Here is a 256534-nt window from a genome sequence, read left to right on the forward strand (position 1 = left end):
GTGCCCATAATCAGCTATCCAGGAAGCTGAAGCAGCAGAAACACTTCCCCCTCACAGTGTGTTGCCTGCTCTGGTGGTGGCAGGTGAGAACAGATAGAAAGCAGGGTGTGCCAAGCGTAGGCTAGAGCTGTGTATGGCACCCATTATGTGGGTGTGCCTCTATTATAAACTTGTACCCTGCCCTCCCATCCATCACTGAATGAGTATCCTGCAGGATGAGTAGTCTGGATCTTCAGAGACTCTTAATTGGTTCAGCTTGAAGAATTAAAAAAGAATTGTTTACTTTTGTATGCTTAGACTGTTCAATGAGCATACTGTACTGTTGGGGCTTATGCAATGTGAGCTGTAAAGCAGCACCTTTGGGGTAGTTTCTGTATCTTTAGCCTAACATGTAGTTACTGATTCTGGCTACAAGCAGGTTTCCTTCAGTGGTGTAGATGGCAGGTCTGCAGTTGCTGTGTCACAGTTGGGTTTGTGGTGGGTATGTAGTGCCTAGTAACATTCTTGGCAAAGAATTAAGGTTTAGAAAGGCAGTTGCTGGGTTTCTACATCTTTACTTTGAATAAGTGGATTCCTGCTGTGCATGGTTTTTTTTTAACATCTGGACCAAGAAATTCACTACTTGGTCCCAATAAGAAATCTTGTGATGCACCTCATAATCAAGAGCATGAACTAGATTCTTCAGGCAGTGTTTACATACTTAGAATATAATATGAAAACTACTCAAGCACATGGTGACTCTCAGGGATGGTCTTCTGCAGAGCCAGAAGTTGCAACTCAGGGATCCTTGGTAGGTCCCTTCCAACTCAGCACATTGTATGACTGATACTTCTTGTGGGGTAGGAAGGGGAAGAAGATAAGAGATAAATGAGAGCACTCCATGGAGAGATTGGGTTGACAATCACAATTTATCCTTTTTCACACAAACATTAGTGATCTCACTTAAAGGCTGCACCAAACAACCACCTGCACCTTGCCTGTATGACTTAACATTGCTGTGGTCAAAATGCCCCTATGTCTAGACTGCAGGTGTTTAAAATCATGATGGTAACTCCTCTAGTGTATAAGGCAAATTTCCTCTTGTAAAGAGTGTCTAAATGAGAAACAGAACTGCAAGTCATAACTAAAGATGAGGCACCTTTTCTAGAGAGATGGTACCTTTGATTTACAGGCTGCTGTAATGGCTAAAGACTGATAAGCTTTCAGGCCTGTGCAGCTACAGACTGCTGAATTTGTGAATATGAATGAGAATCTAAATACGACAGAGGGGAGGAATACCAAAAGTTGTACTTGTATGTTAAAAGTAAATGGAAGCAAAGTAAAAAAATTCTAGCGTGAAACCGCAATGGCAGTTTCCTTTTTTGTGTCTGTTTTCTCCTATTCTTAAATTGGACAAAATGTTTTGAAAGATGCAAGGACAGAACACAAATGTAGTAGGCAACTATCCCCTCTATAATATAGCATTATAAAGCAAAGTTCAGATGCCAACGAATGGGGAACATAAATTAGGCATTTATATTAAGGCCATAAATGCATCAATGTATCAAAAAACCCTTAGTGCCTTGTAGCCAATTTATCAGTTTCACTAGGGAGAGCTTCAGAAAAACTTGAGTGCTCTGTAAAAAGTGAAGCAGAGAAAGTCTGAACTTTTGATAAAACGTATGAAAGGTAAGATAGTAACAACAAAGAAAGCCTGGGAGCAAGAGGTTGCTGTCAGTTCCTCAAGAGAACAGGCTTCCAAGATTTGGGAAGATGGCAACTCCAAACAGGAAATACAGAGCATCAAAAGAGGGATCGTCTTGGAAGGTAAAAAAAATCTTTTCAGTATTTTCCCAGTATAATTATGATCAGATTACATTATGCATAAATTATAAAGCTATCAATATTTCAGTATACAGATCATTTACTGGAACAGCAACATTACCAGACAGACAAGAAACACATAGCAAGGGATAAATCAGCCGAGAACTTTGGTTTAAAACATATCTGTAACAACTAAGCGGGAGCGGGAATGTGGGAATTGCCACGATTTCCTGAGGTTTTAACGAGGTGAAAGAGAAATTACACGGGGTGGGAAGACATTTGTCTCGGGTATCCCTCGAGCCCGCCGTGGGGAGTCGGGGGTCCCACAGCCCCGGCTCAGCGCTGGGGCAGGGGCAGCTCTGCCTGAGGAGCCGAGAAAGCGAAACCTCCGCCGGACCGATTACGCAGCAAAATAATCCCCACGCAACCCTCCCGGAAACGCTCCGAGCGCTGATAACATCGCGCCAGCGAAAACACCCGGAGTGGCCACTTTTATCCAGCACCCCGCTCCCACTTTCCCATGCTCCCACATATTTTCCTGTCTGGCGATCCACCGCCTCAGGGCTGGGCGGCGCATCTTCGGCCCCAACGCGCGGGTCCCCGCACAGGCCCCGCCGGGCGGGCAGGGCGCGGCGGCCCGGGCGGTGCCTGGCCCGCTCCGCCTCCCCGCGCCGCGGCAGGAAGCCGGAAGCGGCCGGGGCGCTGGGCAGGCCGGCGGGAGCGGCTGGTGCGTGGGGCTGCGGGGCCGGGCTGGCCAGGGCGGGCTCGGGGGTGGCCGCGGAGGGCCGGGCCGAACCGAGGTGGGCCGCGCCGGCTCGTGCCCTCGCCGCCATCGCGCTGGCGCCCAGGGGAGGCGGCAGCCGCCGGGCGCGGTGGTTTCAGTTTCCCGGGGCGGCGGCGGGGCCTTCGCGGGAGCTGCCGGGTCGCGGGCGGCGCGCCCCGAGGTAGCGGCGGGCCCGGCCGTGCAGTCCGAGGGGTATGAGGCGAGGCCGGCCCGTGGCCACTGCGGCGTGCCCGGGGCCCGGCCCATACCCCGGTCTCGGTGACTTCTATCCCCGTGAATGTGACTCAGGAAGCGGCGTCGCCTTCGTGGCTGTAGGAGTTGTGAAAGTTTTACGTCGGGAATCTCGTCCTGCCGTGAGGATGAGCCCCGGTGCTGTGCCCATCCCCTCCCCGCCGAGGGAAGGACGTGGCCCTCCGCTGGTTTCCAGGAGCTGCAGTCCCACACAGGCCGAGTCCTCTGCCTGCAGTACGGGTTGGACATTCCTAGAGTAGGGGTGGTGAGCAGCACTGGAGCCAGGCTTGCCATTGTGTGTCTTTGTTAGGGTTCAAGCAGCTCCTTGTGTGGCCGAGGGCAGGATATTTCCGTGATTGAGATGCCAGCTGTTGGACTGGAAACCCCCTAAGGAGGTTGTAGCTGAAGAAAGCAGGGGTAGGAAGCAGGAGCTTTAGGGGGAGAACCTTATTTTCTAAGCCTTGAGAGACGGCATACAGGGAAGTATAAAACGTTAATAGTTAAAAGACTGTGAATAACATTTATTTGGAATCTCAGCACCTTGTCTGTTGGCTTTGGTGGCATATAGGATCTTGCCTGTAAGCAGAAAGTGCCATCACTTAAACTTCATCATCTGTCCCTGCTTGCCTGGTGAAGTTGTGGATTGCAGCCGTCAACAGAGGAGCCATACCTGCTTTGTGTGCTTATCCCGTGTGCCTGAGGTAGCAGAAAATGCCTTCCTGTTAGTTAAGAGCAGGCAGTACTCCTGCTTCAAAGCATTGGAAGTTTAAAAAAAAACTGCATTAGCAATGCAGTCTTTTTTTCTTACAATCCCCTCTGCTGATAGATTAAAAGAGTAGTAGCATGACCAGAAGCAGAAAAATCTTCAATAAAAAACACCTAAAAAGCAACCCCCAAGCCCCTGAAATGCTAATGAGTCATGGGGGATAATAAATCAAACTGCAAGCTGGAGAGATTTCTTTAGATGTATGTGAGGAGCTTTTGACTCATCTAATACCAGACTTAGTGACCATAAGTGAGATATGAAGAAATAGCAAGTTCAGCATTAAGTCTAGTGACAGGATCAATCACAGAGTTAGAGCCTTTTTAAATTTTTTTCTTTATTATTATTTTAATGGGAAACCCTTAGTAACTTCATTTAGAAATATAGTGGAAGAAATGAAGAGAAAACTTGAGATGCTGAGTATTTAACAAATATCAGTTATGACTTTGTCAGAGAACACAAAGTATTAAAGGAGGCCTAACATGTTAATTGATCTAATTATTATAATTTGGAGGTTAAAGCTGAATGAGACTTTATTCCTCAGACGTGAAGACTGCCAAAAAGAGTGTAGTCCTTTAACAAAAAAGGATAATAGTGCAATACTGACTTTGTTTTGCCATGTAATATGTACCCTGGGATTAATATTGCTATATTTATATCTATATTTTGTTTTAAGAGTGAAAAACTCGAGATTTTGAGAATCCATTAAATGACTTTCTGATCTGGGGTTATTCTTAATATCCACTGAATGATACTGAAGATCATCTGTTGCCGTCATGTTCTTTTGTTTTTTCATCCATTGACCTTTGTGCATATTTAATTATAGATTAAGACTGTAAGGAAAAAGAGCTGATCTTGTACATAAGCTACCTCATCTTTATTATTTTGGGAAATGTAATAATTCAGTCTATTAATGGGCTGCTAATTTTTGGTTTTATTTGAATAGATTTTGATGGAGAATTTCTGTGCACTGTCTGTCTGTTTAGAAAGGATTCGTTATGTTTCTGTGTCTTGCTATGAGTCCATGAATGTTGTTTTGAAGTAAATCACAAAATCCATGCTTACTGGTAATGTGCCAGCTGGCCTGTTAGAAGCAGGAGTTTAATTATAAGAGGAATGTTTAAACGTGAAGATTTTACAGATGGTTTGCAGAGCAGGCTGTGCATTATTCCTTTGCATCCTCTCTTCCGTACCTTCTGTGTCTGCATCATAGAGAGATCATTGGCATCTACAGTAATTGCCTGATGGGAGAAGTCATCTTATCCTACTATTCCAAATTGTCTTGTCAGAGTGAACCAAGAGTTGTCAGGGTTGGGAATGTGGTGTTAGGGTTTGCTTTTTTTTTTGTTGTCTAGATTTGACATAAAATCTTTTGTCCCTTCCAGAGGCATTAAGAACTTTTGCAGGTGGCATTGCTGCGTGACTCTCAGTTAACCGTGGAGTAATGTCGGGTCTTTGCTTTGTGTCTTTGCATGCTGTACGCTGCATGTCATTGCTTGGATGTTTTGGGACAGCTTTGCAGGAAGCTGCGCATCTCACCTGAGCGAGCAGCTAGAGGACAGTGTGCAGTCTGCGGTCACGGCAGGCAGAGGAGTGCCCGGAGCCCGTGTGCGCTGGGACGGGAGCGGGGCCGGGAGAGCGGCGCTGCCGAGCGGCTCCCTGCGCTCTCCTGGGTGCGCACCGTGCGGCTCCTGCGCACCAGGGAGCTCCCAGAAAGTGCCGCTTCTGCAAGCGGATACAGGACATGCTGTCATGCCTCGTCTTCAGCACTTGCAGGCTTCTTTCTTTGAGTATCAGTCAGCAGTTTCCTGTCAGATACCACGTGCAAGTAACATGCAGCGTCCCCTGCCAAGCTGAGCAGAGACCAACACTATTAACTTCCCTGGTCCAGTTGCCATTTTGCAATTCTTTAGGTTAGGCAAGCTCCATCTTTGATTTTAGAGCCTTTTCCTAGGTTTAATGGCAAAATCAGTGTGTTAATTAAACAAAAAAGTTAAGGGTATTCACCTGCAGTTCCTGCTGTTTTGGCAAACAGGACAATGTGGCAGTTCTAATGTTCTATTTTATGTTAGTAATTTTAATTTAATCAAACTTTTTTCCTCTTTCATGTGAATCTGTGTAGACCGAGTATTTGACAGTTCATATTTCAGGAAGGGTAGGGAAATTCTGTAGATGTGACATACCCAATATGAACTTTTAGAAATGAGAGAAATGTCTCTTAATTTCTTTCAGTAGTAATTGCTAGTTCCAGCTAGTGGATGTAAATGCTTCTGTCAATTGTAGCTTTTTTCAAGCTCATGTAAAAGTAGTTTTTTATGTGTTGCTAGTCCATCTCCTTTAAGGCTCTACTGAAATGCAACTTCCAGAGCCAAAGTGATGTAAAATATCTGTATACATATCTAACATCATCTCTAATGTTTGTTCTTTGGCATATGTACAGAATAATGCAACTCAGTTTCAGGTCTTGCTTACCTTTACAAGACCTTGTACACGTGTTTTTGCCTCTTTTCTATATTTTTTGTTACTTGATCATTTCCATGCCATGTACAACAGTAAAGACATTGTAAGATTTTCACCTTTCCCGTTGATCTTTCAAACAAAATCTGGGGAATACAGACCTTAAATGCAGAGAGATGTGTCAATGGCATTAGTTTTGATTGTTTCGCTTATTTTTGTTTCCATGTTTCACTTCTAGTTCCTCTACTTTGTTGTTCTTCATTCTACATGTCGTTGGGGTTTGGACATTTATATTTCCTTCTAATTTAAATAAGTCATGTATTTTACTAAATTATAATTCAGTGTATTGAACCTTCTGTTTTAAGGTGAAAAAGAAAGCTGTCTGATCAAAGAACAAAGATGCAGAGCACTCCAAATTACCTCTGGCTGTTGTCTGACATTCTGGGACAGGGAGCGACTGCAAATGTTTTCCGGGGACGACAGAAGGTTTGTGAGGAATTTTCATGTGCAAGTAGCATCATGAAATCAACAAAAAAAAGTTCAAGATTTATGCCTAAAGCAAATGTATCTGTGTAATTATTCATGCTTAGTTTTTAATTTTTAGTATTTGTCCATTGAATTAGAGTTCTGTAGTTAGATTTCTAAGGATTTGTTCTTAATGTTGCATTATTTTTCCTTGTAAAATATGTTTCTTCAAATTCTTCATTCCTTTTTCTTCATTTTTACCAAAAAATAAACTTTATTCAAGAATATGAATAGAAACAAATGACTTACCAGTTTCTATTACATGATCCTATTATATATATCTTTGTTGAACTGTCTTTTCTTTGGTTTTTATCTGTTGTTTTGAAACCTGTTCTGGTGATTTTTTTTTTTTTTGAGTGAAATATTCTTATTGTAGTGGATGAAGCTGTTTTTAGTTGTTATCTGTAAGTCACTGCTTTTTATATGTCTTCTTGGTGACATGCCTTGGGTAATCAGTGCAAAATAGTAATTTTTTTGCTGTGCAAATGATACACTGCAGTGTATGTTGCAACCTGAGTGAGGGGCTAAGAGGACCTTACTTATGTAGGTCATTTGTTCCTATGAATTTCACAATATGTCTCACAAAGCAAAGATGAGTACAGTTGTGAAAGTTGCCTCACAGTAATTATAGTCTGTGTGAAATCAGTACAAAGTGATTTGTAAGATACAGTGTTTCTGTGTTCCACATACAAGTGTGAAACAGCATTAAGCAATAGTTTAGCAGTGAGTGTGCTTTTCTGGGTGGGTGAATTTCAGCACAGAATGATTCCCCTGTAAGCCATGGTTGCACCTGTGATCACCCTTGCTAGTCTGAGCCTGTGACCTGTGGCTCATTGTCAATGGGGGAAAGCTTTTACCTGGGCCCCAGTAGTGCACGTGAGTGTGCTGCAAAGCACACCTTGTCTGAGCACAGCAAGGCTGTGTCCTTAGAAATAATCTGTTGCACCAACTGCTAGTGCAAGCTTAATCCTAGGGTGGGCACAGGAAGATGCTTTGCCCTGAGAGGGACACGAGTTGCACTTCCAGTGGGTGCTGTTGTTGCCTGAGTATGTTGAGGCTTAGTCCCTCTGCAGAACTTAAATCTGATTAAGCTCCTGATTTATGCTCCTGACACTTATTATGTGGGTTTGAACTGCTTCAGGATGTTACATGAATGGCATGTAGTGCTCAAAACTGCCTTTGAAAAAACAAAATACTGGTTTATCAGTATAAACAGAACAGTAAAGAAAGAAGGGAGCAACATTCAGCTACCAGAAATTGTCTTTTAGCTTAAGTAAGCCAAGTATGTGCATGCCTCTCATTGCATTGATTAGTGCAAGTAACTCTTGCTGCGAAAAAATATTTTTCAGCTAAATTGAGGATTAATTTTTAAATGTGTAGCCTTTGTTATACTAACAGTCCTCTTTTTTAAGAACTCTTAGGTTTTGTGACCTAATGAGTTTCCTTTCAGCTAGTCTTTTTGCTTCTAATCTATATTAAACTAATGCAATGTTATTTTTTTAGCAGAATCTTTATTTCCACCTTAGCACAAAGTAGTATTTTGAAATATTTTTAGACTGGTTATACTCGCATGTATAATAGAAAATCAGAAAATGCTTGGATAATGTCTATGTGTACATTTACAATTTTTTGCTTCTGTTTGATGAGTAGTTTGTTTGTTTTCAACAGAAAACTGGGGATTTATACGCTGTCAAAGTATTTAACAGTATAAGTTTCCTTCGTCCTGTGGATGTTCAGATGCGAGAGTTTGAAGTATTGAAGAAACTAAATCACAAGAACATTGTCAAATTGTTTGCCATTGAGGAAGAGGTAATGAATTGTGTTTGTGATCTGAGATGCATGGAAGTAACTGCAGTAACTGGTTTTTTGTTTTATCTACAACCATAAAGTGTACGGTTGCTTTTTTAAGAATGATAACATACATGGTGATACAAATACTCCCACCCAACCACCACCATATTTGGTTTTCTTTCTTCTTTGTTGTTGTTGTTGCTGTAAGAAAGAATATGCTTGCTTTCAGTAGGTGAAACATCTTCAGTGTGTAGGCTCAAGTAATGAATGTTATCTTGAGAAGCCACCTGCCCTAAGTTTTATCTTGAATTAGGATTTTTGAGGTCTCTACATGTACTAATATTTAAGAGTTGAATAAGGGAACTGTTTATAGTTGAAGGTGTTTCGGTAATCCTGACAATTTTATGCTTTTCTTCTTCAACCAACTAAAATGATGACATAGGATACTATTATACAGTAGTATAATAGCGTAAATTGGAGCAGCTGAACTGAAACTGAGACTCTTGAGTTTAAATGATCCAGATGATGAGATGAGATGAGTAAAGAGTAAAGGACAGTTGATATTCTCAGCACTTATGGTGTGTAGTTTCTCACTTGTCCACCTGTCAATGCTGCTGTCAACCTGCTAGTGCCTAGAACTTGAGGCTTTCTTATTTTCCCCTCTCCAAGTTGGAATACGTGAAACAATATAAAAATCCACCTGCACTTCTTTTGAAGATCACCAGAATAGAAATTATGATATAACTATAGATTTTACTTTTCTTTTTTGAAAGTAAGGTCTTGTGTTTATAGGTCATTTCTGACATTGGTGTCACAATAGTCAGATTCTTAATCTCTTTTTGATTTTTTTTTTCAGACAACTACTAGACACAAAGTACTAGTTATGGAATTTTGTCCATGTGGGAGTTTGTACACAGTTTTAGAGGAGCCGTCTAATGCCTTTGGTTTGCCAGAGTCTGAATTCTTAATTGTTTTGAGAGATGTGGGTATGTAGACTTAGCTCTTTGGTCTAATTTGTTGACTGAAACAATCTCATACTTGTTTTATTTACCTTGAAACAGCAAGAGACAAATTTACATGACTGTCAACTAATTGAGCAAATTAATATGTTCATATGGAATCACATATTTATATCTGTGTTGGTATAGGTATCTGCATTTATGTGCAAAGTATTGATGTATTTTTTTTCTTTATTTCAAGATTACTTTTCACATATTGAACAGACTTCTAGTGATAATTTCAGAAGAGTTAATTAGAAAAATAATATGGTTTACCTTTGTTTACCTGCTATAAAATTTACTTTATGGGAGAGATGCTACTGAGGGCGAGAAATGCTGTAATTTAGCTGTTTAGGAAGAAAAAAAAGCAATCTGTGGTCATGGTCTTTCTGTTAATGATGTGTCCCTTCTCATTCCCATTTCCCAATGAGAACATAAGTGTGTCTTCCTAGCATCAGTTACAATTCAGTGTTTGCACAGAGTGTGTCCCAATGTGTACATGAATTCTGTATTTGTTTTTTCAATTGAAGTGGCTGGGATGAATCATCTCCGTGAGAATGGAATAGTGCACCGTGACATCAAGCCAGGCAATATAATGCGTGTTATAGGTGAAGATGGGCAGTCTGTTTACAAACTTACAGATTTTGGTGCAGCGAGAGAACTTGAAGATGATGAACAATTTGTTTCTCTCTATGGCACAGAAGAGTATTTAGTAAGACCATATGATTTAATTTTCTGTTGAAGAAATTTTTGAAGCCTGAGGCTGTTCATGATCATAGTTGAATAGATCAAGGTCAGGTTGTTGGGAATTAGTATTTAAACCTTTGTATTACAATTGTTTTTATAACTTTCCACTGAACTGTTTCACCTTGGGTCATGCCATCTTCTGCTGGTGTAAATACATCAGCCTTGAAATAATTTCCAGGTCCAGCTTTAACTGTTGCCTTGTGTGAAAGGAGGGACAACTATATTTTAGTTATGAATATATTTGCCTTTATCTCTGTAGATGTTTTAATTTGTATTTGAGCTACTTGGATGACATTAGGTGTGGTTAAGATTCATGTGAAACCTTGGCTAACCAAAGAGAGGCAGGTAGAGAAGTATTGAGACAAGCATGTTAGTATCATTTTCTTCCTGCTGTGTTTTCCCACATGTGAATCACAGCTGATACTCTCCTCTGCTATGGATCTTTTTTCCATTTGGTTTCTGTTGTTTCAAAATCATCAGGAGGAATACTGAATTTCTTCTCTTTTTTAGTGGTCTTTTATACTAGTAGTCATTCTCCAGCTGAATTTTAAAATATTTTTTGCAAACTTTTTAATAAAAGCAACAGTCATACCTAGGAATATAGTGATACTTGTCAGATTAGCCTAAGCAACTTCTATGATACAAGCAAGCTTTTCTTTTTTAAAGAACTGAAAGTTTAGACTGACAAATTACCTTGCTGCGAAAGGATAAATTGGGTTTTTTTCTTCATAAAGCTTCATAAACCAATTGTAACTTTTTTTTTTTCCCTTTAGCATCCTGATATGTATGAGCGAGCAGTTTTGAGGAAAGAGCATCAGAAGAAGTACGGAGCTACAGTGGATCTGTGGAGCATAGGGGTGACCTTCTACCACGCTGCCACGGGGAGCTTGCCTTTCCGACCTTTTGAAGGGCCTCGCAGGAACAAGGAAGTGATGTAGGTAATTTAGAAGGAGAGTTTTATCTGTTGGTAAATTAAATCAGCCCTTGAAATGCTTTTTACCAAGGAATCCTACACACATCTAGAAAAACTTTAAAACAGTGAAAATATGAAAGGAAAAACACTCTCTTGTTGTGGTATGGCCCCTGCAGGCAGCTGAACATTACAGAGCTCTTCGCTTACTTTTCTGTAGTGGCATGGGGGAGAGAATTGTAAGGGTGAAAGTGCAAAAACTCGTAGGCTGATCTAAAGACAGTTTAATAAGTAAAAAAAACTCCACAAGAAACAGCAGCCCTTGCCTCTTAAACCCAAAGGGAAACAAAACTGAGGAACACAAGTAATGCAGAAAAATCCCCAGTTGCTCATGAGCAGCGACCTGATGCACAGTCAGTCCCTGACTAAATGCCACTCTGGCAAATTCTTCCTCCCCTTCTCCTTAGCTTCTGTGTCTGAGCAATATGGTGTGGAATGTCCCTTGGGTCAGCTGTCCTCCTGTATCCCCTTTGAACTTCTTGCCTGGCCCCAGCCTACTTGCTGGTAGGGCAGTAGAAAAGTAGAAGAGGCCATGATGCTGTGTAAGTGCTGCTCAGCAGTGGTGAAACATGCCTGTGTTACTGACACTGTTTTGGTCACAAATCCAAAACATGGTACCATACACTACTAGGAAGGAACTTAACTCTAACCCAGCCAAAATCAGTAGAAACATTCTGCTTCAACAAGGATTTTACTGTGTGGCACCTTAAGATCTGAATTAAGCATTTAAATTGAGAAAGACCTGAATTGAGTTCCCCCAAAATACTGGTGTTTTTCCACACATCTTTCCTTCAGCATGGCACTAGCTGCTCTGTTGCAGTGCCATTTATCTAACTTGGATGGTCAGGTGAAATGATGGTATTCTGAAAAGGGGTTTTGGTGCTGCAAATTTTTGTTGTCCTTTAAATGATGTTCGTACCCAGCAGTCTTGAAATGAGTGCACTACCAATGAGACTGACATTTGAGTAGTATAGTTGTGGAACTGCAGCTGCAGATAACAGGGATGCCTCCTGCATGGAAAACAGAAGATATGCCTATGATGTGAGGATTGTATTCGATTCCTGTTTCATCTTAGTCTGGTTCTATTTTGTTTTTCTGTGTGTTGCACTTTAAGAATAAAGCAAGGTGGTACTTGGAACCTCTAACATGTCAATACCATCTCTGTTCTGATGCTCCATGTAAAACTGACGCCAGTTTTCTTAGTTGAAGAAATTTTCCATCTTGTGATTTTTTTCACATAAGAATTCTTGTAGCTGCTTGAGAGATGTTTTGTATACATCTCGTCCTCCAGAAGAAGAAAGCACAACTGAAATATTCTGTTGCAACAAGTTTATTGATCCTCATTTCGTTTCATGAAAAATGTGAGAAATACTTGCCTGTGCAGTACAAAGTTAAACAATGCCAAATTGTGTCCAGATTTCTGGACGTTCCTTCTCTATGCCCGAGCCACTTTGTGGTGGCTGAATGTTGTCTGTGGCTGTGGAACATGCTTGAAGTTACCATGTTAATGTGTAAATTGAACTATGATTCATTAATTCTTGTCAATGTGTAAATTGACTTTGATTCATTAATTCTTGTGAAAACCTTTGGTTTCCTTCAGTATGTTGGAAATATCTCCAGAAGTTTTCCCCAAGGCTGAGATAGACGAAGTTGCATCTCCAGCATAACTTTTTGTTCTTTACTCTTTTAGCACTGCTCTGTCAGCTTGTAAGTGAAGTTTCGGAAAATTTAGGCCAGCCTGTCATTTAAATTTGCATTTTTTCTGCCCCTTTGAGGATTAATTGCTTAACCTATGTATGTATAAGAGGTAGTAGTTGAAGTTTCCATCATTTTTGTCATGTATTGCAGGTATAAAATAATCACTGGAAAGCCTTCTGGTGCTATTTCTGGAATACAGAAAGCAGAAAATGGACCTATTGAGTGGAGTTGGGAGATGCCTGTTTCTTGTAGCCTTTCAAAGTAAGTTTGAACTTACAAATGTTCACAAAGTGTTTCAATGCCACTTGATTGGGCTTTTCCAGTTATTTTCTAGGATTGGGTCTTTGGAGCAGAGGTCTGATGCGGTTTTTTCTTGGAACTCTTCAGTACATCAGTACAGTCTGATATTAGGTTATCAAGTGGTTTTTTTCTTCCCATCTGTCCAAATAGTTCTGATTGCTAATTTACAAATGAGCACATCTGATGTGGTTTGAGAAGAAATACTATTACTGCACTTTTTCCACCCTCAGGAATGAAGAAACAATAACTTTGATGGCCCTCATTTCTTGCAAGAACGTGACAAGAATGTGACTTCAGATGTGACAAAGATTATGCAGTAGGAAGGAAATTATAAGCAAAGACAATTCAGAGGCTTACTTTTTGCTAGGAGAAAGGTCACAACAGTACATTTTAACACATATTTGTATTTTTTCAATTTTATCATCATATTTTTGCTTCATATGTCCATAATATTCAGTAGGAAGAGCCATGGAAGATCTAATTTTGGTGTGACTTTGAAAACAACTCCCATAACCCACTTGCCCATTTTTCTTCCTGAGACTTCTTGCATACTTTAAAGTTACTAATCTTTTGTGGTAAAGGAGGAAATAAGTTGTTCTATGAAGAGACTGTAGAAATAAACCTTTTTGAAAGCCAAATATGTACATCCTTAAGGGGTGTAGAGTCAAAGTCTGGTTTATATGAATTCATTAGGTTAGAATGTGCAGAATTTGCAATTTGCATTTGTTTTTCATGATACTGCTCATTTGGTCCTCTGCTTATTCTGTACAATTGAACTGCTTGAAATTATAAAGGAAGCAGATTTTTTCTCATTAAACATCTGCTCACAGTAATCCTTTTAAGTAGTATTCAAACAGCATTCAGTGTTATAAGTTTAGTACTAAATTGAGTTTGAGCACAGCATTCACTGACCTCCAATGCAGTCAGCAGTGTGCTTGCAAGCCACTGCAGCTTGCTCCAGAATGTCACCAGTTCTACTGCTGGATTCAGGCTTGATGAGCACATAATGTTAAAATTTCAGAGAAGTTGTTCATGGTAATGCACAAGTGGGATCCATAAAGTTCCTTACCATTCAGATGCTCAAGGCAGAAATGCAAGAAATTTAAGCTGACCTTTCTCCTAGAATAGTAATAACTGTAAGGCAATGGGTAGCACAGGTTTTTTTGCAGCATTGAAACTGCATGTGCAGAGTACTTATTTAGGCCCATCTCAATCAGGATGAATTCTTAGTGTTGACAGTTTAAATAATGAGTCTTTGCTAAGCTAAGCAACATGGTGTGCTCACGCAAGCATCACCACCAGCAAATCCTAAATGGCAGTAGCTTCCTTCAAAGTGATACACTGTGGTGTGTGGGGTGAGCTGGGTATAATGCTATGGGGATGGTAGAAAGTGGCCTCAGCTCTCCAACATAGACTTAGTAAATTTTATGTAATTTTTGCAGTGTGACTGAAATTTCTTAAATACAAAAGAAAATACTTGAGAGTTAGGCCTGAAAAGGAAAGATTTAAAGTACATGTATTAATGAAAAACAATGGACATTGCCCTTAAACATTTTGTTGCTCATTGTAGGAAAAAAGGCACTCACGTATTCTTTAAGGGATAATAGATGTGTATGCATGAGACAAGTCAAATGAATTATTGTGATTGGTTGCAAGATAAAATGCTCCAAGTAGAACCAAGTTGTCTCATCTCTCCCTGGTGTCCTCTAGGGGTCTGCAAGTACTGCTCACACCTGTCCTTGCGAATATTCTTGAAGCAGACCAGGAGAAATGCTGGGGATTTGACCAGTTTTTTGCAGAGACGAGTGACATACTGCACCGAATAATAATCCACATCTTTTCATTACAGCAGATGACCTTGCACAAAGTTTATATTCACAACTATAACACGTAAGTGCTCTCTCTGTTTGTGTTACTTTACTCTTGTTCAGCCTAACAGCACTGTGACCTCAGATTACCAGTCACAAATTCAGTAACCTGTGACCTCATGTCACCAGTGTTACAAGTTCAGCCACCTCTCCTTGGCAGTTTATCTGAGGAAGTAAAAGGACGCAATTCTCCTGCATAGTCATAGTGCATATAGAAACATGTTGACCAAAAATAAAAATAATGTCTTCAAGCATACAAAGTGTGCAGATTGTCTGTGGTGTAAAACTCTCACAGGGGCTCTGAAGTGGTAATTGGTACAGTTTAGGACCCTGATTTGTATGGGGTTCACTTTTTGACCACGAAGTGCTGATGTTAAAATCTGTCAGATGTACAAACATAAATGCCTTTTCTCTGCTGTGTTACAGATAATACAGAGCACATGTTAATTTCTAATACACAGATACATACTGTTATTTCATCAAATGTGTAAATACAGTCCTGCCCACTTCAATTTTCCTTTTCTATTCCATCACTTTTATTTTGAGAGAGCCCAAATGCTGTTTTTGCAGAGAAATCTTGCTTCTAATTTTTATTATTATTTACATGTGTGATTATTTAACTAGTTGTAGTATTAAGAAGTAATAGTGTACTAGTGCTGCACAGGAGGCAAACTGGTCCTTCCCTTTAGTGTACTGATGGCTTTTCTTCTTTGTGGGAGGTTTTGCTAGTTTGGTTTTTTTGGTTGCTGTTGTGGTAGTAGGCTTTTGTGGTGGGGTTTTTTGAGGGGGAGAGGTATGGTGGTATTATGAGTTCTTGTCCTTGTATCTATTGATTGCTGTAAATAAAATTCCAAAGCGTCTTTGCTCTTCTTTATCACTGCTGTTTTAGGAAATAATCTGGCTATCTGTTAGCTTACTGGCTGAACTTAATTTTTTGACATGTAAAACACCAGACTTTGCTTTTGGAGAGACCATCCATCTCCTTTCAAGAAAAGGATGTGCCTTAGAAAACTTAAGTAGGCTTCCTTCCCCTCATTTAGTGTTGCCTGTTTTTACTGACCTTCAGACCAGAGCAATTTTGTTTAGACAGACATGCTTTGGCAGATAATCAGAGGTAGAAAGGAAGTTTAATATTTTGCAGGAAATAGCTTTTATTTTTGTAACACAGTAACCTAGGGTCTTAGGCACCATGCTACTGGTTTTTTACTTAAAAGTCAAGTGCTTTATGTGTAAACCCAGTTCTTAATTAATCAGAAATAAAAGCATTTAAATAATACAAAATCTGAATTGCTGAACTATTGTAGTGAGTCTAACTGCTACCAATTATATTGTTTGTATTATAGAGCTGCTATATTTCATGAGTTGGTCTACAAGCAGACAAAAATACCATCTCAGAATCAAGAACTGATATATGAAGGTCGGCGCTTAGTACTGGAGCCTGGCAGATTGGCACAGCAGTTCCCCAGAACAACAGAGGAGAATCCTATCTTTGTAGTAAGCAGGGAGGCTGTGAACATTGTTGGATTAATCTATGAGGAAGGTATGTGAAAGTAATTTCCTTTTTCTCACAGCTGTCTTTTGTAAAGAGTTTGTGTTACTTAATATAATTGTTTTATGTCTGTTATGTCTTAAAAATAGTGTTGGAAATTTTCTTTTGTTGATATCTGAAGTTCTAAGTATGCAGTCCAATGTTTTTCAAAACTGCTGAGTATCCAGAACATTTTTACAGAAACAGTAGATGCTTGTAATGTTCCAAGTCCTTTGAACCTGAACATTTGTGTGCTAAGATGTAGTGGTGCTTATGGAGTTATGAACTGTTTTGAAGCATGACACTTTAAACAAGTAGAAAGAAACATTATAGAAAGTAACTCAGAGCTGGTTCTTTTGTTCCATTATTCATTAAGTGGAAAGTCAAGTTTTACTGTTTTTTTTAAATTTGTTGTGAATGTGGTTAGCCTTTCAGTTAACAGAGGAGGTATTTGCAATGTACATTTGCTCAGAAGATGAGGTAATACCATAACAAGGAAAAAAAAGAAATTAAGGTTTTGAATTTCCATTTATCATTGTGAGGCTTTTAGAGGGGCCTATGCCAGAGCCCTTTTGTAGTAAATGATGAGCAGGAGGACATGGCTGCAGTTGAGAGGTCAGTGTTGCTTTTTTCAGTATGTCCTAAATACTGACTGCTCTGGCCAGCTGGCACTCACACAGAGGTGCTGAAGAGTGTGGGTAGGTTAGCTGTTTGTGGTAGGATCAACAGGGCCTTTTTAGTGTGTCACAGAGCTTTCTGAAGGAGCCAGTGAGAGAGAACAAAGGAGATTCAGGTGTGGGGACTGCCTGAGGCTGGTGAAGTGCTACCCTTAAGAGCCTCAGTGAAAACAAGCAGCCATGTGATGAGAAGGGAATGGTCTGAATGGTCTCCTCTGTGGGCAAACGTGGTGCAGAAGAACAGAGAGAAACAGTTGGCTCTCTCAATGGAGAGAGGTTGCAAGTGAGACCTGCATGAATTCTGTGCCCTGCAGCATGCTCAGAAGTGAGTCTGGAAAAGGAAGGACAATGTGCTGAAGATACCAAGTTATTTAAAACAGTTAAGACAAAGGCTTGTTTTAAAGGAGTGCATAAGAAGCACATGATATTAAAAGGCATAAAAGCAGTGTACAGAGTGGGGAGGGAAAACAATCTGAACTTTTGAAGTCTCTTCTCAAAAATAAAATACAGACACCTGTTTTATGTTTCAGTTTTACTTCCTAAAGTACATCAACGTTACGACTTGGATGGGGATGCCAGTATGGCTAAAGTGAGTAATTACCATTTTAAATAATATATATGGATAATAATACTGAAATGAAAGCTACTTAATTTTCAAATTAATAATGTTAATAAAACTATTTTAGAATGCTAATGAGGATAGTGACTGATAGAAATATATTTATTAACAAAGGGTCTAAAAGTATATTAAAGCTGTACTTTTGTATGCAAAATATGGTTTGGGGTTTTTTTTAAAACCAAACTCAAAGTCCAGTCTTCTAAATTCAAAATGCTCTGTTACTGTATAATTCAGTGCTGGTGGGGAAAGGAGCCTTACACTGTGTAGACCTGAAGTGAGTTAGAGGCTTCATAACTTCTAATGGTGCAAAATTTAACATTAGAAAAATAACTCTTGCTCAATAGAGAGATGTCTGTAGGACTCTGCAGAAGGGTGGAATTTCTGTTGCCTCTTAGAAACTTTCAGAATCTGTGGGAGACAAGTAAAGGATGTTGCATTGTTTTGGTTGTTTTTCTAAAACTACTGAATGTATGCACAGCCATACTTGACTTTGTGATTTTCACTTATACATGTGAAATACTGACTGCTGAGGAGCCTTTTATTCAGACATGGTAGTGTTGAAAATGTATGCCCCTTTAAATACCAGTAATCTTGAAAATTAATTAACAGAAAAGCATCTGTTGATACTAATTATTTAAAGTATTGTAAATTATAATATCTGAAACTTTGTTCTCAATTCTAAATAATACAGCAATCTGGTAAGTGGAATTGGGTAAATTTAGAGAGTCTCTAGCCTTAGAATTTAAAAAAGGGTCAGTTTTTGCGAGTTCATTTTAGTGTATGTTCTTGATTCCTAAAATATTGAAGAGATGTACTTGTAACTTTGACAGAAATAGTAAGTTGCGTCATTTTTATTTGTGAGATTTGTTTTCATCCCTAACAGGTGCTTCAGCATAACTGGAAAACCCATGTTTAGCTCTGCCTTCATAATGGCTGTTTGGTTGTTGCCTGAGTAAAGCTTAGGCCAAGTTGCACATTTTAAACTACTATCCTCATGTTGCTTTCTTTTATTAATCTGTGTTCCTTTGTTGTGATGTATTGCCTTGAAGCAATTGTTAAGAGAATGCCAGATCAGTACTTATGCTGGGTTTTTTTCCTCCAGGCAGTGACAGGCATTGTATGTTATGCCTGTAGAGTTGCCAGTTCTTTGCTACTTTACCAGGAGCTGATGAGAAAGGGAATTCGATGGCTGATGTAAGCAATTGACTGCATTTCATTGTGCTTTTTTCTTTTAATTGAGATATGCCTTGATTATCAATACATAATTCTGTCATCTCTTGGTATCTTGGAGGTTTTGTTTATCCTTGAGTAAGGATAGGCTGAATTTCTCCCTTTTTCCTGTCATTAGGGAAACAATTTTTTTTTTAAATAATTAAAGTTAAGGTGTTTGCAAATTTACTTTCTTTGTGTGTAATTTAAGTCCAACTTCTGGTAACATGCAGATGGCATTGAACGGCTTGCACAAGGTATTTTTATATGAGGATTATGTTAATGAATCTCTAACTGAAAACAATTCCTCCTGGCAATTATTGCTGCAGGTATATTACTGTATTACTGATTGCTGGTAGGATGGCAGTTGAATACTTTTATTCATTACTTTATACTTATAGACTAATGCTTCACTTTTTTAGTGAAATAATCAAGGATGATTACAATGAAATGGTTCATAAAAAGGCAGAGATTGTCATCAGGCTGGATTTCTGCAGCAGAAACATTGAGAAAGCTGAGAAAATGTGAGTAGAAGCAGTACACCGTACACATTGATTCTTCATTATCATTTTTAGTGACAACAGTATTATAAGTTATGATTATTTGCAGTGTTTTTGCATAAAAAAATTAAATTTGAGTCAGCATGGATTTTCTGATGGCACTGACTTAAGCAGATTTAGTCATATATGTTGCTTGAGTTAGAGTATTAATTTTGCTGCTTCACCTTATAAGAACAAGTAATTACTAATTAGTGGTAACTGTGTGTGTTCTTTTTCTCCTTCTCTGACTCAGCTCCTTGCTCTTACTGACTCTAGAAGCTGTAGTAAAGCTTGGACAAAGAATCAAGTAGCTTTGCTTTCATTAGTGCTTTTGCTGCTGCATTTGGTTGCATATGACTTCAAATACTGCCCCTTACACAGTTTTAAGACTGTAGCATTTTCTGTGTGGAAGGAATTTTCATGTTGAAATACAACACAGAGCAGCTGCAAAAAAAACCCCAAACAACCAAGCCCAGCCCCCCTTGGTCCCTTCCCAGGAAGGTGTTATTCTTAGGCGGTGTGATAGGAACTTTAAATAGCACCTCTTCTTAGCATTCTCCTATGGGTGGTAGTTTTCCTGTTCTTCCTACTGCCAGTCTTTCCCAAATGCTCTCTTAGTCATGAGATTTTCTGAACTTCTCACCAGGCTGCTCTGAAAATGCAGATACCCACAAGGTGATTAACACACACATGTAGAAACACTGGGTTTGCAGAGTAGACTTAAGAATTAGACTTAAACCTGTTGGAGCTGCTATGCCTGTGCAAATTGAGCACCTTGTACGTAGTAATTGTGGATGCTCAAGGGTTTGACAGATTTGCTCTGTATGTGCCAAACCTACCTTAAAACCCAGGTTTTTAGGTCTGTTTGTATTGGCCTCAAAACCACCACAAAAGCACAACAGTGAAATAGTGAAGTTGGTAACTTGCGAGATAAGACCTGTGCAGCCTAGATACAAATCATCAGGGCAAGAACCCAAACTCCCTTCAAGCCCATTTGTACTAGCTGGCAGGACTAGATCTTGCTCAGTCTGTGTTTGGTTCAGATAGTTTCTTCCTGCCACTCAGAAGACACCACTGTCACTTCTGTTTGGTGACTCTGAGTACCTCAGCAGTAGTTTGAAAAAAAATGACATTAATTTGCTAACTGGAGTAGTTCTCATGTGAACAGAAATTTTCTATGTGTTTGCACGTGGTCTTTTGGCCTCTTCCAAAGGGGCAGGATTTTCAGTTTGTTTGACTTCGCTAGCTCCATAAAAGTCTTCTAAAGGACATGTCCTCTTGTTTGTCCTTCCTTTTCAAGGCTGTGCTTCAAAGCATGACAATACAAAGTCTTTATTTGAAAAGGTAAATAAAGCATTGAACTTGAGTGAAGCATGTATTTTTTGAAAGCAGTTGAGCTGTTTGTGATAGTGATTTAAAACTAAATTGTACATGAGACTCAATAGAAAAAATATTGTCCTGAATAATTTATTTGGCACTTGAGCTATGGTCATATGAAAAGTATCAGTATGAACAGATGGTCATACTGATATCATACATATCCCAGCCTTTAAACATTTAACCCAGTAAGTTTTCTCAGAAAAGCATTTTGGTACATTGAATTATTAGTGTGTTAATGACTACTTTAAGTACCTTTAGTTTGATAAGATTAAAAAAATTACTTGGTGAAGGGAAATAGTCTTCCACTGCCTGTCAAGTACAAGTAATAAAACTAGAATAAAGAATTCAGGAATGGAAATTTCAACTTTATTTTAACAGTTCCAGTATAAGAAAAAAAATCAAGGAATATTTTTTAAATCTAAAATCTTTCCATTGTTAGTGGCCACTTAAATTTGTCAGTTTCATGGTTGTTGCTTGACAGATTCAAGAAATACTTTGAGTGTATTCACTGCTTGTTTATTTTTTTTCAACTGTTTTTTTTTTTGCTGGACAGATACGAAAATTTGATGCAGATCAACTTGGAAGCATCAGAAGTGGACGAAATTTCAGAGATACATACGAAACTCCTGCGGGTAAGTGTCTGACAAAGTTACACTGTCATTCTGAACACGGTGTTCTACAGAAAATGCCAAATACACAGTAACACAGGCTTCTGGGAATAGCAACTCAGAAATTTCAATGTAGCTTCTAGTTTGCCAGTTGTTAAAATGTCCATACTAATGTGAATATCTTTCTGATAACAGAGCAGATCCTTTTATATTAGGTCAGTGTAATGAAAATGGGTTCCTGAAAATACATTCCTATTTTCTAAAATACTCAAGAATTATAGCATTTAAATATATTTTGCTTTGCTATATTTTCTTTTCCATTTTTTCCTTTCCTTAAGGAATTATTGACTACTTTGTTGACTTTCTAAAATGTTACATTCATAAACACACATCAAAGTGATCTGCTTTGAAATGTGCATCATGTTTCCAGACATGAAAGGAAAAATTGAAAATAACTTAATACACTGGGAGCAGATAAAAAGTTCTCCATTCTAAAAGGAAAAGATTAGTGTATTTATTAGTGTATTTTTATTTTGAAGATTGTATGAACTGGAGAGAAAGAAAGGTATGAATCATGTGGATAGTTATTATATGAATTCTTAATAAACCAGAAGAATAAGGGTAGAAGTAAATAAGAGATTTATGAAATGGTGAAAGTTATTGTTGAAAAAAAGTAAATTTTAACAGAAATGCCAGCATCAAATATGGTTGTTTCTTTAATAATACCTTGCTTTATCTGCTTCTAGCTAAGCTTAGGCAGATAATTGGACATATTTCTTTAATGGAGATCAGTGAAACAAACAAGTTTGTAGTATTAATGTGCTCAAGTAATAATTTTTCACTTTACCTAGTGGTAAGATTGAACCTTCTTGGTCTTATGCAGCTCTCCAGCTCTCAGGGCACTGTAGAAACTAGTCTGCAAGATATCAAAACCAAACTTTCTCGTGATGGTTTACTGTCTGACACCTGGGCTAATCAGGAAGGCATGCATCCAAAAGACAGAAAGTGAGTAACTACTTACTGTTCCAATATGTGTTGAATTCTGCATTGAGTTGTAGTTCACAAAGCTCCTTTATAGGTACTTGAGTTTATGTATAAAACATCTCATTTTCTTCCTTTTGTCACTCTAGTCCAGAAAGGCTTCAGGCACTATTGTCTTCCATTACAGACATCTACTATCAGTTCAAAAAAGACAAAGCAGAACGAAGTAAGTAATTTATGTGATTCACTTTTAACATAAAATGTAATGCAAGGGACAGGTCAGTCTTAGTTTGACTAGGGTATTAGTGGTAGGTATGGACAGTTAGCCACAGTGCATATGTCTGTAGGTCCTTAGTGTGATACCATGCTAGAGCCCTTATGAATGAAACACCACCATTAATAGCATAAATTTGAATTGCAAGACTAGAGAGGAGGAAAAACGTGTATGACCACTTTGACCCGTAAAAAGAAGGAAACTATGTAGGAAGTGGATAAACTTAGTAGAGTTTTGCATAAATGCAACTAGCAGAGTTAGATTGGTAATGTTTGTCATCTGCTCTGATCCTAGGGCTTCCTTATAATGAAGAACAAATACACAAGTTTGACAAGTAAGTTTTGAAGTTACCTTTGGGAACTACCATGATTGCTTTCAGGTCCTCCAAATGCTCTTGCCACTAACCCATTCTATTAATTTTATTGTAAATTGTAACCTCTTTAGGATTGCTTTGTAAAAAATTTCTTTTAAAAATCTTAAATACATAGGGGTACTAGCCTATGATAATGAGGTGCTTTCTGACTGTAGAGTTTTTTGACTGATAGGCCTTCTGAAAGGAAAATACCTGATTGTTACCTGGCCATAACTGTTTTGTAGGAAGTTCACTTCTTCCCTGTTTTTTTTCAGGCAGGCAAAAGCCCTGAGTAAGATTGAAATGACTTTGTAGCTAAGTGGACATAATTTTCTACAGATGAGTAAAGTGTGGACCAGCTGAATTAAATTCCAGAATGATTTAATCTTACAGGAAATATAAAATTAATTTTAGTCCCATTCTCCATGCTTGTTTAAGATTGTCACTCATGCAAGGTGTTCACATTAAGCATCTGTGTGTAACTTGGGTCTCTAAACTCCCATAGTCTCCACTGATTCTATACTGCTGTACTTGTCTCAGCATTTATTCAGTTCCTCATATGCAGATGGCTAATGCCATTTAAATTGCTCTAAAATATCTGAGACATGCTGTGAGACTGGGAGGTAGGACACAAGTCAAATGGGAACCCTGTCAAATGGACAGGTGGTCAGAAGCAGGGCAGGATACCTTTGCTGGAGAAGAGAAGGTTGCATGGAGTCCTCCCAGTGGCCATCCAGTAGTTGAAGGGGGGGCTACAGGGAAGCCTGAGAGCCACTCTTCATCAGGAGCTGCAGTTATAGGACAAGGAGTGATGGCTTCAGGCTGAAAGAGGGGAAATTTAGGTTGGATGCATTGAAGAAATTCCTCTCCTTGAAGGTGATGGGACACTGGAACAAGTTGCCCAGAGAAGTTGCAGCTGCCCCATCCCTGGCAGTGCTCTGTGACAGAGGGTTTGGAGCTAGATGATTTTTATGGTCCCTTTCAACCCAAACCATTATAAGATTCTATCTCAAATGATGCTAGATGCTTATGTTTAAGTAAATGATTTATTCTCCTAGTGGCTGGTCACTTGCATGGTTCCCTAGACTTTGCTAAATGGTGCATGAATTTAGACACCTCTTACACAATTTTCTAAAATATCTTTCTCTTCCTACCATGAATGTGGCTTCACTGACAATTACAGATAGAAAGCTGTCATGCAGAGGGCACAACTTTGCCACTTGATTTTCCCATAGTGAAAGCTAAACTGAATAACTGCCAAGCAGAGGAGAGGGTTTTCTACTACTAAAACCATGTCCTTGTCTTAGTGTATGATAAACTTCAAATAAGTATGCTTCATTTTCATGAAATGAATACTGGTATATTGAATAGTGGTTTGAATACTGGTATATTTTCTACCATAGATATCTCCCTGGGACTGTACAGGTTTGAGGTCCTAAGTCCATCTCTTTTATACTTGATTCACCCCACAGGGAAATGGCAGTGGCTTTTCTTAAAGATTGTGTGCTATTGTCAGCAGAGGCTGGCCTTTGTAATACTTATCTCTAGGCAGATAAGGGTAAGGGAGCAGCTCTCAATTTGAATTTTATTTTTTGGTTGAATGATAGGTATGCATTCCTGATGATAGTCCAGCTACACTCTATCTACAATTTCATTAACAATATTTATTATGCAAGACCTAATGAAATGCCTGAACTAGGTGTTGGTCTGCAGTGTTGCAGTATCCCTTACACTTACTGGTGCAATGCATAGCATGGCTAGGCAATTACACTGGGACTACTGTCTGCCACACTAACAAGAACTAGGGTTTGTTTTCCTTTCTTTTCCTTTTCTGCTTGCTTCTTTTTCCTCTTGTCATAAAATTAGGCTGACACAAAACTCCTGTTCTTTTTCTTGCATGTATGTTACTCAATGCAAAGGATTATTCATATATGCTAGAAGTTCCAAGTATCTGCAGTAGGCAAATATGAAATAATTAAGACTTTTGTCCTTTCCATTTAGAATTCTGAAATACACCAGCTGACTCAAGGAAGACATTTGACCATTTATTCATATACAGATATGAATACAAATACAAACAAAGTGCTTCAAATAATTTTTTTTCCTCCATGCTAGGATATATTTTTGAAACAAATTTTTGTCATTTGCTGTAGAACGTTGAGTTCTCGCACATTACAACAGCCTGAATAAAGGTGGCTGCACAGATTTTAAGTCCACAAACCTTTCTCCAAATTTCAGAAGGTTAGAGGAATGGGGTTTTGAAAGCAGTATGACACTAGTTTGGTTGTTTCTCTGTTGCAGGCAGAAGCTGTATTTGCATGCTACAAAAGCCATAGCTCTTTTCAAAGATGAATGTGTCAGCAAGTATGAAACATTTTTGGACAAAGCTGATGACTGGACAAGGCAAGCTATTGATTTCTTTAATGTTTGGTAATTTTCATTGCACCACTTTTATATAAGCAGCTCTTAAAAGAAAACTCTTTTTCTTTTAGGAAAATGCTTCACACAAGGAAGCAATTACTGGCTCTCACCAACCAATGTTTTGGTATTGAAGAAGAGGTGTCCAAATACCAGGATTATATAAATGAGGTAGAATGCTACAAAATTATGGGAAGCATGTGCATAGTTAAAAGACTTCCACATATTTTCATGTCAGTAGTGTTGCTAATAGTGAGTCTTACATTAATGCAGTTGTATTAAAAGTGCTGTATGTGGTCTGCAGTAGCTTCATTGCCATGTCTTATTGAATGGTGGTTTTTTTTGAATATATGAATAATGTGATTTTGTGAATTGTAACTTGATTTTGGAATTTGGTGGGGCTAGTTTGGTTTGGGATGGTGTTTTTTTTTATTTGCGTGGGGTTTTTTTGGTGGAGTTTGTGGGTTTGGATGATTAGGGGGTTTTTTTGATAATATTAGCAATTCCCTCTCAAAAAAAATCAGTGCAAATGGATGTGGGTTCATTGAGAAATGTTCTGTGCAACTGTCACCATAATATTTTCAGAGCACCTAGAGGATTATCCTCATTCTCTTATGAAATATAAAAATGCTGCTTACATATTCAAGATGATGGGATACAAACTTAAGGATGTTAAACCGATGATTTGGATGGTGACTCTGCAGGGTGCAAACTTATCAGAATTACCTCAGGATTGAGAGAATAAGAGCATTTTCATGTAGTAAAATTATTGTTTTTTAGAAAGGAAAAAACGCTATTGCTAATTGTAAAATCAGTTTAGGAATGGTGGACAGCAGCATTTTACTTGTTATTTGTGCTTTAGTTGCAGCACTAATCCATTGATTGGAATCCTGCTGCCCTAGGATATCTACAGACATAACAAACAGATAATTCTTCCTTTCCAGAGTTTATTATGCAAGTATTAGATAAGAAGATGGAACAAACCAGGGAATTATTGGTCATGTCAATACAAAACTTGCTGTGATGATCTTATCTTGGAGCTTATCAGCCACCTTAGTACTGTAATGAATTTATGACATATCACAACAACAGAGAATTTAAAAAAGGATTTTAAGGTGGGCATCAAGATATACATGACAACTTCTATTGTAACTTAAATTTCCTTTTTATCTATTACAGTTACAAGATGCCCTGCCACAGAAGATGTTTGCAGCTTCCAGTGGAATGAAACATACGATGAATACAGTCTATCCAAGCTCAAACACATTAGTGGAAATGACTCTTGGGTGAGAATTTTTTAAGGGGATTGATGTAATACTGTATGCTTGCTATACAGGGAAATTGAAAAAAAAATTAAATTGCTTAGTGATTGTTGTATTAAGATCAAGAATTTTAGATTGCTAGGTGGCACAGATTTGGAAGTGAGTGGGAGACAGCACTAATGTATCATCTGTCTCTTTGTAAATAAACAACTTACCTGTCCCTTATTTTGTATGTAATGCCAAGTTGCTGAAAACTGTTGTAGTGAGGGATCAGAGCAGGTATCTATACCAATAAAAACTTCAATATTTATTTTGCTTCTGGTTACTACAGGATGAAGAAACTGAAGGAGGAAATGGAAGGTGTTGTTAAAGAGCTGGCTGAAAACAATCACATTTTGGAAAGGCAAGCAATTGTTTTCCCTTTTGGGGCTGAAACTAGGGGGAGGCTTCATTTGGTACATTTAGATCCAGAATTTAAAGTAAGGGAACGATTCTTTAATGTCTTTAACTGTAAATATATTTTGAGCTGTTCAAATGAGATATAACAAAAAAATAATTACTTAAAACCTTGGAACAGGGCTGGGTCAGAATGATCTTACAGCAATTTTTGTTGCATTTTTGTTTCATGTTACTTTTGTTTGGCTATAAATATTAAAATAAAATAGAAATATAATAATATAAAAGATAAATATAATAAAAATTCCTGTTGCACAGATGGATCAATTCTGATTTTAAACACAATAATGTTGCAGCAATGCAATGGTGCCTTTTAATTCCTCCCATTTAGAAGTTATTTTTGACAGCCATGGAATTACAACAATCTGAATTGACGATTTTGCAGTTTTCAGATTGCTTAAATAAAGTTACATTACTGAGAGGGTATTGTCATTATCACATACAGACTGATTTTGATTTTTTTTCCTGTGAAGATGAGAAAATATATAAAAATAAGTATCTCTTGAAAGTTCCAGGGTAAATTGCTGGTAGAGTGGAGTTTAGCTTCAATCTGAATTAGTTTTGTTTTGTTCTCCACTCCCAGTCCCATACTTGCAGCAAAGCTTCCTTTCTTCCATCTTCTTTGCAGATATAAAAGTTAGTTACAAATGCCTCTCTTGGCATGTAACAAGTGAAAGGAAAACCCCATAAAGAAATTCAAGATTGATTCTATAGTCTAGTCAACCACCTAAAAATGTACTTTTTTATGGTTTAGATTTGGTGCCTTGACTATGGATGGTGGCCTGCGGAACGTGGACTGTATCTAGCTCCCAAAGGACCTGAAGAGGACTTGTACATTTTTTCAAAGGGAAAAAATATTGTTGGGACAGTTGAAAGCAGAACCTTTATCCAGGATTTTTTTTTTTCTTTCAGCAACTGTATTATTAAAGAAAATGTAAATATGTATAATATGTAAATACAAAAGAAATATATATCTTTTCTTGGTCACTTTTAGGATAGAATAACTTCTGGCAGGGAATTGAGCCCCTTGGAGGATCTCTGAGGAGTCCTGAAGGGAAAAGTATTGTTGATGAAATTAGCATTTGTCTGCTTTGAATATTGCCCTTTTTTTCAGAATGCAATTTAGTCTTCATTGCAAGAGGACTTGCAGTACTCCAAAACACCGTTGTATAAAGGATATTTTGGATTAACTTCCACAACCACTGTTATGTAGGAGTCTAGCTGAATGACTGTGATCATCACACAACATGATGAATGTTTTAAATGAAATGTTTTTAAATGAATGTGAATAGGGACTAAGAGTGCAGATAGGACAGAACGGAAATGCATTTCTCTTTCCTTCACATTCAAATTGTTAGTTCTCTTCTACTTGAGAAAGCAAATTCACAATATTTTTTATGTTCTCCAAATATTTGGTGCCATGTTGTCTGTAATCGTTTGACTGCTTGGTATATGGAAGTTTTGCACTCCAGCTTGTCAGAATGAATGTAAAAGTCATTTTTTGGAGTACAGCATTTTCAGACTTTCCCTGAAATCTTGTTGCTCACCACAACAATGGATACTTAAAATGTCTTCTTCTTAATCTTATTTGCAGGTATAATTTTTTTAAAAGGTTAAAATTTTGGTATGAGAAGAGTTTGTGGACAGACAGTATACTGGACAGTATCACACCTCAATAGTAACTGAATAGTGGAGAATAAGGTACCAGTCTAGATTTGAAAAGGGACCACTCCCGCTGCTGCCTTACAACTTTGGTACCAAACGTTGATGGAAAATTTAGTAAGACTGTATATTTATTTTCCATCATCAATAGTTACTACTTTCAGTGCTACATGATTGGGATGCAGAGATGCAAAGTGAAACATTCTGCTCCAAAATACATAGGAGATAGAGAACAGGAAATCAAAAAATTCTGGAAACATCCCTTTGTTTGGATACTACAGATGTACATACTTGTTTCAGATGAGCATGCAAGTATTACAGAACTCATTCCTTCCTTGTGGAAACCTGGTCATGGATGTTCAGTGGTGTCAATAACACTTCTCATTGCTGCATTACACTTGTAAGAGCTGGACCAACTATATTTAGAATTTTCCATAATTACTGGTGGAACATTTAGATGTAAACTAAACAACATTGACCAGTGATACCATCTGGTAGTTTTGTGGTGCTTATTCCCTGCTTATCTGTCCAGGTCAGAACACAAAGCATTTTAATTTCCTTTTTAGAAAATATTTGGAGAGAAACTTAGGAAATTTATAAATGAGTGTTTCACTTTAAAAAAAAAGGAAATTTGCTTGCCTTGATGTCCAAGACCTGCATTCCAGTGTTCTTGGTGAGAATCAAAAAAGGGAATTCAAACATTTTTACATTCATGTGAGCAGCTTCTGTCTCTGTCACCCAAAAAATCTAGCTATGCAAAAGGAGTGCAGCAGTTTGTCACACATCTTTCTTTGGCATTTTTAACAGTTTTAAAATACTGGAATTATATCTAACTGGAATGTTTTAATGCCTGCTTGTACATTTGTTCATTCACATCCACAGTCTCACTGAGTATCAGTAAAACACATGAATAAATGTTAAAAGAATTGGGCTCTCTAGATGTGCATAAACTGTATTTTGTTTCCAACATTATAACACTTTGTTGTTTCAAAGTTCTTAATCTTGAAAGAAATCAAATGCCAGGTGGAATATATAATTTTCAACTTCCTTATACTGAAGCAGTCCGAAAAAGAAAGTTAATTGTAGTATAAGTATAGTCTGTATGTTGAAATATGTGCAGCATTCTTTTACATGTTTGAAATTTTTTTGTTATATTTTATGTTCATTTTAAACATTGCTGGCTTTAGTCTTGCTGAATACATCAGTAATCTCAATCATGTTAAAATTTCTTTTTCTAAAGCAATTTTAACAAAGCAGTAGCTAAGGAACTTGAAGTAATCAGTTAATAATCTTCTGATTACGTTATTATGAAGCAAATAATTTTTCAAGTCAAAGCATAGTGTTGTACCATCAACTTTTTGCTCAAACTAAGTGTCCTGATGCTATGAATCTTGCTATTCATTTGCCAAAAAAAGTAATAGAAAGTAATATATGGTTCTTCTTCCTGAAGCTGGTTTACTGGTTTGGGGGGTTTTAATATATTAATTATCTGTTACTTGAACAAACCTGTCTTCATATGAATTGTGAAAATGCATGAGTGAACAGCTTAATGGCATAAATACATCATCAACCACTTATTGTACAGTGTGTACTTCTGCCTTTTCATAATTTAATTTTCTGTTAATTTCAGGACATCCTTACGAGATTTATTTTCTTGTAAGCACAATAGAGAGCCTGAAACATGAAGTTGCAAATTTCAGCTCAGTTTGCATCCAGCTGTTCAGAAAATGTGCCCTGCACAACAGAATCACTAGCATTGGCAATAAGGTAGAGCCACTAATTCTTCTCTTTTTTTTCAACTTCTTGGTTGATATATGTTCTGAACTACATTAATTCTTTTAATGGTGGTAAAAGTCCTAGTCTCTGCTCACTGGTAGAACTCAAATCAGTTCTAATGTAGTCAGTCACTGTAGAAGTGGTAATTGTAGAACAGTTCTGGATAGGCCTGAGCAGAACTGGGAAAAAGGGGAGTTATTGGCTGAAAGAAGGGAGTACTGGAGGAAGAGAGAAGTAAAAGTCTTTAGTAATCTACAGGCTGTTCCAGAAGATCAGCATTCACTGTGACTGTGGTGAAAGCATTATACATTATTAATATAAACTCTTATTGAAACAAAAAACCCAGCCTACAACGTTGGTAAATCCTTTCTAATGGTGAAGAGAGGCAAGTGCCAGAACAGATTGCCTTGGGAACAGCAATACTGTTTGAAGAGGGTTTATAGGAACAGTTTAAGTTGTTGAGCTCTTGTGACTGATTCTGCTGTTGGCAAGGCTTCATGACCTTCTATTTTTCTGTGCCCTAAATAGCTTTATTTTTTCATCAGTCACCAAAAAAAATGTGGTAGTGGTAGTATCCCTCAGTGGAATTTGATATTTTGTCACTGGTACTAGCTCAGGCAGCAGTAGTTGTAGGTGCACATCTTTTGGAGAACTTTGCTGCCTGTGTGCAGTAAGGCCGGCAGCGGCAGGTGAGCTGCTGGCGTGCTGCGGGCGGGCACGGCGCAGTTCTCCAACGCTGTGCTCCCGGAGCTCACACAAGTGTTGGATGCAAGCTCTGACCACCCCGGCCGCCACAGCCTCCTCACCCAGGTGTGGCTTACGGCAGCCCTACCCAGCCCTGGGAAGTATTTCCCAGTAGCTGCTTTAGGGAAGGGAGGCAGATCATTTTAATGAACCTATTGAAGCGCATCCTCGGCTCTTGTCAGCTCGCCCTGTGCCCGGGGCTGCCGCCGCATCCCGGAGCGCGTTCACGCCGAATGACGCGGAGTGTGTGCCTGCCGGGCGCGGGGCGGCGGACGGGCGGCGGGACTCGGGAGGTCGCGGGGAGGACGCGGAGCGGTGCAGCGCCTCCTTCGCCCCCGCCGCCTCCCCGCTCCCCTCGCCCGCGGCTGCCGTGTGCGTGAGGCGGGCAGAGGCGGCGGGGCCGGCGCGCCCCGCTCCGCTCCGCATGGCGGCGGCCGCGCGGGACCGGCGGGAGAAGCCTCGGCGGGGCCGGACGGGGCCCCCGCAGCCGCCGGACGCGCCCGCCGCCCGCCCGGGCCCCGCGCTCGGCGGCCGCCGCCGCCCGGCGCCGCCGCGGCCCCGCCACGTCCGCACCGTCTTCGAGGCGCCGCCGCCGCCGCCGGAGCCCCCGCACCGCTTCGGGCCGGCGGCGGCGGGAGCGTGGTGCGACCTGTGCTGCCGCTTCGTGCTCTCGCAGGGCCTGCGCTGCGCCGGTGAGCGGCTCCGGCGGGAGCGGGCCGGGAGCGGCGGGGCCGGGGGGACGGGACACCCTCACAACACCCGGGGGCGCGGGGCCGGGTGAGGCGACTCCCGCTCCGCGCCCGGGAACGCGCTCCTCGCCCAGCCCCGACCGGAGCCGGGGTTTCGCCACGTGAAGCGTCGGAGCACGACGGCTGCCGAGAGGGAGCTGAATTGCCGGGACACCGGCCTGGCATGGGGGTGGATGCGGGGTGATCCAGGTAAAAGTGCTCCGTCCCCACCCGACAGGAAGGTAACGCGGGTCACAGGTGTGCGGAGTGCTGCCCTGAGGGCTCGGGTGTGCTGCCAGCCCTGCCAGAGCCATGCGCTCTGCTCCCGGGTGTGTCCCCACCCTGCCGAGAGCCATGCGCTCTGCTCCCGGGTGTGCTCCCAGCCCTGTCCAGAGCCATGCGCTCCGCTCCCCGGCTAGCAGGGCCAAGCCCAAGGCAAAGCTGCGTTAGAGTGTCGCGTGTCCCATGTACACAGCATGTACATGCACATCCTTTCGCTCTCTGGCCTCTGGTTCTTAGTAGGCAAAGGTGTGTTTTCCTTTTCCTGCATAGAAAGCAACTTTCCTCCTTTGCACCCCTTTCGTTACCAATGCCACACTCTAAAATACAGCTATTTCATTCACCTTGTAGCTACTGTGCTTTACAGTAGGACAACATACATCATCTGGTGCTGATGAAAATTCCTTTTTTGCCATCCCTTGATTGATTGAAAAGGCTTTGGCCACGTGGTTGGGCTTCATGGTAACCTCGAGGGTGATTTCAGCATAGAACTCCTTGGGCACGTTCACTTGGCTGGCTGTTCCTCACCCTCAGCTGCAGTGCTGCTGCACTTTCTAGGACAATCTGGTGCTATCCCTAGTGGTGTGACATGTTCAGGTGTGTGGTTTGCTCTAGATTTACATCACTGAGCCTTTGTTTAACAGCTGGTATTTGAAACACAGGGTGGAAAAGGCAGGTCAATCTTCTCTTTTTTTTTTTTTTCCCCCCGTCTTAAGGAGGTGTAATAACCTCATACTGTCCTTTGCTGATAAGTATAATTTATGTTACAACACACTCTTCTCACGGTTACACTCACTTTCAGTAGCTCTATTTTTACAGTCATTCTTGGAATGGAAATGTTTTGGCTGTGAAAATGAAATACTTTTTATTTATCATTTGCATTAATGCACTGTTTGTTCTGACAGGATGTGTAGTGCACTGACGTGAAAATAGACCTTAGAAATAATATTTTTTTTAAGGATCAAATGCTCCATGACAAGGACTTCAAGTGTCACATTGGATTATGTATCTTCCAGCAACATTTTCTCAGAACAATTACAGCTTACAATGTTTTTCCTTCTCCTCTGTGACAAGCTCAATTTTTATGAGGCATAGTACTTCAAGCTGCTCTTTTAAATTGCTGTTTAAGTAGCAGAGGAAACATTTGACTTTCATGATCTAGCATGAATATAATATTTAGAAGCTGTAAAGTGCTATGCAGATGAAAGGAGACACCAGCTAAGAGCACAAGGGCTGCTGTGAGCATCTCTGTTCTTGCCCACTTGGCAGGAACAATGAGTGAACCAGGCTGGTGAACAGATCTGGCTGAGAAAGTGGCTGAGGGCAACAGAAAAAGGAAATGGGGCAGGACAGCTCAGCAGACCTGAAGGAGTGTGTGACTGTCTGCCCTCCTGGCTCAGAGTCACTAAATCCACTCTGGCCAGACGTCAGCCTACACCCAGAGTCACAGGCTCCTCTGTGAGCAAGTGAATGTAGGAGAGGCAGAAGTCCCTGCTTTGGGAAGGCGGCAGCACGGCCGTGCTCAGCAGCTGAGGTGTGTCTGGAGTGGCCTTGAAAGCTGAATTGGATGCATGCAGGACTATAGCCAAATCTGTGGCCTCTGTGGTGACCTCTGGGAAAATGCCATGGTCTCCTTTGGGTATCCCTTGTAATGCAGAGATTACAACAGAGGTCAGAAGTACCTTTCAAAGATTTTAGTCTGCCTGGCAAGGTGTGACAGTGCTGGAAGTTTCCCAGATAAACCTATGCTTTCCAGAAGCCACTTACTGTGGCTAAAAGCCAAAAAGAAAAGCATCTTCCAGATGGGCATCTGGTAATAAAGAGGGATCTACATGCTATATTCTCATTACTCTGAATCACAAAGACACAAATACTATATTTATTTAACTTACCTTTTCTCAGTACTCATTGAAGCCAGATCAGACTCCCCAGATCATTGCCATTAGACATGACCTAAGTCAGATGTGGTGAGTGTAGTGACCAGGATAAAATGGCATGAGAAATTTCCTCTGGGATAGGGAAGCAGTCAAAAGGTACATCAAAGGAGTAATTTTAAAGTATTTAGATACAGACTTTTTTTCTGAAAGAAAGGTCTTTGACTTCTCTATGGGAATGGGGATTTCTTTGACTGTCTTTGTCCTTCCTTCCTTCCCCACAGTGTATATGAGGAATTCCCAAGCTGAGCTTCAGGAGAGGTTAGGCTTTACTTTTACCATTTTTCAGTGGGTCTGTGCTTGTTTTAGAGTTTTTGTACACTCCTTGGTGTACCTCATAAAGAGAGGTGTAATCCCTGAACTACCAAGAAAAGATCTTTCTGCCTTTTGTGAGATTTTTGTTTGGAATTCACAAGTTTTGATGCTTCTGATAAAAAAAATTCCAAATACTTTAATTTTATTTAGGGAAGATAGATCTGAACAGAATAAAACAGTCAAGATTAAGGATTGTCTATTTCAATGCAGTGCACAAGGTGCACATTATTCAAGCCATTTATTTTTTGAAAAGAAGTAAGGCAGTGCTGATATTCCTGGACCCCAGCCCAGAAAGAGAGCCAAGTGTAATGAAATCACTCTGGGAAGGATACTTTGTAGTATCCAACTTCATGCTGTCGTTTTGGATTCATTTTCAAGAGAGGCTTAATTGGTTTTGCAGTTCAGGTTTGCTTTGCTATTCACCTTTTCACCTTTGGGTGAAAAATCTGGGGCAGACACAGAATTCCATTGCCTGGCCTGACTTCTCTGCACAAAGTTGTTTGAAACAGAAGCATCAGGATTATTCCAGTTTATATCATGGGATGGTGTACAGTAAAAAGTGGGTTTTGTTTTCTGGCATGCAATTTTTCTCTCAATCTGAAGGTAGTCTGGAGTGAAAATGCTCCATTTCTTATATCTTATTGATGGTGTGCAGCATTATGTAGTGTAAGAGGTTGTTGATTGTATCAACATGTCATTTGGCATTTGAAAAATGAGGTATTTATCATAACTTTGGGTGAAATGCCAGGCTATGAAATACAATTTCTGAGCAGTTTTATGTTCCTCATAGTCTGGAGAGCAGACTGGTGGTGGGAGTGCAAAAGGAACTCCTTTGTGGACCACTTGCTCTGGACTTCCTAATTAATTTCTGTAACTTTTCTATTTCTTTGCATTTTATACTTTCCCATTGAACCAGATGAAACCAAATTAAACCTTTTCAGAAGTTTTACTTTTCACTTAAGAGAATATATAGAAATTACAGGTCCTACAAGAATTTCACTTCAAACTTTCTAAAGATATTTAAGCAGATGCTTTGGAGGTACCATGAAAACTAGGTGTCTCCTTTCCTGGATTTAGTGATGGGACACGTTCTCTTCTCTGTATCTCTTTTTAACCAAATTTTCAGTTTTTGTTTTTTGAGCAGGCATTCCCTGTGAAGTGTATAGCACAGTGTCAGGGCTTGTCAGGGCCTTCTCTTTGTTTTTTCTCTGCTCAAATGGGTATTTTGGTGGGAGCCTTGTTCAATTTCTAACATGTTTTATATTAGCTCTGAATATTCAGTATCTGACTCTTGCTTTAGTGCAATTGAAGAACAGAGGTGTTATGATTTAATATGTAATGTAGCTCTCCTACTACAAGAACTTTTAAATATCTGTAAAAACAAACAACAGCACAAAAACCTGAGGAAAAAATGGGATATATTATCTAGATGCCTATTAATTGTCAGGAGTGGCAAAGAAATAGATGCCTCTGTAGAGAGTGAAATATGGAGGAAAGAGGAGCAAACACAGAGATTAGTGGGGCTTTTTCCTTCAGAAAGTGCTGTTTTGACCACCAAATTTGTGTAGCATACATTTTATTGGTTTTAGGTAAGAGAATAGACATTGCCCATTATCTCTTCAGTAGGACTACATTCATGTTTAATTGAATGTAGTGAGGGGATTAAGTTGCTGAAACTACAAGACTTACTACTGGAATTACCAAAGCTGTTCAGAGTTGAAGGAGCCTCTGAAAGCTTTATCTATAGAGGGAGCACTGGGCATCAGATTAGAAATAACAGTGGTGGGAGTCTTCTTCCCTTTCCCATTCTTTCTGCAGAGAGTTTTTTAAAGATGCACCGTTTTCCCAATGCTTTATATTTTCTTTTAAATCCAAAATGATCACATTTTCTTGGAATCCTAGAGGCTGGAGCAGCAGGAGGTGGCAGGGTTTGGGTTTGCTGGTGGAGCTGGGCTCAGAGAGAGCCCTGTTTTCCTCCCGGTTGGATTTAAGGAGCGTGGGTGGTCTGCTGCCCCCAGCGGGGTGTTTGCTGGAGCTTGCAGGGCTGGTAGAGCTGGGGGAAAATGAGTCCCTGTGCAGTGCAGCAGGCAGTGTGTCCTGCACTGGCAGTGGGCTGTGCCTGGCACAGGGTGAGAGGCAGAGCTGTGGAGATGGAAAGAGGCAGCAGCTTTGGTGGAGCTTGCTCCTCAAGAGTCGTGCTTGCTGTCTTCCCCAGTGCCTCTCTGCCCCCTGGAGCATTTCTGTGTCTCTGTAGCCACAGCAAGGTTCTCACTGCTCAAAGCTGAGTTCTCTCCCCTGCTGTTTGCAGGGAGTGGTCATTCCTCACTGAGGTTATGGTGGATCCTGTTTTCTTAGGCTCTGACATTTGTATTCCTGTGTGAGTCCCATCTTCCACTCCTAACCCATACACTGTCCCATGTAGAAACTCTCACCTGTTTCTGAGCATTTTCTTTGTTCTTGTTTTCACCTCTCATTAATAAATGGTTAATTATTAGTTATGGTGTTCTTCAGAGTCTGAGTGTCTCAGATGCAGACTTAAGAGACTCCAGAGAATTCAAGCAGTTGTTTTGAGGCTGCATAGCAGGGTAGAGAAAAATTTTCTAAATCACCCTGTTACATTTATGTGCCATCACTGAAAAGAAAGGCTCTGAAAATGCTCTGTGGTTTTCCCACTTGTCTTCATCACACTCTTTGGAGCTGCACTTGGAGCTCCTGCAGAGGATTTTTCAGTGGTCAGGGCATCTTGATGTGAGACACCCTGTGCTTTGTTTCACACACAGGGGGAAGGACCACAGATGCCACAGGGCTTGGTTTCAAACACACCAGTGTTTGAGAGATGACACAGGAGCAGAAAGGGGTCTGCTAGTAGAGACATGATAAAGCAGGTGTTTCTGTAGGCAGTGCTCCTAACCTTGGGTGAATTCAAGATGTGTAAGAAAACATCAAAGCAATGATGTGCTTACAAAAGCAAAGATCTTAATAATAAAATTAGTAGCATTTCTTGCCAGTGTGATAACTCCTGATTGTCTGCTTGGAGAAAGTCTTGGGGAACCAAGGAGGAACTTGATGTTGTCATGGGAAAGCTTTCAAGAGCTTCTTGTGACTTGATGCTGGTTTTATACAGTTATGCCATGCTCAAAGTTCAGCAGATTAGCACTGCTTGGGCAGGAGTTTGGGTCATTGTGGGGTGTAATGATCCAGGTGCCTTTTAAATTATGCTGTGCCTGCATGCTATATACATATTGCTACTATCTGTGATTTTAACACACTGGAGACAAAGGTTGAACTGAAGGTTTTACTGGACAGTATGTATTTTTGTTAAATGACTAACATGGTTTGGGGTTTTTTGCATTTAGGGCTAGCAGTAGGAGGCCAGTGAACATCCCTACTAGGGAGTGTGCTTGGACAGGAGGAAGCAGTCCCCACGTTTGAATTGCTGTGAGCCAAGCAGGCAGCACCAATATATTAAGTAACATTTTACCCATGAGGTCACTGCTCAAGCCAACATTAGAGATCAGCTCGTGTCCAGGGACTGTGGTCATCTCCTCCTTCTGCTGTCAAGTGGGGTTGGCCAGAAATCTCCAGCCTTCTTGGAGGGATCTCTTTATCCAGACAGTGAAATGCAGGCCTGCAGTGCGCTGCCGGGGTGGCTTTAGGAGCTGCTAGACATGCCAGTTGTCTCCACACTGTACTGAGCATTGAGCAATGCCTTTTTTATTTTGCTCAGTAAAGGAAGAGTGCATTGTATCAGAAGCTTGGGTGCCATAGCCTGACAGTGAGTGTTGGAGCTTGGAAGAAAGTATGAAGAGCTACAGTGAAAGTCCTCTTGTATTGTATTTTTCTCTTATACTCCTGTTCTAAACATTCACTTATTATCTAGTAGCTGCCATGGCTAAAGTAAGAAACATTCTACTCCTCTAAGAGAGAAGAAATGTACAAGGTACACCCTTGTTAATCTCAAGTGCAAAAAGCAAGTAATCACTCCAACTGCAATGAGATGTCTAAAGAAGGAGGGTCACAGCTTGCTTGCACCCTAAAAATGATCAGGTTTTAGACTCATCAGATTAGGATTGAACAAATTTACTGTTTTAGCAAGGTTTAAGATGTTTTTGCTTTTCTGCCTCAGTCAGTTTTCTCTCAATGATAGTTCCCTGTGAGCTCTCACTGGGAAGTCTGCTAATTTTGGCACAAAGTCACCAAAGCCCACGGGCAAGTTGGTCTGTCTCGCGCTGAGTCAAATCCTGTGTGTCAAACTGTGTCACAAGGCAACTCAGTGTCTTCTCTCCAGTTTTAGCCTTGAGTTTTATTTTTCCTCTGCTCTACAGTGTGGCTGTTTCCGTACAAAAGTGGTTTTCCTAAAGACTGTTCAATAATTTCCCTGAATTTGCTGCTACTAATATAATATCTACTGCAAAGCTAAGATTAGCATGAATCTGTTATTTTCACACTACACTATTGTTCTCTTCATCTGGCTTTATAATCTTTCATTCAGCTTTAGTTTTGAACAGAAACCTGCAGAGATGCAGTAAAGCTGTAACCAGAGCACATTAAGAAGGAGCAAGTGCAGCACCAGGAAATGGTGCATTGCCTTCCTGATGCTCAGCTGCAGCAGCACAGCAATCCCTCCCTCACACACTTCATCACAGGACTCTGCTGCTCCTGCCTGCCTCTGCACATCCCCAGCATCTGGAAAACAACATAAAGCAAATTACAGCAAATTTTACTGATTGAAGTATTTCAAATAAAACAGGGAATGACTGTACAGTACAATGGACGACAGTGAAAAGAATCAAGAAGAAATATTGCTGAAATACACAAAGAAACATTATTTTCCATGTAACAATGCAGGAAGGTATTTATTTACAGTGTAATATATTGTAGAGTTAAACAAGAACTAATCAGATATGAACTAACATGCTTTGAATAGTGATTTTCCTCCTCAAAATCCAGGACATGTTTCATTGGAGCTATTGCTAAGGAGAAACTCATTGCATCTTAAGGGGAGAAATCAAATTATTCTCCAAAAGGAGTCATTAATAGATCATTAAATCTGATAACGATGTATTTCACATCAGTTTGAATACTACAGTTCTTCAATTACTACCTTTCAAAAGGAGGCAAGGTTTTGGAAATTGCAGATAGCCAATCACTGTTTAATTTTTAGTCCTTTCTTTTTGTGTACATGCAGCTGCTGAGAATCAAAAGTTTTTTTAGAAAGCTCACAAATATAGCTGCTTATTTGGATTAGGGAGGGATGAGCAGCTGAGCTGGAAATTGGAAGCATTGTGCTAGTTTCACTGATTCAAAGTCAAATACAGCAGATTTTTGTTTCTTTTCTTTCATTAGTTGTGTTCTTTATTAACTTCCTAGCAACTGCATAGCCTTGCCACACATCATGATGTTAAAAATTATGTTTTGATATGAAATCAGTGATGCTGTGTCTTGACAGTGTCGTGGTAATGCAGGAGTGCTGAATCCTAGGAACTATTTAGGCGGGTCCCTTTTGGTGATAGTTGGATAAAATTTACTCTAGCATACAGCTGAACAGAGTTTGAGGAAGGTTGCAACTTTTGTTTATAATTTCTAGGTAAATATGTTTCACACATTCCATTGTTTCAATGCATAGCTACAGTGTTTCTCTGAATAACCCAGTTCTGCATTGCAAAAATCTTGTAATCTGTTTCAGATCTCTGTCAAGAAAAAAAACCAAAACAAAACCCCTAAGCAAGCAAACAAACAAACAAACAAAAACAAACCGTGAAGGGAAACAGTTTATGGAGTTCTGGAAGTCTCTTCTTTCTTCTCTGGAAATTCAAGGTCCATCAATATGGAAAATATCCTTGTGAATACTCCTCCACTCTGAACTGTGCCTGTGTGTGTGGCGTATAGCATAGTGACACACCTCCACGTTGGGACAGGTTGGAAAGACACCACCTTATTTTCCAAATTCATTATTGCCTGCAAAGACAGCAAAACCTCATTTTGAGCCTAATTAATAGGGACATTTGCCAACGTAGACAAGCAGATACTACTTAACACACTCAGGTTCTCCTACACACAGTTCTTACTGTGAGCAGGTGTGTGGGGATCTTTGTTCCTGGAACCAGACTAAATGGAGAAGTTGCAGTTGAAGTCAAAGCAAATGAAATCCTTTACTCATCCCAGCCATTTGCTGCCTAAGAGCTGGGGGAGTGGAAATGGCAGCGAGTCCTCACGGAGGAGAAATGCTCTTCTGCTCCAGAGCAGAGAGTTCTGCATCCGCCCCACATCTGGCACCACTGTGTGTGCTCCTCCTGATTATTAGGCTTCATTTTTATGGTATCTCAGCACTGCTGTGTTGCTCTAAAAAATGTATGTTGGCAAACAATTTACTTTTAAAATATATAAACTCAGCACACCCCAAGAGAATAATTCCAGTCAAGCGCTGCTGGTTGTTAATAGTTCATTTAGGAGTATTTTATTGTAGCAATGAAGGTTAGTTTGGGGTATTTTTGTTCTTTCAGCTCTGTCAGTGGGCATGTCACTGCAGTGGGGTCACTGTGTGTCCCCCTCTGCTCAGAGCTGGTCGGGGTAGACAGGGACACGTCCAAACTGCTGGGTGTTTCTCAGCCCCCTTTTGCTTCCCAGCTGTTTCTGCCATGCAGGAAGTGGGTTGGGAGGCAGATGTAGAGAGCAGTGTGGTGGAGCCAGCTCTGCTGCCCAGGTGGTGACACCCTGGGCACCACACATGGAGGCTCTGTGGGCATTCCTGCCTGCACAGGGGCCCTCTGAGCTCTGACCCCTGCACTCTGGTGGGGAGGTGGGAGGTCAGAGGCTGCTGCATAGCAGAGGGGACAGCTGCTCACCTCCTTCCCAGGCAGGTGGGGCAGCAATGAAGGCAGCAGTCATTCCCTGCCCTCCTCCAGACACTGCTCAGATGAGCAAAATATGACCTGGGGGTTGAAGCCTCTTGCAGGGAAAAACCTTACGTGGCTTTTTTTCTCTAAAGGGAGGCAGGGATCAAGAGTCTGAGTCTGCTCACATTTCAGGTCCCTTTGTCCTCCTTGCAAAGTATCTCTGTGCTGTCTCCCTGTCAGAGTAGATTGAAAGGTGCATATGCAGCCCTGTGTACCTTTCTAATACAGTGAATTCTTAACTTTAATAATACATCAGTGTAATGTGAGGAACCAGAGCTGTTTTAGGAGGAGCTCTGTGGACTTTCCTGAGTCCAGCTGAGAGCAGTGCATTCCTGTGCAGAGCACAGTGGCTCATATTCTAAAGCTGGCAGTTCAAGTTGAGGGGAACCCCCATCATCATCACACACCCCTGATCCCTGAGCTGTGGGAGGCAGGCTGTTGTTCATTAGCTTTACATTTTGGCCTAACTATGGCCTAAAAATGTAAAGTGATGGAGAAGTTGTGAAATTATTATGTTCTAACCATTGCCGTTCAGTTTAGCTTGAATTCAGGTCTGTGTTCTCAGCTGTACTACCTGGTTTGTTACATAGTATAATTGTCAGATTCATCCCAGTGATGTTTTTTGTATGGAGTAAGTTCTGTTTGTTTAAAGTAGTACACAGTGTTTTATGCTCTTGCCTATTTTTGTTTCACTAAACATTGTAAGGGATAAACATCCACAGGTTTGTTACTGTCATCAACAAAGTCAGTTTATCCCCTTATGTTGTTCCAACTGGATATGTTTTACTGAGTATTTTTTTAAGCCTCATAAAATACCAGTACAAAGATACTGTATCAGCATTGTTCCTGTGCCCTTCATATCCTGCTAAAGGACATATATATATATCTCTATATATATATATATATGGATTCTTTGACAAATTGCAAAACTGGTCAATTTATTACATATTTACTTAGGGTTTGAAATCGTTCACTTTTTTTAATGCTACTTTGATTTTAATTTAATTTTATGTGTATAAATTTCAGAAAAAAACAAGTCATTGTTTGATCTTATATTGGGCAGATGCCAATACACACTCAGACCCCTTCTGTTTCCTGAGAGAAGCAAGTTGTCTGTTGGGCCTTTAACTCTGCTCCTTGCCTGTTCTGAATTGGGTGACAGACCTCCTACTTGTGCTAAAACCGTCACTTTGCTACTAAATTCCTTCTGGTATGACAGGGTGGAGCTCAAACAAGACAAAATCCAGTGGTCTGTGTCCTGCCTTCTGCTCTTTTCATTGGCACTGGCTAAAGAATTGTGACAGATACAGTATAAATGGAAATGTTTATTTGTTTTTAGAGACACACTGACAACAGGAAATGCAATCAGACACCAGTAGCTCCATCCTGACAGGCAGCAGTATGTTTAAAAAGTCAGATGTATAAAATGGGGTTAAATACTTCACATATTTTAGTGTAGAAAAATACATTGTGAATTCTGGAAGATTTATTAACTGTGTGCTGTGAACATAGCTGGTGTAACAAAGCTGTTACTTTCTGTCATTTAAAGGTTGATACAAAAGGACCTTTGTTTTGTAATGACATTAGTCTTCATTTTCCAGGGATTTCTGCCATTCAGATCTAGCAGAAGCAAAAAAATCAAATCAAATGTGAGAAGCTGGACACGTAGTTGGGAAATGGTTACATACTTTTGCTGTTTAAGAGTGTATACTAGAAGTTTTGATAAATGTTGCAGGGGACATTGCTGTAAATAGCATCCCTGGATTAACAATTTAATAAGCACCATGACTGGAGCAGATGTAGGCTATGTACTGAGATGCTGTTAATTTATTTGTATAGAGATATCGTGATAGATGCTCAATTCTTAAGTAAATTGTGGCAGTGAATGATTTGACTCTTGCATTTGCCTTAAAATCCATTAAGAGGAAAGTTGCGTTTTGAACCACATGTGTATCCATAGAAATCTCTGTTAAATTTGCTGCTCAGAACCTTCAGAAAAAAGTCTTTGAGAGACACTCTCTCCAGAGAAAATTCTGTTGGTTTACATTAGGGGATTTTGAAAGAGGACTTGCCGCTATCAGCTTTGTTGTTTATTTGTTTTCAGCCTGGAGAAGGTAGCTAGAGATGAACAAAGGAGCCCTTCAAAGCCTTTCCTGCAGAAAACATGCCTTAATATCATTGGAAACACAGTAACAGGTTAAGACTCCAGAGAGTTGGTCTTTCTTTAGCTGAGCATCTATTAAAATAGCTGCTTCTTGTAATGCAGAGGGAGGTCTGGAGGGCTGAGAGCGCGGCGACGGGGAGGGAGGGGATTTAGGGCTGACAGGTGGTCCTGAGCCGCTGAGCTCAGAGCAGCGCGCTCGCTGCGGGTGTCCACGGGCTCTGCTCTCTCCTCTGCACACATGTGCCTCTGGTTCCTGGGGTAGTGTGGAGCCCCTTCTGCCATGGCAGTGAGAAATGATCTGAACAAAACCATCAGGAGGATAGCACGGTTTTTTTACAGGTTTCCTAAATCATTGAGCAGCTCGAGGAGGAGGACGGTAAAACTTCTCTGGAAATCTCCTGGTAAGTCTGCTGCTATTTTTCCCCAGAGTTTTTTTCCTGCTAAACAAAACAAAACAAAACAAAAAAAACGGAAAAAAGAAAAAAAATCTGTTTTCATTGAACTGGTTAACTTTTCCAGTCTGGAATTGTTTGCATTTTTGCATTTTTTCATTCTTGGAGGCTCATTAGGAGAAACTGTCAAAATATCCTGGAAATGCAATAGAAGGTTCATCAGGCATGTTCTGACAAAGAGTTCCCTTACAGCTGCATAATTTATTCACATCACTGATATTTGGTATCTTGTTTTTGCTGTGTTTCTTCCTTAGGTATGCATATAGGAGCTCTAATATGACTCAAATAATTGCCTGAAAATTATTTGGAATTGCCTTGAGCTGTTAATTGATCTAGAAGGCCGTGCAAAGACTGAACTGACTAAAGACTCTAACTCACTGCACCAGTGTTCACACAAAGTGATGGGCAGCTTAGAGGGGCTTGTGTTCAGCAGTGATACCCTTGCCTTCTCTTCCCTTTTATCAGCTGGAATGCAGCACAGCTCAGCTCACCACTTAGTAAAAGGCAGTGTTCCTCACAGCAACTCAGTGCTCTGATCCTTGTCCAGGCCTGGCAGAAAACTGTTTGCATCTCTCAGAGTAACATTCTCATAGACACCCTTAAGGCCCAAACATGGGTTTGTCCCTTTAGCATGTCTGTGAAGGCTGAGGTGTGTTCTCAGGGGTTGGAAGAACATGCCATGTCGTAGCAGGGGAAGCCGAGTTCCTGCTGTTCTTCTTAAGGGACTAATGGTACAAGGTCAGTTTTCTTTTGGTTGGGACTCTTTGGAACAAGATGGTGAACTTTTCAACTCTGCAACATTAATAACAAGTTTGTGTTTGCATGAGGTAGAATTTGGGTCAGTTCCACAGCTTAGTGTTGTACTTCAGACAAGAGATCTATGACTCTTGAAAGGAGATGTGCCATCTGAAATCTGTCACAGAAAGGTTGTTAGGCCCCCTGTCTAAATGACACGCGACTTCTTTCCAAAGGAGTCCACAGATTTCAAATATTCAGAAGGAAATGCCAGGACATTGAAGTCTGCATTAAACTTTCCTTGATGAATCTAGAGTTTTGAACCTTTCTTGGAATACTGGTAATCTCAGGTCCTCCTAATATACGAAATCATCCTGAGTCCTCATAACACATCAGATCATTCCTGCATCTCTTTTATTACTGAAAAACTATCAGTAAATGTTATTGAGAGCTTTAATTGCTAGCTGGGTTACACACATGTGAAAATGTTTGCATGCATGAGTTATCTCTTCCTCCAGTATTGCAAAAAAATTATTGCATCCATGACTTGTAACAAGAAATGAAGTGAACTCTGAATACTTTAAAAAGAATGCTTTTTGTGAGTTGCCTTCCTTCTCCCTCTACATCTAGTGGTTTGAATAAGATGTACCCTTTTACTATCATTTTAGTGTATGTTTTAGCATCTCTTTTGAACTGAATTTGTAAATTGTGTCTGGAGTGCTGTAAAAGTCCTTTGCTACCTATGCAATGAGATATTTGTCACAAAATTGTGGGTTTGATGGAATTGTGCCATTTCAGCAGAAGGTTGAGTCCAAGCAGAAAAAAATCTGTGTGAAAATTCAACTCAAATTTCTTGTAAGTTTACAGAAGGCAGTCTCATAAGCTGGAAGCTGAAGTCCTGATGCTCCTCTCACAGGGGAGGAGGCACAGCTCCTGATTGCTCTTTAGTCTGTACAAAGACAGCAAGTTACACCTGTGAGTTAAACCTTAGCTGCCCTGAAGTCCATGGACATTTCTGCTTCCTTCTTCCGTGTCCAGAATTTTCCTTTTGTTTGGTGAATTACAAAATTACCCATTTCCTAAACTTCCTCGACTCTGAAACACTGTGTTTTGGTAATTCTTTACCAAGGCGCCCTCCTGTCCTTCTGGGAGAGTTATTCAACACAAAAGCCTACCCTGAGCAGTACTGACCATCTACCCTGACAGAACTGGCTACCATCCCTTGGTACACAGAGATTTACCTTTGCTTCCAGCATACTAGAATCCAACTTTTTGCTGTCCTTCTGGTGTGTTTTACTCCAGGACTGTCACTCACAGAATTTTTGATTCAGGATGACCCAGCAGAACAATTCTGTGTCGATAGGCTTGCCCCACAGATGAATAACCCAGCTGGCAATTAAAGCTTTCAGTAATGCTTACCGATAATTTTTGGCCACTTGTGCTTTAATAGATAAATTAACATTTTAATAGCAACAAAAGAGAAAAATTCATTGTTTGGACATGTCAGGAAGATCATAGATTGTGGGTGGTCTCATTCATCATGTGAACCAAGAGATGGGCACTGTGCCTCTGCATAGTACCCTCAGACTTGTTGCTCTTGTTCTGCTTCTGTCACTCCGTGTCTCAGGATGCCTTGTTCTCTCTGCTTGACCCAGAAACAAGATCTGCCAAAGCACAAAATTAGTTTTTTAAGTATAACAACGAATTTAGTGCTGTTGTAGGTCACTGTGTTCAGAAAGGTGCATTTGACACAATTTTAGAAAGAGCTGTCAAAGCATAATTAGGTTGCTGTCCTTAAAAATTCTTAGTTTTTCAGCCTGCCCTTGGATGGGTACTTTGGGATTGTTGACCACAGATTTTGGCCTACATCTAATGTGCTCCTTGCAAAGCTCTAAAAGACGGAAGGAAATTTGTGGGTGATCTTCAGCAGCTGATTTTTAATAAGTTACTTATTGAGGTATTAAAAAAAAAGTCTTAGATGTGGTTCAGAATATACTAAATATAGCTGATAATCTTTTAACTGCATTTAGTTTGATCAAGCATACATAACATTTTATAAGAGGCTTAAACTAAGTGATGTGGATTTTAGAGTTCTGGAGCCTTCATTTCTTTCAAATATATTTGAATTTTTCCTACAGCATCTTAGGAGAACTTACGCTGGCACATCATGTGACTAGAAATTTTATCATGATAAAGTACATGAGTACAAAATACAAAGGAATTAGAAAAAATATCATGAAGCGCCATGATAAGACACTAGAACGATGCAAAAATTCAAAATAGACAAGTAACTCCTGTTTTCTCTGTCTCATAGCAGAGGAATAAGGTGAGGGGTGGCAAATATAAAGCAGATAAAAGGATTTTTCAAAATTATTTTTAATTCAGCATGTAATTAAATTGTAGAACTCATTACCAGAGGATGCTGCTGAGGTCAGGAATGTAACAAGATTTAAACAGGGTCTGGAAAAATAAGAATATTCCATATTATGATAATTGAACTACAATAAAAGCTTTGAAAGACACATAAATCTTCTTGCTTAAGGGTTTAAGATAATTTTTAACAATTAAGGATTAGTCTGAGATAATTTTGTGGTTCAGATCTCACAACTGTTACTGTTTCATGCAGTTTCTCCTTAAGCAACTAATGCGCCCCCCTGGAAGAGATAATTTTATGATCTGCATTGATTTAAACCTTTATGATATTTTTTAGGCTTATATAGAAAAGAAAACCAGATTTTAAACATGCTCAGAGGAGAATCCCATCTTATCCTGTGGAAAACATAAAAAGCACAATGCTTGCTGATTTTTAATTTTTTTTTAACTTTGCAAAACTGCCCCAGGAGCAAACCCTGCTTGTTCTGCAGCCATTACAATAAATAAATAGCTACAGAAATCAAGTCTGTCTGAGGTGGGTGATTTTGTGTCCTGCTTCTTGCCAAATTCTGCTGGGTCATGAAGACCTTTATTCTCAGCTCTCATCTGGTGAGAGTTCTCATCATTTTGAGCTACTATTTCTACTAGGTACTTTGGAAGGTTCTTACAGAGGGCAGAAAGTGAGAATTTATTGACAGAATTTTAAACTGACTGTATTTCAGGCATCTGGAAATTGATTTTTACCTTTTGCTGTTGGCTAACATTTTTTGCAACTTTCGTATTCTATTGAGTTACACCTTTAGTCCTTCTCTAATGTTAAAGTTAGAATATTTTTATTGGTTTCAAAGGACTTTTGGTCAGAATGACTAAGCATCCAATATAAAATAACATTTATGTAAGAATGTATGTTATGGAAAATAAGTGGAAGTCTTTACATGGGTATGATGGTGTGCTTTAAACTTGCTACCTCCTCAAAGAATTAACATATAAAGCTTTAAGTGATCATGCAGTACAAAAACTCAGCCTTTCAGCTCTCTTTTCAAAATATATCCAGCTGACAAAATACATCTGTAACACATCTGGGATGGGAGGACAGTGTTAGCTCAGTATGTCTACTTAGATTGTCTTAGGTTTAAACATTTGTAAATTAATTCGTTTGTTTTCATATTTGGCCAATTAACAATTAGTTATGGGCTTATGCTATGAGTGCCCATGTCCTTCTGTGACACCTTTAATTGGATTATTCTGGCAATAGCTTGGGTATGTAGAGGCAGCATACCTTCATTTGGGAGACTGTTTGGCTATCTGGGAAATTAATGAACAGACAATGTCACTGTACTTCAGTGTTCCTGTCAAAAGCCAGCTGGTGACAGCCATTGCCTCCCTGTGTCCCAGAGGCCAGGGGTGGGTGACACCCGTGCAGTCCCTGTGGTCAGGCCTGTGTCTCCTGCATGGACTCTCCTGGTCACCCCCACAGTTCTCTGGAGCCCTTGCAGTCTCTGGGCCAGTGAGGCCCTTGCAGGGGTACTGAGAAGGAGAGTGGCCACCTGTGGGAATGATGGAGAGAGCTTTGTCCTAACAGAGATGATAGATAGAGCATAGAGGCATTTGGGAACTGTAGCTCTGAAGCTCAACATCTCTTGTTGATGCTACCTCTCTTGTCTCTTTTGCCAATGTCCAGCAAAAGCAGTTGGAAGATGCTGTTCCTTTCTCTCCATGCACCTCTTTGCTGCCCTCAGCACTAGCAGGAGGATGAGTGGACGATGATGACAAACTGTTGTGCGTTTAGCTATGCACCTCTCCAGCACAGCTGCTTCAAGATTCACTTCCAGGGCTGGCATGATGACTCATAACCCTTGTAATAAAAGCTGGGAATTGGTCATTTATGAAGAGTAACATTAATGAATTAGTAGTTTGGAATTACCTGTTTTAAAGAGATAATGTAACATTAGAGCTTGAGATGTAAACATAGACCAAGCTTGAATGCAGTATGCAAAAGCAGGTTTAGAATTGAGCTGTACCCAGCATGAGGGGTAATTTGCACAAATGCAACTATTTTTGTATTAAACTCCATTTAATTTGATGGGTTTGAGTCAACTGTGTTCTGATCTCACATTTAAACAGAAGAGACTGCAGGTTTTGTTTGGCAGAAGGTTCAAGCTTTTAAATTTCATGTGATCTGTCAGTTAAAGGTCTGGCTTCTGTCCTGGTAGATATAAACTGCTGTTTCACTCCTCTAATGGAGTGATCATTGATGCTGCAGCAGCTATTCAGAATTGACTCCCAGTCCCAGTGTTGTGGCCAGGTAAAGCAGGGAGCCCTTCTGAGCTCTCGGGACTGTTTTTCTATGATCCATCTCCTCTGTGAACTTGTAACTCTTGTTTGTTACCAATTCCAGCAAGAAGAGGGAGTTTGTTAACTCAGGTCTGGTCAAGAACTCACGGTTCTGACACGGGAGTGTACAGATGGAGAGACCTAAACTATACTTTTCTTTCCTGATGTGTTTTCATTGTGTTTCTCCTAAAAGGAAAACAAAAGGAAGTGCTGCTGTGCCAGTATCCGTAATGCTGGCTATTTCGGGGATTTGGCAATAGAGGGCACTAGAGTAAATGCTTTATAAAACCAGTATTTTTATTGGATTTGCATTAAAAAGTGAAAGCTCACTTCTGTTTTTTATGTGGAAAGGGTATTGTACCCATTTGTTTAGGTTTTTAATGTTGGAAAGAGGATAACAGTCAAAGCAAGTGAAAGTCCCAAGATACCAGCATGACACATAGTGGAACCACATAAATACTTTGGACTGATTTTTGACTTTTTAGACAGAAATTCTGCTATTTCTTTCCATTGCATTTGCAGTGCAGAAGTGTATGCAGCAATGTTTTCCTGAGCCAGGTGTTTATTGAATGTAATATCTGATGCCTTTGGTTCTGTCAAAGGTGGATTTCAAATGCATTTTACGAAGCCACCACAAAAGGAAAACCAGGTGTGAGAATGTGTGTAGACCCACACCCCCATTCTTGTTCAGGCTCTGTTCCCTCAGAAGTTGGGAATTCAGCATGTGCTCTGGGCTGCTGCATTTTGTGGTCTCCATATGAAAACCTAATTTAATTTAGAGACAACCTGAGCTGCTTTTAGCCTACTGGTAGAATTTATTGAGTCATGACCTAAAGTTGATTTTTCTTGTCTTGGGCTTTCATTTTTAAAGTATTTCTACTATTGCAACTTTATGTTTTAACCCATACCTCTATTGAATGAAGTGAATATTCTCAGCCTTGTTTACAAACAGATTTTGTGATTATTTCAGGGTGGTCTGGCAATCACTGGGTGTTCTGTTTCTGTGGGTGTGGTGACTGTAAGCAGGACTGCATGCAGAGCAGTATCTGGTCAAAAGTGTAATAGATTTCAGGAGCAGAAGCCTGTTTATAGGCTAGTTATGTAGGATCCCACGTTTGTGCAAGAGTCTCCTGTGACAAGTCTTCACTGGATAATGCTGGCAAGTGCTGGAAGGAGGGAGAGGGCTTGAGTGCTGTCACATTGATAAAAATACAAACAAGCTTTATCAACCAATTAGACTGATTTTAATTCTTTAATACTCCAGAGTAAATCAATGGGATTTACACTTCTATGTCACTTAGGGTCAGGTCACTCAGGGCTCAGAGACATTTAAGCATCTGAGAACCAGTGCAGATTTCAGTAGCTGAATCCTTGACCCTTCTTGTGGCACTGGTGCCAAGAGTGGGGAATCCTCCCTCAGTCAGGGATCTTCTCTGGCAGCTGCCAGCAACCTTTCCTGGCTAACAGAGGTCTCTTAGAGATGCTTTATCCATGCTAACACCTACATCCCAGTTTTTCTACGTGCAGCTAGATGGCAATGTCACCCTCCACTTCCCGGAGAGGCTGCTCAGCTGCACTGAGATGCCATTCCTGGCCAGCCTGTCTCGTCTCCCCACCCTGGCCAAGGATGGCCATGACACAGAACACGTGTCCCGGTGTTTATCAGTTATCTAGCAAACCATCTGGCGCAAAACACATTAACATTAGCTCATACCAAAAAAAAGTATTTAAAGGCTGTAAGATAGATGACAGAATTTTGAAGGTTTATAGAGGTACCAGCAGCAGAAACTGAAAAAAAACCATCCAGTTCAGGCTGTTTACTCTAAAATACCTGTCCTTCTTTCCTGTTTTGCAGATGAAAAGCTGAATTTAGGTATTAACCAATTATTTGCTGTCTGGTGCATGAAATCAGAAATATGGTCATTGAGTTCCCAGGCAGCAGGGACATCAAACAGTCCCAGGTTCATGCAGGCTGTTGATTTTTATACCTCCTTTTCTGCTTTGGGCCTCCCTTGGAGTTCTCAGTGATTCACTCAGGGAAGTGTTTTCTTCTTACCAAAAGGCTGATCACTCCCCGCTGCTTTGCAAATATGATGTCCTTTGCATGTGGCAGAGTTGGGTTGTTGCCTGCCTAGATGATAGATAAACTGTTATCTAAAAACTCTGAATCTGAAACCAGTGAGTAATATGGAAAATTTTTTGTGCAGTACCCAAACTCTATCTCAGTAAGACACTTGGCAAACAAAAACAGCCCAAGCGCTTGTGTTGGAACCTGGACAGTTTGATTAAAGCACTTGTCTTCTGCTGAGGTCCAAATATATGCTCTTAATAGAGCATTAACAGTCTCTTAATAGAGACTGCTACAGGAGCTTATCCTGTTTCCAGGGCAGGGTTCCTGACCCTGAATTGGGCTGTGGCACTTACAGATAGGCTGCAGTTCAAGTGCTTCTTGGAGAATTTCCCTAGACAGCAAGTTAAGCCAGTTCCATGGTCTTTCTGTTCTTGGGAGGATGACAGAGGTTCCTCTCTGTGAGAAGTGTGCATCCCAAAAAGGGCCTCAGCTCCTGTGAATGGCCATTGTACCCACTGAGAGCAGTCTACAGAGACACAGCAGAAGAACTTAAGGGGTACTTGTAGATAGTCACAGCCTTACAGGAGTTTGGAAGGTGTGGGCTTTGCTGGACTCCAGTCTGATCTAAGCCTTGTGTGGCTTCTCAGTGGGGAAGGGGCACAAAATACACACAAAGATCCCTCAGGGGAAAGGATGGCCATAAGGACCTCAGAAATCCTATCTTACTTGTAATAATAGTGATCCCTTAAAAATCACTAATTGGGAAATACGGTTAGAACTTCATTTTAATCTCAGACTGATGTTAAGTGTGACTAACAGATAAACAAACAAGCAGAAATAAAGAATATTTCATAGAGATAAAACAGATGTTACAGCAGGTCTCCACTTCCTAGTAGCTGTGCTTAGAGCTTTCTGGAGGCTGTTTATTTCAAATAGGTTTCTCTATTACAGAACTGAGTGAAACAGTTAAAAAAGACCTTTGTGGCAACTTTGGCATCAAACTAGAATGTAGACATTTGGGCATCAGCAAAAAAAAAGACCAGCACAACATATATTAAGCATTCACTGAAACGTGACATGCTGATACCAATGTATTGTAGAAATAACACAGTTCATTCTGTCTTGGAGGAGAAATACAGCTGAACTTCATTCTCCTTCCTTTTGGAACCTGCTGGCTGAAAAAGGATTAAAACTTAAAGCACTAAACACCTTACATAGTTTGAATAATTTTTCCAAGACGCTTTACAGGCATACTTTCCATAGAGCAAGCAAAACTCTCTTCTGATTTCTGGGAACCAAGCCACAGGTTCTCATGTAGAGATGATTTTAATTGCTAACTTCCCAACACAGTAGCAGGATCAAGTAGGGTGTCCTCCTCACACTTTCTAGTGAAGACTTTTTACTGTGGTTGATAAATAATGCAAAGGTAATACAACTTTGACTTGGAACTTTCCATGTGCTTCAGTTGTTCAGGCCCAACATATACATTTTGCATATCCATTTGGAAGTTAAATTTGTCTGGGCCATCACCGAAATGAAATCACACATTTCCTAGGAAGGGGAGACCACAGAAGAGAGACTTTGCTATTGAGCCTCTCCCTGCCTCTGCCTGATTTAGTAATACTTGGTTACTAGGGTCTGATGTTGGAGCATCTGTGGGGTTCCTGCCTGTTCCTTTGCTTGCTTTCTGCTGCACTGCCCTGGAGCAAATTGGTTGTGGGAACAGCTATTTAGAAGCTATCAGGCAAAGTAAATTTTGGGTGAAGAAAACCCAAACATCACGTAGGGTCCATCCATGTAAAATGAACATGCTGAAGCCTTACTGTTCACCCCTACTAGGGCAGGATACGAGTGGTGTTGATTTCTAGCAATAATGTAAATTATTTTTTTCTATGACTCTAGTAAAGCCATTGTTGCAATAGAATAATAAATCATAAGGTGCTTCATTATGTCTCAATAGTTGACAATGAAACTTGCAAAGCATAATATTTATATGTTTAATAAATAGATACTTTGCATTTCTTAATAATGCAGGAGAATTTTCATAATTAATATGCATTGATGCATCATTTTCATACATAAATTCAGTGCACATGACAGCCTGAGCTGTAAAGTTATTAGCTTTTCTAGTTGTCAGTGAATGCTTTTATCAAATGTGCTAAATCCCCAGAGCTCAGGTTTCAAAGAACAGGATTCATTTCAGACCACATCAGGAAAGAGCACCTGATTCTAATTGCTTTCCAAGCAGAAGTGATGTCCATTATCTGATCACCATAACAGTCTTTGCAGAATTATATTATATTCCATTTCTGAACTCATGGAAATTTTGGGAGTGCTCCAGTAAAAGTTTACCAGAAGGAGGCATTTTTTAAATTTGTTGCTGTCCAAACCTTTGTGGAACATTTTATGCCACAATTGGAATGAAATAATGTATTTAAAGCTAAAACATATATGAAGAAAAATCATACAATCCCCTGTTTTAGGGAAGAAACCATGCTTTTTCTAATCTTGTTTGTTAAACTTATAAACAGTATGTTAAAATCTAGCTTAAGATTGAAACAATTTTAGAGATGAAGCTTTTTTAGAGACGAAGCTTTCGCATTTTTTGTAATTATGCCTGTAATAGCCAGGTGGAATTTATGGGCTTGTCTTGCAAATGACATTATGGACTCACAAATTAAAATGAATATAAATGGCAAACAAAATAGCATTGAGGGTTAATGTTTCCTAACTGAATAAGTAATCCTGTTTCAGAACACTGTTTAGCTAACAGATTTTCTCCTAATATTATTTGTGAATTGGTGCATGCTCAGTACATACAATGGTGCAGTCACAGGAAGTTGGGGAATTAGTGAACCCTGGTGTCCTACAGATTTTAGGACATTGCCCATAACCTCCTCACCACACAGGTGATGTGCAGTAGCTGCTTGTCCAGACGTGGTCAGACAGTGGCATAATGGCTGAATTTTGCCAGCTTTGCCCTGAGTGTGGGTGCTAGTTTGGGTCTTCCTCCTTTAGCCTAGAGATAATTTTCATAAAATTTAACTAGCTTTTAGACCATTTGTAGTTGAAATGGTCAGCTCTGTCAGAACTACAGGGGGAGAATTGAAAGGTGGGCATACAGCGCAATCTTATAACCATTTTTTTCTAAAGAAGGTAACTGAACTTGCAAAGTAAAAAACATAGAAATTAAGGAAAAAAGAAGAAATTAAAACACTACTTTCATTTGAACTTCTTTTGCTTATGCAGTGTAATGTAATTTTTATTTAAGTGCTCCCATCCTGGCTTTCTCATGGAGATGCCCTGTTCTCTTTCCTGATAAACAATGGCTCTGAAATTTATTTATTCCTCTTGGCTTTTCCACTGTGTCTTATGGGGTCCCTTCCCAAAAACAAAATCCTTCTCTTCTCAAGGCATCCATGAACATGAGTGTTCTCTCTCCTTCAGAATTTCATTAGGTACATGAATCATCTGAAAAATAATCCCAGCTGCATAAGCATAAAACATAGCCCTGGGAAAACCTCATTTGGGTCAAAAGCACAGTTCTCCCTGACTTCAGCTGCAGTTGGGAATACTCCATGTTTGCTAAAAGTTGGATAAAGGAACTCAAATGCATAACCCAGGAGAAATTAGGCAGGAACTGAAGCAAGCCTCATGTGGCTTGCCAGCAGCACACAAGGATCTAGGGACAGCTATCATTTCTCCTGGGCACCCTACAGCTGCCTAACCATTCTTTTTATTTGTCTCTGTAGTCTTCTGTATTGCTTCACCTTTATCAAATTCTGTGGTAAATACAGTATGAGAGTATGAGTCTTTTTCAGATTTATACTGCAACAGGGTCCTTTGTAACCCATAATTAGCTGGAAGCTATTTGCTGACGTGTCAAGAGGAGTGTGACTTGAGATACAGTGATATTATTGTGATATAGTTGTTGTAATGAAGTCAGTCTGTTTTAAGATCAAATTATCCCAATTGTCTGCCTCAGTGCTGATCCAGGATGGACTCATTATGCTGGGTTGCTGTGTTGAAAAAGTTTTGACAGGCTTTGTGCCAAATAAATACAATTAATCTTGCCTTAATGCAAGTGTAACATAAATTCTGTATCAGGCACAGGAATGTGATTACAGGTTTACACTTCATCCACATTATAATTTTTACTTTTGAATGGTCTGATGGTACAGGGGTCTTACAGGGATCTTAAAGATCCAGTCCCTAGCCACAAGGAACATCCTTTCAGGGAATACTCTGCTGTCTTGCCCCATAACACCATGATGAGTATGGATATTGGAAATGCAAAGGTTCAAGAATTTATTTTTTGCAATGAGAAACTAATTGAACATAAGGGAAACTGAAATTTTTGAGAAGCTGATAAGGGAAAAAAGACCCCCTTCAGAATTCATCTTTTGCTATAAATCTTGAAAGTGTAAAGCTTTGTAACAACAATGGGGAAAAAAAGTAAGCATAGCTTAGTTAGAGAAAATTAAAGCATTTCCTCCAAAAGTCATTCTTGGAAACGGCTGAATTGTTTTAGCCGAAATGTTCTAAAACAAACAGCATGATGTTCCCCAGCATGGAAACTTGAAGTACAAGTGGTTGCTCTTTGGCAAAATTATAAGCAATTTAAAACCTAAAAATAGAAAGTGACATTCAGTCCTAGACAAAGATGGCATGGTGAACTCTGCCCAGCTTACACAGAAAATCAGCAAACACAACAGGGCTTCAAAGCAAATACAAGCTGGTTCTGCAAATACTCCTAAAGTGATTCTTTCTTTGAGATTAGAGGGAGTATGAATCATCTATTTCTTACTAGAGATAGAGCCATCTGCCTGTTATAATGAATTTACATTTCTAATAGCCATCTTAGTTGACTTTAATCACCAGCAAGTGAAATTTCTGAATTGTTACTGAAGGCAACTATTTGATTTATCAGCATAATTAAGCTTCAGATAAGCCCCTTACTCAGCTTTCAATATTCATGCACATATTCTTATAAGTACCTAGAGCTTAAAACATGAAAAACCATATAGCAGTAATTCTCTATTCTGAGAACTGCCCCTTTCATGCTTACATTGCAACAGCTAATACACAGTTTGTGGCGTGGACCTTTTGCAAGACCATCTCAGTGAGGCAGCCCTGGTCTGACTAGGGACCTGCTTGACTGCAGGCCTGTCAGTGTGACACTGGGAGGGAGGTGTGCGGCCCTGTCACCTTCGCTCCGGTGAATTTACATCTCCAGCACTGTGTAGCTATTATTATCTTTGACACGGGCGGGGAGGTTCACTTGAGAGGTGGTTATTTCTTGAGGTCACGTAGCAAATGAGGATGTGTCTCACTCCTATGTTCTGCCTGCAAAAACCTAATTTCTAAATACCATTTTAATTTCTTTCTTTTCTTTTTTTTCTTTTTTCTTTTTTTTCTTCTTTTTATTCCCTGGTGTCTGTGTGTGGGTGTTGAAGATTGCAGGTACACCTGCCACGCTCACTGCCGAGACCTGGTGCACCTGGGCTGCCGGCGGAATGGAAAATTAATGGACTGCCTTGCCCCACATGACACCTTAGATTCATCCTACAGCAGCAGTCAGGTAAGAGATCTCCTCCTCGTGTAATTACTGCTTTCTCTTGTCAGCTCTGTCCTGAAGTGTGGTCTGCCTGCCTCATCTGCCTGCTCGGGAAGAATGTCTCACTTAGGCATGGATTTCCCACCCAGTGCTGTGATTTTGCAGCACAGCTGGGTCGAGGTGCAACTGGCTGCTGCCAGCTGGGTCACTCCTGCCCCAGTTAGTTTTCAACTAAAAGACTAAAAAGTAATCCCACAAAACAGTGGTTTTCCTGTTGGTTCTGGCCACTGTGGGGTCATTTACACCTAATCAGTCGAAACCTCTGAGATGTCACCTGTGATAACAACAGACACTCTCCTGTTTTTATTTTTAGGGGCGAGGGAGGATGAAGAATGGTGGCAGGTTTTTGTGCATAAGTTCCTTTTTTCAAGCCTTTTATTTGAGCATCAAAAAAACCCTTCATTAACGCAGGTCGGGTCTAAACTTAGAGTGTTGCTGTTTTGACTGAAAAGCATTATTCAAAACATAATTAGTGAAAACAAATTGGTATATGCACATCCACAATGGTCAATTTAACCCTTTTACTGTCTTTAGAACTCATATTGAAGAAATATCCTTACTGGGGGAGAGGGTTAAAACCCAAACAATCCCAGACCCAGCAATCATTGGTAATTCTCATTTTATTCACTGTAAGAATTTATGTTGTTCACAGTAAGAATCAAGAGAGATTGATAGAACAGCCTACCCTGACTTTCATTATCCACAGAACTGCCAAGCACAGCTGCACCATGCTAAAAGCGACCAGCTGTAAAATTTGTGCCCACCCAAAACACTTCTGTCTCCAAGAAGTCTCCTCTTCCCATCCTTCTGCCCCACCATAAGATGCATAAGTTCATTAAACTAATGTTCTGACACACACCAGTTGTACACCCTGTGTCACTTTTCCTACTCAAGGGATATTATTTTAGCAGATTTGTGGGATGGGTTGTTTGAGTCTGTGTTGGGTTTTTTTTTCCAATACTGTTGTGCAGAATAAAATTTTTTAATTTAAGTTAAGCATATTTTGGTATCTTACTAAGGTCTTAAAAGACAATTTTGTATGGCAAGAAACTATAATTCTTGTGTATTTTTTTCTTGTGGCATTGTCCATAATATATAGCGGAGGCAGTATAACTGCCCTCACAAGCTGCCCAATTATGTACATGAGAGTTTGCTCCATAAATATATTAACACACTACAGCAGATACCCCTTGTAGACAGCAACTTCTGCTTTAAATTTTTCTTTTCTGAAATCAGTCTGGTCTGAAGAATCAAACAGATGCCACTTGTCTTCAAAGTCAAGACTATCTTCCTACTTTAATTTACCACTAGTGGGATATACAGTCACAGGTGATTGTAGCCATAGCCCTATTTAAAGGCAGATACTAAATAATACTAAGGAGGGCAAGGGAATCCTCCTTGAGGATTGCAAAAATTTATTCTGTGTCAGCTCTGAAGCCCAGCAACCCAATCACTGACTAAAGATGATGCGCTGCCATTTCAGTGAAATAGTCTGAAGACACAGAAAGAAAAGCAAGCTTAACTTGGTGGGAAAAGCGTCAAGAAATATTAATGCACAGTTGAGATACAACCCAGTGCGTATATTCCTCTGTGATGATCACTTACTCACTGGTGAATCAACCAAAGAAGTATTTTTTCAGAGGATTCCAAATTAAAAAATAGTGCAATGCTTTTCCTTTCCAGCTTCCTGTTAAGCAAAATTCTTGTAGCATATACAGAAGGCCTAAAATCCAGCTGGGAAACATTTGTGATGGACAAAGTTAGACTTTATCCTCAGCCCTTGCCATAGACATGTCAGACAGATTCCAGGAAGCATTTTTATAATTTTATTTTTTTAGCAGGAGAAAAAATGGAACTTGCTACAGACTTATGTCAAAACCAATTTTTATGAAATGATAATTCTACCAAAAAGTAAGACAATCCAGCTAAGTAAAAATAATATTTGGTAACACAAAGATGTGTAAAGGCTTCTGCTGACTGGAGTGATTGTTCAGGATAGTCCTGGAAAAGGCTGCCCAGGGAAGGGGTGAAGTCACCATCTGTGGAAATGTTCAAAAAACGAGTAGACGTGGCACTTCACAATATAGTTTAGTGGCTTTAGTAGTATTTGGTTGAAGGTTGGACTTGATGATCTTGGAGGACTTTTCCAACCTTAATGATTCTAAAACTTCTGGGCACCCTTGTTGAGCTTTGTGTGTGCCCTCCAGGTCATCCCTGAATTTTCCCTGCAAGTGCAGCATTTTATTTTGTAGAAGCTCCACCCAACTGTCCAGCCCCCCAAACTGTGACTGAGGACATGGTATCTCTCTGTGAGCTCCGTGTGTCTTGCTGTTGGGAAGACTGAATGGGAATAACTCAGATGCTGAAAGGCAGAGCAGCAGTGATGGAGAGGAGGAAGTACAGGGCAACTCAGGTTTTGGAAGTGTGGGTGACTGTCAGCAAGAAAATACAACGGGAGCAGAGAGAGAAGGGCATTAGAAATAATTATTACTCGAAAAGACACATGCAGCTTGCCTGTGAGAGATCCTAAAAAGAGCAAGTGCTGTCCTGGGTATGAATACTGAGCAAGGAAACTGTTTCTTGCTCTTTGAGCCTTACAGGACTTAGGGGAGCCAAATTTCATGTGCGTTTGTTTGTGTGCAACAAGCCCGCATCAAAGAAGTACTGTTTTTTCCTACTGATTTCCTTCCTCTTGGAAGAGGCCACACTTTGGCTGCTTGCAGTAGGTGACAGTTGTTGCAAATCTCTTTCCTCACTAGCTGTTTGGGTCAGTGTGTGCCTGACAACTGATACACAAAAGATGAGGATTCAAATGCTATTTTCAGCATCCATCATCCACTGGTTTTGAGGCAGCAACCATTTACATGCAGAAAACCTGGAATGTTTCCTGTTGGGTCATTTTCTTTATGCACGGCTGTCCCACATGCACAGAGCAGACAGAGCTACCACAGGAATCTGCAAGGTTTGAATTTGCTCCTTCCTCTGCTACTGACCTGCTCAGAACACTTGGTCTTTCTAGGACTTGTCTACTTCTCTTGTAGGTAAAAAAGAAATTAGAATTTTAAAAAATCATTTTAATATCTCTGAATGGGACATTGTTGCAAAAGCTGACATTAGGTTACTATTTAATTAAACACAACTGTCAGCTCAGCTGCCTTCTCAAAATTACTATTTTCTTCCATGCTAAAATTTCCTGGACTTTATCAGACTTAAATGTGATTTTTAACTTCCTGTTTATTGTTTGAACCTGCATCTCATGTATAAAACTGAACAGGTGTTTAGTATAAGGTCGTGAAGGGGTCAGGGGATGGGAAAAAGATGATGGTAAAAAGACTGAACCTGTCTTCTTCACAAAATTATTCTTGCATTTTTACTCTGTGGATGGTGTCTAGTCTGCAAGGCTTTATGTAGATGCAGGACTGTGCTTTTCAAGCTAATCTTCCAATTGTCTTTACTTTCCTTGTTTTGGTTGATATCAGGGAGTGGTCATAGGACAAGAATCAATTCCTCTTCAGGTGAAACCTGAGCTGCTTCCTGAAGCCTGTGAGAAAAAGTGCTCCAGGAGCCAACCTAACACACAGTCCACCGGATCAAAGCAGAGATTTTCTTAAGTAAGCATTATGAAGGGTTTATATTGAGGACTTTGGATTCTCAGCGCCACTTGCTGTCTTTTACAGAGCTGTGTGTTGCACTACATTATTTGCTAAAATAGGCATTAGATTCTTGGCACAGAACGTTTCCCAGTGATGCCTGCTTTTGCTTTATCTATATCGTGACTTTGAAAATCACATGACATGCAAAACCAGTTAATTTTGCATGAGCTATGCTAGTCAAATGCAGAGTTGCAAAGATCACACATGTATTTGGGAATGCGTCACCCGTACAGTGAACATCAATTTAAATTGTGAAGGGATTTTGCAGGAATATTCAAATTTTTTAGTATTGCTAACAGGCCATAGTCCTGGGATTTGTGCCTTTTCTTCCTGGGACAACTGCTTTGTTTTGAAGTGCATTTTTTTAAAACACCAAAGGACTAGTTTGAAGTCATTATATTAGCACTCTTGTGCTGGTACAGGTTAAAGAGTCATGGCACCTCTGTATTTGCATATGCTCCTTCAAACACAGAGAATATTACTTTGTGATTATAGTAAGCAATGCTTTGAACTCTAACACCATTTCAGATTGGGCAGGCAGTGTGAATTTACCTCCTGCTTGACACAGGTGATACAAACTGCCCTTCACTCTGCTGCAGTGACCTGGTGGTGCCCTGAGTGCAGCAGAGCTTGGTGCCCAGCTGTAGCTCTTGGTCCTGAATGCTTGTTCATGCCTCTATACTCTTCTGTGTTCCCATTGCTCTTCCACTCCCAGTGGCACCAGGACTGCTGGTTTTGGACAATGCTCTTTCAAAATGGGTCAGGAAAATGTTGTAGCTTCTAACCTTTGTCCTTGCAAAGCCCAGTCAGCTCTTTAGTTCTCAACACAGCCTGTGAACAGTGCTGTCAGCACACCAGGGGCTGGGTGTTATGATGTGGCTGGAACACCTTAAACTCCAAATAACCTTGAACAAATGTCATGTTGAGACACAGTTTGAGAATCTAGACTTAATATTTCCCTTATGGGAAAGAGGAATTTCTTACAGGCTCTTAACTGCTGATTTTGCAAAGAGAGTCTACAGATTTCCAGTGGATTTCCCTCCTGTGCAATTCTGTCAGCAACTGGAGCACTTGGGTGCACACATGAGTGGTCAACAGTCTTAGAATCTGGAATGTGGTCACACAGCTTGACTTTGTTAGCAAGTCGTTGGCGCTCAAAAGACCTAATTTTTGAGCTTCTTTTTCTCAGTGTGTATATATACACACATAAATATTTCATTGTAAAAAGGTCAAGGAAATTCCATGATGAAGCTGTTCTTACACATCGCTAAGGCAGCAGGGTTAAATACTTGAAAACAAAACTCACAAAGTCAAACATACTGCAAGTACCCAATGGAAGAAATAGATGACTCAGGTGAAAATTGTGTGGCCCTAGATGTTTCCTTTCTGAACAGACTTCCTATAGAGATTAAAGAGGAAACAATGTATATAGGTTCTCTGTGGTCTTGTACAGAGCACTCAGAAAAAGCTGGGGAAAGAGTTGCCAATTTCTTCCACAAACAAGCAGACTGGGATGAATAAAGCTCCTTTCCAGCAATCCTCTCTTGTGCTACCACATTGCCAGTTGCGGGCACCCCAGCTCTGACTGACATGCCAAGGCCTTCTCAAAAGTCTGGGAAGTATCAAAGCCATTATGTGGCTTTGATAAAAAAACATTTTTTCCTGTTTTTCTGTCATCCTAGATGAATCAAAAAGTGACAATTTTTTATGCATAATCACAGATAGAATTTCTTTTCTTCAAGTTGACAGGCCTTCCCAAAGAGGTCTCACTACAATCAAATTTTCTCAAAGACAGAGGACATTCAGAGTTGAAGTTTGTACAAGACCTGAGGCACTTGATAAAGTATAGAAAGAGATACAGGGTGTTGCAAACGACTTGGATAACGATACCCCTAGATTGCTTCAAATTGCATGAATGCCACAGAGAAGAATGAGAGGATCTCACAGTGCTAATACAGAAACTTCTGGACATGGAAGGGTGCTGAGGTTGTCACCTAAATATATCTGAAACTGAAAGTGGTGTCAGTTCCTTCCCTTAAAAAATATGGTAGTTGAACATTTCTTCAAAAATAACCCATGGAGAAAAAACCTGACAAGACAGAGCAGATGTAGGTGTGTGCAATTCTTGATTAATAATAAAAGCTACCTTTGAGCTATTGATTGCTTTCCTCTACTAACTCTTGGTAATGGTGTGTACTCTGTACAACGGGCATGGGGCTTATGGCTCACACATTTCAAATCTATGTTAAACCTGGTTATGCTTGGTAGTAGTTGAAAGGACAAGAAGAAAAGTAAATTATGTTTGTTTTGGCAGGAAAAACGAGGCAAATTTTAAATTTTGACAGTAACTGCGAAAGCTTTGAAACCAAAACTGAAGCTGATTTCAGTTCTAATTATGTATATTGCCCAGGTTACTATTAGGGAAATATATTTGGCAAGAATAAAAGACTTGATCAATTATATAAACTAGAAATTAGTTCCAAGCTTTCAAAAAATAATTTGAGAGTTTCCACAACAGTTCCTGGGACACTACCCTTTGCAACCCTCCCTCAAAGGAATATTATTAAAATGGGCTTTGCACAATGCTGACTTAAGGCCTTTAAACCATAAATTATTGTAACATTTTATAGAGTTGAATTTACTCTATCAGATATTTGGGCTTTTTCAGTATTCTCTGGTACAAGCATAATGGAATAGTCTGTTGGGTTTTCTTGAGCACACTGAACAAACACTTGGGTCGATGGGGACTGAGGCAGTAGTTGAATATTGCAAGTAGGATAAATAAAAAGACACGTTTAAACAAGGAGAGGATTTTAGAACTCTGAGTAGACCTCAAAGCCCAGTAAGTACAGACTGGATGTGGCATGTGGTGAGGGGACTTGTATGATATCACCATGATGTCACCAAACAGAGTTAATACTAGAATTGATATTTTTAACAGAATAAATTTCAGCTTCCAGGTGGAAATTTTCAGCCCACGGAAGCAATCTGAATTGTGTTTTTACACCTTTATGCTTTTTAAACTTAAAAAAAAAAAAAAAACACACACATTTTTATCAGTAAATCTGTCTTTAACCTTTTTTATCTTAAGTTGGGCTTGCTGGGGGTTTCTTTCCATTTTAAGTACTTGCTTCATATTCAGGCCCAACCTTTGAAACAGAAAGGTAACAAGCTCACTGCTTTAAGCACACATTACTGAAACCTGGAGAAGGTCAATTATCAGTTGTTTAGCAACCAGATCAATTGTAGCTCTGATTTTCTAGTTCCATTGAAGAAGCAGACAAGGCTTCAAATTAGAGGAAAATGCTCCTGTTAGACCAGGGGAATATTTAAAATGTGCTTTTGATTTTTTGTACAGTTAGGTGTTTTCATATTCAAGAGGTTTGTATTGTCTTCCTAGAAAATACATTTCCCTAAAATGTAGCCAGCCTCAACCTGCCATTTTGTCAGCTGCCATTGTTAAGATCAATGTTCTTTTTCCACTATTTATTTCTAATACACATATTTTTTAACAATCTTTTCCACTGCTGTCAGAGTTGTGCCAGGTGTAGGATGTAAAATACGCAACATATTTTTTATTGTGCCAATTTTCTTCCTAATTTAGTTATTAATATCTTCCCAGTATCTCAGCAGGCTCAGCAGAGCAGAGATGATAACATTGCTAATTTAATACAGGTAATGCAGTCTTGCAGGTCCTGTGTGTTCCAGGTGGTTCTCCAGTACTCAAATAGCATTGCTTAATCATATTGCAGAAGAAGTTCAAAGAGAACTGATCCTCTAAAATGTTAAGTTCTGTGTGGAGCCTGATGGTTGGGCTTGTGACTGTTTGCAGCAGAGGGATCAGAGATCATTTCTTTCTTACCTTCAAGGTGGATTTTTCAACATGCAGAGCCGGACAGCAGCCACGAGGACAGCTGGTTTTGATGTGGCATGTGAAGGCAAATGGATGTGGCATCTAAACTTGTGTACTTGAAGATGTGTCTTTTCCTGGTTTATGTTGTAGGTTAGATAGTAGTAGAAGCTCCACAGTTGCTGGGTGATAGGTCACTGACCATGATGATAGTGTCCTGAGTGCCTTACTGAACCCTCAACACATGCAAAGAAAATGAGCACTGGTGGGGAAATTGTTAAATGGGGTGTAAATGCTGAGCCCTGCAAATCTGTGTCTCAGTGAAGTCCTGACACTGATTTTTCTCAAAGTCCATATGCTGTAGATGACAGATGGAGTACTGAACTTTGCCTTTCAGTTAGAGACAGGCTGGCAAACAGAGTGACAGTGGCTTTCATTCCACCCTTCATGGCCTGATTATGTTTTTCATATCCATTAAACACCTCACTCTAAATAGAATTACCAGCAGCCATGTCAGGTTTGTCCTAACCTATTAATCCACAGGGTTAAAGGGGTGACTGCTTGTCAAGTATAACAAGGGGCTGAAGAGATATTTAATATCAGACACTTTCTAGTGCACTTACTCAAGAGGCTGATTTTATTTTGCATTTGAATATTCAGGAAGGTAGCTGGGCTTGTGATATGATGCAGACTGCTTAATTCATTCCACATAGACCTGCCCTGAGCAAATAATGAGATGGCAGTGAGAACTGATTAGAAAAGAAAGTCAGAACTGTTGGGAAACTCATATTCCATGCTCTTCCAGCTTCACATTATCTACTTTTTTTTTTTAATAGAGTTTCAGCCTTTTTGTTTGACATATGGCATTAGCAGCTGTTGGAAATATACACAGAAGAGATTGCTGCTGCCTTCTGACTCAGTGCAGGAAGGTCATGATGCAAAACCTTCCCTGGTGGGGAAGGAAGGTGGGGAGTGGTTTTTGATTATTTTTAATGATAACATTGCCGGGTGAAGATAGGAAAATATTTGTTCCCAGTCTTTGATCCAAGCATGCCAACCAACAGTAACAAAGACAGCTGTTAGGAAATCAGGTAGACAACAGAGCCCTATGTTGTTCCATTTGTTTTTCTTACAGAAATGAAAAGTCTTGTTTCCCAGAGTGCAGGAATCAAATGACAGCAGGTAGCATTTTTTCATACTGATTCATGGCTTCCTCTAACTAGTGGCGCTGCCTAAAAGCTGCCCTCCAGACCCTTCCTCAGTGCAGAAGAGCCCACTTATCCTCAGGAGCTCAGTTTCTCCCCAGCTATGTGCATGTGCTGCACTCTGTGTTCCCCTGCTCCAAGGGATCTCATTCTACAGTGAAGCTCCATTCTTGTATATGTTGTCTCATATCAGTGTGCTCCACAGGAATTTAGGATAGGAGCTTAAACCTTTCCCATTTACTCTGCAAATAGTGTGTCTAGGTGTGTAAAAATTCAGTGATGTAGTGCTAAAGCTTCAATATCCTTACTGGGAAAGGGGAAGTTGTCACCAGTTGCATGCCATTTAAATACACATCAATGAAGTCCTGCTAGTTAAATTTCTGGGGAGTTCCTGCCCAAAGCATGAAGTAGCTGGTTGCCTCTGATCAAAACATGCTGAGTTCTCTTAGCACTTGCAGGAGATCTCAAGCAATAGCTAGTTTGTCATGTTCCCTCCCTTTTTATTTCAGCTATGGTAAGCCTGCATTCCTGCAGCATAGATCCACTGGGGATTCAGCACCCCTGCTCCTGAGACCTCATGATACTTTACTGCCAAGTGGAAAAAGCTGCCTGGATAGAAAAGGCTGTTGTACAGTTTCTTGGGAATACAGAGGCACAGATACAAAATGTATACTCCTACAAGCTTTTCAGATCTGGTTTCTTCTACAAATAATATGCTGATAATCAGTTGTCATTGGTTTTTTGTTGGGTTGCTTTGTTGGTTTGTTTTTTGTTTGGTTGGTTGGCTTTTTTCTGAATGCTTATTTCACAAATGATGTAACTGATGCAGAAAGACTCCAGTCTTCAGGAAGATCAAAAGGCTAACTTTAATGAAAGTAGTGAGTCTTTTGTAATGTGACTTGCTAAGGTGATACTTGATTGGTCTCAAAGTAGAAACATCTCACACTATTGGTGACTATGAATAGCACACTGTGAAGAACCATAACTATAAACAATGGTTACAGAAAGAGAGATAATGATTGTTTTAATTCTTTCCTCTAAGATTCCCAGGCTGAGCCTGGGAGAAATTATCTCTGTTCTTTCTTCGACTGAACTGAGAATCTCCACATTTAACAAACCTTTCAAAAAATTAGATTAAGTCCCTTTACCACTTCTTTCAAGATACACACCTTACATTACGGTTTTGATGTCCCAATTGGGATTTTCGATCCAACAGTAGTTTTGCATCCTGATCACCTTTTATCTGTGACCTTCATGTTACTTTTGACTTATGCCTTGATTCCTAATCAAGAGGCCCCTCCTATGGATGAATTTTGGATCACTCCTGGCTCAGATGATGCTGGAGCCATGATGCCTGGACAGTGGACAGTTTCCTGAGAAAATAAACCTGGCTGGTCTCTGCATGCCTGCCCTATTTGGATAACTCCTAGAGAAAAATGGAAAAATTACCTCCCCTTTGCATTTGAGAAGAAAACTTTCATCATGGGATCCCAAGAGATCTTCAGACACATGTATTTCAGTTAGACTTGTGAACCCATGGAAAGCTGCACATGCCTGTTTCAGATATTTTGCCTGCTGATATGTTGCAGTAAGATGGATAACTTGATACGATTACTTGATTTGTCTAAATCATACCTTATACTTCTCCATCTTTTTCTCTGCTGATGCTTGCAAGTGTGTACTGTAGCCATGGTAAATCCCTTTTAAGGCTTTGTCTTTTCTGACAGACAGGAAGATACATACTCTCATTGATTATTTTGCTTTACAATCCTAGGTGAGAACAAAGCAGTGATGGTGGTTACCATGGGGCAGCAGGATGAAGTCAATACCATGCATCCTGCCTGGGGCTGACCTCACTTGGTTGACTCAGGATAAAAATTACTTTGTCTTAATTTCACTAGGCTTTTCTATCACAATTTCTTATCAGAAAATTCTGCAGCATTATTCCCTGGGGAAGGAAGACCCGTGTATCACAAGGCTGAACATTACTTTTATATTTCCCAGTACTCCTGAACTTTGGTTTAAAGGAACACTGCTTTCCAGTATTTTTCTGTTTTCCATTTGCATTGTTCTCTTCCTTTGACCTTCCTTTTGCCATCCTGAGTAACATTTCCCTTTACAGTAACCATGAAGAGAGATTTCCTTATCTGCATATATGACTAATCAGTAAGGTCTTATGATTATTATTAAGCAGTTTGTTGGAGGCGGGAATTAGAGCATGAAACAGGGGCTGAGGAAGCCAGATTTGCAGACCTTGCTCTACTAGTGACTGATTAGTTATGGCCTTCAGCAAGAAAAACTGGACTTAGTTTTCAGATGTGCTGATTTAATTTTTAGTCTTTTGCCTCTGGTTTTCTTTTCTTCATTGCTTTGGGAGGAGGGAGTTGCCCTTGTCATGCAAAGCTGCTATTTTTTTTTTACCTCAAAATATGTCTCAGTCTGGGCAGTCAGAAGTAGAAGTGATTTTAGAAATTGTTGTGAGTAGTGTTCCTTACCTATTACCACAATGAGGATGAACTCTTTCTTGCAAAATGTTATGGGTGAATGAATGCACTAGGTGGCACAGAGTTATGAGTTCTGAGAACTTGATTGTTTCTTCTTTACGCTTTACCTGTAACTTCTGTGAATATCCCTGAATTTGTTAAAGAATCCATCATTTGGGGAAAGAAAGCAAGGTTGATTTCTTAAAGCTGAGGATTACAGATAAAGGTAAATTTATAGTTAACTCAGTATGAGGGAGTGGAAGGAATAAAATCTCTGGCACTTGCATTTATGAATTATGATTTTGATGAGTTCTTCATATTATTTTCCCCACAATCAGCAGATATAAATAAAGACAGGAACAATATATTGGAGTGAATGAAGAAGAAAAAAGTGTTTTGAAAATACCTAGGATCCACACTTTCACTTGTCATTTGGTGGCTGCTGTCCGTCTGAGAAGTGTCCTTAGCATGACCCTTTTGTGGGTAGGTCGGGAGTCCTCTCCTTTGGCTGAACCATCTTTCTGAGATCCCATGCTCCATCTCCCAGCAGGAACTTGCCAGGCTGTGCTGGGCTGCACAGCTCCCACAACTTGCCCTGCCTCAACCACATCCCAGGCTGCTGCCAGGTCCTTCCACCCAGGCAGGAGCAGCCTGTCAGATGTGTACATGCCCCATGTGGGGCCAGAGAGAGTATTCCTGCCAGAGAAAGAGAGACAGAAAAGGGACAAGAGGGGCTGACATGAGCCATCTGGATTTTGTATTCTGTATCCTTCTGTATCACATCAAGCTGTCTAGGCCTCCCAGAGCAGCCCCACTCTTGGGGATTCTTGAGAATCATGGGATTAGGTTAGACAGTGAAAAAGGAGATGTAGGGTCTAGCAGAGTCAGTAAGAGTAAAGTAAAAGTCAGAAAAAGCAGAATTTTGCTGCAACAGATCCAGTTTCACTAACATGTTGTAAATATCCATTTTCTTTTTTTCTTTAAAGTATCCTCATCTTGCAGTTTTGAGCCTTCTTTGAACTGAGATTTCCTGATGGGGAGTCAGTACATGTCCCTGAGCCATGGGGCCTCTGATATGAGGGAAGTATGTGTGCCTCCATCCCACCCACCCTCAGGCTATCTGAATTATAAGATGAGTTGGCCACAGTCCAACGGTGGCAGCATTTCATAGACAAGTCCTCTAGACTGTGCTAAAGCACTGTGTGTAAGAGTAGTCTTATTTTACACTCTTCTCCACAGTTTTGTTTCTTATAAGTCACCTGTGTGTTTTGGCATCAGTTAAGAAGGAAAAAAATCTGGCAGTTCTGCTGTAGTCAGATTTGGCAGTCTCACTGGTTACTTCCAGTAATTATCTCCATGTCACAGATATGCTCTTGGTGCCAGTTTTAGGAAAACCTTCCACCTTTTTGATGTTAAGGAAATGGATTCTTTAGGAAATTGTTTTTGTCCGAGAACAACCCCTTCTTTACAAATGCTCTCACTGTGATCTTTCACAAAAGGCTGCATTCAAAATTTGAAATATGCTGATGTGCAAATAATTTCAATAGCTGACCTGCAGAATCTGTTGGCAGGGCTGCTAGAGGCAGTTTGCTCTGATTCCAGCTGCCTGCTTAATTTTGGCAGCTGCACGCTTTCTGGCCCAGATGCCTGCAGTCTCTTGTCCAAGTTAGGAGCTAGACAAACTCTATTCACTGTCCTGTAAGTGCACCTCAGCTTATCATCTACATGAAGAATTAGACCTAAAGCTTGGGCTGCCTTTTGCCTCCCAAAGTTATTTTAAATGGACCCAGGAAAGCTGGATCAGGGATGTGCAGTGGCGGCTGTGGCTGCCGGAGCCCCACCTTGGAGGGGGCGATTGCAGCCTTGCCTTGTAAGGGTATCTGCAGCTGCAGAGCGCTGCCAGCCACCCTGAGCAACAGCAGGAGGCCCTTGAAAGCAGCCAAGCACACAGGGGCAGCTCCTCTGACAGAGCAGATGCTGAAGCAGATGTTAAGGCCGCACTGAGGACCACTGCGTGCAGCGTGGTGGGGTTGTGACAGGAGATTGCTTCCAGGACACAGATGTGAAATTCTTAGGTATGGCTTGCAGTGTTGGTGTGCCTCTGTGTTTCAAATCTTCACACCTCTGCCACAAAAATATTTTTAAAAGTTTTGCAGACTTTTTGTAAGTTAATTTAAAAACAGGTCTTTGAAACAAAGGGTTTTTATAAAGACTTTCAGACCCAAAGAAAATGAAGGTAGATATCCTAATGCATACAGCACAGAGCATGAGCTCTTTAACATTGTTCTGCTGCTATCATAAGTGATGTTTCAGATATGTTTTGAGGTCTGCATGTAAGACTGCAGGTTCACTCACCACTGACTGTCTTTGAGGTCCAACCCATCTTTCCATTATCCTGTGACTCTGCTAATGTGGTCACATGTCAGAGGAGGGGAGGACACCCACAGTGTTAAGTTACCTGCACATATGGACACAGTTCTGTACATCTGTTGAGCCACAGGAACATAACCTCTCTTTGGCCATGTGTTGCTGCAGTTTGCTCTCCCGGTCTGGCACTCCTGACACTGAGTGCAGGTGTGGAGATGTGGTGCTGCCCATGATGATGGGGGGTCTGGCACTGCTCCTGTGGGACAAGAGGTGGAGCCTGAATGATGGAGACAGTGTATGGCTGATGAGAATAACCACTGACCAGCAGAACTCAAGGACTCAAGGTGTGAGGAACAAAGAAAGTCCTTTTTAAAACAAAAGCCATGCACTGTTCATACCAGATGCAGTTTTTTCACAGTTGGCATTGGTGGCAATGCCTTTGTAATGGCAGCTAGCCAGACAGATCTGGGATCCAGTTGGTAAACAGCATAAAAGGAAGTGCTTGTGGCTTATGCAGTCTGGTGCTTTGTCCCCCAGTGTACTTTGTGCTCCTCTCCTACATGGAGCTTTCCGAGCTCTGACCAGTGACATCTTACCTTAGTATTGCTATGGTAGTCCCCTGCTGCCCCAGTACCCAGCTTGTTTTCCTCTTGGAAAGCTCAGTTTTGCCTGGAGGGGTGGCTCAGCTGATGAGGCAGCTGTTCTATTGTGGGAGATTTCAGCCTGGTGCTATTAAGAAAAAAAAAAAAAAGGAAAAAAAATTGGTTCCAGTTTATCCTAACCATCTAAGCCCTAAATTGAGGTGGTTCAGCAGCTGCCTCAGGAACAGCTGAGCTGCCTGTGCAGAAGGAGCATTAACTTCCCAGAGAGGGGCAGCTCATACTGATAGTTAAGGGTAGGAGTAACTACTTGTGTCAGTCTCTAGGTGCACAGGTTGTGTGGCACATCTCAATATAGCGAAGGAAATTGGAGTTGTGGGTGATGTCTTGAGCCTGGAACAGAGCATTTCTATGTCAGTGACAGAAAAGAGAATGTGATGAAACATGTTGTTCAAATGTTGTAGGAAAAAAGCTATATTTAGCTGCTCTAAAAATTGCTAAGGATCAGACATGAGGGAGATGGCTGTGGCAACCTATGCTCTTCCAGTTTCACCTGTTGCAGTGTTTCTAAAGTCTAGAAATATCTATAAAATAAGTTACATAGCAGTTAAAACTTTCCCAGAAGAGGTGTAAACAAACTAAATTCACTTGCTGAAACAGTATTACTGAACTATGAAGTGACCTTGTGCTGTGTGGATTCGCTGTAATGCAAACCATCTGCACGCTGAAACAATTAAAGCCTTCACATCTCCTAGGAGTTTCCTTCCTCCGATTATAACTTATGTGCTGTGGTAGAAGCACAGAGGTAAACAGCTAGTTAGAGTGGCCCTCTGTGTCTGTGTGTCTGGGTAATTTTATGGTGCAGCACATACAAAACCATTTTCATTTGAAGTGGCAGCCAGCTTTCAAGTAGAAAATATAGCATATGCTCGGTACCAAATGCTGGAGCCATGGCTTGCAAAACAGCCTGAGTTAGACACATCTGCTCTGCTCTTCTACTTCCCTTCCCCAGCCTCCTCTTTGGATGTACCAAGTTTTCATGAAGCACAGGTCATGCTGGAGAGGCAGCACTTGAATCCAGCCTGCTCCTGTGTAAGGCCCCTCTGCATGTGCTAGACTGAAACCCCTGCCTTCTGTAAGAGCAGTACCTGAGTGAGCTGAGCCTGGGCTGTGTCTGAACTGAAAGCCTTGGATAGCAATTACACATGACTTTATAAAAATTGTATTTAATTTGCAACTACTTTAGTTTCCAGAAGTTCAGAGTTTACACTCTTTAAAGCCATACAAAATCAATCTACAGCCATGGCATTAGAGTTTGGATGTTGCTGTGGTGGGAAAATACCAGAGATGTTGCTTCTGTAGGATTGCTGTACAATTTGCTGTGTCCCACAACTGGCAAAGTTTCATATTCAAATCTCTGCACTATAAAACCTCTTTTTAACACATTCCTCCACCATTTATGTCCATACAGACGACAACAGCACTAAAACCTCAGATCCTCCCTCTTCAGATCACAGGAAAGAGTAACCATGCAAACTCAGTAAAATAAGAAAATTAATTTATTTTGTAGGAATAGGGTTTTTTTCCCTGGAAAAAAGTTGTAGACACTCATTTTTAGAAAACATTAATTTAGATTAACATTCTAGACAGTGTAAACATAAACCATGTAAACATAAGACTGTAAAATTAAAATAATTAAATATTTTTCTTTTAAAGTTAAGTCTGAAAAGTAATGAGTAGTTGCAGCATGGTTCCTGAGCCAGCCATGGTTATTTGTCTCAGTGGGCAAAGGCTTCCATCCTAAGGAGTGACCTCTGGCATCTGACCAGGTCCCATAAAGCACCTCACGCCCACATTTCTCAGAGCAGGCTGCATCCTACATGCCTGTATGTGTGGATTCCAGATATGGCATGCATGTTTTATCTGTTCAAAGTGCCTGGAAAATATGGGGGGGGCTGAGTGAGTGACACTGGTTGGGATAGTGTAAGAAAATGGTGAAATGCAGAAAAAGACTGGGGGGCTCCACACTGCCATGATGATGTGATTTCTGGTGCTGACTACCCCTGGAAGAACCTCTGGGGTTTATTTTGAAGGAAATGTATTGATTTGCTGTAAAGAGGGCTCACAAATGAACTAACATGTGAAATAAGATTTTCAGAACACCAGACCCTGGGGCTGAGCTGGGAAAGGGAATTATTTGGCAATGTTGGTTCAAGTCCTCTAAATTGTAGGTCATGTACATCTTATATATAAAATACTACCTATAGCAAATAGACAAAAGATATAAATTGCTAGATTTATAGTTTCCTCTGTGACCTGAGTACTGACCCATATATGACCTCTGCTGCAGGCTAGAGAAGTAATGAGGGTCTTGGTCATGCCCTGCATGAAGGGTTTGCAGGAATATGTTAAGCTTGAGGCAGTCAGTCATGAAAGAGGCATTTCTCACCTTACAAGTACATGCCTTTGAGACGCAAATAGATCACCTTTGTGTTTATTTTTTATAACATCACGGGGTTTTGTTAATGAAACAGATGAAAAAAAGTAATGTCAGCTTCCCTGCATCAGCCCGGGGCTCAGGCTCTGACCTCCTCACCCACTGCAGGGCGAGATGTGGCAGTCTGGGGGCATAAATGGCTTCTTTCCCTCGGGGTGGGAATGGTTCTCCTACTGCATTTAAGTGCATATATTGTTTTTTTCCCCTCTGGTCACCTCTTTTTCCCCCAAAGTGCTGTCTGATTGATAAAATGTAGGCAGAGGAGAGCAAGAGCCATACTGAGCTCGGATGCCTCTGGCAAGGCTACAGCCCCATGTGATCTGCAGCTCTGCTGGACTTCTCATTGATGTAGAGCATCCACTTCCTGCCTTTCTCTTCCCTCCATATGTTAAATCTCCTAAACTGAGGATTTGTGATGCTGCGTGCACATCATTCCATAATTTGGAAAGAAAATTAGAAGCATCATATTTTCCTTTTCCTTTTCCTTTTCCCTTCCTAGTTCTCCAGTATCTTCTCAGCCCTGATACATATGCTTCCCTTAGCTATCTTTTCACATAGATTACTTTTTAAATTATGTGGAAACCCAGAGCACCAGGAATATTTCTCTGTCTGCTCTGGGATGCCCTGGCCCCCAGGGGAGCACTGACTTTGACTCTCATTCATGGAGAAATTTTCCTAGACTTCAAGACAGACTAGAATCCAGAAAAGTGTGAAATAGATTATTGAGGGTAGTGTAGGTGTATCACTGAGAGAAATTTAGGTTTTGGGATTTTTAGTATGTTGTGGATGGAAGCAAAATGGAGGACAGAGTGTTTCTTCATGCTTCTTCTTCCTTCTTCTTCATGGGTTTGGGTGGCATTTTGTAGTTGGGCAGAAAAGTCTGCATTGTGGGCTCTTTGGGATCAGTTATTGGGTTAAAAGGGAAAATAATGTAGGTGTCAGTTCTTAATTGGATAGTTTAGCTTTAAAAGACCTTGTAACAAGAGATTGTTAGCCATTTTGTGCCTTCTAATGAAAAGCTGCCAAACTCACAATGGTGAGACTGTTTTACTGATAAGAAACAATAAACACCTGAGTCTGAACATGAACTACCATCTCAAGTGCCTTCAGTGCAGACCCAGAGAAACCGATAAAATTATTTTATTTCTAATTTTTTCTCTAAATCTTCCTTCAAAATTAGAAATGTACATCTCAGCTTTCCTAAACTCGTGCTCTTTTTTTCACACAGAAATCTCCATAGACATTTGTTTTGGAATTTTATGGAACTCTGGTGAGGAAAACTTAGTCCTATTCCAAAATATTACCTTTTAATTTGGGTTTTACTTTGCTGACTTGCCTATTTCTCACTTCAAACTTTTTCCTCTTCCTGCTCTCCTGTCTCTTCTTCAGACTGTCTTACTTTTTTCTCCCTTTGCAGCAGTGCTTTCTCAGTGAGGGAGGAAGAGCGTGATAGCAAAGATGGCAATCAGAGAGGTCTTGGGTCAGTGAATGGGACACAGGCCAAATATCAAAGGAGTTAGTGAGATTTAGCTAAGAGAAAGCTTGATTCAGATCAGAACTTTCAAAGGTGGTCACACCCTGCTGAAAATGTGCAAAATGTTGATCTTGGGCAGCACTGCAGAAGTACAGAGGCCAAAGCCCAACACCTTGCATTGGCAGCTGGCAGCTCCTCCATGGCCCGCTGGGCTGGCGAGCTGGGGAGGGAGCGGGCAGGCCGGGCCGGCCGGGCAGGCAGGTGGGGCTGCCCTGCTGCAGCCCCCAGCACTCCAGCAGGCTGGGCTGGCTCTACAGGCACAGGGCACTGCACTTCAAGGAGACTTTTTCCAGATTTTTCCAGCTAAGGGTGGACTGGATGGATTAGACAGCCATTTCAGCAAACAAGTTGTCAGATCTGTTGTCCTGTCAAGCAGCACTGTTTTTCTGGGACAGTTGTCTTCACGGTCTGCTGTTGAGATGATTTACTAGGAAGTCCTAAACTTGTGCAGGCAGCTTCTAGGGAATTTCCGTGATCTACTGCAGTCAGACTTATTAAGCAGAGCAAAATGTCATCTCATACACAGTATGACAAGACAATTTCTAGTTCTTTGTCTAGGAAATGACAATTGGGATGTGATTCCCAGACCAGAAGGCCCCTTCCCCCACCAATTCACCAGTCTGAGGACAGATGCTGGGAATCAGATTGCAGCCCTACAGCACATTAGGGCTCACATTTTCCTGGTATCCACAAAGCATGCTGAGCTTCCACAGTTGTGGTTTCCATACTTAAAACAGAAGGTCCTAGTTAATTTTACTGCCCCGAGTATTTTTATACACTGTTAGCAATTAGGAACTGAATTCAAGTAGGAGAATGTCTGTTTTCTGTACTTTGTTATAGAATATTTCCTTGAGATTATATTCTCTCATGTAGTAGCTCTACTGGTTACCCTGGCAAGGAATGGATGCTTGCAGAGAGTTGGATGACAGCACTCCCAAGCATCTGAGCTTCCTTTAAGCCAACGTTTGCTTATACTCATGTCTGACTATTCACATCAATGGGACTGTGTGAGTAAGGATGTTTATTTACCTGGTTATTGAGCTGGAGCTTCTGAGCTACATCTGGGTCCTGACAGACTTTGTCTGACATTGTTGGGGCTGGCTACAGCATAAGCTAAAAAGGCTATTGCTGCAGGGAATGGATTGCCAGATGGAACATGGCTCTCACCTTTGAGTTCCTGCTAGTACTGACATATCCCTGATCCAGCCCTGGAAATGAGAGTGAAGGGCAGGGCAATTCTCACTTCAGTACATGTGCACAGCTCTCTCAAGCCCCCTGATTAAACATATTTCAGACATATGAAGTATTTTTTCATAATTTGTATTATAAAATCTACTTTTTTGGATCTTTGACAAGAAAGTACCTGTTTAATAATGCAGTCCATAATCAACAGGAGAGGAAGAAAGGAAAATTACTAACATGCCTATCTGTTTTGGAGTGCACTTCTGCCTAACTGGGATGCAAAAATACTGATAGGAAAATGCACACCAGTACAGCAAAGGACTGCTTTATCAGCCTTATCAAGGCTGATAAGGCAATGGGAGTCTTTCAGTTGGTCCCAGTGGGTTTTGGGGCAGGGCAGGATGTGGGAAGGTGAGTGCTGATACCACATGATGAGGCCAGACTCCATGTCAGTATCTTCAAACTGCAGAAACAGTCCCTTGGGGAAGGGTGTACTTTTAGCCTTGTCCTGGCCAACACTGAGTCATCTTGCTAAGCAGAATTGATGACATATCTGTTTGAGATAAAAAGGTGTACAATATTCTGGAAAGCTGTCAGACTCTAACACAAGGATGTTGGTAATTCCAAAGCTGTTAGAAAGGTACAATTTTATCTTTACAGCTTTAGGTAGCAACAAGATAAAGAATCCTCCAAACTATGTGCATGTTTGAAATTATGAATAGCTGTATTGATTTCAGTCAAACTGTGGATTTAGGTAGGTGGCCATATATTTGTAGCATCACAAGAGAGGAGACAAGCACAAATCTTCTTGTTCCATTCACTTTCTCTCCCCCTTCAAACTAATGTAGGTCTGACTGGTCTGAGCACAAAGCTTGGGATGGGAAAGGTGAACTGACTCTGATTTCTATTATCATCTGACCACTCCAAGTATGGTAGATGAAAAACAGAGATCTGGTGAGGGATAATGTGCACACATATAAGAAAGTGATTACACAGGTTATTTTTCATTTCCAGCTATATCCCATTCTTTCCTGAGGATTTTGGATGAAAAGTTGCACCAAAGGAGCTTAAGGTTTGGGCAGAATCAAGAATTTGAAGAGCCAGAAAAGGATTGCTGACAATGCTGTCTAAGGTTGTGACTGCCATAACGAGTACCTGTCCCCAAGGCATTTCTTCACCACGGGATGGGGAGAGGCTGTTGCTCCTGTTTGTTTTCAGTCTGCACTCATGTGCCTGTGTGGCTGGAATGACCTTGTTTGAATTAACAAGTTGCTGGGGTATGAATCAAAGGATAATTGTCACTGCTGCCAGTGGTACTAAACAGACCTGAGCCATTAATTCAAGACAAATGGGAGAAATCAGTAAACAGAAAGTTTACTGGTATAAGGAAACTGCAGGCCTGAGTAGATGGTCTGTGTTGGTTGTATTTCAAATTTATTGCTTTCCTTTGATCATTTGAAATTACTACTGTTTTCAGCTGGAATGTAGAAAAAACTAAGCCCACACGATTAATTATTTATTCCAATTTTAAAGGGACAGTCTGTTACAAGCTGTCTTTCTTCCTCTGTAACTTGTTTTTAGGACATGTTTTTTGTTATATGGGCATAATTTAAATAACTAACATAATGGAATAATTATATTTCCCAGTTGAATATGTTACACAGAAGCCAAATCCAATGTGCTATTTAGCAGGAACCTCTTTGGATTTCACTCCTAAGCATATCCTAAGATTTAGTCTGTCCCATAGGGACTAATCATCAATAAGACTACTGGGGTCAGGAACAGGGTTTGCAAAGACATATGAAGACAGAAAATGAGAGGGGGAAAGACACTCACAGCACCCCAGAAATGACCAAAAGAGTTCCTGAAACAGCCAGGGGCTGGGGGCATCTGGCAAATTCATAGCAGCTAGAATAAAATACTGCAAGGGTTGTTAATGAGAGTCTTCCTGAAAAGCACTGGTGAAACTGGAGGGATACTAAAGCACACTTAGAGGGTGTAAGAAGTTTAGTCCCTGTGATGACCTTTCCTTCCCTCAGCCCATGTCCTGCTTCCCTTCACTGCTCCCACCCACAGGAGGCTGCTGCCCACAGCTGTGGGGCCACCACAGGTCCTGCTTTCCAGAGTGTCCAAGCACCCTTGCAGGATTTCAGCCAGAGGAGACTGAAAAGGCAAGATAGAAAAGGAGGAATTCTAGTCTTGAGATCTCCACATTACTTTTTAAATTATAATAGAAATGTAGTCTTAAATGCCACAGGACCCTCCGACCCAGGCCATACCTTGCTTTTTCCTTTCCTGCTCCTTTGACCCACTGCCTTTTGATGTGGTCTGGCACAAGCCTGGAGAGAGACCAAGGCTTGTGTGCAGCAGTGACCAGCTTGGTCCCGAGCCTCAAAGCAGAATTACTGGCCAAGCCAATGTTTTGCAGCTTTCCCATTTCAATGAGTCCTCCCAGTTTCTCTGTCAGAGGGCTGAGGGGATGTTTTAGAAACATGTAAACATCATGCAGTTGGTAATGGAGTTAATGTAAACTCCATAGGATGTTTTATCAGTTGTCCCTTTGTTTAGTCTGGGAAGCAAAGAATGGGAGGAACAAAAAGAGTCCTCACTTACCAAAAGTTTTCTCTGAAAAGCCAGCAATTAACTATTCTATCTCTGTTTCTTTTGTTAAGAAACAAATGGGCAGGGTTAAGGATGCAAAATGAGTTGTTAATAAAAGCTTTCTAACTCAATAAATATCTTAAACAGTGGAAAGGATGGCCTATAGCGGAGGTGGTACAGCACCATACTGTGTTTTAAGATTGGTTTAGCTAAAGGACTGTTAGGGATGGTGTAAAGTACTTGGTTATTCTTCAGGGCAGGAGATGAATTGACTGAACTAATAATCCGTGTAATCCTGTTCAACCATACTTTCCTGAGGTGTTTTGATTACTTCAATGGAGTGATATTTTAATACAAATAAAGCAATAAAGCTGCAGGATTGTGAAGCAATCCACCTCTATGCAAACTGATGTCTGGTGCTAAGGGTTATTTCAGTTAGGGTAGTTCAAAGTCCTAATTCTTGCCTGATTCATAAAGCTATTCACAGCTGTTTTGCCATTTAGGAAGTCAGCTTTCACTTCTCTGGAAGCTATGCTTGATATTTCATTTCTCTCAGCTGACTCTCCAAAACCACAAAGTGCTTTAAAACTGAATTTTATCCTAGAAAGGAACAGTCATTTAAATTATTGTTTTTCCTCCTACACAACAAATCAGTGTTTGTCACACAGGTTATCTTTGTCTGTGATTGCTTTTTATTCATATTTTATTAATGAGATTCTTGCTTTGAAATAGAGTGCCTATTACTATTTTAGGTTGCGTTACTTGAGCCACCGGCTACAGTCTAAAAATACTATGAAATTCTATCTATGTCATCAAGCTTTAATTAAAAAAAGTTCATTCTCTTTTTCTTCATGGGAGCCTTTGTAGCCCTACTTGCTACTTGAACATAATGATTCATCTCAAAAAAGCATCTCCCTCTTCTCTTCTTGCAACTGCCTGTGTGATCCTATGATAACTGTTTGACAGCTTAATTTCTTGTGGGATGGGATTATTTCTCAGTAGGACTGATGGAGATCCTCGTAATGTTCTGTTTCAGATCCCACTCCTATGCCATATTCCTTAGCCTTTAAGTTAATTTTTTTACTTAATCATTAATCCATAATTCTCCCTAAGAACAAGTATGCTTTCAGAAAGCTTATTATTATCCTGACACATGGCTATTTTTATTTTCATTATGAAGTGCTGTTTGCATTTTCTTTGTTGACTATTTAAGAGGCCTGTCAGAATAAACCAAAAGTAGTGCAAGTGTTGTAGTGTAGACATTTCAGTGCAGCACCTAACAAAGAGCCTTGAATCAATTTTAGGTAAGATTAAAATCCTAGGTAAGATTAAAAAGTCAGTTTGAGAATGTGGAAGAGTACTCATCAGGGGATAGAAACCTTAAAAATATGGGCCAGGGGACAGTGAAATCCACAAGGGTACCAATTGATCTGTAAGTATCACCCTTGAAAAATACTTCTTTTTGGGTATGTTACTTTCAAGCACCAAACAAATCAACACTGAAAGGCATCACATCTGTTTGTGCCTTGATGTGAATTGTTTGGGTCAGTGCCACGTTTGAAAAAAAATTAAAGTAAAAAATCTCTTGTCAAAATTAGTAGTCTTAAAAACCGAGCTACAGTGGAGGATTGAACTCATACTGGAAGATATATCACAGAAAACTTGGACATGTTTTCTTCATTGTTTTTTGTTGCAGCTAGAGAAAATGATCATGTGAATTTGGTGCTATCAGTATAAACGATGCTTTACAGATGAGGTGAATGCCATGCCTTGCTGCTAGGGAATATATAAACTTGAGCCCAGGACTTGCAACTGATCTTGCACAGGTGAACTTGAGCTCTGTTGCAGCAGCTTATTGTCTCAATGATCCTCTTTGCCAGCCTCAAGTTCCACCCACGCACTATCAGGTTTGAGATTGCAGTCAAGCAAACAAGCTATACACACAGTGCCCCTTGTTCCTGGTGAGTCCATCAAGTGTGCCAGCAGATAATATATAAAAATACCTTTGTAGTTTGAAAACACAAGTGCCATTTTTAATCACACCGGAGCCACTTATAATCCTTCACCTTAACTGTGATCATGGACATGGCTGTTTTCCCCAAAAGTTTTGTAAACTGGAGTAGCTGGGTCTCGGACAGGTTCAGAGGCATGCTCAGCAGATCTCTGGTGTGACTTCCTCTTGGCATGGGGCTGGGCTCAGCACGCCAGGTAACACAAACCTTGTTTGTCTACACAAGCATTTTAATACATTTTAGTCGCATTCAAGTAACTTGGCATTCAACTTAAAGCTATCTTGCAGCTATCTTGCATACCACAGGGCTTTACAGTGCCAACAAGTAGGCTCAAGAACTGACACATCTGCATCTATGCTGTTGGACTCAATTATTTGTTTTTAAAAGCTATGATACCTTCTTATCTGCCAGATGCCAAACTCCATATGAAAATGTGGAAGAATCAGAGTTTACGGGAAGGTAAGGATTTAACACCTCCCAACTGACTGACCGGTTTTGGTTCTCAGTGTGAGTGGTTTGCCAGTTTTGAGGTGACTTTATCAATATATAAGGCATACCCGGTCCAGGAGGAGCACTTACTGGCATAAATATCCTTTGGGATAGGAGCAGCCACGTACACCAAATGAGGAGTGTGTGAGGGATCAACGAAATGGGGAGCAGGAAGAGGGAAAGGAGATGTTAGCTAATGGTGTCCCAGATTACATCTGTATCTGAGTACTGAGACCACGGGAACTGATGTGTCAACGTGCAACATCAAATACGTTTAATCTGAGGCTGCGCTGTAGCAGAACGGTATCGCCTTGCTGATCCCCATGTCTCAGGGTCTGCTCCGGCAGCAAGTGGCTGAAGTGACTCACTTCCCCCCATGGGACCAGCGCAGTGGCACGGGGCACAGCAGGAACACCGGGCTAAGGGCGTGCAGGAAAGGCAAATCTGCTCTTACAGGCAGCTGCACAGCTTTAGGAAGCCGTACCTTAAACCCGGTATCCTGTCGGTGACAGTGACCAGCCCTAGATAAATTAAGGGAAGACATGAGACTCTCCGGCAGGTAATTATGGAGTGATCTGGCCTTCAGGCATTGTCTGTCATTTCCCCCAGTAGTGATGAGTCTGATGTTTCCCCTGTGTCTTATCAGGACTTTCGTGCTTTAAATATGTTTTCCAGTTGTAGATCTGGATATTCTTGCTATCTGCACACTTATCTAATCCCTGGTGAGTCTTCACAAGCCTCCCTCCTCGCTACATCCTGGGGCGATGAATTCCATTGACTTAATAGTCCGTGTGCTGCTGATGGTGCGCGGGGCGGCCCCGGCCGGGCACGGCGGCGGCTGCGGAGCTGGAGGCTGTGGCTGCTCAGCCGGAATTCATGGATCGCTGGAAGAACTGCAGGGGAAAAGCTCTCCCCAGTACTTCGCAGTCAGTAGTTTTTTAAATGACTATGCTTACGGTGCATAGAAGAGTGAAACTGAGTAATTATTAGGGAAAGGTTTGGGAACTTCTCACCTCAGCAAGGCCCCTCTCAGCTGCCTCGCTGCTGTAATGAGCATGGAGGTGCGGAGGCGCCGGCCCCAGCCGGGGAGGGGGTCAGGACTCGGCGGGGCGCGGGGCCAGGAAGGAACCGCCCGCAGCCCTCACCTGCTGCCCGGGCGGGCGGGGGCGGCGCTGCCCGGGAACTCGCGCGGCAGGAAGGGAGCGGAGCGAGGGCGGGAGTGGGGCCGCCGGAGCCGCGGCTCCTCCTCCTCCCGGACCCCGCGGGCTGGGCGAGGAGCGGCAGCGGCGGGGCCCCATGCGGCGGCCGGGACGGCGCTCTCCGCCGCCCGGCCCCAGCACCACCAGCAGCCCCCGCCGCCGCCGATGACCTGGACCAGCAGCATGAGCAGCGGGTACAGCAGCCTGGAGGAGGAAGAGTCGGAGGAATTCTTCTTCACCGCGCGCACCTCCTTCTTCAGGAGGCCGCCGGGCAAGAGCCGCGCCGCCCCACAAGTGAGTGCCGTGCGCCGGGCAGGAGGGGCGGCTGCGCCGCGCGGGGCAGCTGCTGCCGGCCGGGCCGGGCCGGCTCCCTCGGGCTGGGCTGCCTCGGGCTGGGCTCCCGCCGGCCGGGCTGCCTCGGGCTCGGCCTCCACGTGTCCGCCGCCCCCTCCCCCACGGGGAAGGACCCGCGGAGCCGCCCGGGGGACGGAGCGGGGAGGAGGCGGCCGGGAAGGGCTTCCCTCGGCGGGCTTCCAGCGGGGCTCCCGTGCCACCGGGGGTCGCTGGAGGGGCCCCGCCGGCGTGTCCCTCTCGGCAGCCGGCCTGAGGGACCCCCACTGCCTGCGGGCAGGGGTGTGAGCAGAAATCCCTGTCTGTGCGGTGAGTGACCGCGCTGTCGGCCCCGCTGCCGCCTCTGCCTCCTCGCTCTTTCGGAGCTCGTTCCGAGGTGAATGACAGCCTCTTCAGCTGGTTTGTTGGCAGCGAAAGGCCCTCTGAAGTGTTTAAGTGGCTTGGTTTAAGCATTCAGGCTCAGGCAAGTGGGGCTTTGAGGTGAAGAACTAATTAAATACAAAGCAAAACTCCGAACCAACCCCTTGTGTGGGCAGCGTTGAAATTCAGTGGAGGACCTGTCCGACCCAGAGCAGTCATTAAACCTTATAGGGTAAACGTCACACTTTTTTAGCTAAGCAGTCTATCCCCCCTAATTTCTCTCTTTCTGAAGCACAGGATCTCATTGTAGAGATGGCTGGTGTGTTTGGAAACTGTAGGCTAGCAAGCCTGTTTTGTTTATGCTACTTCTTCATCTGCTCCCACCAGCATCAGTGCCTTCTTTCTGTTCAGCGTCTGTTTCTTTCTACAAACTCTTAGTAGTTTTTCCCACTGCATTTCAGTGTTGGTATTACTGGTGCTGTGGGAACCTGGTTATAAACTTGCTTTTGAAAGCCTGGACACGTCAGCTGCCCTCTGTTCCACCTGTGGCAGTTGTCAAAAAACATCATTTGTTGCCCACAGCCATTCCTGTAGGCTGCATTCTGCTGCAGAAAGCCAATCTTGGTTTCTGTTTCTCTGAGGTTATTTGTGATTTGCTTAAAATGAAACCCTCTAGCTGCCCCTTAGGAAACTCCTGCTCCCGTTTGAGGAAGTGCAAGAGCTCTCTTGAACTTCAATTTCCTTTGCAAAGTCTGGCAGGGAGCCTGGGCACACCCTCTTCCTACACCTGAGTTTGGGCACTTGGAGCAAGTAGGTTGGGACCAGCTATGTACCAGGTCATGGCTGCTTCTCCAGGGTACTTCCCTTGACCCTCTCCTCAGTGTTTGCTTTTGTCTCATGCATTTTGAGTTTCAGCCTCCCACTAACCTCAGGTGTTCTCTGGAAGCTGCTGAGTACTGTGGAGTGTTCCTGAACTTCATCTGGTAACCTATTTGGCCAGCACTGGCTGCCACCTGGCCCTTAGAGAGGAGGATCCTGGTGTGACAGTACTGTGGGAATAAAAATCTATCTGCTGTCTGCCTCAGTGTAGTTACTGTATCATGACATGGGAGAGGGTCCATGTCTTAATTCAGATCCTAAAAACATACACATCTTTCTAATGCTATTGTATGAGTTGTGTTTCTAAATATTAGCTGTGTAAGTAGTAAGTTGTGCAAATGCATAATTCCTAGCGAGAGGGACTGGAAAAAAAAAACCAAAAAACCCCCTCCCCATAACTAATTTTTTTTATTCTGCTCTAGTATTGCTTCCCAAAAGAATACTGCAGTGAGGTGTTGCAGGGTACATATTTAAGTATGTATTTACTAGGCTGGAACAAATTAATCTGTATTGCTGACTCTGCAGCATCAGAAATACTCAGCTAGTATTTCTAGTCATAAAGTTACTACCAGTTGCTCTCAGCTGATGATTTATAGAGAGGAGAAAAGAAACCCCTCCAAACAATGCTGAATGCAGATTTCAACAGTCATGTGGCCAGTAAGAGTTTCCCCTTCCAGCAACAACCGTCATAATAAGCCTCTTTGTAGGGATGAGGATGTTACTTTTGGTTTGTATTTGAGGTTTAGTTAAAAAATGCATACTATGTCCCCTTGAGCAAAGAGAAAAGAGGGGAGCTGATAGTTATTGTTTCTGTGTCTTTCTCAACTACACAGATATTAAGTTCTCCAGTGTGTGTTTCTCTTCTTGCAGAAGACCTTTAAGTGCTGGCAGTTAGATTTATCCTTCTGTCTTAGCTCCCTCTGCCCCCTTTCTTGCAGGGAAAAAATGGTTTAGAGCATTTGGTTTGCAGCTGTGCCTGCAGAAAAACTGAGAAAAACTCAGTACTAGTGTTTAGCTTTGTTATGTATGGATTTCCAAAGAGAAGAAAGAGAAAACAAAATTCACTTGCATAAGTAGTGAGTTTTTGTTTTCATCTTGTTGGGCAAGGATGGGCTTAAATACATCAAATTCTGCTAATGAGACAGGATTAATGAATTGACTGCAGTTCTGGTGTAAAAACTCTGTGATAGTACCTTTGGTCTTTGCTTAGGATCTGTAGAGTGATTAAAGATTTAGGCAACTCTTCCCATTTCTATACCACTTCTAAAAGAAAATTGCAGCATAAAACCTTTGCAGTAGATAATAGGCAGTATGGTGTTTTAGGGTTCAGTCTGAGGGCAGTGGGAATAAAAATGCACGTTGCCTTTTGCTGTCTTATTGCTCCTGAAAGTTTAGCTTTATTTAAGGTTTCTTATCAGCTGTGTCTCTTGTAAAATTTGAGTGTCAGAGACTAGATTAAGCTCAGTGTGGTCCTGTTTCATGTTTGCAATGAGTCATTTAATAAGTGAAAAAGGCAGAACTGTAAATATTTTTGTCCTGCCAGTCTGACTACTCCGGTGAGGTAAAGTTATCCATGTATGTAGGCTTTTGCAAGATCAGACCAGTGCTTCTGTATGATCAAGCCTTCGGAAATGGTCCATTCCCTGTAGAGAAAATACCAAAATAAGATGTTTGGCAAACTTTTGAAAACTGACCCCTTTCTCTCCCTGTTTCCTCCCACCCACCCCCATCCTTCAGGAAAATTGAAACCAGTCATGCCTGCTGCTGCAAGCCCCACCATATGCTGGAGGGATGTGCATCTTCCTGTGTATGTTCTCTGCACTTTCCTTCCACATGCCAGTTCCCTGAATCCCACTTTGAGCAGGGTTGATGTAAATCCTTGCAATTGTTTCCTTTCCCAGGGGTCTCAATGGACCAGTGCCTTTCAAGCACTGGAGGTGGCTAGTTCCAAGCCATGCTGAGCTCATGTTTTCTGTCTGGATGACTGCAAAAACCTGAGGACATCCCTGTACTTGGTTCTGCCTGCTCTATGTTTGAGGGCCCCTTCCACTGTAACTGTAAGGGTTTGAAACATGAGAAGAGGCTGTAGTCAAGCTCTCTCTCTCTCTGCCCTTCTGTGTGAGGACATCACTGTACTTTGGGAAACCTTGCTTTGGGAAGCTGGCAGTGCTATGAAGGTCATGGATCCCAGCTAAAAGAGGGCCATTCCTGCAGGTTCTGTTCAGCATCTGAGTTGTGAATACTCTGCACACAAAATGTGAGAGACTTCTGGTTGATGTCTCATGCAAAATAGCTTAGATATAGGAAGTTTGACACTTGGATGCTGCTTTGTTCTTTGGAGTAAAAACCCAAAATGCTCCTGTGTGCTCTGTTTTTCTACCATTTCATACAGGGCTCTGTAAACGTTTTTGCAAGAAAAATGCAATCTCTTCTGTTGGCAGCTTCCAAAAATGCAGGTGTTCCTTCTGCACCCAAGAATGTCCCCATTGCCTCCCTGTCAACACTTGTCCTTCCCTCTCTGGGGTCTGATTTCTCCCTCTCTCTTCCCCTTACTGGTCTTGGTCTTCACGGCTTCCAGACCCGCTAAGTTCCTTCCCCTGCACCCTCACCCAGTGCACTCTGCCATGGCATTGGCTTTGTGGCTGTCTTTTCTGCATGTCAGTGGGATTTGCAGCTGTGGTAATGGTGGTGGGAAAGGAAATTGATAGAAAAGCTGGAAATGGAAAGCAGATAGGTAAGAGCAGAGGAGGTGTAAAGGGCAAGGGCAAAAGGCAGAGGGTGACAATCTCATCCCTAGCTAGTCCTGACAAGGTCATCAGGTAGCACTCATTTCACTGTTGGAGAAGGAGGTTTGAAGGGAAAGATGTAGCAATTTTTTTTTTAGTGGGTGAGCTGGTGAAAATGGGAAGAAGTAGGACAAACTTCTGGGCACAGATACCTTTTTTTTAGGTTTCTTCCACGTGAATTTGCTCAATAGGTTGAGGCATGTAATTGAGAGGAAGAGAGAGATCATTAAAAAAACCCATTTGAGTTGGGAAGAAAAGTTTCTAGTAGTAAAATGCAATTTGTGGCTGCTCAAGCCTGGTTAGGACATCTCTGTGTTACTAGTGTCCATTATTAATGTTTTACATTGTTTGGTCATTGCGACTCTTCCTGGGTTTCCTTTTAGTAACATTCCCTAGGGAAAACGACTCTCCTGACTACCAGAAAAAATGAGGTTTCTAATTATAGGCTTGCTTTGGAGCCAAAAAGTTTAGACTTGTGTTTGACATGTAGTCGTGAAACTTGTTTTAAAAAAGGCAACTAAAAATATCCAGTAATATTTTGTTCTTTTTTTTTTTTTAATTCATTTGGCAGTCAGCGAATATTATGGGATAAACATTGTCGCAACAGAAATACTTGAAAGTTAAGGGCTGAAAGAATGAGTAGGGTAGGGATTGTGTCTATTTTAAGCCCACATCACTGTGATGATAAACTAGCAGTCCTTACTTTGTGTTTTTGCTTCACTCTTCTCTCAGAGGATTTGATGTGGTGTGTCAGTAACTTGGAGGGGCTTGATGGCCATTTTGTGGTGAAATCTGAGTCCCCTGCTGGTGTCTGACAGCCTCTGGAAGTGAGATGAGGTTTATGCTCTGTGCAGAGGATGCTGATTGCCATACGCTGGTTTATCACCACAGTTGGTTCTTGGAATCATCGGTTTAAATTTTGAGGACTTAACTATATGAAATAGTAACTCCTAGCACATACAAAAATTTAAGAAACAGATTTAGGAGAGGTGGACTCACATGCTGTCCTAGTCAGAGTTCAAGTCACTAAAACATGATGGGTGCTGTTAGCTTCAGCAATTTAAGGGTCACGAGTGCAGCACCAGCAGCAGGTAGTGTTCAGACTAGATGAGTAACTCTTAACCTTTCCACTGTTTTCTTAAGTCTATTGTATTAATACGATATTAAGTGCAGCTCAGGCAGTTACTTATCTATAAACTTTGGGAGCACAAACAATGTATTATTAACTTTTTTACTGACATTTATTTAAATACCACCAGAGAAACACTGATTATTTATTTTTCCTTTTGTTGGAGGAAAAAAAAGCTTTGATTCCCTTATCAGAGTCTTGGGGTATAGTAGCTAGGCTTCACATTAGTTAGATGAAGAGCATTTAGTTAGTGTGGGTATTTTGTGAACTCAGTGATGTAATTGAGTTGGGATAATTGTGAAGGTTTAGGTGCAAAGCAGAAGGGCAGAGTTGTGGGGTTTTGCTGAAGTCAGAAAGTATTGGGCACCTATAACTTTAAGGTCCAAAATGTTTAGACTTAGGCTTCTTCAGACACATGTGAACAGACATGCAGGCACAAGGAGGTTTTTTTTAACTGAAGAGTCTGGTGAATCCAGGAAAGTGCTCTGCAGAGCAGCAGAGCTCAAGGTCATTTGAATACATTGAAGAGATGAAAAAAACCCCAATAAAAAGTTCCTTAATGAGAAAGTTTGATACCTCCTTTTCATTATCTTTATTTCAGCTGTAGATCAGTGTGTAAGAATAATATCAGAATGACCATTTTGGAAGAGGATCCGGCTGATTTACATCTAGCTACAGCAATAGCAAAATTATGAAGAAAAACTGAAGTAGAAACTGATGATACAGAAGTTTGTCTCTTCTGTAGTCTCTTCAGAAGTTTGTCTCTTCAGTCAGTGGCACCAGTGCTGAATTAACAGTTGCAGACACTGCTGGCTCATGGGTTGGGCACAAAGGGTCAAAGTGAATCATCACAGACTGTCAGCTGGCCTCTCATGGAGTTCTGCAGGGCTCCATCCTCAGCCCAGAGCTTGTCCACATCTTCATTAATGACTTGGATGCAGGACTAGAAGGAATATGAAATAAATTTGCTAATGACACTAAATTGAGAGGAGCTGTTGAGTCCCTCAAAGGCAGAGACACATTGATAAATTAGAGAGATGGGCAATCACCAGCTGTATGAAGTTTAACAAGGGCAAGTGGCATATTCTGCCCCTGGGATGGGGCAACCCTGGATGTATGGACAGACTGGGGAATGAGAGGCTGGAGGGCAGCACTGCAGAAAGGGACCTGGGGGTCCTGGTCAAGGGAGAGTTGAATCTGGGTCAGCAGTGCCCTGGCAGCCAGGAGGGCCAAGAGTGTCCTGGGATGCATCAGGCACAGCATCACCAGCTGGGCAAGGGAGGGGATTGTCCTGCTCTGCTCTGCCCTGGGGCAGCCTCACCCTGAGTGCCGTGTGTGGTCTTGGGCAATGTAAGGAAGATATTGCCCAAAACTGTGAGGAACGGGCACAGTGTAAGGAAGATACTAAGCTATTGGGGAATGTCCAAAGGGGGGCAATGAAGGTGTTGAAGGGTCTCGAGGGGAAGCTGTATGAGGAGTGCCTGAGGTCATTTGGCCTGTTCAGCCTGGAGAACAGGAGACTAAGGGGAGAGCTTTTATTGCCTTCTGCAGCTTCCTTGTGAGGGGAAATGGAGGGGCAGGTACTGATCTCTCTCCACTCTTGTAACCAGTGACAGAACTCAAGGGTATGGCCTGAAAGTGTGTCAGAGGGAGGCTCAGGCTATGTATCAGTAAAAGGTTCTTCACAGAGGGTGATCAGGCCCAGGAACAGGCTCCCCAGGGAACTGGTCACAGCACCAGCCTGACAGAGTTCAAGAAACATTTGGACAATGCTCTCAGGCACATGGTGTGATTCTTGGGGTGTCCTATGTAGGGTCAAGAGTTGGACTTTGGTGATCCTTGTGGGTCCCTTTCAATTGAGGATATTCTGTGATTCTAAATAAACTGATTAACAGAGAGTTTTGGATTAAGTGCTCGGTATGTAATGCAGCATTTTGCCTGTGAGACTATACTAGTGAGTCCAGACAAGCAATGTGAGCTTCATGAAGAGAGACATGGGAGTGACAGGTCTCTTGTTCAGCTCTCCTCATGGATAGGCAGATAAGGCCAATGTGCAGGCAACACATTGGGACAGGCTATTCAGTATATCCTGCACTTCATTCTTAGGTAGAATGAAGTAGTAGGGCTCTTACAGATGCATGCTCACATTAAAAAAAAAATTAGATGTTAGCTATATATATATGTATGCAGACACAAAATATTCAGATTTATGTATATAAATCTGCCACACACACATATGGATTTGTGCCTTTTGAGACCAACATTGAGGAAAGGTCTTAAAACCAGCAGTCCCACAGATGGTAGAGGTGTGCCCTGATGGGACTGAAGCTAGCCCAGCATGCTGTGATGCCCCTGGTTTCAGTGCAGCACTTACCTGACTGCTGCATTGTCAGGCTTTTGTGTGGGTTCAGGTGCCTGTGTCCAAGCCTGCACGTTTCTGTAGACAGGTATGAATTGACTTGGGTGAGTAATTGCCGCTTTCCTGTTGGGTGCTTGCTGTTCTCTGAGGTTGGTGAAGTACTGCAGACAGTTTTGAGGAGAGTGCTTCCTATGCAGACGTGTATTTGGCTATGCTAAGTAGCTACATGTGATTTATGTAGCAATTAAGAATGTTACTCATCTGTGTGTGTGCTGGAAAGGAATTTGTGTTCCTGAATGCAGAGGAGTCTCTTCTGTGCTGAAAATAATAGTAAAGGCAGCAGTGGTTCATTGCCTCTGAGGATGCATCAAGCCTTGATGTTGGGTATGTAGGAGTACTTGGTGTGCTGGCTGCCAGCTTCTCTGTCTCACTCTTTACCCACTCAGTAATTGTGGAAAATGCTGTTTGCAAGTGTGTTTCTTTATAAATTACATAAAATAATATACTAGGGGAAAATTACAAAGGCAGTTGTCTCTAATCTGTTATAAATATTCCTGTTGTCCATAATTAGGACTGCTTGTATTGTGATCTGTCTCCTCTCTGATCCAAGGTGTGGTCAAGTGCATGGATGCACAGTCCAACCATGCTATAGTTTTCCTCATAGTGCACAGTCCTTGTGTCTTGTGTTTGCAATACACAATCAATGCAGTCTCTCTAAAGCCTGACTGGTAATAATAAAAACTGGATATCGAGTTCTCCTCTGACTGAATATGTTAGCTTGCCAAATATTTAAGTGCCTTATTTTATTTCTGCTGAAGCAGGAATCCCACGTTTTGACTTGTCCCCCTTGAAGTAAAGTTTGTAATAGAACAAATTTGTTAATGCTTTGCAAGTAGTTTAACACCTTTATTGATGGCTAATAACCTCTGTTGTAGAGGACTTCCTCTCAGTAACTTCTTATGTACGGGTGTGCCTAGGACATCCTAGCCTGTAAACTGGAAAGAGTTTAGTTCACATGTTTCATTTAGAGCATTATTTTTCTCTTAGAGGGTTCCTCTCTTCTGAAGAATTTGATGCCTCAAGATCAAAGCCTGCTTGTCTTGCTGTTCAGTCCAAAGGGAACTTGATTTGGTGTGTTCACTTAGATACATAAGCTGAGATTGTGGAAGTCTTTTTGTTCAGATCTGCTCATCTAATTGTAAAATATTCTCATAGTTCATATGGGAAGCACCTGGTAAAGCCATATAAACTCCAGCAACTGCACTAGGGATTTCAGCATGACCCTTTGTGATTGTGTGCATATTCTTTGGCACTGCCTGAAAGATTAGGAATTTGGTGGTTATGTATTGCATAATGGGAGAAATTGGTCTGCATTGTTTCTCCTTATGTTTTAAATGAGTAAGTTCAAGAATCAGTATTATTGTGATTAGCATAAGTCAGAGCAAATTTTCAAAACAGATGCAATCTGAACTACTGTATTACAGTTTTTTATTACATTATTGATGTGTGGAAAGGTTATGTAATGTAGGCATAGACAGGTATCTTATGTTACCATTTATGATAAAACATGTAAAAAACCCCCAACCCCGTTTTTTTGTGTCTCTGATTAGCTTGCAAGTAGTAGAAACGTTGATGTGTGGCAAGTGACCTAGGCTGTGCCTAAAATGCACAGCAGGTACACGCTGTAGCCAGCTGCAGGAACTGATCCCCCAGCCTTCCAGACTGGTGACTTAAAGAATGCTCAGCCCCCTTTTTGTTACCATGCATGTGTGTTTAACTTTGAAAAGCAGGGGACAGCAAGGGTTTCTGCAGAAGTGTTTCTGGATCTGTCAGGTTAGATTGTTGAACCTAAGTGTTGAAGACCAAGGAACAGAAATATGAGCAGGAGGAAAGTTTATTTTAATCCTGTCATACATACAGGCTCCCCATTTCCATCACCAGGAGTACTTTGATGCAGAAATTAGACCCATGTGATGGCTATGATATAGCCAGGAGTAAATGCTGCCATAAAGGGATGCTCCTGAAAACTGCTAAAATGAATAAATCCCTAACTCTCCATGTGGCATGGACTTGGCAGCTGAAAGCTAGAAACAGGTGTAACTTTTATATCTGACAGTAAAGGACGAGGAGAAGGAAGGAATCTTTGTGTACAAGACTTGCTCCATCTCTTGAAGGATAGTATGAACACTTATCAACTGCTGAGAGCAAACTGGAGTAAATTATCCTGCATACATGTGAGGCATGGTAAAAGAGAGGGGATGTTGTTTGAGATGGGGAGTTGATTTGTTACTGTTGTCTTTTAGGAGCTCTGTTGCAAAGAAGGAAGAGAAAGTATTCTATCTGTCCTGCTGTAAGTGCAGGCTGAAAAATTGCCTGTTCATATTTCTGCATGTAGGATCAATGTCTTGTGTCCTGGGGAGAAATACACAGCTTAAGGAAAAATTTATCCTTGAGGCAGTTGCTCCATTAGGTACCCACATACAAGTGCTGGCAGTGTAAGAACAGCAGAGTCAGGGGAACATTAGTGGTGCAGGCAACCTGATGCAAGCAGTAACCAGACTCCCATGTAATCTGTGCAAGAGAAATCTGCTTTATTAAGGGGAACTTGATCTTTCATTAAAGAAATCTTCTGGTCATCATAGTCACAGCTTTCATGGAGCTTGATTTAGCACAGTGTTACTTTTCTACTGCGCTGTCTACGTAAATTTGTAATTCTAAAGTCTGATTTTCTGTATTTAGAAATTTATCCAAATCTTGGATAAATTTACTTGTTGAATTCATGAAATGCCTTTTTCACCTTCCAAGAATATAGGATACAGGTTGTTAACTAATGCCAGGAACCTTAATCAATTCTTTCTATAATGAAAATAATTTAGCTGCTTTTAGGGAGCTAAATTATTTAGAGTAAGGGGATCTCAGGATATAAGTCAATGGTTTCACAGTAGCTGGTTAAGATAGTCTTATGGAGTGGGGCTTTTGTAGAGTTGAAAGACTGAAATATCTTTTGTTGTATTTGATAATATAATTTAGTTTATTAGTCAGGTAATGTATTTTAGTTATTTTAGAAGTGACTCTTAAAATACTGAATTACTTTTAGTTACCTTTTGGTCACTTCAGTGGTAAGAGACTACTGCACATGCATACGAATGTCAAAGGAGACAGCAAAGCTTCTGGACATCAGTCAGATAAACCTCTGAATCAGATAATCACATTATTCTAAATTTCATTTTTCTGTTCTCATTGAATATAAAGTTGAATTAATTTATATGACTAGTTCCCTTTCTTTGAGCTCTATGACTATGTCAAAAATTGCTCCTGAACAATTTACTACACTCCCCCTGCTCCCCCTTATTTTTTCTTCAAGGTCTTAGCCAAGCAAGAGCTTGTTTTATTCTTTGGGTGCTAATTACTTTCCCTTCACCTTTTAAGCCTGAGACTGACTCACACTGCTGTTGCTTATAACAATTATAACAAGAATTGCTGATAAATCTAAATACTTTCTCTAAACAGTCTCTATATTAACTGCATAGTATTGCTTTGGGGTCTGATTTGGGCTTCATGGGAGCAAGTTTGTTTTCACAGAAATTGAAAAATGGTATTAGTGTTCAGCTGACCATATGATCTATTACTCTGAACTTTTGTTGATCCCTTGCTTGCCTAGGAGGTATTTTTACTGCTTTAAAAATGTCAGCAAAATAAAATTCAGCTTAACTAAAACCACCATGTTTTAATTAAAGTATGTTAAAGAAAATATCTTCTATAAAACTTTTAATTCTGTGCTGTAAATTACAACTTTTTTCTTAAGTGTATATTCAGTAGACTATATTGTCAAAGAGTATAATAATTGGGAGAATGTTCTTATTGCTAACTCAAACCTGTGAGCAACAAGACTTCATTAAGTAGATTGTGGGTTTCTGGCTTTTTGTTGCTCTGGTCAGAATTGTTGTTCTGTAAAATGAAGCAGACAGTTCCTGTGCTTAGTGTGGTGAGGTTTTTATATTCTGGATTAGGCTGGGTGCCAATTAGCCAGCCACTGTCTGCCCTTCACAGTGTAGACAGTTCTTGTACCTTAGACCTGATCACAGCCTGTGCAACATTGTCCCAAATAAATGCCAAGTGTTTAGGCAAGGTGGAGAAGCAGTGATGCTTTATAAATCAGAGTGGCTCTGATTTACAAAGCATCACTGATGCTAGCAGGGCATGTTTTACCAGGGTTTCTCTTTTGGTTTGCTGGGCCACAGGGCACTTGTGATTGCCTCAATACAATGATAGGAGGTTTGTTATAAAATACAGAGGTAATTCCTGATATATACCTTTCTCAAATTCTGAATAAGAATGGAACTGTCTCTAAAACTCTAAAGAAATGTTCAGCTATCAGAAGATCAAATAAGTTGGTTTGAAACATGGCAGGCTGTGCAGTGCAAATTTGTTTGACTTCTCAATGATCACGAAATCATAGTGAGGTTCCTGGGAGTTTAATTCTGTGTTCTGTCACCAAAAAGCTGCTTTGTGTGCACCTGTGCCTGAGATGAACTTGTGAAGGGTGTTTTCAGTTGGCAAAGTTATTGGCAGCACCCCCGTGGTTTGGCTCACTCCTGTTGGGTGTCGTTGGTTTTCCAGTTGCTGTTTTGCTGTCCCCCACTGGCAGCCCTGGGCATGGGAGCTTTTGGGAGGAGTGTTATACCTGCTGAGCTAAATCCTATGGAAGAATGAATTTTTTTCTCTTACTGTGCTCCCCTGGAAGGGGTCATCCCACTTGCAAGGAGAGTTTTAGGTGCTCTTAGAATGGACATCTCTGCTTTGATGGTCATAGCAGTTGGGGATTCCAATATCCAAACTGTTGTTCTGTTGTTCCACATGTTCCTGTGACAGAGGGGTGATAAGATGTGCCTTAATACAGATCTTGGAAGGATTTAAATAACTTACAGGTTATTCCAGTGGAACAGAAGTTAGGTATTTAGAAATATCTTTCTAAACATCTTCTGTGTTTGTCCACTCATAGGCAAGAGTGATTAATAGAGTTATATCACAGGCTTTGTTTTATGGCTAGAGTTTGTGGGTTTGTCTACTCTGACAGCTGCTTTTGAATTCATGTGAATGTGTTCACATGGTGGGAAGCTTATCTCAGGATGGGGGAACATGACTGTTTATATTGTGCTAAAAGGTTAATATGTGAAGTGAAACATCAAAGCAGTTTCTAATGCTCTGAAGTTTAAAACTCACAGTTAATTTAATTACAAAATAATTAAAGGCACATCTTTCCCCATCCCTGAATGCAGACCCCAAATATTCTTCAAAGCATATTTGATTTTAATGATTTGGTGATTTCCTCCCTGAGGCTTTTTTTAACTTGCCACTGGCATATAAAGAGGTAGCTTTGAGTTGCAATGATAATAGACTATTAGTGCAGTAGGTGTTTGCCTCCTAAGACAGTAAAATGACATGTTCAGTGGAAATAGCCTCATATTAAAAAAAAAAAATTCTAAACATAGTGATTTTTCCTCTAGCAGTCTAAGTTCATAATACACTTATTTTTAGTGATTCATGGCTTAAACTAGCTCCTGAAGCAGCTTGGTTAAGTGCATGGTATGGAATGCTAGCATGCCACCCTTGTTTCTTCACTTTTTTCTTCTTTTGTCTCCTCCCCTTTGAATTCTAATGAAGGGTCCTGTTTTAAAATGAGGTTGATTTTAAATCAGCCTTTACAGCCAATGCTGGAAAAAATAATCTATTATGTAATACAGATACACTGCACTAAGTAGTTGTAAAGGTGTTTTGTGGAGGATATAGGATTGGAGCTCCATGCTACCTGTCTGGATTTAACAAGTAGCAACCTGTATGTTTTCATCTTTAAAGATCTATCTGGAAGATAGAGTGGAAAGAAACACCTTTCAGAAGGCATTTAACATTTTGTAGTAATTGTGTCAGAAACAAAAGGCAGCAGAGAGGAGTATTTTTACTATAAGTTTTACTTAGTTAAAACTAGCATTGGTATTTCTTTATGTTGTAGGTATGAGCATTACAGTGCACTAAGGGCAATGTCTTGGTCTTGTCACCCCAAGACAGGCAGTCATTAGAAGTGTGGTGCCATTCCCAGGATATGGGAAGTAGCCATGTTTTTTAGGTACTTGCAGAGATCCTTTCTCATCCTGCACACACTCCTGAGTAATGTGCTTGGGGAGACCCTGCTTCAATGGGGAGGTTGGGCTGGTTAATCTCCAATAGTCCCTTCCAACGTTACCCATTCTGTGATTCTTCCCTGTCTCCTTGCTCTGTGTTTCCAAAGGAACCTCAATTCTGCCCTTCCAGAGACATCCAAACTTTGTTCTGACTAATCTGAACAGACAAGTGAAAAAGTCTGAAATATGATGGGGATGCCATGCTGAAACTGAGCTGGAACTGGATCCCATTCTCTTTCAGATATGTAACACAGAACATAACTTTGCTGGTCAGTGCTTGCCCTGTTCCCACTTTGTTGTTCTCGTGCTTCCTGTGCATTTCCATGGCTGCAGGCTCACAAAGGAGGTCTAACCTGCAGTAGTAATTGGATTGCTAATCTGCACAGGTTGTCTGTAAACAGGTGGTTGGGTTTTCTTGGGCTCATGACTTCATCATACTTCACTTTTGGTGAAGCAAAGCATCTTGGTGAAAACACAGTAAACTAAATGCTGAATGTAAGTTGTTTTAAAATGTAAGAGGTCAAACCACAGGCCTGGTGGAACTCACAGCACTCTTTTTTTTGGGTGTTTTGTAGAAGAGGGGTGCCAAGTACTGCCAGGTTTCCTGTCTCCTATCCTATGAAGCTCAGGGAACAAGTGATATCTCACAAGGTAGAACACAAGGGGATCATCTCAGAGCAGTAACTCCTACCTGTTTTTCATGCCCTGTCATATCTGCAAGGTGGATGCTGCAGGTTGAAGGCTGTTTCAGTGTGGCTGCCATTGCTTGAGCAGAGGGTGTGGTTCCACTGAAGCTTCAGTTTAATTAAGGTAGGTTTTTGTTCAGATGTCTTCCTTCAATCAGATCTCTCTGTGGTTGCAAGAGGAGCAGCTCTGGTGCTAGAGCAGATGAAAGAATGTGCAGATGAGGAAACTGGCTGAGAGGGTGGGACCACAAGAGGCTGGGCTTAGCTGGTGGAGCTGAGCTTGGGGAGAGAAAGCCCCAGCTGATGGTACACTGAACATGTGCTTTAGAGTGTCTGGACAAATTTCTTAACTGGATAGACATGATACAGGTAGGCAGAAGGTGGAGAAGTCTGGGCATTTTGGTTTTGTGTGGTTTTGGTTTGCTTTTTTTTGTGTTTGTTTTTATTCTTTTAATGACTAATGGTTCTGAAAGGAGGAAAGCAGTAGAACTTCTTGAATGGGAAATATGGTTTATGCTTTGGTATCTGACAGAAAGTAGTGCAGCAAATGGGATTGCAGTGTAAACCTTGGATTTACTTGCAGGTTCTTGATTTTCAAAATACACGCATTTGTGTATTTCTAGCTCTTTGTATTTTCTATGGCTTTAGAATTCTCCCTTAATTGTTCCCTGTAACAGGTTTAACAGGCCAGCTCATCTATTTGGAGAACAAAGTTAAGGGCAGTGTTTTAAACATACTGAAATGTATTTTGAATATTGTGCCATACCAAAAGGTAGCTGCACTCTTTCCTATGCCTTGACCAACTTCAGTCCCCGGCTGTTATAAGATTTTTCCACTGTAAGTGTGAGCCTGTTGATGGAAATTGGGTGTGAGTCTTTTGCTTGCTGCCTTGCTTGCCAGTTTTGAGGGAAGTTTGGAAGGGATTTATTAATGTTTGACAAATGTATCATCAGTATCTATTTTCATGCCACTTCATAAAAAGTTTCACTGCTGAAACTGTCTGCCTGTGGTAATGATTGCTGTAATCAACCTTTTGCCATGATTTTGTTTTCTTATTTTGGGCTTTACTGGTTATGGTATGAACTCCACTTATTGCTGTTTTCACAAGTGTAAATATGGGCAGCTGTTTGGATGTAACTGCTGGAGAGGAAGAAAGTTCCTTTTGCTGAATGGAAGACAGAAGAATATAGGTGAAGAAGCTACAGCAAGGGAGGAGCAGCTGCTCTCAGCAGGAGATCTTGCTCTGCCGGTGGATCACTGGAAGGGGAGAAGCCTGTGTGCTCCTTCTGCCTGTCTTTAATCACAGAATGGGGACATTTGAGCATCTTGACTTCTGACTGTTTAATCATTTTATTTGCTAGTTTTAAAGAGGGAGAACATTACCTGATTAACATCTGGACAAACTGGAAGGCTATGTCATGATTCTTTTTTCCTCTTTTTTTTTTCCCCTTCTTTTTTCCCTCGGCCCCACAAGACTGAAAATAACAAATAGGACAGAGCTCAGATGAGTAAGGCACTAGTGTTGTCAGGAACATGGCAAATATCAGAGCTGTGTATGCTATTAATGTAAGGAAAGTATGAACTTTAAAAAGTGCATAAAATCATACCTCATTACTTGGCAGATTAGATCTATTTTTTTACCTTGGTTGTTTTTATTGTACGAGACACAAGGTGTTCCCTCCCTTCGTTGTTCTCTTAGATCTTTTACGGATGCATGAATCTGCTTCAGGTACTTGGTCAAAACAAGGAACAAGTATGGATGGCTTCCAGGAGGCTGGGGAGCACCAGCAGGGGCAGAGGGACCAAAACCTGACTGATGTTGTCAAGACCTGAAAGCATCTGATGCTTTTTTGAAGGCAATCTCATTATGTAGTAGTCTCTGAACTCAGCACTTAGATGAATACAGTGCACTGCGGCACTGAGAAATCTGTCTAAATAACTTAGATTTGTGCATAATCAGTTTTGGTTCTGCCAGTTAATAGTATTTCTTAGGAAGCAATTGCAAAGTCTGTTTTATTTTATTGAGAGCTGAAGAAGGGAGCCATTGGACTCAGAGTGTGTATGTGTTCAGCCCTCAGGAGAAATGGAGTGTCCTTGTCAGGGTGAGGAGACCAGGTGACAGTGCATGGCCTCTGTCTCTTCCTTCTTCCCTGGCTCAAAGGTTCCCTGTGTGTAGCACCTGTGTGAAGAATTAGATCTCCTCTGGGCAAAGGGCTGTTGTGAGCAGATGTAGGAACCCCTGTGAGTGCTCCAGCTCACCGGTGTGGCTGTGGCTGAGTCTCCACTGCCAGCAGGCATTTCACTCCTGTCAGCACAGTGTGCTGACTTTGACAGGGGGTCCCTGCCATGGCCTTGGAGAATAGGCCCTTCTGCTCTCCAGGGAGCTCTGCCATGATCTGGGTACAGGATAAGGCATCTGGATGGCCAAGCTGCCTGGAAGGAAAGGGAGAGCTCTGGGTCAGCTTCTGTGCAGGTGAGGGATGCTGGAGCTGGGAGGAGGCTGTGAGCACTGTAGTTTGAGTGCTAGGTTCATTCCAGTTAGCAGTGCAGGAAGGTGGAGAGCCAGCATGCTGGGCCCTTATCCCAAGAGAGAGGAGTCCAGAGAGCTGAACAGCAAGGAGGATGTCTCAGGGAGCACCTGCTAGCAGCTGGAGCAGAGGTTTGCACACGTGCTGGGTGCTCTGGGTGACCTCAGCCCCACCTGGGGCTGGTGGCCAGGTGGAGGTGGTGGTCTGTGTTGCAGCAGTGCAGCTGCATTGGTTGGTGGAAGCTCTGAAGATGGTGACCTGATCTGAAAGGAATGATGAGTCTGGTCTGTGCTATACAAACAGTGGTGTTTATGAAAGCAGCTTATGTGTGAGGAAAGGTGTGCAGGGTGCTTTTGTCATCTTTTCTTCCAGTGTCTGTTTTGTTGTGTGTCAGAACTGGCTGGACTAGCTTTATGCTGATACCATCAACTTTACTTTTGTATGTTCTTTTAAACCTCTTCCTTGGTGGCTGTGATGCCTGAAGAGGTTGTAAAACAGTACCTGACTGGATGCAAATGCTTTTCAGATGATTTTTATCACTACCACTTACCAGACATCTCTTAAGCAAGTCTATTTATAAGCGTTGGTATGTTAGGTGATTATTAACTGTAAATCCCTCCTGTTTGCTGCTTGGAGGCTTGAGGATGGTTACTGATGGTAGACAGGTTATTAAACGTCCGTGCAGAAGTCCAGAAACCACAGCCTAATATTAGTCCATTGACTTCTATTGCAGTATTAGGTGGAGATCCTTAAGAGTTTAGATGTTGTTCAAAAGTGAAAGTCCTTTTTGTCAGAGTGTGACTGTGCTAAAATTGAAAGGACTTTCTCCAACAGCCTTCAGGATGCTTTGGCTGTGCTTCAGAGAATGTGTTTGAAAGTAAATGTAGAAAGGACAATTTTTTTCTCATGAGTTAACACAACAGATAAATGAAATATGTAGTAAATATAACAGTATTTAAGATTTGGATGTTGACAGACAGTGATGGTGGATTAAAGACTGAAATTTGTTAAGCTGCTGTCCACTAATTGCACTTTTGTATGGCATATTTGCCAGTAAAAAGAAAAAACTGGATCATTTAATTTTGGGCTAGACAGGCAAATGCCAACCAGTTGCATGGAAGTGTTTGCTCTGGCACCCTTCATTGCTTATGAGAGTCTTTGCTTATGACCTGAATTCTGGGAAGGTATCCAAGGCCTATGCAGGCTGAAGTGCTTATCTCTTGAGTGTTTTCTTTCCCTTTGCACAACAGAATACTCAGACCTGCTTAGCAAATGCAGACCTACTTAGCAAATGCCCATGCAATTATAGCTCTGTGTCCCATTTTGAATTCTCCTCCCACCCCGCCAAGGCTATGCATTTAAAGATCTTGTTCTTCAGTTGCACTTTGTTCTTTTCCCTTGAACCTTGGTGGTGTCTCTTTTATTCTTTTAGTTTGTAAATATTCTTAGTTAATCTTATGGCTTATTTTCAAGGTGACCTGTCATCTTGTATTCATCTCTGGAGGAAAAATTAATTTTCTGAGCAAAACAAGTTGTGTTCTGTTTTTATTTGAACAGTTGCTCAATTAACATAAGTGCATGAAGAATTTTTGCTTTTGCATGCATTTTACTGATGTAACAGTAGCCTCTTGCAAGAAGCTGCTATGAGAATGGTGTTTCTGTAACTCTTGAACTCCCTTTTCATTGCTGCTAGAGTTGTGCTGGCATGAAAGATCTGTAGTGTTCCTGGAGAGTCCCTGTCTGGTGCCTGGGAAGGCTGGAAGTTGTTTGTGCATGGCGCAAGTAGAAACACGAGTGGCAGAAGTATGAGTGGCTTTGTTGTCTCAATGTCATACGCAGCTGCTTCAAAATCAGTTGTTGCTGTGGAGGAGGTATAGCTTAACACAAAACCATTCCTGACTGGCTGCTTGTGGTGGGATCTCAAAACTGTCCTGGCTATCTATTTTTAGCTGTTTCCTGCAGGAGTGACACTTCCATTCCCTCTCCTAAGCTTAGATAATGTGTTGACTAGAACTCACAGAGGTCTGGAAACACACAGTTATTGATGGTTCTACAGATCTTTAGCTAACCTGTAAGAAGGATTTGCAGAGGAACAAACCCCACTGGTGCTCCAGCCAGAAGGTTGGCAAATGCCACTTGAGACATCGAGGCAGCAGCTCAGAAGACAAGTTGTACAATTCATACAAGGGAGAACAGCTTGAATCACAACTTGCCTCTTTGGAGGCATCCATGTGGAAGTGTCATGTAATTCAGTTCACAAGTAAGTTGTATGCAAGATCAAGGCAAATGGGACTTTATTAGTTCCTTTACATTCAAACTACTTAGGGGTTTCTTGTTGCCTTTTCAGAGGCTACTGGAAGAATTTTCAGTATTGAGTGGAGCTGATGCTGTCCCTGACCTTGGGTCATTTAAATCAGAAAATGTTTTTAGAACAGCCTTGCTTTTTAAGAACAAAGGAGGACTGGGAAATTTTGAAAAGTTGGATAAATAACAATGTGTTTGTATGGCCTGTAGCAGCTGGACTCTTTATGGCAGGGAGTATAGCAGGAGCTTTGTTCCACATTGCTGTCCTGGCTCTCCCTCTGGCATTGGTGGCGCTCTGTGAGTGCTCAGTGTAGGGAAGGGAAATGGGTTGTGTCCACTGCTGCTGACTGTGGCTGTGTTCTCAGTTCTGTGTGTTTATCTAGAGAAGAGTCAGCATCTTAAGTGTGTTTACTCCCTTACACGGTGTTTGGCATAGTTCCGTTTGTGCCCAGACAGCCCAGGAGCTGCTTAGTTAGGGAAGGCAATCTGCTTTTGTCTCAAAGCAGTGGAGAGCTGGGAATGTTCCCAGTAAAGGAGGCTTGGTATTACCTTTTCCCTGCACTTTTGTGTGTTTGTTGCACTACAGAGGTTATCCCGTTATCCCCTTGCCCTTTGGAGTTGTGGATACTCTAGCATCCTTCCCGTGCCCCAGTCGTGCCTCTCAGTGCTTCCTCTTCTGCAATTAAGTGCTGCAGGACTTCCTTCAAAGGGCTTTTTCAGCTGGGAAGCTCCTGAGGTAGCTGTGCTCAGCAGCAGGCCTGTTCTGGATTCTGGAAGGATTCTGGCGTGCTTTCCCCTAACCATTCTTATCATGAGACACAGATGAAAATGGGCAGATGCATCTTTAATGCATTTATAAACCTCAAAGGATTTGGCTTTCTTTTAAAGCAGGCATCTGGCTTTGCGTTTCATACTTTGTTTTTCCTTGATTACTTGAAAATGCCCATGTGGTCCATCCCGATTCTCACCTTTTGAAGATGTTTATTGGAGATGATTTCCAATGATGAGTGGGATTTAGGAATGATTTTTAGAAGTGATATGTTTTATTTCTGCATAACTAGTTTGCTGGAATAGCTTAAATCTGTCATTGGTACTGCAAACAACTCGACACCTTGTGTGAAAAATCTGCTTCTAGATTCATTCTGTGTTGTATGGCAGACACTGAAAGGCTCTTCAACAGTCTCATTCCCTCCAGATGAGGCAAACACTGGAAAATCGTTTATTAGGAAAACCAGATCAAATATGACTTCATACTAATAATATCTGTGTTTTCTAGAATTAAGCAAAGGGAATGGTGTGTTTTGGTCTTTGCAGTTCTCTGAACTGAATAAGTTTGTTTGTGGTGTTTTGGGTTTGTTTTTTTTCCTTAACCAACAGTTGATATAAGAGGGACAGGGTTGAGAACTTCCTGGTCTCTAAATAAAATACCCTTCCATTTGTATCTATATCCAGGATACAATCTTTTGTATTTTGACAGGGAAAAAAATGTTTTCATTTTGCAGTCCATGTAGGACATAGGACTTAGTCATATATGATAGGTGCTATATGTCAGAACAGAGTATGCTGTGTTTCCTTCATCTCTTTGCTGTTTTTACTACTCCAGTCTTTGGAAAATGGGATTCCTTTGGAGTTCTTCATCATTGTAAGCACCTAAGTACATGTCTTAGCTGGAACATTCAAATGACTCTTTCCCTAGAAGGAAGGTAAATTGATTGGAAGCATGTTAAATTCATATCTTACTCCTAATTGTACTCTGGGATGTCAGAAAACTGATAGGCTGTCAAGGGAAGCTGGAGTATTTGTAGTGTCAGTAAAAACACCTTAAAGCAGGAAAACAGTATTAAATAAAATAACAGAATATTCAAGTTTGTAATCTGGCTAAATTTCAGTATCTTTTGCATGTCTGCCTTTTATAGAGATGCTTCCTTTCCTACTGAGGATGCCTTGCTTCCTTGCCCCATCTCAATAACTGCATAACATGACTTTGATGCTTTGAAGAAAGATGGTTCATTCTGCATGGTGGATTATAAGCAAATTATTTATAAGGAAATCTTGAAGCACAGTAGGAAATGCTTTAAACATTAAGACTGATTAGAAACATTAATAAAGGAAACACTTCTTCTGAATGCAGAAGTGATACCTATAGAAGGGCAGTATGACATTTGCAGTTCTGTAATTTTAAAATAGTTTCTGGATAAACTTTGCCCATTATTTGTTTCCAGTAGCCATTGTTTTTATTGTTAATAGTCAACTACTGGACATAAGAGATACACATTTAAGTTAATTAAATGGATGTCTTTCTAAGTGAGTGCGTGAAAATTCTGGCATGCACCAAACTTATTGCAGTAACCCTGTAATATCATAAAGGGCATGTGGTGATTTGCTTAATTTCAAGTAGTGTTTTCCCATACTGAGTCTCTTCACTACAGGCCCGAAGTCAAAATTTGAATGGTGCTTTATGTCCTAAACCTCGCAGCTGTCCCTTGCTTTAGAGCTGACAGTTCATTCAGGGTGCAGAGGAAATGCATCATCTGACTGAAGAAGTATTGCATACAATATTACAGTCTAGTGTGGGCAAACCCACACAGCCTTGACTCTGCTCTGGCACAGAGGTAGCTTCTCAGGTTGTCCATTAGCTCCCAGTGAAAAAACTCAACTGGGAATGGGGGGCTTGCCAAGTTTAAAGGCACACGATGAATTTCTAAGGCTGGCTGTCAGTTATCTGCCTAGGTGTGCCTGGTGGCTCTGGCATCAATATTACGAGTTCATCTATGGTTCTATACTTACAGTTCTTGACAAGGATTGTCCGTGCACAGCGACTGTTCCAGCTGATGTACTCTTACATTATTATTGGGACTCTTGGGCTGTTTCCTGAGGCAAGCATCTGCAGTCTTGGTGTCATACTTTCATGCTAGATCTGCTCTTTTAAGGCCTTCAGTCCTCCCAGAATGAAGAATACAATTAGAATAGGAAGGAAAAAAATTTGCGCGTGTAGTTAATTTGATGCACCTTTTCAAATAGCTTCACTGGTGGTGGAAAGATCTTATTTCAAAACCCATATTAGTATTCCTGAATTCTGGATTTTTTCTAGATCTGATGGGTCGAGAGCCTTCAATTTGAGCTTGTGCTCAAAATGTTGAGTTTTTGCCGGTACTGTTTACTCGGGGAGCATTTTGAACACTTCACCAGGGGGGGAGGGAAGAGTCTTTTAAGGGTAAAGCAATGTAAAGGAATTCAGCAAGGACTAGGACGTGTCATCTGCAGGTTTGCATAGAAATGCTTTAATTTCTTGCATTTAAGAAGGAACCAACCCAAACCCTAGAATACTTGTTAATAGAGCATTTGGCACACATGCTGTGAGTGGGTCAGGAAGTTGTTGACTGAGTGGAGCCGGTTGAAGCTGCTGGAGAAAAGCCTTAAAGTACTCTGTGTATTGTCTCCTGTACTGCATGCACCTTGTTTTGCTAACTTAGTTTTTCTTCTAGGGTTAGTTTCCTAACACGTTATTGAGCTGACTTTCATTCACCAAGGGTTTGATGAAATGCTGTGAGCCAGGGAAGGAGGTCAGACCCCACAGATGTAGGGAAGTGAAATATTCCTTATGTCCTTGGGAGCAACAAGTTGCTGGGTTGTGTCACACCTAGGAAAACCTAACACTTATGTTTGACCAGGTCTGGGTGATAACACTGTGGTATTTGCTCCCTAGAGCAAATGGAAGCTATTAGGACTCTTGTGTGACACGAATTGATGGCTGTGTTGCCCAGTGTAACATTGGTTCCATCTATGCCTTCCTTAAGCTGACACAGCCTTTGGTGGGGCTGTAGTGTGTGAGATCAGGGAACTCCAGTACCATGACTCATCTAGGAAAAGAGGGAGTGGGGCTGTTTGAATGTGTGTGCCAGCAAAAACGAATCTATCTCTGTTTGGAGCTTTAAGCTTGCCACTCAAGATGCCTAGGAGGTGAGAAGGCTGATTGGGGTGTGGAGAGTTTTGCAGTGCAAGGACTGGGTCCTGTGCTGTGGCCCTTGGCAGTGACATGTGCTGCAGGGGTGCCTTGGTGTTTCAGAGGAGCTGCTTGAGGTTGAGCAGCATTTGTAGGCAGTAGCTTGGTACCAGCCATGTCAGAACACAGAGAACTTTTATGGGGGTTTTCTGCATCCTACCGTTCACTGCTTGTGCTTGCCTCTCTTCTCATTATTTTCCCAGCTCCCCACAGCAGATGATTGACTAGACAATGTTGGGCGTTTTAAGAGAATGCCTTTCTGTAATGGTGATTTAAAGTGACACACAACACCATGCAGTGCCATCTACTTATAAGTCTTGAGCATTAAGAAAATACATGGTAGCTACAATTCTAAATAACTTGCTATTGAGAAATCTAAAATTGGATGCACTGGCTTCAAGTCTGAAGATGTTATCTGTCTTTCAGAGAGATCTAATGAAGAGTGTCTTTTTTCCAGAAGTACCTTTCATTGTTAATCTGAATTGATATTATAGTGCATAACAGGTTCTTTGAAGCATTTTGTCATCTCATAAACAATTCTTGTAAGTGCTTTCTGTCTTTTATCTTGGTTAGAGGACTCTTCCTTCAGCTTTGTTAAAATGGCAATAGATGACATGTCAAAAAATGGCAGAAAAATTTCTCTTATTTTAAACCAAAAAAATCTGAGGTGAAACTACCATGTAATGTTTTTCCATATATTCATATTTCACTTTTACTGCTGCTAATGGAAGCTAATTTTTGTTGATGTCTAACCATTTATTGCTTAGTACTTAGAAAATACTTAGGCAGGTCATCTGCTCTATTCAGAAGTAATTAGTAAATATACTGAATTTGTCTGCCAAAGTTAGCTTAAATGCCATTTGAGAAAGACCAAATATGCAGTGATACCAAGCTTGCAGAGAGTGATTAGGGATGTTTTGTTTTCTGTGTTATTGCAGGCATACCATGGTATTAAATGTAAAGACAAGGTTAAGCATTAAGTTTTAAATTCACAGTTCTTTTGAACTTTACTGTGCAAATAAGTTTTGTTGTTACAGGTTTGATATGGAAAGAATGAAAGGATTTTTTTCTTCAATGCCACTGACAGCACTTTTTCCTACACCTTCAAAATAGTTGATGACAACTTCAAGCACTTGACACCTGTGAAAATCAGACTTCAAACTCTTGAAGTTTGGAAAAGCCTCTCAATCTCCTGACCTGTTAAATGTGATATTGAAATGAAAGGTAATTTGGAAAAAAGACTCAGGGTCTGTAAGCCTCAAATTTAGCTCTACCTTTAGCTTTCTCTTTTATAACCACTTCCTAAAATGGCTTAACTGTTGTGACAGGTACTTTTACAGAAAAAAGAAATCCATTTTTTTTTTACAGCAGTGCTTTCTTAGAAGCTTGCTTTACATGTAACAATAGCAGCACCCTTGCCTTTTGCTTTAGCTTTAATTTGAAGTTAGTCAGTGGCACCCAGCAGCTTCCTTTGAGACATGCAGTGGGTGCAGTGATGGCTGCTCCCAGATACATAAGGACATTGGGTGAATTAAAGTGCACCTCTGTAGGAAAAGAGCTGTCTTTCCTTTTTAATGTGTATTTTAAATCTCTCTAGCTTTTTTAACGGTTGAAAAGTGAAATGCTGCTTTCTTTTTCCTTGGCTTTCACAGTGAGTAGAGACAGACTGATCTCGATTATTAGTTAGCAGCAACCAACTCTTTTTGGTTCCTCTAGATCACCAAACTATACTGCCTCCACTGCTTTTTTCTTATTTACTCTATTGTATGACCAAGGAGGCTGTACTTAAGTCACAAATCTGCTGATTAGTTGCAGTTGGCTCTTTATCTTCATTTCCTTTTTTGCTGGCTATGTAGTGTGAGTAGTATCTTTAGGGAAAGGAGGAAATTGAAGTGATGTTTGTGCAGGCCAGACTGCCATAGCTTACCTTCATCTGTGTCCCCTGAGACTGGCCCAGGAAAGGCAGGAAGACAGCACCTGCTGCAGGGAGATCAAATCATGTTTGTGGTACTAAACCAGAGAGGTAAACTGTAAACTAAGGCTGAGCCTTTCTGGGCATGGTATTGACTTGTGGAGAGCTGGAAGTCAGAAGCGTAGCAGTCTGTTTCCTGGCCTTCTGAAGATCCTTAACTGGAACTGAGGAGTATCTGTATGTCCTGGACCATTGAACATTTCTACTGGAATACAATATAAATGGCTTCCCAACTGCTTCTCCAAAGTGTTTTCTCCCCAGGCAGGGAGGCTGTGGTGGTGTGACTTTACTAGAAAACAGTTTTGTTTGTCATGGTGAACCATTGCCCTGTCCAAAGAGCACCCTGTTCCGAGGCATTTGCGGTGCAGGGAAGTGCTTGTGATGTAGGAGCAGTGACTGTGTTTGCCTTCCACTAGTGGCCTGCATCTATTTTTGATTCCTCTTCCCCAACCCTACCTTAGCCGTTTTTGGGGGTTTTTTTGCTCCCTGTGAGGACTTCTGTTTGCACATCTCGGTGCAGCAGGATTGCCTTTTCCACCATGGTTTGAGTACTAACTACCTTGTCTTTTTCAAGCTGTTACACTGACTCAGCCTGTGTTGGGTGTGTGTCTGAAGCTTAAGCCTTTAATCTCCTCCCTGCACTACTACTTACTTTTCTTTGATCTCTGGTTCCTCTTAGAGCCATTTCTTTCCTTTGTCAGATACCACAGCTACTAACCTGCTCTCCATGCAGGTACTTGTAGCCCTCAGTATTTACTCTCTGTAGCTGTTTCCTTCCCCAAATGCCAGTGTTTGTTTTAATCCCTGTGGGATAAGTCAGATGATGATCTGCGCTTTCTTCCTGACCCACCGCAGTTTGGTCCAACCAGGTAATTTACATTCATCAAGCCTTTCAGGAGCTCTGTGTAGGAGGCCACTGTGTTTTCCCAACCAGATGAAATTGCAGGAGCCTGCAGCCCCTGTGTCAGTGCAGCCACATCACAGGCTGAGACGCCCACGCTTGGCCTTCCCCAGATGTGCTCGGAGCAGGTGGGCACTAAGCCAGTTTCTCTCTGGGTGGCTGTGAGCTGCCCTGCAGAGGTCTGCTGGTGAAAACAAGATGGGGCATGACAAGTCTTTTACGCAGGGAGGCTGTCAAAGAGACTACTACTCCCTTCCTGCCGTGGGAGTGGAGGGGTGTTCCGAATTCCTCATCCTTTTCTTTCTGCAGATGCCCTCGCTGGGGTGGTTTCTCAGTTTGCCCTGACCCCAGAGGGTATATATTGCCCTTCTGATCTGCTGGCAGCTGCTTGCAGCAGCCCTATCCTGAGGTGTAACCTGATCTTTACTTTGCAAAAAGTTAATGTTTCATTATGCCTCCATGCATGCCTCAGCCCAAGGGTTTTCAGAGGGAAAGTTGTAACATCAGGGCTGTAGCAGAATTTAGTGTTGGGAGAAAGTCGCTGATAAAGTAGATACTTTAGTTAAAATAGAAGATATATGTCTTTATCTTCTAATTCTTTGGGCTGTTAGCTGTGTGTTAGTGCTACTCAGGGCAGAATTCTCTGAATTGCTCAATAGAGGCCAGTGTGAGGAGCAGCATTGCCTCAGGGGATTGGATGGTTTAAAATACACCCCTGCTATAAATGGCAACAGATGATGGTGGGATTCTTTGAGGTGGACTTTATTCAAACATGACTTTCAAACAGCTATCCCACCCCCCTCTCCATCCCCCCCTCCCATCCCTTCCCAGTGCAAGTTTTTGGAAAAGGTGTCAAAATGAGCAAGGGAAGGTTGACTTTGGTTTTTATTTTGCAGCTGCAAGGAAAGCACCATAAGACGTTGAGTTTCCTTTTTCTGTGGTGGCAGATTTAGCTCTTTGGTCTCTCCCAGTGCCACTCTGCCTATTACTCAGATTAGGGAAATGTAAACAAGGGTGCAAGTGGGGTTTTACAGTGTCTCTGTGTATTTTTAATGCAGACCATATTTGTTGAAGGGTTGCCTGGCACACTGGGTTTGGTCCCCCCAGTACCCAGGAACACAGATGCTGTTCTGTTAGTTTCCAGCTGATAATTTTTCATTTGCTCAGGGAGGGCATCCTGTTACATTGGCTTCCACACTGTATCTGATTACCCCCTGAAACATGAATGTGGTCATGAACACTTCGCCAGATACACTATCTGCTCACACTTTTCTTTATTATTGTTTTAAGTGGTTGATGTTGTTCGACGGGTTTTTTTTAAATTTTAGTTTTATTTAATATCCTTTGCAGCTAGATGGATGATAGTTCAATTGATTTTTCTTTTAGTTATTCTTTATTTGGTATCCCTACTTAGATTAGGCCAACTCTATTATGGGCTTTACTTCCCATTTCTCCTTATTTCTTTGTCTGCCTATATTCAGGCAGAAATTGTGCTTTTTTGTAGTGTTTGTTTTTAAATTTTGTCCTTTATAGCAGGCTGTTAATGCTTGCTGCAATTCAGGGGCAGATATTACAAAATATGAGTCTCTGTCCTCAGAGGTTGTAAACAGAAGGAGTAATTCTTGCTTTTTGTTTTGCCCTATCCAGAGAGATTAGCTCTCATGTGCTTTAAGTATGTAGGATTTGCAGATCACTCTTGACCTGTCAAAATGAAAGCCAGCTGTAACAATTTGATACCTGTCCCGTGGGTTGAAACAAGAGCTGTGTTTTCTAAAGCTTGGCCTGCTATTTGGAATGCCAGGCTTTCTTTGAGAGAGTGGAAGTTTCTTTGGCAGATTTTTTTTTCCTTCAGTAGAGACTCTGGAACAGCCACTGTCTGCAGTGTCTTCTGTATGTGTGGTGGGCTGACCATATTTTCTCCAGGGCAGCAGAAAACTTGTACTACTGCTTTTTCTGTGGGCTTCAAATGGAGCTCTGAAATAAGCTGTGTGTTTTTAATACTGAAACACTGACTTCAGATTCAAGACTTGTGCTTCAAAGCTGTGAGTTGAACAAGAGAGAGAAGAGTGCTGTGGTCTTGCTGAACTTGGGGTAGCTCCCATCTTGTCAGATGCCTGGACAATGCACTGACATGGTGCTGAGATAGAACAGAGGAGACCATTACTAACAAGGAGAAAGCAATTATTGGTTTTCAATTGGGAGCAGCAATGGAAATGATAACTGCATGTTAAAAAACATCTAAAGCAAGAAAATGTTTTAAAGACCATTTGTACAAAAAGCTAAAGGAATTCTTCCCCCAAGAGATGAGAGCTCTTGAAAAAAAGTCTTTCTAAGAGTTACCTATGCTGCCATCAATTTTAATAAGAAAGTGAGAAAACATGATTCCTTTTTGCAGTGTTTCATCTGTTAATGAGCTTATTTTTCCATTCAAGTACAACTTCCACATCTTCTAGTTTATCATAGATCTTTTAAAAATGAATAGTTGTTTGGCAGAATTCTTGTTGAAGTATGTGTGTGTATGTATATATATACATATATACATGTATATATATATATATATATATATATATATATATATATATATGCGCCAAGGCTTAATATTGTAAAGTAACTGTTTCATCTGAAAACATCTCACTGTCCTTAAGTGTAAAGTCTTGTCATAGTCTTCATAATATTTAATGAATCCTAGCTCTGTGGTACTCCAATTTTATATTGTGCTTTCTAGGTAATAAAAGAATTATTTTATAAATGACCACATTAAAGTGTTTTTGTGTTTATTTTTAAAAACACTTGATAGCTAAGTTTGGAAAAGCCATCATTATTATTTCTCCTTGTCTCTCTGGATTAAGCTACAACTTTTCATTACGTTGTCACTTGCCAGCATCCCTCCCACAGACTCTTTGCCTCATCCAGCACACAGAATATATGCTGCTAATCTTGATGAGTCTTTCCCCTTCTCCTTATTGTAGAGGATGTGGCATAAAGCCATAAATTCCCTGCATGGTACTCAAAGCTTGCTTTAAAAGAAGAATTAATCATTTCAGCAGGGATTTTTTTTCCTATGATATTTCACAAATGTTTGTGAATGTGCCTTCCAATAATAACATATTAACAACAGCTTCTTCCCTTCTGCAAGTACACCACTGCTCATGTTTCTGGCTTTAAGTCAAAGTGTGTTTTGTGTTGTGGTTGAATTGGGTTATCCCTAGCTGCTTCACCTCAGGCTCTGTGCATGCCTCATCTGACAGTCATCTTGGTTGGCCAGCCCCATTTTGGGACCTGCTGTTTTTCTCTTGCACATTGCTGATGATGTTCCCATTTAATATGGAAGCTGAAACATAAGAAACGTGTAGATACCCATATGAAGTCAAAAGCCAGATCTGTCTTAGAGGCGTGTTTGGCAATTACTAATGGCACGTGCTGGGGAAGAGTAAGAGGAACGGGGCAATTATGCAGTGATGTCCTGACAGAACACTCTTAGCCTCTTTGATTTGCAGGCTGGGATGCTTTTTCCTGGGGGTTATCTGGTTGCTTTTGTACCCATGTAGACTTGTAGCATCCCTAGAGTGCTGTGACATAGAATTCCACAGGTCCACTTGCAAAAATCACACTTTCTATGTTTTTGAAGTCTGCCTCTTGTGGACTGGAGTAGGATTCAGCTCTGGACTGAACGCTCATATGCAGGTGTGAGAATGCAAGTGTCTCACTGATGATGTTGGCAGCACAAGTAAGAGCCATTCAGCTCACCACCAAGTCAGCCTGTGGGCTGGGACTCGGGACTTCTTAAACCAGAGGTATCTAACGTTGTCTGGGGTACTGCTGGGTGTGTATCCTGCCCAGTTTCCTGTTGCCACTTGGTAGGTTGCAGGCATCCTGCTAAACCTCTGACATACCTGCCTGCCCTCTGCAGGCATCGTGGATGTGCTGGGATTTCTCACAAATGGCACTTGTGTTTATCTTGTGGAATTGGCTCCTCTGTCTTATTGCCTCACCTGGCATGGGAATTAAACTGTTCAGGTGTTCTGATCAGATCAGGTTTGATCAGTGTCTTGTGTCCTGTCCTGTCCCCCCACTTTGCTCCCTTCTCTGTGTAGTAAGAATTGTCCTCTGCTTCTGATCTGGTTAGATCTACCGCTGTGACAGATTTCTGCATGTATCTCACGTTGCAGAGAACTTGTCTGGCTTGTGCTTGCTTTGCTTGCAGATATGAGTGTTCTTGACTCAGCAAATTCTAATAATTCTCAGGTCTCAAGTCAGCTCCCCAAAAACGAGTGAACCTGCCATTAGCGATCATCTGTGGATATTTTTGTGCTCTAAACTCCTTTTCAGGGCAGGGGTAGAACCTGTTCCTGCCAAGCCAAATTCGCTTGAGAGATTCCTCTCACTGTTCCTTCCTTCTTTGCTGGGCTTCTTCCAGTTTCTGCAGCAAGGGATCTTACAGACCCAGCCTCACAGTTACAGCTGCTTGATGGAAGTATCAGCACAGAACACCTAAAAAGGCTTGTATTTGCAAGTGTGTGAAGAAGATAGTGCTACGTGTAGTGTGGAGAATAATACACTGGTGGTAATGCATAAATGAATTCATTTGTTCGGTAGTTCTGTTGATGAGAATAAGTCTAACAATGCTGCTTAAAAAAAAAGGATGCATTTATTTAAAGTGTAGGTGGCCCTTGAATTGAGCAACGATTCTGAAACAGTGCTAAACGCATCTCTTTCAGCACATGGTCCTGACCTACTGCACCTGTGCCAGCTTTCCCCACTGGTCCCCTGTCATCCTCATGGACTCCACAGCTTTCCCTTTGCAGTTGCAGCTGCTGCAGGGACACTCAGAAGAATTTCTGTCATGGACAAACCCATTTCCCTGCAGCTTCTCCCTCTGCTACAGTGGAGCTGTTTGGCTGGAGTTTAGAGAGAGGGAAAAATGTCTTCTTGATATGTAATGTTTTGAACCTTGGCTCAACCTTTTTAACATTAGTTGCAGTTGTGATCAACTAAAAAATGGCTGTTGCCATCTGTGCAATTTCAGTCAATACATGCATGTGTACCCATAGAGGTAATGATTTGTGTTCTTTAAAAATAATGTCTTTGCAAGTTATTGTTGCAAATTTGACTCTGGATGTTTGCTGTATTTATCTTCTGAAAGCATTTTTAGTCCCTTTCCTTAGCTTTATTTTCAGTGAAATATACTGAAACCCATTACTTAGTTGTTGTGTTCAAGTTCATAGTAAAGCTTATAGCCTACACTTGCTGAGTGCTTCACATCCAAAGGGCACACAATTAAAAACTCACAAATTAAACCTCATCTTAAAACTACATGTGTATTCATGGCAAAATCAGAACTGGCTCTTCATTCTTGGTTTGAATGCTGGAGTGAAAAATACAGACTTTCCCCATTATGCAGCTGCAGAGGCAGTAAATTAGAGGCCTCTTAAGGGGCCAGGTGTCCCTTGGCAGCATTTTGATGTCTCTAGTTTCTAATAAACAAGCTGGATATTGGGAATTTCTAAGTCAGTCTCGGTATGGGGAGTGTTGTGTTCTGTTATTAATAAATCTAAATAAGCATTGCTGTGCTCCTTTGCCTGCTCTTTCTTCTGTTAATCCTTAGTTTTTAATCTTCAACTGGATTTGTTCAGTGCTTTTTTACTTCAAAACTATGCAGTCACTTAAAACAGCTTGAATCAAGACAGCAAATATCAGTGAGGGCTTGGACAGCAAATATTAGCAAGGGCTTGGACAGAAACTAAGATCACATTCTGCAAACAGCTGTTGTGGTGGAGGGTGGTGGTAGCCCTTTCAGTGGGAGTACTCTCTGAACTGGAGCAGTCAGATCTGGAAGCTCTTGTAATGTTAGAAAAGTTAACGTGAGAATCAGTATTCTAGTGCCAGCATTCCTGATAACTTGGTATTTCAAAGCATCCCATTAAATGGATGTATGGTGTTAACTGGAACACAAGAGTGCTGAGGTTATGGGTGCAGGGATAATGTTTTCTTGGTCTGTGTCATGTTTAGAAAAGTTTTGCTAAGCCTACTGTTTACAACTGATTTGCAGAATATTCCCAGGAATGTACAGTTGCGCTGGCAAATTATTCTCTTAACCAGTAGTGGTTTGCAAAGAGATCCCAGAGGGAGTAGGAGTGTAGTTACGGCCAGTTCCAATACACAGGAGCGTGTCTGATGCTCCCAGTTAATGGGCAAGTCACTGCAAAGGGCTGGCATTCTGGTGCCTACCAGCTGTAGCACTCAGTTGGTCACCCACCGAGCATCTATTATTAATTTATAAAAGAATCTGCTTCTGCAGTGAAACTTACTCTGTTATATGATTCATTGACAACACCTGAACTAGCTAAAACAAGGGTATGACCCCCTGGTGATGCTACATCTGCCAGTTTACATGCACATGAATTCCCTTCAGAGCATTTAGAGATCAGGTTGGGCACAGGTGTTCTGGTAGGAAAACCAGACAGTGGTGGGGGGTGGTCTCCTGAGCTGTGCCAAGCAGGAGAGGAGGGGCGCTGGGGTTAGTTCTGTTGGAAAAAATAGATTATTTCCTGCCCAGCTTCACCCTTTATGTCTTGGAGCATGGAGTTGGGACTCTGGTGGCAGCAGGAGAGCACAATGCAGAGTCTGCACAGTGTCTGCCCTCCTGTCAGATGCAGAGGGTGCTTAGCAAAGCTTTTGGCTAGCCTGTGTATGGGCTGGGTTACTGCTGTATACCTGTGTGGGAGGGTGGCTGGAAGCAGGTGTGCTTCATTTCTAACATAATTATCTGGCCATGTAAAACTGCTTAGGAGTACAGAAAGCAGAGAGCATTTTCTCCTTTTGTCACCAGTAACAGCAAGATGTTGCTGGTTTTGATCACTCTTTCCTCAGGGCACTACTAGACTTCTGACTTACTAGAAATGTGGTATTTCCTAATCTGGTTAAGCCTATATGATGTTTGAGAGTCTTGTTAATTTTTCAATAATGTAAATTAGTTAGATGTACAAGACTGAGAAATTGCAAAAAAATGCACCTTTACTGAAGCAAAACTGGAAGATGTGGTGGCACCTCAAGTTGTATACCCCTCAGCTTTTTTTTCTTAGGATCACATACCTCCTTTTGTAGTTTGCTTGTTTAGATTGCCTGTCCTCTTTTTCTGAAATGCTGAAAAGCTGTAGCTAGCTTCTTCCCACTTTGCATCATAAAAACTATTTGCTTAAATGCATGTAGTAAGCTCCCTTTGTTCGTGTTTCCACACTTCGATGTTGCCATGCCAATTTTTCAGAAAAGTTACCATCCCTGCATATGTTGGCATCGGTGTGTGTCACCTTAGTCAGCCTATGTAAGTAACTACTTTGATTTTTGTTAATTTTTACTAATTAATAAATGAAGAATCCTGATGATTTCATTAGGATTTCCTAATGAATGGTCCTAATAATCAAGGACTGTGCTCTGCCATTTTGAGAACTTTCTTATACTCGGGGTGCCATTTAATTTTTGTGTAACAGTGATGCTTATTACTATGCTACTGTAACATTCAACATTCATAATGTGGGACAGAAGTGATCAGATGCTAAATTAATGCCTCTTAACCCCCCTTTGTGTTGTTCTCTTGTCTATAGTTTCCAGTTCTTCTCCTTGTGTTATAATGTGGTGGTGCTACATAGGGGAAGCACCCGTGTGTTCCTCTCCCTATTCCTTACCCCTTGCAACCAGGCATTACAGAATAACTTTTTATGGGAACCCACAATGTTAGTTGATTTGAAAAGTTTTTGCTAGCACATTATGCAAAGGACATACTGGTAGAAATTTGGCTGAATTTCAGTGTTCTGGCAAAATTGCCTGTACAGGTTTGGAGCAGAAGAAATACCAATACTTTAATTAATTACACAGTTTGATAGAGGTAAAAGCTGAGGCCCTTCACATGTGGCAATTAGAGAGGTCTTGTTAGTGGACCTGTATTATATATGCTCAGTGGAAGAGTGGATGTGAACTGACTGGCCTGATTACAGGCTAATGCTTTTGTCTGTGTCAGAGGTTCCAGATATATTCTTAATTTTTCCAGCTCTCAAAAAGACTCCCCGTTACTTTACAGTTTTAAATGTGCATGTGTATATTTGTAAGCTAAGAATGACTCCTGTGATCTAGAAACTTCTAATAAGATAAGGTAGAGGTATAACTTAGTACCTCAACAACTGTAAGTTTAAAGACATAGGCAAATGCTGTATATCCCAGTTGGGTGATGGTTTGTTTTTACGTTTTTTTAAACTTTTATTTTGATCTCCTTTTAAAACAGTGTTGATATCTGATTGCATGCTTCATTTTATTGGCTAAAACCATGAGTTCTCAGTATTTTCTATTCAAGTACAGGAAATGTTAACAAAATATTTCGGATACTTTTATTAAAAGGCAGTTGTGATTTTGCTTTGCAGAATTTATTGTTTATTTGAGGAAATTTTGATTGTACTGGTTTCAGCTTATCTGATGCTTGTCCATAAGGTGACCCATCCTTTTCAATGTGTTCTGTCGTCTGAGTGTTTTCTTAGAGGGTGTGATGGTACTGATTATCCTTATTACCTCTAACAAGGATTTTTTTTTTTAATGAAAAATTCTACTAGACTTTTGCTTCCACCTGAAATGCCTATCAGCTCTAGCAGATCTCATACCTTCATACACTTCATAATTACATTTCCTGAAGCAGAAGTCAGGCTTAAGGAAAGGTGGAGTAGCAGCAGCGCTTCCTTGTGCCTGTAACATCCTGCCCATAAAAGCAGGGAAATAGCTGTTTGGAAAGGAAAAAAGAACAACTTTTTGAACTTTATGTTGTAAAGTCAACACATTCTCCCATTTGCTCCTTAAGAACAAAGCATGTAATCATTTTCCCCCTTCTCTGGTTTCCTGGTGGCCATTCTCCAGCATGGCAAAATAACTTGTGTTTGGAGTCAGGCCATGGCATCAGGTTGTAAGCAAGCAAGCCCTGTTCTCCAGTGCAGCCTAATTGCTGTTCTCCTGACCTTTCCTCAGATGGAGAGTTTGTTTATCCAGCTTTTCCTGTGGGATATTCATTAACCATCTTCTGAAGTCTTCTGTTCACACCTCCCTTGAACGCATACTGGTTTGGCCTCCTACTCTCTTCTCTCTCCACTCTGCCAGTATTGATCTAAATAGCACTGCTATCACTTTTGTTCGTGCTATTATAAAAAGAAATGTCCGAGTGTAACAACTGTCCTGTAATTCTGAAGTGATTCACTACTGCAGAATGGTCTGCCCAGATGCAGAAGCTGTGAGTTGATGAGAAGGGAGCAGCATGCTCACATGAGCACTGGAGATGTTAGTGGTGTAAACTGTCTGCTGATGCATGGCACCAGGCTGGCACAGTGTTTGGGTAAGATGGGACTTGTGCCATGAGGTGTTTATTGCACTGTAGTTCTCTCATGCTGCAGACTTGGTTGATGCTTGTTTATATTATCTGGGGGGGTTTTTTAACCTGTGCAAAAATAAAACCCTGGCTTTCCCTTGCTAGTTCTTCTGTTTTCAGTTTGTTTATTCTGTTCTTTTTCAACTGTAAAAAGAAAAAAATACCTTATTCAACCTATTTAAGAAAGGAGCCTCCTGGATTTGTGGAAGCAATCTGCTGGCTGGTAGTGATTCTGTTACTGGATGAGGACTGTGACAGCTGACACTGGTTTCTCAGACAGTGGTAGCATCTAGCAGAGAAGCAGGCATATGGCTAAAAGCAGCTGTCTTTTAAATTGTCTCAGCCTTGGAAGCACCTGAATTCATTTGTAAGAAATTAATGTCCTCTGTGTGTGTATTCTGGAAAACAAATTCATACTGAAACTGGGCAACAAGTGTATTTTTGCAAGAAGGGTTGAAACACACGTTGGTGGCAGTTTTCAGTTTTTGCAATGGTAATAGTATGGTTTGTCTTTCTTTTTAGAAAATGTAGAAGTTTTGAAGAGACTTTTCCTTTTGTCAGTCTCAGTCTGCTTGCAACTGAATTGCTTGGTAGCCTTAAATATGTGTGTGACAGATAAAATCCAGGTGGTAGAAGAACAAGACATTGAAACCCCTGAGAAGCAGGTTATCATTGCCAAGCTGATGAGTTTATTCAAGGCATAATCTTGCTGACTCAATTGCTTGGTTTCCTCACAATGCAGAGATCTGAGGATTGAGTACCATCTTACCAGTGTGATGCTGAGGTCACTAGGACATGGGCTTTGGTGGTGCCATGGGGCTGGAGGGCTGAGGTCCAGCAGCCAACTGCCTTTACCAGTTTGTTCTCAGCTCTGAATGAATGCTCTACTGCATCCCTCATCCACAAGATGAGAGGAATAACTTCAAATGGGGAGTTGCAGCAAAGAGTCCAAGAGTGATCCAAGCCTTTTATTTTCCTTCTTACTGGAACAGCAATCAAATCTGAGCTCTGAAGTCTAAATAATTTCTAACTGGAATTCCAGTCAAATTGAATGAAGGTGGAGAAAGAACTGAAAAGTTCCTCTTTGCTGCAGCTTGGAGATAATTGCCTAAGGGGTTCTAATTTTTTTTCTTTCAACATTTGACTTCTTAAGGCTGAGGTTACAAAATAGAGGTAAAATCCTATCATTAAGGTCAATGTAAGTTTACACTGCAGTATTACATGGTCTCTTGTTTGCCCCCATGCTTTTTTCTTTCTTGAATTTTTGCCAGATCAGTTCAAGCAGTAGTAGGTAAAGCTAATGATTACAGTATGCTGGTTTAGAAATGTCTTTTGGCTACTATCTGATTTTTAATAAAATGTGGCAATTAAAAGGCTGTAGCAAAGGGTACAGTCATTACAGTTTTAATTGTTAATGAAATGTGCCAGGTGATTTAAATTTTCTGGAGCGTGAAAGAAGGAGGAAGTTTTTCATGCAGGCCAGGCTGCAGGGGTGCATCCTTTTGTCTGCACCATGAAATATCTAATTTGGATGTCTCTTTGAAGAGACCAGTTTTTAATATTTCTGTGAAAGCTCTGTAGAGACTTAATTGCACAAAATGCAGTGAGAGAGGTCGTGTTGGTGTAAAAAAATTTTCTATGGACTTATTTCATGAAAACCCAACTTGTTTTGAAGTAGAGCCACAGTCAGTGTAGACTGTTAGATTTTGGATGGAGTTAGTTTTTAGCTCTGTTTTGCATATACATAAAGCAGCAGTTACATAAGTTGACTGTAAATGCATGTGATGGTTTTATTGTGATCATATTTAACATACTAAGAAGATACTTCTGCTGCTTTGGCTTAGAGGTTGGGAATATTACTGAACATGCAAGTGATTGCTTACAAGTTGGAGCATTGTCTGAGTCTGCCAGTTATTGTTGCAAGCTTTTGAGGCCTTGCAAAAGCAGACTTCATTTGAAATACAGATAGTTTTACTTCCTTAATTTGTGGGGGTTTGAGATACATGTACGGCAGAGGAGGGCATTTCCCTTAAGAAAAGTTTCAAATGTGAGATCAGCACCAGGATGATAAAGACAGTAACATAACTTTTTGAATTTGAAGAACTGTATGTTCTTCAAAGTACTACATCCTCCCCATAACCCTGGCATTTCTTTGAGAAGACTGTTCATCTTTCTGAACATTTTTTCACTGTAGTGTCTCTGATAAGGGAAGACTGTCAGGGTTGTTCTATATCCGGAGAGACAATGTGTGATATTTCCTAGGTGAGAATTGTTAGTGTGTATTTTTGAGATTTGTGTTTTTTCTTTTAAGTGGAACAAATCCAAACAAAAATTACTTGGTTGGTGGGACTGTTGTGATCATGTGCAGGCTCACCATTTCTGTCTAACACCAGCCCTAAAAGCTTGGCCTGGTTATGAAGTTCTTGTCTTTTCTTGGTACAGACAGGTTTTAAAAGTAATTTGGTGACACAATCTTAGATCTACCCTACCAAACCCAGGAAGGGAATGTTGCTCTAAAGATAAAATGGTGTTTGACAAACTTGGCAAAAGCTGGCACATCACCCAGCTTCTGCTGAGACAAGGCCCACAGCTGAGCCTGCTTCAGACTGGGAAGTGCTGGCAGCAAGCACAGGAAGAACACTCTGCCTTGGCCTGGCACGGGGCTCGCTTCCCCAGCAATGGCTGCTTGGTTTCCAATGCCAGCTTTAAAGTAAAATGTAGAGAGTTGCATTTGTAGACCTGGGAGGTTGTCATTGTAAGCAACCTCTTCCTACCTTCTGTTGTATGGAATGTGTTGGATTCTTGCATTGTAGGGTCATATGCAAATGCTGTGGTTTAATAACCCAGAGCCCTAACGTTACTTAGTTGTTTGATCTCTACTTGTATTAGTACCCTGGGCTTCAGACCATATTTAACTTTCAAGATACACTAAGTAGTTTTCAGTACAATATCCTGTATAAGCTTGTTTCCTAATAGTCTTTTAAAAGCTTGATTTTGTTGTACAGGTCACAGAGGCTGGTAATCCATTTTAGTTCATTAAACACCTTATGTTCTTAAATAGCCAGCAGTTAAAACTCCCACTTTCTGAAGAGGAGACCTGAAGGAAATTATTTACTGTCTGTGATACTTCTTACATCTAGTTTTACTGAAATTTGCAAAACTGAAAGAGCTGTTAAATATTATTTAAATCATGTAATATATTTCTTTAAAAACATGACATAGTCTGGAGAGGGGAAAATGTACAAATCTGTGTAAAATCTGTTGTGTCTTTACGGACAAAATCTAATGCTAAGCCTGAGTTGCTGTTATTTGTACAGTTGGTTTTCACTTTAAACAGATGACTGCTTTTTTGAAACTGGGTTGCGTGCCAGTAGTTAAAGTACAGCCATGTAGGGTACAACAGGGTTTGTAACTAGGGGTTTTCAGAGGTGATGTCATGATGAACTTAAATCAAACTTTAGCAACAATGTTAATGTCACCAACAAATATATTCAGTTTCCTAGCCTTCCTTTCACAACATCTGAACATGAACTGTGTTTATATTGCTTCTGTTTGAAGGAAAATAATTTGTTAAAAGGAATAAAGGGAAGTTACAACTTTTGTTTGGTTTCTCTTCTTCTTAAAAATACTCACCATGTAAACATTTGAGTGTTTACATCAGAGGGGGCAGATGGAGCCATAATGTTTGTCATTATTTGCTTTGCTTTGTCATTCATTGCTTTCATTTGCATGCCAAACCACATGGTGATACTTGGTAAAAACCAAAATAATCTGAAAGTAACAAGTATTTATTAACTCTAATGCTTGTACCTTGTAAAATTATGATAAAATTATAAACTGTGGTGTTGCATGGGGATTTCTGTAACCACTGTGGAAGGGAGACCACATTGCCACATGGATAAAAGTAAAGATATTTCATACCTGCAGCATACAGATTTATAAACAAAGAGCATTTAAGCTTTGGTGCACCTATGTCACAAGTTCTGATACAGGTCTGGTCCCCACATTCCATTTTTGTGGTTAGTTTCCTTGCTGTAAAATGATTGAGAGGATGGAGCAACTGCCTTAGGAAGACTAAGGAGTTCAAGGCTCCTCAGTTTGGAGAGGAAAAAAAGGAATGTGTGTGGTGTGGTTTACAAAATCACAAAGGTGATCGAAAAGCTGAAGGTGAAACTTGAGTGTACGAGGTTTTGCCATATTAGTCGTATGGCTAAAGCAATATGCAATATGCTTCAATGTTTTTGACAGAAGTTATCTCCTATCTTAATAGAAGATCAGCTTAAAGCAGATGGCAGTACCTCTTCTCACTGCAGTCATGAATCTGTGGAACTTGCTGCCACAGGAGGGGCAGAGACAGGCAGTGTTGGCAGGTTCAGAAAGGGTTTCTGTGCCTGCATAGGCACCAAGGCCATAAATGGACACCGAACAGACTCGGAAGGGAGGTGCCCTCTGAATTCCTGCTTCCACACTTGTGGATGCCAGCAGAGAGGCTGCAGAAAAGGCTCACGTGCTTGCTGGAAATAGCCTTTGTTTTTGCTGTGCTGAAGGCAGGCTGTCAGGCTGGATGCCCTGTGCACCTGACCTGGGAGGGTGCCACTTCTCTTGCTCTGTCAGGGGGACATGTTGTGGGCCATTCTTGAACTCTCTTAATATCAGGATAATGGTTCAAACTCATGTCAGCCAAACCTGCTTAGAAAAACAAAATCTTTTCCTGAAAAAGAAACTGCTTCCTTGCCTTGTGTGCCACTGTGGGAGTTGGAGCTCCCTGACTGCAAAAAGTAAAAGGTATTACAGGAAGATACAGAGATTATTCTGCCCACATCCATCCTGTCAGAAAAATTCCTCTTTCCCTGACCCAGAGAGCAACCTCATCTTGTTCAGGAGGATGCAAACATTTCAAGATTCAGCTATGTGATAAGGTCAGTGCTTGGAGATACTTGGATGCTAACATTTCTTCTTAGCCACCCTGCCCCCAATTGGTCTTCACAGCATTTTGGCTACTGGTGTCTGTGACTGGCTGTGACCAGTGTCCCTGCTTGGTGAGTCTCAGGGTTTCAGGTGAAGGAGGAGCACATATCTGGAGTTCAGGCTTGCCCCAGGATAGAAGCAGGAATTACTGTCAGTGGGAAAGCTGCTGTGCTCTCAGGAGAGTCAGGATGAGGGAGAAGTAAAATGCTTGTTTCAGAATAGTTTAATTGCAAGGTTTCAGTTTCTTTCTTTCCTGTAGGAGTGCTGCCAGGCTGTAGGAAAGAGTGTTCTTTCTTGCAGGAGTAACAACTGAGATCAGAATTCCATTAATTTTGTTTCCTGTATGCTCTGCTGGGCTTTTTTTGTTGTACAATAGCATTGTTACTTAAATCCTTTCTTTAATGCAAATGTGATGTAAGTAGGATTGCACTAGCTGTAATTTTTATGACTAAGCAAGACTATTTTTTTTTAACATAGTTTAGGCTGAATTTCTCATTTTCAAAACTTCAGTGTTTTATTTCAAAAAATATTTCTGGCCACAATTTACAGCAAGATCATGACATCTTCATTCATCTGACTGAATCGTGGTCACAGTATGTGTGGGATTAATGTGAAACATGAGAGCTGAGCTAGGGACTGATGTGTCTTAGAAGATTGCTTGAGTTCCCACAGGTCTTTGGTTCTTCAGATTTCTCATAAAAATGCTTTATGGATGTTCCTGGGATAGGTTTAACCTTTTATCTGTTATATTTTCCTCTGTCTTTCAAGCTGAAATAGTAAGAGGAGCTTGGTTTCTCATTCCTCAAGAGATACTAATTTCTCAAAGTTTTGTGAAAATAGCAGGTTGGATGGAAGAGAGAGACCTTGTATCTCTCCATACACAGGAGGCTGCAGTAGCAGTTTGGGGAGCCAGGCATTTGACTCAAGGCAGGGATCCTGAGGCTGCAGGCTTCATGGTTTTGGAGTTTCCTTTCTTTGTGAAACTTTTTCTCAGCCTCATCCCATAGCAGCCTGTAGCTGTTGAGTTTATTAGTGCTTCATTACTGCATGCAGGACCAGGGTTCGGCAGCAGCCATGAGGCTTACACTTCCATAAAGCCACTGATGTGATTCTTCTTTTTTGGGACCACAAGTTGATTTGCAGTTCACTTGAATTGTAATTTGTGCAGTTTTAGTTGTCTTTCTTGAGGATTCATGCTGAGCTAGTCTCATCTAGGCACTCAGCATAAATGTTACGAAGAGAGTGCTGCTTCTCTAAACATCTGTGCTACAATAAATGAGATGAGCATGGGGGGTGCCGCGATAAAGAAAAAACATTTTCTGCTCTTTTTCTTGTGAGGAAGCTCAACTGTGAAGAGGCATTGCATCATGAGCTCTAATGAAAGACCAGCTATTCCCCTTGGGAAAATGAAAGCACTTGCCTCATTTCCCTCTTACTGGCAGCTGTTGCTTAGGAATTCTGTTTGGGAATGAAATGCTGCTTTGGTTGACTTGAGAAGTGGCTTTAATACAAATGGCTGCCAGTGGTGTGCACTGTAAGTGTTGTGAAGGACAGAAAAAATTTCTTAAAAATTAATAGCTCAGACTAGAAAATTAGTGGTTTAGACCCAAATATATAATTTGCATGAGTTCTGATGTGTTCCACTGCGTCCTTGAGACCAGTTTTTGTTTTTCCCATCTGTGCTGGTCTGAGGAAGTGGCAAGATCACATTAGCATCAGGGAGTGGAAGGAGACCAGGAGCTCTGATGAGGAAAACATTTAATTGGGCTGGGAGGAGAAATGGGTGTTGATGTGGCAGATATTACTGAGAATATGGCTTGGTTAAGTGATGGAAGAGAACCTAGCTCAGGTTCTATTCTATATATTTTATTTAATTTTTACAAAAAATAGCATGGAATTGTTTGTGCATTGTTCTATAGAGAAAGTTCCTTTTTTGAGCATTAGCACCCAGAAGTGATATTGTTAAGCCTGGCAACATCTAGGTCTTGGCTGATGGAAGAAGACACAGTGTGAACTGCTCTGCTGGTTGTGCTCATGCTTCACTCTGCTGCTGTGACATACACAAGGATCTGTGGTTAGGAAACTCATCACCAGGCCTGACTTTTGAAGAAAGGCAGTTTCCCAATTCCCTGCACTGTTGTGGGGTGTGTGCTGGGTGTCTTGTAGGGAGCCAGAGATGAATCAGCCTGGAGACTAATCATGCTCCCCTTGTGCCTGAGCAGTGCACTGGCTTTGAGAAGCTGTGCCCAGTCTCACCTCCAAAATGCTCTTGCTCCTTTGTTTAAAGCAGCTGCCTTTGGAGCAATTGCTTTCCCTGTGCAGGTGTGGCATCAACCATTTGGTAGCCATTTCAAGAGCAGGATGTCAGAAGCACATTGTAAAGCATGGTAGAGATGAATGAAGTACTGCTGTTGTATTGGATGACTCAAGGTCTTCACAGGTAATAAATTTACCTGCTGAGATAACCAGGTGGAATTTGATCTGTTAACAGGAGCAGAGTTAGCAGGGGACAGCTTTTCTTTTAGTGGGTCCTGTTATGAAGCACCTGCTATTTCCTGTGGGAAATGAGTTTGTCAAGTCTTCCTCAACCCACCTAAGGATGCTGGTCAGAGAAGACTTACTTATTTTAACTTCTCATGTGTCTAGCAAAGCTGTATGGCAAAATTTAGGTACCATTGTATGCTGAGAGCAATTCAGCCCCAGGAAAGTTGGGGGGAAAAGCCAGGGAAAAAAACCCTGTATAACAGCTTGTTAGCTTCTCTTTGCATGTTGGCTAAGTATAATTAAGAAAATTAAAAGACACAGGTGCCTGAAGTCTGTGTATCCTGCTTAATGACATTCAGTGAGAGCAGCTGACCCAGTGAATCATGGTGGGCTGAGGTTTTCTTGTTCATAAACCCAGTGAGTTGCTCCTTTGTTGGTTTTCTGTTGGCAGCAGTCATGTGGGATTTAGTGTCTCTGCAGTTTGTGTGACAGCAATGTGATTCTCTCTGAGTCCTGGTGTGTAGCTGGTGAGGAGGTTTTGTTTGCTTGGTTGAAGTTGTACCCTGATGAATGAGTAGTTGGAGTGTTCTGAGCTTTTTGTTTGGATGCAGGCTGGTATCACCAGATTAATTCATTAAGATCTTGGTCTTAGGTTTCCAGTGGCATCGAGTTACTGCCTCTCCTGGGACACATCTTCACTTTTCACTGCCTCTCGTCTTGATAGTGAAAGATGGAGGAGAAGGGTGAAAATGACTGTAAACAGCATTTCTGCCTATGATGTATTTTATTTTTATTGAATGATTTTGGGTCCCTTTGTCTGATTTAATCCCAGTAGTCCTCTTTGTATTCAGTTCAGAGATTTGCTATGAACTCCATGCTGTTGAAGTTAATTAAGGCCCAGGCTTTGGTTGTTTAGGAAATGAGTTAGAGGTACATTTGTTGGCAGAGTGCTCACTACAAAAGGAGGTAATCCCCGCTTTTGCGTAAACACACAGATGTGTTTTTGTGGACTTAATTGAGCTTTGCCAAAATTGTCTGGCCTCTAGTGCAAGAAGGGAGAAATTCCTGTGGTATGTTCAAGTGTGGAATCATGTTTAACTCGTTTGATGGATGACAGCTGCCCCAGTGATGCCTTGTGGCCCTCGGCTCTGTAGTGGGTCTGCCCCTGGGAAGGCTGACTACGAGAGCATCACCAGGGCAGGTCTGTGGGAAATCAGCTGCCTTGGGTGCTGGGCTTGGATTTTGCTTGTCATGCCTGCTTCCGTGGCAGTCCCTAGGATTAGAGTGATCTCGTGGGCTGGTGCCCTTTCTAACCAGATCAAACTTCTGTCATTTTGGGAGAGCAGTATGAAAACTCTCCTGTGCGAAAATAGGAGAAAGTTTCTTGCTGTCTGTTCATACCCACCAATTCACCAAGGTTTTTGTTTCCTTGTCCTTTTTTTTCTTCTTAATAATGCATGCAGATAATTTCCTAGATGTCAGCCTTGTGAACTTTACCCTGTGCCATTGCCATTATAGGCAATAGGTTCTTTTTGTCATCTGCAGTTATTAAAGGTCTTTTTTGTGGAATTAAACTTGCAGGTGCACAGAAGTTAATGTGAAGTGGTTGTTTATTTGTTTATTTTTTGTTTTTTAAACAAAGGTTGATATTTCAACATAGGAAAGGTGAGTTTTTTCCCTCTTTCCTAGTTAGTGATTTTTGCTTAATAATAGCGGATGTTGTGGGTAACTTCAGTATTTAAGGTGACAGTTCCAACAGGGTAGGTACCTGCTTGAACAATCAGAAATGAATTAATAATAAGCATTAAAGCAGAGGTGTCTGGTATTGGAATTTCAGTATCGATATTGTTAGTAGATTGGAGAGGTATGAATGCTTGTCTCTGAGGTGAGTCTTGGCTGGTATCCTTGGGAAGGAGTTTGTCTGCACTTACACTGACAGGGAATGTTGCAAGTTAAAGCTTGGGTTCTTGAAATGTGTCACATAGATGTCAGAGGCTTGCAGACTGTTTCTTGTCCCTTTAGTATCCACTTATTTTCCTTTGTGCCTCTTCTGTTTGCCCCCAGATTGAACACTATAAAGCTGAAAGAGCCTTTGGGGAGATGAAGTGGGCAGTTTAAATTGAGCTGTCTTTCTTCATAGTTTGGGGCAGATGGAAAACAGAAGGGCAAGAAGGCTTCATTTCTCTTGAGAGAATAGAGACTTGAATTCTGAAAACGTTCAGTAATTGGGTATTTGTAATTTAGTAGGTGGGGTCTGGCAGCTGTGCAAAATGCTACACAATCTTAAATTGTGCTTAAGGACCTAATGGCAGAGTTGTCTTTCACTGGTGTTCCTTTTTTGCCTCAGTTTCCTGATCTTGAAATAAAGGTATGTTCTCAGTGTTATGCAGGAAATCAGTATCTCAGCCCAGATCAGAATTCAAGGTTTCTGGCTTCAAGTTCTCCATTCAGACCACACCTTTCTTTTTATAGCCATGGGAAAAAAGTCTGCTCCAGCATGTCATTTAGTGAAATGCCATATAGAAAAAGCAAAACTAAGCCTAAAAGAGCTAAAAATAGTTGATTTTAAATTAGGAGACAGAAAAAGTTCAGGAGATTCTTTCTGGCAAGTGGAACCTTACAATGCCACAGCAGATGTGCTCATCTTTGGGGTAGTGTCTGGCAAACTGAAGTGCCTGCAAAGATGTGTGCTGAGTTGTGCTGAGTGGTGTCCAATAGAGTGGGATTCTGAACAGGCCACTGGTCAGGGAAGCCCTTCCTCAGGATACATTACACTGGAATGTGTTTGGGAGGACAGGTGGAACTGGGACTTGGTTTGTGTGTAGAGTGAATGTGCTCAGGTGTTCTCTGAAAGCATCGAGGCTCTTCAAAGCTTCTCCCTTTTCTAATTGAAGCCTTAAATCATCAAAGCTGAGAGCTGAAACTCTTTCATACTATATATGGCATTTGTGCTAGTGGTAGAAACTGGAGTGTATTTATAACACTGGTTTGCTGCTGTGGGACTACAGATTGGGAACAAATGTTTGTTTGGAAAAAATCCAATTCCAGGGTCTTCTTTTACTGCCACACGTGAAATCCACAGCAACCTTGTAAAAGCAACAGTTGAAAAATCTTAATAAGGCCTCCCCCATGGGAAAAACACCCATGCAATTGGTGTAACATTATGTATCTGGAGAGTTACTTCTGATGGTTTGTGCAGTAGGCAGTGACCCTGTGTGTAACATCCTGTCTGTCACATTGCAATGCTGGGATGCTGTCGTGTTGTTGGCACACACTGGGATTGTTGGGGTTTCTTGCTAGGACGTGCTGCTCTTTTCAGATGTGCTCCTGCTTTGTTCAGAAATACCTATTTGTGCCCCAGGTAATAGTTAATGAAAATTTTAAGTGTTCTTTACAGGATGGCGTAGCATTGACATGAGAAGATCAAGCCATAAGCCGAGCTGAGCTCTCTTGCATACTGCTGCAAAATATTTGAAGGAAAACAGTTGGCAACAAAAGGGCTCAGGTGTCTTTGGGTGTGTTGATTAAACTATCTCCCTGCCATCTCCCTTCAGTCCCAGTGTTCTGTTTGATTTGCTTCACGTGTTAATCATTGCTGTTGCTGCACAGCTATTACTGTTATGTTGAGCCTCTGTGGAATAATTACCATTTGGACTAAGAATGTTTGTATCCAGAATCATAAAATAATTTATTTTATACTGTGTTTTAAAACTACTGTCTTGTTTTTGAAGGATGTTCAGAAGGAGAGAGAACCTCATGTTTATCTCAGCAAAGAAGAAGTTAAAGAGAAGATACAAAGCTATAATTCATCTGTCACTGATAAATTAAAGATGACCTTGGTAAGTTTTGCATAGAATTCCTGTAATTTTTAATGTTGAGTTGTAGCTTTGTAGTGCATTGCGAATTGTTTTATTCTTAGCATCTTACATATAAAACTCTCTGTTTAGATGGTTTTCTAAGAGACTTTTCCTTAGACTGACAAATTAAAATCTCATGTCTGAAATGCTTTTTATCCCTGTAGCTCTTTTACATGGATCAAAACAACAAAGTGTTCTAAAAACAAACTGATGTACCTGTGTTTAAGGTAAACTGTCAGCTGGCACTAAGCTGTACATTTGTCAAAATTTTCTTACCAATTCTGAAAATGCTCAGATGGTAAAAATGAAGGTATATTTTTCTTGTTTTTGCAGATAAATTTTTGTCAGATTTCTTTGATAAGGATGCTCAAGCAGTGATAAAAGTTAAAACATGCAATATTTATTATAGGATACTTAACTTTCAGAGTAGTCATACAAGTTTTCAGCATGAAGATACTTTCTTCCCCCAAAAACCATAGAAATTACAGACTGGAATTCATAAGACTTCTCATTTCAAAGGATTGTGAACCAGGTTTAATGTTCAGTTGGGTTTACTCAAGTCCATACTAACAAAATTCACATCTATCTGCTTAGCAATCTGTTAAAAAGTTGTTAGGCTGTCCAGATTTTGTAATACATGACATATTCCTGTGGGTGTATATGGAAATTGTGAAATTCCATTATATCCTAAACCATATAAGTATAACTATGTACTAAAAAGATCTTTGTTATGTGTTTGACTTATTATGCCCAAAACTAGATTGTCAAAATTTTTCTAGCTCAGTAAGGTTTGATTGGCTTTGCTGTTTTGTCTTTCAAGAGCAACTGAAATAAACATTTTCAGATGTTACTTGGATTGACATTTATTCTGGGGTTTTGCCTGGGTTTTTTGTTGTTTATTGGGGTTTTTTTGTTTTTGTTTCTTTGAGTTTTTGGGATTTTTGTTTGATTGTTTGAGTTTTGGGGGTTTTGTTTGGTTTTTTGTTTATTTTCTTGTGAGTTTTTTGGGGTTTGTTTTTTTTCTGTTGGTTAGGGCTTTTTTCAACATGATTTGACCATTTAAAGGCCTCAGACTAAGTTGACAAAGACACCTAAAATGTGGGAGATAATTTCTGTATTTCTGCACAAAATCTGTTGCTGAAGATGGTATTAGTGATCTTTTTCACTTCATAGTCCTCTCCTGAAGTGAAAACTTATCTCTGGTATGTTGTACCTTTTGCTTGATGAACCCTAATATACTTAGAATTCAGCAGTTATTATTAAGAAAAAATTAATACTCAGTAGTTACTAATAAGAAAAATTTCTATTCAGAAGGCCTACCAGAAAGAATAACTGTCTGAATTATGAAAGCAGTGCCTTTCCTGTGAGATGTCATGTGTTGCAGTGGTATTTAAACAGTGCTCACTGTGAGCATGTTCATGTGCCTGCTGCACTGCTGTGTCCCAGGGGTGACTGCTGATGATTGTAACTGTCCAGGCCTGTCCTTGGTTGCAGAACGCCAATGGGATTTACACTGGCTTCATCAAGGTGCAGATGGAGCTGTGCAGACCCATCACTGTGCAGCCCTCCCAGAGCCAGGGCAGGTGTGCTCCCAGCAGCCAGGAAACTGCTTTCTACCTGCCAGAGGGCTGTGTGAACACCCTCCACATCAGCAGCACCAACACTGTGCGGGAAGTGATCGAAGCCTTGCTCAAGAAGTTCTTTGTGGCTGACAACCCTGCCAAGTTTGCACTTTATAAACGCTGTCACAAGGAAGATCAAGGTATAAACTGAGCCTGAGGCATTTGGGTAATGGAAGGGTTTGGGGAGGGAGTTGTGCTATAGTAATACTTGAAATTAGCAAGGTGGAAGAAGTCAGATAAATGGGGTAATAGTCTTTCTACCTTGTCTTTTTTTCCATGTATAAAGTAGCATGGCAAGATTGTAAAAGACTGGAGGTATTTCAGGATAATTCATCCAAGACAAAGTCACCTGCTAAAACATTACACAGATCTCCTGTGCTTTGCCATCCATTTTATTTTATTTCATGCCCTTATCAGGTCCTAAATTTCAGCTGGCTGATACACTGCAGAGTTGTGAGATGAAGTTACAGGCCAGGTTTTCAAACAGATAAGCCATGGTGTCTGTGATGCATGAGGTACTGGCACTGGCAGGACACTCTCGAGGTGACAACCATGGGGACATGTCTTGTGCTCACGTGTTAGTGCTCACGTGGCTGGCCCTGGGCACTGGCTGCTGTTAGGAGTTTGTTGTAAGTTGTGATGGGAATACCAGAAGATGGAAAAGGGGTTTTTTAGGGAAAGGTGCATTTTGCCAGTGTTGTGTTCTTGCACTTAGAATCTGCCTTCCTTTCATGGATATTGAGAGCAGTTTCAGTAGTTCCGATGTTTCTGACTCTCAGATAAGCGGAGTTGTCTTTTAGACTTCGTGTGTGAAATTTTAAGTGGAAAACTTAAATCAGAGCAGTGATACACAGCTGTGATGTCATAAATGCTTAGATAGAGCAACAGATCTGTGTGTTGTGGTTTTTTCTTGTGGGTTATTTTTCCCCCCTGCCTTGCATGTACTGTGTTGACAGGAGGCCATTTAATTCCTGTGCAAATGCAGTATTGCACTGTCACCATCAGTCACCTGCTCAGCTCCTCCCTAAAACTCACTGCTCAAAACCAGTATGTAGACTGATAGTATGTGTGTAAATTTTAGCTACACATGCATCTTTCTGAAATTTTTGTAGCATTAGCTAGCATTAGTCATTCCAAGTGTTGGAGTCATTGTTGGTAAAGATGCTAATGACTGTGGTTTCCTTCTCCTGCAGTTTATACCTGCAAGCTGTCAGACAGAGAACATCCCCTCTACCTGCGCTTGGTGGCAGGCCCCAAAACAGAAATGCTCAGCTTTGTTCTGCGCGAGCATGAAACTGGAGAAGTCATGGTAGGTCGCACCCTGCTGGGCCAGTGTTTGTGTAACCTCCTGGGTGAGTGGGCTTCTGTTTGAGCTGTGCTGACTGGGCAGGTCATTTTCTGGAAGCAGACTTGTTTCCCCTGTTAATTTCCTTTGTGCCTTTTATAAACATTTCATTTGTGGTTAGATTGACCTGTTGTTACTTGCAGAAGAAAAAAACTAATTGAAAGAGTAAAATATTTTCAGATGCCCTAAGATTTATGAGGAAGGTGCGTGATACTGTTTCAGTTGGAAATTGTCTACAATGTCTGAGGTTTTGTTTGGAAACACTGCATATATAAAAGATGTATGAATTTTCTGTTGATCTCATCCATTCTTTGCACTCTCTGTCTTTGCAGTGGGAAGCTTTCAGTATTCCTGAGCTGCAGAACTTCTTGCGCATACTGGACAAAGAGGAAAGCGACCAACTGCAGCTCTTGAAGAACCGCTATGCAGCTTACAGGGGCAAGCTTGAAGAAGCCCTTCGGGGGGTGCTGAAGCCTGGCTAAAAGGGGCCAAAGGACACTCAGGAAAAGTGCTACCAAACGTCATAGAGCATGCCAAACCCAAGTACAAAGAGCAGCAGAGAGTCGTTCTCTTTATTCAGAAGACTGTTTTGTGATGCCAGGGTAGACTTAGTTCCATAAGCCAGGTCACTTAGCATCTTGCACCCACAAGTAAGGGATTCTGCATGTTTGTACATCAGTTTGCAACCCTCTGTGTGCCTAGAGAGTTTCCCAAGTTATCTTGGTGCAAGCTGTGAAACTGTAAGCAATTTCCTAGGATGCTATGAAATACCTTTGTTTTTTCTTCTTTGCTTAATGGTATCTTTACAAGTAAGGATGTGCAAATTGATGGGTTAAAAAATATTATTAAAGCCATTTGGATGAGAATTAGAGCGCTATGTTAGATATGAAATTGATTTGCACTACCTTTCTGTTTTTGAATAGTTACTGTAAAATTTGTGAGAGAACTGTTATAGGTGGAGAGCTCATGAGATCCTGTGGTTTGTACTGTGAAATTGTGGAAAGCTTTCAAGTGGTCTTTGGGAAGAAAGTAAAGAGAAGGTTGAAAAGAAGGTGAGAGTTGGGGGAGAAGAACTCTAATAGCTGACAGGAGGTTTTAAATGAAAATAGTATTTACACAGAGGAAAGTTGAAATACTAATTCTACAAGGTTAAAGTTTCAGTATGTTTTAATATTGTGAATAAGTTTTATGGTTTTAACTGTGTAAATCCACACTGGAAAAGGAATAAAGAAATAGAAATAGTGGGAAGGAACAAGAAGCAAAAGCTAAGTAAGAATGGAAATGGAGCTGCACATACAGGTCCCTTTTGGAGAAGCTGATTCCATAAAGGCATAGTCAGGGTTTGAAAAGTGTGGCAAACCTGAAAAGCTGCTTACTTGAATTCTGAAAAGTGGTCCATGTCTCAGATAACTCTGAGAAATACCTGTCTAGCAAGGGTGCAGACGTAAGCTACAACTACAGATGCATTTGATTTTTATTGTGTCAGGTCTTTCCTCTGGCCCAGTGATCCATTTTTAGGGTGGATAATCTTGAATTACCATATCTGAAAGACAGACAGAGCTTCCTCTACTTCTTTCTTTGTTAAAAGCTCAGTCAGGCAAAGAAAGTAAAATTTCTTATTCACATTTCCAGCCCAGCAGAACGTTAACATTTATTGTCTGTTTTGGTGACTGAGCTTACTAACTCTTGCTTTTAATAAGTCAAAACTTTTTTTCCTTTATGATTTTTAAACTCTTAATTGAAAAACTGATTACCAAATTCTGCGGACTGCTGATTTACTTGATTTAAAAGTAGGAAAAATGTAGCAAGAAAACTTTTTACTTTAGTGTAAATATAGTTGTTGTTCTTTCAGAGTTATTTATCTAAAAAAAAGCATGTTCAAAAGAAACCAAAGAAGTGGGTGTGCAATAGAAGCATGGAAGCATGAGGCAGATTTGAGTGACTGATATTGTAGTCATTATCATGCCAGAGAGGAAATGAGTTATGTACTGGGGGGTGGGGGAGTGGAGGAGTGCTAAGGATTGAAGAGCAGCAGAAGTTGTGGTGGGGTTTTTTTCCCCTCTGTTCTTAATGTGTTCATTTTAAATTCCCAAGGAATTGTTAAAACTTTGGTGACATCTAATGGATACTGTGTGAAACTCCAAGATGCTTCTCTTCCCCTTAATTTTATGTAATTGTGCCTTTGTTTCCTTTACTTAGTAAGATTCTTTTTAAAACTCTTCACAAGGTTTTTAGGTAAAAAGAATTTGCAAGCTTATGAGACAATCATAATGTTTTAAAGAGTTAAGAGAAATTAAGAGTAGGACTAACTATAAAATATATCTAAGGCATATCTTGTTTGTTTTTTTAATTTCACATGTAACATTGTAGTGCATGTGTGAGTTAGTAACATTATCCTCAAGTGAGACACTTTATAATGGTTCAGGGAATGCTTTTGTGTTTTGTTACAATTTGTTTTTCTAGGAATGCAGCAGTGTGTTGGTGGGTATTCTGTTAACATCTTAATTTATGTTTCTGCCCATAGCTATGTAATCATTGCATAACTGCTGTCAATATTGAACCATTTGTTGCTCAGATTTAAACACTGTTTGAGTTTTAAAGTTGAGTATAGAAATATGTGAATTTTGGTTTTACTTGAACTAAACTATCAGTCTTTTTAAGTAGGCACATCTTCATTTACTTTAGCCAAAAACCTCAATCAGTGTTGTATGCACTATGAGTCTTGATTTGGGGTGAAGGGGAAGGGGGTGGGGGACCAAAATAAACTTTTATTTTAATTTTGTCTTAGTCCACAGTTAATTATTGTAAGATGTCATGTGTGGAGTTAATTTTCTTCTTTTTTGTTCTACACACTGGCAGTTACAGCAGCTTTAATTTAAAAGAAATGGTCATGCCTGGTCAGTTTTATCTTTTTTTAATTTTAGCATCAAATTGAACTGTCAGAGCTTTTGTTGCAAAACTGTTTTCTTGTCATTATATGATGGTACCAGAATGACTAAATGATGAGGGAGGGGGAATGCAGGGAAACATTAAAGTATATGTCTTTAAATACAAACATTTAAACTATTTATAATTTTAACAAGCTTAGTTTTATTTTTGTAGGGAAGTTTTTATTCCCCTTAAAGTTATTACTGAAATGGCAAAAAAGTGATGGTTCCATTATTAAAGCTGAAGTTGGCAATACTTGGTTACGTGACGTGTGTTTGGTTTTTCCTTTCCCTCGTGATGTGTTGTGATCCTTTTGAGGCCAGGTGGATTTTTGTGAGTCCTGTGGGCAGACACAGTTGGCCTTTAGCCTGAAGTAAGGTTTGCCTGGGACAGAGGGAGGGAGCAGAGCTGGGGGCTCAGGGAGCTGACCCCTCCCTAGGGGGAACGCAGTGGTGCTGGGTGGGACAGCCCACGGGCGGGTTGTTTCCTTTCTGTTGATAAACACCTTGCGGAAACGGGGCCAATACACCAAAACTGGAGGTGATACTCCAGCCCTCTCCCCAGGAACTGCTTTTTACTCCTTTCTATTTTAATGGCGTTTTCTTCAGTAACATCCATGTTTAATTTTCCAGTTACTTACTCTGTGTTTCATTGAAGTGGTTTATTCCTCCCTGATTTAATTGGTGGAAGGGAGCTGCTGAGCTGTTTGCTTTGGTCTCTGTGGCACTTCCCTGGGCACCCTGGCCCTGCAGCAGAGATGGCAGTGGCTCAGGCAGGGCCTTCAAGGCTGGTTTACGTGAGACCTCATCACGGTTTGGTGTGTGCAACAACCCCATTGCAATTGTGTGTGCACTTGGCAAGGCCTGCAAATGGCAAGTGCTTCAGCACTCTGCCAGGGTGGGATGGATAAAAGCCCTAAAGATACTGGGGTCAGCAAAGCTGCTGACCACACAAATCACTGGGCTCTGCCTGTGGCACAGTTAGCTACCACCAGCAATACAACTCAGCGGAAGAAACCTGGTGTGCTTTGGCTGGATCAGGGGCAGAATCATCCATCTGGAGACTGATGAGTTCAGTGTGGGGGCAGAGCAGGAGAGCAGCACCATCTGTGGAAGCAGTTGGGCCACTCCTCTCCATGGCAGGGATCAGCAGGTTGTCAGTCTGCTCTGGATTCCTGCAGGCTGAAGTTTTAGTGCTGAAATTTTTGAACATTTGCAACAAACCCCACCAGACTCCATTCCCTTCCTCCCCTCTTCCTTTATGTGTGTGAGTATAGAGCAGTTTTCTTTCCTTCCCAGGTTCCCAGCATGGGGATTTCCAGCTGCAGTCCTTGCAAATTTTGTCAGCATTCACTTTTTACCATCTCCCATTGATCTGGAACCATTCAGGTACGTTTTCCTCCTTCATTTTAATGTTCAGTGGCATGCTTGTGTTTGTTGGGAAAGAACTGTGCTTTCAAAACTTTCCCTACACTTTTCATCTTGCAGGAGCATATAAATTACACTATTTAAGTTCATGTGCAGAAAAAATAGTTTCTCGTATAGAACTGCAAAATAGAAACACTTTTTTTATTAAGTGAGTTTTGAGCAAAACAATGCTGACTAGTGCAGTATTCATACATTCCCAGAGGGAGATTTGTTAGTATACCTCAGGCTAATGATAAGGAATAAAACTGTCAAGGATTATGGCAATTTTGTGTTTGTATTTGTTTCAGAAAATAAATACTCATAAAAGTCTATATACTCTTAGCTTGGACATAAAAGCTCCACAGAATCCTTAATTTTGTCTGAAGTACCAGTTTTAACAAATTGTTTAAAAAAAAAAAGTTAAAACCATGCTACTAGTATCTGGAATAAAGTCCTATTACTTCAACTAACTTTCTAGTCCAATGTTGTCTTGTTTCTTACATGTACTTCATAATTATTTAGTGCCATTTTGAGACTTCACCTCTTGCCTTAGTTGGATCAAGTGAATAAAAAGCTGCAGGTGATCCTTACAGGACAACTGAAACGTTCAGAGTCTCTTACTCCTGATGATGAAGGCAAGTGGATGACTTCCAGATGGGTAAAGTTATGCATCTGCTACATCTGCTTGGTCAAGAAGCGAGGACTGTGTTGAAAATTCAAGCCAGGTAAGAGGAGACACAGTCTGCTCTCCTGTTTAGAACACAGGTTTAGTGCTGTGACCTGAGGACTTACCTGGTCTGGGGGAATTATTTTCCTCTGGCTGTGTGAGTGGGTAACAGAGATTGCTGCAGTAGCCAGTATGGAGCAGTTGGCAACGCCCAGGTCAGAGCAGTTTGAGCCAAGCACTTCAGACACGGAGCCTGGCTGCTGGCACTCGTTCTGTGGTGTTTTTCAAGGAAATACTGCAAAGGCCAGGACATGTTTGTCTGAAAAGCACCTTCCTGTGCTATGTGCTAGCAAGGTGAGAGGTAATTCCAGAGTGTTCTTGTTTGCCTTTGTGCAAGCTGAAATTAGAAGTGCTTTCAGTTGCAGCAGCGTAGGCCTGACAGGGACCCAGCCCAACACCCTGCACTGAGGCACCCAGTACTAGCAAATGGCTTCTCAAGCTGTTTCCTTCCTCCTTTCCTCAAAGGTGGTTTTTAAAAATTGTCTTTTTACTGCACTTTCTGTTCTCTACCTCTCCCTCTCCAACTTTTGGAAAGGGCAGTGTTCACAACTGGAATTTTGAAGGTTTTTTAAAATCCAAGGATTATTCCTGCAATTGCCAAATCAAACATTTTATGATGCTGTGTAAAGCACTAATTTGGTGCTGTCTTTTCTTGTGTGAATTTTCCATATGAATAAGGATATTACAGATAAGGTAGTTCTGTTTTGCCTTCACTTTACCATGAATACCAATGAGAGGAGTGCAAAACTCCCTTCACTAACTGTAAACCTAAATATAGCATTGTGGCCTTGCACATAGCATGAGAGAAAATAGCATTACAAGTCTAAGATTTCTCTCTTTAAATACAGAATCTGGAATGTGATCAGAAATTTCAGCTGTTTCCAGCATGTCTCAGGAGGAATTAGAATGCCAGTAGATTTTATGACACCGAAGTTCAGCCTCTTGGGTTTTTTTCCCAGGCAAAGCTGTATTAGAACACTGGCTCTGAAACTCTCCCTTCAGTTAAGCAGGTGCTTTCTATATGCCAGTAATCCTAGACAGTTCTTTTAATCTGGACTTGTCAGATGATACTTCCAGAATCTGCCCTCTTTGCTCCCAACATTTTTCCATAGATGTGAGTGAGCAGATGTTAGACACTTCTGTATTTTTATCTGCTCTGGTTTGTCAAATAAGACTCACAGTGAGAACTTGTGGGTTTTTAGTCATACTGGTGCAGAAGGGCAGCATAACTTGTACAGGGTATCTTCCAACACCCGCTGCCAAGTGCCAGCACTCATTTTTGAATGTAAAGTAGGCTGAGTGAAAATGCAGGTCACATGGAAAGAACACAACATCTACCTTGGCTCAATCTGTGTAAATAAAAGATGTATCAGAGGAACATTTCCAGGAAGTTAACAGACTTAACACTACAAGTGTGTTTTGTTGAACAGTAGGTCTAGGATAGGTCATGTGCATTGTGCTGCTTCAGAGCCTGGAGCACCCCAAAGGCAGGACACTCTTTTTGAAGGTGGGACTTAATTGCTGCTGGTGTTTTCTTCTTTAATACTCTGCAGAGAAGCTTTTGAAGTTACTATACCATTTCAAAAGACCTGAAATACTTTTGGGAGGTTTTTGCCTTGGTAATTTGAACACTTCAAAAGCAGAGGAGAAAAATGACTAAGCAGTAAAAAAGGCAGCAAGCCCTGTAGTGTCAGACTTACATGTTTTTGGTATTATTTTAAAACATCGCAGCTAAGCAAAACCACAACACACGGGTTTTTTGCTTAGGATTTTCATGTTGTAAGAGAAGATCTCTATGTTCTTGGTTTGGATCAGTCATTGTAATGTTTTCCTTTCATCTACTGCCCATTTTAGTGAGCTGATAACAGAAGCTAACTTCTGTCCTGACAGAAGACTTGGGACCAAGGTAGCTCATGTGCACTCTGCTGGTGCTTTCACTGATTCTCATCAACAGCATGAGAATATCCCCATGAATCTTTAGTCTCGTCCTTGATGCCTTTGCTCAACCCACAGGAATCTACAAAGTCATTCTTGCCAAGCAAGAGTCATGCAGCTGGCTTTTCCCTAGAACTTGCACAGGAAAAATGAGGAAGTGGGCGATTCAGTTGAGTTTTATCAAGTCCCTCTTATTCCTGTTTTTAGAAAATGGGCGGATTTCGGCAGCTGGAGTAAGTTCAAACAATTTCAACACCTTGAGAAAGCAGATTACTCTGAGATTACTGGACCACAGCTCTAAACACAGTCTAGTAGATATTATCAAAATACTGACAGCTGAATCTGACTACAGCAACATCTGGAAAGGAATAGATTAGCACTGCCCTTTCTTTCTAATCATGGAATTCCCTTGCTCCATCCCTTGAATGAAAGATTAAGGCTGTGTATTTCTTTTTCTAAAACAGGTGATTCCTTTAGCCTCGTAACAGCAATTTTCTTCACAAATGTGGCTTGTTCTTAGAAATTAATGACAAGAAGATGTGGCAAGCTTCCATGACTGATGGTAGTGTCACTTGGGCTGTCAGTGATGGGAATGTCTAATACAGAGCTGCCCTTTCTTGTGGTGCTACAGTAAACTTTATAGTTTTCATAAGCTGGAACATCAAAAGAAAGCAAGCAATGTGCAGGCAGCCATTAAATATTTTTGTCTACTTAATGGAATACTGCTACCTCCCTGCTGAAGGAGAAATGAAGCTGAAATACAAATAAAATGCAGAAATACATGTTTTAACAGCTTGTGAAAGCCTCAGACTTAAACAGGTTAAAGGTGTACCAAGTCACCACCATCTACAGATCAGGAAATGTATGTAGTATTTTTAAACACAATCATCCAACAAACTCAGCTCTGCAACAGGGATTGAGGTGAAGAAGTAGCATGTATCTTATTGCTGGTCACAGTTCCCATTTTGGAAAAAGCCTCACATGGGATTTCAGTCTTCCTCTTTCCTGGGGCAGAACATATTACTCTTAATTATGAACAGCAGTTTCTCCATTCTGCTCTCTGTTTTCCATCTCTTCAACTACACCAGTTTCCAAGGAAATGCAAGCAAGTACAGGTTCTATTTCACTTTGTTCCTTCACCTCAGGGTTTCTTCCTGGGGTAGTCAGATGGTGTCCTGCTACACACTAATATGATTCCCTGTGGCCATATGAAGTAGCCCATTATAGGCAGGAGGCAGTAAAGCAGATGCTTTTAAGGGCTTATAAAATAGGAATTCAGCCATTAAACACATGACACAGCTTATTCCTGTAGGAAAGTTTGACTCAAGCTCAGTAACAAAGATAGGAAGTTTGATAGGCAGTTTATTTTTTCTTTCTTCAAAAGTGCAGCAGTGAACAGGGTCCTCTGGAAGGGCACTTTCTAAACAGATGTTCAAAACAGCAGAAATATACTCACAACATGCTACAGCAAAGTATGCTCACATACAGAGAGACATACAAAGATAATTCATTTTAATTGAATCACAATAATGACAGCTGTATCATTATGTTCATATAGTGTAATCAGCCTGATGAATCAGTCTCAAATTTAACTTGATTGAAAAGGTATTATACCTGCTGTGGGTGTGTGTTTCCATGTACATGTTCCTGCTACAGCTTCATTCCCCAGAATGAAGAAGCCCAGTTTTCTGGGCCCACACTGGGTAAGCAGGTTCTGGCTGTATTCACTTATGCTGAAGTGATGATAATGAATGTTGGTTTGATTTATGGTAGCATAAGGAAGTTATTAATTGTACTTCTCCCTGTATAGTATCTACTTTACCAGATCAGATCATTAAAAAAAACCACACCTCTGCTTTTGATAATAATGATTTTTTAAAAAAGTAAAAAACATGATCACATTTTATTTAAATTCAACTCTGTACCAGTAAGGCCCTTTATTTAAAACTCTGTACGTTTAACATGAATGCCTTCCATGACCAGGTATAGATGCAGCCGTGGTCAAATAACACATGAAAGGGATAATCCAGACAGACCATTTAGTTTTCAAATATCTTAGTTGGGAATTAGATCTGGATAAGAGTCAAAGATCCTTCATAGTGGTTTTTTTAATTATCAAGGATAAGAATTAACACTGTTCATTTGTGGCTGTAAAAATACGCAGAATTAACTGCTTTATGGCAACAGACACAAGTGATAAACTGTTCTAAAAGCAATGGAAGGCAGGCAGCTCTTGGTTCCTGTTCTTCCTTTAACTACATGCTTAACAATTTTCAAGACTTTATCAGAAGTGGGAGTGAATCAAATATTCTCCTACCCCACTAAGTAAGGACTGATTAATTCTGAATTTCAGTTTAATAGAACATTTACTACCTAGGCCAGAATTCAGGTATAGTGTGGTTCTCTGACAGTGAGTGTGTTAAATTACTGAGCCTTGCAATGAAATGCTTTACAGGTATGTGCAGACAGCAAGAGTATTCATTTGGGTAAAACATCTGGTCACTCATACTGAATAATCTGCATCAATTCTGTCAGCTTCCATATTACTAATTAGGCAAAAAATAAATTAATTCAAAAGAACATGTCCTTGTTAGGGCTTAAAATCACTTTAAGAAAAGACGGTATTAGAGTTACATTTCTGTACTCATAACAAAGTTTTTTTTCTAATAAGGAGCAACAAAATGCACATTACTTGCACTGAAACTTAAGCAGAAACTTGATGTAGGACCCAGATTTGATAGGACTGATGAGGGTTTAATGTGCAGCAGCCCATGCATTTCACACTAGCCTCCACACAGCTACCAAAATGAAGTTTAAAGAACAGGTCTGAATTGCTAGAATTCTCCAAGCAAAACACTACCAACATGAGCTCAGTAAGAAAACCCTTGGGAGCATGAAAACAACTTTGGTTTGGTTGCTAGAGACAAAACAGTGTATAACGGATACTGATGGCCAATACTAAAGCTTGAGAAACAAAAAGCAGGATAAAGCTACAGTTGTAGTTGAGAGAAAAAAAAAGTCCTGAGTTTTTGAAAGCATGTAAGGAGTCTGACTATCCAAAACCCTCTGCATTTATACAGATGCCTCAGCTGAAACATTACCTTTCAAGCTTTTTTTTTTTCCAAATATTTGGTCACTTCTGAGAGATTTGAAACAAAAGTTCTGTAAAAATCAAACCTGCAGACCACCACAGAGGTTTGCAATTCTAAGCCACATTAAGGACTTCTGTGCCTCAGAACTAAAAGCCAAGAAAATTCAACTTATTTTATTGTAGCATTGCTTGTATCCAGTTGGTGGATCTGCACACAGGGGTATGCATCTTCACAGTTTTGAGTCATACTTTGTTGCCTACTTAATGATTATTTAAAATAATCATGCTCTCTACAGGGGTAAGAGATGTGAAATAACTGAACACCAAATAATTTTGCTACAGTTTGTTTGATAAGGGAATGATTATCATGCCTGAAAACAGAGTTGATTTGCCCACAAGCAACACAACTTGTCTTGCAGAAGATCCGTAATTCAGTGTTTCCAGATGGTGTTTTGCCAGTGAATCTAACAGAAGTTACATGGTAATGCAAGTTTATGTGTTTTTCAAGATTTAGAAAGATACTGAAGTTTGGGTGCACATGATGGCTGCATTTCAGATAAGCCTAATCAGAAGGCTGAAAAGACATCACCCTTTTGGAGGGAAACCAAGTGACTTCTGCCATGCAGACCTTTGGTGTGAAGGCCACTTTTTGAAGGTTCCAAGTAGTTAGGTCTCAATCAAAAAGCAACACTCTATGAAGCATTTAAACTGCCTAAAATAGCTCTTAGCCTAATGTCTAGTGAGCAATGATTCTACGATTTATTTTTACCTAGTTGCTTTCAGAATAATTTACCTTCAAGAATCTAATCAACATAAGAAGTTAGACAATTCAAGACATTTGGAGGTTAGAAACAGATCACCTCTACTGTAGTACCCTGGTTGTTGGATTTTGTTTATTTTAATATTACTTCTGCTTGTGTATTAAAACAGACTGAAGAGTTAGCTTAAAGCACAGGCACACTTACTTGAATTCTTGTTAGTATCAACAGTCTTTTAACTCACTAGGAAGTCAGTCTAAAACCCTAAAAGGTTTTTCAGTAGTACACAGTAACCCAGCCTAGCATTTAAAACCAGGAGACTGAAATTACATTCTTGTTTGCAAGCTACCAAAGCTGTCCTACAAAATTCATTGGTCTCATCTCAAAGTGGTCTCATCGAAAGAGACTATTTAGTAGATGGATTTTAATTCTGTACAAGACACTTGCTACTCAGATCCTACACTTCTGACTAATGCCCTCCTACTCTCTTTTGGGCTAGGTTGCTATTGTCCTTAACAGCCTGGAGCTTAATACAGGAAACCTATAATTAAGCACAGATTTTAAGAAGGTCTGTGACACTGAATATGGGTGAGCATTACTGTGCAATAGCACCTGCCTATCTAACCTGACTCAAATACACATTTAACTTATTTTTTAGAACAAAATAAACTGTTCAGATTCATAGACATAGGTTCACCTCTGTGCCTGTGATATGAAAAGGTAATTGAAAGACAAAGGTGGTAATCAACGATCTGAGCAAGACAGATTAGCTGTATCTAACAATTTACAGTTAGAGTTCAGCTGTAAAATATATATATTGCACAAGGCAACCAGCTAAAGACAAGGGGTTTCCTTCCAAACAGGGTTTGAAAAGCCCATTAGAAGTCTTCCAGCTGTAATCAGCGAAAGTTAACAGAGACAGACCTGCTGCAGTCACTGGAGGAACTGGTTTGTGGGAGCCCATTGCAAGAGGCCCTTCAGGGTTTTACAAGAACTGTGCAGAAAACCTCCGAGCCCGCAGGCCGTGATTGCTGAACATGAGCCGTGGGTCGAACCTGTACCTGCAGAGAGGAACAGAGTCAGTGCCAGCTGCTGGGCTTGCAGGGACCAGCACTTCCACAGGCCTTGGTGCTGGAAGAGCTCTGCTGCAAGGCTATGGGAGAAGCTGCTTCCTCGGCAGTACACAGCAGCGCTATTACAACAGATAAACTGTAACAACATGCACCCAAAAGCTGAGTCTCCAAGGAAATAAATCCTAGCTACAATGTACGGGCAGCATAGGGGCATGTATGGCATCAAGCATTCAGGAGCTACATTCTAACAGAAAGCGTTGCTGTCCCAAATGACAAACTTATGCAGCACTTTAAGGACACTATAAGGACATTTTAAATACTGCTTTAAAAAGCTTTGGTGCAAGTGATCAGTGACTGAGTTTTGAGGCACAAAGTGCTATTTACTTCCAACAGGTAATACAGACAGCTCAGGTCCTGCAGGAAACGTTCCTGCATACAGCATCTCCAGGAACAATCAGAGCTAGTACTTGGAAAATATCTGTCTACAGAAACCAGCAGAACTTTTCCTGGCTTGCAGACAAACCTGAGGTCAGTCTCTGGACTATTCAAAATAGCTAAAGTGTACAGTTGTGCTAAGTCAACAATGTCTGACAATATTAAAGTACTAGTATCAAATCATCAAAGTTATACACGGTAAGTTAAAATATAGATTAACCATTAAAAAATAGCAGCATCAAGAAAACATCTCTATTAAAAAGCCAGTATGTACATCACAAAAACCCTCTATAAAGGCTGAATTTAAAAACTACATAGTTATATTTCAAAGTGTTACAGCAATGAAGTGTTCCAGTGCTTACCCTGGATCGAAGACACCTGGTGTGCGGCAGGTTGCTCCTGAGCAGGACTGCAGCATCATTAGTCGATAGTTCATCTTCTCTAGAATTTCTTGATCAATTGTTTTAGCAATGTTATTGATCTGGTGTGGATCTGCAGTCAAGTTATACACTTCCACAAACACCTGTAGAAGAAAGTTCCTGCACTGTATTAAGTCCTGAATGCTAATTAGCAGTCATATTATTTGGGAAGAATGCTTTATGGCAGCACACAGTCTCAGATGTTAGTCTGAACTCTGCTGCAGCAGCCCCACACATAAGCTGTGTTCAGCCATGCAGCTGCCTGGTCAAAGACAGGACAGTGTGCAAGCAAATTTTTGCCGTAGCACAGTTTTGTTGGAAAAGTTTTTACTTTCACCTAAAGTACCTACCTGCCACAGCAGATTCTTTTCCAACATTTTCTTATGACTGTAAGACTACAGTAAGAGGTTTTGCCTAAGCTGGCAGTCTTTCCACTAATGGATGTCAAAACAACTTTATTTCATGACCATCACATCAACATTCTATACGCATTAGCTACTTAGAGCTATCATACCCAGACAAGTGTCTTAACTTCTTCATGTACAAAATAGCTGAATACAAGAATGCTACAGACTCAAACTGAAAAAGCTTATTCTGTGTGCATGTACTTTGAGTTTTGTCTGGAGGATTTTAGGGCAGACTTGTTTTTGGTACATTAACTCTCTAGACACTTCTGTGGGACAAATACTGGTCAATAGTATCTCAAGAATTTAGCTGTGGTTTTGTCTGTGCTAGAGTAGGAGGCCTGACTGCAGATGATACTGATACAAACTGGCTGAGTTGTGTCTAACTCTGACAAAGACATATCGGACAGACTTTGGCCTTTTTCTTACAAGGTTCACAGCAAGGTCATAGAAGCCACATTGTTGCACCTTTCCCATACTGTTGGTGTTATTCCACCTAGCTCAGGTATGCAGAGTGACCCAAAAATGCCACAGCCATACATTCTTAGTAGAAAAATCCCAAAGCGACATGAAGAGTACTATTGAGTCAACTTTGGAGACTACTTTTACAAAGAAATCCACGAGACTTGTTTAACTTGATCATCATTGTCAGAAAGGGGAAAACTGAAGTCCAGGGTCTGCTAATTGATATTTTGGTTTCCTGTACAGCTTTTGACACTAACTGCAAAAACATCTTGTGGAATTTCCTCCCCTGGCTTAAGCTGCTCATTGTAGACTAGCATACAACGTGTTGTGAGGTACATGTTACTGGGCATACCTGCTGTTCATGCAGTGCCTGCACAGCTGCTGCCAGCACAGTTTGTTAGATCTGTGACCCAGCTGCCTCAAGCCCCACATGCCTGTTGGAGCAGCTGTGTGCAAACAAGCACAACTCAAGATCAGCCCCGTGACACATCACCTTTTGTACATACAGCACGTGCTCCCACAGAGAAACCTGAGCAGCCTCTGAAGGGGGGACATTGTGTCCCTTATACCCAAACTACTTGAGATAAGGTCAGAGACCTTTCCCACAGTTGTAACTTCACCACTGTTTTTGCCAGACAAACAAGGAAATAATAAGTAAGAAATTATTAACCTGGAATTTCAGGTCTTTCCAAGTAAAAGAGTTGAACACTGTACCTCTGCTGTGTTTATGGTATCAGAAAATATTTGTTGCTTAAAAGAGACTGCTACATGAAGCTAGGCTAAGAGAGAGAACTGAAACCAGCCCAGCACAGCTCCCTGTGAGGCTGTTAGGTGATACCAGAAGGTGATAATCATAGTTTAGGCCTCACTCCCCTCCCACACCCCTTTTCCCCCTTCTTCCCAAAACCCTGTAGTTTAACTACAGTTTTGGTCAAACATTCACAATAGGAGATAAGTGCTTGAGTGTTTATCCTGCAAGCAATGGCAGTCAGCCTTGAGAGCTGATAAGAGTGCAGACAGACCCAGGCTGTGCACAGCTGACAGCTAGTCAGACAGACTTACCTCCCGGTCATCAAACTCACAGTACTGCAGGTCCCAGGCAGCTGACAGGGTCCTTACACAGGCGTACGTGTTGTTATAGGAGTCTTCACACACACAGTCTGGGAAGCAGTGCTGTGAGGCAAGCAGCAAACAAAACCTTCAGGGCAGAAGATGAACTTTTCCTAGAGTCTGCACCAGCTCATGCTAACTGCAGCTAACAGATGAACACCCAGATCTTAATTTAACACGTGCAAATTTCCACTGGGGGTTTTAAGCAAAAACGCAGTGTTGTTATTAAACTCACCATGACTAAGTGCATTTTGTCAGGGAAACAAATGTACATACACAGAAGAGAACAGCACAACACACTACTGAAGACAGCACCAATGGGATGCTTTACTTCAGTAAAGTAAAGCAAACTGCTTCAATTTAGAGTAACTAGTGACTTAAATAATAATCACAAACAAGAATTGTGCAATTGTGCAGGTTACTGAAAGTTTAGAAAGAACATTATGTCATTGTCACACACTTGACTTAAGCCCACACCTTCATGCATCAGTCTCCAGCCCTGAGGCTCCATAGATTCCCACTGAAAGGGTTTTTGTGATCTCTCTGGTCATATGGACATGCCAGTTCCACATGGCTGGACATCTCCTTCCAATTATGAAATGCTGCACAGGAGCTACAGAGCTGGCTCCTACTTACCAGCACACTGGGAGCTTCCATACAGAACCAGGTTAGCCCACACAAACAGGTTTAATTCAGCAGCTAGTCCCTAATATTAACAGATCTTGTCTTACTTACTGTGACTCCAGGTCCTAGGCCAGGACAGGTAGGATCACTGCCATTGTATCCTTCTCCTTGGTACTCCACCAAGAAGTCTGATCTCCACGTGACATTTTTGTCTCCTCTCTACAAGAGGTTAACACAACTTAGTATCTACTGTAATGTGAAATAGAAAAAATTCTCCATGCTTGGAATAACACTAACACTGTCCACTGCTTACTAGGCAGTATCAGTCTTAAATAATTAGCTTTAGGTTAGAAGGTCTTGTGTAACTGAAAGACAGGGATTAAACCAAAAATATTAGTACACCTTCCTGCAAGGGTTTAAAATACTGTCTTCAATTTGTAAAGATCATGCAGTAATACCAAGTAGGAGCCACATGACCAAATACTATCCTACAGACAAGATTCCTGCAACATGGCTGTTTCCCTTTGATTTGTATCACATTACCACAACAGATGGAAAAAAGATACCCTTGGCAAAAAACCAACCAAGCAAAAAAAGAAACAGCTTTAAGAAACAACTAGGTTTTAAGCTGGTCTATTTGTAGCTGCATTTTAAAAGACAGAGGAAGATGAAAGTTTACAGTTAATATACAGCACCACCACAGGCATATGCAGCAAAACAATGAGTTTCAAATTTGATTCCACCAGAGTTTAGAACAGGTGCCTTTTACCTGCTTCTGTCTAAAGAACAGCTTAAGGTTTAGATACAAGGTTTAAAGAGCAAAGCACCATTTGAAGTCTGGATGATCTTTCCAAGCTTACTTTCCAAGTAAGCTGCCTTCAATTTATAGACTAAATTTAATTAAAACTAAACAGATCACCTGCAAGCAGCTTTATTTAAATAGGTTTCTGCTCACCTATTAGAAAGGTCAAGTTTACTTTATAAAACCACATGCACTCTTCTAGAGTTTGGCAGGAAACACCAGTTCTACTGAAAATGGAGTCAAACCAAAGATTTAATGAGAACAGTCTGTTTTTCTCCTATTCCTATGCTGAGAAAAGCTAAGGAAAAGGGGAAGGAGAATGCAAGATGGAAACAAAATACAGGCTTCAAAACAGGAATTATTACAAATGTGAAAATTATCCAAAGGATGACACAACTTTCTATTAGAATATGACCACAAAGTTGTAGCACTTATGAAAATATATCTGCATTGAAACATACCTACTTTTTTTACTCAGCTATGAGCATCCCACTTGAAAACAACATCAAAGGAAGAATCTGGGTTATGAGATAACCTAATCTATCAAAGAAAGTAACAGTGACTTTGAAGAATTACCCCTGCAAGAACTATAGGTTACTACCCCTGTCCCTACTTACCAACAGTGGCAACAGTGACATCCCATCCATCTGGGTCTTATTCAAGTCATATCCCGCAATATCCAGAATAGTAGGACCCAAATCAATATTTGCAACAAGCATCTGCAGGATGAGAAGAACTTAACTTCAGAAGTTCAGAACCTATTTTAAACCTACCTAATTTCATTTTATGGGCTAATGAACCCGGTAACATTGAAAAGCAGTGGCAGGGAATTTGGAAAGTGAGTTCAAAATTAATTTGCTTTTGTGGCCTTCAATGGCTTTATTTGATTCAAGCAGGAACAGACAGCTTTTTTGTGAGGAGGCCTTTGAACTTTCTTCCACTCTGTGTACTTCATTTTATGGATACATATGTATGCAGGGCAACAAATCAGCAGCTAAAGTGGTAACCGTGAAACAACATTAAAAATAAATCTGTACTGGGATTTCACTTTTTTCTTACCTTGTTTGTCTGATTTGGTTTTATCCCTGGTCCTCGAACAAGCAATGGAACTTTGATATCAAACTCATAGAGCTGCCGTTTGTCTATTGGCAAGGAAAACTGGCCTAAACAAGAGAAGATGGAAAAGTTAAATGGCTTTTTGTTTACATCATCAGCCTTGTGTTACCATAGTGTGGTTTGGGTTGGAAGGGACCTTACAAAGATCATCTAGTTCCACCCCCTCTGTTATGGGCACATTATTACCACCAGCCCATTTTTAAAGAAGAGAGGTTGTTAACCTGAACTATATTAACAAATTGGAGGACAGAGAGAACTTCAAAGTACAAGCCATATCTTACAAAGCTTAACAGCTTAGATACTGCACTTGTACAACACGATACAGAGAAGTCTGACATATTTTTACTGGATAACCCTCTTATACCAACTCTTCCAAAAGAACAGTTTCCTTTATTTCTGTCCTAATTTATGCATACCAGGATACACTGGTAGAAATTAATGCTAAAATCCACAACCAAAAAACCCCCAAAAAATAACAATAAAATCCCAAACACCCCACACTGCAACCCCAGATTGTTTTGCAATTCAAATCAGTACTTCTGACATCTATAGCTTTCCACAGCTGCTGTTCCCATTTTCTGGAGTGGTCATGAGGGTGAAAGGTTATGCAATTCCTCTACAAATAAGCAGTAAGCAGTGAAAATCTTACCAGTGTGGTAGCCATTGTCTGATGTGTAAAAGATGTATGTGTTGTCTAACTCTCCATTCACTTCCAATTTCTTCACGAGTTTCTCTATCAGGTCATCTACTGACAGCAGAGTTTGCCACCTATACAGAAACAAAGTACTTCACATTTGAGTGTGAACAATTTGGAATAACCCTGACTGCAAGTAGGACACTTATACCCTGCTTCCAGTCAGCAGCATGTGCACTAGAAGTGAATTATTTTGTTTACAAATTCTGAAAACAAACTTCATAGACTACTACACTATTTTAAAAGCTGCAATTAAAGATAGAAATACAATGTTTGTCCTCAGTTCTTGTTGATTTCTGTAGTGTCTGTGAAAGACATCAAAATGCTGATTACTCCTTATCTGGACACAGTGAAAACCAACCTTGAAGCAACATAGTGACAAAGAGTCAGTTATCTCCTGCAAGGTCAATTGTCATTAGTTCTTTATATGTAGTTTAATATTTATTCATTTAATATAGTTTAATATTAAAATGAAAACCAACCACGAATTTAGTTGTCTTTATGGGACCCTTTCTGCTTGAAAACTGTACCAGCTGTTTTGTACTACTCATGTAATGTTAGGGTCCATTATTTCAGTGTATCTAAAGCCTTCAACTTCTATAAGTTCTTTTCTTTGTCATGAGATTTGCTGCTGAGAAAAGTGATTGCTTTCACCACCCTCTACAGACTAGCATCATGCTGAATTAAGTACAGCTATCCAAATCTTGGATTCTGCTGTTTCTCAGCTTAAAATGCTGCTGCATAATGTTAACCTTCATGCTTTATAAAGCAAAAGTCTGAAAAATCTTGGGTTTCCATCTCCAAAGTCACAAGATAATGCCTGGTAACAGCTCAAAATGAAGATCAACACTTTAGGTAATGTTTGTTTCAAAACATTTAAAGAAAGCATCTGTGGTGCAAACAAATACCCTTACTCTTTATTAAAAAAGGGAACAAGTCATGTCTGCACATTATTCACCACATCCCCTTTATAAAAAGGAATCTAGCACCTTGCCTGGCCAGTCAGGCATTCCCACATACAGACTGAGAGACAAGATTAATAAATCAGATTAGCTGGCAGACAGATCAACTACATTTGATGTACATCATGCAAGAAACTGGAATTAAGTGAAGTAGAAGGTAAGGCCGTTTTTAAATAAAACCCTGTGGTGGACTGAAAGAAAAGCAATAGAGAGCTCAGGTGCAATTGGTCTTTTTTGTGACAAATAATGGCAGCATTTGTGAACATGGTATTTCTGAATCCAAAGTTTATTTGCAAAATGTAAACAAAGTCATGAGGTCTTCTGAGACAAGTGCCAGAGAACTATTAGGGGTAATCTGATATCAACTGTTATTATAGGTAATCTGATATCAATTGTCAGACTTACTACAACTTTTTTAAAAAATCCACACCTTATAAATTCTGATTAGAAACCTTAAGCAACAGGTAAGAAAAATTCTTACCGTTTTCTGTAAGCATCATCAAGAAACTGTATTGAAGAGTTGCTCATTGGAGTCTTTGCTTGTCGAATTAACCAGTGCTTGTTCTAAAAAAAAAAAAACCAAATAAAACAACAAAGATTAGAGCATGGGAGAATTATCAGGTTTTAAGCCTTTCTTAGAGCAATTACAAAAACAATTCCTGTGAAAAAGTCAGACAATGCTATCAAACTGACCTGACTTTGGTTTTCCCTGTTGGTTCATGTAAAAACTAACTTTCAAGATTAAGATACAGTACAGCTCCATTATGCTTAGCCCTTGATGTGAAGAAAACAGATGTGGATCTTTTCAAAGCAGTTCAGGGAAGAAAACTGTGAAAGGATGTAGGGAAGGCTCTCTCAGAGGTAAAAGTGTGATAGTATAAGACAGATCTGAGGAAAACAATATGAAGCATTGAGCATCACTGTAAGATTGGACTTGGTTGTCAGAAGTGAGGTACTTTTGGGACTAAAATTGGTGAGCATCTCAACAGGTAGCAAGGTGGGCAAAAGTTCCTGCACCCAAAGCAATTAGAATTACCTAAGTTATAAACAGGTGAGTTCAAATATCTAACAGTGCCACTATCAGATCCTTGGCAGCCTAAGAAATCTGGGCTGGTAACTACTGAATGGAACAGAACATTATTATTTTATTTAGATTTTGAATCCAAAACAAGAGCATTTCTTTAGCTGCAGCATCATGGATTCTTCTAGATGTATTCCCAACTTTTAGAAACTGCTCCTTTCTTTCCTCACCTACAACCCCAAAGTAATGGAGATGAAGTAATTCATATAAAAAGTGATACTTCCACACTGAAGGACTAGTCTGAGCTGGGTCACCTGCTGTACAAATACAGGTGAAGGTCTGTTGTGAACAACCTGAAAGTTAGTATTAGTGGGGATCAGAACAAAGAGAACAGTCATGTCAGGGCAGCTTTACATTTTTCATTTAGTAGGTCAGAGATGACCCACTCATCACCCTCAGCTTAAGGCTGTATTTAGGTGGTCACTACTCTGTGTAGAGCCTCTTGTTACACAATTTCCCTCCTGTCACAAGCAAATGACTGAAGGGCTCAGGCTTTAGGGACTCACAGCAAAATGACTCATATAGGTTCCCTGTTTTCTGCTCTTGACTACCGAAGGAAAGATTTTTGGCATGGAGACTTAATACTGTATCCACTTTACTTTAATCTGCTGCATTCAGCTGTTTCTTTTATAGGAGCTGTAAAACAATTCTCTGGAGAGACACAGCTGATCTCAGCTGAGAGAGGAAAAGGTAATGAAATACAGCACAAATCCTACCTTCAGCTAAGCAGAAGTTCTTCAGAGAACAAAGGAGCTGGCAACATCACCAGTGCACCAGCTCCTTTCACAAGGGCTGTGCTTAGGAGAGGAGCTTCATAAAGCACAACCACACAGGTAGCTCAGGCAGGATAAGCAACCTAGTGCAGCAGAATCCTCCTCTTGGAGTATTTTATTCTTCTTACCTTTCTCTGAAGCTTCAAAATCTTCACACAGCACTCCACACCTTTGTGGATTTCAATAAACTTCACACTCACTCAGAGTTCTCAAATCTGCTTCCTTGTCATGTCTGTTTCAGCACTTATATACAAAGCAATCCACCAATCCTGCTGCCTCCCTAAGCTCCATTCTTGGAGAAATTTTAGGAGACTGAGACAATATACAGTGTGTTGCAAGAATCAGAACACAACTGTACTTTGATGCAGGAAAAGCAAGGCCTGCAAGGGAGATACCCAACACATCTTAAACAACTTCTCTTTTAGAACAGCTTAGATAAAACTCATCTGGTCTATTAATAATTCTGCTTGGGAATCCAAGCTGCTGATTATTTCTTACCATTTCTTGCTGAGGATCCAAAGCAGAAGTTAAACTCAGACTCTGACCAGTGACATATACAAGAGTTTAATTCCTACTTTCCATGCTGAGATTCTGCCTAAATGGTTCCTCTTAGTAGCTCTTGCCCACATCCAGTACAAGGAAGTGGGGCAACATTTCTTTAGGAGTCAAGACTAATCCAACACTGTCAAGCAAGCATTATAACATCAGTGAGAGTCTGAACCTATTTGCATGTTTACTGCTACTGTAGGAATCATGCTTGCCCTAGAGAACAGTACAGCTCTAGAAAACACTGAAGTTCCAAGAAGATTTATGCTTCAAGGCCACAACACTGCCAGCTGCAGAAACACACATTAGCTGTGTCTAGGAAGGAAGGTAATGCTAGTCTGTTCCTCTAGTAAAACTGCTGTATCCACAGATATCAACTGCCAAACATTAAGTCCAGCATTTTGTTCTGTGTTATATAGACACAGGCAGAGCTTTTACACCACAAAAGGGAACTCCACAGTGCATATTTTGCTAGCTGCTGACTTCACTGGTCAAGTTATTTCTAAATCACTATTTTAAAAGCACTTTATTACAGTAATGGAGTCTTAAGACAAAATCTGGAATCCCTTTATGGAAGAAAAAACCCTCAATCTGATTCTCACTCTCTAGTTTGAAACTTAAAAAGATTGGGCTAAAATATTTGTTATTGCCTGCAGCCCTTTTCTGTCCTTTCATTCATGTTTTTCTATCATACTGATGAGCACATGGTGATTTTGCAAGCTAGAGTCCTCAGCTAAAAACAAGTCTCATTCTGTGCTACAGGAGTCACAGTGACCTGAGTTATGACTGGGCTCCTGATAGGCATTTAGGCAACATTATTTCAGTCTTAAGATAAGCAGCAAATCTTGAAGCTAAACAAATGAACACTGAACAGGAATGTGTTCTATACTTTAAATTACTTGAATCAAAAATACAAAACTTCTGTAAGTTTTCACCAAATTAACTGCTTGAGAAGTTCACACACTGGCAGAGTAAACTGCAGATTAGTCTGAACTAGACCATATCTACTGCCATATTTGCCGGCAGTAGAAGGTACTGCCCTGTCACAAGGATGTCTGAATTTGTAACACTAGGTTATTTTAGCAAACAAGTTTTCAAAGCACTCACTAACCCTGGGCCCTATGGTTCATGATTCCAGAGTCCTCTGATTAACCTGACATGCTTCCACCTTGGGGAAGCTTTGCCATGAGCTCAAGGACTGAACTGCCCCCATCCACAAGCAGATGTGTGAAGGAAGAAAAGGCTCTTGCCAGTTTTCACCCAAGCCTTTGAGTAGCACATTACCTATGCCTGCCCCTGAATATACCAAGAGCAATCCTAATCAATTTTTAAAAGCTTCAAAAGAGTCTAGAAACGGGACACAGAATTCACTTTTTGTCTTTATCAATCATAATTCCATTGTACTACCATATCACTTTTGCCACTATGTTGTTTTCTCACAAGAAATTAGCGTACAAATATCTCAAAGTCACAACAAACTTATCTGACCCTGACACACACCGATTTAACGTGACTGAACAACCAGTGAGTAGTCATAGTACTCGCCTATTCTAATCTAACATGCAAGCCAGGGCCACTGCCTTCTGCTCTCACAAACTAGAATCACCCACACAGGTTCTTGCTAGTTAGCTTACCTTGCCATGAATATTAAAATTGCTGTTTCTTGGTGCACTGACATTCTGAAAGCTCTTTGTATACTGTGGAGCAGGTGTCCAAGGGGAGTGCGGTGCTGGGGTTGCAATCATCATAAAGAAGGGCTCAAAATTAGATTTGTACTCCAAGAAGTCCAATGACATGTTGGCCTGTGAACAGTGTTGTTTGAGAAGAAAAGTCATGCCTCAAAGGAAAAGAGCAACTATTTGACAAATCCAAACTAGACATTCATAACTTATTTAGAGCTCGGTAATACTGCAAACATTTAAACTACTTCAAAAACTTTCTGCTTGCTCACTTACAACTGTCTAGAACAGCAGTTCATAATAAAAATAACCCCAAGTGGCTCATGTTTAACAAATCATTGTTCTCACATCTTCAAACGACTTTCTACTTCAGACCCTTGCATGAATTAGATCTGGAAAGCTCATCAGAAGTTTGGGCCTATTCCAAGTACAACAAAATCCACCTATACTCTGGCTTAATCAAGTAAAATCACAGCTTTCTTCAACACAGTCCAAATCTGAGACTTTAGGATGCCATCTCCCATCTGACAGATCCCAGTTAAAGAGCTTCAGCTTTCTTGAGAAATAGCAGTAGTTCTGAAAAAAAAAATAAATTCAGCACCACTGTTTATAGCCTATGCTCATTCTACAGCAAGCTGCAAGATTACAAGGGTTGAAAACAGGAGGTCTGGTGAAGAACAGTGCCAAAATGCACTCACACCACTGTACTTTCATTTTTGTTTCAGCCTATACACAATTTCAAGGAACAAGTCAAAAGAAATTGCAAGTTCCATTTTCACTTCCCCAGGTCAGCCTTTAAAATTACAGCTTCAAAGGTATTGCTTGTAGATGAGTTCTTCAGTATTCAAATCTTGCAACATTTTTTTCCTGCCTGATTAGTACACCCCATTTTGGATATCCTTTTCTTTCTCTAGGAAAAAAACAATACACCAGGAATTCCCCTCTTCCTTCCTTCTAAATTTAGCATCTAAGCAACAAGGGCTCAACTTCAGTTATACGTCAGCAGAGTCAAGAAAGGATAAGAACCATTCACAAACTCATAGCGTGGCCAACTTTGATTTCATTAGGAGCTTAAACTGCAACATGTGAGAAGTGCAGTAAAAAGATTCAGGTGTTTGGGTGCTTAATACCAGCCTCAAATACCCAGGTGCCCTTATACAAGAAAGCTTGAGCATCACATCACGCAACACAGGAACTTTGCATAAGCAATTTATTCCTGTGCACTGCCCAGCAAATGAATTGAACACTGTCTCTGGAATGCTGGTTACATGTTTGGCAACTACAGGAAGAAAGTAACACACTGAAAATTGTGATACACTGCTGTATCAATAGGTAACATACCACAAATAAGCAGTTTATGCAACAATGACCTGTTGGACAAAATGCTTACGAGCTGCTGAAGGATCAAAAAAACCCAGTACAATGCCTGTAATAGGATAGTCTCACTTCTGGCTTATCAATTCCAATCTAGCTTTAGACAATGTAAATCTAAATTTAATCAGACAGCTGTTCAGAACCCTAAGAAACATCAATCAGTGCTGTTGCTAGTAAGCAGCTGTCTATATTTGAGCCCCCAGTGGAATTACACTCCTCAGGATGCCAATGAAACACTACAAGACTGGAGGAGGAGACATTTCTAGAGAAGAGTTTTAGTGAGTTTTGCTATACACTGTTACCCAGTACCAACTGTACACTGTAACAGCACATCAAATTATGACTCCTGCTTGGCAGACGGGGGACAATCCCCCCTCCCCCCAGCCCCTTACCAAACAGGGCCTTAAGAGAGCTAAAGTAACTCTTCCATCCTTACTTAAAGGATCTGACATCTTTGTTACCTGTCTTTATTTTATGCAGATAAAGAGGCTAAAACCTCCCCTGATCAGCCACACATTGCTCTCATATACTAAGAAGGACTGATTAAGCTTTAATATTTACAATATTTACAAGTTATCAGACTGATGGAGTTGGAGACTACAAGATACTAACACATCATAACACCTAAGAAACAAAACACGGTGTGAAGTTTATTTTCACATGCTTCCTACTGAAATCCTGGCCCAGTTAATCTGTTACAGAAGTTCCATATTATAATGAAACATATCCTTGTATAAAGTAATTTAAATCTCTGCCTACCTGTTTCTCCTGTAGCACAGCAGTCAGTATTAACTCCTCAGTGAGGCTACTGGCCAGCAAATAGCTGGAACCCCTTTCCTCTGCACAGCTCAAACATAAGCCTGTCATTTTTAAATATACTCAGTCTTGCTTTGCTGATAAATGCTATGCACCCTCACAACAGTACAATTGTCCATTTGTAAATTAATACAGCCTAAGAAATTATCTCAGCCATTCCCAAGTCCCCAGCATGAGGCATTATCTGGTCATAAGCAGTTTCTGTACCACACAGTGCAAAATTTCTCACCAGTACATCTGTCAGATAATCTACACTGTAGTTCTCGCCATGCCTTCGTGCTTTGCCATTGACTGAGAGAGTATAGTTGTAGTACTTTGAATTCTTCTCCTGTGAAAAAGTGACACAGATAACTTATTCAAAGCAACATGTACATTGATTACTTGAAAAAACCCAAATTAATTGCCTCCGAGCATTTGTCAAATAGATTATGAGCACCTGCCATAAGGATACTGCAAAAATTCTCAGAAGTGGTCTCCACCAACAAAACTGGTGCTAGTGCTATCTCACACTGCTCTGGCTTTACAAATGGCTTTCTTTTCTCCAGGCACTCAATAGGAGCACCCCTTGTAAAAGCCACAGATCAAATGTACAATTAAGGAAAAAGGGAAAGAAAATCTTAATTAAATCATTAGATGTTCTTTTCCTGCTCTTTCATGACCAGCAAAGATATAACATGAGTTGGATTATAAAGCAACCAAAATGAAGTTGTTAAAAAAAAAAAAAAAAAAGAAAAACTCACATACCAAAGCATACCAAAAACTCCATCCAGGAGGGACATGACCTACTCCCCCTGCATCTTCTGCTCCATACTGAAAAAAGAGAGAACATGACTCACAGTTTCAATTATGATGAATCAAAGCTAGACATTATGTTTCATTTTCATGTGCTTTATTCAACACCATGTCAAGCCAAATTCAATTTCAGAATGTGGAAAACCACATATATATGCATATAAAAACACATGGAGGGCCTATTAAAGAAACCAGGGTTCAATAACTAGACAGTAACTGAAGACCTAGCAATCATCAGTAAAATTTAAATATTACTCCCAGCTCCATTCTGCATGTGAAAGCATGCAGAGATCCTGGAGAACATAGTGTACATATCAAATAATGAGCAGTGACCAAAACATCCATGTGACAAGACACTTGCAGGCTTTGTGATAACAGTTCACAAGACACTAAAGAGAATTCCACACAGACCAACAGCTTCCTTCATCCTCCCCCAGGAGGGGTAGGAACTCCAAGTAATGCCACCTCAGTGCCAAATAATCTACAACAACTAGCCTTTAAGATAGCAAAATAGGGAAAGTAGCTGCTGAGTCAGTGCCAAACTCAAAACAGAGGGTGCCTTAGAGCAACACAAGGGGTTTTCTCAGGGCAGCCCTCTCCAATCTACATGGCTCCCCCAACTGCAGGCATGAGAGACTCTGCTGAGTCAAGGGATGCTCAGAGGAAGCCAGCTGAGTTTTCCTTCCCCTTGCTGCCTCAGGAACATCAGCAGACACAAATCCGTGTGTGCTGTGAAGATTCATGTCCCATTGCTTTTTTATAGCACCGTTTTCCAGCATGAGATGCAAAGCAAACATGCTATTAAGAACCCTGTAGCTCATACAGCTCCTAATCCAATTCCATCACACAAGAGGAACACACAGCCTTACAGCTTTCACTGCTGAACTTTACATCTTACTATGAACTCCTAGAAACTATATCCTAGTTCAAAAGACAAAAAACCTAAAGCACACATATACAAGTGAACATTTGCCTCAGTGAACACTTGACTCTTACAACAAACCACAAAAAAACAAACCAAGTACCTCATTTAAGTACTTTCCAGCAAAGAATGTTTGATAACCACACATAGCTTTGAGCAGTGCTGGGAAGGTGTATGGTTCTTGAATCTTCTGCCACAACTTGCTGCTACAGTTCCCTTCCAGAGTGTTATTGACGACATGATGGTTATGTGGATATTTTCCTGTTAAAATGCTTGCTCGACTGGGACAGCAAAGTGCACTGGGGACATACTGGAAAAACAGAATGAGGAGATTTAAGACTTGGATAGTAAAACAATTTTATGCCAAAATTTACAGTTTTTAAATATCAGCTAACAGGTTGATTAATATATTAAACAGTCAAACCTACTTCTTTCTGGACACCCAGAATTATATCTTCAGTATTTTCACTAGCAAAAACTGCACATGAAACCAATTTCAGGCCTCTGTAGTGCATGCCCTTCAACTTCTCACCACCAGACCAGACATGGCTTTCTTTTAGGCAAGAACCCACTAAAATACTGATTGTTGATTCACTCCATTATTTTAGCCACGGAGGTACACCAGAATATGAAAAGAGTGCACGAAGCTGATGAAAGTTTTGAGCAGCGTCTTTTAATATTCAGACCACGCAGTTTTACTTTACAGATTAAGGAAGTGAGCACAAGTGCTTTCAGAAAGTGAAACTACAGATTTTGAACATCCCCTTAAGTTATATTCGTTTGAGACCTAAAAGTAGGTAGCAATTGAGTTTTAAAAACCTCACATCCACATCTACAGGTTTCATAAAGCTGATAGCATTTTTTGAGATCTCACATGACCTACGATACAAAATACATAAACGCACACGCCTCAGAAGTTCAGAGCGTTCATGCAAACACTTACTGCATTTACGAAGGTTATTCCCATCTGGGCAATAAGAGCGTTAGTCTTCTTTAGGGGCGTCTGAAAGGAAAGCACCAAAAAGGTATCAGCTAAAAATGCAAGGATGTCAGGCGAAGCCACGGACTAGAAGCAGGCTGCCTGGGAAAAGGCCCAACACCACAGGTTTTAGGAACAACCCCGGCAAGACACTAAGAGTGCCCTTTCCTTCTCGCTAGGGCCTGGCGCGGCCACAGCGATTGCACAAGCGGGCCCAAGCGAGCCCAAGTGGGGAGTGTTTACGGGAATACCTATCTGCAGCGGCTGCTCCAGGGAGGCCCCGGCCCCCCGAGCCCCGCAGAGCGGCTCATCCCACCCGTGCCAGCCCCACCGCGACGCTCCTTCCGCGGGGCTGCTCGGCCCGAGGCCGCAGTGAGCCCCTGCCCGGCTCCGGGCTGGGCCCAGCGCGACCCCGAGCGACCCTCGCCCACACCGCGCCCGCCGAGCTCGGTCTCGCCGTCCGACAGCCCGGTACGCGACCCGGGCGGGCGGCGAGCCCCCCTCGCCACACAGCCGCCAGCCCCCCGCCGCAGGGTTACCATGCCGCCCAGGCAGACGTCCTGGTCATCGGTGAGGATAAGCACCACGTTGGGCCTCCGCGCCTGCCGGACTGCCCGCGCCGGGCCGAGCAGCAGCAGCGCGGCCAGCGGCAGAGCCCGGAGCAGCGCGGCGGGGGACATGGCGGGGCCAGGCGGGTCGGGGCCGCCACAGGCGCGGAGCGGCCGCGGAGCCGGAGCAGCAGCAACGCGCGGGCCTGCCCCGCCCCCGGCATATGACCCGGGAGCGCGGGGGGCGGGGTCACGTGGCCCGGGCGGCAGCCGCGGCCCCGCCCCAAGCCCCGCCCCCGCGGGAGGCGCTTCCCGAGCGTGAGCGCCGCGCCGCCGAGCGCTGGGGAAACATCCGCGGGAGGCGTGCCGGCAGGATACGGGCCGCTCTTCTGGGCAGGGGAACGGTCATCTCAGCCGAGCCATAGGGCGAGAGGCAACGGGCTGCGACTGATGCACAGGAAGTCCCATCTGAACATGAGGAAGAACTTGTTTACTGTGCTGGTGACTGTGCACTGGAACAGGTTGCCCAGAGAGGTTGTGGAGTCTCGCTCACTGCAGGCACTAAGGAACTGGCAGGACACAGTCCTATGCAATGTGCTCTGGGATAACCCTGCCTGAGCAGGGAGGTTGGAGCACTCAACCTCACCCATACTGTGATTCTGCCCATTCCTGACCTGAATTAGTAGCGGCTGTTACACGTGTGGCCGGGCCTCCCTGCACCGCCACCGGTATCGCAGCCAGAGCCCGGCTCTGGCGGCCGTGCGGACCCCGCCATCCGCTCCGGGTTGCAGGCGGTGTCGCGGGGACCGGCCGCAGCACAGGTACTGAATTACTGCCAAAACCGGGCCGCCCCTCCAGCGGAGGAGCAGGAGCGGGACGGCCGGCAGGACGGCAGTGAGCTCCGCGGCAGCCGCACGGTGCACGGGTACCGCGCCCGGTGTCACCGCGCCCGGTGTCACCGCCCCGAGGCGGAGCGCGGTCCCCGCCCCTCGGCAGGTGCAGCGCCCCCGCCCCGGCCGCTACCACGGTGCGCGGGGAGGGAGCGGAGCCGGGCGCGGCGCTCCCGTCTGGGCTCTCCGGGCCGCTTCCCCTTCCCCTGCTCGCCCCTCCCCGGCGTGTGACCGTGGGACGCGCCGAGCCCGGAACCCGGCGGCGGCGGCGCGGAAGATGGATGCGGTGGAGACCGGCGCGGGCGGCAGGGCGGGCAGCAGCGCCGACAGCCTGGCCGAGGAAGAGGAGGAGGAGGAGGAGGACGAGGCGGGTCCCGGCAGCGGCCGGTCCAGCCGCACCTCGTCGCTGGTGAGCGGGCTGCTGACCGAGCTGTACAGCGCCGCCGAGGCGGCCGTACCCTCGGGCAGCGCCCGCTCCCGCGGCCTCCGGGAGCTGCAGCAGCGGCAGAGCCAGGTCAAGTACCTGCGGCTGAAAGGTACAGCCCGCCGGGGCCGGAGCTGCCCCTGCGCCTCGCTTTTCCTCTGGGTCTGCCAGGCTGTCCTGCCCGAAGATGCCCTCCGTGCCTGCCGCACGTGTCTTTGTGTGTATATATGTCCATTTCCCGGCTTTCTGCATGGCCCTGGCTCCCACAGGCTTCCCACGTGCTGTTAGCTGAGAGCTCCTTTAGAGTAGGGCCTCCTGTGCTGTTCGCCTCTCTTTTGTTTCAGGTGCCCTAGGAGCCGAATTAGGGTCGTCTGCTACTAGCTCCTGTGACAGACTGCCTAAGCTTTTGTGTTTCTGCGAGTTTGGTGCTTTTCCTCACTTATAGTAATTAATAAATGTCCAGTTTCCTTCTTTTCCTTCTTTTCCTTCTTTTCCTTCTTTTCCTTCTTTTCCTTCTTTTCCTTCTTTTCCTCAGTCCTTATTTTCTGAATCTAGAAGAGATGCTATGCACAGCGTATCATAAGAGCTTTTCTCAGAGCATTTTAGTTCTACTGGACATAGACTAAACTGGAGAACTGTAAAGCTTATTTGGAGGTCAGCCTGCCTTCTGACAAAAAAAAAAAAAAAAAAAAAAAAAAGGAGTGTAATGAAGAATGTAAATGCTGGAGTCAATCAGAATCTAAATGAATTTTTTAAAGACTTCTTCTGAAAGTTAGGTAGCCTCAACAGTACATGTTTGTGAAAGACCGAGACGTGCAACTCCAAGCGGGTCCAATGAAGAGGAAAAGAGAACAAAGGCCTCTTGTCTCCTGATGTTTAATCACTTTTGCTTTTGATGAGGAAAAAACCCAAGAGGTGACTAAATATGCCTGTTTTTCAGAGCTGGACAAACAGCTATCTGCTTCCGTGTTTGGCTTCTTAATGAGATGACACGCCTTCTGATGTTACTAGGATGTAGCTCAAGTTCTTCTGTGTGTCCTTTGGCAACCTGCAACTCAACAGGAAATTTCCTTGCTCAGAAATATATTTTGTGGTATTTCAACTCATTAGTTTTGCTGCCAAGTTACTGTTTTTTTAGAGGCACAGCTAAGTGGCACAAGTGGAAAAGAGTAAAACTCACCAGACAACTCTGGTGGTGGCTGTATAAATTAGTTAGTACAAATGCAACTTTTTTTTCTTCTGTGGTTTTTTTTTTTTCTTTCAAATCCATATATCTAGTTTTAAATTACATTGCCTGGCACAGGTGGTTGGGAATTGTATCTGAGCAGCAGATGCTGAAACAGTGTAGTGACTATAAAATTCAGTAATTTTTTTCCAGTGGCTCCTTCATCCTTGCAATCATACTTTTCACTAGCCCATGGTTGATGGTCGTTTCAGCCTAATTTTTCCTTTTCTTTAAGCTCTCCAGAATTATTGAAACAGCTTTGCCACATGAGCTGAGCTGTTTACCATCCCACTGACAGTAGCTTTTTTTGGATGGGTATATATTTTTCTGATTAGATCAAGTTAATGAAGAATGGATTTTTTTGGATGGATTTTCTTTCCAGTGTCAGGGGACAGGGGTTGCACTGCAAGTGATAGTTTGAAAAGTTATCTGGAGGGAGCAGGCAGCTGTGTAGATGCTGGTGCAAGCCGTGCCAGGCTGTTGCAGGGAGGAGCTGGAGAGGGCAGCGTGTGATAGGCAAGACCCAGGATTTCACTGGTGGGGGGAGTGTCTGAGAACAGAGCAGAGGACTCTGAAAAATGAATGGACTTAAGACATCTCCCCAACAACTCCCTTTTCTGGTCCTGAAGCTCACCTCATGGCCGGGCAACAGGAATATTAGAACTAAGATGAGACATTTGGATGAACTGAAGGGGTCTGGTGGCGCTATAACTGGCCCGTGGGGATAACTGAGGCCGTGACAGTCATCTAGCTGCATCTTAGTGGAAAGAATTTCCCACTTAGAGCTTATTCTGGAGTTGTGTTTGTAGCTCTGCAGGCAGCTTCTTGAACATGTTCCCTTGTCTGTTACAAATGTATATCTTGTCCAGGCAGCTTCTGGAAGTTACTGTATTTAAAATGTATCTCCTGGTTGCACTCATTGATATATTCTGTCTGTATCTGTCACGTTCCTAGAAGTTTGTAACAGTAAAGTTGTTAAGATTCATACTCTGCAATAACTTGAAGTACTTTTGTTTAAAAGAAAATTAAAGACTTTGGCTCAGATTCTGAAAGTGTTTATAACTGGGAATTACCCCAGTCAATAGAACTTGTCATTTATAGAAAGCTTGTATTTGTAAATGTCTGTGGGGCAAGTGCCTTTGCACTTGTGTCAACTACAATAAGCTGCTTGTGAATCTTTTGGCATGTACTGAATTTGTTTTCTCTGCTTGTTGGCAGATGTTGATGAATTAACAACTATAAAACGAGAACTGAATTACAGAATTTCCGTTCAATCGGCAAAGTTGCTCCGCCTTCTGAAGCAGAAAGACAGGCTTGTACAAAAAGTCCAGAAGAACTGCGACATTGTCACAGCTTGTTTACAGGCAGTTTCCCAGAAGCGCTGTAAGTACTCTCTGTGTACTTGTGTAAATAGTTTGTTTCATTAATGTGGGCAGTGTTTCATTTAAGCCCTCACACTTAATTTAAAGTCAAGAGACTGGGCTGTGCTATTCCTTAGTTGTGACTGACTCCTAATGATGTCAGTTTTACCTGGAAACAGACAAAGTGCAACTAGCTCAGCTGGGTAAGCTGCTGCAGCCTCAGCTGTTAATTCTGTGTAACTCTTTTCTACCAAGTTGATCCAAGGTGAAGAGTATTAGCAAAAAACAAACCTACTTCACTCAAAGCCCTTTATCAGCATCAGTGTTTTGGGGGTTTTTGAAACATTGTGTGGGAAAGAGAAGAAATAATGTTCTTTAATTGTTTAGCCTTTTTTCCCTGCACAGTAAAACCTTTTTGTTTGACTTGGCAAAGTTGTCATCTTAAGATAGACTGAAGTGCTTTTTGGTAGTTCTTCTAAAGTAAAACTTCATGTAACGTGATATGTAAGAATAAATAGAAATTATGCCTTTGGAAAGGACATGTGAAAATAACCTAATGTTCCATCTTATTTTTTCATTAACATGCAGCGTGACAGGTACAGAAATGTTCAGGTACAGTAAATAAAGCATGGTCTTTTCATAAAAATGTCTGTAGGAACTTTGAGGTGCATGTAAAGACTTTGTTGAAACAATTTTACTGTAGTGGCATGTGCTAATGTAGTCAAGGTAAGAGCTTGTGTATTAATGTGAAATTTCATTTTAAAGCATTTAAAAGCATTCCTTTGTTTTACCTAAACCTGGCATGAAAGTTTTTGGCTGTGTGGGCATCTACTGTGTAGGCATATTTCTTCTCCAAAACTCCTTTCTTAACCTCAGCTTGATAACCAAGGCCTCCATGCCACCAGTATGGAGGCATATACTATAGTCTCCTTTTTAATGAGACTACTTGAATCCACTACGTATGTAGAGGATTTGACTGTAAATTCTGAATGCATTTTCCCCCACATAGTGGAATCTCTGTTTAGAGGTAAAACTGTAGTTTTCAATTAACCTTAAGTTCACATTCAGCTCTTTGAATGCTACCATTAAGCAATCTATACACACCAATTGCAAACAAGTACTGTTTCATGAAAAGATGGAAATTCTGTCTAACCCTTTTTGATTGCTGCTTGACAAATTAACTCCTAGTGGTAATTTCAGTTAGTTCAGAAATTACAGGGCTGATAAATTTGATCTCTTGTTTTCTGGCATGATTTTTATGATGCTGTAATCTGATTCTACAGATAGAAAAAACTATTTCAAAAACTCTATGCTCAAAACTGTGTTCAGTGTCTGAAAGTTGAGGATCTGTGAGTCTTGTAGCTCACACAGGGAGCCATTGACTCCTCAGTCTTAGACCTGTGCTGGCTCTTGGTCTCTGCAGGCCTGGCCCCTGACAGCTTTGGGAGCTTTGGGAGCCCACATCTGACTTGCTTGTGCTCCAGAGCCAATACAATACAATAGCCAGCACAGCGCCTGCAGCACTTGAACCCCAGAGTGAGTAGGGTAAATGTGGGGGAACAGTGCCAGGGACATCTTCATAACTTACTGTGTTTCTCAATATGCTGCCGACCCTTGTCCTTAGCAGGTGATGCTTGTCTTGCATTCAAAAAGGTATTACCATAGAAAATAAAAGTCACTGCAGAGTGAAATGCATTTTGGTTGGACTCATAAATGTTCATGGCTCTGTTAAAGGAATATAAATTGTTCTATTAGATATATGATAAAATCAGTACACTGTGTAGTACTTCTGGTTTGTAAGATGTATGAATGAAGAGTTTCATTTCAATAATGCTTTTTAAACTTAAATAAATTCTTCAGTGAAGAAAATTAGCAAGAAAGAAATCACAGTGATGGCCTCATAGCAGACATGGCACTTGTTTCTCTTACTCTTGTGATTTTGACTTATTTGGGGTAAGAAAAGATATATGTTTGTTTGGAAGCACTATGAAATATTTCACATCCATATTAGGAACAAGCAGAGTGCTTTATACACTTAGTCATTTGAGAAAAGCAGAATTCAGTAAAAAACAATGAGGTTTTGCAGCTGTCATCTAAAGAGTATGTGAAAGACATCTCTTGTATTTTATATAGTGACAGCTTGCTTTCATTACTAAATGTATTTTGACTGATCAAATTGCAAACCAGAAGTTCCTTGAATCACAAATTGTGATTGGTTTTAATCAAAACAAACCCAAAAGCCAACAAACAAACAACCAAAACCATGTACTATCCATAATTTATTTAGGAATTAAAGGATCCCACTTGATTGCAAGTCAGTCTGGCTGGAAGGAAGCAGGAATTAAATTTGATTCAATATAAAATAAGCTGAAGTTACAGAAACAGAAATTTCATTAAAATTCTCGTGTATTTTTAATGAAGAAATAGTTTTAGCAGAAAATTTCCCAAAGATATAAATAATTTCTCTGTCATAGCTGTGTTGCTATGGTGGTGCTGTGCATATAGTAACTATAATACTTTTACATGGGCCTCATGCTGTGTTCAAAAAGATCCTTAATATTCTTTTTTGTAATACTTGTTTAGAAGCTATGGTTAAAGTATTAATCTTCTGTTATTTGAGCATTGCTTCTGTATAGAAGTTTCTAAGATAAAAATAAACATTTACTTTCTAGTTTTTCTTTTTCTGGTTTGATTTAATCCAGTGCCAGTAGAGGGAGACAGAACGTTTTATTTTGTGCAGAACTAGAGGTGTATCCCTGGTTTTGAAAAGGATACAAAAGCCATCAACCTTCCTTAAACATGAAGGGAAGTGCTTTACAAATGTGATCAGGCAAGAATTGGATGAAAAAGTTTAGCATCAGGTCAAATAAATGTTACTCACAAAGGAAATATTAGTTTTTTTTATATGAAATAGATGGAAAACAGTGACAAATAGCTTTTTACTTATAACTGAGATCATTCATTCTCACATGGTTGTCAAAGCTATTCAGCAGCTCCTGACTAAATGAACTGAATGTTTTGGAATCCAACTCCAGAAATTCAGAGGGTTATGCCTCAGAGTGTTAACTGGACAGAAAGGCAGCATGAACTGGCATCATCTGGGCACAGATTTGTCCCCTGAGCATGAACAGTTTCCTGGTGGAAGGCTGGGCTGTGAAGTCTACTCAGTTTCCGAGAACAAGTTACTGTCTCTATAGCATTAACTAGAACAAGTTACTGTCTCTATAGCATTAACTTTTCTCACAGGGTATGGAACACAGAGGGAAAGCGTTGCCTGATGTAATTTGCATGTTGCATGATTAGGAGCGAACTGAGCAAGATCCCATTGCCATGTGTAGCTGTAAAAGTGCAACTTAGACATGCAAAAGTAATCATACATCTTGATTAAATTTCTGGTTTTTGTCTCCTCATTCCCTTCTCTCAGTCCTACTGCAGTTCTGTGTCCTGTCCCATCTTATTTTTTTCCCTGCCAAATGCTTCATTAGCTTTTCTTACATGACCCAGTCTTTAAATATTGAATTTTTCAGCACTGTCCCATTTCCCCATCCCTGCATCTTGTCTCTCTTGCAGTGTCTACCCAGACTACTCCCTGTCCTTGAGTTTTCTTCACAGTATTCCTTGGTCCCCTTCAGCTGTTCTTCCTTGTCTTTTTCCTGTATGTACTAATTATCTACTTGCCCATTTTCTCTATCCCTCCTCTTCCCTCAACATGGTTACAAAACCAAGCACAAATTCACAATTTGTAGTTCATAGGATAAAAGTTTGATTCAAGGTGTGAGAACAACTTGAACACAATATAGTGTGGTCACAGCTAATACTGAGTTGATTGAACTTGAACTTGATAAGGTTCTTGGAGGAGAGGAAAATTTTTCATAATGAAAACAATCAGCCACTGAAATAATCTCCCCAGAAAAGTGGTGGATTCCTCCATGTTGGATGCTTTTAAGATTTGGCTGGACAGGATGCTGGACCATTTTGCCTAGACCATGCTTTTGTTGAGAAAAGTTGATGATCCCTGAGGTCCCTTCCAACCTGATATTCTGGGATTTGGTGAGTGATTTCACCCTGGATCAGATCTTGCAACATGGGACAAGTACTGATGTACATATTAATTACATTAATTGCATTATTACTGATGTAATAATTCATGCATATCGAATTTTGCCTGTGGCTCATCTGTCTCTTCCCACTCACTTCCCTGTAGTTTGATGTACTGTTGCAGTTGTATAAATATGCTTTAACCTGGAACACCCCACATGCTCTGGTTTAATTTTTTTATTTCTTAGGAAGCCTTGAATGGCTCAGTGAATATTGCTGCTGTGGCAGTTTAGTAGAGGTGGGCTGGGCACTGGTTAAGCAAGGATTTTCTGATCCATTCTGTGTCGTGTGCTGGTTTGCCAAGAGTGAGGTAATGGAGCAGTTAGGAAAGGAGATAACCTGTATTAGTGATGCTGGAGCTTGTCTGGTAGCTGTGCTTGCTCCATCAGCTGCACTGAGCAATTCTTTAGATCTGGATGGTGAAGTTCACCTGCTGGTCCCTTGGGATGGGCATGCACAAGGCAAAATGGCTTTAGATTTAAGTGTGCTCTTAACTGACTTGTTCACTGTTACCCAGAATTATGAATAAATTGTGTAATTTTTGAAAATATTGCTAAAAAGCCCTTCAAAAGAGCCACCTAAAGTGATGAATATAGTATTAAGTAAGATACTTCATTCTGCTTCAGCCAGCAGAGATTCTGGAAAATCTGAAAGCTTATTCAATTGCAATTGGAGCCTGGGCTGAGAAGGATTACTTTTCTTTTAACATTAGGCTTGGAGGAGAAGAACTGCAAACTTTCTGCAACATTCATTGCTGTGCATCAGGGCATTAAGAAATGTTTCAATCAGTAGGTATGTGTCATGTTTAGTATTTGCTAATATAAATTAGATTGTGTGTTTTGAGTATCTGTTAGAGTAGGAGAGAGCTTAAGTGTTGTCAAACATAATAACAACTGTGTGGAGCACAGACTGACAACTAATCACTAACAGAATAACCCTGAGGACTTTTTAGGCAGTGAATTCCATGGTTACTTTCTTTTGATGAGAATATCATCTTGGAACTGGTGTTTGAGCAGCACAGTTGGGATGCTGGGATTTGGGGAGTGCTTTAACAGAGCAGCAAGTCAGTCAAGTTCTGGTGTAGCACTGTGTCCCATCCCTCTCACAGGATATTCTTCTAGAGAGCTATCAACGTAGTGCCCAGATTTAGAGTGCAATTGTGCTGCTGGTGGGATGTGAACACAGAGGGTGATCTTGCACAAAATGAATTTTGATGTCTTTGATCACTTGACGTTCAGTAGCATTGGTAACCCCGTCATAGGGGCAGAGATGGCCCCACAGCAGTGTCTCCAGGCACCTCTTCATGATGAGCTGTGCTAGCCCCAGAATGCTGACTGGTGTGTGAGTCAACAGAAGCCCTTGTCAGGCTAATTAAAAATACTTAAACTGACTGCCATCTTCTCTTGCTGTAAAAACAAAGCTGTAATGTCAGTTCTAAATTGGCAAACTGTGCAGTCAGTTTCCTTACAAACCTGGTAAATTGTGTGATTGTGCAGAGTTGATACCTCTCAGAGGCCACTTTGAGGCTAATTTAAGTTTCTTAACTCCTAAGGTGAAGTAAAGTTTCTTTACTTTTCTGGTGTTGAAAAGATAATTTTTTTCTTTCTTTTTTCCTTGAAAGAAAGAGGCTAGATTTGCTGTCTAATTTGGTCATATACCAACTGAGAAGTTCTTGTGGTCTATGTCACTGTAGAACATCAGATTCAAAAGGTGGCAAGAACTAAGTGCTTGGAGTGTTACAGAACATGGAATCCTCACTTTTGAGGGAAATTCTGCTTTAAGGATACAGCAACTAAAATATCTTGTTCCAGCATGAAATAAAACACCCACTCACAGGAGTCAATTGCTTATGAAGCAAAATTCTGAAAGTTTGCATTTCAAACTAAAATGCTTTGTTCAGATGCCTTTTTCATTTCATATTATGTAACAAGCTATTTTTAAATAAGATGATAAGATGTTTAATCCTAAAAAGAGTAAAAATCATGCTTTTAGCATTTGGAAATCTATTTTGGTCAAAGATGACATTTTGCTGTGAAGGACTTTGCTTTCCACAAAATGATATTTTATGTGAGACCTTTCCATTAAGGCGGTTTCAACCAACTATATTACAGAGATCCTCCTGGGAACATTCTGCAGCTCATTCCCTGGCTGCTCAGCACTGGGATTGCCAGGCTGCTTAGGGAGCTGAGGAGCCCACATGCATTCCTAAGCCATATGTTTTCCTTCTGAGTCTGTAGGGGAATGTTATATGAATCTTTACTTTTCTGCGTCACATACTTTCCTAACCGCTTTGTCCCTAACTCTCACCACTGAAGTGTCTTATGTCTACTAAAAGGACCTCCCAGCTTCCTCAGAACAAATACCATCTCGTAATTCGCTAAAATTTGAGCAATTATTGAAATTGGCTTTTGTCATGGGCTCCTTCAGCTATATTCTTCAGGATTTAACTAAGCAAACTCTCCTGGTGGCTGCTTTGACTAGTGTCAGGAGACAGAGGTAAGACTGCCTTTGTTAAAAGCCCTGGGAGTCTGTTTCAAGTGACTCTGGGCTGTGCTCAGTATCAGCACAGGGGATAAGGCTTCACCTGACTGGCACTTTTTTCCTTTAAGTGTCATTCTAGTGCTACTGTCATTAGGGAATTGGCTGCATTCAGAGCTGGGGTCTCTGCTGCTGGGAAAATCCTGGGGACAGTGTGGAGCCTGCTGACTAAGAGATCATTATGTCCTTGAGGAAGGTGCTGCCTTCTGGCTCACTGCTGCCAGTCATTTTCCACTTCAGTGAGCTGATGTGTCTGGAGGGGTGAGATTTTCCTTGGAAAGGGAGATGCCAGGGGTTCAGGGCTAGGTGGAAGCTGAGCAAAATGAGCAGCTGACCTCAGGGCACTTGTCTCTGAGAAGAGAGAGCCTGTTCACTTCTGCCTGTTGAGCATCAAACTTGTCCCCAGATGTGCTTCACACAGAAGCAGGTGGCTGCTCTGGGACGTGCCCTTCACCCACAGCAGTGTGGTGAGACGTGGGAGACCCTGCTCAACCAGCTGTGCTGTCCCCCTTCTGTACAAGCTGTGGGCCCTGTGAGATGAATAGCCATGCTCCTGCAGCCTTCCGTACCACCCCACTTTGAGTGCTTGCCCTGGGAGGTGGCAGACATCTGGAGTGAAGGTGTAGGGGGGTAAATTGGCCTGTCTGAGGTGTGTTGTGTAGGTGTGTCCTGTATTTGGCCTCTAAAATGAAAGGTGCACCCTGGAATGGCCAGCTGAGATAGTGAGAGAATCAGCCGCTGATTATCTAACTACAAATAGTTCTCTTCCCTCCCTCCCTCCCTCCCTCCCTCATAAATAGTTCAGCAGTATTTTTTTTTTAATGATGTAGAAACTTGATGGGATAGTAACAGCTGGATGTGGTTACAACATAGAAAAATATTTTGCAGAATGAATATTTCATTGTTTATCATGGAACTGAACAGTAAATTCAGTAAATCATTCTGTAAGCAATAATCTGGCTGCTTAATCTAGGCCCAGTTTGCAACAGAAAATGCAGATTGTTTGGTATAGGGATGTACAGATCACTGTCCTGCAGCATTTGGTGTAGGATGTTGTAACTCTCCTTTGTCAGTGTCCTAACAGCTGTGACAGCAATGAAATTGGTTGAGTTAGTGCTACACCAGAGGTTGTGTTTATTTTGGGAATGCATACAACTTGGAGGCTGACTGCTTAGCTGCTGCTCCATATTTCTCTGTATAACAGCAATCCTGTTGCTGTTGCAAAGTCACAGCTACCCTCACAGGATTAGCCTTGTAGTGCATGTAGAATTTTGACTCCACTGAATTTCACTTTTCATAACAGCTGTGCCATGAGAAGTTGATGTATTAGAGAGTGCTTGTTATATAAAATACTTCCTGAGTATTAGAAATAGGGATTAATGCAACAGATTATTGTGTGTGGAGCTTTTTGGATTGCTTATCAAGCAGTACTTGTAGTATTTCTATACTAATTTGCCTGGAAAAAGTGGTTCTCAGGCCAGTGATCTCTTATTCCTCTGGTACTGCAGTGACTTAGTGAGGTGGGATTTGATTAGCTCAAATTGAGGAGGCATGCTGGAGGAAGGATGCTGCTGTTTGGAGACAACCAACTCAGAACAGCCTGTTCTCTGTCTACAGTCCCTGTCAGTCAGTCATGGCAGTAGAAATAACTGGCAGCCACTGCTGTTTCCTCTGCTTATTTGCAGCTATTCAAATTCATACCTGATCAATGGTAAAGTTTTGTTAGTCCAATAGTTCCCTGAAAAACTGGAAAAGCTTTTATTCAGTCACCCAGGGATTGCTGTGATTAAATGAGATGAAGTGCCAATTTCCACATAGGTTCAGGAAGAGTGTGAAGCAGCTCATCCTGCTGCAGCCCAGAAGCTGCATGTCTGCCGTGGGGCAGGGCAAGTGTTGGCCATGGGGCAGGGCCCAGCTGAGGAAAGGGCTCAGCCTGCAGGTCTGTGTGCTGAAGTGTTTGTGTGCTTTGTGTGATGCATGTTATCAGCATCAGGCTATAACCTAGCAGTTCATTGCACTAACTGCTGGCAATTTGCAAGGAAGCTGTTCCACAACCCATGGTGCCAAAGGCCACATGGGAAGCAGTGATGTGTGAGAAATGCACCCGGGTACATTCATATTTCACAAATCTTTGCAGTTCTGAGCTGATGGTAGATCTGCTCTGATATGTGCTGGTAGTGAGCCACAGCATCTGTGCCAAATGTTGGACAATCAAGATGTAAGGGTTTGTGTGTATAAGCTCACAGCAGGGGTGGCTGTGTGAGCTGCATAACTGTAATATCATATCATTTCAGTCTCTAATCTTTTTCTGACAAGCTTTTGGATGTGGAAGCAGCCTGAGAGAAAAAATTCTCTTAGATTGTATGCATAGTCTTTCACACTTGTCTAGCTGAGCACTGCTTTCTTTTATTCTGCTGGGGGTTACAGTTCTGTAAAAGAAACTATTCTGTTCTTTTTCCTACTGAAATGCTCTTTTCTAAAACAAACAAACAAAACCACCAAAAAACCAACCCAAAACATTGTGATCTTATAGGAGGGTTAATGGGGCTTCGGTGAAAATACCCAACAGGATCTATGGCCTTTAAGTAACACAGATGCATTTTATCTCCAAGTGCAACACGCTAAACATTCTTTGGTCGCATTAGCCTTTGAAGAAAAGATTTCCTGGATACTGAAGATCAAATGGAGGATAACAGCTGCTTGGGATAATTAGTGCTAGGAATAGACTGATTTATGGAGCATCAGGCAGTGCCAGCAGCTATGTTTCTGCAGCTTTGAGATAGCTTGGTGTTTAAAAACAAGATGATAGAAAAGTGGGCTGTGGCACTTAGTCTGTTTGGATCAATAGTCCTGCTTATAATTCTGGACTGGAGCAGCTCTGAAGGAAGAGTTAAATGTGAATCTCAGATTTTTAAAATGTTTTTCTCCTTGAAGCTGTTAATAACCTGAATCTGATTTACTGAGTGTTGTCAAACCCAATCGAGTCTGAGTCGGAGACTGAGCAGCAAATGAGTGCTCCTCACATAGCCTTGAAATTTGCCAGAGAAATCAAATCTATGTTCCATCTCCAGATTAGATCATCTTACTTACAAGCCTACTTACAATTTATCTTTTTCTTAGTAAAATTTGGAACCTTCTTGCTATGTTTTGTCAGCAGTGAAACAGCTTCTAAGTTTAGTTTCCTATAAATTATTGGTAACTTCCTAAAATCACAGAACCTGCTTCTGATCAACATGTTTTCTTTGCCATCCATACAATACATATGGCCAAATACAGACCATGAGCAGTTTTCGGTTCTTGGACTGGATTAAACATCATTAATAGCTAACATTTGATTTGTGTGTGTGTGTGTGTGTGTTTGCGTTTGCGTGGTTTGCTTTGTCTGTTTGGGTTTTGGGGTTTTTCCCCAACATATTATTGTTAATTTCTAGTCTTATCCAATGCTCGTGGCAGAAATAGCTATTGGACCTTAGATCCTGAAGGAAAAATAATTATATGGTGCAACTAAAGAAAGTCAGAGTGGGGAGGTAATCAATGTACAGATATTTTTTTAAATGTATATTAATCTGAAAAGCTAAATATTACTGATATTTATAGTATTATCTAGAGAGGTCTAGAAGTCAGGTACCTATTGAGCTGGACAAACTAGATATCACTGGACAGACAGACGGTATGAGACTCTTTGAAAAACAAACTTAATGAGACAAGACTACTCGAAGGCTGGCAGAAAAAGCACAGGTTTAAAGAAATGATGTGAGTTGTCCTGAGCTATGCAGTAGTAAGTAAATAGTCAGAGTTTGCTGTTAGACAAAAACTCATGCTTGTGTGGTGGTGAACATGCTCAAAATCAATTTTAATGGCTCTAGGCTTCAGTACTAAATGAGCCTTTGATTAATCCTAAACACATCCAATTGAATAAACTTGCCCTGTAAGAGTAAGTTATGAACTGAAGTTTTGTCATTTAGCTATTGAGTCTAAAATCTTTGAGTAGTAATATTGTTGGAACTATTTTCTCCTCTTTGTCTCACAAATTTCATTAAAGAAGCTCTGTGTCAAACTTGCTTAACTGGCTAATGTGTGTATTTTCTTTTTGGAAAGTGGAGGCGGTGGTTTGAGGTTCCTTTGCTTTGCTAGCTGCTTTGTTTCCAGCACTTGGAGAGTATGCTCTGTGAAGCTACAGCCCACCTGGGAGATGAAGAGAATTGGTGGTCTGGAGGACTTGGGGTTGCAGTAGCTTCACATACATGCAAAACTTTCTTTATGGAACTAGTGGCTTCTACAAATGGGAATCACTGCATACACGATCAAAAAACTGCAGTGGTGGTGCAGGCCTTGCTATTGCCTGGTCAGGGTTTGTGGTTCCAAGAGCTCTCTGGTGCTTTTATGAGCTTCCCTAGTAGTCAGCACCATTCCCCTCTCCAACTGCAGAGAGGGTCATGTTCCTGTTCCTGTGGGGGCCGTGTGTGCTGGGAGAGAGGATCCATGCTGGAAGCTGGACTCTCAGCCTTGGGCAGTGCAGGACAGCCTGGCTCTTTGCTACATGTCTCACTAAAACCTTCCATGGGCTGAGCCTAGTGTTTGCTGCATGTCCTTAGCATTACGGCAAATAACTATGAGTCAATGTATAAAACTTTTATGTATAAATCTGATCCATTTCTGTAATTATTCCTGGCCCAAAGGAAAGAGATTTCACCATTAATAATTTTTTTAACTTTGGCAATTAATTTTTAATCTTAAATCTTTCCAAGTGTTCTATTTATGGATAAATCTTGTCATGGGGGATATAGGATCATTTTGCTTTTTTTCATTATGTTGGGCAGATAAAAATCCTGCTGTTTCTGAAATAGCAGTTCAGATCAATGAGACTGGTGATTCATACTATAAAATTCAATTTGTATGCTAGGTGTTAAGCAAATAATCAGATTCTAATAAAGGAAGAGAAGTTCCATTTTAGATCTGGGACCTGCTATGACCTCCATTTTTCTGCAATATTATCTTGAACATAACTACAAATCATATCTGTCAGAATTATTTTTTTCATGTATTGCATTAGTTTTTCTGCTGAGTTGATGACTTATTTTTTTAAATTACCATGTGGCATTTAAGCAGGACTCTGGAGTGTGAGTATTGGCCAACATATGCATTTACTTCATATTGTTTAGCAAGGCTAGGAAACATTTCTTAACTTTTAAAATCATACTTTTCAGCAGTATTTTTTTATTACTTAGGCCTGTTCAACAATTTTACTTTTTAATATATGCCTTACCAAAAGGTTGTTTTGAATTTCTTTTGTAGATTCAAATAATTTCTCTGACAAAAAGAAGGTCATTTGCTCTCTGAAACCTCACTTCCATTCATTACTTCATATTTAATTAAAAAGTGTTCTCTCTATAGTTTACCAACCATGTCAGTATTGCTATGACTTTTATTCCAGTTGTTAACTCTAGAATTTATGCTGCTGGTTACTGCAGCAGTTAAAATATATTGTTACTTTTACAGTGCTTGCATGACACATCTTTTAGCTTGCTCACAAGATGCAGCTATCTACTGTAGCTTTACTGCTATAGTTGGCACATGAAGGCAATAAGCAAAATAAATTGATTCTTCCCCTCCTTTTATTTTCTTTATCACTGTTCCTCAAGTGGCAATTATAACTTCAGAGTTTATTTGTGCATTTGAACCAAATTTAAAAAATATATTAAGAAACCTAGATGCTGTTGTTGACTTACAGACACACAGCCAATTTTACAACTTGGAGATATCAATCCAATTATCTATCATTTTTCTCTGCTTAGGAGCTTGTTAGAAGCATTTGGAACATATAATTTGGAAACTTCTGCAAGCTGCTTTTTTTGTTGGGTGTACTTTCCTCCTTTTGGAAGACAACATATATATGAACAAAGAATTAAACATAAAGTGGACTTCAGCATTGGATTAATCACCTCTTTCAGTGTTTGTACATATGTTTTCATGGAGGCTAGTGTGTGTGCTTTCCTCATGGTCATTGTAGATCTAGTCTGTCTTCCTCTTGTTGCTTTCATATCCAAAACTCTTCACAACCTACTTTTTTCGCTGTTTCTCTTTTTTCTCTGTCCCATCCTTATAATTTCTTACTTAATATACAAGCTTGGCTCCTGCCTCCTACCTCCATCCCACATGTGTTTTAAAACAAGTACATTTTCAATTTCCCCTCACTATGACATTTTGTTATAGATGTTTCACCATATTGAACATATTGATTAAAACCTGATCTCTTAGCACTCTCTTTGACCTTATGCATTCATGGTGTGTCCCTTGGAGCTCATGTCTGCCATGAAGGCCATAGAAACAATAGCAGCTCATATGTTAAGAATATTGTGGATTATGCTTTTCAATCTCACCTGGTTGTTGACCTGTACTTCTCTGTCTGCTAATGTGTTTGCTAATGTGTTTTATCTTCTTTTTTTTTTTTTTTTTTTTTTAAGCAGGCAGTCTGAGGTTTCGTTGTACTTGTGCAGTACCTGTAGCAACAGTGCTGGAGCCCAGAATTGGGATTTGGGATTTGCAGGCACTGCAATGAATACAAACAGCTTCAATAGTATATCAGGCATACTCACTTTGTTGTTCACTATTATTGGCATAATAAGGTAAACAACTGCTCTCTTGTGAACAAGCAAAATTAGTCTAAGCTCCTTTTTGTTTCCCATGTAGATAGTTCTGAGTTAAATCTGTGCCTTGTTCTTTCAGTGTAGCTGTTGAACCATATGTTAAAAGTTTCCACATGACATCTGTATTGTAATGTCAGTAAGGTTTTAGGGTTTTTTTCTGAAATATTTGAGGTGCCTGTGATCTGTGCTGCATTATGTTTAAAAAACATGAGTCAGTTTCTACTTTTTTGGAATTCTTTCAATTCTCTCCTTTTAAGCTCTGGGATTCTCTCCTTTTAGGCTCTGGGAACAGTCCATTCCCAGTGAATGGGAATGGGCCTGGAGTGAAATAAGCCACCCTTTGTACCCAGCCCATTGGCATTAGTTGCTGTCACTTGTGTGCTCAGGGTTGCTGAATTATCAACAAATTTAAATTCTTCTATTCTCAAAGTTAGTTTGACCTAGAAACTCCAGGCACTATAGAATACAAGCTTATTAATGGTGTGGTAGTGAGAGATGGTGATATAGGAGAGTTAATGATTTGTGAAGTAAAGTATTTGAATATTAATATATTCAGTGTTAACTTGATGTGATTATGTTGTAGACAGGTTTAAGAAAATCTTCTGGCTTATTGCTGAGGGGTTTTTTGAACAACTCAGGGAAAACAGGAGCTTTTTGCTCTACTGGATCAAGTACAGATCTGGGAGATGGGTTTGTGCAGTTCTGCTGTTGCTGCCTGTATCTCTGGTACTATACAGATGTTAAGTCTTTCTGCATGTCCCTCATTCATTTGCACAGTTATGTATCTACAAACGGAAAGAGGTTATGAGTAGGTTCAGAGGGATTACAGGCACATCTGTATGTCTGTTTTAGCAACCTGCAATGCTTTTGAAGGCTTTCATATACTCACCTACACAATGCAATTGCATAAGCATCTTGTGCTACTCTATGAACAACCAAGGGATTGAGGGACTGCAGTCAGCCTTACCTGCACTGATTCACTGCCTTGGAATGTGGTGCCTCCCTAGATGGGAAACTGGTCATTGCAGCTCCATACCCTTGTGCTGTAAACTGCTTTCACAATTGATTTGCAGATGTATTATATTTTCAAGTGCTTTCACTAATGCTGGAAAACTGTGGCATACTTTTCAGGGTGTATCTGCCAGAAATTTCAAGAAGCAATATGACTATGAACATTATTCAGCTTGAAAATACACTTACTAGATGCAACTGTCCATCATTCCCAAAGAATAAATTATAACCTACACTTGTGTGCTAGCTCTATTGAGGGGACCTTCTTGTCTGCTCTCATCAATCCTGTCCTAGTGCATGCAAGTGTGTAGTACAGGAGGGAAGAGTGGATAATGTGTATGGGAAGAAAAGGGAGAATTAGGTAAAAAATCCCCAAATCCCACAACTAAAGATCATAACAAAGAATCTTGAGTCTGAAGTTCTGAATCCTGATTGTGATGGATGAGGGATCATGTAGTGTATATGCAGTTGTGAGCGTCTTACATGAGTTACAGACTTGTAGATGAATTTCCTGTTGAAAGATATATACCATACTAAGCAGTACTATTTAAATTATTGTCTCTAGATTAGTCCTCAATAGATATGGCTAAACAATATGCAAGCAATATTCTTTTTCAGATATCCTACCTAAAAACAAGAGAATTTCCTAGCTACTCTGCCATAAGCTCACCAAGAACAAGTGTGCTGTTTTAGGGCTTCCTTAAAAAGAAGGCTGTATTAAAGTGTAATTACCATGCTCTCAGTTTTGGAAGGGGAAATAAGGTTAGGTGCCTGAAGTTTAAAGGAAGAGGAAGCATTTGACTAGCTGCATGCTTCCTTAGACTAAATAATATAAATTTTGTTCTCTGTTCCTGGAAATCATAGATGTTATTCCCTCTCCATTGTGTAGTTTATATTTTTGCTGAATACCTTTGTAGACAAGGATTGGCTCTGCAGCTTTTGTCTGTGATGTTTAATATAGGGCACAGCGAGGTCTTGACTTCTTTTGTAATATTTGTGTACAAAGTCATACAGATGATGACTAATGCAATGAAAAGCTGTAAAATATTACAGCTGTATTGATGAGAATGTAGTGTGTGAACACCCTGAACCATTTTCCTGAGCCATTTTTCCTGCTTCCAACAAGTGTGTAGAATTAACCTTCTCTAGGCACAAATACAGTAGCAAAAATGAGTTTTTGTATTTTTTCTGGAACCATCCTTTGTGCATTAAAGACAACCCTGGATTACTTGTCTGGCAACAGAAATCAGCTTGCTGGCAGAAGTGAATCTGCTAGTCCATAATCATGTCTCTCCTTCTGCATGGCACAAATCTCTGCATAGGCAGGTGCTCCTGCAGCAGTGATGCAAACAGATACACAAACAGTGCCACAGGCTCTGTGCTTGCTGTTCCCCAGGGTAGGTGCAAGGAGCTGGAGGATCCCAGCACACAGTCCCTGCACTCTGAGGTAGCACATCAGTACCAGGGCTGTGGCAGAGCAGTATGGGCCCTGCAGGAGGGGATGCTCCCCTTGCAGGCCCAGGTGGGAGGAGTGCTGGGCTCTGCCACCTCGCAGGCTTCTGTGTTCAATGGAACTTCTGTGCTCATGCTGTAGCACCTGTGCCCCTGTGGTGTCAAGGACCCAATGAGCCAGAAGCCTCTTTTCAAGCTGTCAGAGGTGGCTCCATCTTGTGTGTTGGAGGAGTGTGAAACTCCAGGTGGGTTGTGCTTGTTTTTAGGCTTTTAGGATCAAGCAGAAGGAAGCAGGGCTGTTTTTTTCAGAGGGGATGTTTAATAATAGAACATGCATAGAACTGGGTAGGATAGGAATTTTGTGCCCCAGTGGTGGAGATGGTTTAATGGGCTAAATGTATTTAAAATAGTTTTGCCTTCTGGGAGAATCTCAGACTGGTTTACCTTTTCTTGTCTCTGATGTGGACGCATTTAATTCCATTTGTTTTCTCTTGTATACTGTCATTTGAAAGTGAAATATTTTTTTCTTTTGAGCCTCATGGTGAACTACAATACATGTCAAAACATATGTTGGTATATTTGCTAGCTTCTGTCGAGCTGTTTGAAACCCTGTGGTAATAGAGTTACATTTTGTGGATACATTTTCTGGGCTCTTTAAAGTAGTATATTGAGCTCTGGGGCTTGGCAGATTTGATCAATATAATAGGTTTTCCCTTGTGGTTGCAATACATTTTCCTCCCTCATCCTATTGATATATATTTCTTTCTGATACTTGCTGTATCATCTGCTGCTGGAGTGCTGCTGTTTAAGTGTAATTTCCAAAATCCTCTTGGATGAATCATATTACAGTATTATCATACAATATATTTACTCTATTTTTTATGGGTACATGTAATTTTAAGTATTTTTGCTGACATTGGTATTGAGAATTGTGGCAAATAAGCTTTCTTCCCAGACTTTGACTGTTTTACTGGGATGTTGTGAGGCAAATCAGAATTAAGAGAGGTCTCTACAATTTTCTGTGAAATAAAGGGGAGGATGTGGAGTTCATGAAATGAACAGTGACCCAGCTGAAGATGAAATACAGTGACCCAGCTGAAGATATCTTACCATTTTTAGTATTTTAATTACATTCAGTCTTCTTAGCACACATCAGAAGAGAAGTGGTGAATTGTGCCTTCTAGTAATCCCGGGCTTGGGCAGTTAAAGCTCCATGCAAACAAATAGATTCTTTAAAAGTAGATTGCTCTGTGGCCCCATTTCTGCTGGCTGTCCTTCTGTTCCTGCCACTGCCCCATCTGTTTGTACTCATTGTCACTTTCTGGCAGCCCGTGTTTTACCTCATTGTCCCAGTGCAGACACAAGTGGGCTAAAGAATGGAGAGGTTTAAGGTAAATGGAGTTGGTCAAAACATGGCATTGACCTTGGGACCGACCACCCTTTGATTGCAACAAAGGAACAAGCATACACATAGTATTTTTAATTCTGGCCTTAAAATGGCATGTGTGGCAGATGGTGGTAAGGCTGTAAAGAGGTACCAAATGAGGAGGTAAGGTTTTTCACTAAGTGACTCTTTTGTGTCAGAGGGAATACATGAACTACAGAGGGAGGAAAAGAAGCAAAGTCTCAGGTTAATTATTACAAAATACTGGAGATGAAATATCTTGCCTGGCCAAACGTTTTTGATTTTTTTTTTTCCCTCAAAATCCTTTCTGAATGTCATCTGTCTTGTCAGTAAATGCAGATGAGGGCTTGAGGACATGACCAAACTTCCATGCACTGGTGGATCAAACTAGATGCATGATGGTTGGCATGTCCTGCCACAGGCAGATTAGAGGCTTTGCCTGATCAGTGATTAAAACCCAGCGCCATCCACTTTTCTAGAGGCTAGGTTCTAGCCCTGAAGATATGTATATGTATGCTTAATGGGAGGCTTATCCCCCTGCATCTAAAATCCATTTCTACTAATGATCCAGTGAGTCATCAAACCTATTAGTATGGCTTGGCTTCTTCATTTTGTCTCCTGAAGTTCGATTTTTGCACTTTTTCCTTCAGAATAACATTGTATTAATTGGCTGGCATGCGGGAAAGCTCCTTAATGGTGTGCTTGGAAGTATCTCTGTGCCCAGTCACAGTATGATTGTCCTGATTGTTTCCAGTTTTCTTGTAGAGACAAGATGACAAGTAGGAGAAATAGCAATGATGGGAATACTGAATTCTCATTTTGAGAGCTGGTTATCTTCATCAGCTAAATATTGATATCTTTCTTAGACCTGATTTCTAATTGTTTAAAAATTGGAGGTGACACAGTTTAGTGTGATGACTGATTCCCACTGTCTGGATAATGACTGGTTTCTGAAATTTTGGTTATGGCTTCCAAGACTGGGCAACAGCGTGTGGTGTTGGACTAGTTAGTCTTGAAATGATCCAAGAATGATGTGGTGCTATTTGCAAAAGGCGCTCAACCAAAAGGAGAATAATATTACAGAGATAATATGGCTATTTCTGTATTTAAATGTTGCTGTTATAGTCCCATTTGTACAATCTGTACACCTAGGGAGACTAATTGATTTAAAATTTGATGCTTTAACCACTAAATCATCATCTCCAGCTGGCACTGAAATAAAGTGATTTGCATCATCTACATCAGCAGGGAAGTGTCACCTTTGTTAAAAAAAGAACCACCGACACACAGACTTAATTATCTATTCAGAGTGCAAGCTAACAGCTCAAATGTAGTGACTTTTCTCCAAAACCCAAGCAGATATTTAAAGAGGCATGATCAAAATCACACTTCTCTGAAAGCTTAACAGTGACTTCTAAAAATAGTTATAACTGATTTTAAAAAGAGGCTTGATTCTGTGTTTTATATTGTGTGTCTTTTATATAATTAGCTTTACTGCTTATCCGTTGCCAGTTTTCTCTCTTCATAATGTGACTGAGGAACACAACTTTTTAATAAAGGAGAAAAATGTTTCAAAGCTACAGTTGTTGGCAGGTAGACTGTGACTTCTGGTAGTTTGGCCTTTGAGCCTGACTAATGTAGTGTGATAAATCTGCTCTCCTTCCACAAAAATGCTGAGTGGTTTAGGTTATAAAAACTACCATTATTTAAAATGCTTTTCCTTCTTGTCAATCAAACCTCTAGTTTGAGAATCTCTGAAACCCTTTTAAGATGCTCTTAGGCCAAATTGCACTGGAAAATGCATCTAATAAAGTGCTTTTGAACAGCTTCTTTTAACTACTTAGTGCCTGATGTGTTACCTGTGAGTGCAGTTGCAATGTAGATTCATGGAAAATGCTGTTATTTTAGCTGAGGATTGTTATTTTAGCTGTGGTTTGTGCAGAGGATGTTCAGGGTCTCTTTGCTGGTGAGTGAAAAACTGAAACTGTGCAGCATGCTTGCTTGTGCTGCTGCTGGGGCTGTCGCTGAGAGGACCCCAGCCTGCCCTGGCACTGACATGCTGTTAAACTCTTTGCTCACCCCCTGCTCCGTGGTCTGATAGTGCTGGTCATACTGCTTCCCAGGACAGCTTTTTGAAAAAGGCAGCAGGATTATCTATATATGTCCAGCTGTAGGCCAGACTACCAGGTGAGAAGACCCTTTGGGGGATATTTAGCTCGTTTCATTCTCGGCAGAAATGTCAGTATTGCCCCCGTTAGTAGGCGTCAAGCGCGCCGTGTCCGCATTGCCCGTGCCGGGCGGTGTCCGCGCAGCCCGGGGCTTGTGCAGCTGTCCCGAAGCCCTTTGGCACAGCGGAGCCCCACCACTGCCCCCGGGGCTCCCTTCATTTCTAACCAGAGCTGCTGCTCCCCTCGCCCGCTGCGTTCCAGGTGGTGCTGGAGGAGGAGGAGGAGGAGAGGCTGCTGGTTTATTCAGGCAGTGATGCTAGTGTTGTGGGCGGGAACAGCTTTTTTTTTTTTTTTTCTTCCCCTTTTTGTCTTTCTCCTCTCCTTGTCCTCCCTCTTCTCTCCGGCACCGGGACTTGGCAGTCTGCAGTGCGGGTCCCCGCACGCCATGCCCCGCAGCCCGCCGCCCTAGGGCTTGCCCCGGGCGCCATGCGGCAGGACAGGCTCACGGGCTCGCTGCGGCGCGGGGGGCGATGCCTGAAGCGGCAGAGCTCGGGCGGCGGCGTGGGCACCATCCTCAGCAATGTGCTCAAGAAGCGCAGCTGCATCTCCCGGACCGCGCCGCGCCTGCTGTGCACCTTGGAGCCAGGTACCCGCGCCGGTCGGCCGAAGCTGCGGCTGCGGCTGCCGCCCCGTAAGCGGCTTAGCGGGGTGGGGGGAGCCGCCGGGGCCTCGGGGTCGGCTCGGAGAGGAGGAGGCGGTCGGCGGGCGATGAGAGCCGCGGGTAGGCGCGGGGGGCAGCGCCCGGGGGCGGCCCCGGCCCGCGGCAGACGCGCCTCCCCGGCCGCCGCTGCAGCCCCGGCGGGGCCCGGCCGGCGCGGGGCGCCGCGGTCGCGGCCTGGGGCCGGCGGCGGGTCCGGAGCGCGGGGCTCCCGCCCGGGCTGCGCCGGCCCGGGGCTCGGAGCGGGGCCTGCGAGGCGGCCCCGGGCTGGGGAGCGGCCGAGGCTCCGCGGCGGGTGCGAGGCGGCCCCGGCGGGGAGCGGGGCCGGGGCCGGGCCCCGGCGGGAGGCCGGGCTTGGCGGGGCCCTGTGGGCAGGCAGCGCCTTGCCCCTGCCCCGGGGGGCTCCTCCTGCTCCTGTCCCGCCCGGCCCGCGATCCCCGCTCCGCATCTCCGCATCTGCTGGTCCTTTCCTCGCTCCTCCCGCCTGGCGTCGCCGCCTCGCAGCGCTTTTGTGTCGTCTGTCCCCAGTGCCTTTCTCCCTCGTCTCCTCTCTCCCGGGCTCGGCGACTCAGCTTTGTGTCAGTCCCTCCCCGAAGTCTCCTCGCAGCCTCCCCAGACCTTTCTTGATAAACCTGCTACCTCTTGACCTGCCGGAGACCCCTCCTCCCGCCCAGCCTTTGTCTGCGGTAGGGTGTTGTCTAAATTTGCAACCGTGCTATACCAAGGGGAAGGCATCAGCTCTGCAGATGTGTTTTCTAAATCCTGCTTCAGTATCAAAATCTTTTAAGAACTGGATGGTCAGCAAACGACGTGTGTTTACTCGCGGGAGGGAGGCTCTCAACAGAAGCACAGATGGGTGATCATGAGTGAGTGCTAGATTCTAGTTGCCTGCCATCAAAATTTTGGATTTTTTAAAAAATGAAATATCAAGAAATTTAAATTCAATTTACCGTGTTAGAGCTGTCACTTGTAGCTAAAACGTTGTGGATCTGTTGCCTAATTTTAGGCATTTACAAAGCATGCAAGCCAGAGATCCACTTAAACATAGAGCACTACATGGAAATGAATAAAGATCAGTTTCCTATTGTACTAGCTGTGTGTGCATCAAGCACACAATGCTCACTGCCTGTGTGTTTGAGATGGGTTTCAGAAGCTGTTATTAGTAAGGTCTCAGATACATTTTGGTAGATTTCTGGGGTTGCTGTTTCAAGGAGATTTCCTGAATTGTAATTCTCAAAGACCCCTGCTCCAACAGTAGCCTGATATTATCCCAGGTAATGACGTTATCTGGATAATGACATTCATGTATTTACGCTCACACAAAGACCAGGGGATGTGATTGGGTGTAACTATGAATGCCACGGTCCTAAAAATCCCCCTGGTTTGGGGTTTCCATATTGTTCACATGTAGGTAAAGACAATAACCCCATTCAGGATACATGTTTTCGTAGAGGGGTGGAGATGGGACAGCTAATGAACCCTTTAAAAATAAGCTGGATGAAATATTCTTCAGATTTACTTAATGTCTTTGTTAGCTGTCTGTATTGTGAAGTTTTTCTAGACTGGAGGTTTTAGATGTGCTTTGATACATCTCAGTGAGCTCTGGCTCCTGGTAGAAGTGGTTTCATACAGAGTTAGTCAGGATGTTACTTTTAGAGATAAATTGCAAGGCTAAGAATCTTCCTGAAACAGCAAGCAGCATAAGGTGGTAGTTTATGTTGACACTTCTCTTTCCTTGAGCATGGGCTCCTGCTGCACACAAATCTGCTTTAGGCCTTTTTCCTTGTTTATTTTTGATAAAATATTTATTTGCATTCTGTGGGAGAGGTTTCAACAGCTGTGAAGTACAGCTGAGAACCTATAGTGCTACTTTGCAAGTTTAAAGCTACATCTGTATAGCTCACAAACGTGCATCAAAACACATCATCTTCCTGCACTTTCTTCTGGTTTGATATTGCTGAAAAAAAATCCCAGATTTTGCCCTATTCTTTTGTTTAATGTTGCTGGGGGTGCACTGGGAATTTGTTCGTCACCCAGGTACTTGTCTGCCAGTATTTTTCTCTTCTCTTGTGGCTCTTTGTGTGGTTCTGTGCTGCATTTTGGTTATGCAGAGGAAGACTGAGGGTTTGGGAATCCTAGGGATATAATCTTCCCTCTTACAGCCTTTTCTTGTCAGGAGTTATTGTGTATTTTACACAGTAAAGGATTGTGGTTGGGGGGGTTATATTTCCCTTATTTTAAATTCTTTTATTTTTTTATAACTTTTCTGCAGTGGTTTCTGGTGACAGGCTTGGAAGGGCATTGAACAGAGCTTATTTTGGCATTCCCCTACCTTTCAGAAATTTGTTGTCAAGCATATACCTTTGTGTATCCTTGTATTCATGGAGCTAATAATTCCAGAGTGTTCCCAGCATATTCCTGCTGTTATGAGTTAATATGCTTCTCAGACATGAAGAATAAGTTGAAAGTGTGTGAACTGGAGGTGATATTTAATATATGTCAAATGACACTATAGCCTGGCTGATTTGATGTGGAAGGGCTGAGTTGTACTGACAACACTTAAAGTAAGAACTACTGCTCTATGTGTGGTGCACCTAGGCCAGGCTGTCCCTGCCAAGGAGCTGGGAAGAAAAGTTCTCTTAAGGCCTGAAGGGGTATTTTTTTGTAAAAAGCATATGTTTATGTAAGGGAGAGGAGTGTCACCCAAAGATGGAGGATTGTTAGACATGGGAAAATCCAGTGAAAATAGGTGCAGACATGCAGTAGGGTTGAATGGGTGTGGGGTACTGAGGGGGAAGAAACTATTGGGGAATCTTAAGTTAGTTTATGGAGAGAAGACAACTGAATAAAAAAAGGGGAATGATGGAGAAAGGAAGGATTAGGAAACCAAGAGAGGCTGAGTTAGGGATAGGCATTAGTTTCCTTGAAGCTCTGAAGCTCAGGGACAAATTCCTTGAGCAGAGTGCAGAAACTGCATGTAGCAAGATGATTCTTGTGCCAGAAGTAAGTAACAGGCAAAGAGATGCTGCTCCTGTTTTGCTGGTTACCTTCCTTGCTTTCTCTGTATGGTTGCAGCTTTTTTTACATGCTTACTGGCTGTATTTTTTATTAAGCAATGTTGTAATTTTTTGATTTTAGGAAATATAAATTCTTTAAAATGGATGGTAATGAAGAACAATTTGTATATGCTCTGGGGTTTATTCCCCATGGTTCTTCCCCTCCCCTCCCCCAAAACTGTCACATAATTTGATCTGGAAAGTACTTCTAATGGAGAACAAATAAAGGGACACAGATTCTGTGGCTTTTACAAGAGGTTGTCATGCGTGGCCTGACCAAGCAGTTCCTCACCATGCTGAAGAGAGTGTGCTGCATAGTCTGGTGCTACCATGTGATGTAATTCTCATTTACAGTAATTTTCACACCTGTCTTAATTGTTTGCTGTGATTTAATTAACTTTAGTAGATGGATGATCTCGTTGCAGTCTCATTTAATCAAGGGTCTCATTTGAAGGGTCTCATTTCAGTCTCAGGAGGGATATGTACTTTGACTGTAGTGTGAGCTCCCTGGTCATGAGGCTTATGTAATTATAGATAGATTTTTCCTTGCTCTGAGCTTTTATTTTGCTGTACTTGATCTTTTGAAGACCTGGAAGTATCTGCTTGTGTCTTTCTTAGGAAGATTCTAAAACAGACAGAAAAGTTGTTACTGGGACCTTTTAAGTCTTAGAAAGCTGTGAGTAATTAATATTTGGCTGCTGGGTTGAAATGAATACATGGTTATTTTGGAAGGCTATTGGTTCTTTGCTGCAAGGTAGTGTTAGATAATGTGTCAGCATCTGTTACTTTAACAAAAGGAGTTCTCGGTCATGATGTATTTTTGTATGCATTAGGGTTTTACAGTACTTACTTTTTTTTGCTTGAGAATGAAGTTCACATTTTCCAATTTCAGCAAACGTGATACAATTTAATCTTAGGTTGCTGCCATTGTTACATTGCTTTGAATTATTATGAAAAGATTTATCTATTAGGAGCCCCTGCCGAGTGCCATTTTGCCATGGGAAGGAATACTAATAAACAGTTACTTCCAGGAATAGCTATTAATCCTTCCATGTTTTTTCAAGACATATCTATTATGGTTAGAAGTCTTTATTTTTCTAAGTCTGACAAGCATGTCTTTTAGATCTGAAGCAGGGAAACAAGGGCACTAATCCCCAGGTCTCAGTGATGCAATTCTAAACTGCTAAAATTTTAAACAGTGCTGGAGTTTGTGTGATTTTTTTCTTTGTTTCTATTCACTCAACCCCAACAAAGAAAAAAAAAGGCATGGAGTAAAAGCTTTTGTCTTTAAGTATATAATTATCAGGTAGTAAGGTTAAAATTACTTACCACTTCAGTATGCAAATGCTCAAAGGCATTTTACATTCCATAAAAAGCAAATGCCACTACAGTTGGGTTTTCCATCACACTTGTAGGTTTAGACCTCCAAAGGACTGGGTATTACTGGTGAGTTGATTAGCATGGATGTTAAATACTTAAAACCTTGCAGGATTATAATCAGTTTGGGTTTTCTGTGTGTATGTATATATATATTTTATATGTGTGTATGTATATATATATTTCTATGTTAAAACTGTTTGGCTTCGTATTCTGGAAAGATGAGAAGCTATGCATAGCTTAATTCTAAACATGGAACCAATAGCATTGTGTTAAGTTGTGTAGGGAAAATAAAAGAGGGCTTCATCCTTCATGCCAGCCGGTGGGAGAGAGGGGATGTGATCTGTGCTGTGTTCAGCACCTGAGGTCTGGACAGCGGCATTTGAAGGATCGAGGAATTGTACGTTCAAACTGTGGGATGGAAAGCAAATTAAACATTTTACTGTTGATCATGTTCTGGCATACTCCAGTGCCATGTTGGGATCCACTTGAGATTATGGTATTTTATGTAATATTGCATGAACAATTACTAGGCCTGCTTCATAACAAGTAAAATAGTTTGCTCATATGGCCAAAATAAAATCTAAGCTTAAATAACAGTACTACCAAATGTGTGTTATGGTCTGAGGAATTTGAAAAAAAAATATTCTTGACAGTAAAATAATTTTCACACACCAAACTTATAAATTAGTTTTGATTGACCTAATGTCAAGAAGCTGGCATAGATGAAAAGAAACTGTCTGTGGATGTGTATTTTTCTGTGGATGCATATGACAGTTTGCAGTGTACTAGTATAGTTTGCAGACCAGTGAACTATATGAATATTAGTGAAATAAGTTGTGCCAGGCTACATCATTAAAGAGAACATTACTGCATTTTAAAAGCATTTTGTCCGTGTATTCCTTACCACGTTCCTTGAATCCACTGTGAAGACAAAATTCACCAAAACAGGTTGAAATGTAGTTGTTAGAATAGGAAGATAAAATTTTGTGTTCTTGTTTTAACTGTGGGATTTTTGTGTTTGGGGTTTTTTGGCTTTTTTTTGTCTTCTGAGCTAAATGAAGTAATGAGTTTTTTTGTGTTTTTTTTTTCTTTCTAGGGGTTGATACAAAATTGAAATTCACTCTTGAGCCATCTTTAGGTCAAAATGGTTTTCAGCAGGTAATTTGATTTATTTTTTTTCTTGAGTTTGTGAAGGAGTGGGTTCTCAGCAATCAAGGTGCTTGCCTAGCTCAGAAGTGCATTTTTCATCATAATATCAGCATATTATTTGCAATTGTATCAAGAGCTGTTTCATTTGTATTCAGAAAATGGAATAGGCTTTCATTGTTTGCTCAGATATTTCCTAAATCCTTGTGTCCCAGAATATTATACTTTAGTCGAATCATCAGGTAATGATTTGATAATCTGCATCTTCCCTGTGAGTGGATTAAGCAGTTAAACTCTGACATGTGTGCAGCAAAATGAAATGAATGTGCATGTCTGCAAGGTAGCAAATGTTGCTATGCTGTAGCATTAAACTAATGATGGATATTTTACATTTTGGGATGCTTTTTCTTTTAGTGGCATGATGCCCTCAAAGCAGTGGCCAGACTGCCCACAGGCATCCCAAAGGAATGGAGGAGAAAGGTAGGTAGACCTCCGTGCCTTGTGGGCCATATTGCCTGTAGGTTTCTCAGGAGAGCTGAATTACATCAATATTATCTGCTAGTGGGTTTTGTAATGAATATTTGGACCTTTTAAGTTGTACTGGGGGTTTTTCCTTGCTTTCATTATTCAGTGACAGCTTCACAGTGCAGATGGAAAGGCTGAGGAGACGGGTAAATATGATGTTTTCAATAGCTGGGTTCTTTCTGCTTGAGGCTTAGGTAACTTGTTCTGGTGCAGATGTTATTGCCTCATACTGTCAGTCTCAAGAAATTGCACTGAGATTGCCCCCACAGCTGAAGATAACTGAAAGGAGAACATATCTGCAGTGTAGGATGTCACACTTACAAAGGTGAAGTTGATAGATGCTTAATGTTGACAAGAATGCTTATAGAAACAGTGTTGGGGAAAAGACAGATTACCAAAATTAGGGAAGTTCAAAGTCAGGAGTGATGCAGAATGGCAGAGTGCATCATTAATGGGAAATTGTGCTGAGTGTTGTAGAAAAGGCTCCATTGTGATTTTGCCAGACTTACTTTATTGCATTCTTCAACATTTGAAGTCCCCTAGTATAAAAAGAGGCATGTCTATTAATTTTTTCTTAAAAAATGAATCACACAATCTCAGCTTTAAAAACACAGTTTTAATAAAAATAAATTTTTAAAAGATTTATAAAATATGTAGTTCCATGTATAATATATAATAATATTATATATAAAAATTATAAATTATAATTGTGTACTTGTAATAAATTATAATTTTATATATTATATAAATTATATATATTATATAAATTATATATATTATATATAATATATAAATAATATAGTTCCACATATTTCTGATGTATCAGCTTAATTTCTTTTTCCTGTTTTTTCTGTCTTTCCAAACCGAATTGTACTTCTTTACAAATCAGGGGAGAAGGAAGAGAAGACTTCATGGCATTGTTTTCTTCACACCACGATGAATTTATTTTTAATATACAACTTCAATGAATCCTTATACCCATCTAACAGCCTTTTTTCTTTCCTGAAATATTCTTTTCCCACGCTCCAGAAAGTGTCTCAGGGACTTTTCTTTGGTACATGAGTGGCAGAGGTCACAGAATCTCAGAAGGGCTGAGTTTGGTGGTACCTCTGGAGTCATCTGGTCCAACCCCTCTGCCCAAGCAGGGCCACCTACAGCTGGTTGCCAAGGACTGTGTCCTGGTAACTTCTGAATATCTCCAAGGACAGAGATTCCACAACCTCTCTGGGAAATCTGTGTCAGTGCTCAGTTGCCCTCACAGTGAAGATGTGTTTCTTGATGTTTGAGGAGAACCTCCTGTGTTTCTGTTTGTGCCTATTGTCTCCAGTCCAGTCACTGGTACAGATGACAAAGCCTGGCTTCCTCCTCCTTGCACCCTCCTTTCAGGTGTTTATACACACTGGCAGGATTTCCCCAAAGCTGCCTTTTCTCCATTCTGAATGGTCCCAGCGCTCTCAGCCTTCCTGCATAGCAGAGATACTTTGCAGCTGGGTGTCCCCAACATATATTGATGCTTGGGATTGTTTCTCCCCAGAGACAGGATATTGCTCTTCTCCTTGTTGAACTTAAAGAGGTTCTTGTCAGACCATTTTTCCATGCTGTCAAGGTGTCCTTGGGCTTATCAGCCACTTCCCCAAATTCTGTGTAATCAGCAGACTTGTGTGTGCTCTGCCACATCATCCAGCTCAGATCTGTTTTTCCTTTTCACTCTGCCCATCTCTGTGTTTGCTCACACGCTCACATGATGCTAACCAATGAAGAAGTGATGACAAGAGGTGTTGTCTTTTTACTGCCATTCCCCGGGTTCACAATGAATTTAAGGTAGATACCAAAATAGAGGAAGTATTTTGTGGTGGCAGCCTGCTGATTGCCTCCTTTGCTGTCAACAAAAGGAACAGGTTGACATCTGCACTATTGTTGTGGCATGTGGGCTGGCAGAGATAAAGAATCCAGTCAAACAACATCAGTAGGGTGTCAGCAGTGCTGAGGCTGTTGGGAGGCAGAACAGTGGCATTCCTCCACATGAGTGGATTTACAAAAGTGTAGAATTTAAATATTAAAATTTAAATATTTAAATGCAGAAAACATGAGATTCTGTGAGCTGTCTATAAATTCCTTCATCATGCAGCTATCTCAGTGTTTAAATCTGTGGGAAGTGTCTAAATTTCTTTTCTCACTTGAGTGAATTAATGGCTGATATAAAACTTGATCAGTTTGCTTTCATGATTTCTTTCAGTTTCCTGAAAAAAAGGTCCTTTGTTGTTACTTGTTGTCATTGTATGATCTGTCATGTGCCTTTCATGGTTCAGGAAGTTTTCAAATTTTTAATAAAGGTCCAGCCTTTGTCTTGGATACACATGCATAAATCTGTTCTGGAAATTATTAGGCTATAAGAGTTGTGAATAAGTTTGTTTCAGAACTCCCTGTAGCACCAACAGTTTAGGAAGCCCTCTTGTAAGAGTAAGCTGTTTTGATCCAAGTCATGCTTTCAGATCAATCCCAAATGGTGGGATGCTATTTGTTCTGCAAACTCATCAGAAGAGACTTCTGATAAAGAGAAGCACCAACACTGCTGGATTTCTTTTGGGAATTCCAGGAGACGTATCCATGGTTGAGTTTGAGGAAAGCCAGCAGCAGTGTTATCCTTTTATCAAACTCTTTGTTGGTTATGAGGATAGAAGGTCTGAACTGACAGAGGGTCCTTGCCTTGTGTTTCCATTTTGGAGGGCTCCTGTGAATTCACTGACAGCTGACTTGCATCTTTGTAAGCAGCCCACAGATCTGGATGTTTAATGCTGACCATTTCCTTCCTTTCTATTCTAGGGAGCAAGGTATTAATTTAATTGTGCAAAAACTGTTCTGGCTAAAATCCTCCTCTGCATATTTCAAATTTAACAGCAGATCACATATGAAGCTGATGAGGTTCATCTAACAATATATTTTGACACTTTATATTTTATCAGAGGAATAATTAATTTTACCATATGTTTTTCTAGGTTTGGTTGACCCTGGCTGATCAGTACTTACACAGTATAGCCATTGACTGGGACAAAACCATGCGTTTCACGTTCAATGAAAGAAGTAATCCTGATGATGACTCTATGGGCATCCAGATAGTAAAGGTAGCCAGCTAATTTGTTATTTCTTTTCTAATTTTTACATGAAAAGTTGACATTTGAATTTGGATTTATTTTCGTCTCTGTAACTGCTTTGGCAAAAAATGTATATTAATTCCCTTTTTTTTTTGGCTGCTTTGTTCCTTTTGCACTAGTCTGGTTAGTGTTGGCTGGGAAAAAGATGCTATTTCTGGGTTTTTTTTCTTTCATTTTTACTTTCTTTTGATTTTGAAAAAAGTGCTGGAGTTAATGAAGACAAAAGAACATAAATGGGTTTTTTCTTTCTCTGTAAATAAGCACAAATGTTTTCTGGGAGTAAAAGCATATTTTAAAATACAGCAAATGAGCATTCTTCACTTGTTTTACAGGAGTGAAACACATTTGCCTATTTGTATTTCTCAGCTGATTAATGTTTAATATTTAAAGCAGTCAGCCATTTTGTACATTTTGCCTTTAACTTATATATCACTTAAATTTCAAGGACACAGTTTGTGGCTTGTGTGTTTGGAAAAGTCAGTTGTCTACTAGTTCTTTTATACTTCGATAAAAACATACTTTTTTGTTCAATTAAGCAGCTGTTGTGCCTTGCCTGTTTGAAACCCAGAGATTTATTAACATCTTCTGTGGCAATGCGTTATAAACATCTTTTAGGGGACTTGTTTACTTAAGAGCTTGGTGAAACTATTTCTTTTGGGTAAGATAAAGGTTTAACAGCCTAAAAAAGAAACGTTTTCATCAACTTTGGGAGTATGTACTGGGAGGGTGGAGATGGAAGGAAAACTGGGACAGGAAAGAGAACTAACAGGGGACAGAAAATACACGTTTTCTCTGCTTGTCTTGTAATTTTTAATTTTTTTTTTTCCTTTAAAGGACCTTCACCGAACTGGCTGCAGTTCTTACTGTGGCCAGGAGGCAGAGCAAGATCGAGTGGTATTAAAACGTGTTTTGCTGGCTTATGCCAGGTGGAATAAATCTGTTGGCTATTGCCAAGGATTTAACATACTAGCTGCACTTATTCTGGAAGTAATGGAGGGCAATGAAGGGGATGCCCTGAAAGTGAGTAAAATTTCTTTTAGAGTCGAAGATTGCTTTTACTTAGTGAACTTTAGAATAAACCAATGTGTGAATTTTGGAGACAGACTAAAGAGCACAACTCAAAAGAGTTAGCTGATTTATAGTTGTGAACTTTTTATTTTGTTATCCTGTCTCAGCTAAAATGAGTAGTTTGAATGTTATCAGTGTCACATTTTTTGTTGGAAAAAAAAATAAAAATGGGACCACTGCTACTTACTATAGGATATCTTATCCCATAATCCCAAATCTGCTAGCAAACTCTATAGATAGCTGAAATATTAAAATTTCATGATCAGAATCTTATGTGGGCTCCATGTGAAGCAGTTGATAAATTGGCTAAATTTCAAAGCAAATTCTAGGGAAACACTCAATATTCAAAATGAAAGTAAGTCACTTTGAAGCTAACTTCTGGACTAGGTTAGTCTTACATTGTTTTGTTTTCTTAGATAGTTTTTATTGTAAATAAAACAAAGCTTCATGAAATTTATAATATGTCAGAAAATGGAAATACTTTAGGACAGGGCATGGTTTAAAGTTTGGCAAGATCATGTGCAATTTCCTTTAATAAATTTGCTCATATGTGTGAGTTGGGGTCAAATTAATAAAAGATGGCTGTGACTCTTCAGATACTGAGCTGTTTGTTTTGCCTCAGACAATGATTTAAATATGGAAAATATTTAAATTCGCTCCTAAATAGTGCTCCTATTATTATAGAGCTCCTAAAATATAAAGCTTGTGGCAGTAGAGTCTAGCTAGCTGATAATTAATCCTTCATTCTAGACAACTGCCTGTAATAGGAAGAAAATACCATAATATAGCAACTTTATATCAGAAAGTAAAATTTCCTTTCAATAATTCTTGCTTAAGATTTCATCAATATTTTAACAGTAATTTACCACATTATCCTATAGGAAATAGGATTGCCCAAGGTTTACGAAGTCCAAGTTGATGGTTAGAACTGTGTGCGTCCTTGTGTTGTCTGTTATTGTGAGTTGTGTCAGGCTCCTTGTGTGGAGGAGACAATGAAAGGAGCCAGGCTGCCCCAGGGAGGTAAAGTCCTCAAGGCTGTTTGCACCAAAACTGATCTTACCTGGCAAAAATAAGAATGGGAAAAAAATTATTTCTTTTCCAAGCTTAGTGTGGGCTTTGCAGGGTTGGAATTTTCCCAGAAGACGGAGGGAAGAGGGGAAGGGCAGGGAAAGGAGCAGGGTGGGTGGGAGGAAATAAGAATTTGGTATTAGTATGTGATGGTTTTGCTGTAGTCACTGCCACCTAATGGAAGCAGTGAGTGAACAGTTAGAGAGGCCTGTAAAGGTGCCCTGAGGATTGTAGCTGTGGGGTAGCTGTGCTGGGGTTATTGTAGAATCTGGGGTTAAGGGAGCAAGGGTAGATCTTGCCGGTCAGGTCCCATTTCTGGGGAGGACATTATAAACAAAAGGTCTGTGTCTGGGAAGCATCTCCCAGGGGCTAGGAAACAGCAGGTTTTACTGATGCCAAGGGGCTTTAACAGCACAGGACCCAACATGGTAGCTTCAGTGAATGCCCAGCCAGTGATACTTGAGTGTTAGCTAGTTAAGGTAAGCATTAAGTTAAATCCCTGGAGATGCCTCAAAGTTAGCCTACAGAAATTATGGTAAGCAAAAAAATCCCATCTTGCATGAGTAGAAGCTATTAAAGTCATAGATACTGAAACTTAAAAAAGTTTTTCTTGCATGTTATTGCTTGGAAATGCTACAGAATCAAATAACAAAAATAAATATGTAGAGATGTGTTAGGAAGAAAGTTATCTGTTGCAAACTGGTAAATACATGAACTGCTTTTTTAAAAAAAGTCTTCTCAAAGCAATTCACATGTTGGTGGAACAATGAACTTATATGTTGAAAAAGATTTCTCTTCTTCTCTGTGCTCTCATATATCAGAGATCAATGAAGGGATACTATTCAGTGGGAAGGGAGCAAAGGCCTTTATAGAATGGTGTCTTTAACATGGGGGTTTATAGCTTATGTCATAAGGAATTAATGAAAACACAAATAGAATTAATGAAAACACATTGCAAGTTAATGTTGCTATAGTAAGTTACTCTTCCATTGGTTGAAATATATCTGAACAAAATAAAGCATATTTTCACAAGACTGTGGGGTAACCCACTATTCAGCAAAGGTTACATAATGCATCTGACAAAATACAAGCCTGTCATTTAGAAGCTGTTGATTTGCCTTTTTTGACTACTGTTCCACATGCTTTAAAACATGGAACATAAGACTGCTATTGCTGGAGAAATCTTTCAAGGACAAGTGGCAGTGTGTGGTCACAAGCAGCTGGGAAAGAAAAGAAAGCAGCAAGACTCTGTCAGGTGGTGCTCTTGGTAGTCCTGTGTCTGAGGAGCTGTTTCTGTGGGCCTCTTATGGAAAGATAGGGATTGGAAGGAGGACTGTCTCCTGTATGTGAAGGTGCAATGCTTCTCTTGAGAATGAAAGTCTTTATGAAACATGGTAAGGGTGCTCATATGAGAGGAATGTAGAAGAGATGCAGATGGGATGACTGCAGGCTCTCTGGATGGGCTTAGTAGAGTGGCCACAGAGATCCTAAAAGATCCTGAAGTGAAAGGTCAGTGTCTTCTGTTAGGCTGATTATAATCATCAGCTTCTGCATATTTTTTGTTGCATTTCTTTGTTCTCAAAAGTTTGACAGTATCATTTAATTCCTTACCATCCATGTAGTTGAGCTACCCCACTTGAAACAGATGTCTGCTTAAAATGTCTCACGCTGCTTAATTTAGCACCTTCCAAAGTGACAAGATGGAGTGCAGCATATGGTAACAAATCACAGTAAAATATATGGAGAATTTCTTTTTAAAGAACAGTGCCTTGCTTTTTGGAGAGGCAAAATAGGGGATTTGCAAAATCAGTCTTCTAGTTATGGCATTAACCAGAGAAGGGATAGTGAGACTCTCTAGCAGTGGAGGATCTCATAAACAGTTCCAACATCAGAAGTGTCAAAAATTGCTTTTGGTGGGGGTAATGCTGCCAGCTTGGGCATAGCTTACTGTGACATTGATTTCAGTCATTGATTTCAGTAATTTCATGGTTCATAAATTCTGGACAGTTTCAAGAGGCCTTTGTATCTTGAATGTTTGTGAATACCTAGGGTACCTGAGGATGCTAATATTTTCTCCCCATATAAATGGAGGTGCCATAAGCATGGGCTGCCACTGGGTCCAATTCATTCTTTAGTGAACAGAGAAATTTTATTTTTCTGTTATTCCTAGAAAATAACTGCTTTGTAAGTCCTACATGATAGTCTTTCATTCTGCCCACAGATCATGATTTACCTAATTGATAAGGTGCTTCCTGATAGCTACTTTGTCAATAATCTCCGTGCTCTCTCTGTGGATATGGCTGTTTTCCGAGATCTTTTACGAATGAAGCTTCCTGAACTGTCCCAGCACTTGGACACCCTACAAAGAGCTGCTAACAGAGAAAGTGGAGGTATGTTCAACAGAAAATGCTGTTCAACTCTGTCTTGCTGTTGTTTCATCTGAACACTGATTTAAAAATACAATATTTTAAGTGTTTACATGAGTTTATTGATTAGAATATGTATTTAAAATTTTTAAGATGAAATGTGATGGTCTCTGTTACTGATAACCTGAACACAAATAGGTGTACTTCCAGGAAAAAACAAAGGGAAAGAATTTGGTCCCACCAGTAGCTGCAAACAGAATTGGGATTGACAAGAATATACAAAGCATGGAGTGACAACACTAACACTTAGCTTAGTACAAGGGCTGCCTTGGAAAGGTAATTTCTTGCCTTAGCTCAGGATAGGTGTCCTCCTACTGCTCTGTGTAGTTTCTGGCTCATATAGCTATTCTGGGAAGAGTTACAGTATGGGAGCCAGTGAGGGATGGTTAGTATTTCTTCACCTGGATCCTTACCAATATACAGGTACAAAACTCAGAAGTATATCTTGGGTTCCTACCTGAAAACTGGCTTTGCATTGTGATTTTTTTTCCCTGGCATAGCATTCCATCCAGACTTACAGCTCTTTTATTTGGGGATGTTCTGGAGAGGGTAAGAGGTTTTTTGTTAGTTGATTTGGTTTCTTTTTCAGTTGGGAAGCTAAGTACACCCTGAGTTCCACCTTAGAAAATATCTGCTGCAATGTTCCATGTGTCTATGCCCAAACTGTATAAAAAACAAACAAATGGTATCAAGGAATTATTTCCTGTTTGAAAGTGTTTTCACAGGCTGGCCTCTCTGGTCATGGCCTTCAGTGCATCAGTTGATACTGGGGTGCACAAAGTGTTCTCTCAGCATAACGAAAAAGTAACATTTTAGAGTTTCAGCCGGAAATGCTACATTTTGTTTGAAACTTAACAAGTACACCAGGATATTAAAACAATACATATGACTTACAGAGATGGTCACCTTCACCTTATCACCATGTAGATAAAGACTTATGCCATCAGTTGGTGAAAAAATGCAGCATTTTGTGGCGAAGTTGGTGGGTTTGGTTTTTTTTTTTTTTGATAGAAGCTTTTATTTCATATGGCTTTGGGGAAGGAGAAACAGTCTTTCTGAAATAAAGGAGAAAAGTGCGGTGGTGTATTCCAGGGTTTATAGTCCAAAGCCAATGATGCTGCTTAGTTTTTTGCAGTGCAGCATAATGGAAGGTGATTATGTAACTTTTCCATTGTTCTCAGCTTATCTTTGGACAGCTGCAGAATAAGTAAGTTTTGAGCAGTAACAGAGCTGCTAGAATGTATGGTGGATTTTATGATGCAGTTTATACTCCTTGTAAACTGATAGTAAATTGCAGTTACTTCAAGTAATCTGATTTTTGCTTGTTTGTTTTTTTAACTTCAGGAGGCTATGAACCCCCACTTACGAATGTCTTCACAATGCAGTGGTTTCTGACACTGTTTGCCACCTGTCTGCCTAACCATACAGTTCTGAAGATCTGGGATTCAGTATTCTTTGAAGGCTCTGAAATTATACTGAGAGTAGCTTTGGCTATCTGGGCAAAGCTAGGGGAGTAAGTAGTAATTTTTATTTGATTTTCAGTATGAGCCATGTTTAACTTTTGTTTTCTTTAAGATGTTCTCAGCTCTAAACAAGATGCAATCTTTCAGGAGAATGATTATTTTGAAAAAGCTGCAAAAAGGACCTTTATGGTTTCTTAAAAACAAATGATTCTGACATCATGTCAGAATGGGCATGATAATTAATTGACCCTTTTTGCAGAAAATGTCTCCAGTTGTTGGAGTTGTCTGTGTATATTGTCTTTGTGCTGTGCTAAAAGGTTGGACTTTCCTGAACATAAAACTCTGAAGGAACTGGTAAATACTCTGTATAAAGGCACACAAAGAGATTTGAGGGTGACCAACTAATTTAGTTGGGTACCTGAAAGTGGGGATGGTAATTTCCTTAGCTTCACTTAAGGAGACTTAAAGATTTGAGCCCATTGGCTTTTGCAGTATGAGAGTTCATTGTTACTAAGGGAATGACCCTGTGGTACATGATTCTTTTCTGTTAAGGCCTGAAAATGAATTTTCCTGAAATTCTCTGCTTTTCAGCACATTCCAACCAAGTTTCTATTATAGTCCTTTGTGGCCTTGGAAACTCACCACATGGCAGAACACAAGAAGAGATGGTTAGTTCTTCAAACCCCTCTGTTGTCAAAGCAAATATTTGCGTTCCAAGGAGTTTACAGTGCTCCCAGAGAAATGAGTTTTGTCACTGGCTTCAGTGGGAGGTGTGAGCTCTGACAGGTCAAGCAGATGTTAGTTCAGCTGGAAACATTTTTCAGCTGGCATCAGCAGCTGCATCGATTTTTTTCTTGTGATGCCTATTAAAACTCATCTTCCTTTTTTTCTCTGAAATTGAACCAGTGGGATTTATGTTCAGTTCAGTCCTTGGAGGTTTCATTTCCTTTTTTCTTTCTGAATAAATTAGCATTGCAGGCCAGTTGCATTGTAAGAGGATTTGTTTAGTACATTTAATTTTTAATCTGAAGAGTAATAATTAAAATAATAATTTCTTGAGAGCTTTTTTTATATTCAGTTCAGTTCAATCAATGAAACTTGCATGAATCATTTGCATTGGGATTAATCTGTATGTAGTCACATAGTGTTTTAGATAAAAAGTTCTTTCAGTAGATCTCTGTACACTTAAAAGTTATAATTGTGAATGCTACAACTCATAACATGATAAAAAGGAAGCTACTACTTTGAAGATTTTACTGTAAAACTTAAAGAAAAATTAAACATGTTTTAAGAAATTGAAAGGAGCAGAATCAAGAAATCTATAAGAATGTGTCCAAGAGAAATAAGCTGATCACTGCACATCTTGTAACTGCTGTTTGTGGGGAATGGGAGAAGGTCTGGTAAAAGACAGGGCACTGTTTATGCTGGGAGAAGATTGTGATTTTTTTTTTTCTCTTTGTCCACCAATAGAACTAGAACAAGGGATTTAAAGAAGTGGGGTCAGAGATAGTGTTCATAGTCTCATGATCTTCATACTTCTTAAGATTCATTCTCAAAATGAAAATAGGGTGAGAAGTGCATTTTTAAAATGTAGGTGGCTCAATCATACTTCTGTTTTGAGGGAGGCTGAAGGAATGGGGAAGTTAAATATAGGGGCAGTAGAGAAGGCAGTATGTGGAGCTCATGAGAGACTAAAGGTAACAGGGCAGGTAAGCCATAAGTTTGTGATAATTGCCTACATACCCACTGTTTATACTATTTTTTAATTATTTTTTTAGCTATGTAATCATTATTTTACCCAAACTGTGTTAAGATTTCAGGAGTTTCATAGCTCACTGGTTGTTATGAGCAGTTGCTGAAGATCAAGGGAAGCTGCTTCTTCTATTGCTTAAGAAAAAAGGCAGTGTATTTTTTTTATGATTCCTGCATCTGGGTTTTAGAGGAGAGGCTACAATATGTAGCCATCAAAGCACTTCCTTGGGATATAAGAAAAACACATTTTTCACTTGACAGGAGAGATGTTTAGCAGCTGACCCTAATGTGTGTAGAACACCAATTCACAAAAGCATATTACTCATATTTCTTTTCCTCTAGATGACACTCTCTCTGTTTAGAATGATTCTGTGCTTTTAGAAATGTAAAGAAAAGTTCAGAAAAAGTATCCAATTGAACCCCGCTTCCCAAAACACGGCAAACAAAAGCATCCTACCAAAGCACACAAACAACCAAAACCAACACTCTTCCCACCCCTAATTTAGAAATAGCATTCACAAATATGATGAGTGAATTTTCCTTCATTGTGCTTTATGTTAGCCTAATTATTTTTTAACACAACTACATATATGAATGCACCTATACTAATTTATTCCATCGTCCTGTCTGACAAAGTTCAGACAGTGAATTTGGCCATTTGGTGCATGGTGAAGAATGAGTGATGAGTTAGTCAAGAAGTCTTTATGCTCGCTTTTTAAGCTGATAAAACCCCCTCGTGCTAGCAGGAGGCAAAATGTATTGATTCTTGTGCAGTAGAAGTGAAAGGGGCAGAGGGAATGGCCTGTCTGGAGATACATTCATCTGTTATCATGAGGAGTCAGGACAGCAGGCTGTAATCAGTGCATCTTTTTACTGCTGCAGCTTTTCCACTGTTGTGTGCATAGTTTTATTATTTGGAAGTCTAGGCAGAACTGCAAATAAACTTAGAAGTTAAGCCATCTAACAGAAATGCATATTTTATGATGACAAGAAGATCAGTTTTGTTTTGAGCATGTGGAATCATATGTAAAAGTCAAATAAAAACTAACATGTATTTTGATGTAGGCAAATTGAGTGTTGTGAAACTGCAGATGAGTTTTACAGTACTATGGGCAAGCTTACCCAGGAGATGCTTGAAGACAGTCTGATTGACAGCAATGAACTTATGCAGGTGAGTAATTGTAACATAAATAATTTTTGTGTTTTCTGTGTTGATTTTTTCAGGTCTGGATTTCTAACAAATTACATTTTTCTTCAAATACTGCAGAAACCTAAATTCTCCCAAGAATAAAAGTTTCAGATAAGAGTTGAGCTAGCATGTCAATGAAACAAGTAGGTGACGTGCAGTTAGAGCTAGAATCTTATTTTTATATGAAATGTAGAGAACCACTAGGTGTCATTTAATAAAAATTGATTCTATGTTGACAGCTGAGTCTTTTGGGATATAATGCTCAATTCCATTTACACAAGATTAGTCACCATTTCTAGGGTGTGGAGTAGTCATCATTTTTAGGGTGTTCTTTGCCTTATTTTAATGTTTTGCTCAGTTTTTTATTACGCTGCATCCTTTCCATTCTACAGACACTGTGGGAAATAAGGGTTTATGAAGTGAGAAGTGTGTAAAAAGTCCTTCATGATTTAAAAAAAACCAAAACATGAACAGTCAGTAGTGTACTGTAAACAAAGACATTTGTAGATAATTGCAGAGCCTGAATTATTAAAGTATATGCCATTGTATGAGAACAAAGACCCACATTGTTCTGGGAAAGCAAAGGGCCTTTAGTATAGTAGATAAATTTATTTATTTATTTACAGTTACACTTATTCTTGTGATATTTTTAAGGTGTTGTCTACTTAGATGCTTTATAAGGACTTAGTGCTGCAGTTCTGGAACTTTCCTTTTGATGAGTTAGAGAATACTGATCAAATGGGAGCAAGTACAGAGAACATAATTCACCTGAAATTTGTACCTGACTTAAGGGAAGGAAAAAAGTCAGTCTGTGAAGCTACAAAAGTTTAATTACAGCTGTTAGCAAGTGACTTCTATTGCCTATTGTTGGAAGACTGTTAAAATACCCTACTTTCAGTTTTATTATTTTGGTCATTGTTATTTTGTCTGATGACAAAGCTCTAGGAATGGGAGAAGTGGGTGTTGTGGCTTTGTTTTGCTTCAAAAATGGAAACGCAGCTGGTCAGAGGTACTCACAAACTTTTAAAAAAAGTGTTAAAGTTCTTCACTAGACAGTTCAGATAGTGAGGATGTGTAAGGAGGGCAGCACAAGCTGACATCTTCTCATTGTGTTTCAGTTCCTGGTCTCCGGGATGGTACAAAATCAAGATGTGGCATTTGTGAATAAGAATAATTTTGGGGAAGCTGAGGTAGTCTTTTGTGACTCTGTGGATTTCTTCCTTTGCTGATGTGTGAAATAAAAGACAAGGCATGGGTAATTCACTGGTTGGAGGGATTTTTTTTAACTCTTGCAGTTACAAATACTAGCAAATTAGCAATCTTTTTGTGCTTCAGCAAAAAATGAGTATTTGGCACAATAGATATGTGTGTTCATAGTGTATGTGTGTATTTTACGGCACTGACAGGAGTGCTAAGATAGGATAGCATTGCCATTGATATGGAGAATGTGGCAGGTTTAAGTTCTGTGTATGGAGGAGCAGTGTGTCTGGTTTATGTGTGTCCTCTCTGTTGAAGAAGCTACAATATAGTTTGCATAGCTTTCTTCAAGTCAAAGGCAGGCACTGGCAGTGTAGCCATCTCTGAGGCCTCCACTCTTTACCTTAAGTGGAAAGAATAAGGAACTACAAGAGTTTACCATCAGGGCATATAAGTGCTACCATGTATGTGGTTGGAGAAAAAAATTAAGAAATATGAACCATTGCATTAATGAAAAAATCCAGGCTGCTTGAACATGCTGGTTTTTAAATTGCTTTAAGGTTTTTCAGAGGAGTCATTCAGAGATGATTTGTTTTCATTTTTTTTTCTTTTCCCCTAATAAAAATCAGAATTATTAATTTACATCTAGTATTTTTTACAAGATGGCTCAAGGACTAGTATCCTACTGTGGGAAAAGGATTATAATATCCCACTCTGCCTTCCCATCACATTTCAGAAGAGCTTGCTGGTGGCAATCATCTCACTTCTCTTCAGACTTGCATAACATTTATATTTGCATCTAAACTGCTTGTCCAGGCTCACTTAAGCCAGCCTAACAGGCACTTCTCAACCACTGGAAAACAAATTGTGCTCTAAGAGCCTTGTTTCTTTTAGGAGTTAGAGGAGGGAGGTACAACTGATCCTTCAGGGGAAGTGTTGGCAGAGCACATGTCTAAAGTAGAACAGGGGACTCATGTCCTCATTCTTTCCACCAGCATGTACAGGTGCTGCAGTTTTATTGCTCCCTTGCAGACAGTGCCTATAGTTAGGGTGGGAGCCTTAAAGCTTTTGCAGATTTGGCCCTTGTGTGACCAAAGTTCTTAACGTTTTACTGAGGAGAGCATGAAGGCATTGGAGGAGCAAACCAGCCTACAGCTTCCTCCTTTTTCAGGTTGAACAGTTTGGGTGAATAAAGGGTAAGCGCTGTACACATCAGATTCTAGGCTGGGTATGTATTGGTTCCAATATGGAGACAGAAGGCTGTAGTCAGGGGTCTGCAGATATTCTAAACAGAGTGTGCTAGACTGAGTCTGTGCTTCCATGCCTTGTCAGAAAGTGAGCACTTTTATGACCAGCTAAACTGATTCAGTTTGTATACCCAGGAACACTGCAGCACAGAGGAGATGAGAAGCCAACTGGAGGAGAGGCATCCCTTTCTATTTACTAAACAGAGGGGAGCAGGGATTAATCCTTCTGTGGTACTCTAGCATTTTGGACCCTCTGCCTAGACAGTTCCCCTGATTTGATGGTATTCACTGTTAACTTGCTACTTAAATAGCACTTTGTTTTCTTTTGGGTTTGTTTTTGCTCTTGCTTTTTGTTTTGTTTTCTTAGTCAAACTGAAATGAAAGAAAATCCTTAAACCAGTGAGGGGCAGCTATGGAGATAAGTAATAAGTTGTCTGCAAAATGGCTTACCCTGTTTGGAAGCCACAGCCCAGCACGTCCCATATGGTGTTCTGCTGAGGGTGTAGACAGCTTTGCATTTTTTGAGTAAGGCAAAGGATTGTCAAATGATTTAAGGTGAGAATGGAGGGGGTTTTGTCCTTGTCTCTGTTCTTGTTCTCAGGATCTGTCCCTTATGTAAATAAGATGCTAATTTTGGCTGCATCATGCTTTTGTGGGTAGGCTATTTCTCTCAGGGACAGTTCCCCAGAATTAACCAAATGGCATCCAAGGCTGTGTAATGACTAGAAAAAGAATGCTTTGACTCTGAATTGTCACTGGGAGGATATCAGAGGTGTTGTCTGGCAACATTTTTTTAACTTTCCAGTGGAACTGGCACTGGCGTAAAATTTGTTTTGTGGATCTCTTAGCCAGGTGGTAAGCAAGGCCTGCAGTTATAACCTGATAACAATAGTTAAGTTAAAATATGTATGCTAAATGAAAGAACTTGTAGCAGATGTGGAAGAGACACAGATTGGAGACAGGCAAAAGCTAAAAGTATAATCTGAAACAGTAGGTGCAAGGAGCAAATGGAGGAATTGGAGTCGACTGTTTCACTTAAAGGGTAACTAGCATATGGAACAAGTTACCTGAGAAGGACATTGACATAAGGAGCAGAAATAAATTCCAGACAAGCCTCTGGAGAGAGTTGAAACATGGAAAAAAAAAATAAAACCTAACAGGAAAGTATGGTGGAGATCAAACAAGCAGGCAGACATGTTGGGCTGGGGGTAGGTCTTTCTCTAGATCATAAAATCCCTTTGTCTGGTGGACCAATGGGAAATCACTGTTCAGGCCCTAGGGAATATTTACCTTTCACAGTAGCACTGTAGTTTAATGGAGTGGCAAAACTTCAGTTCATGCTATGGATTTTTTAAGGCATCTTCCTTTCCTTAGAGGCTGTGCAGGGCTTGAATTGTAAAAGCATTGTCACAAATAGTACCCCTGTTGAGGGGCACTATTGCCCTGTCTCTGTTCAGAGAGGACTGTCCTTCCTGCTCCTCAGTGCTTACATCATTGCCATTAACAAAACTTTTTCCCCCTCCTTATGGCAGGAAATGTCTAGTACTGAATTCATGTTTGCAATTTTCCTCAGTGTACTTAGCATAGGCAAGGCATGGTTCAAGAATGGATTATGTAGAAACTGTTCAGAATTTCCTTTCATCTTAATTGAGGTCATTTGCCTTCAGATGAAAATGTCACTGACTTAAAAGCACAGGAAAAAATATATAAGTGAAGATTTACCGTCATAGCTAATGAGAAAATTTTATGTTGCTGTCTTTCAAAAGATATTTAATTTTCAGGATGTGGAAAAGCTTTAATATTTCAGAGAAATTATGGGAAATTATATTTTTTTCTTCTGACATTGAGACTCAGAATGAATTATTTGGCAGTTATTTGAAAGTTCTGAATAGTGAACAAAAGCAGGGGGAAAAAAGCAACTAAAGTATGTAGGAACAAATCAGCAATGATACTGCAATGAATGTGAATTGTCTTTATGCCAGGCGGGCCGGTGACTTGCAGCAAAAATAATGCTGAAAGGAAATATATTTGCAACTATGTATCTTCCTAAATTCTGAGTATTGATGTAAAGAAAATCTATTAGCATTTTAGAAAAACTACTACCTTTACCCCACCAAATCCCACCTTTAGCCTCAATACCAACCAGCAATCAAAACTATAAATTGAGGGAAGAAAACTTGGATATGTTGGATCCTTCCTCTTTAGTGATGATTTTTGTGTTGATGTGATTTCCTCACACAAGCTCTTGAGCTTCTCAGGTAAAATAATGAACCAGCTAACAGTCCACATCAACTGCCCCTTCCTATCTGTGCTAGTGCTTTGTTGAATACTTGAGCAAAAACTTAGGTCTCCTGGAAAAATCCCCAAATCCTAAATGATGTTTTCATGTAAGTGAAATCATAATTGGAGGAGGATTTCTGGTGTGCTGGCAAGAAGGGGTTGACAATAACTTTTAAATGCGTATAGGAGTTGTAAAGGATCCTGCAGCTCATGTTATCAGTTCCCCTTTTATTTTAACAGAACTGTGTATCTTTCTAGTGAGTCAGTCTCTATTTTTCTTACAGGAAATACTGACTGAATCATCAAACTAGACCATTTTCTTACAGCATGTGAATGTGCAAGAATGTGCAGCCTTTAATCCTGCAAGACTGTCAAAGTCTGTTCATGGAGAAATCTTTTGTGAGACTGTTAATTAAAGCAAAAAGTTTTTAAAGTTGCTTTTTTTTCACCCCCAGACTGTTTACACCATGGCTCAGTTTCCTTTCCCACAACTGGCAGAATTGAGAGAGAAATATACATACAATATTACTCCTTTCCCTGCAGCAGTAAAATCAACTTCATTTTCAGGGTAAGTTTGAAATGCACTGCTTATGGTGTATAAAGTTATTGTTTACCCTTTGCAGATGAAAAGGCAGGTGGATCCTCCCTTGTGTGCTTCTAAAAAAGATAAAAATGCTTGATAATATTCACATTTAAGAATGTATCTTCCTTAATTCTCTTATGTTCTCTTTTGACAGCAGGTTAGGCAGAACCAGAGACAGCGATGAAGAGAATGACTTAGATGATGAAGACTCAATTGCTAATGCAATTGGTTGTCTTGGACCATTAAGTGGGTTTTTGGCACCAGAGCTCCAAAAATACCAAAAACAGATGAAAGGTAAAAGTGACTTCTTTAATTTTGGAAAGCACAGTTAAATCTATATGACCTGGCAGAAATTATCTGCAGTTCTGTCTGTCAAAGCTGCTATGGAAGATGTGTTTTCTGTGCACACAGAGGTTACAGCAGGTACCAAATGACTTGCTCTGTCCTCCATGAAGCTGTTGTCAAAGCCAGGTTGAGAGGCTGTAAGTGTGCAGTAAATGATGGTGTGAGTTAAGGATTTGGCTACAGTAATAGTAACAAAACAAGCCCATAGTGTTGCTCAGACACAAAAAAAGAACCATATTTGAAAAAATTCTACTCTAAATCCATGCATATTTCTGAGACAGCTGTTAAGTGGTCAGCATTTTCTGAAAGGTGTTCCTTTAATAAATTAGCTTGATCTTTATTAACATATGCATGGCTAATACTGGAACCTATCAGCAGTGAGTGAACGCTGCAGGTGATTTCACTTCCCTTTTGGCCAAACCTCCAGATTGTTGTATGTTTTGGATATATTCAAAATGTCACCATTTTTCAAATCCTTCTGCATGGAAATTTCTTGACAGAATTGTATGAACGCCGGTGCAAATTCTCTATAAGCAGTACAAAATGCTGATCCATACAAGAAAAGTAGTAGCCTTTATGAAATGGTACTGGATTAACAGTGATTTCACAGTATCTTGGGAGAGGCCATTTTTATTTATCCCCAACTCACCACCACCTTACCCTCAAAAAACCCCAGACTGATGTAACAAGTTGCTGTTCACGCTTCATCTTTCTTGTGTCTTGGTTTTACTGAGACCTGTAAGCTGCAATTTTCCTTGCTGTGGTGTTTTGTTTTTCCCTTCCTGGGGGACTCTCTACCTGCTGCTTCAAACTAGTACTTAGTCAGAACATCAAACTGCTGTTGCAAACTTAGCCAAAGACAAATAAACATTCCTTGAAAAAGAATTATCCTCCTGACCCTGTAGTGCCAGGTTGGTGCATCAGAAACAGCTGTGAAAATAAACAGCTGTGCTGCTAATGCTCTGCAGCTGTTGGCCAGAGAAACTCTCAAGTTGTCTGATCCTCAGCTGCTCTGTGCCTATCCTTTTTGTTGCTACTAGCAGCTTTCTCCCTGTGGTATTTTCTTTCTTGATGCTTCTTGCTGGTAGCACTAGGTTGGTTGTTTAATTTCATGCCTGCTTGACTGTAATGTATTTTATAACTTGCATTTTTGGCCTCTACAACAATAATAATCTGTTATTGAATTACTTCAGTGGTGGCTCAATGTACTTTTGGATATTTGAGAAGCTATGCTTACAACTTTGGACTGCCATGTTAATTGACTTTTGCACTCTTTAACCTCCCTTCAAACCCCTGATATTCTTAAGCAGTAGTGCTATTTATAATACTTCTTATTGTAAATAGCCCAGCTTAGTTAAATAATATACATATTATAACAAAATTTTAATTGAAGACTACAGTTAAATAAGATGGTAGGAATCAGACACAGACTTCCCTTGGAAATAAGCTACAGAAGTACAGATACACCTCTTGAGTATGCCAATTTATTCCTCACCTCCACTTTATTCCCTCTTTCTACAGATCAGAATGAAGAACAAAGTCTTGGTTCCAGTAACATTGCAGAATTAAGTCCAGGAGCAATAGATTCTTGCAGAAGTGACTATCAGACTGCTTTTAACAGCATGATGATGGAGCGTATGACCACTGATATTAATGCACTGAAAAAGCAATATTCCAGGATAAAGAAGAAGCAGCAGCAGCAGGTTCACCATGTGTATATCAGAGCAGGTAACACATCCAAAATGTGCTTCATTCCCTGATTTATTGCAAACTAACTTCATCAGGCAAATGACATTCTTTTACATTTAAGCAAATAGACAAAATAAGAAAGACTGATGATATAACATTATAGTAAATGATGTAACATTAGCAGTAAAGTAGGAACCACCTCATGCAGGCAGAAAACAAGAAGGTGATATTTCTTCTTCTTTTGTCAGGATCTGAAGATGATGACCCTGGGGTTTTCTTAGGTCCCAGGGACCAACCAAACAATGGTATTTAAAAGTGGCTTTGCTATCTGGGTGCATTGTGTTGATTTCGCTGATTAAAAAACTTTAAGTCTTTGGCATTCTTGGGATTGACATATTGATGCACTGAAAAAACTGAATGCAGAGATGAGGATGCTTCAGATCATGTGGCAGGTGGATTCCTAGCTGGTCTGTATTATCTAAACTCCTCTGAATTCATCTGGGCATGGCAAATTATGCAACTGAAGGAACTGGCTTAGATGTTCCATTGTGGCTGGCAGTTTCCTTAGCCATAATGATTCTGTTGTGAGGACTTAGCTGGACATCAGTCCCTTATTTAACAACCCATGTTATGGAGTCTGTCACCCAAACTGTCAGACTCAGCAGTGCAAGGGTTGGCATGAAATGCACAGCTGAAGGTTTTACTGGGTGTGCAAGCTGAACACAGCCCACCCCACTCATTCCTCCTGCTTAGGTGTCATCCTTCTAAGTTCGCTATTGAAATTCACTGTGCAGATGGATCACTGTGGAGAATTGTTATTTCTCTTCTAGATTGTCTAAACCTGTGCTACCAGGAGCATTGGAATACATGGAACTGCAATTTTTTTTTATGTGGTTTTGAAGGATTTTTTTAAAATATTACTGAAGTGTTTTGCTTTGAACAGAGGCCAGCAGAAACAGTGCGAACAGTAAAATGTTGATTCCCAAGGATGCCAACCCCTACCTTCCAAACACAAATCTTTCTAATCTTACTAATCATGATACAGGGCTGGGTTTGTCATTTAATCAAACTGTCATCTAATCACTAATTCTGAGTCTACTACTCTGGCTTAATAACATGTGCTTTTATGCATTAATAGTACTTCAGTTTGTTTTTCATTTTCCAGTCACACAACCCTCATGGAGAGGCTTGTGTGACTGACCTCATATGGAGGCTGAATTGCCTCTTGCTGTTGGAAGAGAAGTGAAGGAGAGGGGGAATATCAGAAGCCAATATTAATGTTCAACTATTATAGTTCAATTCCAAAAATCAAGATGCTATTTTTAAAAATGATATATTTTCATGGTATTCCTGGCTTCGGGATTCCCCACAGGTGCAAAGCAGTAAGGGAGGGCAGAAAATCCTTATATATAGAAGGTACTGCTTTGTGTTCAACTCTTAAGACATAATTGAAATTCAGTGATGATTGTTAAGTTTGGGTTGTTTTTTTTAATACACATTCTGTCCTACAAACCTTTGCCATATCTCAATAAAGTTATCAAATTTGGTGGTAGATCCTTAGAACATTAATTTGTTTTGTTCTTTAACAATACTGTGTTTCTTTTAAATGCTTTCTTTCAGACAAGGGGCCAGTTACCAGCCTCCTCCCTTCTCAGGTAAACCATTCCCCAGTGATAAACCACCTCCTTTTAGGAAAGAAGATGAAATTGAATAACAAGTCTCTCAAAAATGCTGTAATTCACATCCCAAGCCATGCTACGGGGAAGATGTCTCCCATTCCCCAAGAAGATCTTAAGACGAAACTGAACTCTCCGTGGCGCACTCACATCCGAGTCCATCGGAAGAACATTGCTAGGGCCAAAGGCCAGCTGGGCTATGGAGATACTGTAGGACTGATAGATGAGCAGAGTGAGAGCTGCAAAACAAATAGTCCTGGTGCAAAGGAGGAGGCTTCCAAACATTCTGACTTTGGAGAAAGAGAAGAAGGTGGTTTGGATGACAGGACTACTCGGAAAGCTGAGCAGCAGTCGTCTGAGGCAGACTCTACGGACAGCAGTACAAACGTGTCCATGGTTCAGCTAAAACTGGAAGCACTGGAACTCACCTCAGATACCCAAACTGATGTGGAGCCAACATCCCATCGGTCCAGCCAGCCATGTTTATCAGAGTCTTCCACTTCATCCAGAGACAGTGGAAACCTGGCTAAATCACCCCAGCCTGGGAACCCAAAGCCACAAGTCTTCAATCCTTTTCCCAGTGTCAAGCCTCTTCGAAAGTCAGCCACAGCCAGGAATTTAGGGCTATATGGCCCCACTGAAAGAACACCAACAGTACACTTCCCACAAATGAGCAGAAGTTTCAATAAATCTGCCAGTGGCAGCAGCGGGACAAGGAAACGATGATGTGCTGATAATCATTATTTCTGACAGCAACAAAAGAATTTGTATTGCCTTTTTTTTAATGTGTGCATGTGTATGTGTGTCCCAAAGCCTTTCTAATTGCTAGTTAAGTAACAGGGACAAAAGTGGTTACCAGCTATATAAATAAGTGACTTTGACAATTGTACTTCCATGATGTTATGGGATAGATTAGTGAAGATGCACTCTGGCACCCTATTGTTAATTCTGATGGTCCTGTGTAAAATAAATATTAATTTACAATGTGAAGCATACTGTTTCTTAAGGTCTAACTCAGACATTAAATCACCAGCTGCCTTTAACCCCTCAGACCCCATGGCTGCCTCCAGTCTAGCTGAGTTCGAAGGACCAATTGTCCAGTGCAGCAGACAGGTGTAACAGTTTTTGTCACTGTTAAGCAGCTTCCCCATCCAACCTCATCATCATACTCTGGGAGTAGCTGGAGAAGCCACCACAAACAGAAGCACAAGCAGCCCTAGCAATTAAAAGTGTCACTTTGTGACATCTGGCTTCAGATATTCTTGAGCAGCATGTTGTGCTTCTCTTCCCACAGCAATTCTCTGCTGATACTATTTTTAATATAAACCTAAACATTGAGCATGAGAACAGCAGACATAAATCCATCCACAACATAGGTTTGCTCTTTCTCTGTTACAGGTGTACATACATACATTTCTGTTACTTACTGCTGGAGAGTTGCAGCACTATAAAATTAGGAATTAGGTACAACTGTTTGTATGGTTGTATGATTATTATTCTGATGCATCTTGGCTTCAATGGATTTAAAAGCTATTATCTAGATTAGACTTGTAGTTAAATAATATTTGCCAGCTTAGCAGTAGGTAAAATATATGAATGTTCCAAAGTAGTTTAGGGGTTTAAATTCTATAAATAGAGTGATTAGATACTTAGAGTGCCACTTCCCATTAAAAGCCAACATATCAGCCACCATGTCGGTGGGATGTGCCCTTGGGCTTCCATGTCTTGGTTCCTCTGTGGTGTGAAAGAAAGTGATAAACTGAGTATTTATTTCCAAATCAAAAAGCAGAGCTGATAAATACTGTAAGACAAGTATTTATATGTATATAACAGAGCCAGACAGAGAAACTAAACCTACATAATTCAACTTCAGGACTGCAAATTCAAGTACTCGAACTCCAAGAAATTCAGTTTGTTCTTAAATCATTGCAGCTCTGTCAGATGGTATGTACTGACTGTGATGCATTACCTTGATTCCAAGTTTCCTGTGGCATGAAAGGGCCAATATTTTAAACTGGAGTAATGATGAATCACACAATCATACATATTATTGTATGTAATATCTTATTTGCTTTAAAAATTCTTTGTTAAATTTGCAAATTAATATATATCATTGTCTATGAATGTATTCCATAACCTATAGTATGTGACACCAGATTTACTGTATACCATAACTTATAAGCTGTACAATATACTCTGTTCATTGTTGTGAGAACAGTTTCATTTTGCTGTTGTTTCATATAAGTGTATGCATATAAAGTAATATACAACTATGAACACTATAATTATAAAACAGATGTAGGTCAGATCTTGCCCCTGCCTTATTTCCAGGCAATAGTAGTATTGTCACTAATGATTACTTACAGCACTAAGTAAATTTAAAATAATGTAGAATTCAGTCTCTGATTATTGACTATATGTGAATTGTTTTTGCACTGAATTAGAAGAAATGGACTTCTCAAAAATTTTCCTGTGAATCATCCTCCCCAATTTTTCTTAGCTTCAGTGTATCACACAGCTGTATGCTGAACCCATACAAATAAAAGGACTGTCAGTCTGTAAAACCTGCTAAAATGGTCCAAGTATGTGCATGGATTTTCAACATTTTATGAAGTAAGCAGTGGGAAATCAGTAAATTATGCATGGATATAGCTCTGGGGAAAGAACAGCACATTCTAATGATTCAGAACTAATAGTAATTTACAAGTGTGCATTCAGGTCTTGGGCTGTTGGAGGAACCACAGCTGCTCAGTGCATTAGTTTGATGGTGCTTGCTGCAGGAAATTCTCTTAAAGTACTACTTGATGAGAAAATAGTGTGTCATGTTAGCTACCTCAAAGGTACATTTCTGCACCTCAAAGGATATTCACTCTCTACCTGAAATACTGTTGGAACATACAGGAAAAACAACTTCATTGCTTAGTACTGAGACAGAACATTAAGATGAGGCTCAGAGAGCCAGGGAACTCCAGAGAAGTTTCCTATTATTTTTCCTTAAACAATCCCTTGAGAAAAAGAGGTCTAGTGATGAAGGAAGTTGTGCTTGGAAGAGTGGCATTGCAGCACTGAGAGTGCTGGCAAGCATGATGGTGGGAATCTGCTCTGTAAACATTTTGTTCTCCTTGAGCCTTCTTGTTCAAATGCTCTCTTCCATGTGACCAAATGACATTTCTGTTTGTTGGGGGCTTTTAAAATTTCTTGAGTTTTGGTTTTTGGAGTTCTTTTGGTGGTGTTTTTTGGTTTTGGTTTTTTTTTTTTCCGTTTGGGTTTGTTTTTTTTTTAAAGGATTTTAATAGGATCATGTTGACTTTTACTTCTGAGCATATGTTTCACCATCATCAAATTAAAGCTTTCAAAGGGCAGGCAATTGATTCCATTTTGCAGACACTTACACATCTGCAAGTGGAAACAGGTCCACAGCTATTCAGAGATTATGAGAAATTGTCTACGCTTTGGGGGTAAAAATAGCAGATAGAAGAGATAAGTTTTTCAGAATTGTTGTTAGCAAAAATTGGTTTCATCCACCACTGCAGCTATTGTGCAAATTCAATTTTGTGTAACTCACAAAAATCCTACCTCCATTCAAAGCAACCTAAGTGGTTACTAGAAAGGCAGCAAAACATTCTTTCATGCAAAAGTAAAATGCAGCCCTTTACATAGCCCCATACATTTCCAACTCGGGTAAAAGCTCATTTTCAAAATTCAAGACTTAAAATCTGTATCAAACTTTCACAACATCTATTTAAAACTGCTTGAAATATTTCATACAGAAATAAGGTGAGTTGTTTCACTGTACTGTAGCTTTCCTTGACCTTCCTTGCAAGGAGTTATCTTGTGCCCATCCATGGGCAGTAGTAGCACCTGGCTGAGTGGCAGGGAGCCAGGATCATTTGACAGCAGCTCCACTGAAGTATGAAGAGATAGAAAACTCATCCAAATGCATCCTTATTCTAGTCAATGCTTCATTTGCTCCAATTTTGCTTGTGTTTAATTGGTGAAAGATTCACTCAAGGCAGGGGGTTGTCCTAGAGGCCTGCCAGTGATCTGAGATGCGCAGTCATGCCAGGCAAGCACCCTCAGGCTGTGTGCCATCAGCCAGCAGGGACTGGGGAGGTGACTGATTTGTCAGGCAGCCAGAACCTTTGCACACCTCTGTGTTAACAGTGGCCTTGGGAAGGTGGGCTCCTTTGTGGGAGGGGGGAATCCAGCGCACTGCAGGAAAATGCATGGGTGAAGGAAGGGTCTCCTCTCACACCCTTCCCCAATGAGGACCCCTCAGGGCTGATATGAGATATTTGACACAGTTTAGGACATAGAAGTGGTTTGCAGGGTCAGACCATGCTCAGGCCCAGCCTCCCCCAGCCTGCAGGATGCCATCTCAGCTGTGCTTTGACCTACAAGCAGCACACAGCACTTGCTGGCTCACCACAGGTTTAGAAAGAACCACAAATGCTTCAAAGTCTTTTTCTGATAAAACTATATCAAACCACACTGGTTTGCCACAAATCAGCAGGCAGGCGTGGTGGTGGCACCAGAGGCAATGCGTGTGGATGGAGAGCTCGAGAGGAGGGAAGGATCGACTCGTCCCGGCAAAAGGTACAAGAAGTTCTGAGGGAAAGCAAACTCCTTGGTGTCTGTGTTTAGGTGTTTAAAAACCTAAACACCTTTTTAGGTTTTTAAATTTTAAACAACAAATCCATGACATGCTACTTCCTGCCCATCTTTGCTGTGTTCAAAGTGATCATGGACTGGTCTGATGCTAGCAAGGTGCACATCCTGCAGTGATACTGTCTGCCCACTTTGTACCCCAGTGGTTGCTCTGCCCTGGCAGAGGGGAGATGCCAGTGGAGAGCCCCCTGATGAGGTTCACTGTGGCTCGCTTCACACTGAGCTATCTAAAAGGGCCTCCTCTCATGGATGTGTATGGGGTTTTGTTCTTGCTTGTTGGTTTTCTGATGTTTTATATTTGTTGGTGTCATGGGGAAATTTTTTGATCTTTTCCTCATTTTTTGAATAATGCATCAGGAAAGACAAATGCTTTCTGCATCTCAGGACTCAATAGTTTTGCAACTATTCCTCTCTGTTTGGCTTGTATTTTGCCTTTGTGAACTCCCAACCCTTGCTGGTATTCATTGTCTGGATGTTTGATGAGAGTTTTCATGAGGATAAGGATAACCATGCTGATTGACTTAGCCCGGTGTCTTTTCTCTGACAACTAATGGAAATGGCCAAGAATGGAGTCCTGCAGGAACACAGCACATCAGAGAACGGCAAGCCTTCCCTTGGGGCAGTCATCCAGTTTTGTCTGGGTTGAGTACAACACATAGAGGTGAGCTGGATGTTGTGCCAGCAGCTCACCCACAGCAGGGTGCTGATCTGGGCAGCTGTGTGCACAGCAGGGACCACAAAACTGGTTCATAAGCAGAATTTCCTCCTTCACATGGAAAGAACAATAATAATGGAGACATGGCCAAGAACGAAAAGAATAATAAACACCACAAAATGTGAGCAGCATTTGTCGTGGTGGTTCCTGCTGGGTGCTGGACTGCCTCTGTGGGCTCCACTTGAGCTTCCAAACTCATGGTGATTCCTCCCTTCCAGGCTGACTGGCCTCCCCTTGCAGGGGACATGACAAGGGACTTAGCTGGAGGGATCCTCCAAAGGGGCAGAAGGTGGGAATGGACTGGAAAGCCTCCCAGGCCCTCAGAGGGTCAGACATGCTGAAAACCCCAGATGCAGTGCATCACACGGCCTGTTCAGTGATGAAGGGCTCATGGGCAGTCGTTCCCAGGCAGGTTTCACCCCCTTTTGGGCACAAACAGTGGTGTTGCTCTGCTCCTGCTGCTCACTGTCCATGATGGCTCCTCCACCCTGCTTTCCTTTCCTAACCATTCCAGCTGCTGTAGATGACACATGGGTACAAACCCAGAGTGAAGGGCAGGTGCCAGTCTGTGCAGACACATCACAAGGACTGCTGTGGAAGGAAGGTGTTCAGCCAGCAAGAAGAAAGTAACTTTGTTCTTAGGAAAAGTAAGAAAGGTCTCTAGCACCCACCCAGCATAGGCATAGAAGTCCAATGTCAAGACTTCGATAGGCCAAAGATTTACGACTCACCAGCAACCAGTCACAGGTGCTCAGGGAGAGGAGAGCTGAGTGGAGCCTTACAACGTATGAACCTGTAGTTCCAGGCACCAAAAAGAGTGTCAGAAATTGTACAATTTTTTTACCCAACTGTGACTTATAATTGCAGCTTCTCTTAGTCTTCTAATGACATCTCTTAATGAAATTAGATTTCTTTTTTACTTTCTTTTTCTTTTTCTTTTAGTAAATGTAGGTTTATTGCTCTGTTTTATCTGCAGCAATGTACAGACCTGATTGTCTTCTGCTTGTTCCCACACTACTTGCATTAGGCATACATAATGCCCTTTTGAACTCCAAATTACTGTGTATGATAATTTTTATACTGTTTCCCCTGCACTGGTAAACTTTTCACCCAGTTCCAACAATACTGTTCAGTCTGGCCTCCAGTGCTCTTGGAGAAGAGGCCTTTCTCCAGAGGGAACAAAAGGACTCTTGTCTGCTTGGCAGAGGGCCAGGTGACTCGGTGCTGCTGGACACGTTCTCTGTGCCCAGCAGCCAGCGCTGAGTCACTGATTTCTGTCCAGGCTGGAAATTGTTTTTTCCACAAAGTGTTTGTTGCTGAAGAGGTGCTGCTTCTGCCATCGTGGCAGAGGCAAGTTGTGCCACACTGCTGCTGAGCCTCCAGGCTGCTGTGACAGACAGAGCTGGGGAGAATTTCACTATTGCACTTGGCAAGACACGATAGCATCTTCTGTAAAAGGGCTACAGCTTCTGGCCCCCGAGCTGCAGTACTGCTGCTGGAGGTTAGAGCAACTTTGCAGCCACCAGCAGCAGGGCAGTGATGTGAGCTCCGGCCCAGTCTGCACTGTGGCTTTCTGTGCCCACACCCATTCGAGGGGATCTTCTAGGCACGGTCACTAGGTGCCACTGGTGCTCCATGCAAACACAACTGCTGCGGTTCCTGGGAAAGGAAATACAGCCATCGCTTAGTGTTTTCAATTTTTATTTTTTTATTCATTCCCGATCAGATGTGAAGCAGTTTCTAGTCTGTTTGCCTTTGCTTTCACATTGCAACCCCTCTGCTCCATTTGACTCCTCTTAGTGAGCTTGCTAACCTTGCCCAGTGATCCCAAAGCACAGAGACATCCTAACGGTGTGTCTTTGGAAACAGAGCCCACAGCAAGATTCTAAAATGGTCTAAAAACTCTTCCTCAGTCAGAGGTATAATGAACTTTCTCTTTGGTGAACAAACAGAATTCCAGTTGCAGGCAGATGAAGGAAGCTCATTGGATTCACTGAGTTGAAACTTATTTTATGAGTGCACCAGCAATGACAACCAGTTCCTGCCAGTCATGAATCAGCTGAGGTATTTTATTATAAATATTGGAGTTAAGCTGTTCCAAAGGCTGAAAGGAAAACCCCACCTTTTGGTCAAACTTCTGTAAAAACTAACCCCAACAAAACATAGCTGTACTAATAAACTCCTCTCAGATACTTACCTGCTTGCTGATCTGCCCTGGAGAGCTTACTGCTCAACCCATTAATGTTTTAAACTCTGGAGCTTGAAAAAAAACCACATTCAGGTATCCAAATGTGGATCTTGTGCCTTGAAGAACTGCTTGCCTTAGCTGAGAACTGGAATTTGAAATTCACATGCCAGTCATCAGCAATCAGTACTGACTCCAAGTGGGCCTGAGGGAATCTCAGGAGGTTTAACAAGGCCAAGTGCAAGGTGCTGCTCCCAGATCAGGGCAAACCCTGGTATCAGCACAGGCTAGGGATGGACAGATGGAGAGCAGCCCTGCTGAGAGGGGCTCGGGGGTGCTGGGGGAGGAGAGGAGAGGCTGGACATGACCCAGCCATGGGCCCTCCCAGCACAGAGAGCCAAACATGTCCTGGGCTGCATCCAAAGCAGCGTGGGCAGCAGGGCCAGGGAAGGGATTCTGCCCCTCTGCTCTGCTCTGGTGAGACCCCACCTGGAATCCTGCATCCAGCTCTGGGGTCCCCAGGAAAGAGGAGGAGCTGTTGGAGCAAGTCCAAGGCAGGGCCCCAAAGATGGATTGGAGCACCTCCTTTGAAGGCAGCCTGAGAGAGTTGGGGTTGTTCAGCCTGCAGAAGGATGTGGGGAGGCCTTACAGAATCCTCCTAGTACCTAAAGGGGCATTAGAAGAAAAATGGTGACAAAATTTTTAGCAGAGCCTGTTGTGATAGGACAAGGGGCTGGTTTTAAACTAGAAGAGGACTGTAAAACACTGGCACAGGCTGCCCAGAAAGGTGCGGATGGCTGGAAACATTCAAGATTGGGCTGGATGGGGCCCTGAGCAGCCTGGTCTGTTTGAAGCTGTCCCTGCTCATTGCAGGGGGTTGGACTAGACGGCCTTTAAAAGTCCCTTCCAAACCAAACCACTGTATGATTACATGGCGGCCTCTCAGGTAGATGCTTGAACTAGACATAGTCACTGTCAGCATCCAGCAAAATGATACAAGCCTTGGATTTGTAACTCAATTTTTCATCAGCTTGCTCTGCAAATTGTTGTGACCAGACACATGCAGCAACTCACAGGCTTGACACAGCCTCACTGAATGTGCACCAGACATTTTGCTGCCAGGAAAAAGCATCAGCTGAATGCAGGTCACTTGAAAAACAAGCATCCTACATCCATTTAAGGACTTAGGCTCTTAAAGCAGGAGCAAGATGTTATTAAGATGCTTGAAAAGAAATGCAGTCCTTGCCAAGCCCTCACACAGCAGCAGTGGCCTTTGGTGCTCTGTAAAATTTCCCTGTTTGGCTTCAGCACTTCCCATGCCCCTAGAATTCTGCCTTTGCTTGTCTCACCTCTGTGTCCCTCGGCTAAATCACATGTGACTGATACAATGAAGCTGAAAAACGAACTCTGATTAAATCAGAGATTGATCTGGTACATCTAGAGCTCCTCCTTGCCTTTTAATAATGAAATTCAACACAGGGCAGATCTTGTTGTGTGTGGGCAGAGGCAGAAACTGACTGATTTTGGGCATTAAATCAGGATGTGCCCAAAGAGATTGTGGTCATTTCTAGATCAGAGCAACTGTGATTAGTTCAGCAATGTCTGGAGAAGTTCAGCAATTAGCTGCTTTTAATCACCATTTCAGGATACACTTCAAAGAAAGGTGTTACTTTTATCTCAGAATTTGTTTTTCTCTTGTGCAGACAGTCATGTCCATGACCAGAATCCTTGAGGCTGGACAGTTCCAACCAGTGGTTCCCCTCCTGATGAACAAGAGTTTTTACTGCTGAGTGTACCCTGTTTCAGAGGACAAGGAGGAGTGGTCTGCAGCTCCTGTTGGGGTGGCAACACCACACACACAAATCTGAGTTCCAGATGCAAGGACATGGCTCTGTGCCACCTACACAGGATGCATGGGTTTAGTCCTCTGGGCTGTGGCTTGACAAGGGTGAAAGGGGAGGAAGATATTGACCTTTATAAACTTGCAGACAATAGCCTTGTTTAAAAAATAGCTGTAGATGGGTCTGTGCATCCACTGGACAGGCTTCAAAACATGAAGTGTATAAAAGCTCTGTCCTAGAGTTATGACCTTTCATGTGGATGAGGGAGACCTGGACATTATACAGTAATTATATAAAAAGAGGATGAGCAGGGAATTGTCTCAACGTGAGGCTGATTTCTTTAGATTAATAAAAGATACCAATAATGTAATTTAAATATAAAATCTATATTAGAGGTAACCCATAATAAATCTCCTGTGTCAATTCTCAGCTTGCTTTCAAGCTTCTATTTGGCAGTGAGTACAGAAATGAGACCTGAGCCCCTTTGGCTCAGATACCATCTGTACTTTGAGCTGGAGTGGATCTGTATTTTGAACTACAGATTTTTGCATATCTTTTTCCTTGAAGGACACACAGTGTGCAGGTATTTGGCTGTTACATTTGTTACAGGTGCATGGTATTACCAGTCTGCATGGTGAATGCTGACTGCTATTTAAATTAAAGTAATGGTAACCCTGCTCGAGCCAGTCTCCATTCTGTTAGAAAGTGACACAACCTCGGGCAGCAGCTTGCAGAGAAGCTGATGGTCTCTGGGCTCTGAAGCCACATGCTGCACTTAATGGTGAGTTAGAGGGGCCAGAGCACTACAAACACGCGCAAGGTTGGTGTTTGCTGGAGTTCAGTATCAGGAAAAGTGAGCTGCAAGCATCCTTGCTGTAATGGAGCTGCAACGGCACAGTTCATACAGATGATTGGTTTTTACCACATTCACCTGCCAGCAGGTTACCTTGCAGTGCCACTGGTGCTGATACTGACTGTGGATCCCAGAAGCTGCTGCTGGTCTCCAGGAAAGGAATTATGTCATAAACAAATGAAACAAATGTTCTGGGTTTGGCTTATGCCTTCCTGTGTCCCCATGGCAAAGACTGGTGCCACCAATGTTAAAGATGGCAGACTAAAGAATTTCCATTCCTTCCTTCCTTCCTTTTTCCATCCCTCTTTCATCCCTGAAAAGATCAAAAGCATTTTCTAGAGCTGCTTTTTAGAAAAAGGCAGAAAAACCCCCACAATGGTACCCGGTCTGCATGTAATATTTAATTTATCCAGCTTTCCATTCACATTTATTTCTTCTTACACAAGACCTGTGATATGTCTCTAGACTTTCAGGAAAAGAGAACTGAATGGTTTATCTCTGTTCCAGTGCACTGCAAGGACCTAAGTGCAGTATCTGGTGATCAACAGGGCAATTTTTGACAAGCGCACTCCTGTTATGAACCAGCCACAAGTTAGATTTTTTTCAGGTCTACTTTTCTCCTCATGAAGTTTTGTAGGGTGGGATTTTTTGTTTGGTTTGCTTTGGTCTGTTTTTCATTGTCTTTCCCCTCTGTTACAAGCCCTGTCCATTAGTTATTAATGCTATGGAGTTTTTCTCTGTTGGTGGATTTTTTGGAGCCTTAGCTGCTAACACCAGACCATACCAACAAAAACACCCCAAACCCCAAACAAGAAGACGACAATGTTCCCAGCTCTCTTAGATTTGATAAAGTTTCTGCTGAAAGTTTGAACATCAGAAGGAAAAAAGTTCTCCCAAAGCTGTTACTCCTATATTGATTCTGAGTGATTTTGGAGGTGTAATGTGTGATTTCTTAGCATTCTGAATAGAAAAGTATTGCTGTCTTTCAAAATTGAGAAAGTAGTCATTATTCAGATTGACAGCAGCAAATACATGACCTGCCTCTTGAAGGCAATCATTCTCAGAGTGAAAGATGAATGAGAAGCAGCAGAAGCTTGGAGGAGAGTGAGAGCAGTGCTTCCCCCTGGAGAGGACTAGGCTGGGCATGGCTTTTCTCTTCCCTTCCTTTCCAGTACAGTGACCTGTGCTCTGGTTCCCCTTCTTAGAAAACAGCTGAAGTATGTATCTGAGACTATATTTTGGCCTTGCTGGAATTGCTCCACTAAAATACAAGTCTTAGAAGGGAATTACCATACACGTGACCCTGCTACAGAACTAGCTGCAGGTTAAAATTTCTCACTGTCAGTGTATTTCACTGAGGCTCAGAGAAGATGGAAGCACTGGGAATTTGCTGCAGTCGAAACTGACTGTGAATGGTGAGTGAAATACAGTTATTTTTTCTCTCAGAGGTGTGTTCCACCCTGAGGTTCTGTTGGAGAGCATGGAAAGCTTTGATGAAGGTTCTTTGATGACAATGAAAAGAATCATGACATATGTGCAGAAAACAAAAAGGAACTCCTGGTTTTATCTTCTCCTTTCTCACGCAATGGACTGACAAATTGAAAAAAGGATTGATAAGTTGCATCTTGGTTGTTCACCAGCTTTTGAACTCTATCCAGCGCAGAGTATAAGTCCTGCTTGCTTTTCTGTCAGGCAGAGCGTGCCCACACGATTTTCCAGCTCTGCCATTCACATATGCAGATCATTAGAGATGAAATGTATTTTTCATGATTTTTGCTCACTACTCCCATGCAGAGAGGGGCTGGGGTGGAGAATGCCTCATATGCAGCAACCCTGAAGTTGTTACTCTCAGAGTAAGTGTTGTAATATAACTCTGTTGTCTGGGTGGTATTGCCAGGCTCTCATTTTCACTCTTTTAATAGTTTCTAATGTTGTTGTGATGCAAATTTTTAGTTTGCTTGCACCATAGGATCTTGCTTGAAGTTAAGGCAGCTGAGGATGGGAGGAGGGCGTCAGCTTAGGTCCTTAGTTGCCTTCAAATGGTGGTCTCAGCTGAGCAAGGGTGGACTCCATCTTCCCTTGGTGTTTGTAAGGTCCTTGGGCCTATTGAAAGAAGTGGAGATATGCCAGTAAGGTGTCCCTTGCCCATCCTCCCTGGGCATAGTGTCCCTCTAAATCCAGCCAGGTTTCCAGCCTGAGCTGCTGGTTCTGTGCAGCTCTTCACCTACATCAACTGGTCTGTGGGATGCTTCCATCCACACTGTTGCTGTTTTCTTTGGAGGAAATGGGCAGCAGCTCTTGAGGCTGATAATGCTGCCCTTGCAGGTGAGCACCTCCTTTTCCTGCATTTTCTGTATATTCTCACAAGGGAATATGATTTTAAGGCTGAACTACAGGAAATCTGCCTCCCTGGCTTTAGTCTCACACCATCCTACAGTGGTTTAGGCCCATCACGTAGACAGCATAGCAGTGGCTGCACGAGGTTGAACAGGACTACAGGGAAGGCAAGGGGCTTTCTGGGGAGGGAGCATCCCACTGGCATCTGTCCAGCCAGGAACTGCCACCATCAGTAATAGAGCCTGTGGAGAGTGGGTGTCCAAAGCAGCCTCTGTGGCAGCTACCCTGAAGCCACTCTGATTTTCCATGTCAGGATTTAGTCTGAGACCAAGTGCTGAACAGCAGAAAGCCTGGAAGTGCAGGCACACAGTCTGTGGTGATTGGGATGGGGCTGTGGCTGAGCCCCATCCCCAGTGGGCGCAGCTGTGAGCAGCAGGTGAGCAGCACTGACAGCAATGAGCCATGGAGTGCCCAGGGCACTGACCCACCACCAAAGGGAACAGAGGGCTCACAGGGGCAGTGCATCAGCATGAGGGGTATAAAAGGTTGGGCTGAAGAGCAAGAAGGGCAGATGCCTGCAGCCTTCTGAAGTGTGATAGTGCTGCTCTGTATGGGTTGAAGCTTTCTGAAATTGCATGGTGATATCTGTGTATAGTGGCCATCTCAACTGAGACATGTGCTGTGACATAGAAGAAGTTGGTCGATGGTTTGCTGTTGTTCAGAGCAAAATGGAAAGCCAGAACCAAGCTGGTGAGTGAAAATCCCTTCATCTGGAAATCACAGAACTCCCTGTAGGGAAGCTGTGCTGAGGGGAAGGTCTCTGTAGGGCTGCACTGAGCTTTAACACTTGGGGAAAAGGGCAGCTGGAGGTATGATTTTGAGCTCTGCCCACTGCTACATAAACCAGTAGCAGATTATGTGTGTATAAAAGTGTAACCCTGAGGGAAACAAGGCTGATTTGGTCTCACAGAGTGGAGTACAGAGCTGAGAGGAAAAGTGGACTTATATTTTGTAAGAAATGGGGTTGAAATGTTCTGGGTAGATTTTCCTAGATTTAGTTAAAGAAAAATAAAGCAAAAAGAAAAAAAATCTCACAGTGTTGCCTATACTCCATACTCACATTTTTAATGAAACGTTGTGATTTCCAGTTCCTATTTTTGCATATGAGCTCTAATTCAAAGCATGTGTTCTATATAATTGAAAAAGCCCTTCTCAATTGGCTTGGAGCACCCCAATCCTCTGGCATTTTACTTTTGAGAGAAGAGTGGGAGTGGTTTTTGTCACCCTAAACTAGACTGTTAGAGAAGGGAAGGGGAGCTTGTCCTTCTGTCCTTTTGGCACACCATGTGTGTTTGTCTGAGCACTAAGCTCCTGGCATTTGCTAACTGGATGAAAAGGGCTCAATGCAACAAAAACTTGAGTTGCTTGTAGAATGGCTACTCAGATTCACCTGAAACCTAAGGCAGATATTGATCTTTTTAGAAAATACCAATGCTTTTCTACTGTTTGCTGGTTTTCTGACAGAGGAATGATCTCCCAGGTTAGGATGCTCTGAGAAGTGGGAAATGAGACTACAATGCACAGATTAAATAAATAAGCAAGTCATTAAGGGATAAAGAAGGCCCGAAGAGATGGAGGAGTGGCTTGTTTGAGAAGAATAGGGATATGCCTCTTATTTTGCATTAGATTTTACCCTTCCTTTCTGCAGTATTCCCTAGGTCAATTAACAGTTTGCTGTGACTGGAGCGAAAACCAATGTCTCCTTTTTCTTTTTTTCAGTCACTCACAGGCATCTTGAGTTCAACAGAAAGCTTTCTGACTTTGATCCAACTATTTGCTCAGAAGTTTCTGCTGTTATTCAGTATTTCACAATGGCACCAACAGGGAATTTGTCAGCACAGGATTTCTACTCAATTAACCGGCTGTTAGAAACACCCCTGGGACAGGAGAGGAGAAAGACTGTTGAATTTGCTAGCAACCTCGATGTGGGAAGAGATGAGAATCTTGACTCCATGTTTCAGAAGGCTGATTTATTAATTCATTGTATATATTATATTAAAAGAAAATTATATATTAAAACTATACTAAGAATAGAAGAAAGGATTTCATCAGAAGGCTAGAAAGGGAAGGAAAAGAATGATAATAAAATCTTGTGACTGACCAGACAGTCTGAGACAGCTGGACTGTGATTGGCCATTAATTTAAAACAACCACATGAGACCAATCAAAGATGTACCTGTGCATTCCACAGCAGCTATAATCATTGTTTACATTTAATTTCTGAGGCCTCTCAGTTTCTCAGGAGAAAAGATCCTAGCAAAAGTATTTTTCATAAAATATGTCTGTGGCAAAAGGCCACCACAAGTCTTGGCTGGGATGGGAGAAGGGGAGGCAAGAAAAAATTGCTGCAACATGGCAGTAGAAGAAATGGAAAGTAAATAAACCTGAATACTTACGGAAAAAAAACAAGGCCAAAATAAAATCATTCCATTTTTTCCCACACATTTCTGTTTTGTTTGCCTATTGAGCCCTGTCAGGCACCTTGCCTCAGAGATGGCTAAATCAGTGTATTGCCTAAGCTACTCTGAAAGTAAGCAACAACAACACTACCAACAAAATTAACTGATGGTTTTTTTTTGGTTTGTTTTGTGAAAGAATGAATTGGAGAGATGGAGAGTCTACAGACCTCTGTACACCATGATTGCTATCCTTACTGTTATTTCTTTAGATACAAGTAGTATGGCATAAAAAAGGGGACATTTCATTATGGCCAGCCTGATACTGATCATAAATGACCAAATGATTTGCAGTACACTCTGAAGTTTGCACGGATAGAAGCTACTGATGATTATCATTTAAAAGACACTGGCAGAGTAAAGTTAAGTAATTTACTTAGTACAACACAGTAAGCCAAAGCCAACAAAAAGTTGAATCCCTTCACTGCCATCTCCAGGCTCAAATACAACCATAAGAATTGCTTCTTTTCTTCCAAAACAACCAATTCAAAACAAAAAGATTCCTCTTGGGTTACAGGCTAGTAACCTCTAGTGTCCATAAATGGCATTGTCTTTAAAACACTTCTACAATTTTGTAATAACTGTGGGACTTTGTTCCTTCCAATATCTGGTTAGCTACACATTTTATTGCTTGGGTACTAAAGCTGCAGCTACCAATTTTATGTATATTTATTTACTTTTGAGAAACCCATAGGTTGTTTTTTTGGTTTTTTTTTTTGTTTTGTTTTTTTGTAATACATGCGGTATTTCAGAGTTCTGCATTCAGTCCTGTTTCTGGCATGTTAGCAATAATCTTCCCCTGTTTCACGGTATCTGGATGGTCCCATATCTTAAGCTTCTCCTGAGCATGTCCCTGCATAAATCTGCTGTTCAGATCCCTGCCCTTTGACACCTACATTTTGTGAAATGGCCTAAAATTGGATGTTTCATGTTTATTTATTTTCTAGCTTTAACTAGTTTCCCTCACCTTAGTCAGTTTCTCATTCCCTTAGTGCTTTTCCTTGTAATTTTTCCCCTTTTTCTTTAAAATTAAGTTGAAAATTTTTCTTTGGAAGAAATGAAGATCCTTCCTTTGTCATAAAGCTGTTGTAGACATAGTAAGCCAGGATATTTGAGGACTCAAGGGCAAAATTATCTCTGGTGAATTATCCACTAGAGGATATTGTTTATTGGATATATATTGGTTACAGAGGATATGGATATTTTGGCTTGTGATTTTTACTGTGCCTTTTATGAGGTAGGTATTCCCTGTTGATTCAGAGGGGAGTTGCAGGCACAGTAGAAAAGGAAGGTACTTGAGTAGGCATCATCATATGAAATTAATAAGAGGATTTTGCTTTGTGCTTTCAGTGTCCTTGAGAGTATGGAAATTATGCCAATGGCATAAAGTATTCTTTACTCTTTGTTAAATGTTAATGAAGATTGGGGCTGTTATGTAGTCATGACATTTCCACATTAGTAAGTCCATCTGTCACTGAAAAGGGAGAAGTTAGGCTAAGTTATGTGGTTTATTGACCAACTTCTCCTACACACCATCCCTGAGGTTTTAAAAAACAGACAAATTTTTCATTTCAGAGGAGAGGAAACTTCTGTTGGAGTGAACAATGGCTGTGAAGGTGCCAAGAGTGTAGGATGCATGAAAAATCATTCTCCCCCACCAAAAAGCCCCCAGTGACTGTCAGTCCAAAAAGATCCTTTCCAAAGAAGGGTCTTTACTGGGACCCTGCGACGTGTCAGCAGGGTTTATGTGATCCATGCATTTCTGGGGTGGTGCCTTCCACTCTCTGAGATTTTTCCATTCCATTCTCAGCACAGCTGATTTGGACTTCACCCATGGGCTGTGCAATATTCCTTCTGGGTGTTTAATTCAGATTAATTGCTTTGAACACCTTTGCTGATGTGAAAGTGTAAAAAATTGGCTGGTTTTTATAGCTCTCTTTTCCTTCTTCCCTCCAAAATTTCAGAAATGCTTTCTTTATCATGTGGTGATTTATAAGTCCAATGTAGACAATTGTAAAGGAGACAGCCAGCTGTGTGATTTACCTTCTTTGGCACCCTGAGCCTCCAGCTAGGTAATCTGTTTAAATTGTCCAACATTCCTGGCAAGGCTCTCCTCAGTTTTCTCTTTGGTTTAGTCCAAACCCAAGGATATTTTTCTTTTATCTTATTGTTCCGAATTTCAAAGCCTTAATGAAGAAATGCATTGTCCTTGGAACAGCAAGCGAAGCTGCCAGAGAGAGAGGAGGGAAGGGAGCTTGCCTGGAGAAGCTGGAAATAACTGGGAATATTTCTGAGTGTAAACCAGGTAGGATCCTGCAAATCTAAAAATCTACTAAATGTTAAAAAACCGGTGGGAGGTTACTTGAGTGAAAGGTACTGCTAGGTGAATTGTTTAGTTTATTATCCTCTACCATGTGTGATAAGGCTAGAATGGACTACTGTGGTCCTCTTGTGATTCTCTGTTTAGCATCCTTACAAGGCCTCCTACCCCTGCAGAACACAGAGGGAGATAAACCCAAACCTGTTCTTCTCCAAAGCCTGGTTTCCAGGCATGGTAAATCCCTTCAGATGATGTCTGTCATGTTTAATAGGATTGTGGTCCTTGTTTTCTGAATTTATTTAAATGGAAATTTCTAACAGTATCTCGGAGGAGAGGCACCTTCCAATAGCAGATGTGCCTAGGTGGGTAGGCGCATAAAATTTCAGCTTTCTCTGCCTTAATTTAACTGCAACTAGCCTTTAGTTATTCTCACAGCTCATCTCTGAATCTCCACTTTTTTAGTCCTGTCCAGAAAAGTACTTAATTTAAGCAAATAAAAACTGTTTCAGTAGGAGAGCCTGAGAGTCTTATGAGGTGCAAGGATCTCTACTCAAACCTCTGCTTTCTGCCAAGGGAGCACAGGAAAGCCTGTGGCTGGCCTCAGTGTGAGGTCCAGCCCTCTAAATGTGTGCTGGGGAGGTCCTGTCTCATCAGCCAAATAGACTTTTCCCCCTCCTCTGCCCTGTGAAATGTGCTGTGCCACAGAAATTAGAAACTTGGTGATTAGGAGATTTGGAAGATTCCTACAGGATTCTGTGGGAAGGAACAGTACCCACAACACCAACTCACAGAGGAGATAACATCCAGCCACTGCCCGTGGAACTCAGATGGTTCCCTTGGCCAGTGTGGTTTTCTGAGGCTCTCCATCTCCTGTTTTCCTTCTTTTGGTCACCACTGAAAAAACTCCAACTAGAGCAGGGTTGTGTACAGGACCTTGCAGTACAGGACAGTCACTTCAGTCTGGTTTCCACCTTCATTTCTACCTAATTTATCCAGTTTCCAGTTCATTTATGCAGCTCCATGTTCTCTTGCACTGATATGACACCTTAACCAGCTGTTAGTGATATGAGAGCAACACAGTGGTCTTGCAGCCTTGAGATCTAAAAACTGGTGTCAGGATCTGTTTTCTGCTGGCCTGTCTGGCCAGAGTTAGTTCCAGTACCTTCTCCAAAGCAAAATTTGCATGCTGGGGTGCACGCCCTCAGGGAAATCACAAATGGATCTGGGGAGCTCTAGTGGCTCCCCTGGCACAGTTATAGCTGAGCAAGAAATGGTGTTAGCAGACACTTGCCCAGGTTAGTTTTCTATCAAAAGAGTGCTGGCTGATCTCAGCTGAGCCTTCCAAAGACAGGAAAGTTCTATGGAGGCTGCATGAATAGAGAAAGGAGCTAGCCTTCTGTTGGGCTTTCCTGTCAGCAACCCATGACACTGAGGTAGAAAGTGGAAAAGTACCAAGTATTACTGGTTAAGTGTAGAAAGGAAAAAAGAGACCAAAAAAGATACAAGAAGATTGAAGTCTATATATGGGAGGATTTAAGTCTTCAAGCTCAAGTGTTTGTGAAAGGGTTGGGAAAAAATTGCTCTCCATGGGCTCTCTTCCCAAATAAATCACCATCCTCTGTGACAGCAGCACCACCACCACTTCCCTTCAGTAATAAACCAGCACCATCATCAGGTTTCTTTGTTTTGGTCTATTAAAGAAATGACTTTTTTTTTTGTTCTTACACATGCCACCCATAAAATTCTAGCTGTCTTTGCTTCTCTTATTACCTTTTTATTCCTCAGCTGTACTAATTTTTATCAATTCATTCATGTCTTATTTCTTTCTCTTTCTTCATTATGTTTTTAGCTTATTTTGCACTCTTACTAAGTCAAGTTCTTTTGTAACCATCACAGCCTTCTTTTCCAATTGTGGTATTGTGGCTTTCTTAGCATCTAGTGAAATATTCTTAAATATCTCCTAATTAACATTTTTCTTTTTCGAGTCATCTCCTAGCTGACTTCAGTCAATAGTTTTCAGCTTGGCTCAAGGCTGGCCCTTTTCAAGCCTCCTGGATGTGAATAGCTTGGACTCTGTTCCAGTTACAGAGAACAAAGGTAATGAAATCATGACTGCTGGCTCCTATGTATCACTACCTTCTACTTCTGCTAATGGTCTTTGTGTAAACAGGGGGGCTAAATTTAAATCCTCCCCATGGTGGATGTAATGCTTGAACTCTGATATTGCCTATGATTCTCAAAAACAAAGGAAAATCTCATATATGAAGATCCTTAAGATCCTTGGAATTCTGATTTTCTCCTTCCTGAACACTGCAGATTAGTCTGGTGGGACTCAGCCATCAGCAGGTTACTGCTCTGCTGGCACGAGCAGCCTGTGCTTCACTTACTAGAGTGTCTTTTTCTCCACCCATGAGTCTTCTTGTCTTCCTCTGATTTTCCTCCCCATCCCTTGGGAAAGGAGAGTGAGCAAGAGGCTATGTGGGTGTTTGGCTACTGGCTGGAGTCAATCCAGCCCAAAGAAGACAAGGTTGACAGGGGCACACAGCCATGTGTCTAAATAGAGGAAGGGAGGGCCCTTTACCTGGAGGTGAAATCTGAACTGCAACCAGTGGATCTCCTCCTCTCGTGGCAAAATGTAGAGAATAAAAAATTTATAGCCTTCTGAACATTAAACAGTGAAGTTAAAAACCTTAAAGTCCCAAAAAGAAAGAACTGTCACATCTCAGTGAGCAAGAGAGTGCTAAAGGATTGATGTGCAACCAATGCCAGTTCTTGGGTTTCATCTGCAGCATCTCCCCTCAGCCATGTTCAAGTGCATTTTGCCTGTTACATTTTCCATCAGCAGCTTCCATGGCTGATTGCTCCTGCTGCAGGCACCCCACTGCTTCATGGATCCTGGCTTTTTAACCCAAGCACTATTTATTCCCACCTTTATTCTGAATTTCTGCTATCTTGTCTGTTATGGAACATCAAAGGATGTGGTCCCTTCTTTTTACTATCCATGTTTTTAGTGGGAACTAGAGAACTTGCAGAAGGACTTGCTTTTCTGGAAATTTCTTTGTTTTCAGCAAGACAATTTCTGGACAGTCAAATGCCACTGATGCATTTAGATTTTCTATTTAAAACCAGAAAGGATCCTGCAGTATTGGAGGTACTTAAAAGGAGCAAGAGTTTGTTTTTTTTTTTAATTCAGTCCCAAATATGTTTGGGATCTCTGTGAAAGTCTATGCAGATTAACAGCATGATTTCTGAAGAGCAAGGCATTAATTTTCTAGGATTCTGTGGGGCTGATATTGTCTTCCCGGCTTCCTAAAATTATTTCTTCCTAGGCTGTGAAACACTGCTCAGCACAGACAGGTTATGTGAGCTTCAGTTATGATAGAAATACGTGTACTTTATCTTCTCCTGGAAACATGAAAGAACTTTTTTACTTTGCTTTGCTTGATGAACTCTTTCAAAATGCTGTTTCTACTTCGAGACACTGTTACAATAAAATATTTTCTAATATCCCATGCAAATATCAGCCTATTTATCCAGAGGCCAAAGTAAATACAGACTAAAGACTATCTACACTCTCCACAGGAACAAGCTGGAGGCCTATATTTTGGGACCTGTTCTGCTGCCCACACTGTCATGATACTTCTGTGTTCTGTGGTGCCTTTTGGAGCACAGTTTTGGATTCAGCATCAGCTATGTGCCCCATCAGCAGCACTGTGCTAGATCTTGTAGGCACAGGCTGAACAGATACAGACCCTGCTGTGCCATTTTTGGCCATAATCTGGGGATATGTACACCTGGGTTATCTCTAAAAGATGCATGTTGTGGGTCGAGGGGGTGTGTCTCACATCCAGGAAGCATGAAAGAGGGACAAATTTTAGGGCAAATGTAGATGGATTCACATATAGCCAAAATTAAGTATAGAAGTAGCTAAGGTCTCTCTTAGACTGGGGGTGCCTCAGTAGCTAGATAAAAAGACAAACTTGAAACACTTGAAAATCTTTGTGCCATCCTTTGGCAGTCCATCAGGAGCAGCCAACTCCCCCCTTCTACCCAAGACTTCTGTGAACTGTCCTGCTCCTTACCCAAAACAAAAATTGCCCCCCTGGAATACATTCCAAGGGGAATAGCCCTGGTCCCAAAGGGTGCAGTGTTCAAGATACAGTTTGAGATACTCAGTTCACCTAAAATTAAAACTGAAGCCACTTCAGAGTTGTGTTGAATATGCTGCATTAATCATCCCTTTCCCTGTTTCATACCGTTCTGAAAGCTGGGGGTAGGAGGAGCACAACATTTCTTCATGATATGCAAATTGTGTTGGCTGTTTGTTTGAAGTACATGGCTCCCTGTAATTGTAGTTTTTTACCTTAGATTTCCACTCCTGTTCATTCAGTCATGGATTTGCACATATTATTCCAATCATGGCAGGGCAATCCATAGCTTGCTTTCTTACTCTGCAGCCAGACTAGTTTCTCTGAAATCAAAGTCCTGGGACTTATTTTGTTTATTTTGCTTCTTTTAAATAAAGAGACTTTCCAAACAAAGAGCCAAACAAATTTTCCTGTGGGCTTCCTAGATTTGTTCTGCTTCAGTTAAAGAAAGATGTAGGACAAGTCAAAGTGTATTATGGAACAATGGAAAAACAGATTAATACACTGCTTTTTCTTTTTTCCCTTTTTTTCCCCTGTCTTGAAGAGCTCCCTAAACAAAAGCAGCAACGTTTTAGAGTCCAAATCTGAGTGTCCTTGAAACATGTGTCTGATCTCACCTCTCTGAACAATGAGCCTCCTTACAAAGCAAGTGCCAACTGCTCTCCCAGAGTTCATTTGAACTTCCTCCAGCTTCAGAAGAAAGACAAGCAAGAAATTCCACTTAGGATGCCAGCAGGTCTCGTTTGTGTAGCTGGCAGCTCTGAGAGATTCCAGATGGCTTCAGCCTTCTTTTGAACATATCTTTTGATCTCATTTAAGTTTCCTCCTGATTTCACCTGCTCTGTGTTTACTGACTGAAGGAGACGCAGGTGGACATATTAACTTCACCATGGGACACAAATGGATTTCATTTTGAGTTTGTGTGCAGGAGGGAGGTTATGTAGTACAGCTAATGCAGCTCCAGCTCCACTCCATGATTTATGATTCAGAAACCACAGTATAATTTTAACAGACAGAACAAACAAATGGAAACCCTTGTCTGTCCCCAGTGTGTGCTTTCTAAATGTTACGACATGTACTCTTCAATCTAGTGGTCACCTAGGAATCATGAAAGAAATGTTTTTAGAGTTCACTTCTGTGATCACATATTTTTTTCCATTCTTTGTTTACATATTTATAGATCTCTTTATTCACAAACAAGTTGTTTGTCAACCTTTTGAGCTATGTTTAGCTATTGGACATTTCCATAACAAGTATAAACAAAACAATTTGTTTCAACAAAGACAGCAACCTAATTACATTTAGCATTGTACCTGAATCTGCATGTTGTGGAAAGAGGGAGAGCAGTAAGGGTCACACACTGGTGGACTGCTGACAGAAGAAGACATCAGGATGCAGCAGAAAAATGGGATTGATGAGCTGGATTGTCATCAAGGAGGACATGAAATGGGTCAGTCTGCAGAGACACAGGACTTTGCTGGTTGGGTTAGCATGTGCCTTCATCTGAGAAGGGATCTTCTCAGCCCATTAAACTGCTGAGTGCAGAGCACTTCCTCACTTCAGTTTCGGTAGATACCCCTTCTGCATGTTGGCTGTGTCGCAATGAGACTCAGGTGTAAAATTTTCTCCATAGTGTGGTCTCTGTGGGGTGCATGAGTTAGGAGAAATCTGTTTCACATTTTACCAGGTGCGCTGCCTCTGTGAGAAGCTGCCAGAAGCACAGAGCCAATGCCAGGGCTCCAAGACAGACCTGCCACTGGCCAAGGCTGAGCCCAGCAGTGACAGTGGAAGGATTTCTGGGATAACAGATTTAGAAAGAGGGAAGTGTCTCTCTTGAGGAGCAGACAGAGAAGAGAGAGAATATGTGAGAGCCACAGCTCTGCAGGCACCAAGGTCAGTGAGCAGGCAGGGGGAGGAGGTGCTGCAGGTGCCTGTGCAGAGATTCCCCTGCAGCCATGGTGAGACAGGCTGTCCCACTGCAGCCCATGGAAGTGCACAGTGGAGCAGAGATCCATTGGCAGCCCACAGAACACCCCAAGCCAGAGTAGGTGAATGCCTGAAGGAGGCTGTGACCCCAGGAGAAGCTCATGCTGGAGCAGGGCTCTTACGGTACCTGTGGAGACAGGAGTGCCCACTGGAACAGGTTTCCTGGCAGGAATTGTGACCCTGCAGGGGACCTATGCGGGAATAGTCTGTTCCTGAAGGACTGCAGTCTGTGGAAGGGATGCATGCTGTGGCAATTTGCAGAGAGCTGCAGCCTGTAGGGAGGACTCACCTTAGAGGAGCTCACGGAGCACTGTCTCATGTGGGAGGGGCTCCACACTGGAGCAGGGAAGAAGGTGAGCAGTCTTGGCCCTGAGGTGGATGGAGTGGCAGGGACAGCGTGCGATGAATGGACCATTGTTCCCCATTCCCCATCTCCCTGTGCTGCCTGCAAGGAGGTGCAAAACTGGGGAGTGAAGTTAAGGCCAGGAAGAAGAAAAGTATAGGGAGAAGGTGATTTTAGCTTTGGTTTTATTTCCCATTATCCTACTCTGACCTGACTGGTAATAAAGTAAACTGATTTCCCCCAAATTGAGTCTGTGTTGCCTGTGACAGTAACAGGTGAGTGATCTCTCCATGTCCTGGCTTGACCCACCACTTTTCCTTATATTTTCTCTCCCTTGCCCAGCTGAGGAAGGGGAGTTATAGAGTAGTTCTGTGGGGCAGCTGGCATCCAGCATCAGCCCACCAGACTCTATTAGAAATGGCATTGTCAGGGTGAATGGCATAGTACACACTACTGATGATGCAGACCAGAGAATAAACATTGCTTAGTGACTCTTTTGTTAAGAAAAATCCAAACCATGTTGTTTCTTTTAAACATTTAAGCCCTCCCCAGCCCCATGTTTCACATCTGCTGGAAAGATCTGATTAGATTCTTAGCCAAGTCACCCAAATGCTCTGAGCTTGTCCTTCCTGACCATTTGCTTCAAAAGGATCTCATCTTACCAGAGTGGATGCTTGTAGCTGACAGAATATTCTAGACACTATCTCTAACTAAAGGAGAGAAACAGGCACTTCCACAGCGTGGCTGTCCCCATCCTAAACAAACAAAAAACAACAAACAGAGCATTCGCTCCAGCTGCAGGCTCCACTGATGAGAGGGAGAACATGTGGCAGCCAGCATCAATTTAACTCATTGCCTAACAAGTGAGATGGGACCCACTGTCTCCTGATGGCAGCAACTCTTGTCCCTTCCCTTTCCCCAGGAACAGTCAGTAGGGATGCAGCTGCTTTCTTGGTACAGGGAGGCGCCAGAACCAACCTGGAACAGGACACACAGCTGTGGAGAGCCCTGCCCACAGCCATTCCTGAGGCTGGAGCTGGAAGGGGCTCCTCTGGCTCTGGCACCTACCCATCCATTCACATGGCTTTTGAGTACCATGAGGTACCTCCTCCTCCCTCAATGACTGAACATGTTGCTTTTCCTGTGTTCACAGCTCTTGCATCTGCTGATGACCTGCTGCAGGTTTCTCTTCTGCACAGCACAGTGTCCTAATTACTATAACCCAGTTATTGTATTAATCCTAATGCAGCCTGAATACATGCCCCCCCTCCACTGAAATCAGGAATGGTCAATGAAAGGGTTGAGTAAAATTTGCAAAGGACAATTTCCCTGCAGTTTGTTTGTAGTTTGTTTGCTTGATTGATTTTAATTTAAAGGTACCACAGTTACACCCACCAGATAGATAGCTCCAGGTTCTTGACCTAATTATGGGAAGGAAGACCCCTGCTTGGGCTTTGCTCTATTTTCCAGATTTCAGTAGAACTTGTCAGCCTAATTACAGTTTTGAACATACCATCATCCTCGTAGAAAGTAATGTGAGTATTTGTTAATATGGGTATTTAAATCTTTGATCTTCAGATGTGCAACTCAGTGACAATCCTTCCTGTGCACATCCTGGCTGGTCACTTGCTGGACATCAATGTTGATTTTCTGCCTAGAGAGACAGGTTTAGAAGCAAATTTTTCTCATAATTTTTCTAGATAATATTCCAAAGGTTACAGACAACTTGGAATAATTTGAAGAAAAGACTTTTGAAACACAGACATGAAAATGAAGCTCTGTTTACCTATGCTGTGTGGCAGACATCTCTCTCATCTCAGGGGTAGATTGCTGGTAGTAAAACCATGTGAATTCTCATGCAAAGTCCCTGGAAAATGCTCACACATTGACTTTATGTGCATGTAGATTGAACACGGCATGGAGACGCTTTTGTTCCCCAGTATTCAAAGCATTTTGTTAGAAGAGAAGTGGGAAAATAAATGTCTGGGAGGAATAAGCAGATGTTTGCTGTTAAAGATCAGCATGTTATACAATCGAGTTTACAATAACTGCTTTTAAATATAAACTAACTTCTGACCAATGTTTTTCAATGTACTGTGAAATCTGCATGTCATTCCTTTTGTCATTTGCAAGTAAACACCCACTGGAGTGTTTTATAGTTTGTAAAATATGAACAGGGCTTTGTTCATAAGAGGCTCCTTTGATTTACTGTAAGATGAAAACCTATGTGCCAGAAGTTTTTTGTTCTCTTAATCAGAACTGAGCAAACTTTTCTTCATCTTGACCGCTCTGATCTCATTGCCTAAACATACCAGCAAATAGCTAACAATTGTGGTGGCTTTTTTTCTTCTTTTAACATAGCTTTCCTTCCCTCTGGACAGGGCAGATGTTGGAGACTGGCTTCAGCAGCCAGGAAAGGCATCTTTATCTCCTGACAGGCCTACAGAGCTACAGAACCCACAAAAACAACAATAATGAAGAAGCTTTCAAATATAAACAGACCAAATGGGTGCATCTTCCTTTTCCCAGTGCCTCTGTGCCAGGTCCTAATGCTTAGCCAGAGTGCTGAATCAACAGCTGCAGCTATAAAAAGCTATGTTAGGTTTGCTAAGGTGGACAAACCCCCCCCCCCCACCCCCCCCCACCAATTGCTGTCAAAAAGGTCAAACAAATATGAAAGATAGGTATCCCTTCAAGGAAGATTTCACATATTCCTGAAGTAAATGGTCCATCATTGAAGGAGGTATCCAGTATCTGAGGGAATTAACCATGCTGAAGGTGATCTATAAAAACCTGCATGACAACCAGCACCCAAAGACGCAGATGAAATCTGAGGCACGTGGCCTGTGTGTGGAAGTTGTACAAAATGCACCAATGGCATCACCCCCACTCTGGTGAAAACATCTGGACTCTGGTGATAACATCTGGACAGACATGGTGGCACCAACTGCAGATGAACTGGCCAGACAACTTTGAGAGTGAGAGGATTATCTCATTTCCCACATGGTGCTGTGTCTCAGCTGTGGACAGGCTGACCAAAAAAAAGTCTGAGCAAGCTGAGGAACGTGGATCATCCTTTCCCACTCCTACGAAGGCCTCAGCTTTGAAGAGTCAGCCATGTCTCATGTCTGTTCATGAGAAAGGGTGCCAGTGTTGCACACCAGGTATGATCCTGTGGCTCTTCCTGTGGGACCTTGAGAAAGTGGGATAGTAAACCTACCTGGAGACTGGAAACTTAGACACAGGAACTGAAAGGAAAATAACAGTCCAAAATCATCCATCCAGGAAAATTACGGCTCCAGTGTCTGTTGTGTGGAGAAAAGAGCTGATTGTACCTTTGAGCCCAACAAAGAGGCTTCTTTGTCTCTTTTGCAGCTACAAATATTGAGTAATGAAGACCAGGAATAGAGGGGCCTTTCCTCCTTTGGCCAGGTGGAGGTAAGGGACAGCTGGGTTTACGGGACTGTGGGGTTCACATGGCCTGCCTCATCAGCCCCACAGGAGTATAAAGCTCTAGCAGACATCTGTAAGCAGTGTACCCTGGTGCCATCAGACTACAAAGGGGCAGAATCCATCTGCAGTTCTTGAGTGACAGGAAGATCCCAAAAACTGCCTGGCTTGTAGGCTGAGGCAAGTTTAACTGGGAATGAATGGTAAAAGCATCCTACTCTGACTGGTCTGGAGTCTCTGTGCATCATTGGCATAGACTGCTTCAAGGGAGAGTACTTCAAAGCCCCAAGAGAGTACCAGTGGGTGCATAGTATGATGCCTTGAGAACAGAGAAGATTAAACATCTGTCTAGCTGTCTAAACACCAGACCTTGCCTGGTCTCACAGATGCTCTGTTTGTGGTTTGGTTGCTGTGTTTAAAGAAGAGCAGATTCCCACTGCTACCATGACAATGCATGGGCAGCAACACTGCACCAGTGGAGATTCCCTGGTTTCCATCCACACGTTGATCTGGTGGCTGGACAGCCCTGCAGTGATCAGCAGGACCTGCTCCCCCCTTGGCCTTCTCACCACACCGCCAGTGCAGAAGCCTGAGGGAGTGGAGACTAACAGTGGGCAATGGTGGCCTGAGTGGTCACGCTGTGGTGAGGGCTGCCAAACCAGACAAGCTGGAAATCCAAAATGAGCTGGAGCCAAAGGCTGCCAAATGACACACAACCATTCATATTGCCAGTGAGTTCTTATCCCTCTGACAGCAGAGAGCAGTTTGCCTTCAGCTGTGGGGGTATGGAGTACACCTGGAATGGACAGCCCCAGGGTGGAAACCCAGCCCTACCATTTGTAAGTGGGTCTGTTCCAGGTGAAGCAGCCACAAACAATTTGCATCAAGCTGCAGGAGCTGCTTTGGCTGGTTATTAGCTGTGCATTAACCACAGCTGGGCCAGGTGGCCCTTTGCAAGGAATGGTCAGGAAACAGCTGGCAGGGCCCATATTGAGCAGGAGTCAGGGACAATCAAGTAAAAGTTTTAGTATTTTCTGGGGCTGAATAATTGGTATGGATTGGAAGGGGTAGGGGAGATACGGAATAAAAAACACCATGAACACCATGTGCAAAGCTTTCTTCTTCACAATCTTTTCACCCAGTTTTTTAGCAAAGCTGCATTTTGTATGATGTTCTACTGGATTTGAGTTTAAAAAGGGGAGATAAAAATATTTTATTTTATGTTCTGTGACAAGATGACTGAAAAAGTGATTTAAGAGGGTATGATAAACATATGTTTATCATATGTACTTATGAGCAGAAGAGACTTCTCACCCTAGAGGAAGAACTAAATTACAGGAGAAATTCCCAGGGACCTGGAGGAAATTTGGAGCTCCTGCTCTTTTTTAAGCATTATTCTCAGGAGTCTTCAGACAGACACAAAAAGGGGTGGTAAAAGATGAATTATGTGCTGGAAAAATAGCTGGGTCTTAAAAGGAGTTTATGTGTGGCTCAGCAGGACTTTGGGTTAGATCATTCCCTGGGAACCTGCTGGGTGTTGCAGTCTGGCACCAAGCAGTTCTGGTATATGACTACAGCCATGAACAAAGCTAAGCTTTGATCTAAACCTCTAAGATGTCCATCACTCTCTGAAGAAGAGCTACAGTAGTTAGCATGCTGGCTAGCAAACATGAGACTCCTCACTACTTAGGGTTTGGACATGTCATTTCATTCCTATAGGGTAAAAAGCCATTTCTTTCAGATGGGATGCCAGATCTGCTTAACCCTGTGGTTTCCAAATAAATGCTTGCTGCTGTCTTTCCTCATCATTATAAAATGTGATGGTTAGAGATCTGCAAAGAGAGGTAATTTCAGTAATACCAGTAATTTCATGAAACAACGATATAGCAAAAATGAGTGTGGGCTTCACTGGGAGGAGACAGTCCCGGGGCTTGCTTACCTTTCCCAATCCAAGTTCTGTATTTTATGTGAAACACTCATCGGATAGGAGACCTCAGAAAAGCCACAGGAAAAGGCATCCACAGGTGTCTGTGCTAAGCATTGAGCTGGAAATCAGCTGCCCCACAGAAAGCATGAACACTCTGCAGCTGGGGTGGCTGCAAGCCTCAGAGCTCGCTGCATGCAGGCAAAGCCCATTAAAACAATCCAATCATTTACCTGGGGTTCAGTAAAGCATCCCCCTTCATCTTTCTGATGCCCTGAGGTAATCAGTTTTAGGCTCAGGAGGGAATACATAAAGTTTCATGGATTCCCTGAGTTAGGAATAGGCCAAGCAAATTGTCACTCTTGAGTGCCAAGCATCATATTCTCCTCACAGGTGACGTTATAATTCTGTGATGCATTTTACTTTTAGTGCCAAATTTAGGTGCTTGGTGAACTCCCTCCTAAGCAGCTGAAATGGAGGGTCTTGTCCCACAATCTCTGGTCCCAGGACTGTTTGTGTGGCCCTGAGCAGCCAGCAGCACCTGCTCCATGTGCTGTGGCACCTCTGCACTGCCTGGGCACCCCCACCCTCCTCTGCCCTTGTGGACTTTCTGTGCTTTGGCTGGACCTGAGTGCTCTGTGCAGCTGCAAAGAGCTGGACTGCTTTGCCAGTTCTGCTGAGAGGGAGCCTGAGTGCTGCAGGAGACTTGCAGGCATAGGAATGGAGTGGCACACCAGTCTGAAGCTGACAATGACTGTGTTTGTGCAGTCACTTAAAAAGCCCACCCAAATAATTTGAGAGCTAAAAATGAATGTTTCTGAGCACTTTCATAGCCACAGAACAATTTTAGCATCTTGTTGATTGCATATTTTGCAGAAACATTTGCTTTTGGCTCAGGGAAGTGCAACCACAGAATGCAGTGCTCATTATTGACATTACAGTCCCACTGTCTAGGGTGCCTTATTTCAGGAGAGAGATGCTTCTCAAAACAGTTTTCAGTTAAATCCTGGCCTTCCAGCTACCTAGTGTCTTCATGACTGTCTACACACAGGATGTCACAGTCTTTAAAGATTTTCACTTTCAAGAACTGAAAGGACAAGTCTAAATCAATAGTTACCTACATTTTACAGACGGAGGTTTATTTATTTCATTGCCCAAGCTCACTATCCCAGTTTTCATGACAGCAGAGAGCTCAACCCAGGGCTCTTCAGTTCAGTGCCATGACCACAGATATCCTGTTCTTATAAAAATTCCAGCGTGTGGCAAAGTCAACATGTTTATGATAATATTGCTTGATTTTGCTCTAATGGACTCCGTTCGGTGCATTATTATGGTGAATATTCCCTTATTTCAGGGAAAATTTAGGCTTAAAATCTATGCTGCTTCTTTTTATCAAGGTTTTTTAGAACAACAAGGGAAGGGGATGGAGTTTAAGTTATACAGGTTAGACTCATCTGGCAAAGTTTGATATACACACCTTCTGTCTGTGAAAGATGCCTTAAAACTAGTTAATAACAGCACAAACTGTGTTTATAAGGTGTCCTATAAGATTTTTGCTTAAAGGTAGAATTTTTTTTATCTTGGAAATTCTACATAAGTTTATGTAAAAACACCTTTTACTTCAGGAATTCTGTCATTAAGACAGTCATATTATTTGCTTATTTTGGTTTGTTTGTGGGGTGTTTTTTTTACCAGTTATAAGAAAAGGATGTTCTGAGTGAGGATTGAAATAGTTACAAGTCTTCCTTACTCCTCCAAAGCACTCAAAGGAGACAGATTATTGTGTAGTCAGACCTGCTCTGTGAGCTTGACTTGACTGATTCAACTTGAAAACAATAATGCACACAAACAAGAATCTGAACTCCTTCCCTTAGGGTTTCCTGCCCTGGTCTCTTGCTTGAAGAGACAATTCACATTTCTCATCTCTCTTAAAACAAATTAGACCCACATGCCAGCATGACTTAATGATTATGTAGTAATTATCATGGATATTTATGCAAGTTTTCAATAGATAGGCTTGGGATGAGTCATCAGAAGGATTTTATGCTCCTGTGAAGTTTTGTCCTCCCTCCTGCTTAAAAAACGTCATTTAGTTGCTACTGAAATGGTTTCTGCTCAGCTTGAATTTAATCAAGATTTTTGTGCTATCTGCAATTTTTTTCTTACTGCAAATGAGAATTTTAGGTGCCTTTTAATTAGTGTTTGACTAACATCTATTTGCATGGGTTAAATCTGCATTTTGTTTGAAAGTTGCAGACTTCATCTTTGGGTCTCTAAACGTGGGTGTTAAGTCATAGAAATGAGATTTGAATTAAAAGAGAGAGTAAATCAGAGCTAAATAGGAAGGTGCTGCCACTGCTGCACTCTCCATGCTACGATTAAAAAATTATTCTGCCTATTTTGTTCACTTCAGTCTTTCTGACAAGGTCACTGTTTATTTTGCTGGTTTTGTTTGTTTTTCTCTTATTAAGAAGCAAGTCCACTTTTTCATCTTCTAAATCCAGTTCTGGTGTCTCTTCAAATGAGCAAACTTTTTAAAAGGCTTCAGATCGCTTTTTTTTTTTTTTTTTTTTTTGCATTAAATATCAGTTTTCCTAATCCAGCTCAGCTCTGTTTTGATATATCAATCAAAATTCTGGGATTACTTACTTTCCTCACTGACAATAAAAAGGAACTTTTTGTTTTGGCTTGTGATTCCCTTGTAACTTTGGAGTGTGTAGAAAAGCTCATCTCTGCTTTTGTGCAGTGGAGAAGTTCCTTTGGTATTTTTTAGCCTTTAACAGACTTTGTCTGCTATATACCTGTTAATCACACGTGTATGTCTGTCTTGCTCTCTAGTGTTGTCACAGGGTACTGCTACATTACTGGCCCTGCATCTCTTTTTTCCTCAAACAGTCTTTTTTCAGTCAGGTTTTCTCTGTGTGGCACAGCTTACACACAAAGCATCCAGGACTAGGTGCCACGTGGCGAGCCCTTTCTCTCCTAGCTGGTCTGAGGAGAGCTCTCCACTTGAATTCATGCCTGTAGCCATTTCATATGAGAAACGAAGATTTCACGTGCTTGATTGCAGCACAAGAAGCCTAAACTGACTCCTTCCAAAGGCTGAAAGCATGGGGTCCAGCTCTTGCCCTATTGAACTAGTCTGTGGCAAGTTTTCAACAGAACTACCTTTGGTTAGTCCTATTTTTTTTTTTTTTCACTCATCTACCCTGCTTTCTTTCTCAATTTCCTTCATTTTCTCACATCTGTTTTTAACTTTTCCATGCTTGCTTTGTGTGTCCTCATGTACCTTTAACCTCTCTTATTTTCTCCTTTTCCCCTGTCCCATTCAATTACATTCTGTGTCCTCTGTCTCATTCTTTCCTTCCTTGATCCTTGCTGCTCCCCCATATTATTCTGGTTTTCACACCCCCACACCTACTCCCTTCAGCCTGCTCTGCTGCTGTAGTTGGCAGCTGATCTCTGTCAGGCAGCCCAGACAAAACTGAAGTTAAGATGGATTTCTTGGGGTTTTTGTTTGTTTGTTTGTTTGTTTGTTTTTTCTTTTTTCTTTTAAACCAGCTGGACTAGTAATGATAGCAGCTTGTCACACACTCTCAGTGGGAAATGTTTTGTGAGCAAATCTTGGTCAATCGTAATCTGGCACTGTAATAAGGACCTTTTCTAGTCCAGGAGCACTAAATAAATTGGCCTTACATCTTTGCTTTCAAGCTGTATTTGAGCTGTGTTTTGTAATTGCCATTTACATGCCAGAGGGATTGCGTAGGGGTGCTACTCAGATCAAAGTTTCATTCATCTGGCCTTGGTGTATTAGCTGCAATTAGTAATGTAATTTTAGGAGACAATGCCACATTTGTGGGATGAACTGAAACTACAGCAGCACTTCAGCAAAAAAAGCAATGTTGATGCAGTCTGTTTCTCTACCAGTAGCAGAGACTAATTGCATTGGGAGTATTTATATTACACACACAAAATCCCCTGACATATTTCCAAACCAGTATGAAATACTAACTGAAACTCCAGGTAATTCAGAGCTGTGCCTCTCACCAGATGGGAAGGAAGCACTGCAAGGAGAGGACATTTGCTTTGTGTGTTACATGGGGGCATAAGAGATAAGTGGCCACGAGTCAGAGAGAGGGGCAGGAGGATTTGGGTTGTATTTCAGGTTCCTGTCTGTTTTCTCACTAATTAGTTGCCACTTTTCCCCTTCCAAGAATAATCCTGCTTGGACATTGGTTTTGATTCTGAAGAGAAAAAAAAACAACAAGACAGCAACCTTTCATGTCACCTACTCTATAAAAAAAATTAGATGTTATGCATTTTGGTAGGCAATTGTTTTGGTTTTACTCTGTCATCTTGGTCTTGCCTCTATCCACTGTAATTCTTTCCTGCTCTGCCCTTGTGTACAGCAGAGAAGATGGTAACAGACAGACCCTGAGGAAGCTTCAGATCCAATGGTTACAGCGTTTGCAAAGTATGGCTGGGTCTGAGAAAGGTCATTAGTGGGGAGATCACGAGTGCTACAGAGCGTGGCAATTGTGCTTTAAACTTGCAATACTCTTTATTAATGCAAAGGTATTCAATAAAACTTGTCTTTTTGATATGCACATTCAAGGGCCTACATTGTTTCAAATTCTAGACACCCTCATACTCCGCTATGGAAAAAAGCATTTTGGGTTGAGCACTGCAGGTGATACTTGTTCATCCCAAGAATTGAGCTCAAGTGAGATTTATCTTTAAAAAACCAAAACAGATCCAAGGGAATTGTTCTTGTTGGACTTGTCTGACACAGATGGTTTTTTCAGTTGTCCCAAACTCATCTCCATGTGATATGTGGAACTAGCACATGGACTTAGGTACCTATCTGTGGTGTTATTACAGATCCCAGACATGTGTCTGTATGTGGCATTCAATGATGGCCATTACAGAAGCATAATTCAGGTTGGGAGTCGCCTCAGATTACCTGGTCCAAACCCCTGCTCCGAACAGGGCCAGCTGGGAATTGCATCAGGCCACAGATGTCGTGTCTGGGCAAGTGTGAACACCTGCAAGGATCAAGATTCCATATCCTCCTTCAGCATTTGATACAGTGTTCCACCACATCCAGGATAAATCCCTTTTTCCCCTTCTTACTGTATTGGATTATCTCTTGTTGTGTTTTATGTCTGCTGCTTCTTTTGGTATTGCTGTGCACCTGATGGAAGAGTATGGTCCCTTCTTCTCTACACCTTCCATTTAGGTGCACCCATTGTAATGGTAGCAAAGAAGGAAAAATAAAAGCAAGTAAGGAAGGGACAAATCTATGTGTTACTTAAACCTGGTAATGGGACACACTGCTAAAGCAGGGACAGTACCAATGACTGTGGAAAGCCCTACAGAGGGGCTCAGATCACAGATGGATGGCTCCTCTCCTTCTAAAGGACCAGCATAAGAAGGCAATGGATCTCTTCCTATCTAACCCAAGTTTAAAGAAATTTAACTGGGGTTAGATAGGAAGAGGGAAGGGACATCTTCACTGCAAACTAATTCTTAAAATGGGTGGATTGGTTAGTGCAAATATAAATAGTGCTTGTGGACTGGACTTCTGCTCTCCTTTGAATGCACTAAACATAACGTAAAGGTGAAAATATATTGAACTGGTGTTCTTCCCTGTATCTGGAATAAAATATGGAAAGAAGAAGAGGAACTAAGGAAAATGATTATTACCAAAAATCAGGTTCCCTGAGCAGAAAAAGTTAGAATTTGTTATCTTTTCTGCACAGAGGCATTACTCTTACAGTGTTAATTACAGTACTGTTTTAATCTACTTATTGTTTTGGGATTTATAGTTCTAGTTACAGGGTTTTTAATTCAAAAATCTGACACTCTGCTTTTGAAAAATGTCTCTCATGATTGTCAATTACTGCTCAATTATGAACCTTTTCCTTCTGTGAAGGTCCATTGGTGGTAGAGGTATTTATGTAAGCCAAGCAATTTAGAACTAGCTCAGGGTCTGAAGTAAAATGCTCAGCCAAATGGTGTTGATTTGTAAATGGAATCTTCCTTTTTTTTCTTTTTTTTTAATATATTTTTAAATGGGTAAATCACAATGGTGGCTGAGAAACCTTTGTTGTTCCCTTTCCTCCCATCAGCAGCACTCATATCCAGGCTGAATAAATCCTTTAACGGCATTCTTTGCTTGGGGCTGTTTGATGTGGTTCCAACAGCTTCAAACACAAGAGGCATCCAAACTGCTGGAAGTTGAAAAGGCTGAAACTCCACCATTGTGGGAGTCCAGAGTGGCAGTGGGGCAGCTTGGCGGTGCCTTGTAGTACCAAAGATGCACACACACACAGTCCTTCAGCTCTGCTTCTCCTTGCAACACTCTTGGAGCATCTTTCCTGGGGGTTGGTGGCAGGATGCAGGGAGCATTGGGAGCTCAATGGCACAGCCTACCTGCTTGCTGGAGGGCAGCTGCTGGGAGGAATGACAGTGACACGTGTGCCCTGGCTGTGCTGCAGTGAGTGCTTCTGTGGCACCACGGTCCCTGCTCGCTGTGCTGCACCAATGAGCCCATCTGGGAGAAGGTGGAGAAGGAGAAGGTGACTGCCAAGACTCAGGAAGCAGGGTCACATTGTCACTGTTGTGTCCATGAGACCCTTTCCTCAAGTGGGGTCCTGGGGATGTATGTCTCCTGTTTGTTGTTGGGAGTTGGATCCCAATGTTGCTAAGCCCAGTGGTTTGGTAGCCTGGTGGCTGTGAATGGGCTCTGCCTGTTCAGAGGCTGCAGCCAAGGAATGGATGGACAACTGGAGCGGGAAAGGCTGGAGAAAAGGCAGCCTGGTGATCATGAGCACCTTTCCTGGACAGAAAGTGATACCTCTGTGTAGCACAGGTCATTTGTGAGTGCAGCATCCCCCCCTGCAGCAGGAGGTCCTGGGGAGTGCAGCTTGGGGGGCAAACAGATGGCTGCGTGCTCCAGCCTCAATCCATCACCTTTTTCCAAGACCTAGGCTGGCTGCAGCACACCGATATTCCCTCAAACCAAGGCTTTGTCTCTGATGCTTGTACAAATGAAAAAGTTCATTTTAACAATACAATTTCCAAGTAAGAAACCTCAAATAATTAGAGGAAACCACCCCAGGGGTATACAATATCTGGTTAAAGACCTTGCTGAAAACTGAACAGATTATGTTGTTACATGTGGTTAAACTGGGCCACTAATATTAAGACTGTTCAGAACACAAAATAAATTTTCTTCCATCAGAGCTTGTGGTTCAGTGTTCACACATTCTAGGTTCCAGTTAAATGATTTACTGTACTGCTTAATGCCTTTCAGCTGTCACTCGCACAAAACGATCCCTTGAATGATCTGCTAGCAAATAAAGGCAACACTTGTCCGAGGTGGACTTGGGCCAGGACTACAAAGCCCAGTGTACCAAGATAGACAGGAGCAATCACATTTGTCCCTGTGACCCACACTTGGCACTCAGAAAAATGAAGGCATCACAGCTGTGACTGTATCTGTGAAAACACATCATTTGAAATACACTGAGACATTCATTCTGCTGTTGGGCTTTCGTGAGTCGTTGCCTTTATGAAGGCTTGTATCAAAGCATGCTGTAGTTCTGTGCCCTCATGAGCTCTTCTCTGTTCCTGTTCTTTAAATGGTGTGAATTTTTGAAGTGTTTCTCAAAACTCCTTCACAATAGCTTTTTAAATTTCTAATTCTCATGTAGCAACAAGCTGAGGAGAAACAGTTGCCATGGGACAGTGAAAAATGCACTTCAGGAGCAAGGAAGGAAATAAAAAAGCCACTACTCTTCTCTAATTATACAGTTTAGGGTTTGAGTTGGCCTTGAGTTCCTTGCCTTATCCTTGACAAGCTGAAGTCGTGGCATATGACCAAATATCAGTGTATGAACAGCATCTTGCTGTGATTTCAGTTATTACTCAGCTTCCTCCACCTCTGGAGTGAAATTGTAGATGCACTCAGAAATTAAGTACCTGCATAAGCTTTGGGGTTATTCCCCACTTTGTATGTTTAAGACTATACCAAGATATTAGACCAAATCTAAGGTGACCACAGTGTGGAAGGAACCAAAACCTTGTCTTGTGATTTCTGTGGGAAGACTGTAACTTATTTTTTAGCTACTAATGTATCTCTTAGAAGGTCCTGCTTTTACGACCAGATGATGAAGAACCTGCTGCAGTCCCAGGTAAAACCTTGCACTTACTTAATCCACTGTTAATAACAGCCATGTACCCAGTCTGAAAATTCTCTAGAATGAATTTTTTTCAGGCCCAGGAGACATTTTTGTGACAAGGAGTTGGTTTTGCAAGTAGCTGAAATGGCTGGGATACCCTTTGAAGATCTCATCCCTTCTGCTGATCTACCAGAGAGCTGGTCAAGCTTGCTTATTCAGCAGAAAACTGTTTGTTTTTTCTGCTGAGGATAGTGTATGGGATGAAGAGAAAACCTCTCTTCTAGCAGCAGGGAGTGTTTTCAGCAGCCCAACCACTCCTCCTGAAACATGTTTGAAGTTTCTCACTGTGTCACACACTTTTCTATGATTCTGAACAGCTCTTGCAATTTTCTTCTGAATTCTCATAAATTTTCTGTGTTTTCTTGAAATATGGATACTGCAGAAGCAGTATGAAGCAGACTGTTTTTTTCTTGGAACTAGTCCTACACACCTTTAATAAAAAGATCCTTAATTTTGTTACAGAAAATTACATCAGTGTCCCTTCCTCTCCTGCCCTTTCCTGTGAGTTATGATTCAGTACTGCTTGAAGAGAGCCACTGTCAGCTTCTGATTATTGCTCCTCTCTGTACTTTGATGGGTAACTCAGCTGGGAGAGCTCTGCTAAACTGGGAAAAGCAGGCAGGATCAAACTGCTTGAGATGGCTCTGAGTCTGGGACAGTCTCCAGGGCTTGGCTAACACCACTGGCCCAGAACATGCTGAAAGTCAAATAAACCTCCACACATTCAGCAGAAGTTACTTCTGGGCTCCAAATACATCCTGTAAAAGAGCCAAGCTACATTGGTTCCATGTAGCTGTGTTTTCAGATCCAAAGCAGTGGGGCAGCAACTTTATAGCTGCACTCCAGTTTCACAGCAATATCATTTGTCTCTAGTGACTTCACAGATATGAAACAGCAGTGTTGTATCACTGGCTGTTTATAAGATAAGGAAACCTGAGTGGAGTGTTACACAACAGATAGGAAGGTGGCAGTAATAATGAAGTTATAATTACTGTTAATTGCTTGCCAGGTTTTTAGAGTCTCCCCCCACACCCCCACCAATTTCAAAGGGACATTCACTGTCTTGACTTTTTGAGACCTTAATTGTTGTGCTGGGCATGACAGAAAAAGCATAGCTCCCAATTAACCACTTTTTCCATGTAATTATTCCCTCTCTATTTTCTGGAATGCAGAAAAGGAATGTGTTTTGCTAGGAGAGGAAACAGAGTTAGAAAGAAACACAGGATTCTGCATTCCTCTTTTGGTCAAGATGTGTTCAGCAGATCTTTTATTTCATCTTAAACTCTTCCAGAACAACTTTTGCTGTGGACAATAGAGGATTGCAGCGCAGTCAGAGCTGTTGCATGATGATATTTTGAATAATAAACTTTAAAAATGGACAGGAACTTCAATACCTAAATAACCTCATGGCACTTTTTGGGTACTTTCTGCACTTGACAGCTCACTTTTTTTATCTAAGTGTTCATGTCACTCATTTGCTGCAGAGAAGACTGCTGTGTCTCGAGCAGAATAGACCCATCCGAGTGACCAAAACTTATTTCAGTCAAATATAATCCTCAAGCTATTTTCTTATTGTCCTCTAAAAACCCAAGGAAATATCACATCCAAGGCGTTCTGCTGGCCTCATTGTTGCAGCTCCTCTTCCTTGTGGATGGTCCACAAGGTGCTTAAAAACATTGTAGTACTTCCAGGGACAAGTGCAGACTTAAACGTGGTGTTACTGCAATATCAAATTGTTGCTCTAAAAAGACCAGAAGTGATGTATCCTAAACAAATGAAATTCTTGGGGATCTCAGATACTTGGGGTATATTTAATTATTTGTTTGTTCATTTGTTATTTGATGTTAGTGTGTTTTAAGACAAACAAAAAAAAAAGGAAGCATAGTAGAGCAGGAAAACTGAAATTTGATTAAAGGCAGGGAAAGCTGAGGTTATTCAGCTTGGAGAAGATTCCAAGAGGACTTTATTGCAGCCTTTCCATATATAAAGGAGGCTAATAAGAAAGACAGAAATACTTTTTAACAAGTCCTACAGTGACAGAGGTAATGCTTTTTAAGTTAAAGGGGGTAGGTTTATAGTGGACATAAGGCAGAAATTATTGACTGTGTGGGTGGTGAGACACTGGAACATGCTGCCCAGAGAAGTTGTAGACACCCCATCCCTGGAAGTGCTCAAGGCCAGGCTGTATGGGGCTCTGAACAGCCTGGTCTAGTGAAAGGGGGGAGCTGGAACTAGATGACATTTGAGGTCCTTTCCAACCCAAACCACTATGTGGTTCTACATTACTAAATCATTTATTGTAAAGATGTTCAGGAACAAATACCAAAACCCTCAGTGATCCCTCTTTCAGCTCCCTGGTGGCAATGAAGATGAACCTCCAGGGGGGTACTATGCACTCTTCCCCTACTGTTGCTGTCCATTTTCAAACACCAGCTAGAGGGGTCCTCTGGTGTTGAGGAAGTTCCTGCTCTCACTGATCACAAGGAATAGAAACTCCAAACTCACCTCTCCCTAGAAATCCCTTACATCTCGTTTTTAAGTGGATTGCTGTAAGTTGTGACATCTAAACCACTCAGGACCCCATAACTGTCAGACTAGGTTAACATTTCACCTGCCTTTCAAATACAGTTGGTTCCTTTTAGGAATAAGCCTTGGAGGTGGAACTATCACTACTGAGTCAGTCTTACAAGGGATAAATACAGTGCAGCAGTAGAGTCAATTCCTTTATTGTTGCTGTAGCTGTAAAATGGGAGAAATCTTTATGCCTTTACACAAAAAGAGTGGTTTAAAAAGCACTGAGTGGATTGTGCTGAACATTCATTTAACTTTTTTAACAGTGACACCATCTGGGAGATGTATACATTTGGCAGTCACTCTCCAGATAGACCAAGGGAGAGGTGATACCCACAGCGGCCACTGAAGGGTGGAATTGGGCATGCTGAGAACACCCATGACCTTAATTAAATGCTCAGACTTTCAGCTGGATTACCCTAATTTGAAGAAAGCCGGAGTTCAGCACACAAGCAGCTCCCATAGTAGCCAAATTTGTCCAACAAAGTCTGGCAAATTGTAGTAGGAGGACTGGGGAAAATTCCAGCCCAGGGTCATGGCAGGCTCCATTTGGGCAAGGCTCCTGCAAGCTGGAGATGATGGATAGCACAGAAACTTGATGCACAAGGTATAAACACTGTGGGCCATCCTTTCCAAATACTGCCTGCTAGAGAATTTGGGGAATCCCACTGGTCCTTGCCTAGAAGTGAGGCTCACTAGGATGTCTGGGCAGGAAGGATCAGTACAAGTGTAGCACACTGATTAGGATATATATATATATGTATATATATGTATATATATATATATATATATATATATATATATATATATATGTGTGTGTGTGTGTGTGTGTGTGTATATATATATATATGTATATGTGTATATATATATATATATATATATATATATAATTAAGGGTTTAATTAATTAAAGCCAAACAGAGCAGTCAGAGCCAGTTAGCTCTGTAAACTCTGTGCAGTGCCCCAGTGCCAGCTCCTCAGCTGTAAAATCCCCCAAGCATATGCCAGGAAACAAAGTGTTAGAAAGTCCTTGTGGGGATGTCCCTCATAAGCATCTGAACTACTTTGGAGCTGTGGTTTGGCCAGACAGGGTATGTGTGTTCAATCTTCTGAAAAAAATCATATTTCTGTGGAAAGATTCCTGCAACGAGACTGCTCTGGCTTCTGATGGGCTGTGTGGAAAGGGATTAAAATGCAATCTCTGTAACTAATATGGATAATAGAATACGGTGTTCTAAGTAAAAATATATATAGTGTGGGGCTTTTTAAACTTAAAATTGTAAAGGTTCATTGAAACTGAACTTCCTAAAGCCACAAAGATAAGAAATACATCTTCTCAGATCTGCATGCATGCCTTTTTCAAACCTTGCTGTTCTCCTAACCCGTTTGTTCTGAGCTCAGTTCAGCTTTGCACTGTTCCTGGGTGTGGGTGAGCTTGCATGGCTGCACTGGGCCGCTGCCCCCAGCCAGCACCCAGGGGTGTGCAGCCAGCTGTGCTCCAGCAGAACCTGGGTGCTGGGAGCCAGAGAGATGCAAGAAAAAATAAACAGCAACTGGGACACATTTCACTTGAGACTTTTTTTAACTAGTTGCTTTTCTGTTTAAAGCATCATGTGAGCAAATCTTGCTGGCACATTTTAGAGCTGGGGAGGCTGTCACTGTTTTAGTTGGGGTTTTAAGGTTTGGCTGTGCCCTGGCTAATCACCGTACCTCATCACTTCACTGAACACAAAGTCTTATTCACACTGCAAGATTTGTGGGATTTAGTAGGACTTAATCCCTGTAATGGATGAGAGCACTTTTGACTGATGCAGATCCTCTGGGCTAGAGCTGAAATGACTGCAAGGCCTGGAGCTGCCATGAAGCCATGTCTCTGAGTGATGCCTCAACACCCACTCACCCGTTCTCCCTGCCCAGTGCCATGCTGTGGGCTGTGCAGGCACTGGGGGAAGCCTGGCACAACTCCAGGCTGTTTCAGGCAGCTCCCTCTCTGCTGCTGCCAGATGTCCCGTCAGCATCTGCAAGAAGGAATTTTTTCCGCAGTAGGCAATCCCAGTAGAACAGGTGATGTAGAGGAGTGAGAGGAAAGGAAAGGTAACAAATCTGTCCAGCAGAAACAAAGCTGACATTTTTGAATTAATACCAGAAAGTCTGGCCAATTTTTTAAGTCTGGCTTTTGGAGTTTGAATCTTACAGGCAACGAGTCATCTGGAACAATTTTGAATTTTTTTCTTTACAACTATTTTTCCTTAATATTCCTTGAAATGCAGCTGAAGCTGAAGAAGAACAACTGGACCATTCAGTCCCAGCACATGGAGAAAGTGTGCTGGGTTGCAGCAGGCAGTGCTGCCTCCTGGCCAGAAGGAACCCTGAGCAGCACCTGGTGTGTGCTGGGCCCTGCTGCCCCTGGTACCCCTGCCCTGCAGGTGGAACCAGCACAGGCTGCCAGGCCAAGCACAGCATGAACAAGAAAAGGCCACAATTCCCTCCAGCTCCCCAGCAGTCAGGTGAAGATGTGAAGAGGCACAGATAGAGATATATGTGAAATCCAATGGCACAGACAGAGCCAACCTGAAATGCAAATTCCAAAAAAAAAAAAAAAACCAAACCCAAACCAACCCCCAAAAGCATGTGCATCAGTTCAGTAATGTCAGCAGTACAAAAAAGGCAGCTTGCTTCTGCTTTCTTTGTGCGCCTTGTGTATTTGTCCTTTGAAATGTTGTGCACACCTGGACGTAGCAGGATGCCAATATTAGACACCCAAATTATCAAGTACTATTAGAAGTCCTTTGTAAAACTATCATTTTGTCAGTTGCTAGAATTGAGATTTCTTTGGTACAGTTATAGTGACTTTAACATTTTATGTTGTTTTATTCATTTTCATCACCGAACAGCTGCTGTTCACAAGTGCAGTGTTTGGCATCTTGCTCTGGCTAACTGCAAACTTTCCAAATATCATTGAAAAGGCAGTTTCTGTCTGACCTATTGTAGTAGATTGGTATTTTGAATTTGTTTTGCTATTTTTAAATAATTTTCATCTCTGGCAGGTCTTTTTTTCCTCATATGTATGTCCTGTTTAGTGACAGAATGTGATAAATTCTGTAGTTTATTTTCAAATGGCTAAATTGCTTCCAACTCCCAGCTGGACATTTTCTGGAAAATTCATGTCTTCTTTTAGCATTCTCTGTTTAATTTAAAACTCTGACATCAAGGACAGCCTCTTACACAGGAAACTTTGTGCTCAGACTGCAAAGATATGGAGATTTTGTGAAGACAATTGATGTTATTTAAGAAACAGTTGTGGTACAGTGTGCACTTTGAGGAACGTCTTTTCCTTTTGTAACCTTTCTGATTATATTCTTCTCATGATAATGATACTTCCAAAAATCAGTGGTGAAACTCTGAAAACAAAAAAGCAGCATTAAGTGTCTTTAGGGCAAGTAGCAAAAAAATTACTCTGTATAAAAGAATACACTAGCTATTTTTAAGGAAGCACTTTCTAAGAAATTGACAGAAGCAGAAAAAGTTCAGCCAAAACATCTGAGGAATTTTAAGTAAGAATTTTCTCTGCTTTTTATGGTATTGTGTGATAAACCACTTAATCTTTGCTACAGAAAGAACAAAAAGCATGCAAATGTGACATTCATGTTTGTACACAGCTCCCAAGGCATCCCTGGATGTATGGAGCAGCTACA

General features: G+C 41.2%; 4 protein-coding genes across 7 annotated transcripts; 3 read left to right on the forward strand and 1 right to left on the reverse strand.

Moving 5' to 3' along the window:
* Nucleotides 1-2473: 2473 nt before the first annotated feature.
* Nucleotides 2474-30482, forward strand: TBK1 (TANK binding kinase 1). The gene is made up of 21 exons (XM_054277085.1): nucleotides 2474-2530; nucleotides 6404-6524; nucleotides 8232-8372; nucleotides 9211-9340; nucleotides 9883-10064; nucleotides 10873-11033; nucleotides 12918-13028; nucleotides 14778-14957; nucleotides 16279-16475; nucleotides 17671-17729; nucleotides 18862-18953; nucleotides 19391-19492; nucleotides 21441-21519; nucleotides 22379-22500; nucleotides 22626-22702; nucleotides 23045-23084; nucleotides 25404-25505; nucleotides 25595-25691; nucleotides 26700-26806; nucleotides 27114-27185; nucleotides 27993-30482. Exons 2-21 carry the CDS (start codon nucleotides 6438-6440, stop codon nucleotides 28042-28044), a joined length of 2190 nt encoding a protein of 729 aa, XP_054133060.1. The 5' UTR covers nucleotides 2474-2530; nucleotides 6404-6437; the 3' UTR covers nucleotides 28045-30482.
* A 29680-nt stretch (nucleotides 30483-60162) lies between these two features.
* RASSF3 (Ras association domain family member 3) lies at nucleotides 60163-136282 on the forward strand. 2 transcript variants are annotated; one of them, XM_054274649.1, is made up of 5 exons: nucleotides 60163-60280; nucleotides 130007-130114; nucleotides 131627-131894; nucleotides 132948-133063; nucleotides 133432-136282. In XM_054274649.1, exons 1-5 carry the CDS (start codon nucleotides 60242-60244, stop codon nucleotides 133579-133581), a joined length of 681 nt encoding a protein of 226 aa, XP_054130624.1. In that variant the 5' UTR covers nucleotides 60163-60241; the 3' UTR covers nucleotides 133582-136282. The 2 variants fall into 2 exon arrangements, with proteins under 2 accessions (XP_054130624.1, XP_054130616.1); XM_054274641.1 differs by lacking the exon at nucleotides 60163-60280 and adding an exon at nucleotides 83129-83283.
* Nucleotides 136283-141439: 5157 nt separating this feature from the next.
* On the reverse strand, nucleotides 141440-161690 carry GNS (glucosamine (N-acetyl)-6-sulfatase). The gene is made up of 14 exons (XM_054277485.1): nucleotides 161550-161690; nucleotides 160975-161034; nucleotides 160135-160341; nucleotides 159062-159127; nucleotides 158547-158645; nucleotides 156083-156250; nucleotides 152530-152612; nucleotides 151042-151160; nucleotides 150336-150439; nucleotides 149894-149995; nucleotides 148586-148693; nucleotides 147803-147913; nucleotides 145815-145975; nucleotides 141440-145005 (listed from the first exon to the last, which is right to left on the reverse strand). Exons 1-14 carry the CDS (start codon nucleotides 161688-161690, stop codon nucleotides 144930-144932), a joined length of 1605 nt encoding a protein of 534 aa, XP_054133460.1. The 3' UTR covers nucleotides 141440-144929.
* A 1035-nt stretch (nucleotides 161691-162725) lies between these two features.
* Nucleotides 162726-213673, forward strand: TBC1D30 (TBC1 domain family member 30). 3 transcript variants are annotated; one of them, XM_054272866.1, is made up of 13 exons: nucleotides 162726-162984; nucleotides 165316-165480; nucleotides 191028-191089; nucleotides 191492-191557; nucleotides 194599-194724; nucleotides 195589-195774; nucleotides 199112-199280; nucleotides 200661-200829; nucleotides 203597-203702; nucleotides 208900-209012; nucleotides 209182-209321; nucleotides 210894-211100; nucleotides 212682-213673. In XM_054272866.1, the coding sequence occupies exons 1-13, from the start codon at nucleotides 162726-162728 to the stop codon at nucleotides 213461-213463; spliced, it is 2550 nt and encodes an 849-aa protein (XP_054128841.1). In that variant the 3' UTR covers nucleotides 213464-213673. The 3 variants fall into 3 exon arrangements, with proteins under 3 accessions (XP_054128841.1, XP_054128823.1, XP_054128832.1); XM_054272848.1 differs by lacking the exons at nucleotides 162726-162984; nucleotides 165316-165480 and adding an exon at nucleotides 185139-185423; XM_054272857.1 differs by lacking the exons at nucleotides 162726-162984; nucleotides 165316-165480 and adding an exon at nucleotides 185139-185423 and having other exon boundaries at nucleotides 209185-209321.
* The last annotated feature ends 42861 nt before the right edge of the window (nucleotides 213674-256534 follow it).

The sequence above is a fragment of the Melozone crissalis genome, unplaced genomic scaffold (assembly GCF_028551555.1).
Source record: "Melozone crissalis strain CALT ecotype California unplaced genomic scaffold, PUWL_Pcris_2 ptg000004l_1, whole genome shotgun sequence".
Classification (NCBI taxonomy): Eukaryota; Metazoa; Chordata; class Aves; order Passeriformes; family Passerellidae; genus Melozone; species Melozone crissalis.

What these genes read in the sequence shown, in the direction of transcription:
- TBK1 (XM_054277085.1), top strand. Translation starts at nt 6,438, where the DNA reads ATGCAGAGCACTCCAAATTACCTCTGGCTGTTGTCTGACATTCTGGGA. An exon ending in ATGCATCCAAAAGACAGAAA is followed by an intron (nt 22,501 to 22,625) that starts GTGAGTAACTAC and finishes TTGTCACTCTAG; the next exon opens with TCCAGAAAGGCTTCAGGCAC. An exon ending in TTAGTGGAAATGACTCTTGG is followed by an intron (nt 26,807 to 27,113) that starts GTGAGAATTTTT and finishes TGGTTACTACAG; the next exon opens with GATGAAGAAACTGAAGGAGG.
- GNS (XM_054277485.1), bottom strand. Translation starts at nt 161,690, where the DNA reads ATGTCCCCCGCCGCGCTGCTCCGGGCTCTGCCGCTGGCCGCGCTGCTG. An exon ending in ACGTCTGCCTGGGCGGCATG is followed by an intron (nt 161,035 to 161,549) that starts GTAACCCTGCGG and finishes CTTTCCTTTCAG; the next exon opens with ACGCCCCTAAAGAAGACTAA. An exon ending in GATGATGCTTACAGAAAACG is followed by an intron (nt 151,161 to 152,529) that starts GTAAGAATTTTT and finishes GTTTCTGTATAG; the next exon opens with GTGGCAAACTCTGCTGTCAG.
- RASSF3 (XM_054274641.1), top strand. Translation starts at nt 83,155, where the DNA reads ATGACCTGGACCAGCAGCATGAGCAGCGGGTACAGCAGCCTGGAGGAG. An exon ending in AGAGCCGCGCCGCCCCACAA is followed by an intron (nt 83,284 to 130,006) that starts GTGAGTGCCGTG and finishes TTGTTTTTGAAG; the next exon opens with GATGTTCAGAAGGAGAGAGA. An exon ending in ATAAATTAAAGATGACCTTG is followed by an intron (nt 130,115 to 131,626) that starts GTAAGTTTTGCA and finishes CCTTGGTTGCAG; the next exon opens with AACGCCAATGGGATTTACAC.
- TBC1D30 (XM_054272866.1), top strand. Translation starts at nt 162,726, where the DNA reads ATGGATGCGGTGGAGACCGGCGCGGGCGGCAGGGCGGGCAGCAGCGCC. An exon ending in TGCTAACAGAGAAAGTGGAG is followed by an intron (nt 199,281 to 200,660) that starts GTATGTTCAACA and finishes TTTTAACTTCAG; the next exon opens with GAGGCTATGAACCCCCACTT. An exon ending in AAATCAACTTCATTTTCAGG is followed by an intron (nt 209,013 to 209,181) that starts GTAAGTTTGAAA and finishes CTCTTTTGACAG; the next exon opens with CAGGTTAGGCAGAACCAGAG.